Source organism: Bos mutus, chromosome 19, assembly GCF_027580195.1.
Source record: "Bos mutus isolate GX-2022 chromosome 19, NWIPB_WYAK_1.1, whole genome shotgun sequence".
In the NCBI taxonomy this organism is placed as follows: domain Eukaryota; kingdom Metazoa; phylum Chordata; class Mammalia; order Artiodactyla; family Bovidae; genus Bos; species Bos mutus.
Window position 1 is genome coordinate 36631709 of NC_091635.1, and position 248828 is coordinate 36880536.

Consider the following 248828-nt stretch of genomic DNA (forward strand, 5'->3'; position numbering starts at 1 on the left):
CTTTTTGGCTGGGGCAGGAGATAGGCCAAGAGAAGAATCCAGGTGAAACTCATTTCCTTTTGGTTCAGGGGCCTCTCTGAAGAGCCAAGGCAGACTAAATGAAAACGGAGATCCAGTTTCCAGGAGACAGAACTGGAGAGGCAGGCGATGCAGGTCTCATCCTCTGAACCACGGTAGCGTCAGCCTCACCTTTCAGTCTGACACCAGAGGTCCTCGAACTGCTCCTCCTTCCGACAGAGGCTTGAGCTTGCTGTAGGCCCTTGAGCCTGCTGTAGGCCCAGGGCTTGGCTCAGAGGGTGGGAGGGGAACTGCACAGTGCACGCCCTGGCCAGCCCAAGAAACCTGTGCACACTTGTGTCCCGGCCTGTGTCACTTCCTACAGACACCTGTGCAGGGAAGGGCGTCCCCACTCCCACCACCCCAGCCGCCGAGAGTCCCGAATGCGTGGGTCTGGGGCCTGCAGAGACAGGCTGTCCCCTCTCTCCCTTCGGCAAAGGGCACTGCCTGGAAGCCTGTCCCATGCCTGTCGCGAGGAGAAGCTGGCTTCCCAGACACCTGCGGGGACAAACGAAGTCCCTGCGAGAGCACGTGGATCCTGTATGCGGAAAGGGACCAGGCAGGGGGCTCTCGGCCAGGGACTGCTGGGCGGGGGTGGGCAGGGGGCAAGGAAAGAGGAGGACTGGCCGGGACACCCGTGGATCGCGACTACGCCACACAGCACTGGCCCCAGGCCCAGCCCTCACCCAGGCTCTCTCCAGAGGCCCCGGCCGCGCCCCTAACCCCGCCCCTAGCCCTGCCCCTAGGCTGCGCGGCCCCGCCGCCTGCCCTCCGCCCGAAGCCGCGGCCCCGCCCCTCGGCCAGCGCAGCCCCGCCCCACCGGGTTGCTAGGGGAAGTGACGTCACAGCGCGATGGCGGCGGCTCCTTCAGGCAGCTGAAGGGAGGTTTAGGCCCGGGAGATCCGAGTCCATCCGCGGCGGGGAGAGGGCGAGCGGGGCCGGCGGGGGCCGGGACAGGGGCGGCGGCGCTCGAACTGTCCCATCCGCCCCGTATTGAGGCGCTGGGAGCGGCGGGGCGACCGGAAAGCGATGGTGAAAGCGGGGCCGTGAGGGGGGCGGAGCCGGCAGCCGGACCCGCAGTAGCGGCAGCAGCGGCGCCGCCTCCCCGAGCTCAGACCCAGGAAGCGGCCGGGAGGGCAGGAGTAAACCGGTCCCGCCGCCGCCGCCATGGAGCTTAGAGTGGGGAACAGGTACCGGCTGGGCCGGAAGATCGGCAGCGGCTCCTTCGGAGACATCTATCTCGGTGAGGCGCCCCTCCCCCCGGCGCGGGCCACCCCAAACCGGCGTCCGCCGGCCCCGGTTCCGTTCCGGCCTCCGCCCCGGCGACCCCGCCCCCGGCGACTCGAACCCCAGGCCCGACCCTCTTCGCCGCTGGCGGTGAGCCGGGTCCCCGCTGGTTCGGATCTCCCAACTCCCCAGGCAGGAACTTTAGGCCTTTTTGACCAGCGCCCCTCCACCCCACCACCCCACTCCGAGGGCACCTGCTTAACCTGAGCTCGCGGCCTCTGGGCAGCGGCCGGGAGCCTTGGTTAGGCCCTCGCTGCCCGCTCTGCCTGCCCCGCCTGGTGTCCGCTCCCAGTAGCCCCCCCAGGCAGACAAAGGCCGTCAGCGAGTGCGGCTCCCACGTCCTACGCCCGTGCGGCGGGCACGAGAAGAGTCCGGGGCTGGCCGAGGCTTCCTCGGCGCTCCTCGTGACGGTGCAGCCTCAGCTGACCAGCCCCTCTGGCTCGGAGCCTGGGTCGTGGACCGCAGGTGGCGCGCAGGGTCGCCTGGGGGCCAGTCGAGTGGTCGTTGAGAACATGTTGCGCATCCAAGTTCCGTACTAGGTACCTCGGCTTAAACGAGAATGACATTCAGGTGATTCTGGACAAAGTCAGCGCTAGGGTGTTGGCAGAGTTAGAGGCAAATAAAGTGGCAAAGCTCTACTCATTGGCTTGCCCTTTTGCTATGAAAATTCTTCCAGGTAGACGTGGGGGGGGGGGGGCGGGGCGAAGATTAGAACGTTCCGGATGGCTTCAGATTTCCAGTGAAAGAAAGCGCATATACACGTGTGTAATAAAAGGTTGCCTTGAGTCTTACAGTTGAAAGTTTAAAAATACCTTATTGGGTTTTCCCAGAGGAATAATTGTATATAAGTTACTCCTACCCCCACATTGGGGACGTCCAGCCTGGCACGCGGTGCGTGTGCAGAGGGACTGTCATTGCGCAAGTTTGGGGGTAAACATGCTCTGTGCTTGCGCAGCCCGCTCTGGTGTTTTTGTTTGGCTGGTGTCAGGGAGGGTCAGGAATAGCTTCGTTTGTCAGTAATGCTTCTGGTTATGCCTTTCAGATGGTCCCAAGTCCGTGTGCTCACTGCCGCATCCTTGGCTATAGTTCCCAAAAGGATGCACGACCTCCTGGGCTGACAGTGTAAGAGGAATCCACACTTAGGGTAGTTCCTAACTATTTTTGGTAGCCTTACCCTACGGGGAAACCTGTCACATCAGTGTGTGCTTTACTTCCCTGCTGAGTAGAATACACTTTAGAGACACTTGCATTTTGCTGTTTAAATATTTATGTCTGGTAGTCAGCAGTTGCCTTCTCAGCAGTGTTTTGGGAGGCAAAGTGCTGGGTAAATGCATGCTGTTTGCCGTATTTATAGAACAATAGATTTTGGCAGAAGTTTTAACCTAAGACCTAGGAGCCATACTGAAAAGCCAATCCATTAGCCACCTTTACACTGATAGGAAAAAGTCAAGTGTTTTGAAACTTTTTGTTCTCTGGTCTGAAACCTTGCCAGACAGCTCTCTGCTTTCCAAAACTTTGTTCAGTCAGAGTGTGGAACACTGTCACCAGGGCATTCACAAAGAAGTTGAGAGTTTTGTGGGAGACCCTGTAGGCTTATTCACAAGTGTGTCCTTTGGGCCTCACCTTGTTCTGGGCACACCAGTGGTGCTTGATACAGATCATCATGCTGACTGGTCCCAGAGGGATCTGTCTTCAGTTTTCTCCTTCACATTTGTCCTAAGATGGATACACTGTGGCTCTTGAGCACTCCTTATGAGTACCCACATGGCCCAGCCCTTGGAATACGCTTTGAGTTACTTGTGTGTGGTTGGATACAACCAGTTATTTTCATCAGCCATGGCTCTTGGCCCATGTAGTGGTGGCTTCAGGCTACATGCTACCTCACTGAGAAAATGTGACGTGGTCTTGTTAGATTGAGATGTGTGACTGGAAAAGTGGGTCAGAGGTGGTTCAGTCGCTAAGTTGTGTCTGACTCTTTGTGACCCTGTGGATTGCAGCACCAGGCTCTCTGTCCTCCACTATATCCCACAATTTGCTCAGAATCATGTCCATTGAATTGATGGTGCCATCCAACCATCTTATCCTCTGCTGCACCCCGTTCTTCTTTTGCCTTTAGTCTTTCCCAGCATCAGGGTGTTTTTCCAGTGAGTTGGGTCTTCACATTAGGTGGTCAAAGTATCGGAGCTTCAGCATCAGTCCTTCCAATGAATATTCAAGGTTGATTTCCTTTAGGATTGACTGGTTTAATCTCCTTGCAGTCCAAGGGACTCTGAAGAGTCTTCTCTAGCCACCACCATTTGAAACCATCAATTCTTCAGCTCTCAGTCTTTTTTATGGTCCAAGGACCATGGGATGTATTGAGTCATCTGTACCACTGTTGTTTCTGGGTTGGTTTTTTTTTTCCATTTTTTAGGCAATTAATTAGTCATTAGTTGAGGAATGATGAATTTGGTTCTCATCTTAAAATTATGTCCTACAAATTACAGTATGATGACGATTAAAGTTGTTCCAGTTGCTGTCACTTTGCTATAGGTCAGATCACTCTGGACTCCTCCTCCTCCACCTTGCTTTGAGCGTGGGGTTTGGGGTCTTCTTGGACTTTCTAGTGCTTTTAGGTGTTTGAAGCTGAGGGTTGAGAGCTATCCTTCAGCTTGCTAAATGCCTTATGACTTATGAACCAAGAAGGCCCAGAGCTGGCCTCCCTTTCCAGAAGCCTGCTGTGCTGACATGAGCACTCAGCACTGTGCCCTGCAGTTTATTCCAGTCTTTCCCAAACTGTGATCCCCCTGTTCTCATGGAGCTCTATTCTTGTCCATGTTTGTCTTGTAGAGGTGGTTACAGTACCTTGGACCCACCCCCTTTCATGATTGGTGGAATGAAGGAGGTTTTCTTCCTGCAAGCTGTTGGCATTTGTACTTGATCCTGACAATCGGTTTGTCAGAGGATGGCCTCATCTGTCCAGTCTTCACCCAGGTGGACTTTGCAGTTTGACTTTATCATATACACAAACACTTTGGGGGACCTAAAGCTTAGTAACCTCTTCATACTTGGTTTTCATGTTTTCCCTTCTCTGACTTTCACTTCTCTTCAGTGGGGTGTCTGGCACGCAGTAGAGGCTCCAGAATGGTGGCTGACAGGCCAGGAGAGGAAAGCAGTTGCAGTGTGAGCTCCTGCAGTCACACACCTGTGTCCTCTACAGTGGTGGCCTGAGTGTTTCTAGATACCAAGTCAGCTGCTTTGTCAGTGGCTGTCCTGCGAGAGTAACTTTTGACCTGCTGTTGAGAGGCCTCTCCCTATTTCTTAAGATAAGACAGCCATCGGTGGGAGTTAACCTTTCTCTTCCAGGAAAGGGCCAAGCTTAGGGTTAAGTTCACTTCATTTATCCTCTGCCTTTGCTCTCAACTTGAGGGGCATAATTTTGTTTTCCTAGGACCAGCATCAACCTGTGTCTAAACATAGACTAACATCTTTACCTGGTGAGAGGGAGCTCTTGTCTGACCAGCAGTGGAACTGCGCAAAAGAGCTGAGGTTGTTGGGGGATAAAACATCTCACTGTGAACAGACACTAAGAGTAATCATGATGTACCGCTTGGTTTTGACTTGCTCTGAATCTGGAACCCAGAGCTCAGTAATACCTTTCAGATTTTTTCGTTCCCCATCTAGAAGTGGAGAAGGCAATGGCACCCCACTCCAGTACTCTTGCTTGGAGAATCCCATGGATAGAGAAGCCTAGTGAGCTGCAGTCCATGGGGTCGCTAGGAGCCGGACACGACTGAGCGACTTCACTTTCACTTTTCACTTTCATGCATTGGAGAAGGAAATGGCAACCCACTCCAGTGTTCTTGCCTGGAGAATCCCAGGGATGGGGAGCCTGGTGGGCTGCCATCTATGGGGTCGCATGGAGTCGGACACGACTGACGCGGCTTAGCAGCAGCATCTAGAAATACTTCTAAAAGTTACCTGTTGTGAAGGCCCAAGCTTTGTAATTTCCAGTTGTGGCAGACCAGCACTTTTGTTAAATAAGATTAAAATGCAGCAATGTCATGTTGCCATCAGAGCTCTTGGGTGCTTCCTCGCTATACTGTGTTTTCCCTTTGTGGACTGGTGGCAGTCTGGGGACAAGACGTGGGCCAGCACTGGTGGTAGAGCACAGGGGCTGCTGTCAGCCAGGGGAGTTGGGATAGGACTGCAGGGCTACAGAGTGGTGCAAGGGGTCTAAACTAAACAAGGGGTCTCTCTTGTTTAGTTCCCATGGAACATACAGAACTTGAAGCTCTGCTCCTTCACCCAGTGGTGAAGACCTCTCAGAGGAGACAGCCTGGAGTGGGTGCTGCCCTCGAGTCTGTTTGGCACAGAACCCATGTCCAGCCTTTCCTCTTTCAGTCATCAGACTCAGGGCACCCTTTGCATCTGTGACGCTGTAGGGGGCTGACTCTGTTTTGATACGATCGTGGAGGAGGTGGACTCTGTCCTGGTGTAATCTTAGGGTAGGCTGACTCTGTCCTGGTGTAATCTTAGGGCAGGCTGACGCTGTTTGCTGGTGTAATCATGGAGGAGGTGAGCTGTTTCCTGGTGTAATCTTAGGTGAAGCTGACTTTTGCTCTGTGTGGTCTTGGGGGAGGCTGGCTTTGTTGCTGGTGTGATGTTAGGGGAGACTGGAATTCAACTGTGTTTCAGAGTTGCCTGTGGTCATTTGTCCCCAAGACTGTCAGTATTGCAGGGGTGACTCAGATGTTAGCTTTATCAACCATGATACAGTGGAGCTAGAAGTGTTCTCAGCCTTTTTGAAGGTGCAAGTTCAGTAGGTAGCCTGTGCAGGCTCAGGCTATGTTGTCATTGAGAACCTGCCTCTTGGCAAGGTTGACAGAACAGACATAGTTGAAAGAGCAAGAGTGCTATAATCACAGACTTTCTGATGCTCCTGCTTTGGGGTGGGGGAGTAGCTGAGGTAACTAGAAAGATGAGTCATCTGTTCCTCATGGGCTGGCAAGTTCAGTTCAGAGTTCCAGGTCCTCACAGGAACTCAGAGTTCATTTTCCATTTACACAGTACATTTTAAAATGAAGTCATTTCTCTTGTGATTAGGTAAATTATCCCAATCTGAGGCAGGAAGGACAAAATGTATTACCTATCTTTCTTCGGAGTACCCAGGAGTTTTTGTGGCATGGTAAAGGGAGCTCTTCAATTGAAGGTGGTCACTAACAGTGATCAAATGGTGGTTATTCCCGTGGAACCCCAGCACTGGTGACCAGCTTTGTACCTAGGGCCACTAGAAATGGATACATTTCAAGCAGCTGTCCCAGCAGACTAGAGGAGACAGTTTCTCTTTTTTGGGCATTTACTGGGTTCGTGAATGTCAAGCAGACAACTCTCCTGCAGGTCTTCATTGTTCTAATGCTTGCTGACCTTACTCTGCCTTTTGTCCGGGAGTCTCAGTGTGCTTTGTAACCAGCAACCCATTCATCCCCACAACTCCAAGAAACAGACTCCTGGTCTCCCCTCTGAACTCAGGTGGTGAAACTTGAGTTGCCAGGGACTGGCAACATTGCTTTGCCCAGCATGGGTCTCGGTTTCGTCTGGGCTGCTGGAGCCAGTGTTAATTTCTTCACAAACAACCGTACTTCTGGGAAGAATTAAAGTGCTTTAACTTAGAACTGGTGAGGAAAGCAAAGGGAGACCTAGGTATGTGCTTTCTAAGACTGCTTTTCCTGTTCTCTCTAGTGAATGTGCCTTGGGAGGGTGAGGGGGGTCTTGTAGCATAGCTTTGAGTCAGACTGGCACTCAGGAACATTTTTGTGATAAGCCTGCACGGGTAGTGGTTGTCACGTATGTAGGTCCACATTGTAGTAAAGAAGAGAGTGGCATCGTGAGGTTAAACCTCTGATCTTCAGTCATAGGCTGGTGATCAGGAGATGTGAGCAGATATGTTGCTAGTTTTAACACAAAATTGGCAAAAGATAAGTGACAAGTACGTGTTGCGTAGGTGTGATTAGGGCTTTGCGGACAGAACCCAGTCCTGATCCAGTGTCCCTAGGAGACACAGAGCAATGTCCTGGTCCCTGGGAGGGAAGGGACGTGCTGGGTCTCCCTGGGCCTGACCTGTGTCGGGCGAATGATGGCTCCTGCCGTGTCGTGGGAACCAAGCCCCCTTGAGAACCACCCTGCTGTTTGTGACTTGGTACTTGGGCCGCATGGACTGAGATGGGCTTAGGCCATGTGGTTGTTCAGTGGAAACCCAGCTTTCCCTCTGGAGAGAGGATTGTACACCCTTGAGGCCCATCAAGGAAGCATGGAGAAATGGGGTCGACATAGAATGTGTTGCCCTGGGACTCCCCATGGTCTAGCCTAGGGTGGGTGAATGCAGGGCTGACCAGCAGGCTGGATGAGAAGGTTCAGACCAAGTAGGGATCCTGTGGAGAGAACTGTACAGCCTGTCTCTGGGTCTCCTGGTGATCAGAGGAGGGCCATATGGAAGTGGGTGATACAACGCCATGTAAAATTTTCCTATACATATTACATACTCCTATTTTAAAAAGTGAAAATAAGGTTATTTTCCCACAAGGGTTTATCTACCACTGACACCATTTTGTAGTAGAAAGTGGAGTACATCCATCAGCTGGTTGTCCTCAGAAGATTCTGAGAGCACTCGTTGTCTCTCCAGTGTGTTGTAATGTCGGGTTAGGTGGGAGATACCAGATGATTAACATTTGTGGTTTTCTTTCTTTGCCAAGGTACGGACATTGCTGCAGGAGAAGAAGTTGCCATCAAGCTTGAATGTGTCAAAACCAAACACCCTCAGCTCCACATTGAGAGCAAAATCTACAAAATGATGCAGGGAGGAGGTATGATTTTTACCTATTAAGAAAACCAAGGTGGTGTTTGATAAGGGAGATGGCAGATGTCATGAATCACAGTCTGGTTGATTTGGAAAGGGGGCAGGAACGTTCATAGCCTTTACCCCATCCTGTGGCTTCCTTCAGATACTATCTGAGAAGCCTGCAAAGGACCTCACTCGACAAACATCATTTTATGCTCTTTGCATGAATATTCCCTTCTTAGGGAATGTTATGTACTGGTGTCTTTGAACACGAACTTATGTCAGCACTGACTTGAAGCTTCCTGCTGATCCTCCTGTGCTGTCTCAGTCATGCCTGTGGCTTTGGGACGGTCCGCGGACTCTTCCTCCTGAGTGAGATCCCTTTCAGCTCAGTTACTGTCCCGCTTCTGTGAAACCTCCCCTTGGGCCTGAGGGTACCGGATGTCAGAGAGCACCCATCCTGATTTCAGAATCTCCCTTTTAGAATTCTCTAGACTCTGAGATTGTTTGGCTAATAGAGCAGGAAGGGGTCTTATTCGTGGGGGGTCTCAGTCCTGAAGACACTGCAGCATTTTGAAGGATGTGCCTGTGCTGCTCCCCAAGGAGCTTGGAAAGCCTAGGCACAACCCTGAATGTCTTGAATTTCTCTGGGGACAGGGCTTTGTGTGTGAAGAATAGCTGTGTTATTCCCTCTTGGAAACCCTTCAAGGCAGAAGCCCCCATGATACTTTGAGAGTTGGGGATGGGGGGTGGGCTCCTGGCACTTTGCCAAAGGAAAGCTTGTCTTCAGAGTCTGTGTTGGCACCTTTGTCAGGTGGAAAGGGAGGACTGGTGAGGTGACTTCTTGGCATCTTTGCTTCACAAAGCAGCTTAATTTGTGCTGCTGCTACCAGAAACCAGATCTGTGCTGCTACTTCGAGAAACCACCATAGCTCTGTTGACGTAGCACAAGGTGTCTCTAGCAGCAGGTACATCTTAAAGCAACATTCAGAGTCCTGTGAGATGATTGCAGGTGGGGTGTCCGGTGCCTCTCATCCCTAGTATTATGAGACCAGAAAAAGCTGTAGGTTCTCGGATGGCACATAGAGAGGAGACTCCCTGGCCCCTCCAGTGCCCAGGAGAGGTTGACAGAGGACCCTGTCAGTGTGTCTGCCCTCTGGAGGCCCCTGGTGAGCTTCTCAGGCACCAGGTGCAGTCTCCACAGCTTTTAAGGTGGTGCTGAATAGGAACAGGTGACTTGGGATATGGCCTTCATGGTGGGAGGAGCTTGGTAATGGGGATTGGATGAAACCTTCTGACTGAAAAGCCTGTGCATTTGAGGAGCAGCATCTCTGGGAACTCAGCAGCTGGGCGCCCAGGGACAGAGGGAAGGAGAAGAACTGATGCCAGGGAGGAACTAATATGGAGTAGATTAAGACTCAACAAAGGGAATTCCCTGGCAGTCCAGTGATTAGGACTCTGCTTTCTCCACTAAGGGCACAGGTTCAGTCCCTGGTCAGAGAACTAAGATCCTGCCTCAACAGAAAAGAGTTTATTTGGGTTAGACAGGGTCTCTCCTCCAAAGCGTTACTGTTTATTGTGGAAGCTGTCTCCTGCATGGAGGACAGAGAGCAGCATCCTAGGTGCCAGTAGGCCCTCACCCCCTCCCCCAAGTTGGGATGATCAGAAATGTCTGCAGATGCTGCTAAATGCCCCTGCATGTACTTTCTGCTTAGACCCCCTATTTTAGAATGCAAAAGATCACTTACTTTAGTCTTCCCATGCCCTTCCCGTAGGATCATGGAAACCCACCAGAATTCTAGATAAGATATTCTCCTGTCTGACCCTACCCACACGTAGATTGGGTTTTACTCTTGCTTCAGATATACACTTGGTGAATTCTATCAAGATGTAAATGTTTGTTTTAGAAAACTGATTCTGTCCGGGAGCAGAGAGCTCCATGCTGGTACTATTTTGTGAGCTTGTCGAAGCTGGGATGGCAGAGGAAATACAGGCCTCCGCCTGGAAACCTCATAGCTCTGCTGTTGGCCACCCTGCTGTATCCATCTTAGGTGGTACATCTCTGATCATGGTTTTTTTTCTTTTTATACTGAGCTCTGGGCTTCTTTGCAGACAGTTGATAAATTGACATCATCATAGGAGAAAGCTTGTAGCCCAGGGCTTGCTTTGCCCTCTCTAGCTCGTAGTACAGTGTTGCCTGGGTTGCTGCCTGGTAATGGTGGCCTTACAGTACTCCACTAGAGAGAGCTGCTGTGCTGGCTCACTCAGGCCACCTAAGGGAGGGAGGGGTTGGCATTTAAAAAAAACAACAGCAACATGTTTTGGGGTGTGGATGAGATGGGTGAAAAGTTTCAGTTGTATGGTAGCATTTGGCAACCAGACTTACAGTGGTGATCACCTTTTATTGTATACAAAGATGAAATTGTACACATGAAACTAATATGTTTTATACCAATTTTACTTCAATAAAGGCAAAAGCAAAAAAAAAAGACACACCAGTGTCAGGTATTGTTCAAAGTGTTTTTACATGTGCCGGCATGTTCTCCACCACAGTCGTGTGCAGTAGGTGTCATCACCCTCATATAACGAATGAAGAAACTGAGGCTGTTTCTAAAGAACACAGGTTTGAACATGAGCACTGTAGCTCCCAGACCACTCCTGCAGAGCAGCCCTCTATGAGGGTCAGCAATCAGGAACGAGCCCCAGATCTAGTTGGTGCAATAGATTAAAAAACTTGAAATAGCAGAAATAATTTTAAGTTAATTATGTTGGTGAAGGACTTGGGTGGACACCCAGTTTTTATCAAAACAAAGTGGACTGCCAGGCAGAACCTAGAGGCTGACCTAATAATCCCACAAAGTATCTTTAGACCACATTCTCCTTGGGAAACCTTCGAGTGGAGATATTTTGTTTAGTTCACAGCTGCTTCTGGTCGAGGCTTGTGGCAGGTGTGGGAGGAGAGGGTGGGCCCTTTGTATGAGAATTCAGGCCAGGGGTGAAGGGTGGGAGCTCTGCGCTGATGGTGGGTGAATGCCACCAGTGACGTGGCAGTAGAAACAGGTGGCCTCTCACCCAAGTTCACTCTCATTTTACATGCCTGGTCAGTTCCCACAGTATATTTAAGACAGTTATGATCTTTTTTATTAGGAAAGCTTTCACAGTACCTAAGAACGTGTAGAGCTCGTGGCTGTTGGAATACTAAAATGAACCCCCAGAGCCATGTGCTTGAGAGAGCGAGCAGGAAGGCCTTCTGCACCCGTGTGCCCACCCAGGACTTCTCTGCAGCTGCCCAAAGCCTGGCTCCCCGTGCCCTTGCTTAGTTTGTTTCTAATTTTTTTTTTCTCCATTATCCTGCAAGAAGTTAGTTTTTTAAAATCTAATGACATCGCCCAGAAACATTTGGCCATGGTATTTACAGTTGTTTTAAGGTTGAATTGCCAAACACTTCATGAACTATTGTATTTGCATTAATACTGAGTTCCTATCTTTACATTGAAACTTTCCGCAAATCCAATGGAAAGCATTTACCTGGTGGTATCCCTCCTGTTTCACCCCCAGGCATATGCTTTGGTTATCTTTGGACTGAATGAGGGAAAAAGTATCAAGTGTCCAGAGCTGCACATAATAGTCCAAGTGACCCATTTCCCATGTTAAGGGCAAGTGGGCAGGGGCAGCTGAGTGTCCCTGGCATGGCTGGTCACCGGGTAGCACTCTGATGGCTGTGTGTCTCACCTGCGGCCTCACATGTCCTGCCCCAGCCCCAGGAGCGGCAGTCTGGCATCCCAGGTGCGTTTCAGCTTTCTGGTCTCGCTGCATCACACCTCTGAGGTCATGGGGCAGCTGTCTGTGCACAGGGAGCAGGGTTATTCTTGTGAGTGGCTTTAGAGTTGATTGCTGCCTGGACCTCAGCATTTAGTTTGCAAGACAGTCTGCCAAGGATGAAGCAGGCTACATAGCATCTTCCTCTTCTGGCCAGGGAACCGAGAAGAGGAGCGCCCTGCTTCTACTGCATCTTATCTTGAGGTGATAAGGTGTGTTGGGGTCACCAGTAAGAGACGGTGCTGCCAGTGAAGTGGACCGTCAGAGCAGACGAGTGGCAGGTCCATGCCCCACGTCTCCTAGTTCACACGCTTCTGGACATGAGTGATACAGTCACACTGTGTGTATTCTACAATTTTCCTCTTTGACCTGCTGTGTTCCTGAGGTTCTTCAATGTTGACACAGTTGTGGTTCGATGGATTTCATTGCAGTTTATAGGCTCTTGTGTCTCCATAAACAGACCTCCCTGTGTTGAGGAGGAGCCCTGGCTGGCTTTTAGGGTTTTGCTCTTAATCATGGTGCCACAGTGACTCCCTCGCCCATACCCGCTGGTGCAGAGCCTGTTGGTGGAAAGGCATTCTGTGAAGCAGGCAGGTGCTCGGCCTGTAGGGTGGCACCCCAGCCACAGGGATGTGTTCCCAGGTGTTTACCCACATTTGCCTTCACCTGGAAAGTCTTGGGGGCTCCTGTTACATCCACATCATCTTCAACCTTGCCATTAATCATTCTTCTCCAGTGTGACTTGGCATGTCTCAGCTACCAGAGAAGGGGGAAGTGTCAAAGAATAAGGATGGAGAAGAAAGAAAGAAAAAATTTACTTGTGCATGATCTGACTTCCTACATAGGAAACCGACAAGACAAGTTAGAGCGGTGAGCCAGATACTTCAGATCAAAGTATAAAATTAGTTCTCTTATTACACCACCAACAGTCAGTTAGGAAATAGAATTCTTTTTCTCCTCAGTGCAAGCTAGTCTTTATTCTTTACATTTGACAGGGAAAAGAGGAAAAGAGCCAGCCCATGTGACAGGACATGGCGAGTGAGAAAGGAAGTGGGGGCACAGCAGAGTCAGCCACTGAGTCTTTGCTTTCCGGGGGTGAAGTCCCTGCAGCCCCAGGGCTGAAGTCTCCTGTAGTTGGAGAGCAAGGGGAAGGGGAACCAGAAGAGGACAAACTACTCCTTCCTCATAAATTCAAGATTTCAAACAAAGCTTTGGTGTCTAACAGAGAACATGGAGTTATATTTGTTTCCTGTTAAACAGTCGTGTGGCCACTTGGATAGACGTTTCTTACACTTGCACAAAAGCTCTTGAGTGACCTGGAGATACATGTATCTTCCCCTGAGTGATCTCCCAACCTCACTTTCTACAAAGAAGCACCCCCACCGACCTTCTCTCTTCCCTAGGATTTGAGATTAAAGTAGTTTTGATCCATGCAAATGCAGCAGTGTGTTTGTCATGAATCATGTCAAGTAACAGCCTTGACCTGGAGTTGGGGACAAGGGATGGAATGTTTCTAGCTGCTTCAGTACTTCTGGACAAACGTTTTGAGTTGTGGAGATACCCGCACAGACTAAAGGTACAGGTGTGTTGGTGAGGATGGAGAAGGGAGTAGAATAGGAGTCAAGTTTTTAGTACAGAAGATTTGGTCTGAAATGGGGGAAGGGAACACGAAAGAAGGTCTTAAGACCCCTGTTTTGAGATGGGGGGTGGTGTACCCCCAAATTTGTGTCTCAGATCCTTTGCCTGGTGCACAACCTTTTATCCGTCTCTTCTTTGAATACAGTAGGAAGCTTGTAAACAACAAAACCCCAGAAGAACATGGGAAAAGGCCACTGCCTTATATTTACACCACCTAGGCTACCTCGTGTTATTTCCAGATCAGTGACTCATGAAGTCCTGTGAAGCCCCCACAAATAGTAAGTAGATGGGCAGACACTGGGGTGACAGAACCCAGCATCAGACATACGTCCCTCCATGTGCTCCAGTGTATCTACCCCATTCCAGCACTGAGTCCCAGCTTGTGAACTGAGCCCCTTGTCCTTCAGCTGCCACAACACTGACCACTGCTGCTGGGGGCAGGTTGCTGACGCCAGATACTAGGAAGAAGCCCTTGCCTGTGGTCGTGAGAAGCCAGGGCGAGAAAGCTCAGCGTTATTAAAGCGTAAGGATTTTGCTTCATCTTCACCTGGAGGCTCGAGCTGGTACCCTTTGAATCCACTTTTTACAGACACACAGGAACCCTGGTGAAGGCTCAGGGAGGTGAAGCAAGTCTGTGCCTGGGATCGCAGGTCCGAAACGGGAATCCCTCATCACACGTAGAGACAGCCCTTACCCAACCACGCTTCCTCTTGGTGCTGTCACCTGGTCCTGCCTCTCCTGACCTGTCTACACCACATTTCCTGCTCAAACTGATTTCCATCCTTCCAGTAGGAGATCAAGTCATGGGGCAAGAGTTAAAACCTTGTCTCCTGTGGAGCATTGATGGTAGAGAATGCACTGCTCTAGACTGAAATACACAGTGGAGCATTTCTATGAAGGAAAAAGTTAAAATACAGATGGTTCATTTGCACACAGCTAGTGCAGCTTGGCATCCTGAGAAAGTGGGCCCCCAGGGAGCAGTAAACAAGTGGTGCTGGCTTCGGTGGAGGGAGAGGGCTAGCAGGTCTGCAGCTGTTGCCAGCCGTCTCTCTGCCTGTCCTCAGTCCCGTGTCCTATCCCAAGAACAGGTCAGGAGGAGGCCAGCAGGGGAAGCCCTGTCTCAGCCCTGAGAGAGGGGGTCCCAGAGAGCAGTGGTGTGTCCTGTGGTCTTGTGCTCCGCCTTCTCCGACACAGGAAGTGTTATTACTACATAGCCTTCCACAGGAAAACACTTCCATGTCCTGGCCACTTGGAAAAGCTGGAAATTTGGGAGTAGAGACCAAGAGGTATGCAGGTTCCGGAGGTGTTTCCTCCTCGCCCGCAAGCACTTGCCCAGAGCTGCTGCCTTCTGTCTCACCCCTCCCCTTGCCAAGAAGGAAGTGGGGGGATGCCATGTACCCTGCCTGAGGTCCATGGCAGTGCCCCTACCCACCCTTTCCCTGCTTTTGCCTCTTTGCTCCTCAAACCTTGGATTGTGAAAAGATAGCCCCTCTCGTGGCTGCTTTCAGCCCCCTGGTGACTGGAGAGACTCCATGCCCTTGGGGGACTTCTCAAAGGTCAGCTCCACTGCTTTGCCCTCCTTTAAGTTCCGTAAGCCCTCTGTGTACAGCTCACTCTAGGGCTTAGAGACATCCACTTGGAGGTCAGGTATGACCCCAGGGGTCATGGATGGGAAGCTGAACCTGGAGCATAGCGACCCACTTTCAGTTGCCAGTACTGCACAGCAGCTCCACTGGCTCCTTGGCACAGCCACCTGCAAACATCTCGTCGGACAGAGAACCAAGATCCCTGGTCAGGTGGCTGTTGGCCCCAGAGAAGTCCAGAGGCCAAAGTGGTGTTCTTATAATACTGCTTACAGTAGTGAAAGACGAACCATAAGTACAGAGGAATAAACCCTAAGCCAGGTGTGACCCGTATGTGGGAAACGCATCGGAGGATGCTGATGAGGATTCAAGCAAGCGAAGACATTCTGTTCATGGAGAGAACGACTTGGCAAGATGTTGTGTCCCAGAGCTGCTCAGAGAGAGGGCTCAGGGGATTCTGCTCACAGTCCAGCAGGGCCCTCCTCCCACAGGACAGGCTGACAGATTTGAAGAACGGTGAAGGGCCAGGTTGACCAAGACGTAAATGCCACACACTCAAGCCGGCACCCAGGTGGCAGCTTCTAGTATCACTCCACACCAAGAGGAGCCCAGATTCCAGGGTGAGCCGGGAAGAGGGAAGGTGAGTCTGAAGCATGTGGCTGAAAGGAAACAGGTACTCTGGCAGGAGTCCCGAGGACACAGGAACGAGCTTGAAGTGGCTTCAATTAAAGCCTCATCATGAATAACGGATTATAATATGTGAAAGAGATTCTCAACACTTCTATTCAACATAGTTCTTTTGGACAAAAAAAAACAAAAGGTATCCAAATTGGTAAGGAAGAGGTAAAATTGTCTTTATGTGCACATAGGTGTACAGAAAACCCTGTGTACCGACTTCACACACAAACTACCAGAACTGATAATGAATTCATCAAGGTAGCAGGATACAAGTGTAACATACAGGAATCTATGTCATTTCTTTACACTAACAATGAAATAACACAAAGGGAAGGTAAAAAGACAGTCTTTTTAAAAATTCTGTCAAGTAGTATAAAATACTTAGGAAAAACCTAAGCGAGGAGGGTGAAAGACATATGCTGAGAACGATTGAACGCTGATAAAGGAAATTGAAGATGAGTTAAAGAAATGGAAAGATATACCGTGCTTTTGGATTGGAAGAATGAATAGTGTTTAAATGGCCATACTACTTAAAGCAATCTACAGAGTGGATGTGACCCCTATCAAATTACCCATGACATGCTTCACAGAACCAGAACAAATAGTGCTGAAATTTATGTGACACATGGAAGAGGAGAGAATTCATGCATCCACAATGTTCTGCATACCCACACACACAATCCTAAGATTTATATGACACATGGAAGGGGGAGAATTCATGAGTCCAGAATTCTCTACACATACACACACACACAGTCCTAAAATTTATATGACGCATGGAAGAGGGGCAAGTTCATGAGTCCACAATGCTCTACACACAGAATTCATGAGTCTACAGTGCTCTATACACAGGCGCAGGTGTGAAGTTAAGCTCTACAGAGGGGCAGAAGGAACAATCAAATGGAAACTCGCCACTTTGTGGACACTGTTTTGTTACTTGATTGGTTTAAAGGGTAACTGGATGGATACAAACATATCAGGTTGGTACAAAAGTAAATTACTGCTATCTGAATTTTAAAACATTTTAACTAGGCTCAAAGACATCTTTATTGATCAAAACAGGAACCATTACAATGAACACATTGTTGCAAACAAGAAATAAGTTTGTTTATTCAAATCTGTAGCATAAAAATCTGTGCTTCAGGATTGGACCAACTTTTAGAAAGCATTTTCTGCCTCTTGCTGGTTGTGGAAGCATTTTGCTTGCAAAAGAATGTTGTTGAGATGCTTGAAGAAGTGGTAGTTGGTTGACCAGAGATCAGGTGAATATGGTGGGTGAGGCAAAACTTTGCAGCCCAATTTGTTCAACTTTTGGAGAATTGGACCCATTCTGTTGACCAACACAGCCACTGCAATTTTCAGTGCATCTCATCGATTTGCTGAGCATACTTCTCAGATGTAATGGTTTCACTGGGATTCAGAAAGTTGTAGTGGATTAGACGGGCAGCAGACCACCAAATAGTGACCATGACTTTTTTTTGGGGGGTGCAATTTTGGCTTTGGGAAGTGCTCTGGAACTTCCATTTCTTCTCAGTCCAACCACTGGGCTAGTTAGTTGTCGCTAGTTGTGGTATAAAATCCACTTTGCATTGCATGTCATAATCTGATTGAGAATGGTTCATTGTTATGTAGAGTAAGAGAAGGTGACACTTCAGAGCGACAATTTTTTTTAATTTTCTGTCAGCTCTTGAGGCACCTACTTGGCAAGCCTTTTCACCTTTCCTATTTGCTTCAAATGCCAAACAACCATAGAATGGTTGACATTGAGTTCTTTGGCAGTTTCTCGTGTACTTTTAAGAGGATCAGCTTCGATGATGATCTGAGTTTGTTGTCAACTTCTGATGGCCAACCACTACGCTTATCTTGAAGGCTCTCATCTCCTTTGCAAAACTTCGCATACATTCATTAGCAGTTCCTGGGTCAAATGTGATGATGTTGCAAGTTGTCTCTGCTGCTTTCCGACCTATTTTGAACTCAAATAAGATTGCTTGAATTTGTTTTTTGTCTAGCATCATTTCCATGGTCTAAAACAAATGTAAAATAAACAGCAAGTAATACATTAGCAAAAAACATAAAGTGAGAAATGCACATTAAAATGATGTGTAGTATAACCACATTGAAGAATGTATTCCAATATTAAACAGCAAAGTTCAACAATGCAAAACCACAGTTACTTTTACACCAACCTGATACAAGTTCAAGTATTGACACTGCCCTCAAAGCTTCATCCACAGATTACTTTTTTTTCCCTCACAGATTCAGTTCAGTTCAGTCACTCAGTTGTGTCCAACTCTTTACGACACCATGAATCACAGCACGCCAGGCCTCACTGTCCATCACCAACTCCCGGAGTTCACTCAAACTCACGTCCATTGAGTTGGTGATGCCATCCAGCCATCTCATCCTCTGTTGTCCCTTTCTCCTCCTGCCCCCAAGTCCCTCCCAGCATCAGGGTCTTTTCCAATGAGTCAACTCTTCGCATGAGGTGGCCGAAGTATTGGAGTTTCAGCTTCAGCATCAGTTGCAGATTATGTATTAATAATAAAAAGGAGAATTCCCTGGTGGTCCCCTGGTTAAGACTCTGCGCTTTCACTGCCTAGGACCCAGGTCCAGAACCTGGTGAGGGAACTAAGATCCCACATGCCCTGAAGCACAGCCAAAATAACTTACAAAGAAAAAGTAATTTTTGTTGGAGAAATCTGGCAGATTTCCATCTGTCAGGTGATGAGAACCAGCAATCAGGCAAATCCAAAATTGAGGACCATTCAATATTGACCTGAACTCTTCAAAAATTTCTCTTTGATGGAAGGTTAAAAAACTGTTCTAGACTTAACCATGGTGACTACATGGCAGTGCATGGTCCTAGGTTGTACCCTAGGCGGGGGACTTCTGTGAAGGAGATTACTGGGGCAGGCGGTTGGGCCAGTGTGAATGTGGACTGTGTCTGCGCTGCGTCACATGTGCCACCTGCAGTGCTGTGCCACCCACACTCCAGCTGCAGAAAGACCCTCGGGCACCGGATTCTGACGTCAGTGGAGGAGGTGTAATGGTCAGTGAGCGAGGCCTTGTGAACACACGTGGCCAAGGTTGCTGAAAGTCCTGCCTCCCCTCACCCCAAAATCCACTTCAGATGGCTCAGGTGACTTTAGTGTGAAAAGAAAACTAAAACATTCTGGTTTATTTTTTTTTTAATCAGCATTATTGAGAGGAATCAAACTGCATGTGTTTTGAGTGTGGTGATTTGAGAATTTTACCACGCGTGTCCTCTCAAGAAACCATTGCCATAATCAAGGTGACAAACATATCCGTTGCTCTTCAAAGTTTGTTGGGTCCCTTTGTGCTTCCTCTACCCCCGCCTTTTGTCATCTGCTTTTGTCGCTATGGGCTGGTTTGCATTTTCTAGAGCTTCCTGTGCAAGGAGTAGTACTGTGTGTCCTTTCTTTTGAGAATGTGTGTGTGTGTCATGGTTACTCCTTTTTATTGCTGAGAATTATTCCCTTGGATGCCTACTTTCTTTATCCCTGCACCTGTTCACGGGCACTTGGATTTGTTCCAGGTGTCAGGCACTCCAAACAAAGCTGCTGTGAACTTTCGTGTAGATATGGACATTCTTATCCTTTTACTTCTGGGTAAGTGACTAGGAATGAAATGGCTGAACCAAAAGTAGTGAATGTTTTTTCTCTTTGAAGAAACTGCCAGACCGCTTGTACTTATGTTCCCACCAGCAGCATACAAGGGCTTTGTTGGTTCGTATCTTTCAAATAACTTGTTTGTTTCACCTAAATTACTGAATGTATTGGCATAAAGCTATTTATATTGCCCCATGTTTGTGCGTGCTCAATTGCTCAGTCATTTCTGACTCTTTGTGACCCCACGGACTGTAGCTCCCCAGGCTCCTCTGTCCGTGGGGTTTTCAAAACCCTGGCAAGAATACTAGAGTGGGTTGTCATCTCCTCTTCCAGGAGATCTTCCCAACCCAAGGATTGAACCCACGTCTCCTGTGTCTCCTGCATTGCAGGTGGAATCTTTACCATTGAGCCGCCTGGGAAGCCTGAATCTAGTGATGTTGTCTCTCATTCCTGCGTGTTTTGTTGTGTTTTTCATTTTGTTTTGTTTTTGGTTGTACCATGCAGCTTGTGAGATCTTAGGTCCCGGACCGGGGATAGAACCTGGCCCCTCAACAGTGAAAGCACAGAGTGCTAACCAGTGAGCCTCCAGGGACGTCCCTCGTTGTTGCTGTTGGTAATTTGTGTCTTCTCTGGTTTTTCCCGGATCAGTCTCATTAGAGATTTATCAACAGTCTGCTCAAAGGGCCAGCTTTGGTCTCAGTCATTTTCTCTTGTTTCTCAGTTTTCTGTTTCATTAGTTTCTGCTGTGATCTTTTATTTCACTTCTGACTGCTTAGGGTTTAACTGTTTTCTTAAGGTGGAAGCTGAGATCATTGATGTGTTTTCTATAGTATAGGCATTTAGTGGCTATAAAGTTTTCGCCTACCATAGCAACATTTCAAATCCTGATGAGTTTTCTTTTTCCTGTAGTTCAAAATGCTAATTCCCCTTTTGATTTCTTTCTTGATCCATAAATTATTTTGAACTGTATTATTTAGCTTCCAGATATTTGAGGATTTTTTTCCATAGAACTGTTATTTCTTTTTTTTTTTTTTTTTGGCATCAACTATTTATTAGTAGTTACAAACCAAATTTATTCCTTACCAATATCTCTACATGAAAAACCTTCATGTAATAAATTTTTAGTGCCCAGAAGATAGAAATAAATGGAACCATAACAGTATAGCACAAGGAAAAAAAGATATGCATACTCTGGTTCATTAAATGAGACTTGTCCTGTTAACAGCATACTTTTAACATCGGAATAATCTTTTATATTCAAATATTATAGGGTTTCATACAATCTAACAGTGTTATGCACACTAAGTTGTAATTTCAATACACTTTCTCTTTTAATAAATGTGCAGAGAACTGGATCGATTTTCCACTCAATGAATTTTTCTTATATAGATGAGGAGAGAGAGATAAGTATGGATTAAACAACAACAAGGGCTATTTGTCTTTTGAATTACATTGATATGTTGTAAGAGTTTATTTGGCAATGATTTTCCTAATGCACATTCATGAAGTAATAATGTGAATTATTGGGATATATAGACAATTTTCACTCTACCTGCTGCTGCTGCTGCTAAGTTGCTTCAGTCGTGTCCGACTTGTGTGACCCCATAGACAGCAGCCCACCAGGCTCCCCCGTCCCTGGGATTCTCCAGGCAAGAACACTGGAGTGGGTTGCCATTTCCTTCTCCAGTGCGTGAAAGTGAAAAGTGAAAGTGAAGTCACTCATTTGTGTCCGACAGTTAGTGACCCCACGGACTGCAGCCTACCAGGCTCCTCCATCCATGGGCTGTTCCAGGCAAGAGTGCCGGAGTGGGGTGCCATTGCCTTCTCCATGTTATTTATTTCTAAATGAATTCCACTGTTTTCTGAGAAAATATGTTGTATAACTTGAATCCTTGTAACTTTATTGAAGCTTGTTTTCTGACAAGAATGTGATGTATCTTGATAAATGCCCTATGATACCTGGGGGAAAAAAAGCTTGTTCTGCTGCTGTGAGGGGTGATTGACATCTCTAGTCAGGTTGTGGATTTGTCTCTCTCCTTGTATTGCTTCATGTATTTTGAAGCTCTGTTGTTAGCTGTGTGAACACTTAGAATATGTGTTTTCTTGATCAGTTGATGCCTTTATCACTGTGAGATGACTGATAATATCCCTGGAAACACTCTTCTGCACAAGTCTACCATGTCTGATGCTGACACAGCCCTTCTCGTCTGATGTTGGTGTGGTGCACAGTCCTCCTTGTGACCTAGTTAGACCTGAGGAGTGTTTGGTGTGGATCCTTTCTTTTCCATCTAATCTGAGAAAGTGTGCCTTCCCTGTGGTGTTTACATTCAGTGTGATTAATGACAGGATTGGCTTTGCTGTTATTTTTGTGCCATCTGGTCTTTGCTTCAGTTTCCTTCCTTTTTAACCTTATTTTGAATTAAATTTTTTGTGGGTTTTTTTTTTTTTAACATTTCTAAATGATTTTTTTTGTGATGGCCTCCTCTGTTGAATTTTTTCACTGTCTTTGTGGTGTCACAATGGTGGTTCAGTTAGGGTCTGTCATCGCCAACAGGATGCAGAGAAACCTGACCTCGTGGACTGCTGCTTGCTTGCCTGTGTGATAGTGTCGTGTGTTTTATTTGCATGTTGTAAACGCTGCAGTGCGTTGTTATTTTTGTTTAAGCAGTCATGTCTTAATTTTTTATTTTTTGCTGCTCTGGGTCTGTGTTGCTTTGCGTGGGCTTTCTCTAGTCGAGGTGAGCAGGAGCTACTCTTCATTGCCTTGCGTGGGCTTCTCATTGTGGTGCTTCTCTTGTCGTGGAGCACAGGCTCTAAGCATACGGGCATCAGTAGCGGTTACAGAATTCTGGGCTCAGTAGTTACGGCGCAGGGTTCCAGGGCACTTGAGCTTCAGGAGTTGTGGCGTATATGCTCAGGAGTTGCGACTCCGGGCCCTGGAGCATGGGCTCAGTGGTTGTGGCACGCGGGCTTAGTTGCTTCATGGCAGGTGGAACCTTCCTGGAGCAGGGATAGAACCTGTGTCCCCTGCATTGGCAGGCAGATTCTTAACCACTGTGCTACCAAGGAAGTCCCATAAACAGTCATACTTTTTAAATTTAAATAATTTTTATGTACTCATGTTGTTTCCAGTGCTTTTCATTCCTTCTGTAGCCCCACACTTCCATGTGGCATCGCTTGCTTCCTGCCTGAAGGACATCCTGTAACGTGTCACAGTGCTGGTGATTGATTCATCACCCTTTTATATCTGAAAATATCTTCATTTTGTCTCTGCTGAGGTTTTTTCGGCAGATTGTCAGTTCTTTTCTCAGTTCTTGGAAGATGTTCCTCCACTCTGCTTTTTCCTCTGGCTGCTTTCAAGGTGTTCTGTTTATCACTAGTGAGCATTTGGACTGTCGCGTATGTCAGTGTTGCGTTCTTTATGGTTCTTGTGCTTGGAGCCTATTGAGCTTCTGTGTTCATGGTAGGCCACAAGCTTTTGTCACATTATGCCTTATAACCTATGGACTTTGTTAAGTTTGTTCTCATGTCACGTGTAAAATGTATTTTTTAAATATTTAATTGCAAAAATGAAAAGTTGCCCTGTTGATATCAAAATCAAAAGTATTTAGCATCTTATAGTGCCAGAAAGGAATGCAGTACTCAAACAGCCTGCAGGGATGGGGTGTTAGAGGGCCCCAGGAGCTGCTCGCTGAGAAGCATGCAAGGCCAGGATGCTTGGAGCAACAGAATAAGTGATACAGTGCTGGAGTACAGACCAAAATGTGACACAGACACTCGTGGGCTCATACTGATGGGAAAAATAGTGAAAAAGTGAGAAGACACACATCTGTGTGGAAGCATTCCAAGTCGTATATATATGAATGCTCTGCCCTCTGGGAAGGGGGCCCAAAACCCCTCTTAAGTGTGGGCCACGTGTGGTGACATCTCCACAGGGAGAACGGCATGGGTAGGGGAAGAAAGAGAAACTCCCCAGTGGAGACACATGACAGATACACCTCAGCCAGGTGACCAAGGGTACAGCCATGGTGAGGAGTCATACTGCAGCACAGCCCTGGCGGGACATGATGAGAAGGGCACTTCCCCCCTGTGGTCTTCCTCTCCAAACCCACAAGCCCAGACTAATAACGAGAAAAACATCAGAGAGGCCAGCAGAGGGGACAGTCTGTGCATCACTGTCCAGCCCTCCTCCAAACTGTCAGGGTCATTCAGACCACGAAAGTCTGAGAGACCCTCCTGGCCAAGAGCAGCTGAAGGAGACATGACGACTACTCGTCATGTGATCTTGGGACACGTCCTGGAGCAGCCAGAGGGCATGAGGTTAAACCTGAGGAAGCCTGAGTAGTATACACTTCAGTTAATGACAGTGTATCAGCATTGGGTCATTAGCTGTGACACCTTTCCCACACTGGTGCAGGATGTCAGTCGTAGGGAGACTGGGACCTGGTTGTGGGAGCCAGCAGGGCTCTTCCGCCTGAGCCCCTCACCCCACCCCCACTGTGAAATTGGCCTTCCAGCCTCTCCGCATGTCACTTCTCACTGCTCCTGCCCAGCCGCCCCCCATCAGCATCACAGGCACTGGCATCCTCAGTGCAGATGCACGGGAGGGGGACTGACGCACTCTCTCTTGCAGTGGGCATCCCCACCATCCGGTGGTGCGGGGCTGAGGGGGACTACAACGTCATGGTGATGGAACTGTTGGGACCCAGCCTGGAAGACCTCTTCAACTTTTGCTCTAGGAAGTTCAGTCTCAAAACCGTCCTACTCCTTGCTGACCAAATGGTAAGACTTCATTTTTCTCCACTGAAGGGCAGCCCGCATGCTAAGCACAGGCTTGGTTTGATTCATCAATCTGATGAGGCCTTCAGGGTTGTTTGCTTCCTTTTTGTGCTATGCGTGCATACGGAGAAAACAGAAGCTTGTTAACTGTGCAAGAGATAGTGACCTGTGGAGGGAAGTGGGTGTTTGCAAGTGGGCCAGGGTTCCCTTGGTTCCTTCTGCCAGGCTGCAGCCTTGGGTTCAACCTGTCACCCCTGCTTCTCCACCTGCAGATTAGTCGTATTGAATACATACACTCGAAGAACTTCATCCACCGAGATGTGAAGCCGGACAACTTCCTCATGGGGCTGGGTAAGAAGGGCAACCTGGTCTACATCATTGACTTCGGGCTGGCTAAGAAGTACCGGGACGCCCGCACCCACCAGCACATCCCCTACCGCGAGAACAAGAACCTCACTGGGACGGCGCGGTATGCCTCCATCAACACACACCTTGGCATCGGTGAGCCCTCCCGCCCTGGCTGTCCTGCAGCCTCTTGGGGGCCCTGAGGGTTGGTTGTGGCACATTGGGTATGGAGGCTGGCATCAAACCTTCATAGCAAAGGCTGGCATCTGGGCCTGCAGACCTTGTGAGGCATGGGGGACAGCATGTGCTGGGGCTTCCTAATGGGTGGCAGTGCATCTCCTAACAGCACAGCAGCGTTGCTTCTGCAGAAGCAAAGACTCCAAGTGTCCTTCTCTGAGGCTCTGAGTTTATCCCCAGGCAGCATCTCTGGGGTGTTGCTGTGCATGCTCAGGCATGCTGCCCTGACCTGCTCTCCTCTCTATCCAGAACAATCTCGAAGGGATGACCTGGAGTCTCTGGGCTATGTGCTCATGTACTTCAACCTGGGCTCACTGCCCTGGCAGGGCCTGAAGGCTGCTACCAAGAGACAGAAGTATGAGAGGATCAGTGAGAAGAAGATGTCCACTCCCATCGAGGTGTTGTGCAAAGGCTACCCTTGTGAGTGTCCGGCGGACAGTGGGCCAGCTGTAGTTCTGTGGGAGGGCAGGGGCCTGTGAGGTCTGGAAGGACCACGGAAGTCCCCCAGAGGCTGGCTGTCCAAAGCCCCCTCAGTGTCCTGCGGAGTTAGGGAGCTGAACTAACTCAGGTGACCTGCCCTTCGAGTGGCCACAGCCTCTGTCCCTAGTGCTTCTCTGCCTTCCTGAGCCATAACTCAGGGAGTTTTCCTTTTGTTTTTGTGAGACTTTTCCTGGGATAAATGTCTCAGGTAAAACTGTTATGCTCTGTGGTGCTCAGTCTTATCCTCTTTCCTCAAAGCATGCCTGATGTATCAGGCTCCAGCTTTCACAGCCTCTCTCTGTGGCTGTGGGTGGTCAAGGGTTCTGTGGACAGACACCATTCTGGCTCTCAGTCAGGAATACTGCTGGTTACCTCTGAGTCTTCTGGTGTTTACAGCTGAATTCGCCACGTACCTAAATTTCTGCCGTTCCTTGCGTTTTGACGATAAGCCTGACTACTCATACCTGAGACAGCTCTTCAGGAACTTGTTCCATCGCCAGGGTTTCTCCTATGACTACGTGTTCGACTGGAACATGCTCAAATTTGTAAGTGTGCCCCCAGCTCACTGACCACTCAGCGTGGAAGGGGCTTGCCTGTCATCAGAAGGCTGCCAGCTGCTGCCATCCCTTTCTGGGAGCTGTACGGGGTTGGGGCTTCAGGAGGCATGGCTGCCACATGGGGAGCACAAGGGGTTCTGAGAAGCAAAATGCCAGAGGGCAAGCCAAGGAGGCGCCTCAGTGCCATGACGGAGTCCCCAGTGCAGGTCTGCCCAGACCAGGGCTCTCATTTGAACTCTGCAGTCCTCGGGATGTTGTGACTGCACTGGTCTGTGAATTCCTTGTCAAGGGGATGTGACTCCCACCGGGTGGGGTGAAGACTTTCCCCTCCTCCCCTCACCTGGCTGTGCCGAGGCCCAGCCTCCCAGGGGTTGAATGGCCTGGGAGGTGCTGTGTGTTAGGTCTCCGTTTGGCCTTGTGAGGAGCTAGACTTAACATTTGATTTCCTTTGTCACCCAGTTTGTTCATTAAGTATGAGCCTGTGTTTGTGTGCATGCGCATTGTCAGGACTCGGGGTGGGATAGGATGGGAGCTTGGACTTCAATTTGTTTCCTCTAAAACAGGCCACCTGTCTCTGAGTTTGTTGTAGAAGTTTGTTTAATCTTTGACACTACAGCCAGAATCCCCGTTTTTTGTTTTAATTTGCACTTCCTCTTTCATTAAAAGTGTGTTCTATGAGCGTAAAACAAAAATTGGCATGTTTCTAAGGTAACAAAATCTGATGGAGGAACAGAACCTCCTCCTCAGAGTGCAAAACAGGAACCCTTATCCCGTGGCCTCACGGGTGCATGGGTGCTCACACAGACCAGGTTGGGGCAGATAACTGCAGCCTCCACAAGCTGGGGCCAGCCCACAGAGCCGGCCTGCCCTGGACCTGGCCCGTGCCATCCTGCCAGACCTCTTTATTAGGATGGCCTTCGAAGGACAACCTTTGGGGGTGGTGTTGCAGGTTCCTTGGAGTCTGCACATCAAGGTGCACTTCCTGTCAGAGTTACTGTAACAAATTTTTTGTTTTTACATCGTCACCCCTCACAGGGATTCGGCAAACCTCTTGTATAAAAGGCCAGACAATAAATGGTTTTCTCTCTGCCATCTGTATGGCATTGTGACCGCTCAACTCTGTGTTGTGTGTAACTGGAGAGCCGCCAAAGCAGTGCGTCAGTGAGCAGGCATGACTGTGCCAAGAAAACTATTTGCACGAATGAGTGTGGCTGCATTTGGCCCATGGGCTGCAGTTTGCAGACTCTTGACTTACGGCGCTGGTGATTAGGACATAAGCTCTCCTAGGACAGGTACCCTGGTGTCACCACTTAAAATCCAGTGTCCCTGTGCTTCTGGTTTGATACTCACTGAAAGTGTCGACTAACTGTTCTGGGAGCAGCTAGTTTAGCTGAGGTGGTGCCCACTGCCTCGCCACCCGGGACGAGCCTGGCTGCCAGCCTCGTCTCATGCGCACCAGCAGGACATGGGCCCGAGCCAGGTGTCTGGGCTCTGGTTGGACCCTTCAGCTGATCTGCCTGTCACATGGGCGCCTTCCCCCGGCTGTCGCCACGTTGGGCCGCCTCTGACCTAGGCTGGTTCCTGTCCCCTCGTGAATAATCGCAGAGAAGAAGGCCGCCAGGTGCTGTTGATGGTTGGGTTCTGAGGAGTGAGAATGCGACTGGGTGGAGATTTCCTCTGCTGGGAAAGGAGACAAGCCCGGTTCCGCTCCCCCTCGGTCGTGGGACGGGTCAAGTGTGCCCCTGGAGGGAGGAACGCCTGACTTGTCAGAGGCTGCAGACTTCAGGGGGACTGTTCCACACGCCCCCGTGTTTTTTCGAGTGGTGGCCAAGGGCCTCAGGTAGTTTTTTACCAAACCAGTTCAGTTCTGGTGTCGCCCTCTTTCCTCCATAGGGAGCCAGCCGGGCAGCTGACGATGCTGAGCGGGAACGCCGGGACCGAGAGGAGCGGTTGAGACACTCCCGAAATCCAGCCACCCGCGGCCTCCCTTCCACGGCCTCGGGCCGGCTGAGGGGGACACAGGAGGTGGCTCCTCCCACCCCCCTCACCCCTACCTCACACACTGGTGAGTGGTCCCCGAGCTGTAGGCAGCAGGGTTCTATTTTGTGTGTCGCTTGCTCTGGACACTCCAGTGTGTGACCTCATGGGGTCTGGGCGGTGTGCCTCGTGGGTGAAGCGTGCGCGTCCTCGTTCTGTTCGTTTCTTACTCCGAAATTAGACACGCCGGGGAACCACCTGGGATAGTGCCTTCCAGAATATCTATTTCTCAGAAGTGGGCCTGTTGAAGGATTGTGTTCCCTGTGAGCTCTGTTGCGTTGCCTCTTGGTCTCATGACACAACATTTAGCCTCTTCCTTGCCTGTTGAGACAGGCATTGTAGGCAGAGGCCCCAGCCAGCCTCCACTAGACTCCTTGTGCTTTACTCCCGGGGATCAGCCCGTGGTGCCGGCCTACCCTTAGGGTGCGGTAAGCTGTCCTGTGCCTGAAACTGAGGCAGCTGAGGGTGCTTGGTAGACATGGTTTTCAGGGAGAGACCCTGTGCTGGAGTGTGGGGTTGCATTCCGAGGCCTCACGCTTGCCCTGTCTCCCTCTCCTCCAGCGAACACCTCTCCTAGGCCCGTGTCCGGCATGGAAAGAGAGCGGAAAGTGAGTATGCGGCTGCACCGCGGTGCCCCGGTCAACATCTCCTCATCCGACCTCACGGGCCGGCAAGATACCTCCCGCATGTCCACCTCACAGGTACGCGCCCCGTGGGCCAGCACCTGAGCTTGCCCAGGCCGGGTGCTGCGGGCCTCTGACTTCATGTTTGGTCTGGTCTTAATGGGCTCCAAACAAAGTGAGGTCATAGTTTCATAGTCATTCCTTCTTTCCTTCCTTCCCTTTCTTCCCATATTGGGGTGTTTTAACTGATGGGGTAACGTTGTACCCCTTGATGCAGCTTGGCCCCTTGGTTGAGAGCCTCCTTGATGAGCTGTGTGGGGTGAGGGCTCTACACCCCTCCCCTCAGGCTGTGCTAGGCTGGGACGTGCCACGGGGCCTTCTCTCTCCTGCTGCCCTCCACGTGGCTCCCAGCCCCCGGGCAGCCTTGGAGCCTTGGCCATCTTCCCTGTGCAGGCTGGTGCTTCTAGCCTGCTCACACCATTTGTTGTGGGCACATCCAGCCTTGGAGACTCTGTCCTCGATCTTGTTGACCAGGTGTTCCCCCAGAAGAGTGCCGGGGGCGCGGTGGGTGGCAGGGGTGGCATATTGCCGGCCATCACTGTTTAGTTTATGGGCAGAGGCCTTCTAGAGCCCAGCGCTTGGCAGTGTGCTTTGGGGCGAGGGTTCCTGTCTTCTGGTGCCCCTTCTGATGTTTGTCTTCTGTCTGGCAAGGCAAGTGTGCTCAGAGGTGCAGGGCCTGATCCCAGGCCCCTTTCCCCCCATGTCCTCTTCCCACTGTGGCTTTCCTTGCTGTCCTTCTGTGCTTGCTACCGTGCCTCCCTCAGCAGAGCAGCTCTTTGCCCACATGCGGACGTTTTTCCTCAAGTCGCTTCAGGGTCTCCTCCTGAAGTCAGGGCACTAGGGGTGTACGGGTCAGGAACAACTGAAGTGGACCATTTCTCCTGCTTCAGCCAGTGTCCTGTGGGGACTGGGACTACCCCCTGGTGTCTACTCAGTGGGTAGGTGGTGGGTTGAGGAATGTCCAAAGCCCAGGTCCCGGCCACGTGCTGGGGCAGCGGCCCTGTGCTTCACCACTATGCCTCACGTTTACACTTTGCGTCCTGCCGTCCTCGGTGCTTTCTGGGCTGTGGGCGTACAATGTTGGTGAATTTGGTGGGTCGAGCATTTTGTGAGAACTCCCAGAACCTCAGTCCTGTGGCATCCAGCCGGTCTTGTGGCAAAGGAACAAGGTGTGCCCAGGCACACTTTAATCAAGTGAAATAATGTTTCTGCCAAATTTACTAGTAATTTACTAGCAAGTCTACTAGAAATGGGTTTTTCTTATATGGTAACTTTCTCTAAGAGACTGAAGATGCAGGTAGTTCAAATTGTGTGGCTCAGTGGGTCAGTAATGAGATTGGGCCTCTTAGGGCTCCCAGCCCCACAATCGTCCTCTGTCACCACAGGGCACAGAAGGGGCTTAACAGGTTTCTTCCCACAACCCCTGGAATGCATGAGCTAGCAGTTGGGAGCAGGTCCCTGGAGGTGTTCACCATGCCTGGCCAGGAGGGCCTGGTAGAGGGCTCCAGAACACCTCAGCCAGCAAGGACTGAGGAAGGGGCAGGCTAACTTCTTTTTTAACACAAGAAAATGTGTTTTGCTTTGAGGATCACTGAGGAAAGTGGAAGAGGCTGAGAGTCCTGAGAGTGCCAGGCAGTTATGGGTTTTAATCCAGCCTCTTCACCACCTTGTGTCCATCTTCATTCAGCCCATGACCCCTGAACGTGGACAACACACAGCTTCAGGACCTTTCCTGTAAAGTCTTTCCATCACAATTGCATGTCTTCGCCCTCTGGTTCTCTCTGCTTTCCCTTCAAAGAAATGGGCCTGAACACTGGGGTGGGGGGGCCGGTCTCTGAAGAGATTCAATTTGTGTGTGTCCCTTCCAAAAGAAGCACTCTAGTTACCCTGGGAGTTTCCTTATGATCTTCATGTTGAGGGCAGCTGGACAGCTCTCTCCTTCAGGTTTTCCTGATCATCCCCCAGGTGCTCTTCCTTAAGAGACCCTGAAAGACTGCTGTCCACCAAGGGTGTGATCAGAGTTGCTCCAGCTTTTATGACTGGCCTCCATTCACACCCCCCACCCCCCCAACCCCCGCCAAAAGATGCAATCAGGAATAGGGCCAGTGACACAGTGATCCAGGGGGCAGCGCCACATGTGCACAGACCGCGGCCTCTTCTTACCAGCTTCCTCTTCCACAAGGGGAGGTTGCATCCTGCATCCGTGTACCCAGGCCAAGGAGGTAGCTCATCGTCAGCATACAAGTGCCTGGAGCCCCCTGCCTGCTTGGGGGACGGCCCTGCCGACCCTCTCCAGCTGGGGGTGGGAGGACGTGACATACAGGTCCCTTGCCCTAGCCACCACTCCTCACCCCCTTGTCCTTCTCCAGGGACTGCAGTCCCCATATCCCCCGACCCCAGCCTGCGAATCTGGCCTCTGTTGCTGGAGTGTCATGGAGACTGAAAGGCTTCTGGTGGCTGAACCTGTGTGTGATGTTTCTCTTTGTGAGAAGTGTCTTCTTCATCCAGTGCTGTTAATAGAACATAATACTGACCCGTGGTGCCAGTTTTTCCTTCAGGTGGGCTAGCTGGTTTTAATTCTGGCTCCAAGTGAGGTCCGCAGCCCTGTCCTTCTCCGTATGTCAGTCCTTGTGTCACGGGGAGGTGGTGTCCTCTCCACCTCCCGAGCACAAGCCTCAGGAGCCCCTGATGCCAAGACCCTGTGGAGGGGCTGCTGTCTGGGCATCCAGTTCTCTTACTGCTTGAGGAGTTGGGAAGGATCTCCCTCATTGGCCTCCCTGATGGATCCATCCTCGAGGAGCAGCGGCCACGTGTCCAGGGGCCACTCTGGAAAGGTGGGACCCAGTTCCTTGTGTGGTCCCGGGATCCCCTCGAGCAGTCCCAGCCAGGGGTCCTGGACCTGGTTGAGGCAAGGCAGCACTTGTGGAAACAGGAGGGCCTTACGTGCTGGTCCAGCCAGTGGAACCCTTACCAACAGCTGTCTTTTCCCCCCACCTCAGAATAGCATTCCTTTCGAACATCACGGCAAGTAGCTGCACGTCTCCCCGTCGGAAGGCAGCACTGGGTGAGTGTGCTCACGGCGGGGCTCCTCGGCAGGCGCCGGGCCGGGTGGGAGCTGCCGCCCACTCGCCGGCCTGAGGGAGCACGCAGGGGGTCGGGCTTGCATGCCAGGTGCCCCAGGTAGAGCCAGGGCCCGGCCCAGGTCGTCTCCTTACATGGATTCCAGAGCAGCTACAGTGGGCTGTGCAGTCTGGGGTGACCCCAGAATCCTTTCTGTTGGCCTTTGGCCCTCGCCGTGGTCTCTAGTCAGGAGCTGGCATGGGGAGCAGGAGCCCGGTCTCGGCTCCAGTGGCCCCAGAAGGCTCGGGGCCTTGTGGCCCCAGGTTGGTCGCCGGACGTGTATTGTATTTTGCTGGCTGTGGGGGCCGCGCTTGGTGGGGGCTCTTGCGCTCTCGCTGCGTGAGACACTCCTGATGGTCTCTGCTGTCCTGGCTTTGTCGTCTCTCTTCCTTTAGCATTGATTTCTGTCCTCGTTTGCTTTTCTTTTTGAACTTGGTCTCTGCCCAGCATCTTGTCCACGCTCTCGTCTGTATTAACCCATCAGCCACAGCCGCCTGCTCCCTGCCATTGGTGCATGGCTGGGCCTCCCAAGCCCAGCTCCCCTCTCGGTGGCAACTCTTGTGGCTCCTCCCAGCTGAGGGCTTGCAGCTTCTGTCCACTCGGCACCGCAGGGCAGACCGGCTGTAGTTGTAACGTGACTGCACTCTTTGGGGACATCTTGATGGGAAGTGCTTTTCACGTCTTCCCCCAAGTGGAGTCCCGGTGCCCACTCGGGGCCTGGTCCTTTATTTCGGAACACCAGGCTACTCTCTAGGAAGGGGGCGCTGGGCATCTCTTGCCCGCTTGGACTCCGTCCGGTCTGACTGATCATGAGCTCACGGCTCCGCGGCCTCCTTGCCTGCATGGCTCTTCTTCCTTCCCCGTCTTCCTGTCACTCTTTCTGCTGCACGTGTCCTGGCCTCAAGGGACCTTCCAGAGCGGCTGGGGGCACATGTCCAAAGGGCTAGGCGGCATCTGTCCTTCCTCCTCCCCGGGCGCTGTCACTGGTGTTTTGTGCTCAAGCCTGACCGGCTCCACTCCTCTGGCCTCACGCTGACCTTCTCCTGTGCTTTGGCTCCGACAGATTCCCGGTCGGGTGGCGTCCAGTGGTCTGCAGTCTGTCGTGCACCGATGAGAACTCTCCTTTTTGCTGAGGGCAGACAATGCATGGCTGATCTACTCTGTTACTAGTGACACGCCCCCGGTCTAGAACCGAAATGTTAACACCGGGAGCTCTCCAGGCCACCCACCCAGCGACGCCCATGGGGGAAACAAAACACAAACCCAACCGGACAGACTCCAAGCGCTGCCATCGCCGGGGCTGCACTGAGCCCCCATGAACTCGGTTCTAGCGGGGCTGGGAAGAAAGCAGTGAGACGGTTGCAGAGAGAATCAAACTCCCATCCAAGAGCCTTTCAGTCCCCTCCGTGGTGGCGCACCCGTGTCCCTGCCGAGTCTACTGTAACTACCGATCTTCTACTTGGTTAAGACAGTTTTGTATCATTTTGCTAAAAATTATTGGCTTAAATCTGTGTAAAGAAATCTGTCTTTTTATTGTTTCTTTCATGTCTGTTTTTGCGGTCTTAAAGATGCTGACTTAAAGAATTCTGAAGCAGGTGCTGGTGTGGAGTTTGTGTAGGAGCGAGGCAGGGAGCAGAGCACACGTGGGTTTCTGTGGTCTGCGTCTCGTGGTTTGTTATGTGGTCCACTGTGGAGAAGGGATTTTCTCATCAGAAATTCTATCACGTATATACGCGTGTGTAAGTAACGTGTGTGTCCGTGTGCCGTGTGTCTCGTGACTTCATTAATCTAGTTTTGGCTGTCACGCTCCCTTCCCCACTGTAAACTGAAATGCCTGCTCACTGCAGACCCGCTGGGATTCTTGAATCATCAGGGCAGTTAGAAAGTGCTGGCCACACGCACAGGCGCAGCGGGTGCTTCCCGACAGAGCAGCCCATGGATCTGACCTTCCCAGACACAACGAGAAGGAAGCCGAGCCTGAAGACTGCAGAAGCCACGGCTTCGCGTCATGTTGCTGATCCCTCGGGAGAGGATTTCAAGCAGAGACTTGGGCTCCTCCGTGGAGTCATGTTTGGTTATGTTGGTGGTGGTTGCCCCAGTGCTTTCGAACTTGGGAGATTTTCTAAATAGGCTGTTGATACTACCAGTGCAGGTTGGCCCCCAGTCTGGGTTAACATCTCTGCTCAAAACCAAGGGCTGTGGTGTCCACCCTGTGTGCCAGCATTGCCCAGAAAGGCCAGCGGGCCCAAGGGAATCCACTCTGAAGTGCCAAGAAACAGGTGACTCTGACGACCTGATGTCCAGGAGAGTGAAAGATAACACGCTTTTGTGACCTTCCCTGAGACATAGTGACCCCACAGAGGCCAAGAGGCAGAGCAGGGCCGAGTCTCCCCAGAAAGACCCTCCGGGGCAACCAGGCTCCAGGTGGGTTCCTGAGACACCCTCCCTCGCTTTGCAGCAGCAGCAACAGAAGCACCAGCTGGTAGTGGCGGCCGGTAGACAGGAGCCTCCATCTCTGGAAGTGAGGTGCAATATATATGTTCATAGGTACTTCCACATTTCTCCCCGTCATTGCCCTGCAGTGCGTTCTGTTTAGAAACAGGCACTGGTAGGAAGCTAGGGACCTGAAAGGTGTCCATGTCTGTGTTTTCCCTTCCTGCCCCCAAAGTCCCAGCACAGGGACACTGGTCCTAGGATGCCCCAACTGCTGTGTTGATGGCGCAGAATGCAGCTGGTTGCTTCTTTCTGAATCCTGAGCTGGCTACTCTGTAAGTGTTTCAGGGTATGGACACTTGGCCAGGTGGGGCTGTGTTTCTGGGAGTGTAAAGGGAGCTCGGGTTGGTTGGAGTGAGTTGGGGGCTTTCATCGTGGCCCAGTGCCTTCCTCAGAGGTGGGCGTCCCCCTCCTGGAGAGCTGTTAGCAGCTGCGGCCCCGATGTTCTGCATCCAGGTTTTCACCTGAAATTGCCAGATGGCATTTTAGAAGTGGACTCCAACCCCGAGTCCTCAGCAGTGTGGTTGTGGACAGTTGTGTCCCCCCCGCCCCCCCGTATTTAACTCCCCATCCTGACTTGCAGGAAACATAGTTGGAATGTCTGTATCAACCTGTGTATCAGCGGCCAGTCTCTGAACTGCGCTTTTGTATGACCACTGTATTTGTGTCCTTAACCACCATGTAAATAATAAATTCATGACGACTTCTGCCTTTCTTCCCTGCCCCTGCCATGTGGTCTTTATTTCATCAGTTTTGAGTTTTGATTTGTGTAGATTAACTTTGTGAAACTAATTTTTCTGAGACTGGGCATTCGTGTCTGTCCTTTGGAAGCCTGTTGATGTACTTTTGTAAGCTGATCAGGAGCAGGTGGGATGAGCCTCTGGGCTGTGGCGGGGATGTGGCTGAGCTGCTGCCGGTGTGGGCCGTGCGCACACGCCAGTCTCCTGCTTTAACCACCTCTGTGGGAAGGGCGTGCTGCCACTCACCTTGTGTTCTCTGGGGAGTGAAGAGCGTGGTGTTTGGCCCGTAGCCTTGTTCCTACTGCCCATGGGGGGTGCTCATGGTACCCATGAAAGGGCTCCCAGGGGGGCCCCTGCTGGGACCCAGGGGCTTGGGCCCAGCAGTCACCATCCCAGTGTGAGCACCAGTCTGCATCCCTCACGCCCCAGGGGCTGTCCCTTCTAGGCAGGCAGTGTTGGAAGAGGGCATCGTCTCTCCAGCTGTTGGGCTCATGGCCTCCGCTTCCCTCTGCCCCTGGAGTTGTTGGAGACCAGGACACCCCTACCCCTGGGAGCTCCAGGCAGAGCCGAGTGAGAAGGTGTGGCCCCGCAGGAAAGTCCCTCCCTGTTGAACTGGGACCACAGATGTGTTCCCATAGATGTGTGGTAACTAAGCACCTTCTGGTCCACACCCACTTGTCCTGAGCGGAGTATGCCAGCTTTGCGTGTACTCCAGGGAAATTAGTGACGCCACCCGCATGCATGGTAAACGGGTGGGGCAGGTGGATCTCCCAGCTGCCACTGGTTTGTGTTTACTGCTCACAAGCCAGGTGTGCCAGGCTTGTGCCAGGTGGTCCCTGAGGATGTGAAAGAGCCTGAGCTCTTCTTTATGGGTTCCCCCTCCTCCCCTAAGCCTGCTGACACTTGGACTCAGCTGAAATGGTGATGAGGTGAACCCTGAACCACCTCTTGTTCTCCTGCCAGGAGGGAGGTCACAGGCAGAACAGGGACCCTGGCCCCTTTCACTCAGAGTCTGCCTGCCCTGTTCTCCAGCCCCCTCACCACCTCTGTCTTCCCAACATGGAGAACTCTACCCCCTGACCTGCCTGACAGGCTCCATGCTCGGGAGAGCAAGCTCTGGGTCCAAGCCGCCACCTGCCACCTGCCCCCAGGCCCTGTCGCCTCTGAATGGGGTGCTTGGAGCTCCTCCTAGGGACCATGCCCACCCCCACTGGCTGGGAGCTATGAAAGCAGCACACCCCTTGGCACCGCTGTTTGCAAGAGTGTTTAGGGTTACAGGGGAGTGTCCTTTGGGGGGAACCTTGAGGGGGCCCTGCAGGTCTAGGGAGCCGCCTCCCAGACTGCCATTGGCAGAACCCTTGGGCAGTCACTGGCAGCAGGGGCTGCCTTCCTGCCAGGCTTTCCCAGTGGGGGCCTGCACGTGTGTGCCAGGGTGTTCTCCACACAGGATGGCAGGTGCCCCAAGTTCTGGCAGGGCTGGGTAGTGCCCCAGGGCGCCTGGCTCATGTACCCCCCACTTCTGATTTAGGCTGATGTGTATGTGTCCTCCAAGGAGGTGCTAACGGCTTGTGAGAGTGGGCTTAGCACAGGCATCTGTGTCTTCATGGGAAGCTGGGTGTGAGCCTCCTCCGGTGGGACGTCTGGAGGACTAGGGAGAGCCCTGTTCATTCCAGAGCGCTGACCACTCTCCTAACTGCTTTTAGGGCCATTGGCCCTTGGCAGCCACAGCTTCCTGAGGACAGGAAGTTTTCTTTCACTGTGTCTTGGGCACAGCTGGAAACATCTGGAACCAGAAAACCAGGCAGACCAAACTATCTGATCACCTTCTCCCCAGGGTTAGGGTTAGACTGCAGGTCAGTCTCCAATCTGGGCAGAGCCCCTGCATGCTTTAACCAGCTGATGTAGGGGCAGGGGGCCTCAGGTGCACCCTGGGTTGCATGGATCCAGCACCAGACCAGCCATGGGTCCCACCCCCAGGGGAGGGACTCCCACACCATCTCAGTCACTGAACGGTATACCCAGTGTGGCTGTAGAGAGTCCCAGTAGGGAGTGGGGACGAGTGAGGCAGCTTCAGGTGAGAGTGAAGGGGTGGTGGTGTGGAATACAGGGGCCCTGGTCATCCCCACAGCTGGTTCCAAGAGACCCAAGAAAACTGAATGACTGGCGACAGCCAGGCCGAGCTCTTGCCAGGAGAGAAGGGGGTGTCGTGATGAGGGCTTGGGAGGGGGTTGGGGGAAGGGCACAAGCAGGGCACCCACTTGTGGCCTTTTCCTGTTCCCCTCCAGTTCAGAGACCACAGGTGGGGCTGACAAGTTGGGTGCTCGTGGCTCAGCTCTCCCAGGGGCTGGCCCCTGCCTGGCCCACCTTGCACAGGGTGAGGTCCGTGGATGCAGGGCTACCACCTGACTTTTGCAGCTGCTAGCACTGCCCACAGCTCAGGCCCCTGGCAGAGGAGAAGGACAGAAAGGATGAGATGGGGCAGGGTGCTGCAGGCAGGCGCCCAGCCCCCTCATAGAGCTCAAGGGGCAGATGGAGGAGGGAGCCAGCAGCCCCCTTAGGGCAACACCTCTTGGGGAGGGGGGCCCAGGATGTGAGCTCTTCCTTGCTTTTCGTTTCAGAGGAGCAGGGATGTGGCATCTCTCCGGCTGCACGCGGCCCGCCAGGGTGCCCGCTGCCGTCCCCAGCGCCCTCGACGCACCACCTACTGAGGCGGCCCCAGCGGCCTCTGACCGGGCTCCCAGCCACACAGGCCACCGCTGGCCACAAGGGCAGGTGGGTGTGAGGTACCCAGGGCAAGGCTGAGCAGGGCTGTTCCAAAAGGACAGGGACCAGATACCAGCCCTGGGCGCTGACCACGTGGGATGACTGTCAGCTAACCAAGGGGTGAATAAACAAAAGCAGGCAGATCATTTTCTTCAAACACACACCAGTGAACAGAAACCACATGTACATCCCAGCCTAGGTGTCCACATCCCCGCAGTGTGGCCCCTTCCCTGCCGACCACCAGGGTGCTGTGTGAACACGCTGAGCCGTTTGAGGTCCAGCAGGACAGGGTCCGGAACGAGCAGTACTTAGAAGGCTGACGTGGCTGATGAGGACTGAAACCAATTTGTAAAAATAAGCAGGCTGTCTTTTGAGAAAGAGATTTGGGGTCAACGGTTAGACCGCTGTCCCTAAGAGCGAGCAGGTTTATCTCAAACCTTTCAGAGGCGAAGGAGGGAGCTTTGTCCACTAAGACACTCAAAAGGGGTGGGCTGGGGCACACAGGAGACCCGGTAGGACAGGGCACTCATGGGCACATGGGGAGGCCTGTTGTGGCAGTGCCCGCTCCGTAGCTGTCCCCGGCCCCACCCCCTGATTAAAGTCGTGTTGTCTCCAAAGCGTCGGGTCTCTGGGTCCTTGAGCCCAGCGGTGGGCACTGGGCTCCCTGGGGTCAGCAGGTGGGTTCCCTGGTGCAGACGGCTCATAACCTCGCGGCTTGGCTTCACCACAGATCCGCCTCGGAATGACACGTTCCCACCCCGCCACCTTCCCCTGAAAAACACTGATCGGGTGATGATCCACTGCCCGGGCAGCCGGCGCAGAGCCGAAGGCCCCGCCCAAGCTGGTCCTGTTTGTGAAATAAATACGAGCGTTGACGGTCTCTGTCCGGTTCCCTGCACCCCTGCCGTCCTCCCTGGGCTCAGACGCTCGTTTCCGGGGTGTGAACCACCTCCCCGTTCTTCTCAGGCTCTGTCTTCAGGAACTGCTCCACCTCCCGGGAGTCCACCCTGACATCCTCCGGGGGCTTGTGGCGCTCCTCCTCCGTGGCCGTCTCGGGCCTCTTCCTAATGCAGAAGAAGTTACCCAGCACCAGCACAAGGGAGGAGGCCAGCACCTCGGCCCCCGCCAGGATAAACACGTACTGGTAGACGTGCGTCGCATCCAGGAGCTTGCCTGCAGTGCAGGGAGACAGGGTCAGCCCAGGGCTGCAGCTTCCACCAAAACCCCACCCCCAGTCACCAGGATAGCCTGGGACCCTTGAGGCAGCCACCCTCACCACCCACCACCCCCCAACCCCACCCCAGGCAGCAGAGACCCAGAGGCTAAAGCAGAGTGGATCTGACAAGGGTTTAGAGCAGAGCCTTGAATGGGGGCCTCATCCAAGGCCTCCTGAGGGGTCTGACCCTGCTGCCTGTTGCCACAGTGGCCCTCACAGGAACCACCTGGACTCCAGAAGGACCCTGGGACCCCAGTTCAGGCACCTCTTCACACCAGAACCCTGCCTCCCCACCCCAGGCAAGAAGAGCAAAAGGCCCAAGGTCAAGTGGGAGGTAGAGGGCCTACAGGGTTGGCTGGAGAGACCCAAACCCAGGTGCAGAGACTTGGCAGGGCCTTGGCCACACTAGTCTCACGTCCCCAACCCCTATCTTCTCAGCTATCAAAAAATAAAAGTCCAGTGTAACAAAAGCCAACCCTGGCCTCAGCTCTGAGTGTCCCCGGGGTGTGGGGACAGCCAGAAAGAAGGACCAGGACTCCACCCTAGAGCCATCACCACAGCTCAGGCCCATGGGCTTCCTCCCACAATGAAACCAAGTGGGTCCTGGGATGTATAAGAGGCTGTGTTCCCCCACTGAGGTCAGCTGCCCATGTGCAGAGGTACATGGTGACCTGGCTACACAGGGCTGGGAGAGGTGGTGGAGGCCTTTCCAGCTAAGAGCTCCCCATGGTGAGTCCCCTTCCCAGGAAGAGCAGCTGTGAAAACTGCCCAAGGGCCTAGCCAGGCCCAGGGAGGTGAGGCCGCTCACGCCCCTGCTGCCAACCCCCAGCACTCACCTCCGGACGGCGGCCCAATGAGCACAGCTATGGCCTCCAGCAGCAGCACGAGGCCAATGGCGCTGGAGAACTTTTGGGTGCCCACGATGGCCATGAGCACCTCGAACTGCAGGGCCCCCACCATGCCATAGGAGATGCCGAAGAAGATGCAGAAGACCACCAGCCCACCGTAGTTGCTGGCAGTGGACCCCGTGAGGTCGGCGAAGCCGTTGAAGAACATGGCGAAGCTGAAGAGGTAGACAGAGTAGGGCCGCACCTTCTTGAGCCCCGTGATGAAGCCAGCGGTGGGCCTAGCAAAGATGTCGACGAAGCCCAGGATGGTGAGCAGGAAGGCCGCCTGAGTGTCGGGCACCCCCAGGTCCTTGGCATAGCTCACCACAAACACAGGTGGTACAAAGAGCCCCAGCACCATGATGGAGGCGGCCAGGGCATAGATGACGAAGCCACGGTCCCTGAAGACGCTCAGGTCCAACAGCCGCCGGGGCGGCCGCTGGGGTGCAGGCCCCGAACCTGAACTCTGCCGGGGCGCCTCCAGGGGCCGCATGAGCGCGGCACACACGCAGCAATTGAGCAGCAGGCCACCCAGGATGAGGAAGCCGCCCCGCCAGCCATAGTGGTCCTGCAGCACCTGCCCCAGCGGGGACAGGGCGCACAGGAACACCGGGCTGCCTGCTGCCGCCAGCCCGTTGGCCATGGGGCGCCGCTTGTTGAAGTAGCGGTTGAGCATGATGAGTGAGGGCTGGAAGTTGAGCGCCAAACCCAAGCCTGGAGAGGAGCAGGCAGGTGAGTGCAGGTGTCCCGGCCCAGGTTCTCCCAGGCACGGGCACCCGCCTGAACGATTCTTGTGTGGACCTGAGGCATCCAAGTGAGGGGACTCAGCGTGTCCCCGACACCAGCCCACGTGTCCGGGAGAGACGGGGAGCAAGGGACAGATGGGAGCCTGGCAGGGCCACCCCACAGCTGGCCTCCCCCGGGAGGCCCTATCTCTTCAACAGGAACCACTGCCACCCGGCCACTCCACTCCTGGCGGGGCCTCACTCACCAGTAAGGACCCCTGTGGTGAGGTAGAGCTGGATGATGCTTCCACAGAAGGACGCAGACACCATGCCCAGGGACGCCAAGAGGCCGCCTGCAAGCATGACTGGCCGGCAGCCAAAGCGATTCACACACACGCTGCAGAGTGGGCCTGGCAGGTGAGGGACAGCAGCTAAGGCACGGGACCAAGGCTGTCCAGGTCCAGGGAGACCTGCCCCTCCCCGATGCCCCTTCATCCCGGCGCAGGAGACACAGGGGACCACATTCGCGTGTCTTCCTAAGTAAAGCAACGGTCCCCAGGCATCTCTCCTGACTGGTCTGTGCAGGCAGCGAGGACGGCTCTGGGATCCAGCACAGCTGTGCGGATACGGCCCTCTGGACAGGGTCTCAGACAGCTTTGGCCGTGCCAACCTGCCCTCTGGAGACCATGGCACCCTCGAGGGCTTCCCACCAGCTGTCTCTGGGGAACCAGGGCTGCGGACACTTGGATGCACCACCCAGCCCCCAGCCCCCAGGGCTTTTTGCCCAGAAATGAACTTGGTGAACTTGCAGAGGTGGTCACCTGGCACGACAGCCCCTGCTCACCTGTCCCATACAGCATGGCCAGCAGGATGGAGGAGATCCAGGCCGTGTCACTGTAGCCTATCCCAAACTCTCGCATGAGTTCCTTGAAGAAGACGCTGACCGCCTTGGGGAAGGCGTAGGAGAAGCCCGTGATGACAAAACAGCCCCAAAGGATGGCCCAGCCCCAGCCCCCATCCGGGGCCTTGATGCCGGTCGGGCCCTCGTCGATCACTGCCCCTCCCATGGCCAGGAGGGCTGATTCTGCGTCCTGAGAAAGAGGAAGCCAGGCTGACTCAGTTGTCAGTCACCCAGCTGCAGCCCAGCAGCATGGGGACACAGATGTAGCTGAGAGCAGGCACCCGGAAGGGCTGCCCCTTCCTTCAGGCCCTAGTCCCCAGTAGGAGCTCAGCTCTGGGCCGGGCCGCCACCTGATGATACCTGAGAGCCCTGCCTCTGCCCCTCACCTGCGCTGGGTGCAGGGCAGCAGGGTGTGGGGTGACCAGAGCTGCAGCTCCTCCTCCCTCCCCTGCGCAGGCCTGGCCTGCTCCCACACAACTAGCTCTAAAGGGCAGTGGCTTTTTTGGGCTCAGCCAGGTCTCAGGTTACCTCTTGAGGAGGGCAGACCCCAGTGGGGAAATCAGCTGTGCTCTGGCCTCCCGCCTGACCTTGTGTCAGGAAGCTGCGTGGTTCTAGCCGCCAGCACCTCGGGCAGTGAAGCCAGGCCTGGTGGGGGCCTGGGGCTCGGTCTGCGGTGCTGTCCCTCGAGACCTCAGTCTAGATGTGGCCAGCCTTGCTCTCCCACTCCCAGGAGGACAGGGCTTCCTCGTCCTTCCCACTCTGATTGCACTGCACCAGAAGTGAGAGTCTGAGGAGGCACACACAAGGCTGTGCTGTGCAGGGACTGAGTGGGGGAGCAGACGGTGCAGCTGAGGGTCACTGTGCTGGCCCTGACTTGTCCCATCCTGTTATCACCCACCTACCTCTGTCCGGCTGCTGGAGTTTAACTCTTCTGGTGAGGGAACGGCAGGAAGAACACGCTTCCATCCAACCCACCAGAGCAAACCATTGCAGCCCCCAGGCTCCCCAGTGGAAGCTGGCCACACCCACTGTCAGCCCCAAACCCGCGGAAGCCTGGGGTCAACTTCCCTCTTTTAAACCCCAGGAACTTAGCTCATTTGAGGCCCAGGAACTTGATTTCCACCTGAAGATCCTCCCCTCCCCGCCCATTTTCATCCCCAACCCGTCCCTGATCCTCGCTCCAGAAATCCCCAAATCCCAGAAATCAGCCTCACCTGACAGAGGCTGTTCCAAGGACAGAGTAGGCCTCTTTGCTGCAGGCGTGGGGAAGTGAGGGCTTGCTGGATCCAGCCACTCGCTGCCCACTGAAGCTCCTTGTCTCCCCACCCGTGGTGAGCTATAAGCCAGCTCCCTGGTGGAGGAAGCCCTGATATGTAGTATCTGCCGATTCCGTGGTGTAAACACTCCACCTGCGTGACGCCCAAGGACCTCCTGACCAGGGGAGCTGCACAGGCAGCACCGCCGCCCTCCTAGCCGCCCTCCTATCAGCCCGCCCGCCTGGGTTTCGTAATCTGTCGTGGCTCCACCCCTTTCCCCTTTTCCTCGGATCCTTGTTGACCTGGCATAGCCCTCCAGGTGGCCAGTCCTGCATCGGAGGCTCCACAGAACCTGGGATAGGACTCTGGAGTGAGGACAAGGGCCTCTGTGCCCGGCCTGTCAGAGCACAGCTTCAATGTGCAGAGCAAAAGAATGTGGGGAATAAGACCCACCCACCCCCACCTCCAGCCTGCCCCCCAGCACCCTGGCCACAGGGGCTGTGCCCTCCAGGGACCCTGATTCAGTAGTCTGGAGGGATCTGGACTCTGATTCAGTATGGGGAAGGGGTATCCAGGTTGTGATCCAGCAGTGGAGGAGGGGGGGATCCTGGGCTTTGATTCAGAGGGTGTCTGGGCGGGGGCAGGGTTAGGGGCTTTGTAGATGATTACAAGCAGGAGCTGCTGTCTGAGCACCACCCTTTGATGGTTGGACCCCAGGAGCCAGCTGGCTATCAGGGTGATGACAAGGCAGATACAGCCCACTGGAGCAGAACAGCAGCCCTGCCGTCACCCACAGACTGGGCCAGAGGTCCACTTTCAGAGCCTGCGCTGGTTCTCAGCTGGGCCAGGGCCACAGGCGCCACTGGGAAACCCAAGAGAAGCCCTCACCTCTCCCTGCACTCAGACCCCAGTGCTCAGAAGACACCTGGACTTCAGTGAACAGGATGGAGGGTATGTCTGAGGGCAAGAGCCATGCAGCCATCTGGGGACACAGCCAAAAGGTGCACGGGGGCACCCTTGTCAAGGGAGCCCTCATCCTCCTGCAAATGCAGGCACAGCCCCATGACCCGGCGCAGCCCCCTGGGTGGCCACCTCTGCATCTGAGGCCACACAGAACCTGGGACAGGACTGGAGGAAAGACAAGGGCCCCTGCGCCCCGACAGTCTGAGCACAGCTTCAGAGTGGACCACCCCAGGTTCTCCAGAGCCCTGCCGTGGGTCACATGGCCACATGCCTGAGCCTGGTAGGGGACAGGTGGACAAATGCCATCCCAAACTCACTGGAGGCCGTGGAGGCTGAGCCTCTGCCCTTCCCCTTGTGAGCATTAAGTTTAAAGGGTCTCTAAGGTACATGCAGCTGACTGATACTAAACAAAAAACAACTAAGTATATTCGTAGGAATGTGAATGCTCCGCGATGCGATGACACTAAGGCAGAAAACACACGACTCCCTGACCCAGGACCCCGGACAGTGGTCGTGATTGTGGTCACGGGGACACTGCGGGATTGGTTGTCCTCAGTATCCTGGCTTGTTTGGGGTTATGAGCTTTGTAAAGTAAATCAAACGGATCATGTGGAGGCCAAAGAGGAGAGTGTGTGGGGGGTGAGCAATTAGGAATAGCTGGACACTTATAAACCCACAGGTATAAGACAGGGCCTCCGTCTAAGATCTCCCTGGTTCCACCAGCCAGACCTGGGGCACCAGGGGAATCATGGGCACCACAACCTTTGAAGCCCTATTTTCTGCCCACCAGGGCTGGGTCCTCCCTGGAGGCCTCCAGGATCTTGAGGAGAAAGAGCATGGGGGAGGGTGAGGAGACAGAGGGACAGGTGCCAAGGCCCAGAGGCAGGAGGGTACAGTGTGTTCCAGGACCTGTAGGGGTCAAGGCTCACACAAGGAGGGGGCCATCTCACATCACACAGGTCAAGGTCCTGTGTGGTCATCTCTCCCACCATCCCCTGAACACCCCAGAGACACTGCTTTCTCCCGGCTAACCCCCCAGCCCAGGTTGCAGCCACACTGAGATGACCCCCACCCTGTTCCCCACACCAGATGGTTCTCAAAGGGAGATTTCTAGTGAACTTCAATTTGCAATGGGGAAGGGTGTGCAAGCAGGGGAAGATGGAGAGCAGGGGTCTCTAGGTTGGGGGCAAAGGGATTTCACCCAGAAGTGCTCTGTGTATTTATGGCGGGGGGTGGGGGCAGCTAAAATTTCCAAGAGCAAAATGGCCTCATCAGCCCAGCCTGTCCTGTGGAGGAGGCAGGCTGGGGCACAGGCTGTCTGATACGCCAAGGGAAACCTAGAGTGGGAGGAGCGGCCCCCTCAGGGACTGGTCGGGGACCCTCAGCACAATGCAGAGGGAGGTGGCACCAGCACATCTGTTAGCACATGCCGGCCGGCTGTCCTTTCAGTGACATTTACTCTCACAGGGAAGCACGTAAACCACGTTCCCAGCCCAGAAATAACCCGCCCTCCAGGCCTCGGAAAGCTGATCTCCCAGGTGGGTATGTGTGCCCACTTCTGGGTCAGGTGAGGCTCCAGGGGGTGCCCCCAGGTCCTGGCCCAAAGAGGCACGTGTACAGAGATCCCTCTGAATGACCCACCCCTCATGCCCTCCTACATCAGGGGCCCCTGCCAGCTGCTGCCTCAGGGGCCAACTGGCTATCTGGGTGAGGGTCCTAGCTGGGGTGAGGCTCCAAACTTCTGCATCACCCCTCTTTCCGTGGCCCCCTTCTCTGCCTACATTCACCGGCTTTGAGTGTCCTTGGTGGCGAGAGTGCCCAGCCTCACCCCCAACCCTACATCTGCACCCAAAGAGCTAGTGCAAACCTCATACCAGCGTGTTCCCAACCTGACCCCACGCCCCCACCTCAGAGCCAGCCCTGACCATGTCCTGGTGGCCTCACCACCTCCTGGGCCCCTTCTGCCACTCCATTCCAGCCACAGGCTTGCTGCCCCTTAGGCCTCTGTACTGGCAATTCCCTCACCCACCTCAGTCCAGGCCATGAACCAGGAAAGGGGCATTCAGTGTAGGGGGCCTCCAGCCCCAGAGCCTGTGGCCTGTCCCACGTGCTTAGTCGGTGCACTTTCCAGCCTGGCCAGTTACCTAACTGGACCTCTAGTCCTTGGAGACCAGCTCCAGGTGGGCGGGGCAAGAAAGGGGCAATTACATTCCTTCCTGACTCTTCCCGCACCAGAAGGCTTGGAAGACATGCCTGAGTAACAGGGAAACAGCCCAGTGAGGCTATCTCCTGACTCCTCAGGCCTCAAGGCCCCTGAAACCCATAGGGGTGGCTGTACCCTCTGGAGGAGGGAGGGGCTCCCCTTCTTCTTTTGCCTGCAGTTCCTGTTGTGCACAGGTAACCAGAGGATTCAGGACACTCTGATCAGAGTGCCTGTCTCCTTTCCAAGAGGCGGGACAGGACACATCTCAGCCCTGCCCTCATCGGTGTTTGGAGCTGTGACTGGAGGGAGGTGCCTGGGGCTTTTTCTGGGGAGGTGGGAGCTGGGCAGTGGGTGAAAGTCTAATCCAGGCCTTCTGAGCCTGCTGGGCCCTCCACCCCACTTTCTCTGACCACGCACATGCCCAGTGCTCCCACAAGCTCTCCTATAGGCTCATGTCTTGTAGGGGCCAGTGGGGTGGAAACAATGGTCTCATTCACCAGACTGGACACTGCCGCCCAGGCCAGCCCCTAGCTCTGAGTCATTCTCCACCTCCATCACCCAGTTATGACAAGAAGGCCATTCGAGAGTTGCCCCGGGGATGTTTTTTTATTTACCTTGTTGGGGGGCCCCCTCCTCTAGGAAGCTCAGAGGGCAATGAGGAGGGGCCTGAAGGTAGCTGAGCAGGCCCAAGCTAACCCCCCTCAGGTCTGGACCCAACCCTGTCCAGCCTGGCCCTGCCTGGGCTGCCCATCCACGTGGCCACCTTGTCCCACTCAACTCCCTGCAGCGCCGCCGCTCCCCGCCCCCCCCCCCCCCCGCCCCCGACCTAAACTGTACCTAAGACCAAGGCCCAGAAGGTGATCTCTGTGTCAGCAAGCCCCACCAGCAAGGAAGGGACCCTTCCACCAAAACTGGGTTCCTAGCTCCCACCACCACCACCTGGGGGCTTTGGAGCAAGTAGAAGGTGGGGGAGTTGGCTGAGGAGATCAGAACGGTTGGGGAGGGGGAAGTGGAACCCCGGCCATCCCCCACCCCCACCCCAATCTCCACCCCAGGGAGCAGGATGGATGATCCTTCCTATTTCAGCTTCCGGCTGGGCAGGTGGGAATCCGGCCGACCCTGGGGGGCGCCGGGGGCGGGTGGGGGTGGGAAGAGAGGATGCTCAGGGCGGCCCCGCCCCAGCCCCGCTGCCAGGCAGCGCGCGGGACGTGGGGGACGTGACCGCGCCAAGGGAGGAGCCGCTGCCGTATTGCCTGGAGTAGAAGCCCTCCCTGTCCGCTACCGTATTGGCCAGAGCGCAAGACCAACACGTAAGGCCACCAGGGTCAACGAACCCCTAAGCCGCACTGGACATCCCAGAGCGCCAAAGGGGACCCCGTGGTTCCCCCCGGGCGAGGCACTCTTCACTGTCCGCGCGTTGGAGCTGGGCCAAGTGGGCGCGGCCCGGCGCTCGAAACATTGACTGAGAACGCTGGGTCTCCGTGACCGGCTTCCTCGCACGGCCCATCGCACAGATGGAGACTGAAGCCGGGAGGTCTGCGCTAGCCGAGACGATGCCGGCAGGAGCCCCAGGCCTTGTCCGCTCCCGCCCCGCCCCGCCCGTGCGTCCGGGCCCAGTGCCCGACTCGCCGGAGGCCTGATCCCGCCTGATCCGGAGGCGCGTCCAATGGACTGATGGCTCTGCGTGGCTGTCTTCTCCACTGGCTTCCTCCCAGAAGGGCCGCGGGAGGCCCTGGGGTCGCTCTACTGGGCTCCTCACCTCGAAGGGGCGGCACTGGCCCCCTGCACACCTGCTAGGTCCCTGCGAGTCCTGCCCTGGAGCAAGCCAGCCTTGTCCTGCAGACACCACCAGCCAGTGAGTGGGACCCCACAGACCCTGTTCCACACGGTCTCCCTGGTCAGTTTCCTGAGGAGCATGAACGCCTGCTCCTCCTTGCTGCCCTTCAAGCAGAGGTGTCCAGCTGTAGTGAGTGAGAGCTGAGTTGCCTTCTGGGTATCAGGTCCTGCCCAAGGTCACATGGGGTCATTACAGAGCCTGCCTTGGGATAGGGCCTCTCAATATCCAACCTAGGCACTGACTATACCACAGACTGGGCAGGAAGGTGCCACACCTGTCTGGGCACTGCCACCGCCATCCTCAGAGCCCCTTGGGGGCAGACCTCCCACCATGGGAGCAACTCCTTAAGCTGAGCCCAAGCCTCTGTCCATCAGTCAAGGGGCTGAGTCCATCCTCCAGGACACATTCCTCCATCTGCCCGTCCCTCCCAGCACCCATCTGACAGCCGAACACTTCCTGGGCCTTCAGAATGAAGTGCTGGACCCCAGAACCCTCCAACCCTCACCACACCCACTCCTCCTCTTGACTTTGGACAAACCTCTCTGACCTGGGTTGCATAAAGGCCATGGGTCCGGCTGCCATCAGCTGTCCTGCGGACCACTCAGCCTGGCCGTGTTCATCACACAGAGTGATCCTGTCGTCCCAAGCACCTCTGGATGTATAGCCTAGTGCCTCTGGGACAGAGAAGCACTTTGACCCCAGGGGCTGTGCCTGCCCCTCACCCAGAATCCAGGCAGCACTCCCTGCCCCTGCCTGGCGGCCATGACCCCCACTGCTTCCCTCCCATTCACAGGCCTGCTGGCCACTGGCCTGGGCCAGCATCCAGGTGGGTGAGTTGTCAACCCACTTTTCAGATAAATAAACCAAGGCCCCGAGGCCCCACCTGGTTTTCCCAGAGCCCAGGACCTGGGAGGGGGGTGAAGTGAGCTTGGGGAGTCCAGTCTGATCCTGGAGCGGGTTCCCCATTTCTCTACCCATCAGAACCCATTGCCTGAGGGCAGGTGTGGGTTGGTGAGTGTTTAGGGCGGCGTGAGAAGAGGAAGGAGGTGAGCCCTCGGGCACCACCACCCCACCCCACCCCACCCCCCCGGCCGGGAGAATACGTGCTCCCCGTTTCCCCCCCGGGAAGGGGCCCGGGCCAGGCGTTAGCTCCACCAAATATAGCCGGCGCGCCCAGGCCGTACGCAGCGAACTGAGCTATTTATACCCGGAACCCGCTCCTCCACCCCACAGAGCCGCCTCCTGGCGGTGCCCAGCCCCCGAGGGTCGCTCGACGGAGGGGCGCCCGGAGGAACCGGGGAAGTCGAGGTCGCACAACCCAGGTCCGAGGGCTCAAAGGGGGTGCGGCTGGCTCCCTGGGCTCCTCAGTGAGGGCCGCCGGAGGTGGGGGGCTCGTGTGTGCCCGGCGTGCCCCCGAACCAGAAGGGTGAAAGGCAAAAAGCGCGGACCCCCAGGTCGCCCCCAGGCCGGACGCAGACTCAGCACCGGGGCGGCTGGGAGACTCCCGGTCCCGGAGCCGCGGAGCATCGGGCCATGCCTACCTGCTGCCGCTCGGTCGCCGCGCGCCTCTGCCCGCCTCGCTGCCAGGCGCCGCGCCGGGGGCGACTCAGTGCTCCGGCCGCTCGCGCGGCACTTCCCCAGTGCACGTCACCGCTGCCTGGCGCCGCCCCGCCGGGACCCCGCGGGAGGGGCGACCCAGTGCTCCCCGACGGCGCAGACAGCGGCGCGGGCTGAGCCTTCTCGCCGGATCAGTCCCGCTGCCCCGCGCCCTCAGACCGGCCCCCCAACCTCGCCAACCCCTGGCGCTGAGTTGGGAGCCCTGGCCCGCAGCCCCCTCCCGCCCCTTCGTCTCCCACTCTGTACGCTCTCGCCTCTCTCTGCCGGGGCTGGTACCCAGCGCGACTGGGTCCCGCGTTCTCCGAGGCACCGACCCCTGTCGCCCCCCGCGCCCGGGGGCCGCTCGCTCTGACAAGTGAGCGCGCGCACCCAGCCACACCCCACGCCACCAAGGGCACGCGGAACCCGTGGGACTCTCACCTCTCAACTCAGCTCTGGGACTTTGCAGGTCACCCTAGCCAAGCGCCCTGGAATCTGCGCCCCCACCCAAACCTCTGCTCTCTCCGGGGCGGCCGGCGCCCCTTTTCCTGGGCTGGGGAGGAGGGAGAAGGCGAACATCGCCCGTCCCCCGACCCCGCCTGAGTGATCTTGGTCAAAGATGTCATCCTCTCTGACTTCCGTTTCCCCTGTGGAGCCAAATACAACCGCTGCTCCTCCTCTCGAGCTCCCAGAACCTGGCTGTGCTGGGGGATGGTGGGGCCCCAAGGCGTGTTCCCCATCCCCATACTCCGCAGACCCTCACCTAAGGGGAGATTTAATCGCAGCTGGTCCTAGGCAAGGTGCTTCAAACCTGGGTTTTCTCATCTGCAACATGGAAAGAACTAAGGTTTAAAGAGAAACCACAGAGTGGCCTGGGCCCAGGACACCTCTTGGTGACTGGTCTCAAGTCACAGGACACTTTCCACCGAGACACCCAAGTGTTCAGGGACTTCAGGAGGCCAAGCAATGGTGTCTCTGGGTTTATCTCAAAGATTCCTGTTCATCCCAGACAGGGTGACAGGGTGAGCATCCCTGGGTGCATCCTCTGGAGGATTACCCTCTCCAGAGGCCAGTGGGGTGGCTCACCTGCCTTGGCACAGTAAAGAGGGGTGGGCAGAGGGTGGTGTGGGCCTTCTAGCCCAGAGTTCACCATCCAACCACTCCTTTGGAGACACCAAGTCCACTGAGGACTTCTGATCTTTTTTTTTTTCTGAATGCTGGGAGACCACCCACCACCATCCCCTGTCCAAAGAGCCCTGGCAATCACAGAGGCTGGGCCAGGTGTTGCTGCCACCCTGGCCTGGGGCCCAACCACCCTCACCCCCACATGCTAGAGAGGTTGCCACATAGGCATGCATATACAAGACAGCAGGCAGCCCAGCCCAAGCCCTCCCACAGCAGCTCTGCCTAGCCCTTCCAGGCGAAGACCCACTGAGTTGGCCTGGACCCTGGGTGTCTGTAGGGGCCCTTGGGAAGGAAGAGGGTCCCCATAGGGTCTCAGGTGATACCCCCACTTGCCTGCACCAACCAACAACGATTACTGGCTTCCTCACAGCTGGAGGTAGAAGGTACACCAACCTGGGAGGGCATCTGTGGGGGTGCAGGGCAGAGCTACAGAAGAGAATCCCACCCCTGTACTGAGACTTCCAACCTCTGGGGTGGGGCATCTCCCTGCTCTGCCTCAGATCATTTAGACCCACACCCTGCCCTGCGTGGGCCCCTCCTGCCATCACCTGGATGCCCTACCCCATCTTCATAAGACTTGGGAGCTGGTGCCCCACCACCACAGGAACCAGAGCCCCAGGCCTACAGCCTCCAACCCCGACTCCTGCCCCCAAATGAAAGAGCTCAGAGTGGCCAACGAGGAAGACAGATGTGGGGTGGCTGGGGTCTTCCTGACTTCTCCCAGCTCCCCTTAGACTAGGGCTGGGTCTTCTCTGAACTATGAGACCGGGGAGTTCTCAGAGAACTCAGAGAAGACTGGGTCTTCTCTGGACTCTGAGTCCCCTACCCAGTGCTCTGAGAGAGTTCCTGGGGTCCACCCTTGCTCCTGCAGAAGGAGAGAGACCCCAAGGGTCCATCTGGGAGGGCTGGGGATGGTTATCCAGGGACGCTGTGGTCCTGCAGGAGCCCCAAGGAGGGAGAGAACAGTTTCCCAGACCCAGGGCCCCTCAGACATGGTCTCCCATGGAAGACCAGAGGGGAGAGAGGGGGCAGGCTGATCAGGCACCTGCTTACCAGCCCCTGCCCCCTACCCTCTAGCAGTAGAGGGACTGTCTCACCCAGAGGTTGGAAGCCCCCCTGGCTTTGACTGGGGATGCGAAGGAAGACCAAAGTGGGGTGGCAGAGTGATGGCTGCTGTGTGTGGCTCTGCATGGGAAACCAACCTGCTGCCAGTCAGTGGAAGGGCAGAGCAGACTCCTCCCCGGCCCTCCCCTGGAACGGAGGGCCAGGAACCTCCGCCACCTGAGACCCTCGGCCTTCCAAGCCCCAACCTCCCCCATGGTGCTTCAGTCTTCTTTCCAGGACCGGGAGCCCTGAGCACAGGAGGGAAGGAATGGGTGCCATTCTGCAGTGCAGTGGAGGAGCAGAAAAGGCCAGTGGCAACCCACCCTAGGCCTGGCTCCAGTGCCTGGTCCCCCACAGTCACCCTGGGCTAGCCCCCGACCCCAGGCTGCCCCTTTCTGAAAAAGGAGTGGGTGGAAAGGGAAGTGAGTAGGTGACCCGAGGAGGTGCAGCCACTCCTGGCGAGGTGGGGGGACGCTCTCCCTCATGACCCAACCTGTGCCCTCCCCAGCGGCCCACCACGCCCCTGCCAGTGCCCCCACCTGCTCCATCTCCTGGATTCTAATTCTTCCAGTTGTTCCAAATCACAGCTGCAGGTCCCATCAGGCCCTGGAACATGTACCGAGGAGCATCCAAGGCTGCCTGCACCCCCTCCCCAGCTGCTGCAGCTCCTTGGGGGTGGGCTGTGCTCCACCGTCCCCAAGGGGAGAAGAAGTCTACCAGGCCCATCCTCATCCCGGTGTCTGAGCTCCAGTTCCCACCCACTATGTGGGTGGGAACCAGGCTCCACTGTGCCACTATCTCCGAAAATGATCTTTGAAACCTGGAGAGACTTCTGAGGGTCCTAGCAGCAGCACCCCCAGGGAGAGTGTGGGACAGGCCTGCTGCTCCTACACAGAGCCTGATTGTAGGTGAGGGGAAGCCTTCCTGAGCCTGATGGGGCCATGCAGATGGCCCATTCTTGAGCCCTGGGTGCACCCCACCCGACTCCAGGCCCCACCCAGTCCATTCGTCCTGCCCCAGGCCTGCCTGTGCCACCCAGCACTGGCTGCCACCACCCTGTGGTCAGGATCGGGGCCAGCACAGGCTGGGTCAGTTGAAGAAAGCCAAGTCACGGGACAGGCTTGATGGCTGAGCCGGGGCCCCCTGCTGTGGGGTCTAGCTCCTGTACCCCACCGTCCTTAGCGACCTGGAGACAGGACTGTCACAGCCGGTCCTCACTCAGAGCGCCCCTGGGCCACACCTTCCACGATGCAGGGTGGGGAGCCCACCTTTCCAGAAGACTCGAGGCCAGCGGTGCACGGGCCCCTCCTTGAGGCAGGCCATTCCCCTTCCTCCTTGCTTGCCCCTCAGCTTTATCTCAGAACAAGAGCCCTGAAAAATTAACCTGTTGACCACTTGGCTGGCCCAGGCTGTGGGCAGAGATAGAAACAGGCTACAGAGGCCAGACCCCTGCCCAGTCCAGCCAGATTCACCTGCCCTCCCCACCCAGTGTTGGGAATGAGGGGTGAGGGTATGGGTAGGGTTTGGAGGTGTCTGTGGGGGTGGGAACAGCCAACTTACTGGAAAAGACCCTGATGCCGGAAAAGACAGAAGGCAAAAGGAAAAGAGGGCAACAGAGGATGAGATGGTTGGATAGTGTCACCAACTCAATGGACATGAACTCGGGCAAACTCTGGGAAATAGTGAAGGACAGGGCAGCCTGGCATGCTGCAGTCCATGTGTCGCAAACAGTCAGACATGACTTAGCGACTGAACCACAACAAACAGGGTGGGGATGTCTGAAGTGGGGTTCTATAGGAAAATTGGGGTGTCCGTAGCAAGAATTTGAGGTCGGGATGTGACTGGGGGTCAGGTGGGCTCTGCCTTGGGTCCTGGTGGGTGATCCCCCTGACAGCCATTGACTTTCTCCTGCAGACCTGGCTGGTTGCTGTTCCTTGGGCCAAGCTCAGTCCCAAGAGGGGCTGCCCAGTTGCCTACTCCTCCTGACCCTTCAACGGCCTGGAAGGGAGGGTATCACCTGAGAGGTGAGGAACAGCAGCACATCATGGGGGGCTGGGTCCAGGCAGGGGTAGCAGGCTCAGGCGGACCAATGGCCCCTCTCTTCGGTGGCCACAGTGCCCATGCCATTAAGAGACAGGACTGAGATGGGGTAGATGCTGCTCCCAGAGCATTCAGAACCCAAGGTCAGTGGGGCCACTGGGTGGGTGGTGCCCAAGACTCTTCTCGTGGGGTGAAGGGGCCCAGCAGAGAGGGAGCCGTGCAGGTGGCCCAGGTCAACCCTGACACACTCTGGCCTCAGTGTCCTGCCTGTAGAGTGACCACTCTTAGGAGGCTTGAAAGCTCACCCAGTTCACCTGTCGGGGACATCACCCTCCTGCCTTGTCGTCCAGCGGGATTGGTTGGCTCCAGGCTGGGGCTCCCATGGGGACAAGCCTTCCCCACCCCCTCCCGCACCAACATCTATCTGCTGGCTTTCAGATCGAGCCCTGTCCCAGCCTGGCATCTCCCTCCATTCTTCCCAAAGCCGCCCATCACCCTGCATCCCTGATACCCACCCCCATCTCAACTGAGCTCTGCCTTGGGTGGCCAGTGAGGGCATCGAGGTTGGGGCATCCGCAGCAGACAAACAGGGGAATTCTTAAGGCCATGGGCTCTGAGGACAGTAGCCTCAGCCTTGAGGCCACTGCCACACCCTGTGGTACCCTGTGATGCTCTCAGGAGCTCTCCTCTGCCCTTCCCCCATCATAGATGAGGAAACGGGCTTGGCCCTGGGGGAGGAAGGACTCAAGTGCAGACCTGAGCCCGGATGTAGAAGAGAGGAAGCAGCGCAGGCAGAGGCAGGGCATGGGGAGTGGGCACAAGGCCACTGGCCTGGCCAGGTATGGATGGCATGTCTGTGACAGGTAGAGACCAGGGATGTGGCAGAGCAGCGCCCGCCCTGACCCTGCCAGACTGAGAGGCTCCCGGGACTCTTCTGTCCAGGCCTCTGTACCTTTGCGTGTGTTGTTTGTGCCCTCTTCCCAGGGGAGATCAGTGAGCCTGCTGTGGATCTGTTACCTGGAATGTGGCTCCTCCCCAGGTGGGACTGGGGCCAGAGCTCAGGGGCCAGGTGAGTTCGGGAGGATCCTGGCCAGGGGGAGGCAGGTCTGAGCTGTCCCAAAGTGCCCGGTACTTAGCCATGCCTTCCCTTCTGCAGGACTCTGTCAAAACACTGGTGTCAAAATGCCCTGCCTCCCTCTTCCCACATCTGTATCTATATCTATCTATCTATATATATATGTGGAGACTCAGCTCCGGGGTAGATCTCAACAAGAGAAGACAAGGAGCCTGGTGTTGAGGTCCCCTCTGTACCCATAGGTGAGAGATGTTGTTATTGTCATTGTTGCATTGCTAAGTTGCATCTGACTCCTTGTGACCCCATGGTCTGCAGCATGCCAGGCATCCCTGTCCTTCACTATCTCCCAGAGTTTGCTCAAACTCATGTCCACTGAGTCGAGGATGCCATCCAACCATCTCATCCTCTGTCACCCTCTTCTACCCTCAATCTTTCCCAGCATCAGGGTCTTTTCCAATGAGTTGGCTCTTCAAATCAGGGGGCCAAAGTATTTGGACATTCAGTTTTAACATCAGTCCTTCCAATGAATATTCAGGGTTGATTTCCTTTAGGATCAACTAGTTTGATCTCCTTGCCATCCAAGGACACTCTTAAGAGTCTTCTCCAGCCCCACAGTTCGAAGACATCAATTCTTTGGCACTCAGCCTTCTTTATAGTCCCAACTCTCACATCCGTACATGACTACTGGAAAAACCATAACTTTGACTATACAGATCTTTGTTGGCAAAATAATGTTTCTACTTGTTAGTACACTGTCTAGGTTGGTCATGGACGGAGGAGCCTGGTAGGCTGCAGTCCATGGGGTCTCGAAGAGTCGGATACAACTGAGCGACTTCACTTTCACTTTTCCCTTTCATGCATTGGAGAAGGAAGTGGCAACCCACTCCAGTGTTGTTGCCTGGAGAATCCCAGGGACGGAGGAGCCTGGTGGGCTGCCGTCTCTGGGGTCTCACAGAGTCAGACACGACTGAAGCGGCTTAGCAGCAGCAGGTTGGTCATAGCTTTTCTTCCAAGCAGCAGGTGTCTTTTAATTCTGTGGCTCATCTGTCTGTTAGTCACTCAGTCGTGTCCAACTCTTTGCAACCCCATGGACTGTAGCCTGCCAGGCTCCTCTGCCCATGGAATTTTCCAGACAAGAATACTGGAGTGGGGTGCCATTGCCTACTCTAGGGGTCATCAACCCATAAAACCCCATAAAAAGCCTATCCAGTACTCATTAAGTCATCATTTCCTATTTTCTTCCTCCTCCATCTCCTGGGAACTGCTAACCTGCATTGTGTCTCTGTGAATTTGCCTGTCTCACATCTATCACATAAAAAGCATCACACAGTATGTGGCCTTTGTGTCTGGTTTCTTTCATTCGGCACAGTGTTTTCAAGGTCCATCCACATTGTTGTCTTTACACCTTCATTCCCGTTTATGAGTGAATAATAACCTGCATTTGGTTGCTCATTCATCTGTCAATGGACATTTGAGTCACTTCCAGCTTTTGGAGGTTGTGAGTCATGCCACTATGAACTTTCCTATAAAGTTCTGTGTGGACCTATGTTTTCGTTTCTCCTGGGCATATACCTAGGAGTGGAGTTGCTGGATCATATGATAATTCTGTGTTTAACTATTTAAGGAGCTGCCAAATTGTTTTCTGACCCTACCATTCTACATTCCCACCAGCAATGTATAAGAGTTCTTATGTTTCTACATCCTTGACAACTCTTATTAGTTTTCATTTTTAAAAAATCAAAGTCATCTTAGTAAGTGTGAAGTGGTGTCTTATGGAAGTGGTGTCATATTGTTTTGATTTGCATTTCCCTATGACTAATGACATCATGCGAAATGCTGGGCTGGATGAAACACAAGCTGGAATCAAGATTTCCAGGAGAAATATCAATAACCTCAGATATGTAGATGACACCATTCTAATGGCAGAAAACCAAGAGGAACTAAAGAGCCTCTTGATGAAAGTGAAAGAGGAGGGTGAAAAAGCTGGCTTCAAACTCAACATTAAAAAACTAAGATCATGACATCAGGTCCCATAACTTCACAGGAGATAGATGGGAGGGAAAATGGAAACAGTGAGAGATTTTATTTTGGGGGGCTCCAAAATCACTATGGATTGTGACTGCAGCCATGAAATTAAAAGATGCTTGCTCCTTGGAAGAAAAGCTATGACAAACCTAGACAGCATATTACAAAGCAGAGACATCACTTTGCGGACAAAGGTTCGTAGAGTCAAAGCTATGGTTTTTCCAGTAGTCATGTACAGATGGGACAGCTGGACCATAAAGAAGGTTGAGGGCCAAAGAATTGATGCTTTTGAACTGTGGGGGTGGAGAAGACTCTTAAGAGTCCTTTAGACAGCAAGGTGATCAAACCAGTCAGTCCTAAAGGAAATCAACCCTGAATATTCATTGGAAGGACTGATGCTGAAACTGAATGTCCAGTACTTTGGCCCTCTGATTTGAAGAGCCAACTCATTGGAAAAGACCCTGATGCTGGGAAAGATTGAGGGCAGGATGAGAAGGGGGTGACAGAGGATGAGATGGTTGGATGGCATCATTGACTCAATGGACATGAGTTTGAGCAAACTCCGGGAGATGGTGAAGGACAGGGAAGCCTGGCGGGCTGCAGTCCATGGAGTTGCAGAGTCAGACCCAACTGAGCCACCTAACAACAATGACTAATGGCAGTGAACATCTTCTCATGAGTTTATTGCCATTTGTATATCTTCTTTGGAGAAATATCTATTCAAGTCTTGTACCATTTTTTAAAGTGATTGTCTCTTTTGGTTGAGTCGTAAGAATTCTTTATATGTTCTAGAGCCTTATCATATATATGCTTCTCCTATTTCCTGGTTTGACTCTTCACTCTCTTATATAGTCTTTTGATATAGAGAAGTCTTATATTTGTTTCTTGGGTTGTTGTGTTTTTGGTGTCATAGCTAATAATAACAGCTAATAATAAGCAGCTAATAACATCTGCTATGAAGATGTACCCCTATGTTTTCTTCCAAGAATTTTATGGTTTTAGCTCTTAGGTGTTGGCTATTGAGTGCTGAGTGGATTTTTGTGTATGATGTGAGATGGGGATTAGACTTTATTATTTTGTACACGAAGATCCAGTTGTCCCAGCACCACTTGTTGATCTATTACTTTCATAACTACAAAAATAGATTTAAAAAAATAAGCCTGCTCTTGGGTTTAAACTGGAGTAGATATTGCTGAACAAGGACATCCCTTTGGGTCTAGAGGCTGTCCTGGTCTCCCCTTCCTACTCCTGGGGCAGTAGAGCCCTGCCCCAGTCCTTTGTCCCTTCCAGCACTTGCACCTCAGTGGGCAGATCATCAGCCTCAAGCCGGAGGCCTTAGTGATGGGCATGGAGCAGGAGGCAGGCTCGCCTGGGTGCTGCGGGAGGAGCAGCCCACCCTGGCATAAAGGGCATGGATTGTCTGCAGGCTTGGCCACAGCAAAGGCCACTGGCTCTGCAGGGCTGATCCAGCCTGGGGAAGCTAGACCAGGTCAGGCAAGGCCATCAGAGAGACCCATCTCTCCCTGGGATCAGGGAACCAGTGGATGGGGGTACAACCTTCCCCTCTTAGTTCAGCCTTTTGGTCTGGAGGCTGGGTAGGGCATGGCTCCTAGGGTTTGGGCTGTCCCTGCCCCCACCTGCTGCCCCAAGCCCTTTGGATCCAGTCACCACCGCCCCCACTTTTCCTCCCACTTGCTTCATTCCACCTGTCCCACAGGTAGCCACTGGGGCTCTGCCATCTCTGCCCCATCCTGGGCTGTGGGCTGGGAGCAGGAAGGGGGTCAGGGCTCCCTGTGGCCCTTCTTGGAGCCAATCTAGGTCCTAGGGGTCAGAACTGTCACTTTGTGCTTCCTTCTGGCTGGAGCCCCCCCATCTCCCTATTTGCTCCTTGTATCCACACACCGCCCTCTCCCTGGGTCCTCCCAGACCTGTGCCCTCCAGGCCCCACAGGCAGCCCTTCCAACCTCAGTCCCTGCTACCCATTCCTTCCTCCTTTCCTCCTGGAGGCCACCCAGTCCAGGGGCCCGATGGACAGCTCCTCTATCTGCTGCTCGAAGACTCCCTCCGGGTCCTGCAGGCTCAGAGGTTGCTGCTATGGGACATCGCCTCCCTGTGCCCCCGCCCCCTCCCCCCAACCTGTTGCTATTTGCCCCAACCCGGGGCCTGAGTGAGGCGTGGCTAAGAGCAGTGCAGTGGCCAGCCAGGGAAGGACTGGGGGCTGGAAGACCACTGGGGGCTGGCAGAGGGCATCCCTCTGCTGGTGGGTCTGGCACGGCCATCTCAGCCAGGGGCTTGGAACAGAGCTGGCAACCACACAACCTGCGCTGGCAGCGGCTGCTCACATGGCCAGGCTAGACCTGCAGCTGCACCTGCTCTCCAGGTGAGGCACGATGCCCCTTCCCAGGTTGGGGCAGCCGAGGAGGCTGGCTGAGCCCAACACAGCACACACTCCCAGTCACTTGGGTACCTTGCCTAGGGGGCACCTTGGCTAGGGGGCACCTTGCAAATGCTTATACTCCAAACTCTTTGTCCAGGTCCCTGACCCCCAAGCGCAGTGGTGCTTTCTTAGACCCCATCTTCTTTCTCTGGCCATCTTGGGGTAGCTCTGTCCCCGCTCAGGGCCCCCGAGACAATCCTCCTGTTCGTGACCCCAAGGCACCCCTGCATCCCAGGCTCCCTGAGGACCCTCAATGCCCTGGGCCCCTTGCACAGTGGGCCTCCCCGTGGAGTCCCGCTTTCCCCCACTCCCATACCTGGGCCCGGATAAGTCCTGCAGTGCCTCAGGCCCGGGCCATGGAGAGCTTTGCCTGCTCTGGGGTCTGGAACGGTGCCCGGAACAGAGCAGGCACTTCATGAATGCAGGTGAGTGAGGACATTTGAGGAAGGGCACCTTCACACACCGTCCAGCCTCCTCTCCACCCCCGTAGCCCATTTCCCATGCAGCGGCCAGAGGGAGCCTCCCAACCGCCCCCCGCCTCTGCCCCCCACCCACCCCCGGGGCCCAGGCCTCTTATCTCTCTTCATCGGCCACCATTCAGGTCTCACTTACTCAGATGGGCTGCCTGGTGGCCCAGACAACTTAGTCCTGGCCATGCACTCAGCCCCTGACCTTGCTTTGGCCAACTCTCTCAATCTTACCCTCGACGGGGATCTGCCTACTTGATTAGGGGTGAGCTGGGTGTGGGTTTTTTGATAATTGGTTTTGCTGTCTAGGGCTCCAACTTGGCTCACCTGGGCTGCCTTCTCTGAGGTGGTATCCAGATTTATAGCTCCCCACTCACCCCCTAATCTCAACTTGGAGCATCTCAGCCCCAGGGGACAGAGGTCATGCCTCAGCCCCTGCCTGGCCCCTGGAGGCCTGGGAAAGTCCTCCTGAGGTGGGGGATGGATGTCTCAGCCCACCCTGTGCTTGGCTTTCACCAGGCTGGCATGGACAGCTAGAGGACACGGCCAGGTGTTGGTAAGGAGCCAGGCCAGGAGCCACTGAGGGGCCGAGAGGGTGGACTGGGCTTCGTGCCAGGCTGAGCGTCGGTACAGCCACGGAGAGGAAAGGCCTTGCTCAACCTTCCTGCACTGACCGCAGCCCTCCTCCTCCCGGTGACTCAGCACAGCTTGGCGGAATGCCTTGGGGCGCTCAGGGGTGGGCAGGACACAGCCAGTCCCTTGCCCCTTGAGCGCCAGCTCGCGGGTGGTTTCCAGGAAGGCATGCAAGTGGGTCCTGTCCCTGCTCTGCTTGGCCAGTCCAGCCCCTGGCCTCCCTCTCCTTTGGACTCCTCACTTTCACCCCAGAGTGTGGACCTTATCGTCTCTGGTGACTGGAATTCCTCAGCCCAGAACCCCACCAGCCCAGAACCGCCCCACGGGCTGGAATGGACAGCAAAGTGAGGTGGACACCAGCCCCCTGGGCAAGGAAGCTGTGGGGGTCAGTTGACCTGGTGAGGCACACCCCCTCTTGGTTCCCACTCATTGGGCAGCTCGTCCCTTTGACATCGGTCTCACAAGGAATACCCTCCTCTGTCCTGCCCACGTCCAGAGCCCGGCTTCTGCCTCCAGGCCTTGACCTCTAGGAAATGGCTATCTTGGGCCCCCTCTCCACTCATCTCTTCCAGGAGCACTGTGCTTGCCACCAGAGGCCCTTCCTGGTTGTGGGCCATGAAGATGCCCTCCCCTGCCCCAGTTTGCTGCCCAGTTCACAGGGCATTGCTTGTTTAGGGACACGTGCAGGGACCATCCAGCTGGCTGACCATGGCCTGGCACATACTTGGGGGAGGGGTGAAGGACATCTCCCACAAAGCCCCCACTGGTCCCTATTTCCTTGGGACCCCAAGGATTGGCCCAGCCCCTTCTGGAAGTCCACTGGGGCACTCAGAGGCCCAGGCAGCAGGTAGCAGCCTGGCGTTTCCTGCCCTGGGGCCTGTGAGCAAGTGGGTAGGTCATTGCAGCCCAGCACAGCACCTTCCTAATCCTAGGGGAAAGTGACTTGCTCAAGGCATGTGCCCAAGCTGGCCCCATCCAGATCCCTGTGATTTTGGGGACTCCATAAGAGGCCTGCAATAGGGCTCCCACTGTGAGGTCAGCTCCCAGCACCATGAGTGCCGTGGCCAAAAATTGGAGGAAGGACCTGGAGTCATGGAGCAGTCAGGACGGGGGCCTCGACAGGCAGCTCTTTGTTCTCTCTGCCACCACTAGGGGGCACTGTCCTGGGAGGACATCCAGCTGCCAGGCCAGTCTGCCCACACAGATCAGATCAGATCAGATCGGTCTCTCAGTCGTGTCCGACTCTTTGCGACCCCATGAATCACAGCACGCCAGGCCTCCCTGTCCATCACCAACTCCCGGAGTTCACTCAGACTCACGTCCATCGAGTCAGTGATGCCATCCAGCCATCTCATCCTCTGTCGTCCCCTTCTCCCCTTGCCCCCAATCCCTCCCAGCATCAGAGTCTTTTCCAAGGAGTCAACTCTTCGCATGAGGTGGCCAAAGTACTGGAGTTTCACCCACACAGGGGTCACTCAATGATTACCCAGGACAGACAACATTCCAGGATCTGGGGGCCAGAGCCCAAGTCCAGCCCTTTGATGGGTGGCCATCCTGGTTGACCACCCCCCCCCCCACAATGAGCTAGCCTGCCACCCAGTGTTGACATCTGCTCTGAGCTTAGGTGTGTGTGTTGGCGGGGGAGGGGGGGGGAGGGGAGCGCCAATGGGAGCAGGATGGCTGACCACCCCCCCTAGGCTGGCAGCCTTGGCCCACTCCTGAGGCCCCCTGGCCTCAGTTTCCTCATCTGTAAAGTGTGGAGAGTTCTAGAATCACTCGAGTGTGGCTATGAGGGCTCCATGCGATATGGGCGCCATCCCAGATGACATACTGGGAAGCAGAGCCCCTCAGAGCCCACTGGCTTCTCAGGAAGGTCCAGCACTAGCTCTTTGCCAGCCCTTCCATGGCCCTGCAGTGTTCTTATTATCCCACAGGCATTGTACCCTCATAGGCTCCCACTGTATGCTTGGGGTGCAGGGGGAGTTTGATCCTGGCTATGCTAGTCACGGAGGTGCTGGGCAGGGAGTTAACCTAAACTCCCACTGTTCTGTTACCACATCTGTGAGTATAGGGTGGCCTGTGGGGAACTGGCCCTGGATAGCTATCATCCCAGGGGAAGCAGTCTGTAGCGGGTTGAATGGTGGCCCGGAAAAGATGTGTTCTGGTCCCAGAACTTCAGCATGTGACCTTCCTTGGAAATAGGGACTTTTAAAAATGTATTTATACATTTGGCTGTTCCAACTTTTAGTTGTTGCACACAGGATCTTCAGTCTTTATTGTGGCATGAGAGATCTTTAGTTGCAGCACGTGGGATCTAGTTCCCTGATTGGGTATCAAACCTGTGCTCCCTGCATCAGGAGTTGTGGAGTCTTAGCCACTGGACAATCAGGAAGTCACTGGAAATAGGATCTTTATAGATGTAATTAGTTAAGATGAGGTCACATGGGAGCGGGGTGGGTCTAGCCCAATAGGGCTGGTGTCTTTGGAAAAGAACCTGTGAAGACAGACCTGGGAGAAGGCCACGTGATGAAGGCGGAAGAGAGTGGAGTGATGTACCAATGGGCTGAGGGGCACCAAGGAGATCGCCACTAGATACCTGAAGCTGGAAAGGGTGGGTCAGGATTCTATCCAGGGCCTTTGGAGGGAGAAAAGCCCTGCGGACACCTTGATTTGGGCTTGTGGCCTCCAGAACTGTTGTCTCACGCCCCCAGTTTGTGGTCACTATGCGGCCCCAGGACAGACACATGGTCCGTCACACTGGCTACAGTGTGGACGCAGCAGGCTGGCTGAAGAGTCACCTGCCTTACAGGGTGGGCAGAGGGCATTCTGGGTGGAAGAGGGGGTCTGGTCTGACCGGCAGGATGGTGAGCAGGTCGGGGGAGACAGACTTGGAGGATGTTGGGTCTGGCCTGACCTGTGGGAAGATTGGGCAGGGAGCTGGGTAGAGAGTGACCAGTATGTCCCTTCTCCCCTTCCATGAGTGTCTACTGAGCTCCTGGACACGGGGCACAGTTAAGGGGCTGAGCTCCAGAGCCCAAGTGGACAAAGTTGCAGACCCTAGTGGGGCTGTGGGCCCACCAGGAGTGACAAGGCCCTTTCCAGGGTGGTGAGGGCCCACCGCCGGCCTCCATCATTCTTGGGGTGGCGTGATGTGCAGGAGCAGGGGAGTACCATCCCTCTCTGGGCCCAGCACCCCAGAAGCCTTATCTGGGGCTCAAGTGAGGGAATCAGAGGTTCTGGGATATTGGGCGATTGAAGTGGTAGGAGCTGGCCCCACCATAGGAATCGAGGGCTACCCTTAGGGTTAGTGCCCAGGGTCAGGGTCAGGGTGGGGTTTATTGCAGGGACAGGGTTATGGTTGGGTGGGTCAGGGTTAGGGGGTAGAATTCGTGTTGGTGAAGTCACAGAGTTAAGGTCAAGGTCAGGGCTCAGGTTAGGGTTAGTGTCGGGGTAATTGGAGGGAGAGGGTCATGGTGGGGTTGGTCAAGTTTCAGAACGTGGATGGTGAGGTGCAGAGCTCCTATTTGTTGTTAGGATTTATTTTTATTCAGAGTGTGTATCCTCTTGGCCTTTTTGGTTTACACATACACACACACCCCAGGGGCCCTTCACTGGGGCTGACCCAGCACCCATGTAGTTCATATGTTGTTTCTGATCCTCAAATCCACGGGGAATGGAAGGCATTATTTCTACGTTATGGAGAAGAGCAAACAGAGTCCCAGAAAACTGTAACAAGAGGAGTGGGCCTGGGGTTTAAAGCCAGACTGCCCTTTGAAGCTGGGCTGGGGGCAGTGATGCTGCCCAGGGCCTATGGGATATAGGTTGAAAGTCATGCGGATCCTCTATGGCTTCCCCAGGCAGGAAGGCAGGGCTATTTTCACATGGTTTCTGTGCACTGATAGGATCACATCTTCCATTTTCCAGGAGGCTTGAATTATTGATCTGCCTGATGTTTAATAACCCCAGACCTCCCTCTAAGAGCTGCCTCTTAAAGCAGAGCCTTTCTTACTATTAACTGTGTTGAGATGTCTGGCAGGAACAGCTTGAGGACTGGCCCTGTGCAGCTAGAATGCCATCAAGGTGGAGAAAACACAGATGGAGAGGAGAGGCTGGACCAAAGACTATGTCCCCCTCTCTGCTGCCACCACTGCCTCTGCGCCCATTACTTCCTGGAGCTCCACAGTGCGATTGGCCAGGCAGGCTGAACATGGGTGTCTCCATTTGTTCGGACAGCTGGTCCTCTTCAGCTCCAGTAGACCTTCAGATACTGGGGAAGAGGGTCTCTAAGGATGGGGGCTTTGACATAATGGTTTGCTCGTTGCCTCTGTGAGGTGGTATTTTTTTTTTTAACTCGTAACTGGACACACAAGCACCAAAGCACACAAGTTATGAGTGCACACAAACACGAATTTTCATAAGCCAAGCACACGGTGCAACAGCGCCCAGAACAAGGGCGCTGGCCAGAAAGGCCATCCTGCCATGCTGAGCCCCACTCTTCCCGGACACGCAGAGCTCACTGCTTGCCCGCCTCTCCCGGGGCCCCCTCGCAGTGTCTGCCTGTTTCACTGCCGGAGGATCCACGAGTGAAGACGCAGTTCTCGTGGTCTCGGACTTTCACTCCGCTCCACGCCCACGTGCAGCCTGGGCTCCTCCCCTCCCAGGTACAGCTCCCTGTAGGCCCCACCCCGACCCGTCAGAGCCGCCAACAGCCTCGGGGCTACGAGACCGGCGGGATCTCGAAACCCGGCCACCTGCCATCCAATGGTCGAGTCTTCCTCGCTCTGGTGTACCTACCTGCGCGCCGGCGGGGCGCGAAGAATCCGGAACCAGATGTCAGGGTTCCCGTTTCCGACCGGCGGAACCCGAGCGCTGGACCGAGAGCGCCCGGACGGCGGCTGACAGACTCAGGTTACCATGGCATCGCGGAGGGACAAAAGGCTGCTCGGGGCCAGCGTTCCAGGTGAGGCGCGGGCGCGGGGGCGACGCGGCGGGGCGCCGAGGGGCCCCAGGGGCCCGCGACGCCAGAAGGTGTGGCCCTTTGGGTCGCTTTTCACGGGCGTCGACTCTTTTCTTGGAAAAACCCGAGACGTCCAAGTCCTGCCAGACGCCGCGCACTCCCTTGGGGCCACCCTGCAGGGCTGTGGGCACGAGAGCGGTGCCGGGCCCGCGGAGCCCGGTACACAGAGCCCGCCCGGGCTCTTCTCTGCAGCGCCCGTGTCGCAGGCGGGGTGGGAAGGCTGGGCGTTCGCTGGCGCCACACTTTGAGTGCTCTGCGTTGTTACTCGACCCCTTCAGGAATCTGAAGTGGTGGGCGCTGCAGAGATGGGAGAGTTTACCGGTTCCACAGCCAGTGAGGACAGGTTCAGACCCAGGCAGCCTGGTCCAGAAAAACTAAAGAAAAAAAATTGAGATTTACAAAAGAGTTGCAGAAGAAGGATAAAGATTGCCTCGGTACTTTTACCGAGGTGTCCCCAAATGTTAATCTCGTATGTTCAGTTCAGTTCAGTTCAGTCGCTCAGTCATGTCCGACGCTTTGCAACCCCATGAATCGCAGCACGCATCACGAACTCCCGGAGTTCACTCAGACTCATGGCCATCCAGCCATCTCATCCTCTGTCGTCTCCTTCTCCTCCTGCCCCCAATCCGTCCCAGCATCAGAGTCTTTTCCAGTGAGTCGACTCTTAGCAGTAGGTGGCCAAAGTACTGGAGTTTCAGCTTTAGTATCATTCCTTCCAAAGAAATCCCAGGGCTGATCTCCTTCAGAATGGACTGGTTGGATCTCCTTGCAGTCCAAGGGACTCTCAAGAGTCTTCTCCAACACCACAGTTCAAAAGCATCAATCTTCGGCGCCCAGCCTTCTTCGCAGTCCAACTCTCACATCCATACATGACCACAGGAAAAACCATAGCCTTGACTAAACGGACCTTTGTTGGCAAAGTAATGTCTCTGCTTTTGAATATGCTATCTAGGTTGGTCATAACTTTCCTTCCAAGGAGTAAGCGTCTTTTAATTTCATGGCTGCAGTCACTATCTGCAGTGATTTTGGAGCCCCCAAAAATAAAAGTCTGACACTGTTTCCACTGTTTCCCCATCTATTTCCCATGAAGTGGTGGGACCGGATGCCATGATCTTCGTTTTCTGAATGTTGAGCTTTAAGCCAACTTTTTCACTCTCCACTTTCACTTTCATCAAGAGGCTTTTGAGTTCCTCTTCACTTTCTGCCATAAGGGTGGTGTCATCTGCATATCTGAGGTTATTGATGTTTCTCCCGGCAATCTTGATTCCAGCTTGTGTTTCTTCCAGTCCAGTGTTTCTCATGATGTACTCTGCATGTAAGTTAAATAAACAGGGTAATAATATACAGCCTTGACGTGCTCCTTTTCCTATTTGGAACCAGTCTTTTGTTCCATGTCCAGTTCTAACTGTTGCTTCCTGACCTGCATACAGATTTCTCAAGAGGCAGATCAAGTGGTCTGGTATTCCCATCTCTTTCAGAATTTTCCACAGTTTATTGTGATCCACACAGTCAAAGAGGCTTTGGTATAGTCAATAAAGCAGAAATAGTTCTTTTTATCAAACTGAGGAAACTTAACTCATACAAAACCATGATCTAATGTACAGGATTTATTCAGACTCAGCAATTATCCCACGGATGACTTTTCTCTTTTACAAGATCCAATCCAGGACCGTCTGTGTTTTCTTTCTTATTCTTTAATCTGGAGCACTTCCTCAGTCATTCCTTGACTTTTATGAGTCAATTATTTTGTAGAATGCCCCTCAGTTTGGGTTTATCTGATGTTCCCTTATGATTACTTTTAAGTTGTGCATTTTTGGTAAGAAGAACCTTACCTGTGAAATTGTGTTTTTCTCTGCATCAGGAGTGGTATAGTGTCGATTTGTCCCATTACTGCTGATACTAACTTCGGTCATTTGTGTTAGGAGATATCTACAAGGTGTTTCCATCATTGAATTACCATTTTTCCCGTGGGGAGTTAGTTACTTTGAAAGTGTGTAAATATATTGTTTAAAATCACTAATTTTAGCATACAGAAGTGAGCATTTTCTGAAACAATTGTAAGTGTTGCTTTTGCCACAGAGTGATTTTTTCATTTCCATTATTTTTACTTTTAAGTTGGAATTCTACTGTAAGGAAGAACCTTCCATATTTTAATTTATTCAGTTATTTATCTTGGCGTGGACATTTTAATTTTATTTCATAGGTTGTAGACCATTACTAAGGGCTTCCAAGGTGACTCTGGTAAAGAATCTGCCTGCCAATGCATGAGACTCGAGAGATGGGGGTTCAATCCCTGGGTCAGGAAGATCGCCTGGAGCAGGAAATGGCAACCCACTCCAGTATTCTTGCCCGGAAAATTCCATGGACAGAGGACCCTGGCCAGCTACAGTCGATGGGGTTGCAAAGAATCACACAAGACTGAGCGTGCACACACAGAAATCCATTACTGTCATTTATTCTGTTGCTCTGTTGTGCAGATTGGGCCCATTCAGGTTGGCTTCCGTGTCCTTTTTAGCCTATCCCCAACATTTTGAGCACTTCCTTATTTTCTGGTACCATAGGATATTCTGGACTCAATCTTGTGCTTTCCTTGACCTAACCTGGAATCAGAAATTTCTCTAAGGAGTGTTGGTTCCTTTTAATTTAGAAGATTTTTTTAGAAACCAAGATCTTTGGAGGTATGCTCATTGCTACTGGAGGATTATTACTTCTTGGCTTTCTCAATGGGTAGTACTAGGAAACATAAATTTGTGTATACCCTATACATCTGTATCTATTTCTATATCTGTATATATATTAAAAACTGAGGTTATACCTCCAATTTCAATCAGTCACCACAGGGTTCTTTCTATTAATACATTCCTTTTTGCTCTCTAACTCTGGCTCCCGTTGTCTCAGTCTGGTCTGGTCTTTGTCCCCCAATCATGTCTGACTCTTTGCAACCCCAGAGACTATAGCCCACCAGGCTGCTCTGTCCATGGAGTTCTCCAGGCAAGAATACTAGAGTGAGTTGCCATTTCCTTCTCCAGGGGATCTTCTCGACCCAGGGATCGAACCTACATCTCCTGCACTGGCAGGTGGATTCTTTACTGCTGAGCCACAGGGAAGCCCTATTGTCCTCAGCGTGTTTGCCTTTTTGCTCAGTCCTAGACTAGTTTCAGTATTGCCAAGCCATATTTCTGTGAAAAACAAACCTACTTAAGTAGAGTATGATATTTGCATGTGATTGTTTTTTATTTTTTCTTTAAATATATAGTCAAAATCTATTTTACAAAGTTGCCTTAGTGTATTTATGTTATTAATTTGTAATAAAGTTAGGTTCATTTGTTTCTGGTTATATTTCACTTTGAGTCCTTATTGATTCCACCCCCCACCCCCACCCCCCGTGCTGTGCAGTTTGTGGGATCTTAGTTCCCCAACCAGGGATTGAACCTGGGCCCTCGGTGAAAGCACGGAGTCCTGACTACTGGACTGCCAGGGAATTCCCAAGTCCTTATTGATTTTAAGTCTTGGTATATGAAACATTTATGTGGTTCTAAAAGTATGAGCAGATTATCAGCTCTTAACTACAAGACTGTTCCGCTTATCTCCTATCATTTATTTGCTTTTTTGGGTGGGGTGGGGGAGGCATAGGAATTTGGCAGCTGTAAATTTGGATAAAAAAAAGCGCTATATTCGCCTCACTTGAACAGTATCCCTCATCCCCAGCAAGTTCCAGTGATGGAATTAAGATCCATCTGCTGCTCTTCTCTCACCTCAGGTTTTACAAATGGTTGTGGGTACTATTTGGCAGTCCGTGAAGGACAGGAGTCACAGGCCCATAATTTTCACCCTCTGGATCCCCTTAATGATCACCTGTACTGAGCTTCGTTCACTCAGGGGTTCCAGAGGGTGCCAGCCTTGAGTTCGTTGTCCCGAATACAGAGATGAGCCGTCTCTGGACTTTCTTTCAAGTCCCACAAACATGTTTCATAGATTGAGCTTATTAAATATATTTACAGAGCACCAGTAAGACAACATTCTGTATCTGACTTTGAGCCTTTACAAACGGCGTTTTGGGTAACTGCTTAGGTTTTATTGAGGTCATGCAATGTATTTTCAGTTAAGTACTTGTCAGTGTTTATTCTAAAACAGTTGCTCTGAGTTTTTGGTCAGGTGAATAAAAGTATGATCAGTTCCATTGTCATATCTGCAATCAGGTAGCCTGTGAGTTCCTCTCTGACTTGGACATGCGTTGCTCTAATGATTTGGTCATCTTGGCAAGGGCTGAGATTGGCAAGGACAGAATCATTTTCCCAGGCTCCTGCCCTATATATCTGGCTTGCAGTCCCAACAGACAGCATGCCAGAGAGGTGGGGCCCTGCCAGGGCAGAGCAGGGCAGGGCAGGCCCCTCTGCAGAGCCCACTTGGTTTGGAAAGCCTTTTCTCTTCCATGGAGCTCCTTTTCATAATTCCTTAGGACTCATCCTTTGCCCCAAACTCTTTTTAAGTATGATACTGGCTGTCAGGAGATGCTTGGCCTTTCCTCCTCGCAGCCCTTTCCCTGTTGTTATCCGTGAAGAGACACCTCGGAGTCTCTCACTGCCTGGGCAGGCCGACTTCTGAGCCTTTTTCTTCCTGGTCCCTTTGATCTGACAAGGATGGTCCTGCACGGTCAGGGTCAACCGCTGCAGACCACTGCTGGGTTTGGGGTAAGAGAGTGAGTGAGTGCCCAAGCTCTTCCACATTGTCCACTATCTACTGTGTAGTCTGGCGGTGTCAGTGCACCAGGGGTGCCTTCCAGCTCACTCAGGACTGAGGTGTTCTTCCAGATGGGGCTTCTGCTGCTTGTGTCTGTTTGCAGCCTGCAAATTTTCCATGTTTGGGAAACCAAGGCTTTCGTGAGGAGTAATTTCCCTCTTCCTAAAACCCAGGGGTTTCCAAGGGCCTTTTAGAACTGACAGATTACTCTTCTTTAGATTTAAAAAAACAAAAACGAAGTTTAGAAAGCTCAGCATTTTACAGATGAGAACATCAGAGTGATGAGACGACCTAGCATAGTCCCGCTGAGCCCACTGGTTCTCTTTGAAGACCGTGAGTGCTATGGGCCAAGCTGAGTTGACAGCGGGCTCCCCACCTACCACCTACCAGTTTCCCCAGTTTTGTTTGGTCCCTCCCGGAAACTGGATGCTTGCTGGGGATGCCTGCTGGCTGACAGACAGATTGGGTCCAGATTTTGAATCTGGTGTTTAATAAAAGCTGTTAATCTCAGCCTCGGCGCTTTTAGGATTTATAACGGAAGCAGGGCAGGCTGTCTGTGTTGGAGTGGGAAGGAAAGGAGCGCGAGCGCCGGGCATGTCAGGGTGCAGTGGAGCGCGCACAGTAGAAGCTGGTTTCTTTCTGGGGATTTTATTTATTTTTTGGCAGTGCTGGGTTTTCACTGCTGTGCGGGCTTTTCTCTGGTTGCAGAGAGCCAGGGCAACTCTCTAGTTGCAGTGTGCGAGCTGCTCATTTCGGTGGCTTCTCTTGTTGTGGAGGATGGGCTCTAGGACATGCTGGCTTCATCAGTTGCGGCATGTGGGCTCAGCCGTTGTGACTCGCTGGCTCTAGAGCACAGACTCGATAGTTGTGGCACACGGGCTTAGTTGCTCAGAGGCATGTGGGATCTTCCCAGATCAGGGATCGTACCCGTGTCTCTTGCACTGGCAGGCGGATTCTTTACCACTCAGCCACCAGAGACGCCCCCTAGATGTCTTCATATACTGTGCCAAACAGGTTGAACTCTTTTTTCAACAAGGCCATGTGCCGTGGGCACAGTATCACATGATCAGATTTTTATACTGGAAGCATAATTCCCATGGGTGGCTGTGCGATCTGTGCATTTAAGAGGCAAGCCTACAGGCGTCCTTAGAAGAGGGAGCCCTTTTGACCTCACAGACCTTGGCCTGCTGTCTCCATAAAGAACCATAGTGATGACTCACGGGCACTTCATCAATGATCACAGTAGCATCAGTATCATTTAAAGTTGTATATTTGCTTAAAGACTGATTCTTTGCCTGTGATTGTGCATAGGTATGTGGGTGGCCTGTGAATGCATGATTTCTGTTGACAAGTGAGTCCTGTGCCAGACCCCAGAACTTGCTAGGCCACCCACCAGCTCGCACTCACACAGCCCCACCATAGGCAGTCAGGTTTGTGCATATGTTGGGGTTTGTGGGGGCCCAGCCATTAGATGTCCAATTAGTGTGGGTGAACCTGAAATTTTAGAGGTCACCGAGTCACCTTGTTATCTCACTGAACTTTGCCTGAGCTTGGTGGCCAGCCTGACCTGCCGGAACCCTGGTTTCCCAGTGGTCCTGGGCACCCTGCACCAGGGCAGGGGCCACAGCTGAGCAGGATGTGAACCTCCTGAAGGCTAAGCAGAGCCACTTCTGCCATTTCCTGCTGCAGGCTGGGGCCTCCAACCACTCCCAGAAGTTACCTCCTCCTCCCTTTGTTTCTGTGCATCTCTGTCTTGTCCCAGCAAGGATGACAACTCTTTGGGGTGGGGACCTGGCCCCTATTTCTCCAGCAGGTGAAACAGCTCCTGACATGTAGTGAGTGCTGAATAAATACTTGTTAAATGAATAAATGAATGGATTTAAGAAAGTTTGCTATGTCTGTGCGAATTTTACAGTACTTAATATCATGTTTCTCTGGCTACAGCGATACACATCCTGCATGGAATAGAAGCAAGCATTTGTTCTCTGCTTCAGTGTGCCAGGAACAGAACAGTGTACCCAGGACACACGGCAGGACATACTCGGGGAATCCCCTCAGCTGTCTGCGTGGGAGAAATACTTGGCACCTGACTGAATTTGAAGCCAGTAACTCCAGTTTTTTACTGAATTCAAAACTTGTTAAAGTGAATGTCGGTTTTCCTGTAGTTCATTGATACCTCCAGTAACACCTGTAAAGCTAAAGTTATTGTCGATCTAGAGTGACCGGAGCTGAAGGGCTGGCAATCAGAGTGTGGGGGGCTAGGGTATGTTGGAGTGGGGGAAGCCGCGGACGGGGTGGCAGAGGTGGGCCAGGCGAACTCAGTGGGTGCAGGGCTGTCCTCTGTGGCGGAGCACACAGGGCTGTGGGCACTTTAAGGAAGCCAAGCCTTTGGAGGAGGAGGAAGAAGGGTCTGGAAGGGCCCCAGGGAGCAGAGATATCTGCCTTCCCCCAGTTCCTCTGCTCTAGCCCCAGAGCCCCACGTTTATGATTGTCCTGGGATAGTTTTTTTTCTATTTAGTTATTTAGTACATACTTTTGAGCGCCTCCTGTGTGCTGGAGTTCCAAGTATGGAATACCAGGTGGAACGTGTAGGAAAGAATGACACATAAGCAGTAAACCGCCGGCTCCTGACAAGCGCCAAGCGGAGAATTTGAATGTGAATGGGGCTCCGTCCTTGCACCAGTTTTGGAGGACTTCCTGGAGCGACACTTGAGTTGGTCTCAGTGACAGGAAGGAGCCGACATGTTGGTTTCCAGGCAGAGGGGCAGCTGACTGACAAGAAAGATTAGGCACCTCCCAGCCCCAAGGGTGGTGATCCAGGGACTGAGGAACAGGAAGCCCTTGTGGGTGTGGTGGCGAGGGAAGGCTTTTTTTTTTAACCCATCCCTTTGGTGGCCGTAAAAGGGCAGGTGTGTAGCAGAGGCGCCAGTTCAGGGTCTGGAGTCAGCGAGGCTCCAGGTGAGAGACGAGGGCGGCTGAAGGGCGGCCTGGGTGAGAGAGCAGGAATACAGGCTAGTTCCAGGCGTTTGGCTTGGGCAGCTGGATGGGGGCGTGCCATTGACAAGCTGAGGGCCATGGGGGCAGGGGCACACAGAATCAAGGGTGGCAGGCCCCGGGGTCTCCGTCAGGTGCCTGTGGGCAGGCTGAGACTGCCTAGCAGGAGCGGGCGTGGAGGCCGGAGCTCTGCCCAAGGTCGGCCCAGCGGAGCTCCCCTCTGCTCCAGAGCCCTGGGGGGAGGCCGCCACCCGTCCCTGGTTAGGATAGCGCTATCAGGACACTTGCTTCCTCCTCCCTCCCTGCTCTCAGAGGCCTGCTTCCTCCCTGATGCCCCTCGTCAGGGGTGCTTCCTCCGCCACGCAGTTATCAGCACACGCCTAGTGGACTTCTTATTCAGTTTCCACACAGACTGCCAGGGATTAGTGCCGGCCCCACAGGATGCCCCTGGCAAGTCCAGGGTGTCGTCTGTGCTTCTCCCGGCTGCTCTGAATCAGGGCAGGACCCCTCTCCTCAGGTTCAGTAATGTCCCAGAGCAGCTCACAGAACTCTGGGAAGTGTTCACTTACTAGATCACCAGTTTATTGTAAGTGGACACAATTCTGAGCGGCCAGATGGAAGAGCCGTACAGGACAAGGTAGGCGGGAGGGGCTGGGAGCTCGCACCCCCTCTCCCCCAGCACACTGTCCTCCGTGTTTCCACACCTTCACCAGCCTAGAGACTCTCCGAATCTGGTAGTTCAGGGATTTTTATGGGTGCTTTTGAACACATGCGTAATAATTAGTCAAGCCCGTTCACCTGCCTTCACTGATCAAGGTGGTTTTAAGACTTGGATATCCTGCCAGCAACATGTAACCTAAACAATGTTTGCCTGAGTTGTTTTCCAGGACTTGGAGCCAGCTGCATCTAGTTTGAGCTGAGCCAGTTAAGACTGGATAAGATCGCTGACCCTCCAAAAGGACAAGTAAGAATGTCCGTTTGGTGACTTTTTGACATCGTAGAGTCAAAAACCCCACCCTCAACACGTGCAGAGGGGGACTTCCCTGAGGGTCTGGGCCCTGGTCCCTGGAACTGCTGAGCCCACATGCTCTGGAGCCCGCGCACCACAACGCAAGAGATGCCCATACCCCTCAGTAAAGTACCCTGCGTGTCGCAACTAAGCCTGATGCGGCCACGTGAGTTAATGAATTTAAAATAAACTTATGAGAACATCCTAGTGTGTAACTAGGATACTGTGGATAATAATAACTAGGATAACTGTGAAGATTGATTACCGGTCTTTTTAATATTGACTTACTTGACTGCACTGAGTCTTAGTCATTGATTGCAGAATCTAGTTCCCTGACCAAGGATTGAACCCAGGCGCCCTACATTGGGAGTGCAGAGTCTTAGCCACTGGGCCACCAGGGAAGTCCCATTTCCCCTTTCCTCATGCTCCCCACACCTCTGACTCCCCTGCTTCTTTATTCCTGATCTCATAAATACCCCAAGCTGCTTGCCTCTGGGGGGGTGGATTTGAAATCCATCGGTCACTTGACTGTCTTACAAATAAAGACTGCAAACCTTTTTGTCTAAGGGAGTTTTGTTGTATGGGGGCAAAATGAATATAGTTGCCAGCCAGGAGGTTAAGTCCAGAGGGACTTTTTACCTGTGGCTAGTCGGCATCCCCCCTTCGGAGAAGGCAGTGGCACCCCACTCCAGTACTCTTGCCTGGAAAATCCCATGGACGGAGGACCCTGGTAGGCTCCATGGGGTCGCTGAGAGTCGGACGCAACTGAGCGACTTCACTTTCACTTTTCACTTTCATGCATTGGAGAAGGAAATGGCAACCCACTCCAGTGTTCTTGCCTGGAGAATCCCAGGGATGGTGGAGCCTGGTGGGCTGCCATCTCTGGGGTCACACAGAGTCGGACACGACTGAAGTGACTTAGTGGCAGCAGCAGCAGTCGGCCCCTTGCCGGTCCTGAAAGACTGTGGACAAGTCTGAGCAGCTGCCTGGTCTGTTTTTTTCCAGGGACTGGCCCCTGAATCTCCCCAGGAAGGTGCTGCTGAGATTTGGTGCTTAGTTTTGTTTTGCAGCAAAGAGACAGGTTTTGGGTTTTGAGTATTTGGGTTTGGAAAATGTCTTTTGGTTGAGTAACCTCCTTTAAGGAAACGCACTTGTGCCTAGGTTGTTTGGCTGCTGCTGCTGCTAAGTCGCTTCAGTCGTGTCCGCGTCTATGTGACCCCATAGACGGCAGCCCATCAGGCTCCCCCGTCCCTGGGATTCTCCAGGCAAGAACACTGGAGTGGGTTGCCATTTCCTTCTCCAGTGCATGAAAATGAAAAGTGAAAGTGAAGTCGCTCAGTCATGTCTGACTCCTAGCGACCGCATGGACTGCAGCCTACCAGGCTCCTCCGTCCATGTGATTTTCCAGGCAAGAGTACTGGAGTGGGGTGCCATCACCTTCTCCGGATTGTTTGGCAGTCTTGTGCAAATCATGGGTTGGAGGCCCACCTGGCAGGATTTTGACAATCCTGACTAGATTATACAGGCTGATTAAACCATTAGCCATTGGTAATTGATTTCAGCCTCCAGCTCCTCTCAGCTCCCTGAAGGTTGGGAGGTGGAACTGCAAGTTTCAACCCTCTAATCCTGTGGTTAGTTCCGCTGGCAACCAGCCCTCATTCATTGGTTATCCAAGGGCTTTCCAAACTCACATCATTAACTGACTCAGGTGTGGTTGAAAGAGGTTTGTTATAAATAATGGGAGACATCGTTTCACCCAGAGTTTTTTTTAGAAACTAGGAACAAAAACTCAGTATAACTAAAGACACCTGTTTAGCTCCTGTCATTTAGGAAATAAGGGTTTTAGGAGCCTGATGCCAGGAACCGTGGATGAAGACCAGTGTTTGCATCTGTTACTCTTGTGCCTGTGCCCTCTCCCTGTGGGGTGGGGCGGGGACTCCCCTCTGTGCCTCCTCTCTGGTGGAGTAACCCTGAGACTGGCTGGGCTGGAAGTGCGTGCATCTCTTCCCCTCCGTGAGCCTGGCCCACACCCCCAGTGGACACCAGGCAAGAGTTGTGGATGGATATTTGTGTCCGAATTGAGCTCATCTCGGACCCCTGAGGATTTAGGGGTGCAATGACCAGTCTTAAGAAATGATGGTATTTGTCACACAGTTGCTGATGAGAGCATCTCCTGTGTAAGGTTCAGGGGGTCAGCACAGCAGGCCTGTGGGCCAAACTCAGCCTACCATTTTCTATCTTCTTTGGCTGCTTTCATGCAGAGTTAAGGCATTTCCATAGAGACCCTGTGCCCCACAAAGACCCAAATATTTACTTACCGGCCCGAAAAGGAACAAAGCTTGCCAGGCCCTGCCCTGCACAGTTCGTTGCCCTTACAGGAAGAACTACATAAGGAATTTGCCTAGATCTGTAAATGCCAGTGGCTTCGCCCAGGAGATCGCCGTACTTTTTCCACATGGAAGATGCAAATCCCATGATGGGTCCTGTCTTCCTTTGTGCTTTGCCTTCTAACAAGCCGCCCTTAGTACTTAGTAATTACCCGGCTGTTATTGCCCAATCCAATGTGCTTCATGTTGTGTTTTCTTATTTTATTTTTCTGTGTTCTGACCACTACTGTGCTCAGCTCAGAGAAACAAATGTCTAGAAAGCTTGTTTCATTTTCCCACTGTCCGCTGGGGTAGCCCAGCACACAGCACACATCTTCCAGAAAACACACCCTTACAGTTTGTTTAGTCCTGACGGAATATTTTGGGAGTCTGCAAATAGAAACCCAGACCATTCTGACAATTTCTCCTCTACTTTGTTTTTTCATATTGCTACCAGGATGTTATAGTAATAATTTTGATTACAATAGATAATTTTTTGGTGGGGTATGTATGGACTTGTTTTTTGTTTTTTTGTTGTCTTCCTCTAGAGTTTTATGTGTTGTACCATTAGTGATCACCTTTCACAGGGCAAAGAGTTCCCAACTCATCAACTAGGCAAGGCTTGGGCTGTCTGAGGACACAGGGCTGTCTGAGGATACAGGACTGTCTGCTTCTGCGGTGCTGGGGGCAGCAGCTCTGCAGGGGTCTGAGTTGAGGCCCCTCAAAGCACTCCATCACAAGAAACCCGATGCCATCAAAGCCTTGAACAACATGAAAAGTTTGTCCATTTCTTACCTCCACTGAGTTTTGGAAAGTAAGGGTTCATGGTAGAACTGTTGTTGGTTTTTGTTAGTAATTTCAGGAGTGAAATGAACTTCATGTCTCTGAAAAAAGTAGTGTTCTTTCTGGTTCAGGGAGTGTTTACTGTCAATGTAATGCTTAAAAAAAACAAACAAAAAAAGACCCTCAGGTTCTCTTGTTCTTGTTTCTGAGTTTGCCCGTGGATATTTACTTTACTTTGACCAAGGGAGACCAATATTGATGCTGCTGGTACCCCTCAGGGGAGGGGCTACATGGAACCTTCACAACCCACAGGGTGTCTTCACAGGCCCCTGAAATCCTGTTCCTGTTAGAAATTTCCCTCTGTCAGGAGGAGTTCTGTGAATGTGTATTGACCCTGTGGGTTGAGATGGCCTGGGACCGTATGTCTTTTCATCTTAAAAAAAGACCCTCTCAAAGTGAATCAGACATTTCAGATGCTTTGAGGACAGTGATACACAGAAGTTACGGCCAGATGCCTGTCTCAGACCCCACCTGGCCTTCCTGGAAAAGCCCTCACAGAGCCAGGCATCACTCACATTCCACCCTCTGTCCCAGAAGATGCTCATGGCACCTGGGCCAGCCTGCATCCCTCTGGGCCTGCTGTGTAGCTGGTGGAGCGTGACCCATGGCCTCAGACTCGCTGCATAAATCAACCAGGGAGATATCACTCCCACTCCATCCCCACTCCACGCCCCCACAAGCGGTTTTGCACGTGACAATCCACCCCATCTCCGCCGGTGCTGGGACCAGGACAGTCATGGAGGTGCCCGGGTGGGGAGCAACTCTCGGCAGCCCTGCCCCACGTGTGGGCATCCTCAGTGGACATGGGAAGCAACAGATCTCCAGACACTTGTTGGAAATTTGACAGAGTGGTTTTATGCTGTTGAATCTATTAAAAAATTGGAGTGGTGTATTATGTATTTTTTTCCCTTTTTTTCCTAGCACTTCATTGTGTTTTTAAAAACGTGTCTGTGCACGATAGATTGGACCCAAGAGCAGAAGAGTATGCTCCTGGATGGTGGATCTCCAGAGCTTCATTCCAGCTCCAGGAGTAGAGCATGGGGGTGGGAATGGGGCACTGGCTTTCCGGAGCCACATGGGACTGGCTGGAGCAGCCTTGGGTTTTCATTTGCAAAACAGAGCACTTCATGAAACTGGAAATGGCAACCCACTCCAGTGTTCTTGCCTGGAGAATCCCAGGGACGGCAGAGTCTATGGGGTCGCACAGAGTTGGACACGACTGAAGTGACTTAGCAGTAGCAGCAGCAGCAGTAGCACCTCTAAGTGAGCAAACAACATTCCCCGTCTTTCCTTCTCTTCCCTCTGTGATCCTGCACTTCCTGTGTGTTCCCTCTGCTGCAGGGTGAGGAGAGGGTAGAAAGGGCCTTTGGAGTCTGGGTCTGTGTGCCCTTGCCCTGCTGGACCCTAAGGGAGCTGCCTTTGGCTCTCCAGAATTCAGGGTGTGACCAGACGGCTGGTAGCTAGTCAGAGCATCCTCCTGCCTTAGTGGCAGCAGGCACTAAGGTGGGGATCTGAGGTGGGCGTTGTGGAGCACAGGTTTCCTAGCAGTGAACCCAGTGCCCGCCTTCTCTTTGCTGCAGTTGCTGACATGATGCCCCCACCCTCAGAGCAGGACCTGAACGCCCTGCTGGCTCGCAAGGAGGAGGAGTGGCGAGCGCTGCAGGCCCAGCGCACCCAAATGCAGGAGGTGGCCCTGCAGGACACACAGCGCCGACTGGAGGAGGCTCAGGGGAAGCTGCGGCACCTGCGGGAGGACTTCATCTACAACCTGCAGGTGCTGGAGGAGCGGGACCGGGAGCTGGAGCGTTACGATGCCGCGTTCGCCCAGGCCCGAGGGCTGGAGGAGGCCAGGCAGGCCGAGGTGAGCGAGCTCAAGATCGAGGTGGCCAAGCTGAAGCAGGCGCTGGCCAGTGAGGCCCAGCGGCTGGAGGACCTGCAGCAGCAGTACCAGCAGAGGCTGCAGGAACACCGCCTGGAGCTGGAGCGGGTCCACAGGTGAGGGCCAGCGGACCCCACGCCCCTGCCCTCCATGGGCCTCCTTCCCCACAGGGCTGCCCGGCTCCCACCTGCTCAGTGTTTGTCACAGGAAGGCAGGCAAGGCCATACCTGGATGTTTTTTTCTGGGTCCCAGTGCAGCTGAAATTAGTGGAGATTGGTTTAACTATTTGAAATTTTTTCCATGAGTTACAAATCTGAATTATTGTAATAAAACATATTTGAGCTTATAATTACAGTAAGTCCCCTACATATGAATGATACTCTGTTCTGAGGGCCTGTTTGTAAGTCCGACAAAGTTAGTCCAGGTACAGCTGGTAACTCGTCAGAGCATCCTCCTGCCTTGGTGGCAGCAGGCACTTAGGTGGGGATCTGAGGTGGGCTCTGAGTACTGTAATTGGTTTATAGTACTTTCCACACAAATAATACATAAAAAACAAAAATAAAACATTAAAAAAATTTTATTGTAGTATAGTTGTTTTACAGTGTTAGTTTCTACTGTACAGCAAAGTGAATACGTGTGTGTGTGTATATACATATAATTTTTTAAATTTCCTTCCCGTTTAGGGTACCACAGAGCTCTGAGTAGGGTTCCCTGTGTTATACAGTAGGCTCTCACTAGATATCTTATACATAGTATCAGTAGTGTATATACAGCAATCCCAGTCTCCCAATTCACCCTGCTCCCTCAGCTTTCCTCCTTGGCATTCATATGTTTGTTCTCTACGTCTGTGTCTCTATTTCAGCTTTGCAAATAAAATCATTTTTACCATTTTTCTAGATTCCACATATAATGTTAATATATGTTACTTGCCTTCCCGTTTCTGACTTATTTCACTCTGTGTTACAGTCCCTAGGTCCATCCACGTCTCTACAAATGACCCAATGTCATTCATTTTTATGGCTGAGTAATATTACACTGTATATACGTACCACTTCTTTATCTGTTTCTCTGGAGTTTTTTTGCTTGGTTGGTTTTTTGTCGTTTTAAAACTTTTTTACTTTTTAGCTGCACCATGCAGCATTGTGGAACTTTAGTTCCCCAATCAGGGATTGAACCCGCACCCCCTGCATTGGAAGCGTGGAGTCTTCATCACTGGACCACCAGCAAAGTCTCTGCCCCTTCCTCTGTTGAAGGACATTTAGGTTGCTTCTGTGTCCTGACTATTGTAAATAGTATTGCAATGAACATTGGGGTGCATGTGTCTTTTTTGAATTATGTTTTTCTCTGGGTATATGCCCAGTAGTGAGATTGCTGGGCCATATGGTAGTTCTATTTTTAGTTTCTTAAGGAATCTCCATATTGTTCTCCGTAGTGGCTATATTAATTTACATTTCCCCCAACAGTTCAGGAAGGTTCCCTTTTCTTCATACCCTCTCCAGCATTTATTGTCATGGATTTTTGATGATGGTCTTCTGACCAGTGTGAAGTGATACCTCATCGTAGTTTTGATTTGCATTTTTCTAATAATTAGAGATTTTTTAACATCTTTTCTTCATGTGTTTGTTGGTCACTTGTGTGTCTTCTTTGGGGAAATGTCTATTTAAGTCTTCTGCCATTTATTTTTGATTTCTGAGCTGCATGAACTATTTGTGTATTTTGGAGACTAATATTTTGTCAGTTGCTTTGTTTGTAAATACTGGCTCCCATTCTGAGGGTAGTCTTTTCACCTTGTTTATGGTTTCTCTTGCCACTATTATTCAAAATAGTTTTGAAAGTCCTGGCCATGGTAATCAGAGAAGAAAAAGAAATAAAAGGAATCCAAATTGGAAAAGAAGAAATTAAACTGTCACTGTCTGCAGATGACATGATACTCTACATAGTAGTAGCAGCAGTTTAGTCGCTAAGTCGTGTCCGACTCTTGCGACCCCATGGACTGTAGCCCGCCAGGCTTTTCTGTCCATGGGATTCTCCAGGCAAGAATACTGGAGTGGATTGCCATTTCCTTCTCCAGGGGATCTTCCCGACCCAGGAATTGAACCGGGGTCTCCTGCACTGCAAGCAGATTCTTTACCAACTGAGCTACGAGTGAAACCCAATACTCTACATAGAAAATCCTAAAGATGCCACCAGGAAACTACTAATAGCTAATCAATGAATTTAATAAAGTTGCAGAATACAAAATTAATACTCTATAACCTTTTGCATTCTTATACACTAACAACAAAAGATCAGAAAGAAAAATCAAGGAAATAATCCCATTTACTGTTGCAACAAAAAGAAGAAAATATCTCAGAATCAACCTACCTAAGGAGGCAAAAGACCCATATGTACTAAACTACAAGATAGTGATTAAAGAATTCAAAGATGACACAAACAGATGGAGAGATATACCATGTTCTTGGATTGGAAGAGTCAATATTATGAAAATGACTATACCACTCAAAGCTATCTACAGATTCAATGCAATCCCTGTAAAATTACCAATGGCATTTTTCACAGAACTAGAATAGCAACAGCAACAACAAAAAAAAATGACAATTTGTATAGAAGCATAAAAGGCCCTGGATAGTCAAAGCAGTCTTGAGAAAGAGAAATAAAGCTGAATCAAGCTGTCTGACTTCAGACTGTACTGCAAAGCTACAATAATGAAGAATCTATAGTGCTAGCACAAAAACAGAAATATAGATCTGTGGAGTAGGATCAAAAGGCCAGAGATAAACCCATGCACCTATGGTCACCTAACCTATGACAAAGGAGTCAAGATTTTTGATGGTAGCCATTCTGACCAGTGTGAGATGATACCTCATTATAGTTTTCATATGCGTTTTTCTGATAATTAGTGATTTTGAGCATCTTGAGAGTCCCTTGGACTGCAAGGAGATCCAACCAGTCCATTCTGAAGGAGATCAGCCCTGGGATTTCTTTGGAAGGAATGATGCTAAAGCTGAAACTCCAGTACTTGGCCACCTTATGTGAAGAGTTGACTCATTGGAAAAGACTCTGATGCTGGGAGGGATTGGGGGCAGGAGAAGGGGACGACAGAGGATGAGATGGCTGGATGGTATCACTGACTCGATGGACGTGAGTCTGAGTGAACTCCGGGAGTTGGTGATGGACAGGGAGGCCTGGCGTGCTGCGATTCATGGGGTCGCAAAGAGTTGGACACGACTGAGCGACTGATCTGATCTGATACAATGGAGAAAAGATAACCTCTTCAATAAGTGGTGCTGGGAAAACTGGACAGCTACATGTAAAAGAATGAAATTAAAACACTCCGTAATACCATACACAAAAATAAACTGAAAATGGATTAAAGACCTAAATGTAAGGCCAGACACTATAAAACTCTTACAGGAAACATAGGCAGAACACTCTGACATAAATTGCCACGATCTCTTTTTTAAAAATATTTATTTATTTAATTTTGTCTGAGCTAGGTCTTCTTTTCTGGGAGGGCTTTTCTCTAGTTGTGAGCGGGGGCTATTCTCTAGTTGCGGTGCTCAGGCTTCTCATTCTGGTAGCTTCTCTTGTTGAAGAGCATGAGATCTTAGACCCGAGGGCTTCAATATAGTTGCAGCTCTCAGGCCTAGAGCACAGGCTCAATAGTTGTGACACCTGGGCACACATGCTTCAAGGCATGTGGGATCGTAGTTCCCTTACCAGGGATTGAACCCACATCTCCTGCATTGCAAGACAGATTCTTAACCACTGGATCATCAGGGAAGTCCCAGAACACATTTTTAATCTTACAGTACAGTACCAGCCACATCATCACTACTGCTTTTACGTTCGATTCTGGACATCCTGGGCTTGAAATAAAGATACTGTACTGCTGTGCTCTATACAGTACCGTAAAGTACCCGAAAGCGCAGCCACATGTAGAGGACGCACACACGTGACAGAGTATGCCAGGCACATGGACCAGCTTCTGTGGTTGGACTTGCTACCTGTCTCATCTTGGAAAGTGCACCTCCAGAAGGTTTGTATGTAGGGGACTTACTGTTTTAATGATGTGAAATATATATTAAATCTGAAACTAAGAGCTGACTTGAGGCGGGTCGACTGAGACCCTGAAGCTGTTGTCAGGCCCATGGGCTCCGCTCACGATGAGAAAGGACAGGCCTCAGCTGCATGCTCTGCTGCAGCCTTGACGAGCTTTATATTGTTTTGTGAAGTGTCTCCCCAGAACTTCTGCTCATTCTTTTTTTACCAAATTTGGGACATTTTCAACCATTATTTCTTCAAGTACATTGTTGGCTCCACCCTCTTTTTCCTCCATCCTGGGACTGCAGAAGAACAGTGTGAACGCTGCATCTTCTGTTACCATCCCACAGGGCTCTGAGGCTCCGCTCATTTTTTTCAGCATATTTCTTTCTGTTATCAGGTCAGGTAACTTTCGTCATTCTCTGGTTCTTTTCTGTAACATGTTCATTCTGCCTTTTTTTGTTGTTGTTGTTCATTCTGCCTTTGAGCCCAACTAGAATGTCCTTTGTTTCAGTTATTGTACTTCTTAGTTCTCAAGTTTCCATTTGCTTCTTTGTTATGTTTTCTTTTTCTTTTCTGAGAGTTTCTGTTTTCCGTTTGTCCCAAGGCTGTGTGAAATTGCTTGTCAGAGCGTTTTTATGATGGCTGCTTTAAAATCCTTGTTAGATCATATCAGCATCTGTGTCATCTTGGCGTTAGCATCTATGGATTGTGTGTTCTCATTCAAGTGGAGAGTTCCTGTTTGTTGGTATGATCAGTGACTTTTGTGCTCCTTTTTTCCTTTTTGGCCACACTGCTCGGCATGTGGGATCTTCATTCCTCAAACAAAGAATAAAAACCTGTGCCCCCTACAGTGGAAGCAGAGAGTCCTAGTGGCTGGACTTCCAGGGAGTCCTGGTATGACTGTTGACTTTTGACTGTATCCTGAACACTTGTGGATTGTCCTGAGAGCCTGGATCACACGTTATGTTCTCCTCTGCAGATCCTGTCTGGATCCTGCCAAAGCCACTCTTGCAAAGAAGCAGCATTACCTGTCACCTCACGTTTGCAAAGGAAGCCCTGCAAATGTGTAGTTTGGAGACTGTTCAGTGTGACTTTTCTTAACGCTGAGCTTTTTTTTGTTTTTTTTACATAGTGACAGGAACAATGAGCTGGATCAGCAGCGGGAGCAGTATGGGACCCTGAAGTGGAAGCTGGAGAGGAGGCTCAAGGAGCTGGACGGCGAACTTGGCCTGCAGCGGCAGGTAGGGTGGGGGATCCGCTTCTTCCTCAGGACCGTTGTTTTCTTGGTTCTATAGTATCAGCCTGGGGTCACAAGTTTCCACTTTGTGGTGATCTGTGGCGAAATGTGTCAGGGTATCTAAATCTTCCTCTGTGGTAACTCCCCCAGAATTCTCTTTCCTTGGGAATGAATAAACATTTCATCCTTTATTTGTTTGAGAAAGAAGTATTATGAAGTCAGAGTTATTTACTGTGGAAGAGAGCTGGGAACTCAAATTGTGATAATTGTATTTCTTTCAACAAGCAATAAATGACCCTAAGTTTAAATATAGCTGTGTCAACTGACAGGAGACACTTAAACCTGTCTCCGAAATTTCTCCTCGTTGTCCCTGAAGCTCAGCCTCCACATCCGAGAGACTTCGCTATGCTGGAGTTTGGGTGAAGGACATCCTTCACACTTGGGGCTGAGTCCGGCAGGGCTGCGTGTGTGCAGCGACATGGGTCCCCTTGTTCGCCTTCCAGGATGTACCGAGCTTGTGTTGTCGCAGCGGTGGCAGGTGTTTATGGAAACTGCCACATGTAGCTCCTCGTGCACGCGTGTGAATTTATCTGCTCAATACAACAGAGACACCATTTTGTTCTGCATTTTGCAAATAGGGAACCAAGGTCGAGACATTAAGTAACCTGCCCAAGATCCCCCTCAGTAAATCGAGGAGCCGTAATTTGAGTCGAAGACACTTCCAGCGTGTGAAGTCTTAGGCACTGTCCTCCTACCCTGGGTTAGCGACTCACGACTTATTTTTAGACTTGTGTCTGCGATTTTGGAGAGGAGCTGGAGCTGGAAGCCAGCCTGGCTGTGTCCCCACCTCTGCCCTCCTTGGAGTGATAGTGACTGAGTGATCTGGGGTGATCCGACCTTGGACCCTGGTCTCCCGGTGGATGTGCCACGGGGCAGATATGAACTTTGTGCCTGCCTGTGCTGGCCTATCCTTTCTTGGCACTGGGGTCAGCAGTTCTCAAGGAGGGCAGACCGATCAGCTGGTCGACTGAGGCCTGAGTGTCGGGCCCTCCATCCCATAGCATGGCGTCAGTACCCTGAGATAGGACAGCATCCTGATGAGCTGTGCCCATCGGAATGGAAGATACCTGTGGACGCAAATGTCCTTATGACCGAGCTTTCGGGCCTGGCCGCATCTATTAACCACCGCTGGCGCAGGAGGAGCCCCTGTCCTTTCCTTCCCCTCTGGAAGCTTGAATTTCATTGTCCACAATGATGCCATCACTCAAAACATTCTGTAGAGCTTTTGACATTTCCTGCAGAGGACTTTCCTTTGGAGTCCTTGAGGACCTAAGAACTTTGTCTCTTATGGGTGGGTTTGACTTTGGGAAACATCCGAGGTCACTGGGGGCTGAGCTGGGCGATCAAGAGACCAGCTGTGACTCATCTAGGTCATGAGGTTTCCTCAGGTGGTGTCAGAGTCTCCTCCAGAGAGGAGTTTCAGAAGGGCTCCAGGTGGCGGTGGAATCATCCCTATTAGCAGGGCAGTCAGTGGCACATGGAGGCGGCGGTGGCCCTGGTGGGTGTTGTGGTCACTGGGCTGGGTCTCTGGATGACTTTCCAGCTTGTCCACACTCAAAGAAGTCCTTACTGTGAGTCAGGCTTGTTCAGGCTTTGAAACCCCTTGTCCACAAGGAAAGCCCCTTCAGATGTGCGTTTTCATACCAGCCCTGTCTCTTGCAGGAAGGAAACTTGACGTCTGGACTCTCCAGCTGTAGGCTTTGTCCAGGGCTGCTGCTGGGAACCTGGGCAGCCTTTGCTGTCTAGTGTAGTTCAGGGCCAGCTGGGGCCCATGCCAGCCTTGGGGCTCTATTGCCCGTGCCCGACCCTGTGACTGAAGGAAGGGTATTATGTGCTTATCGGCTTTGTGGCTTCCTTTGGACTGGTTTTTGTCTCCTTTTTCTGAAGATCTTTGTGCTCTTTACTGACTTGTCAAAGATAGAATTGATTCAATGGTAAAAAAAAAAAAAGAATTGATTCAATGGTAATGTTGATTATTACCTTGAGGAAAGAAATGTAAGACGACGGGAGCTGAGTTAGTCTGTTTAATGTTTATTATGTCTGCAAGTTGTAGACTGTGGACTTGTTTTTTCATTATTGGTTAGCAGTCCCAGGATTAGAAGCCTCTAGAGGAGAAACAATGACTTATTGATGTATTCATTCATTTAACAAAGAGATTTCACCAGGCACGTTCCTGGGCTCTGGGGTTAGGGCTGAGCACTAGCCCCACCTGCCCTGGGAGTGAGCTGGCCCTCGTCGGGGATGCAGTGAGCACCTGAACAGTATAGTCTCTGGCTTTAGCATCCTGGGGTCATCACCTGTGTGACACGGGCAGGGTGGGGTGGAACTGTCTTTTAATAGGCAAGTCAGGGCACCCTGAGAAGAGGACTTGTGAGCCCAAGTCTGCAGGTAGCAACAGAATTCAGGTTCAAGGAGACTGAGGTGAGGGCTATGATGGCCTCCCAGGCCTTCATGAGAATGACCTTTGCTCCAGGTGAGGTGAGAAACTCTTGGGGGCTTGTGAGCCAAGTCAAGTCTTTAAAAGAGCCTCTTCTGTGGGGTTGAGGACAGACTGTGGAGCTGGGGAGGCAGGGAGACACAAGAGGGCTGCTGCAGCCCTAGGTGAGAGGTGGGGGACTCGAGCCACTGACAGGTTCTGGATACACCTAGACAGCAGAGCCAGTGGACACGCTGATAGATCAGATGGGGTGAGAGGCGGGCACCAAGGACATGCCTGCTTTGGGGATGAGTGCCTGGCGGGACGACTTGCCATGTATTGAGATGGGGGAACTGCACAGGAAGGATGGGGAGGGCGCTTGGTTGGGCTGTGTACAAGGAGGTGGCTCCTGGGCTCCCAGGAAGACACACTGGGAGGTCAGGGCGGAGGGGGGTGGTCACAAGGTACAGAGCTGGAAGCTTGGGGCTTCCCCAGAGGGTGGCTGTAGACAGAGGAGCCAGCTGTCCAGGCTGAACCTTGAATTCAAGAACAGAGAAGTTTAGGGGACATCGTCACAGGGCAGGGGTATGGCTTGGGGACTAGCAGGAGAGGGGCCCCCAGGAACAAGAGAGGAAGGTGGTCAGAAGGCAGGCCTGAGCCCCTTACCTCTGGGTTGAAGTGGGGATGGGGAGTGCAATGGGTTTCTTGTTTCCTCACCAAGGACCCTAAGTGCTTACCTACTGGTCTGGGCCAGGTTCTGCCTGTGTGTGGGCTTCCTGCCCCCTGGTGGCCATAGCCTGCACAACTTTGAGCTGAAACCAAAGGCTTCAGTATTTTGTAGTGTTAGCAGTCAAAGTAATGCTCAAACTTCTCCAAGCCAGGCTTCAACAGAACGTGAACCGTGAACTTCCAGATGTTCAAGCTGAATTTAGAAAAGGCAGACGAACCAGAGATCAAATTGCCAACATCCTTTGGATCATTGAAAAAGCAAGAGAGTTCCAGAAAAACATTTACTTCTGCTTTATTGACTACGCCAAAGCCTTTGACTTTGTGGATCACAACAAATTGTGAAAATTCTTAAAGAGATGGGAATACCAGATCACCTTACCTGCCTCCTGAGAAATCTGTATGCAGGTCAAGAAGCAACAGTTAGAACTGGACATGGAACAAGAGACTGGTTCCAAATTGGGAAAGGGGTATGTCAGGCTGTATATTGTTACCCTGCTTATTTAACTTATATGCAGAGTACATCATGCGAAATGCTGGGCTGGATGAAGCACAAGCTGGAATCAAGACTGCCGGGAGAAATATCAATAACCTCAGATATGCAGATGACACCACCCTTATGGCAGAAAGCTAAAAGGAACTCAAAAGCCTCTTGATGAAAGTGAAAGAGGAGAGTGAAAAAGTTGGCTTAAAACTCAACATTCAGAAAACTAAGATCATGGCATCTGGTCCCATCACTTCATGGCAAATAGATGGGGAAACAATGGAAATAGTGACTTCATTTTTGGGGGCTCCAAAATCACTGCAGATGGTGACTGCAGCCATGAAATTAAAAGACATTTGCTCCTTGGAAGAAAAGTTATGATCAACCTAGACAGCTTATTAAAAAGCAGAGACATTACTTTGGCGAACAAGGTCCATTTAGTCAAAGCTATGGTTTTTCCAGTAGTCATGTATGGATGTGAGAGTTGGACTATAAAGAAGGCTGACCGCCAAAGAATTGGTGTTTTCGAACTGTGGTGTTGGAGAAGACTCTTGAGAGTCCCTTGGACTTCAAGGAGATTGAGCCAGTCGATCCTAAAGGAAATCAGTCCTAAATATTCATTGAAAGGACTGATGCTGAAGCTCATACTCCAATACTGTGGCCACCTGAGGTGAAGAACTGACTCATTTGAAAAGACACTGATGCTGGGAAAGATTGAAGGCAGGAGGAGATGGGGACAACAGAGGATGAAATGGTTCGATGGCATCACTGACTTGATGGACATGAATTTGAGCAAGTTCTGGGAGTAGGTAATGGATAGGGAGGCCTGGTGTGCTGCAGCCCATATGGTCACAAAAAGTTGGACGTGACTGAGCTACTGAACTGAACTGAGCATTCAGTCTCAATGATTTTCATATTCTGATCCAAACAAGGGTTACTTGTGTGACCCCCTTAAACTTCATCTGGCTTCTCAAGGGATTAAAAAAATGTATATTTTCAATTGTACCACGCAGTGTCTCTGAGGCCCCCAGCCTCGACTTTCAGAGGAGGGGAGGGAGTCTGCCACGCATTTATCTCAGGAAGAGGCAGAGACACACCCGTTCTTGCCTGCACGCTCTGGCTGGGCTCAGCCTCCCTTGACCCTTTCCTTTGGGTAACTGAGTCTGTCCAGCTCTCTTCAAAAGCAGAGCCCTTGTTACTCGGTCAGAAACCTGGAATCCTGCTAGTGTGCTGCGCTTTTCACGCACTGTGCTTTGCACGTGCTGTGCTGGCCGGGCTCAGCCTGTCCTCACAGCTCCTCCATGGGCTGGGCCTCCTGTCTTCCCGCTCCGTGTTAACCTGTGCTCACCCTAACGACGGGTGTCAGGTAAAGTCACTGTGAGGTTTTAGGCCAGGAGAGGTGGTTAGATTCAGACTAACTCCAGGACATGCATTTCAGTTTGACTCTGTCCCTCACTGTGATTTGTGCGTCTATATCCAGACCTCCTATTCAAAGGCCACATCAGCCATGCATGTCTGCTCTCCTGACACTGCTGGAGACAGGACTGTAAAGGATTAAGGACAGTGAGAACCCATAGCAGTGGCAGGAGCAGGAGAAGGGCCTCAGCACCCAGATGGGCCTGCGCCTTCCCCGGGGCGGCATAGCAGGGGGAGGGGACCTGTGGGAGACACACCCCGTGGACCTACAGACTCAGATCTTAGGCCCCAGGATGTTGAGGGCCATGCATGTGCAGGTGGAAGTCTATCTGGGGCCACGAACCCCCGCTCACATGCAGATGGACGGCCCAGCAGCCGGGGAAGTGCCCTTCCCCAGGCAGAAGCTCAGCACAAATTTCCTGAAATAAATCGAATCACTCATGGGGAGAAGGAAGGCAGCTGTGTGGGCCCAAGTGCCTGCTGCGTAGGTCTAAGCTGAGGGAGACAGCACCCTCAGTCAGCTCTGCCAAGATTGGCTTCATTAAGCAGTCATTTCCTACAGTCCACACAACCATATTGTGTGCAGTTCGACAGGTTTAACACAGCCAAGGTAACAGGGTAACAGCCAAGACAGAACTTTACTGCCACCCAAAGTTCTGTGTGCCTCTCTGTGATCAGGGAGCAGCGCCCCCGGCCCTGGTCCCACCAGCCTGCTGCCTTCCACTTGCAGTGAGAACTGGCTTTTCAGAGTCCTGTGAGAACAGAGCCTCGAGCTGTTTCCCCTTTTTGTCTGGCTTCCCTCTCGCCGTGCCGTGTCTGAGGCGCACGGACGTTGTGTGGTTGGCGGCTGTTCCTTCTCGGTGCCTGCTGGTGCTGTGTGTTGCGTGGAGGTGCCAGTATGTTTCCATTCTCTGTCAGCTCATTCTTTGGACGCTTGGGTCTTTTCAGTTTGGAGCCAGTTTGAATAAGGCTGCTGTGAGCATTCTTGGCTGTCTTTGAATGGACACAGGCTCCACGACCAGGAGTGCAACTTCTGGGACGCGTACTATGTAACTTTTGAGAAACTGCTGAGCTGTCCTTTAGGATGGTTATAGGGTCACATCCCACCAGCTGCAGACTAGAGTTCTGGTCACTTCCCGTCCTTGCTCGCACTTAGTGTTGTTAGTCTTTCCCTTTTTAGTAGTCTAGTGGGTGTGTACCTGGGGATTGAATGCGATTATCCTTGATGATCAGAGTTTAAGCATCTATTAACGTGCTTATTGGCCATTCATATATCCTTATGAAGTGTCTGTTCAGCTTTTTTGTACTTAAAAAAAAAATTGGGTTGTCTTCCTAGTATTGATTTGTGAGTTCTTCATGTGTACTCCAGAAATAAGTCCTTAAGTATATATTTTTTTGAATATTTTCTCCCGTTCTGTGCCTTACCTTTTCCTTTTTGTAAGTCTTAATTTCAACATCCTAGTGAACTATTTCGGAGAAGGCGATGGCACCCCAGTACTCTTGCCTGGAAAATCCCATGGATGGAGGAGCCTGGTAGGCTGCATGCAGTCCATGGGGTCGCTGAGAGTCAGACACGACTGAGCGACTTCACTTTCACTTTTCACTTTCATGCATTGGAGAAGGAAATGGCAACCCACTCCAGTGTTCTTGCCTGGAGAATCCCAGGGACGGGGGAGCCTGGTGGATGCCGCCTATGGGGTTGCACAGAGTCGGACACGACTGAAGTGACTTAGCAGCAGCAGTGAACTATTTATTGCCTCATTCCTGGCAATAAATAAAGGAGTGTGTAACTGAGGCAGGATTACAAGACAGAGAAATGCCAGCAACCCAAGAAGAGGCCCAGAGGAACAGGGAAGGTGATTCCTGAAGCCCACCATTGTGTGATCAGCGGGGCAGCAGGGTGGGCCCCGTGGGCCACCCGTGCTAGGCTTGCCCGTGCGTGGCATCTGGTTGTCCGAGTTGGGCTAGTTTTCTGCACGGGTGGCTCTGGTGCTGAAGCCTCCCAGGCCCCACAGGCGGTGCCAGTGATACTGCAACTCTCATCAGCCTGGTCCCGGAGGATGGGTCCGGAGAATAGCTGCCTTCCTGCTTCTGGGGCAGAGGCTGGCTATTTCCCTCCTCCCCACAGGGCTCTTCCTTTGTCCCTCCCCTGAGGTGAGAGTTCGAGCCTGCAGGGGGTGGTGGGGTGGGGAGGTCAGTACCCCCAGGAATGTATTTTTCATCCATAACTCAGATGCTAGGAGGAAGGGCCAATCAGAACAAGAAAGAATTTTGACAATTACAAGTACATATAAAGGAATAAATTCAGAAGATAGAAAAAAGACACATAAAGTCCAACAGAAGATAAGAGACATGGAAGATAAGTCCAGAATTCATCTAACAATATAAATTCCAGAAACATACAGCAAAGAACGGGAAGGGATCAGATTGTCAAGTGAACGGTGCAGTTGCTTCTTGGGGTGGGGACTTCAGACTGAAACCCCTGCCCCACCAGAGCCATGAACGAAAGTGTGTCAGAGAAACAAAGAGGAGATGCTACAAACATCCACAAAACCTATAAGGCAAAGCCTGGCCCCAGCTCCTCTGCCGCAGCTTGGGATAGGCTTGAAAAGGCCTTCAGCGCTGTGGGGCCAGATGTCAGGCCAGAGCCCTGGAGTGTGAGGGTGTGGATGCCTCAGACTAGGCGGCTGCCTCTCAGGAGGTTACTGGAGTGTAACTGAGCGAGCTCTGAGCAGCACCTGTGGATCAGGGCTGAGGGGTCAACCTGTAGCTGCCTCTGTTTCCTTTCTGAGTTTAGAACTTTGAGAACCAAGAGGTGGAGGGAGTGGAGAAGGCTGCCGGGAGGAGGGACTGAGCTGGGCGGGCTCCCTGGATCCCCAGGACAGGGTGGCTCCAGTCACAGGGCCCAGCTGGCAGCCTCACATGGAACCCATGAGCCTGAGTGAGGTGGAGCAGGGGGTGGCTCCTGCTCCCATAACTGGGAGAAGGCCTACTGGGGCCGGGGATCCTGGGACTCTCACCCTGATGCGAGCTCTTGAGGCAGGGAGGAGGCTCCTTTCCTGCAAGAGTACACGGAGAGAGGGGAAGAGGGCATCAAGGGATCCTGGGGATCGCCTGGGGAGCTGTGAAGGGCAGGCCTGGATACCGGCTGTGGGGCAGCCCAGGGAGAGGAATGCCAGGAGGGGAAAGAATCATACCGTGGGGTGTGTCCTGGGAAGCAGACACCACTCGGGAAACAGGAGAGCACCAGAGGAGTGGCGGGAGAAGGGGAGGAGGGGAAATGAAAACTCAGAAAAACAATGATGTGGGAACCATCATAATTGTTCACTGTTGGGTGTGCAGTGAATCACTAGTATAATAATTTAGGGACTTTTGGATTCAGCCCGTGAGTGAGGCATTCACAGAGCCAGGGGGTGGAGCCATGACCCTGGGTTGGGGAGTGGGGTGGGACTGCTCAGGAACCCGACAGGCAGCATGGAGGACTGATGGGGAAGAATGGCATTTTTTTAGAGACATAGACGGAACCAACAGCTTAACTGCTCGGAGGGGTGGTTCTGGGTTCACCGGCCTCTGCTAACCTTTCCTTGTGGGTTTGCTAGCTGCTCTGTCTGGGCAGAGCAAAACCCCACAGGATCACGGAGAAAACAGACAAACCCACGCCTGGGGTGAAAACACAGGCTCTCTGATGCCCTTCAGCCTCGGTCCCACCGTTGACCGCATCCTCCATGAGGCCCTCTGTATCCCTCCCACCCTCAGCGAGCCTGTGGACCTCTGCCAGCCCCACTGTGCTCCTTTCGCCAGCAGCCCTTTTCTGTTCCAGGAGCTGCTCCAGGAGTTTGAGTCTGAAATGCAGAAGCGGGAGCACGAGTTCCGCCTGCGGGCCGATAGCATGAGCAGTGTTGTCCTGGCGCACGAACTCAAGGTAGCGGGCCCCTCGGACTGTGACTGTGTCCTCGGCATAAGTGGGAAGGCCCTGGCCAGTTAGGGTTCACACCAAGGCCTCCCTCTCTCTTTGTACGTGGGCTGGGGTCTTTACCATGCAGGTGACATGCTTGCCACCATGCCCGCTAGGGCTCTAGCCCAGAGTGATGGCCACTCTGCCCACCAGGAGGAGCACCGGTGCCACTAGTCTGGGTCTGGTTACTCTGACTTTGAGGAAGGGCCTCCCCCAGGAGAAACCGCCATCCCGCAAACTCTGTCCTTGGCCTGTGAAATCCCGTGACAGCTCAGGAGGGGCCTGTGAGGAGGTGTCACTCGCCCCCTATTTTCAGAAGGAGGCCTGTCTGCTGTTGGTGCTCCCAGCTGTGGTGCTGGCTGCCATCCACGAGGCATGGCTTCTCTAAAGCACTGACCTGGCCAGGGGACACGTGAGGAGCACACACACCTGGCCTTTAGCACCAAGACAGGGACCAGCTGGGAGAGGAGGGGGAGGTGTGTGTGGGACAAAGAAGCAGGGCTGACGTCTGGCCCAGTCCTGCCACCCTAGCTGGTCACACCTGGGCAGCATCCAGCCAGGTGGATGGATGCTTGCCCTAGTGATACCAAGTTGCCTCCTCCAGGCTGTCAGCCTCCCACAGGGCCACAGTCCAAGGGGCAGCACTGGGCCCTGCCTGACCCTTGAACAAGAGTCTCTCTGACCTCCCCCTGGAAGAATGCTGTCCCTGTCACCCAGGGCCAGCAGGACTTTGAGGCTGGGGCTGCCACAAGGTGATCCCCATGAGGCCTCTTTGGGGACTTCTGAGCACCAGGGAACAGAAGACAAGTGGGACATGTGAAGCTAACCTATGCCTCACAGTGGAGTGGGCACTCCTGTGGAAAAGAGCGGGGAAAGGTGGGCCAGGGCATGCCCCACTCCCACCTCTGCCATGAGATGGTTCTGGTCCCCTGAACACCTATCCCTGGAGGGCATCACAGCTTGTACACAGGTTATACACAAATTTGGGAGCAGCAGTACCATCACCCCTATGTTATAGTCAAGGAAGCCAAGGCCCCAGAGAAGCTATTTAAAAATTGAGCATGTGGCTGGGATTTGAGTGGGGTCACTCAGCAGGGACCCAGATTCTTACAACCTCCACCTCCTCTGTGATTCCAGGATCCAGATCATGGCCTGGTTGGGGTGCTGGAGTACGACTTGGATTCACCCGGGGGTCTGCTCTCGATGCTGTGAGAGCATGTGAGGAGATTCTCACTGTTTTGTTGCTTCTCAAATTCCAGTCTTTCTTCTCTCCCTGTTCTGATACGATGGTAACACTTAACTCTTAACACCTCTGTCTGTTCCACTTACATCCTCATTTTGAATTCTCTTTTCGAAGATTAAACTGCTGAACAAAGAGCTTGCGGCCCTGAGAGAGGCTGGGGCGAAGGCTGCGGAGTCCCTGCAGGGTGCCGAGGTGGCGAACGCGGAGCTGGAAGACAGGCTGCAGCGAAGAGACTGGGAGCTCCGAGACCTGGTGGCTGTGAAGGACGCCCGGTGCGGAGCCTCCCCACCTCCCCGTGGGTGGGCATGGCCAACGAGCTGTCTGGGCTCTAGCCCCGAGGCGTCTGCCTGTCCCGGGTTATTCCAGGTTGGCTTTGCAGTAGCCTCTTATGTGCTTTTTCCACTAACATTTGCTTCTTTTCAGGATAAAAGATTTAGAGGGTAAACTTCACTCTGTGCAGCTCACCAGGAAAAGAGAAGAGGAGACATTTCGGAGGAAGTGAGTGTTTTCTGGCTCCAGTGTCAGTGTGGGGTAATGTCCCCCGACCACCTTGGAAGCAAAGCCCCCTTCTGTGGGACGTCAGGAGGGTCAGGCCTGCTCTTCCAGGATCGCCCCTCACTTCTCAGTTCTAATGAGCGTATTTGTGTGTGTTTGGAGGAATATCAAAACCCTGAGAATTACAGGACACGTGTGGTGAAACGACTTGCTGAAAGCCATCCAGGTTGACACCTTAGTGCTAATATACTTGACCCGTTGACACAGTCACAGGAGCAGGGTGCACGCACATGTTCTGTGTCATCACACTGCATGGCCCTGCAGAGTCACGTGCAGCCCAGGTGGCATTATTTATTTGGCCAAGGTGACAAGGAACCTGTGTTCCCTGGCGTAGGCAGTGGTGTCTGTGCCCTGGAGTCTTGGTGTTTGCCTCTCAAAAATAACTAACCAATGATCACAGGATGATGCGTTCAGAGATAACTCCTTCCCTTCACTAGTTGTCATGATCAAACACTTTTTGTGATTTGGTGAAAAAGAAAGGTATATCTTACAAGAAACTTAACAAGTACAGCAGCTGTTATGTGTATATTTTTTTGCTATTAGAAGGTGGAAAATACTGAACAGTTTGCAAGATGAGTAAGATGAGAACTGATCATAATTGGAATGAAAAGTACATCACATGACTTGATTAAATAAGGCTTAACCATCTCATCAAACAACGCTGATGAAATCTGAAGAGAATGCTGTAGAATTATGTTTTTTAGGGCTTTTTACTTTTCACTGAAGCCAAATAGAATAAAAGCATAAAAAGTCATGTCAGCATGGTGTTGCCTGTTAGCAACACCTGTATTTTCGAGACAAATATCTGTTCCATTGACAGAGTTTCGATAGGTTTGACATCTCTCACCGAGACGGACGTGCAGCCTGCCTCCCAAGGCCCCCAGTTCTTGGAAGTCTCCAGTCCTGGGTTGAAAGCAGCTCAGCAGTTGGGGTAGCTGTGAAGGGAGGGCAGTTTGCACCTGCACTCTTCTTCCCTAGTCTGTGAGGGTTCTGCTGGTGATGCTTTGCTGAAGCACCTGTTCTGGGTTCTTTTTCCTAAAGCACAAATATCTGCTCAAGTCTCTTTTTCCCAAGGACTGTGAGCTTGGAAGGGAGGGGGGCCAGTCTGAAAATCTCTCAGTCAGTGGTTCCTCGTGAGGAATGAGGAGCAGAGGAAGTGGGCAGAAATGCCCTCTAAAAGGACACGTATGTAGCCCTAGCAGGACGAGGGAGGTTCTGGGCTAGGGGGTCCAGAACGGGGCTGTTGGGGACCTCCCTGTGTTTCAGGCATGAGGAGCTGGACCATCTGGCCAGGGAAAGGGACGCTGTGCTGATGGCAGCAAAGAGCGCCCACGTGGAGCAGCTGCAGGCAGCGGAGGCCAGGGCCCTGGAGCTGCAGGCGCGTTGTGAGAACCTCGAAGTACAGCTCCGCAGGGCCGAGTGGAAGCAGGTGGATGCCGCCAAGGAGAAGGATGCTGCCATTGACAAGTGAGCCCGGGCCAAGGGCCTGGCTGCCTAGTTACCTGTTTCAGATGAAGGGAAGTGGGCACCGGGTGTTGGGAGTCACCCCTGCAGCTCTCCCGTCACTTTCTTAACCATTCTCTTTCCTTTTGTTTCATTTGAAAGTGTGTGTGGACGTATGTATGAATGTGTGCATTTATTTATTTATGGTAAAATACACATAGCAGGAAATTTACCATCTTGGCCACTTTTAAATTCAGTGGCATTAAGCACATTCACGCTGTTGAGCAACCGTCACTCCGTTCGTCTTCAGAACCCTTTTCTTTGTGAAACTATAACTGTGCCTCTTCAGTAATGATTCCCCATCCCCCTCTCCCAGCCCCTGGCACCCACCACCCCACCTCCAGTCTCTGTGAATCTGAGTGCCCTAAGGGCCTCACACAAGTGGAATCCCTCTGTCTGCCCTTCTCTGACTGACTGATTCCACTCAGCGTGATGGCTTCAAGGTTCATCCACATTGCTGCAGCAGGCATCAGAAATGCTCTTCCTCTTTAAGGCTGAGTAACATCACATTGCTTGCATACAGCTACCTTTTGTTTATCATTTCATCCGTTGATGGCAATCTTGGGTGTTTCCGCCTTTTAGCAGCTGTGACTGTGGGTGAGCAGATTTCTGCTCAGGTCTCTTTTCAGTTCTTTTGGATGTGTACCCGGAAGTGGAGGTGCTAGGTGTGACTTTTTGAGGAACTGTGTTCCACAGTAATTGCACATTCTCCACAAGGGTTCCAGTTTCTCCATAAACTAGCTGCTTTTTATTGTTTTTTTTAATTAAAAATTCTTTTTGGACTTCCCTGGTGGTACAGTGGATAAGAATCCGCCTGCCAATACAGGGGACTCGGGTCTGATATCTGGTCCAGGGAGATTTCACGTGCCGAGGAGCAACTAAGCCCCCACGCCACAACCGCTGAGCCCTTGCTCTAGAACCCTCGAGCCACAATTACTGAGCCTGCCTGCTGCAACTGCTGAAGCCCGTGCACCTCGAGACCTCGCTCACAACAAGAGAAGCCACTGCAGCAAGAGGCCTGTGCACCGCAACTGGAGAGCGGCCCCACCCTCCACAGCTGGGGGAAACCCAAGCACAGCGATGAAGACCCAGCACAACCAAAAACAGAATCAAAAAAAATTTTTTTTAACTATTTATTTTTTTGGCCATGCCATATGGCTTGCAGGATCTTAGTTCCCCAACCAGAGATTGAATCCAGGCCCTTGGCAGTGAAAACACAGAGTCCTAACCACCAGACTGCCGGGGAATTCCAAACTAACTTCTTTTCAAACCCAGTTTTCTTTTTGACATCTAAGCCAGGCCATACACAACCACTCTATCCCACTGTGCTCGGTGTCTCTGAAGGATCATTGTAACTGAAGCAGTAACTGAACTCAGCCTCTTGGCAGCCAGTAAGGAAGTGATCTTCAGAGAAGCTGTGTTTACGGAAGATGATTAAGACAAATAAGTCATTTGCAAATCCTGCTGTTTAGCAATTGGCTTTTCCCCTTTGTTTGGGAAATATTTCTGTCTCTCTTTCTTACAGAGAATTCTCTGCCAAGTTATATTTCTACTGAAGGGGAAAATAGCTCTTAAACTATAAAATACCAGGAAGTCAAAGCTTATTCAGGATAGCTTCTTTAGAGTCATGCGTTTTATTGTTTGATCTGTTAAACCTAAGAGGCAATAGCTGGAGGGGTGAGGTGGCTCAATCTCAAGGGTGTGTGTCTCCCAGCCACTCCTTGTTTGGTTCAGACAGATTCTCCCAGGGTCCTTCTCACAGACAGTAACTCAGAGCCCAGGGTCCGGGTGCACAGGCCTTCCTGAGGGGAGGCCTCCTGCCTCTGCTCTCTCGGCGGGTCCACCGTCATGTTCCTTCCCGCTTCCCCACTGGACAGTCGAGAGGCCATGACGAGCAGCATCAGTGGGTTCCCAGGAGAAGCCTTAGTGTCTGTATCAGCGTCTTTTCCTACCGAGACGTACTCTTTACAAGTCAGCGACAAAATGGCCCATATTATGATTTTGTGGTCTCTTTGGGCCTATTTGTGCTGGTTTTCTTGTGACCATTAGTTTGTGGATAGCAGGGTAGAGAAATGATGAGCTGAGACCGCATTGTGAGAACCTTGTGTGCATGTAACCATGCAGACATATAACCTATCAAAAGGAATATGATGGGGCCAGAGGGCACTTTAACCTCCTAATATTCACAGCCCAGACGCAAAAAAGAAGTAGATGAAATTAACTTCAATAACATGTTTTAACCCAGTATGTCCAAAATACCATCTCATTGTGTGCTTGTGTGCTCAAGTCACTTTAGTCGCATCCAACTCTTTGTGACACTATGGACTGTAGCCTGCCAGCTCCTGTTCATGGGATTCTCCAGTCAAGAATACTGGACTGGGTTGCCGTGCTCTGCACCAGGGAATCTTCCAGACCCAGGGACTGAACCCGCATCTCCTGCATTGGTAGGCCAGTTCTTTACCACTGCTGCCACATGGGAAAGTAATTGGTTAATCAGCTATACCACAATACAAAATAAAAAGTTTAAGTTTGAGAAAAAAATAAGTAATCAATTAAAAAATATTAATGAAGATGGATGCCTAAACTTACCTGAGCAAATTGTTATTGAGGTATTTTGCATTTTTTGATGCTAAATTTTAAAGTCAGATCTCAATTCAGACTGGCCGCATGCCTGGGAGCCCTGAATGGCCCTTGGCTCAGTGCTGGGCAGCGCTGGTCCAAATGCTGGGCAGAGGCCAGGACTCAATGAGGGCAAGTTCTCTGCTCTCCAGAACACAGGCCTGCTTGTGCTGTCTTGGTCTTGGCAAAGTGGAGCGGGAACCAGGATCCCATTCATGGCCACATACAAAGCCCCTGCTGTGTACAAATCATCTCGTGAGAATTAGAAATTAAGAAGAAATAAAAATATGGCTCTCAAGCTCCAGCAACTTCTCTTATAGTTGTGGAAGCCCAACACATATGGAATCATGAAGGATCAGGTCAGGGACTATAATGGGAAGCTCAGAACAGACATCCTGCTTGATGCGTGGGGCCCGGGCAGTCGACTTCCCAGGGCTGTCAGCTGCTTCCCTTTCCTTGGTCCTTGGAGAGAGTTGCCAGTGAGTAGGTAGAGGGGAAGGAGTGCTTTGGAATTCCAGGGCAGGCTAGGCATCTCATATCCTTTTGTCTTTTAGTGACACACAGAACAAAGAAGAACCTCTCATTTCCCTCTGTCTTGTCACTCGAGGCTCCGGGGCTAAGTGCCTGCTGGGACACAGCCAGGGTGAAGCCCGGATCCCATGAGCACCCTGCCTGCCTATACATACTGCCCCATGTGGTCTTGGCTCTAGGTTGGCTCATGGGGTGGGGGGCAGCTTTGTTACAGGCTCTTGGGCCCCCTGATAGCTCAGTTGGTAAAGAATCCACCTGCAATGCTGGAGACTCCAGTTCGATTCCTGGGTTGGGAAGATCCCGTGGAAAAGGGATGGGCTACCCACTCCAGTTTTCTGGGCTGGAGAATTCCATGGACTGAATAGCACATGGGGTTGCAAAGAGTTGGACACGGCTGAGTGACTTTCACTTCACCTGGGCCCCCACATGCTACTTTTATCACCCCAACAACTACATGGGACCAGAGCGAAGTACCCCAGCGAAGGGGTACTGGGTGGACCTGGAGAGGAACAGCTGCAGCCCCTGTTCTGACACCAGCACTGTGTCTGAGCTGGACGTGTTCTCAAGTTTCCAATGTTTTGCAGCCCCCTGTATTACTAGGATGAGCTGGTTTATTTTAGGTAAGAGGTCAGTATGAATCTGGACGTACTAGAAGTAATTTGTTTAAATCATACTAAGAAAAATGACTTTTTCCAATAGCTAAGAATAACACTGGAAATCTCACACTTGAAAGGTCTTAATCCTTTGAGAATGTGACACTTTTATTACATACTGTATCTAGGCAGTTTCAAAGAGGGTGCCTTTTCCTAAGTTAGTAATAGAGCTGAAGAATCCTAATGCTTTACCAAGCAGCATGGCTTTCCTCTGGGCTGTGGGGTTTTGTACATTTCCCCATACTCATTCCCCTTCTTCATTCCCACCTTGGTCTTTAAAGGGTTTTCCTAAATGAGCTTCACTGCAGTCCTTTATGAACAGAGAACTCTGCTACTCAGAGTGTTGATAATCCTGGCTTGACCAGGACTGAGGTTGTGGAACCCCCCCACACCAGCCTCTGCCCACTGCAGTGGGCTTTGCCTGTGAGCAGAAAGCCCTACCCAGCCACCACATGTCTGTGCCAGGCGTGCGAGGGCACTGGGATGCCCAAGAGAGTGGAGAGCACAGGGCTCCTCAGGCAGGGACTCATAGGCCTGGGGGTCACAGGGCCAGGGTAGGAAGAGCAGAGCAGAGCCATCTCGTTCCTGTGAGGTTGGCTGACCCTTTGCCAAGGGCATTTTAACCAGCACACCAGCCTCAATGTTGAGGCCTGTTTAAGCTGAAATGTTGAAAGAAGTTTCCCATTAGGGCAGCTGCTCCTTTCTCCTTTCTGTCTCTGCCACTGTTTGGATGGAGCTTTTCTAAGTCTCAAGGCAACTGCAGTCAGGACTTTGCTCTAAGACCTTGTAGACTGATGGCCATTTGCCTTCCCGTGGCTTGTCTACCTCTGTGCCGCAGTCCATGGCCCACCCTTGGGCCTGTGGCTCTGGGCAGTGGCCAGTGCGTGACCATAGTATTTACCCCACAGCATGCTGAATGCAGCTTAGGAGGGAAACAGGCCAGAGCTGCAAATAGGGTGACTACCCTGCAAGCTTTGCGTGGTTAATACCATAGCTACTCTAGTCAATATCTCTAGATGTTTTTCTCAAGTTTTGCTTCTTGGGAGATTTATCAGATTTGTCGAGATTCTACCAATGAATGTAGAACCTTATCTTACTATTCAGTTTGGAGATACGTGTTGAAAGTCTCTATGTGGAGGGACTGTGCTAGGCATGGCAAGGGGTGCCCAGGTGTGTCAGATGGTGCTGTCTCAGGATCTCTGGCTCCAAGAGACATGTCCTGGCCCCTACTTCCTCACACACTTGGTGTTGGCTTGGCGTGCTACAGGTGTTGTACCTGGGCTGGTGGGAGGGATGGGTAGATATTTCTTCTTGGGTAGGACTAGTTCTTAATCTAGGCAGGGAAGTCTGTGCCCTGATGTGTGTAGAAGAGACCTTGATCTGCAGCATTTCCTCTGAGGACTGTGTGTGTGTGTGTGTGTGTGTGTGTGTGTGTTGTAAAGAGAGCTTGGGTGAGAACCACACCCACATTCACGTCGCTTCCCTTCTTGGTTTAGACTTCGGGAAGATGCATCAGCTCTCAAGTCTAGCTGGGATGCCCAGATTGCTCAGCTATCTAAGGAGATGATCTCCAAAGACCTTCAGGTTCAGTCACTGCAGGAAGAGGAGATGAAGCTGAAGGCACAGCTGACCAGATGCCAGCAGGATATTGGAAGGTGTGTGTGATGGAGGAAGGGGGTGAAGATGGGGGCGGCAGGGCGGGTGGTCAGAGGCGGTCTTTCCCACAGAGCACAGTTCCCAGTCTGCACCAGGGCTGTAAAAGGGTGTGTGCTATTTCGTCCCGTGTCAGGAATCATCTCTGAGTTCTGATTTGTTCTAATGTCTTGGTGTCTTTTCCTATCAGCCAGAATAAAGACTTGAGTAAAGGTAGTATTCTCTCTCCTAAGGAATCATTGAACTATAATAAATGTACCCATTTTAACTGTACAGTTGATGAATCTTGACAAATATACACTTAAGTATGTGGTACAACCACCAGTGCCATCATCATGTAAAACCCTTCCATCGCCCAAAGTCCCCTCCCTCCCTGGCACCCTGTGGACTGCTCTCTGCCACTGTGGGCTTCTCCTGTTCTGGAATTTCATCTGCGTAGAATCCTACAGTTTATACTCTTTTGTGTCTGGTTTCTTTGGATATTTATTTGAATTTTCAGATTTTCTATTTTGTACACGTGTCACTTGGTAATTTGTGTCTTTCAGTGAGTTTGTTCATTTCATCTAATTGTTGACTTTACTGACATGAAATTGTTTATAGTATTTCTTTACTGTCTCTCTAATATGTGTAAAGTCTGTAACAAGGTCCTCTCCCCTTCTTGATACTTATGATACGTATTTTCTCTTTTCTTCTCATCAGTCTAGCTAGAGATTTATCCATTTTACAGATCTTTCCAAACAGCCAGCATTTGGTTTCTTTGACTTTTTTCAATGGTTTTTCTGTTTTCAATTTCAATATCTATTCTTATCCTTATTATTGTCTGTCTTCTGTTTTCTTTGCTTTAATCTAATGTTCTTTTGCTAGCTTCTGAGACTTTCCCCACAAGGCCTCATCTGCTGGAAAGACTGGTGAGGGTTTTTTTGCAGGGGGTTGGTATTTTTATTTATTTATTTGGCTACACCGGTTCCTAGATGCAGCGTGCAGGATCTTCAGTTGCGGCATGTGGGATCTAGTTCCCTGAGCAGGGATCAAACCCAGGCACCCTGCCTTGGGAGCACGGAGTCTTAGCCACATGAACCATTAAGGAAGTCCCAAGGCTGGTGAAGTTTTTATTTCACACATTTTACTTTTCATTAATCTCCTCACTGTGTGTGTGGTTGCTTTTAATCTCTGAACATATTTACAGGAGCTGCTTTACGTATTTTCCTGCCACCTCTGTTGAGAGTCTGTTTCTGTGGCACAGAGGCCAGTATCCTGCTTCCTTGTACATGTCACAGCTGTCCATGGCTGTCAGATATGTGGCCACTGTGTCAGCAGGCCTCTAGGTTGGTCATCTTCCTTTCACAGGCCCCTGCTGCTCAGCTGTAGGTAGTTGGTTAATTATAGTCCCGCTGAGCAGCTCAGAGAAGGCAATGGCACCCCACTCCAGTACTCTTGCCTGGAAAACCCCATGGATGGAGGAGCCTGGTAGGCTGCAGTCCATGGGTTCACTAAGAGTTGGACACGACTGAAGTGACTTAGCAGCAGCAGCAGCAGCAGCGGCAGAGCAGCTTGATTGTTTAAGGGTTGCTTTAAATCTTTGTTATAGTGGCTCTAGGGTCTCTTTGTGACTCATTGGTAGAGAATCCACCTGCCAATGCAGGAGACATGGAGATCTGGTCCCTCCAGTCAGATCCTTGGACGAGGAAATGGCAGCCCACTCCAGGATTCTTGCCTGGAGAATACCATAATCCCATGGACAGAGGAGCCTGGCAGGCTGCTGTCCACGGGGCCACAACGAGTCAGGCATGACTGAGCACCACATGCACATAAGATCTCTCCACGAGGGCCAGTCTAGCCCTGTTGCCACATGCACCCCAGGGTCTCCACTGGGCGCCCTGGACATCCTCTGATGATTCCTAAGGACACTGTGCTGACTGGCAGAGCCTACCAGTTCCTCCTACTTGCGTGGTTCTTTCCTTCTTCCATTCTGATCTCTCCCAACCCCCAGTAGATGGACACTGAGTTATGTTTGACCTTTCAGCTTATTGTTGACCCTCCAGCTCTGTGTGCTCTGCTAGGAACCCTCCTGCACTTCTCTAGTGCGGCTGTTTTCTTGTTTGTCTGAGTTTGCTGGCTTTCTTCCTGTCTCTTACTGAGTTTGACCTCATCTCCTATGGTGCTGAGTTTCTCAGGACTGGGGGGCCTGGCCGCCTGCTCCCCTCTGAACCTGGGCCTGTGTGAAGGTGTCGGCTGAGCCCGTGACCATGGCTGGCCAGGGGGCCCAGGAGGGACGCCTCCCATCTCAGCTACATCACAGCCTGAAGGAACCTCAGGACAATGTTAGTGTTGGCACTTTTTACCCCCACAGGTACAAACAGCAGCTGTCTCTAGCGGTAGAGAGGGAGCGGAGCCTGGAGCGTGACAAGGTGCAGCTAGAGCTGGACTGGCAGCGCCGCTGCGAAGGCGTCGAGCGGGAGCAGTACCAGCAGGCCGAGGACTTGATTCAGGGCCTGACCACGGCCAGAGACCAGGTCTGCACTCCCCTGGGCTGTCTGACTTCTTTCTGCAGAAGGAAGGGCTGGGAGTGTCCGCTGCAGCATGGAGCCGGCTTGGGCCCTCACCAAGTTATCCTTTGCACTTGAAAGCACTTGGCCTCACTGAGCAGTTTTGGTTTATAACAGCAGGACTCGCAGTGATGAGTCCCTGCCCGCAGCCTTTCTCTAATGGCCAGGCAGCTGCCTGTGGGGCTGGATGCATAGGTGGCCCCAGCATTTGCTGTGCTCCTCTGGCTCCGATGGCCACATATTTCCTGGGGTTCCTCACCCTCGTGTCTGCTCTCTGCTTCCCAGCAGGGTAGGGAGCTGGTCTGGACCTTGAAAGTGGCACTGCTCCCTTCTGATCCTCCCAAGATGAACTGAGCCTGTGTTTTCCCCAGGTTGTTGCCAAGCTCCAGGAGACGGAGCGGCGACTGTGTGACCGAGAGGTGGTGCTGAAGGCTGTGACCCGAGAGAGAGACCAGGCCCTGCAGGCTCTGCGGACACGTGGGCTGCTCCCTGAGGAGGAGGCTCAGGTGAGGGGCCGCCCTCCTCCTGAGTCTCCCTTGCAGCTCTTCCTCCCTGGCCCCTTGGAGATATCTGTTCCCCCGGCCAGAGGGAAAACACGTCAAATAGAATCAGCACTGTTGAGGTAGATGTTTTCAGCCATGTTTCTTTTAAGATGACTGTTCACACAAGGTGAGACCAAGGCTCAACCAGCTAATGGGAATCTGCACTCAGTCTTCTTTGTGTCTTTAGTATCTGAAATATCACAAAACCTCAAATTCAGATATTGTACCATGGCAGACGGTAACACAGAGAACCAAAAGGTTAGGGCTTTATCCCAAAACACACTTCTTCACATGTGGTGACTGAGCCATTCGATATGTGACGATGGCCGTTCCTCTCAAAAGGCACAGACTCCTGTGCTGCTGTGTGCCAGCCAGAGCCTGATACTGACTACGGGACGACCCCAGGTTGAATGGTGGCCCCGAAAGACGTATTCTTGTCCCGGTGCCTCAGGATGCAACCTTCCTTGGAAATAGGGTCTTTATGGATGTGATTAGTTAAGATGGATGATTAATTAAGGTCACATGAGCACATCCCAGCAGGACATACTAGGCCTGATGCCCTAGGGGTCAAGCTCCAGAAGGTGTGTCTGTTAACAGACCTCTGGGAAGATTCACATTCAGCCAGTGGTCAGGCTTGGGAGCACTGGTGTTCCCAGGAGGAAAGGAGGGGCCAACCCAGTCTCCAGGGTCACCTATGGTCCTGGGGACTCATCGCTGGTGGTTTTTGCATGGGTGCCTTCTCTAGGGCATAGAGAGAAAACAAATGCCTCTTTTTTGTTGTGTTTTTATTAATGAGCCTCCCTACGCAAATTTTTCTTTTTGTATTTTACTGCCAGGCTGGCAATTACAAGAAGACATTTGTCTCCAAGCACCAGCTCAGCTGGTCAGGGAGGCCTGTCAGTGGCTTGTTGCCTTGTTAAGTGAACAGGAACCTTAGAAGTGGCCTGGGGGTCAGAAACAAGTGCTGCGTGCAGAGTGGGGGGGTGTGCACCTCTGTTCTGTACAGGGGGCCCTGGAGGCAAGATGAGGGGGCGTGGCAGAGCAGCACCTCAGACACCAGTGAAGGTGAGCTGGCCTGGTGGTCTTAACACAGAGATGTGGCTTCCTTACCAAGCAGGGACCCAGGGTGGTGGAGGATGCTGTGCAAGTTTCGGTTGACCCAGAGGAATGAAGTCTTGAATCCTCCAGATAATAGCAAAACACCTGTGTTCCCCCTTCAGGGCCTTGATACTGTGACCAGGTTAAAGATGTGACCACCTGGTAAAGCAGCAGATGTCGGCTGGCAGGCGGCAGTTGGTGCTGAGTTCTATAGAGGTGGGCCCTTGGCAAACTAAGTAGGGGCAGCAGGGGATCTGTCACGCTCTGAAGCCGAGACAGAGGCTGCTCAGGGAGGAAGACGTGGTACTTCCTGGGATGTGCTGAGCCCACCACAGATTGCACTGCACAGACAGGCAGCCTCTTGGCTGTGGCCACAGCTTCCTCTTTGCTCGGCACTAGTTTCGATGATGGCGCCTCGGCAGGGCCTGAGTGATCACCCCACGGAGACCAAGGCAGCACCGCCAGGCAGGCTGCTAGGGCAAATGCAGCCACAGCCACAGGGACAGAAGATTCACCTTGGGAGTGGGCTACACTGCAACTTTGAGGTGTATCCTGTTGTTCAGGACAAGGAAGCTAAGGCCCTAAGAGGGGTGGTCCCTTCCCCACAGGTGGCAGAGGGAGAATGTAAGCAGTGCTGGCCAGGTGCACAGCCCTGACCACTCTGCTGTCTGCCTGAGTGGGAGCAGCCTAAGGCTCTGCTGCAGAGAAGGTGGCAAATGGCCCAGTGGGCAGAGAGGGAGGTTGGATGTTTGCAGGAGGAGCAGTGGGGCCAGAGCGGTGGCTGGAAGGAGGCAGGCAGGTGCATAGCGGAGCCAGAGGTGGCTTGAAAAGCTGGGTACTAGCGGTAACAGAAGAAATAGTTTCACTTTGGAAACAAAAGTAATATATACCACTGCAGAAATTTTACAGTTTTAGTTCACTGTAGTGCTCTCTGGAATAAAGCTGGCCCAACGTTCACCCCAGCTCAACTCCATGGCCGGACCTCTCTGCATGGTATCCTAGTGGGAAGTCTTCTAGGTTTCACTGGTTCTTTTGAGAAGTTGGTAGTTTCTTTTATTTGTCCTTCTGCAGGAAGGTAATGTGCCTTTTTTCCTCTGGTGGTTTTTAAGAGATTTCCTTCATCACTGTTTTTAAGTAGTTTGACCATGATGTGCTCTTTGGTGTGACTTTCTTTGTGTTTATCTTGCTTTGGGTTTGTTGAGCTTCTTGGATCTGTGGACTTAGGTTTTCATCAAATTTGAAATTTTTTTGCCAACACGTTCTGAATCCTTTTCCATCCCCTCATTGATTGGGTTAGTGTATGTCTGCTTCACAGTGTTCTGTAGTCACTAGGGCTCTGCTGTTACTTGTTCTTTTGCCTTTCACCCTGTTCTTGAGTTTGGATACTTTCTGCTGCTCTGTGTTTGTGTTGACTTAACCTTTCCTCCTGTAGTATCTTATCTGCTCTTAATCCCATCCTATCCAGTGAACTTTTCCTTCAGACAATGTATTTTTCATCTCTGTAGATGCTATTTTGTTCTTTTTGATATCTTCTATTTGTTTTTTCATATTTTTCTTTAAATCCTGGAGTATATTTATGCGAACTGCTTTAAAGTCCTTGACTGTCACTCAGCATGATGTTTTCATGTTCCATCCATGTGGTAGTGTGTATCAGAACGGCATTCCTTTTATGGCTATGTAGTATTTCATGGTGTTAACTTTTGTTTATCCATCATCTGTTGGTGGACATTTCCATTTTGGCTACTATGATTAATGCTCCAAACATGTCTGCAGGTTTCTGTGTGGATCTGTGTTTGCACTTCTCTCAGGTCTGTACCCAAGAGTGGACTTGCTGGGTCACGTAATAGCTCTGTGTTTACTTTGTTGAGGAACACAGATTGTTTTCCACAGCAGCTGCACTATGTTATACTTACATTACAAACCACCGAGTACTTTTACCTTTTTCAGTGTACAAGGGCTCCATTTTCTCCACATCCTCACCAACACTTGTTATTGTCCATCTCTTTTGATATTTATTTATTTTATGTGGCTGCACTTGGTCTTAGTTGCACCATGTGGGATCTAGTTCCCTGACCAGGGATCGCACCCAGGCCCACTCCATCAGGAGCACAGTCTTAGCCACCAGACCCCCAGGGAAGTCTCTCTCTCTCTTTTTTTTTTTTTTTAAATAACTGCCCCTCTAACGGGTGAATGATGGGTGTTTGACTAAAAAGGAAGAGTCCCCAAATCTCTCAATAAAAATTATCTTTGAAAAACAGTGGTCTTGTCTTTATGAAACATAAAAGAAAAAGCATTTTCATAGTTCTGTCAACATTACCCACTTCCAGGACAGATGAGGAGCCGCAGGGACAGGGGGCCTGGAGGGTGCTGACAGACACCGACACAGCCGGCCTCAGATGCACAAGGGAATCGCTGGTTCTTGGCTCTAACCATTTTCTTTTCCTTTTATTTTTCTGTATTTTACAGAGGCCTCTAAGCTATCAAGGAGAAGAAATCAATAAAAGTTTTCCATCTAGTGAGATCCAGCAGCTAAAAGAGCAGAACACAAGTTTGCGAAATGTTATTGCACAAATGAGGAAAGAAATGGAAGCTCTAAGTGACCAAATTCTTCCTTCTGCCCGGTTAGGAGGGGAGACCTCACAAACAAACCAGCCTGACCCAAAGGCAGCAGCAGATTCTGCGGTTCCTGGTGAGCAAGGGAAAGAGGGAAGATGAGGAGTCTTCTCTACTGGGTCTGTAAATAGGCTTCACTTGGAGTCTTAAAAATGAGCATCCCCATTATAGATTATGTCAAAGTATGACAGCTGCTTTCCCTCCAAGAGAAAGGATCTTAAGTCATATTTTTTATGTACAATAAAAACTTTGTATTGGTTCGTGGAGGGAAAAAGGGAAGGATACACATGTGGCACATCTAAAAACCAGAGACAGACTTGGACCAAGGGCTAGTTGGCACTGCACTCTCCTGGAGTAGGCAGTGGGCCTGGGGGACCAGGCCTTTCCTCCGGGGAGCGTCCCGAGCCACAAAGGTGGCCCCGCCTCCTACTGTTCAGGGCAGGGACTCAGGATGGTGAGTGGAGGGGCAGCACCTTTGACAGCTGCGCTCAAGATGGGATTGTCAAGTCTGCATCAAGGATCACAAGACTGAGGGCTCCTGATCGTGGGGCCCACTTGGAGAGCATGGCAAGCTGGTCTCTGGAGGGGAGACACACAGACAGTGTGGGACAGTCTTGAGGGTTGGACAGGGGAGGGCGTGGGCGGTAGATAAAGGGTGAGTGTAAACGCCTCTGCCTGTGTGTTTACTGTGTTTTTTGGAAGGTTACGTTCTGGCCCTTGAAGCAGAAATGCAAAATCTAAAGCATAAATTTAAAACACTGGAGGAACAGCTAGATGTGTTAGATCCTTCGAAGACATCCTTGTCCTGTGCTTGCGCTCAACCCAGTGTCCTGGCCTCCACAGATACCACCGGTGAGAGTCCTTGTCTCGTGTGGTGTGCTCTGTCTAATGACTTCCCAGTAACGCAGCCCAAGGAGATGTTACAAAGGTGCCACCCCAGGAGCCCCACCTCCTCCTGCCGAGCCAGCCACTTTCCTGACTCCTCACCCTATGGCTGAATTTTCATATAAGTGGAATTACAAGTGTGTATTCTTGTCTGACTTCTTTTGAGCAGCAGTATGTTTTGGTTGATGGTCAGACTAGACTGTTCACATCATTTCCTCCCCCATTAGCAGCTTTTGAACTGCGGTGTTGGAGAAGACTCTTGAGAGTCCCTTGGACTGCAAGGAGATCCAACCAGTCCATCCTAAAGGAGATCAGTCCTGGGTGTTCATTGGAAGGACTGATGCTGAAGCTGAAACTCCAGTACTTCAGCCACCTCATGCGAAGAGTTGACTCCTTGGAAAAGACCCTGATGCTGGGAGGGATTGGGGGCAGGAAGAGAAGGGGACAACAGAGGATGAGACGGCTGGATGGCATCACTGACTCGATGGACGTGAGTTTGAGTGAACTTGGGAGTTGGTGATGGACAGGGAGGCCTGGCGTGCTGAGGTTCATGGGGTCGCAAAGAGTCAGACACGACTGAGCGACTGAAAACTGAACTAGCGGCTGAGAGAGCCATTGCTCTGGTTACTGCCAACACTGCACAGTGAGCCATCTCCTGTGCAGTACGTCCTTGTATCTTACTTACTTTATACATAATGGTTTGTACTTCTAAATTCTCTACCATTATGTCACCCCTCCCCGCTTCCCTTTCCCCACATTAAGCGTTAGTTTATTCTCTGTGTCTGTGAGTCTATTTCTTTTTTGTTATATTCACTACTTGTATTTTTTAGATTTCACACATAGACATTATACTGTGTTTATCTTTCTCTGACTTATTTCACTTAGCATAATGCCCTTCTGGTTCATCCATGTTGTTGCAAATGGCCACATTTCATTCTGTGATCAAGGAGTCAAGAATATGCAATGGGGAAAAGAAAGTCTCTTCAATAAGTGGTGCTGGGAAGACTGGACAGCTAGCTTCATGTAAAATAGCAAAATTAGAACATTCTCTAACACCACATATAAAAATAAACTCAAAATGGATTAAAGACCAGAAATGTGAGGCCACAAATCATAAAACTCCTAGAAGAAAACTTATAGGCAGAACCCTCTGCATAAACCTTAGCAGTATTTTTTTGGATCCATTTCCTAAGGCAACAGAAATTCATAGTGTTTAAGACAAACTTATTCATCAGTCTGTTCCTCTATGGTTGATCCAGCTTTACAGGCTTGTTCTGGTCTCCACTTCCATTTCTCTTAACTTCCTTTTCCAACGAGAAGCCTGACTCCTTGTCCTCCGTACGTTACTTCTTCCATCCAGTTCTTGGGTGTGAGCACCCTCCCTTGCACGGACAGAGGCCTTTTCCCACATAGAGGTCCCACTCTTTGACCCAGGCCCACCCTGGCTCTGACAGCCGAGCCAGGCTGCCCTCCATCCTGATTCCCTCTCCAGCTGGGTTGCAGCTCTCAGGCAGATCAGCCCCCTCTGGGTAACTTCCAGCTGCCCATCTGATGATTTATGGGCTCGATTGTTCAGGAAGGAGAGGAAAAGGCAGGCAGGACACTCTGCCTACACAGCTGGTCATCTTGTCCCAGGTAGTGGAAGTCTTACTTTTGGCTTTTCCAGTGCTGATATCTTTTACTTTTTTTTCCTTGTATTATTTCCCCTGACTGAACTCTTTATTATGATGTTGATCATAGCTGACTTTCTTCCCAATCCCGGAGAAGAATTTTCAACACTTTACTTTTAAGTTTAATCGTTACTTTTTTGTATCAGATTAAGGAAATTTCTTCCTATTCCTATTGTAATACAAATCTGTGTTTTTTGTCATGATTCTGCCTCCACTGGGTCACTTGAACATTTTTTAGTGTTCTATTTTAATCTGGTTTTTCAGTCGGTCTCTTTAGGTACTTTTTCTAGTGTTTTCCCCAAGAATTACAGTATACTTACTTATCACGGTCAACTAATGTCAGCACTTTGCAATTTCAAGTGGAATGTGGGGATCTTAGCACCAGTCAGGCCTCAACACCCCATTTCTTTTTGCAATACCACCCCTCTGTACATCAAGAACCACATCAGACAGGATTCTCATTTTTGCTTTCAACTGCCAAACATAATTTTAAAAACTCAGGAGTAGAGGAATGGTCCATTCTTTCCTTGAATCCTTATCCTTTCTGTGACTCTTTCTTGATTCTAGGTTCCTTCTGTCTGAAGCACTTGTTTCAGCAGATCCTTTTCAGCAAGGCTGCTGGTGACAGACTCACAAGGTTTTCCTACATCCGAGACGTCTTTGTTTCACCTTCATCCCTGAAGAGTATACTCACTGGTATAAAATTATGAGTTTAAAGTTCTTTGCTTTCAGCATTAAACCATTTTCTTCTGGGGAGAAATCACATGATTGTTTCTGATGAGAAGTCTATTGCCTTTCAGTCATTTCTCTCTGCCTGCTTTCAAAGTTTGTCTTTAGTTTCAGAAATCTGATTATGATGGTCTGGGCATAGATTTCTTTGGCTTATCCTTTTGGCATTGAAACTGAACCAAATTTGAGAAGTTTCCAACCATTACTTCTTCAAGTATTTTTTTAGCTCCACACTGTCCTTCCTTTTTGGACTCCAATGCAAGAGTATTAGAACTTTTGTTTTTCTCCCCTGGGTCACTGAGGCTCTGTCTGTCTGTTTCCAATCTGTTTTCTCTATTGTTCAGATTGGAAATTTTCTGTTTTTTTCTTCAAGTTCACCAATTCGTTCTTCTGTTGAGCCCATCCAGTGAGATTTTTATTATGGTTTCGGTTCTAAAATTTATATTAAAAAAAAATTTTTTTTCATACCTTTGCTGAAACTTCCAGTATTCCATTTGTTTTGAGACTGTATTATATTGCCTGTTGGAATTGCTTTAATCTGTCTTCTTGATAGGTCTTTTATCATCCAAGGTACAATTTTCCTTGTTGTTGGTATAACGAGTGATTTTGGATTCTGTCATGGATGTTTTGAGTATTGTGTCATCCTCTATTACACACTGTTTTGTGTTTGCTCAGCATCTGCTGCTGCTACTGCTGCTAAGTTGCTTCAGTCGTGTCCGACTCTGTGCGACCCCGTAGACGGCAGCCCACAAGGCTCCCCCGTCCCTGGGATTCTCCAGGCAAGAACACTGGAGTGGGTTGCCATTGCCTTCTCCAGTGCATCTAATACTGGCTTATTCTGTCCTTTCTTCTACCTTGTTTGCTTTTTTCCTCATTTTTGAAATGGACATTCAGCCCATTTATCTTTCATCCTTCTTTTCTAAAAAAAATCTTCTGTGGCTATAAATACTTTTGAAAGGACAGCTTTAGATGCACTCCTTACGTTCTGATAAGCCATGCTTTTATGGTAATTCGGCTCAAAGTAATTTCTAATAGCCACTGTGGTTTCTTCTTTGACCTGTGGATTGTGTGGACATTCTCGTTATTCCTGGCCAAATGACTAGGAGTCAACACAGGCCAGCCTCTAACAGACACTAGCTGGTAAAGCTGGATTTTTCTTCTGCAAAGACTCCTCCTTTCTTGGCATAAAGGTTGTTCTTCACGTGCATCTCGTCTCAGTCCTTGTGGGCACCCAGCTGCACCCACTTAGCCTTAGACTGTCTTCAGCGTCCCAGTGGACCAGCAGTGACAAGTAGCCATCCTCGGAGGAGGGCAGAGAACACACCCACGCACCTCTGCCCTGGACGCCACAGATGTCCTTCTCCCCAAGGGAACAGCGGGCAATTGGAAGCGCCCCCAGGACGGTAGGAATGTTATTCTGACAAAATCGCTCTTTCTGCAGGAGGAGCTGTGCCAGTCGATAGAGCGTCCATGGGACTGGCACTCAGAAGGCTTGGAGACAGAGCGCATCTCCTGAGCTTCCTGGTGGCACGACTGAGACAGAAGGTATGGCCACCCTCTGATGCTCGACTGCGTAGGTCTCCCAACTGAAGGCACTGCTGGGGTGGCAGTGAACTCCAGGAATCTGCTGTGGCCTCTTTGTGCCTCCCGTGCCCTGTGAGGACGGGGTTATTACTGGGAACAGCTGGCTCACCTGTCATGTGTCCCTGGGAGGCACACAGTGAGGACGGGGTAGACGACAGAGGGGAGTCCAGGGTGGGGGGACAGTGCTGGCCGTTGACACCCACCCAGGGTGTGCTGGGCGAGTCCAGGGACCCACGTCAAGCCCAGGCACCGAGCTGCGGCAAGAGCGTGTGCTCGTCACCACTGTCTGTGACTCCAGATGCTTCACCCGGTGCCGGCCCTTGCAGTCCCCTCGGCCCGGCCTTCTGGGGGACAGGTTGTAACCAGGCGCTGGGCTGACCCACTCGTCCCTGTGGAGGTGGGACAACTGGACACCTCCAGCGCGGCGCCACCCTGGCACCTGGGGCTGGTGACCCAGCCTGTGCTTTATTGCTGTCATCTCGTGATAACTCTTTTGATACCTCTTTTATTTAGTGTTTTTTTAAATTCTGGTAAAATATACATAACAAAATTTGGCATTTTTGTGTGTACAATTCAGTAACGTTAAGTATATTCACAGTATTGTGTACCCATCACCAGGGTCTATTCCGAATAGGACATTTTTATCATTTGAACAGAAACTCTGTCCCCATTGAACACTAACTCCCTGTTTCCTGCCCCCAGCCCCTGGTAAACTCTACTCTTCTGGTCTCTGTGAAGCCGGCTCCTCTGGGAGCCTCCTATGAGTGACATCATTCAGTATTTGTTCTTCTGTGACTGGCTGCTTTCACTCAGCATAACGTCCTCAGGGTTCATCCGTATTGTAGCAGGGGTCGGAACTTCCTCTTAAGAACCCCACATTCAGTGTACCCGCTCATCTGCCGGACACTTGGGTCGCTTCTGCCATTTGGCTGCTGTCAGTGTGGTGGACTCCTGTCTGTCCAAGCGCGTGGTTCAGTTCTTCCAGGTAGACGTAAAGGAGTGGAATCCCTGGTCTCAGGGTAATTCTACATTTAACTTTTGGAGAACCACTAAACATTTCCACAGTGGCTGAGCACTTTCCACTCCCAGAAGGTGCACGAGGGCCCCCGTGTCTCACGTCCTCACCAGCAGCAACTGCTTTCTGTCTTTTTGACTCTAGCCGTCCTAGCAGGTTTGAGGTGGATCTCACTGTGGCCCATTTGCATTTTCTTGATAAAAGAAATGGGGTGGCAAAGAGTCGGACATGACCGAACAACTGAACTGAACTGATAAAAAATGACGTTGAGTATGTTTTCGTGTGCTTATCAGCCATTTGTATGTCTTTTTTGAAGACATGTCCATGAGTATCCTCTGCCCATTTTTAATTGGGCTGTCTGTCGTCTCATTGTTGAATTATCAGAGTTCTTTGTATTTTCTGGGTTCAAGTCTCTGGTCAGATACGTGATTTGCAGACTTTTCCTGCCATTCCCTGCCTTATCTTTCCGTGGTCTTGATGATGTCCCTGGGAGCACAGCTCTTACTGCTGGTGTTGGCAGTGTCACACCTCCGTGTTGCCTTGTGGTATTTCTTTCCCATGGGGCCATTTTCCCCTGTCCTTTCAAGTCCATAAGTATGTAGGTTACACCATCCTACAGACTCTGCATCTTCTGTGGAACAGAACTCCTAGCTAGTGACAGACATTGCTCAGAGTTTTCTGTCTTCTGTGGGGAGCAGGCAGTGCCTGGAAATCAGATGCCTTATCTTGACTGAAGAGCAGTTGTGCTGTTGCAGTGGGGATGAACTTGACTGCTTTTCTCTTTCTGGGGTTGCAGACCTGTGTCACATATGAGGGCAGGGGTCCTTCAGATCTGTGCCCTTTCCCAGTTCTGCCCCACCATGAGGATTTCACACACCCCACAAGCTACAAACAGGAAATAAATATGTAAATAAGAACTTTTAATTTTGTCTTGGTAATCACAGATTATTTGATTATCCTAAGGGAAAAAGTCTACCCTAAAAGGTGTTTTCTATTTGTTTTTACTTAACAATGTTTGTTTATCAGATGATCACCTTTTTTGGTGTATGTGACAAAGAATAAAATATTCATTACAAACTCGTTATAGAAATCCCTGGAACAGGAAAGTGTTAGTCACTCAGTCACGTCCGACTCTTTGTGATCCCATGAACTGTGACCTGCCAGGCTCCTCTTTCCATGGAATTCTCCAGACAAAAATACTGGAGTGGGTTACTGTTCCCTTTTCCAGGGGATCTTCCTGACTCAGGGATTAAACCCAGGTCTCCTGCATTAAGGCAGACTCTTTACCAGCTGAGCCACCAGGTGGAAGCCTGGTGGAAGCCTCCGGAATAGGAAGATGGTATCTTATCTTCCTGAGAGTAAAATGGGAAAGTTGAGGGTGTAGAGAAGTGTGTCTTTCTTTTTGCCTGTCTTTCCCTCTTTATGCCGGGAGAGCAGACATCCAGAGAGGCAGCTGAAGGACAGGGTGGCCCCAGAGCTCTGGCCTGGACTCCGCTCACGTACCTCCCAGCCACCCCGCAGCTAACCCAGGCTGCTCATGCAGAAGTGCAGTGGCTTGGTTGTGGGGGTGCTGTCTTATGGAGGTTGGAATTAAGCCAGAGAGGGGAGGCTGACTGGCATGTGTCCTTCTGATCTTTCTGGACTTTCTGCCACCTAGTACCTCCCTTCTCTTGCTTCCCAGTCCTCCCTGCTGATCTGTTCCAGACCCCCTCCCAGAGCCTGCCTCCTTCCTAACATTGCCTCTAAAATGGCCTCCCAGGTGCTGCAGGAAGCCCTGGACGTGGACACCATCCAGCGAGAGCTTCCCCACGAGCTGGACCAGGTGCACCTGGAGGCTCTGCAGCTGCAGAAGCAGGTGGCCGAGCTGGAGAAGCATCTCGGGTCAGCTCGGAAGGAAAGTGGGGGCACTGCCAGCAGGCAGCAACCAAAGGCCTCAGATACTGCAGCTGTTGGAGGAGAGGTGGGTGCCCTCTGGTGCTCTGCATCCTGTGCCGGGACTTGTCTGGGGTGCAGTCTTGGCCAGTGGGGAGCCTCCCCTCCCTCCCTCTTCTTCCCTGGCTGGGCTGGCTTTGTCTGGGCTGTTCTCTGCAGACGCCGTAAAGGGCTGCCACCCCACCCTTGTCGTGCAGGTCGCTGAGATCCCTCATTTAAAACTATAGGGAGCCTGCACACATGAAGGGGGCCATTCCGTGTCCTCTAGAACAGGAGGCCTTGACCATGTGCTTCAAGGGCCTGGGAAGCCCTGAAATGGATGTAACAAGGTGACTTTTCCTTCCAGAGGACCCCCAGGGGTGGACCCTGTGGGTCTCATGAGCTTCTCAGTGTGTGAGATCCTGCCTGGAGCACTGGCCACCAGGCCACCTAGTGTCCTGGTCCTGGTCAGGCCCTTGGCACCCAGTCCCCTCAAGTTCCATGGTTGGGTTTAGGCCAAGGTCCCAGGCCAGGGCATGAGTGCTACCGCAGCACGTTTTCCCTACGTACGTACCAGACAGGCTACTTTCCCGCTTCCTGAATGCCGTTATAGAAATGCTGCAAAGAATGGCTTTTGTCACAGGACATCATGTGACACACCTCCTGAGACCTGTCAGTTACCTGCAACCACAGATGGTGACCTGCAGTTACCTGTAATTATGTGTAATTACCTGTAATTGCTGCGGTGACCTGCAGTTACCTGTGTTACCTACGTTTGCAGATGGTGATAGTGATAAGCTGAAGGTTTTAGGGACAATAAGATGACGTCTGGAAGGTGCTGAGAGTCCTTGGGCAGAAACAGCATTGACTGTATTCCCTACCGACCTCACTCCCTGCTGAGTGGCTCTCATCCCACAGACCAAGCTATGAGAGTGACTTAGGGACACAGGAGGGACCCGACTCCAGGACCCACTATCGGGGGCTGTGAAGGGCCTCGAAGGGAGAATACGCAGCCCAGGACGCTGTCTGGCCCAGTGAACACGAGGGGGGCCACTGTGCCTTGGCGGAGGCAAACATGTGAGGAGTGTCTTTAGGGGCTGGTGAGGGGGAGGCTGAGGGAGTCTGAGCTGTGGGGACACTGGAAGTGTAAAGTGAACCCTCTGTGCCATCGGTAGGTGGATGCTGTCCCCAGGAGCCTCAGACATCTCCACAGTCCTGTATCTCAGGAGTCAAGTCCAGAAGCTCCAGGCCCGGCTGGGCAGCAGTTGCCAGCGGTGATGTGTCTGCTCTCCTGCCATGGCCACAGCTGCTCCGGGTGCTGCCAGGGGCTTGCTGCAGCCCCAGTGGCCCTCATAGCTCCCTTGTTAGCAGCCCTCACATAACTCACTAACCCCACCTGTTTTGAGTGAAAGAGGAAGGAACTCTGCAAATGAGTGGAAATTAAAGTTGAGGTACTTATCCCTTGGCAGACAGCCTGGGATCTGAAGCAACTTGAGGCCCACGGCTGTTCTCCCAGGGTGGGTGTTGAGTGAGCTCTCTGGGTCTTGTAGTTTCTGCACAGCTATCAGGGTCCCACCTCCTTCCAGGTCTAGGTGTCCCATGACCTTGGTGAGGTCACTCCTAGGGTGAAAAATTGGAGGCATAGGAAACCCTTGGCCCAGACCAGGCCCACCCAATCCAGGCTCCACTTGTAATTGCCCAGCTGTGTGTTGGGTGCCCAGAGAAGAGGTTGTGGGCATCAGGCTTCCCAGACGGGGGGAAACGGTGGTGGAGAGGGCTGAGGTACCTCTGGGGCACAAATTGGGGTTGGAGTCACCAGGTTAAACTCGTGAGTTACTTTGAAGAGAGGGGTGTTCACACATCCTGGCTCCATCCACTGGGAGCCAAGGAACAGTGGCTCCCCAGGGTGGGTGAGCACATAGCCAGTACCTAGATCGCATTCCTGAACTTGATGCTCTGCAGAGAAGAACCAGGGTAAGAGGCCGATTCCACCGCCACAGAGACATGACAAGGAGGCAGGAGCCAGCATAAAGGGCTCCCACTGACCAGATCCAGACTAGTCACTCATGAAGTCACTGTTATAATTTGTCTACCAAAATTTGCATTCATGCTGATGCACATAAGCTGACAAGGAAAGGAAGGAGAGAGGGAAACTCTTTCTTACTTAGAACATCAGCCAAGGATGTGAAAGGAATGATACCATGGGAATGTCGTCAATGGATGCTGAAATTCTGGACAAGCTGTTTATAAGGAATCTCCCTACAAGTTCTTCAGTAACTTTCCAGTGCAGCAGGATCACTGCTTCCAAGGGATCAGCTAGCTTCCTTTGCCAACATTGGGACAGAGGGACATCGTGAGCCAATGGACAGGAGAGGGATAGCCTCACTCCTGATTCCCAAGTATGAGATTTTGGACAGATCCTGAGCGAGGGACACTAAACATGCAGCCTGTCCTGTTGAGAGCATTCTGAGGACTGAGGCGCCTGGGACATGGAAGACGTGTGAGATCGTGGACCCCAGGCAGGAGAAATAGGCCATAAAGGATGTCCTCTGGGCAGCTGATGGAGGTGCCTGTGGACTGTGCGTTAGGTCATAATGCCATGGCCCTGTGAAACTTCTGCCGTGTTCCTGTAGAGGAGGACCAAGCCTAGAGAAAGGATGGCCTAGCCGCTCCCCTACCCCCTCAACCTTTGCACCCCTAGAGGCTGTGCAGCTTTCAAGATGGGTTGGGTCAGCCATCTGGGCAGCTTTCTTAACTGATTACTAAGAGAATGTCCCTATTTTTAGAAAGTACAAACTGAAGTATCGGGGCAGAAAGGGGTGCAATGTCTCCAACTCACCCTCAAGTGGTTCAGAGAGAGATGTATGTGGAGAGGGGAGGAAGCACCAGCAGTGAGAGGGGCGTGGGGCCTCAGGCCACCCCTGCAGCTTCTCCCTGGGGATGAGATTCTGCCACATCAAGTCCAGACCCCCAACCCGGAAGGGACCTGCAGACCGCGGAGCACCCCTCAGGCTGCATGGTCACACTTGGGAACACTGGGTGTTTCTCTGCTCACCCAGGCCCCTCCCTCCCGCGGGCCCCTCTGCAAAGAGCCCAAGACGCCTACTGTACTTCTCCCGGCTTCGACCGCCAGGGGACAGTGCTGGCTGCCGGCGCTGCTCTCCCTCCCACTGGAGCCTGCACTGCTTCTCCCTGGTCCTCAGCCTCCCCACAGGGCTTCTCACGGGGTGGGGGCGGGGGGTGGGGGGAGCCCAGGCACTCCCTTCCCTGGGGAACAGAGTCATTAGGACGCCTCAAGCTTCCCCTCTGCTGCGTGGATTCTGGCCAAGATGCTGGGACTGGCACCCGAGCAAGGTGGGGGCAGGGGGATGTGGCCGTCACAGGGTGGGACCTTGGCCCCTGAATGTAGCAGTGCAGAAGCTCCTAGGTGTTTCAGGTCATTATTAGCATTGTGTCACTGTGGGCTGAGGCTGTAGAGTCATCAAAATAAGCTTCATCTTACCAGGAACTGAGCTTAAGAGCGGGGGGCCCAGCTGCAGTCCCCCACTCATCGCGTGCGATCATGGTATGAAAGAACACGGACCGTTTAAGATCAGGACTCCCCAGCCCTGAGAGCTGCCACTTCCTGGGCAGCGTTGGTTCCTCGGCCCAGGCCAGGGGCCATCTGCTGGGCGGGGGATGGGGGGTGGGGTGGAGTGGTGGTGCAGGGGTGCTGCTTTTGAAGAGATTTTTAGATTTCTAAGTGTCCTGAGGTTTGGAAAGTCTCTGTTTTCAGGATTTTACTTCAGATAACACAAGATAATCCTACAGCATATCCCTGTAGAGAGGGACCAAGCCTGGAGAATTGACTGGGCTGGTCCCCCAACCCCAGGGCTGCACCCCTGGAGGCTGTGCGACTTTCCAAAGGGGTCGTCATGTCAGCCGCCTGGGGCCTGTGCAGCCCCATGTGCGAATTCCCACTCCAGGTCTCCCACCAGTCCTGGTCCTGTGCCCTTGAGAGACCCTGAGCCAAGGCCTTTCTCTGATGTTCCCTTTGCCATCTCACCTCCATATGCCCCCTTCACGCCACATGCCAGGCATGTGCTGGAGGCACTGCTGTGCGGTCAGCGTGGCTCCAAGGCCATAGGAGGGCACAGGTGTATGCCAGCCCTGAAAAGACACACCAGGAAACTGGGCCAGGACAGGGTGTGCTCCTGTTCCAGGGACACAGAGCAGGTTCCTCGTTCTGGCGCCAGTTTGCTTGGCTGGGTCAGCAGCGCGCTTTTCATAGGTGTCAGCCATAGCCATGCCTAAGTAGGCCACCTGCTTCCCTCGGGGCCTTGGACACCACTGGCTCTTCCTGGGCCCCTGCCCGGCACAAAGGCAGCCACACACATTCTCCTTTTTCCCTTTCTCTTTTCCCCACACCCCACCCCATTCCAAAAACCCCTCTAGGTAGGACAGCATGTGTGTGTAAGAGCCACACGGTTGGACCATGGGATAGCGGGAAATGGGACAGCTGGGTCAGTGGTAGAGTGAAGGGCCGCATGGTACCGCCCGGGCAAGGGGGCTCAGAGCCTGGGTGTTTTTCCCGGGACTACCTCCTGGCCCACAAGCTGAGACCCCAAGCAGCCACTGCTCCTGCCTTGGGCCTCCTTTGATTTCTGCACTCTCGTCAGGGTCAGGATGGTGGGAAACCTGGGCCAGCCTGTGATGGTTGAGGGAAGTCTGAAGGACAGGTGGAGTAAGTGTCTGAGTTAGGAGTCTGGACAGATGAAGTCAGAGAGGAGGCAGGGGAAGCAACGTGCTGAGCGAGTGAGGGCAGAGGGGGCACTGGAGAGGGGCCCAGCCGCGCAAATGTCCAGGGCTGGAGAAAGAGTAACCGAGGCTGGGTTCCCATCAGGGCCTCACTTCGGGTCTCCGCCGGCCCCCTTCCATACCAGACAGACAGCAGGCACCCAGCCTATGACAGAGGGGCCAGCAGAGGAGGTGGTGATCACACGTGTAGCCCTCATGGGTCCCGGGCCTGGGCTGCTTCCTCATTGTCTTCACTGGAAAGACACAAAAGCGTTGGTGGTGAGGGGGTGGGGGAGCCACAGAGTAAGCAAGGGCAGGCAAGCCTTGGCCTAGGAGCTTTGACGACCTTCATCACATACTTCTCTCCCCCCGCCCCCCCACAATGAGAGCGAAGGCTGCTGTGGATGAGTCATATTGCAGGGACGCCCGTTTGTCTGTTAGGCTGGAGGGACGTCACCCAGTGGTGTGGCTTCTGGGACAGTTGGTCAGGCAGTGTCCCGCCGTCCGCACCCCAACTCCCACTTCCTCCTCCCCGCCCCACAACCCCAGGCTCATCTGATGGTCTCTGCCATGTGGGTTTGTTCACAGGTTCCTGCAGACGGGGGACCCGCGGGGACAGAGGACCATGGGACGCAGCCCCTGCAGGTCCTGTCTGTGCCCCGACTCCAGAGGAAGCTCAAGGAGGCTGCCAGGAAGATCCTGCGGCTGCGCCTGGAGAAGGAGCAGCTCCTGGAGCTGGGAAACCGGCTGCGAGCGGAGCTGGGGCACCTTACCGGTGGGTCATTCCCCCCCACTCCGCCCCTGCTCTGGGGATGGAGGTGCAGGGTGCAGGGCAGGGCTGGCCCGAGGAGGGCTGGGCGGAGTGGGGAGGCCCAGCCCAGGCTGGGGGTGGGGACAGAAGGAAGGACAGACAGGACTCTGCTTGATCTCTGCCGTGGGAGTCCTGTGAACCCACCCTTCTGGCAGCATTTTGTGAGAAAAATGCCACAGGTTAGCGAAGCAGCTGGCATTTCTATGCGGCTTTGTGGTGGCAGCAAAGGCTGCCGTGTTCCCAGGCCAGCCACAGCCTTAGCCTCCTCAGGATAAAGGCGGCAGTGTGTGCGGTGTGGCCAAAGCCTGGACCGTGGGCTGCAGATGCCCAGGCTGCCCGTCGTGGTGCTGGTTCCTAAGAAAGGGACCCATGGACTGGGCCTGAGGTCCCACGATTAACCCACTAGAGCTACTAGACATTGAGCCTCTCCCAGTGTCTCAGCGCACCAGCCTCCCTGCTTTTAAACCCCTTGGTTTTCCTGCAGCCAAGGCGCCGGCCCCTTTCTCGCAGCCTCCCCCTCACCTTCTGTGGCTCCTGCCTCTGTCCTTTTCCAGCTACAGCTTTGAGTAACTGTGATGATCTCCAAATCTCCGGTCTTTGGGATTTCACCTTGTGGATATGAAACTAAGCCACCCCTCTCTCCATGACAGCTCACCTACTTTAGGAGCAAGGTCTCTGACTTGCATTTCCTGTTGGAGGCAGAGTGCTCCAGTGTGGCTGTAAAGAGCTCAGAGCAACAGGGTATCCACAAAATGCTTCTCTCGGCTAACGAGAGCCCCGGCTTCCCTCCCAGGTCCTTCTCACCCCCAACCACTGCAGTGTCCAGAAAGCATTTCCCACTGAAGGGGAGGAGATGGGACAGAACATCCACCCTGGTCTCTCCCCAGCACATACCTGCATGAACGAGAATAGTTGTTTTGAATACATTAATATTTAGCCTTAATATGTTGACTCCTGAAATTACCAAGCGATTGAAAGTGGGACTCGAGAGCACAAAGGGGACTGCGGAACTGAGGGGAGAGGGTGTGGAAGACCCTGGAAAATCTAAGGAGGAACAGACAAGTCACTTGTGTTTTCAGCAGACATCTTTTTGTGTGGCTGCTATGTGCCAGGCGCCCGAGACACAGAGGTCAACCAAACCATCCGTGTAAAATGATCCCCAGTTGTACTTGGAGACCGCTGTACACATCCACCTTTTGTGTGCATGGGACCTGGGCGAGACTTTGCTCAGAGGCTTTGTCCTTCTAAGAACCCACCCCTGAAAGAAGAAGGGTGAGCAGCGCTCAGTGTATTTCTAGATGTCATCAGTGTGCGAGCAGCAACCGAGGGCGTCTTTCACGGGAGCTGGCTCCCTCCCTTGGGACCCGTTTGACAAAGCCCTCCTTTCGTTCAGTCCTCCTTCTGTTCCACAAGTTGAAGGGGAAGGTTTGGCTTTGCTTGTTCCTTAGGGGCACTTCTGGGCCATCTTCTGCCAAGTTCACTAAAAACCCTGTTTTTACTTTGAAGGGTCATGTCGTGTATGTGCTTCTCGCCCCACATTCCTGTCATTTCATGGCCTTCATTCACTTACGGCTCCATTTCTTAATTCCACTGCATTCCCTCCCACATCTGAACCTTGCTTCTCCTTCACCTTGGCCTCTGTGCCAAGCCCTGCCACTGCTCAGTTGCCCTCTCAGCCCCCGAGGCTTCCAGAGGGAGGCACAGCCATGCCTCCCTCCCCCTCCGACCTAACCTGTCTTTCTCCTCATGGTGAATTCCTAGCCTAATCAGCTGGCCTCACAGCCATCAAGTATGTGAGTGAATCATCCACCTACCTCTCTATCCAGCATCCACTCACTGACACACTCACACATCTCTCAACCCATCTACCCCGCATCCATCCATCTGGCCATCCATCCAACAAAGGAGCAGATCCTCCATTGCCGGGCCTGCCTTCCTGTGCCTCCCAGTGTCAGAGAAAGCTACACGTTCCTCGTGGCCAAGTTTGCAGCCTTCTGTGAAAGTTAGAGAGACCTCAGCAGTAGAGCCTTCCATGCCTGGTGTTTTCATTAGTGGTAGACTTTTCGTAATATCTTCTGTTTTTCTTCTCTGGTGATCTGTCTGTATGGATTTTCTGCCTCTTCTTGGATCAATTCTGGACATGTGCATTTTGCTGGAAATCTCTCCAAAGTCCCTAGTCTTCCAAGTACTACCATAGAGCAGTACATAGTGGCCTGTAACTGTTTTTGTCTGCATCTCTGGTTATCGCTCTTTCATTTCCTAAGACTTCAGTATGTGCAGGGATGTGGGATTCTGCTCCACCTGCCCTTTCCCCCATTGGCCATGCACACACTGGCTCAGTTCACCTTTGTATGAGGAAGTCTTCCCTAAATAATGGTTAAAAAAAAAAAGTCTAAAACCACCTAGAGGTGGGAAAGGCAAAAATCAACAGAGTTGATGTCGTCACATCCTAAAACATCTGTAAGGAAAAGACATCGTACACAAAGATAAAAGACAAATAACAGATGGGAGAAATATTTGCAGCATACCTGACAGATGAAAAAGAACCAGTACCCAACATGGGCATTCACTGATGACAGGCGAAGTGCCGGACGGAGCGTCCAGGAGAAATCCCCAGATGTGACAAGGGTATGGATGCCACTTGCCTCTGCAGGAGTCTGAAGAGGGCAAGTAAGTCAGCGTTGAGTTCACGCCCAGACTAAAAAGTCCCATCTCAGGAGCTGTCGTTGGTGAAGCCTCTCTAAGGGCAGTTTGCCTGCATCTCACAACTTTTTAAATTAGCATACCCTTTGAATACGCAAATCTTCCCCTAGAGATCTTTTAAAAACATTTTCTCACAAATCTGAAAAAGATGCGAATGCAAGGATGTTTGGCAGTGTTTTTTGTTACAGTAAGAAAGCAATTAGGAAGGTCTAGGGGTCCATCTTTGGGACATTGAAATCGGACCGTGGATGCTACTTTAACCCTCAAGGGCATGTGGGGTGGACTTCCCTGCTGGTCCCATCCCCCTGCCGATATGGGGGGCATGGATTCAATCCCTGGTCCGGGAAGACTTCACATGCCACGAGGCATCTAAGCCCCTGCCACACAACTCTTGAACCCACACTCTGGAGCCCATGAACTGCAACTTCTGAGCCCATACACCGTAACTGCTGAAGCCCGTGCATCCTAGAGCCTGTGTGCGCAGCAAGAGAACCACTGCAGTAAGCCTGCACCTTGCAAAAAGAGAAAGTCCACTCACAGCTACAAAGACCCAGCACAGCCAAAAATAAGTAAGCAAATTTTTAAAAAGAGAGCGTGTGGGCCGCTTGCATGCCCACGGGTCTCCTGCATCCCCATCGGGCACCATCTCTGCACGGCACTTCTCAAACGAGAGAGACAGCCCGTTTTCCCCCTTCAGCTCCAGTCCACTGTGGATAATTATTTTGTCAAGTACAATAAAATGTGGCCTTTCCAAACGACTTCAAAACTCCTCACTTTGTGTTGTTTCCTCGTGGGCTTGGACACTCTTTGGACCAGGCTCAGCATGCTGACTACATGATGTGTGTGCCAGCCCAGACACGTCAGCCTATGAGAAGAGCAGCCCGCAGAACAGTGTGCTCTGAGGCCCAGGTGAACATACACAGAGCGTGTGCACCCATGCACACAGAGGGCAGGCTGGCAGGAAGCACCTCCATCCTAACACTTTGAGGAGGACAGTAGATGAGAGGAGAGGGGTGAGCGGTTTGCTCTGTGAACTTGTGCATCATGGTGGTTTGTAAAGAATGCCCAGCACAGGGCTTCCCTGGTGGTCCAGTGGTTAAGAATCCGCCTTGCGAGGTTTGATCCCAGTCTGGGAGGATCCCACATGCCCCGGGGCAACTAAGCCCCTGTGCTGCAACTTCTGAGCCTGTGCTCTGGAGCCACAGCTACTGAGCCCACATGCTCTGGAGCCCATGTTCCACAACGGGAGAAGCCACCGCAGTGAGAAGACCGAGCGTGGCAACTAGAGAGTAGCCCCAAACTCTCTGCAACTAGAAAAAGCCCGCATGAAGCCAGGAAGACCCGGAGCAGCCAAATCAATTAATTTAAAAGAGAAAAAACTATTTTAAGAATGCCCAGCACACTCCATTAGTTCCCTTTTGGGAAGGCTACCCTCCCTCAATACTGTGTGGCGGTAGGTTTCTGCTCTCCCACATAGGGAGACAGCAAAGGTTGTGACCAAGCCTGGTCTGTCTGCATGTTTTTTAACAAAGCTGATTTATCCAGGTCATCAATCATGTGACTGTGGTCATTAAGTGGTACAGAGTGACCAACCATGACAGGAGTATGTTTTCATCGCTTGACAATATTGAAAATGTGAGACCATCCAGCCAAGGCAGAGCCACGCCCACTTGGGCTCCCTCTGGTTCCAGCACCACCAGGCAGGGTCAACCCCAGGGCTTGTCCTCACGTGTCCACCTCTGGGAAGGGACTTCATCTCCCAGGGAGCTAGCAGAGCCGCACCTTCACTGGCCCTGGTTTCGTCCTGCATCCCCCACGGCCTGGGATCAGGCTCCTGTCCCAGCCACATGCCCCCTTCTCCAGTTCCAGGCTTTCAGATCTGCATTTATGGACAGGCAGGCTTATGTGGTTCAGATCTGCACTTTCAGACAGGCAGACTCATGTGATTGGGCATGTGGCCCTGACTCAGAATTTCACTCTCCTACCTCGTCTCTTGAGTGGGTAGGTGGCAATGCTGGAGCGTCACCTGTCCTCAGGTGTCCCAGCCCCATTTGCTCTCCCATCAGCCCAGCTGCAAGTGCTCACCCCTCACCTCTGAGACAGTGGCCATCAGACCATCTGCTGGGGCTAAGGCCAAGACCACGGCAGATGCCAGTGCAGCTGAGCCGGCCTGCACAATGAAGGACCAGAAAAGGACAGGCCATGAGGCCAGACCAAGCGGACTTCAACTCAACCTACCTCTCCCCTACTTTGTTCTTCCTCCTGCTGCCAGTTCTCCTTTTCCCCAAAATTGGAGCCTGTGATGTTTTCTTAATCCAGTACACAGCTGGGATTCTTTAGAGTGTCGGTTATCAGGATCTTAACATCTGACCATTTTGGAAGACTTTATTTTGGAGGGCAAGTAATTTTAGATTCACAGCAAAACTGAGCAGAAGACAACAGACTTCCCATACACTCCCTGCCTGCACATGCACAGCTCCTGTCACCCACATTTACTTGGTGCGGTTTAGTTTCTGAGTCATGTCCGACTCTTTGCAACCCCAGACTGTAGCCCGCCAGACTCCTCTCTCCTTGGGATTTCCCAGGCAAGACTACTGCAGTAGATTGCCATTTCCTCCTCCAGGGGATCTTCCCGACCCACAGATGGAACCCAAGTCTGCTGCATTGCAGGCGGTCTCCTGCACTGCAAACATATTCTTTCCTTTTGAGCCCACATCCACTCTAGATGGTAGATTCATTGCAATCAGTGAAACTGCTTTGACACAGCATCACCCAGACTCCTGCAGTTTTACATCAGGGCTCACTTTCATGGTGTATGTTCTGTGGATTTAAACCTTGTGCGCTCCACCTGGTCACCTTCCCTCCCTCCTGACCTCTGACAACCACTCATCTTTTCCCTGTCTCTGTAGTTTAGCCTTTTCCAGCATGTCATAGTTGCCTGGAAAATCCCATGGGCGGAGGAGCCTGGTGGGCTGCAGTCCTTGGGGTCGAGAAGAGTCAGACACGACTGAGCGACTTGACTTTCACTTTTCACTTTCATGCATTGGAGAAGGAAATGGCAACCCACTCCAGTGTTCCTGCCTGGAGAATCCCAGGGACGGGGGAACCTGGTGGGCTGCCGTCTATGGGGTCGCACAGAGTCGGACACGACTGACTCGACTTAGCAGCAGCAGCAGCAGCATGTCATAGAGTGGGGATCACACAATATGTATTCTCTGATACCTAACATTTCTTAAAGGCTCTTTTTTTTTTTTCCCCTGATGTTGAAAAGGCTATTTGCTCACTATAAAAATTTCAATGAATGCTGAGAGATAGTTAATTTATACTGTAAAGCACAAACTGCCAACTAGGTCTCATCTGCACTTTGCTGCCTGTCTGTTGGATTGTCTGTTCATGGTGTCACATGCACCCGAATGTTGAAACAGTGACTCCTGCCTAGCTCTGCACACCCTCCCTCGGGGCCGTCACCGAGCTGGCCCCAAGGGAGACTCCATGCACTGGGCTGCTTCTATCACATGTCTGTTCACTGGGCTCCAGCAGACATGCTCCAACCAGCCTCTCAGGGGAGTGTGAACCGTTCCTCACCTCCCCCTACCCCCACTCCGCCCCCAGGGAAAGTGCATTTGGGTGTTTTTTTATGACAGTGAAGCGCCTATTTGACCACAGCTTCACAGAAGCTAAAAATTCATTAGGAATTGGTTTTTGCCAGTTTAGTTAGGTAAAATTAGTTCATTGTTTTAATTTGTATTTCTTTACATTTCTGTGTGTGGATGTGGGTGTGTGTGTGTTGGCCATTTGTATATCATTATGTAATTTTTCTGCTGAATTTCTTTTGTGCTCTCCCCCAGCTTTCTTCTTGCTGAATCTTTGATTCATCTAGAAATGATTTGGTAAAATAGAAACAGGTTAGGGATCTAGCTTTATTTTATTTTTCCCTAGGTGGTTAGCTGGTTGACCCAGTACTGTTTATTGGGCATAAATAGGAAAATACTGCTTTAGTTTATTAATTATGATTCCACATGTGCATCTCCAGTCCTATAAACAATATTAATTGAGAAGCAGTGATTTTTGGTCACATTTCATGAATTCTTGGTGTGTTTGCCCCTCGCTATCAGCGCCCTGCCACACTCTGCGCCTCCAAACCCCTGGAAGCCCTGGGTCATGCACAGCTTCGCTCGTGTGTTCTGAGGGCCTTGGAGGGAAAGGATCTGACATTCAGGGATCTGTTCTTTCCTTCAAGAAGGGCCTGTGGGCAGTAAACTTTGTCTTCATAAAATGATTTCATTTTGACCACTTCCTGGAACGATGGCATGGCTGGAAGGAGACTTCTGATTGGCATTTTCTTACAGCTTTTTTGTCAGGCAGGGCCCCGCTGTCCTGTGAGAAGCCAGCGTCAGTGTGAGCCTCTTCCTCGCCAGTGGCCTGCCTTTCCTCTATGGCTGCTCCCAACCCATTTGTGCTCCTGGTCTATCATCCTGTGTCTACATGAGGGTTGTTCTGCTTTAATTTAACCTGCTCTGGAATCAGTATTTTTTTATTTTTAATATCTTAAGACTTATGGTTGGTTGGGTTTTCTGGGTTTTTCCGTTCTTTAAATTTCTCAACTATTTGTCTTTTTTTTTTTAAAAATTCTGTTTATTTATGGCTGTGCTGGGTCTTCGTTGTTGTGCAGGCTTTTCTCTAATTAAAGTAGACGGGCTTCTCATTGCGGCGGCTCCTCGAGTTGCGCCGCACGGGCTCTCGGGCTTCATTCAGTAGTTGCAGCAGGCGGGCTCAGTAGTTGCGACTCCCAGGCTCTGGAGCACAGGCTCAGTAGTTGTGGCACTTAGCTTAGTTGGGCTTCCCAAGTGACGCAGTGGTATAGAATCTGTCTGCCAGTGCAGATGCAGAAGACACGAGAGACACGGGTTCAATCCCTGGGTTGGGAAGCTCCCCTGGAGTAGGAAATGGCAACCCACTCCAGTATTCTTGCCATGGAAAATCCCATGGACAGAGGAGCCTGGCGGTCTACAGTTCATGGGGTCACAGAGAGTCAGACACGACTGAGCAACTAAGGGCACACACACACGGACTTAGTTGTTCGCAGCATGTGGGTTCTTCCCAAATCAGGAAAGGACACGTGTCTCCTGCATTGGCAAGCAGATTCTTTATCACTGAGCCACCGGGGAAGCTCAGTCATTGCTTTTTTAAATACCACGTCTTCCCGTTTCTTGGTAATCTCTCCTAGAGCACGTTAAATGTGTTTATTAACCTGTGTGTTTTAGGATTTCTTTGCTACCTTCCATGGGGTTTCCTCAAAGATGACTGCTTGGGGTCAATGGGTGGTTTTCTATGTCTTTATCACAAGTTTCCATTTTATTTTTATTCGTTCCTTTCCTTGGGTTTATTTTATTGTTCTTTCCCTGATTTCTTAAGCATTTATTTTATCCTTTCTTGTTTAGTAATTGCATAGTTTTAAGATGTGAATATCCTTTCTGAGTATCAATTTTGCCATGTCCCAGGGTTTTGCCTTTTTTTTTCTTTTAAACTTGGCTGCACTGGGGCTTAGTTGTGGCACAAGGGATAGTTGCTGCGTGAGGGATCTAATCTGGGCCCCTGCATTGGGAACACAGAGTCTTAACCACTGAATGACCAGGGAAGTCCCACCCCAGAGGTTTTGAGGGATAATATTATCAGGATGATTAGTTGCTAGATTTTCTACCACTATAGACTCAGGTTTTCTATATCACTCAAGTTGATTAAGAGTATTCACCTAAAAACAAAAGGCTATTTTCCCAGAAGAATGAGTTTATTTGGAAATAACAAAGAACTGCAGTTTGGGACATGCAATTATGGTGAACCATATGCAAATCCAGTAAAAAAACCAGACAGAACTTAAGTTTTCTCTCAAGTGAAATAGAAGTAATACAAGAACTACTGTAGGGGATAATGAGGCCCTGAGCCCCAGTAGCCTCTTCTGTTACAGACTTTATACGTTGAAGTGCTTATTTACCTGGGGAGGGCATTTGAGGGAATCTATTTGAATCTTGATGGGAAGATTTTGCCAATATCAATTGGACAGTTTGCCCATAAGGAGGGTGGTACCTGATTCAATAGAGACAAATGATCAGTGTTTCCAGAAGCAGTACTATCAGAGACAGAGCAAATAAAAGAAGTCAAAGGGTGGTTTAATTCACCTGATTGGTTATTTTGATGGCAACTGTCAAATTTTAGAACTGTTTCTCCCTTTTTGGGAGAAAGAAATTCCAGCATGATACTTTTCCAAGAAGCCCTGGCCTTATAAATTAATAGGGGTGGAGGAGCTAAGGAAAAAAGGGTGTGTACCTCTTAAATGGTCTAAGCAAAAAGGAAGAGGTTCAGAAACCGGACCCTGTTGAGGTTCATTAGAGACCCTCACTATTTGGACCATCTTAGTATTTTTCTTTAGTGATGGGGCTGAGCACTGAGAGTGTGATCTGGGGTCTGTAAAGACAGAGATTCGTTCGCAATCTGGAGAATGGTTTCTCCAAGCTGATTCAAGGAGAGGATTGAGAGAGCCCCAGTCATTCCTCAGAGCCCCTCACAGGGAGGGGCTTAAGAGGATGTTTGAGAGGCTGGTTAGAGGGCTAAAGATGCCCAAAACACTTACACTTTTAGCAATCTTTTTCCCATGTCCTGGCTCTTTACAGTAATAGCAGAGACTAGAAGGGTTTTGTTAAGGTGCCTTCATTTTCAGAAATTAAAAATTAAGAATTTAGTGGTCTTGACTCACCTAGGATTCGAGTCAGCTGATTTGCCAAGTTAACTAAATCTAAAGTGAACATAATCTCCCATTCCACCCTTGTCCTTCTAACTAAAAGAGAATGATCCTGGTTCAGCCCATTAGTAAGTGAGGCGATAAGGGCTATCCCAGTGACTTCAACATCTGAAGGAAGACCAGTATTTTCTTTAAAGACAATTTGGAGTCAATTAAATAGTCACGAACGGGTTCATCAGATTTTTGTGTGCAAACCTGAATTTAGTTCCCATCAACAGGCTTGGGAAAGGCAGTTGTAACTGCTGGTGGGGGTTTTCAGCAAACGTTCTGACCTCTTAACGGAAGCTGTGGTGGTTTAGTCATTAAGTCATGTCTGATTTGTGTGACCCCATGGACTGTAGCCCTCCAGGTTCCTTTGTCCATGGGGTTTCCCAGGCAAGAATATTGGAGAGGGTTGCCATCTCCTTCTTCAGGGATCTTCCTGAACCAGGGATGGAACCTGTGTCTCCTGCACTGCAGGCAGATTCTTTTACTAGAAGCTAGGCGTTTGTTTTTCTAAAGCCACCCCCCCACCCCCCCCACCCCCCGCCCAGGGTGATTCCTTCAGCCTAATTTCATTCAGTGTTTGGCTTGCCTGTCAAAAACCTTGTGAACTAACTGATATAAATCTGAGAAACCAGACTGGTAGGTTTGAATAACTATGCTAAATTCTTCAGCAAATCTACCAAGGTCCTCAGTTACTTTTGGAAACTTTTAACTGTGTGTGGCAATTCAGCCTTTGTCAAGGGAACATAACTAATGGGTCTTACTTACTTACATAAGTAATGGGTCTATTTGGACCCTCAGAAGATTTCTCTATTTTTTTGTTGTTGATTATTTTATTTATTTATTTGTGCCAGATCTCAGTTGCAGCACTCAAAGGTCTTTGATTTTCATTGTAGTATGTGAGAGTTTAGTTGCGTTATTCAGACTCTTAGTTGCTGCATGCAAATTCTTAGTTGCAGAGTGTGGAATCTAGTTCCCTGACCAGGCATTGTGCCTGGGACCCCTGCATTGGGAGTGTGGGGTCTTACCACTGGACCACCTGGGAAGTCCCAGAAGTTTTCCCTTTAAAGGCCAGTTTCTGATAGAGCGTGGCAGACTGAGACAAAGAAGCAAGGGGAGGGAGAGTGGGGGGATAAATGAGCTGATACCAGGGACAAAGAAGTGGGGGGGATGAGCATGAGGCTTCAGAGCCATTTTGTCTTTGTTTGCCTTGGACGGTATAATTATTGTATTTGCGGAGAGACAATTTTAAATTCCTGATAATATTTGGAAGCCTCAAAATAGCAATCAACAGCAATCAAAATAGCAATCAATTTTAATTTTGATAATTTCAGAGTCATGGCTGTCTAATAGTTTTAAGAAAGGTAAGCTTGGTGAGTCTGAAAGTTCTCCATAATGGCCAGTGATATTCCAAATTACTTTGGGTTAAAATTTGTCCATTTCTTTAGAAACATGCGTGAGAAGGGACTGTGGTTTTTAAACATAAAATCAGACAGGGTCTTTAAATGTGGGGCACCCTCAAGACATTTTAGATAACTGGGATCCCATTTTCTGGAGGTTTCTTTCTTTCTTTTTTCTCTAAAGCAAAGGGGGCAATTCTTAAACAGCCTGCAGGCCAAATAGCAGCACAGTTCCACTTGGGACAGCCTGATCCCAAAAGAATCAGGTTAAAGGCTGAATGGCACAGTTCGAAATAGGAACAGCCCAATTCCAAAAGGAATTGGACCGAAGGCCAGCACAGTTCCAGTTGGGACAGCCTGATTTCAAGTAAGGCTGAAGTCCCAAATGAGTGCTCACAGACAAAGCAAAGCCTTAACAAAAAGGGTAAAGCCTTTAAACATATCCCAGATAAAGCCTTTGAGAGTTCTAAATGCACTAAGAGCGGAGCTCCAATCCAGGAGAAAACCTTCCCCTTAAACTCCAGGGGTGACTAGGAAAATGGTGAGCCCTGTAGACTTAGTGAGTACCCCACCCTTTTGCTCACCAGTCCCAGGGTTGTCAGGAGTCTGCTCTGGATCTTGGTGGGACCTCCAGTGTTAACCTAAAATTTATTTTTTGTCAGCAAAATGAGTTTATTCAGGAGCAACAAAGAATTCCAATTTGGGACATACAACTGTGGTGAACCACATGCAAGTCAGTGAGTTCAGTCTCAGTCGTGTCCAACTCTTTGTGACCCCATGGACTGCAGCACGCCAGGCTTCCCTGTCCATCACCAACTCCCAGAGCTTCCTCAAACTTTTGTCCATCGAGTCGGTGATGCCATCCAACCATCTCATCCTCTGTTGTCCCCTTCTCCTCCAGCCTCCAATCTTTCCCAGCATCAGGGTCTTTTCCAGTGAGTCAGTTCTTTGCATCAGGTGGCCAAAGTACTGGAGCTTCAGCTATGGCATCAGTCCTTCCAATGAATATTCCGGACTGATTTCCTTTAGGATGGATTGGTTGGATCTCCTTGCAGTCCAAGGGACTCTCAAGGGTCTTCTCCAACACCACAGTTCAAAAGCATCAATTCTTTGGCAGTCAACTTTCTTTATAGTCCAACTCTCACATCCATACATGACCACTGGAAAAGCCCTAGCTTTGACTAAACGGACCTATGTTGGCAAAGTAATGTCTGTGCTTTTTAATGTGCCATCTAGGTTGGTCATAGCTTTTCTTCCAAGGAGTAAGTGTCTTTTAATTTCATGGCTGCAGTCACCATCTGCAGTGATTCTGGGGCCCAAGAAAATAATGTCTGTCACTGTTCTCATTGTTTCCCTGTCTATTTGCCATGAAGTGATGTGACTGAATGCCATGATCTTTGTTTTTTGAATGTTGAGTTTTAAGCCAGCTTTTTCACTCTTCTTTCACTTTCATCAAGAGGTTCTTTAGTTTCTCTTCACTTTCTGCCATAAGGATGGTGTCATCTGCATATCTGAGGTTATTGATATTTCTCCCTGCAATCATGATTCCAGTTTGTGCTTCATATAGTCCAGCATTTCACGTGATGTACTCTGCATATAGGTTAAATAAGCAAGGTGAAAATATACAGCTTTGACGTACTCCTTTCCCGGCTGGAACCTTTCCCAATTTGGAACCAGTCAGTTGTTCCATGTCCAGTTCTAACTGTTGCTTCTTGACCTGCATAGTCCTGTAAAGCAAATAGTCCAAGTCCGCTCCTGTTGCCTCTTGACATGCAAGTCAGATAAAGCAGAAGAGAGGAAACCTTTTTATAGACGAGTAGGGGACATTGTGGGGAGCTGTTACAGACAGAGTCCTTTGGAGGAAACTGGGAGTTCAAAGTGTAGTGATTTTTCATTGGCTGAACTGTAATGATCTCTCATTGTCTGGGCTGCTGCCAGGCAAAGAGAGTATCTTCCTCCTCCTTGTGGCAGTAAGGCAATGTCACTTGTGTCTGGAGATCCAAAGTAGTCTCTTCTGTTAGGATCTGTATTTACATGAGTAAGGTATGCATAAGGGCTCCGCTTCTGGCCTCCTGACTCCTGTCTTGGTGAGTTCAGTTCAGTTTAGTCACTCAGTCATGTCCGAGTCTTTGCGACACCATGAATCGCAGTACGCCAGGCCTCCCTGTCCATCACAAACTCCCGGAGTTCACTCAGACTCAACGTCTATTGAGTCAGTGATGCCATTCAGCCATCTCATCCTCTGTCGTCCCCTTCTCCTCCTGCCCCCAATCCCTCCCAGCATGAGTCTTTTCCAACGAGTCAACTCTTGGCATGAGGTGGCCAAAGTACTGGAGTTTCAGCTTTAGCATCATTCCTTCCAAAGAACACCCAGGACTGATCTCCTTTAGAATGGACTGGTTGAATTCACAAGAGAGAGTTTCAAAATTGAAGAGAGAATTGAAGTCTACTTTTGATTGTGTTCTATTAAGCAGCCTTTTGGAAAAAAAAATACAGTTTTATTAAAGATGCTGAAGAAGACCTAGATAAACAGAGGTATAGTAGTTCCACTGATAATGATATCCGTACTCTAGTGTGTCTACTAGAGTTCACTTTTTTGAGGACATCCAGTTCTCAAATAGATGAAAATTCTAACACATTTTTTTGTGGAGCTAGACAAACTGGATTTTAGGTTCATGTGGATGAACAAACGAGCAGAACACCAAAGGTGACCCTGCTGGTCTTGGAGGGTCTCTGGGGAGGTGGGAGGCTGCCGTGGCTCTGTGGGGACAAGGACACTGGTGGCAGAGGTACTCACCAGGGTGAGCTCTCCTGGAGGCCAGCCACCACCCCAGCACCAAGACCCAGCCCCACCCAACAGCAGGTAGGCTCCAGTGCTGGGACGCCTCAGCCTAAATACAATGATTAACACTCTTTCTAAACTTCTGTATACTCGTCAACTTGAAATGCCAAGAACTATGATTTTTGCATTAAAATCTTGCACTGTTCTTTTATTTCTGTCCATTTCTCCTTCTGTTCCTTACCACTGTGTTGTGTCAGTTTTCATGCCATGTTACTTAGAGCAGAAGTGCTCATGCCAGTTATAGCTCATCAAGGTTCATATTATTCAGTGTCCTTTCTGATATCTGATAACATTTTAATAATATTTCTTTAATAAGTGTTAAAAGATAATTTTCAGGGAGAAGATATGATTCTCAAACAGATATGAAAGCCAGCACATGTTTAGAATTTTCCAGTCAAATGTTATAACCAATTCAAGGAAAAATCAAAAGAGCAAATGTATATGGAGTAAAGGAATTGAATTGCAAATAGAGGCAGAACCAGTTTCTCTAAAGGGAGGAGCGGGAGCCCATGAAAAAGCCAAGGGACAAGGCATAGTCTGCATGTCCAGCAGCTTCCAGAGTTGTAACTCAGGCACTGTGAGAGGCAATACCCTGACAGCTCCTCAGGATGTGCGGTAGGCAATGCAGTTTCCATAGTTGTTTTTTTTTTCCCTTTAGTTTCTCAGCTTTTGATACAATTCATGTGAAAGATTATTCTTGATCATGAAACAAGGCTGGTCCCATTTGGCCTGATTGTTTCCGTATGTGCAATCAGAGTGTTAATCCATCATGTTGGCCCTTTTGAGTTTGCTTTGCTGGAAGTTCCCGTCAGGATTTCAGGTTGGACTTTTGAAAGCGTCTTATTTGTTGTCCTGAGTCCAGGAAGCCGAGAACCTACCATGTTTCACCTGATGGATTATTTCAAGCAAATTCCTTTTTTCTTGAGGTTTCCAGAATATCCTGAGGCTCTTGGACCTGCCAGGAGATGAACTTCCTTATCCCCTCATGAGGCTGGCACCTGGCAGTTTTCCTGGGAGGGCCTTATGAGCCTTGATCCCTGAACTGCAGATCCTTACACATGCTGGGTCCTGGTGATTGAGTATCATTCTCCCCTGTGGCCACCCAGGCAAGGCCTTGGCTGTGCAATCCATGTTGCCAGTCAAATCTAAGTAGAAACAAGAAGATACCCTTTGAACCTACGCAAATTATTATATTGCCAGGAAAGGAAGAATACTCAACAAGAGTTAACAAGTTCTGGAGGACTCAGACTTAAGAGACCAAGATACCACTTAGAAATGTTTCATTTCAGTTTACAAAACCAGAGGCCACTAAATTTGTATGGACTACAGACTGCTTAAGGGTTTCCCAGGTGGCTCAGTGGTAAAGAATCCACCTGCCAGTTCAGGAGATACAGGATACGTGAGTTCAATCCCTGGGTCAGGAAGATCCCCTGGAAAGGGAAATGGCAACCCACTCCAGTATTCTTGCCTGGGAAATTCCGTGGACAGAGGAGCCTGGCGAGCTACAGTCCATGGGGTTACAAAGAGTCAGACACGACTTAGCGACTAAAACCACCACCACAGACAGCTTAAGGGGAAAGAGAAAGGGTTCCTTGTGTATCTAGAAGGAGCATTAAAGTCACATGTACAGTATTCCCATCAGCAGCTGCATTGTCCCTCGTGGGTCCCTTCAGTCCTAGGTGATTAATCCTTATTCCACTCCATCTTGGTTCTGAAATCTCAACAATCCATCTGCTTCTTTACTAGTGTTCTGGACATCCTGAGTCAGGCCACTGGATGGCCTCACGGTGGTCTAAGCAATGCCCATGACACAGTGTTTTCCCACTGTGCTGGCCTGACTCTTTTTTTTCTTCTTTTTTTCCTTTTCATTAAAGTAAAACAAACTCTTTGTAGCTGTTCACTGAAGAGAAAATGCACAATCTAAAAGTGGAGAATTCGGTTTTATTCGAGAATATTCCTGAGGACTACAGTCCACTGTTGCTGAAGCTGAAGCTTCAGTACTTTGGGCACCTGATGCAAACAGCCAGCTCATTGGAAAAGACCCTGATGCTGGGAAAGATTGAAAGCAGGAAGAGAGAAGGATGACAGAGGATAAGATGGTTGAACAGCATCACTGATGCAATGGACATGAACTTGAGCAAACTCCAGGAGATGGTGAGGGATAGGGAAGCCTGATGTGCTACAGTCCATTGGATTGCAGAGTCGGACACGACTTGGCAGCTGAACCACAACAACAGTCCAGGAAGGCAGCCTATCTGACGGCTCTGAGAGACTGTTCCAGAGAGGTCAAAGAGAACAGGATATGAAGGAGTTTTTGTTAAAACAATATATATGTAGCCAAACATCAAAAGATTACTATTAATCACCAAAAAAACAGACATCTCGAGGATTTTAGTGCCTTTTTATATATGGGAAGATGCAAGAGTCTGGGCCCGTTGAAACCGTTCTTCTGATATGCATCTGAACTATCTAGGGCCAATATCCTGTTTTTGTCCATTCTGAATCCCATTAGGGTGCACAGTTGGGACAGCTGCAGCGGCTGATTGCTTGGTGGCAGGCAATATTCTCTGTTTATTGAAATGGTAGACCACATTTTTTTTTGTCCACATGGATGATGAAGATGTAATATGGCCATGGTTAACTTATACTACTGATAATTTTCAAAAGTGAAAGATCTGAAGGGAGTGCGTAACAATAAAAGTGCCACTGAGAAGTTATATTTGGTTGTTTCTGTGCCGTGCAGAACAAAAAAGCTGCTCCCTGAAAAAAGTTTTAGATAAAGTTAGTCTAAGAAGTTATGCCTGTTTTTAAAGAAGACTGTGAACACTGTATCTGATTTCTAAAAATCAGTGAACATAATTTTTATAGAGGGAAAATTCCTGCGATATAACACAAAATAATCCTGAAACATAATGTACCATGAATATACCAAGAATATCAAGCAGAGAGTGAGGAGTTGTGGGGCAGGTCCTGACCATCTGCATATTAACTATGAGATGTGAAGGCACAGCTGCAAACTCCTGGCCTCCCAAACGCTGGATTCAAGTTAAAGAAGTAAGGTTGTGACCAAGTAAATATTTAAAACAGTGACTGAGTCCACCAACTTTTAAGCTCTATACCCCTGTTCCCTCATGGCACTGGACAGACACTTTAGGACTCTGATGAAGAAAAACCTGACAGGCACCCAGGACCCTAACAGATCTCTAGAAAGTTCCTCAAACACATGATGTGAACAATATTTTACCAACAAATATATAAAATGGGATTGGCTGAACATTTCTTCGGACTCAGCAACTCTTCTCATGAAACTCATGGATAATAATACCTCAAATAAACCTAATTATTTCTAACACTTCTATTATAAGAACAAATCTGTGATTTTCCCAAGGCATAAAGATAATTTTAGGTGAAAAGAGTACCCTGGAAGTTTTATCTCCTTTTTACCCCTAGGATTCAGTTTGAAAAGGAAAATTACCAAAGGCTGTCAGGAGATTTGAACACTAAAATAGGATCATGGACGCCCGGGAAACAACAGTATTTGTCTCCTCAGGTGAAAGTGACAATAAACATTTAAAAATAAACACAGAAGTCAACGTCATTGTAAAGAACGTTAGCTCTCCCATAGGGAGGTAGCTTTGTTTATTTGTTTTTAATCATGAAGCGTAATAAAGTCAACATAAAGCAAAGAAAACTGTTCTGGTCGTCTGGACATTTTATGTAAATGGAAGCATGCATCCTGTGGCCTTTTGCGTCTGGCTTTTTTCACCAAACATAATGTTTTTGAGGTTTGATTACATTGTAGTGTGTGTTGGTGCTTCATTCCTTTTTATGGCTGAATAATATTCCCTTGTGTAGACAGGCTACACTGTTTATCCACTCATTAGTAATAGACATTTGGGGTGGTTTTTTTTTTCTGTCTTTTGGTTATTGTGAATAATACTGCTATGAAAATTCTTGTACAAGTTTTTGTTTAAACTTGTTCTCAGTTCTTTAGATATATACCCAGAAATGGAATTGCTGCAGTGACATGGTAATTCAATGTTTAATTCATTGAGAAGCCACCAAACTGTTTTTGACTATAGCTGCATTTTGCTTTCCCACCAGTAATCTCTGAGGTTCTGATTTTCCACATCCTCAACAACACTTACTTCCTATCTTTTTGTTTTTGTGGGTTTTTTGGCTGTACCTGTAGCATATGGAACTTCCCTGACCAGGGATTGATCCCGTGCCCTCTACAGTGGAAGCCCAGATTCTTAACCACTGGACCACCAGAGAAGGTCCCCTGTCTTTTTTATTTTAGCCATCCTAGTAAGTGCAAAGTAGTATCTCATTGTGATTTTGATTTTGCATGTCCTAATGACTAATGATGTTGAGCATCTTTTCATTGGCTTGTTGCCCATTTCTGTAACTTCAGAATTGATAGCCTTTAAACTTTAAGGTATTATAAACTAAGGAAAGTATATTCATTTCCAAATATTGTTCTTCATACGTCTTTTTATCACCTGGAAAAAACATACATTACTTTAGGCCTCATCTCAGAAGGACCATGGTGGCAAAACTACTGTCATAACTACTCAGATGTTAATAACACGCAACATGTCCATCATCATTATCTTTAAATGAATGGAGAAATAAGCTTTTGAAAAATTTATCTGCTTCAGTTTCCAACATTGTAAATAGCAATAGTTATTAACCAAAAACAGTAAAACAACCAGTAATTTTACCCGCCAAATGAATTTATTCAGGAGCAACAAAGAATTGCAGTTTGGGACCTGCGACTACAATGAACCACATGCAAGTATGTTGAGGCAAAGGAGGGGAACCTCTTTTATAGAGAAGGGGAAGTTGGGAGGAGCTGTTAAAAACAGAGTCCATTGGAACAAATTGGAACTTCAAAGCACAGTGGCTTTTATTGGCTGGGCCATTGCCAGGCAGAGATAAAATCCTTCTCCAGCTGCCAGCAGTGTTACTTCCTTCCAGAGATGCAAGGTGGTCTCTTCTGTGAGAGCTCCCCTTCTGGCCTCCCAACTCTATTTTAGTGAGGATCCCATGATTAATTTTCACATAAATCACACACACACACACACCGAAAAAAAAAAAAAAAAAAACTCGGGGTCCTCAATAACCTTGTATTTAACCAAATTAATTTGTTATTCTGAAAAACTTACCTCAATGGTAATTTCTCTCTTGTAGTATGTCATCTTAAAGGTAAATTTCTAAGGTTTTCAGGTAACATAACCCAAACTGAGTTAACAAATGAATGTTCATTTGATGCCTAGATCATACCTGATTAAGGCAGACTGCTGAAGCATTGATTACAAGAATAATCCTCAAGCATACATACGTAAACTTTTGCTTCTTATTTTTCTATGCTGCAGAGAGGGTATGTCTTTGGGTCTGTTAATGGATGTGCTCATGTCTGCCACTCTGAGAAGCTGTGTCAAGGGTATGTGACTTTGTGGAATGTTTCTGTGTGTTCTGAAGTCTGCTGAAATGCTGGCGTGTGTTGCACAGTTCACACGTGTCCATGCACCACCCCCACCCAAATTCTCTTAAAAGAGAAGTGACTTTGGTTTTAAAGATGCACATGCTGTTCTTCTTGAGTATTTGTTTTCAGCATGGGAGGAACCCAAGTGATATGCACACAAGGAATAAACTCCCTTTCCCTCATTTCGTTTACAGGGAAGCCGCCTCATCACCCCTTCCACACCCCTGAGGCGCAGGGCTCAGGTGAGGCTCCTGACGTATGCTTGGGACAGTGGCAACCCTGCCTCACAACTCAGGTAACAGTCCTTTATCTAAGAAACTTTTTTTTAATAAACTTTTTACTGATTGCTCAAATACTACATTTTCATAACAGAAACTTTAGAATACGGTGAACACAATTTTAAAAGCTTCCAGTTTTCAGCACTTTAGCATAGTTAGCAGTAACTTATCAGTGTATTCAGTTCAGTTCAGTTCAGTCACTCAGTCGTGTCCAACTCTTTGCGACCCCATGGACTGTAACATGCCAGGCCTCCCTGTCCATCACCAACTCCCAGAGTTTACTCAAACTCATGTCCAGCAAGTTGGTGGTGCCATCCAACCATCTTATCCTCTGTCCCCTTCTCCTCCCGCCTTCAATCTTTCCCAGCATCAGGGTCTTATCAAATGAGTCAGTTCTTCGAATCAGGTGGCCAAAGTATTGGAGTTTCAGCTTCAGCATCAGTCCTTCCAATGAATATTCAGGGCTGATTTCCTTTAGGATGGACTGATTGGATCTCCTTGCAGTCCAAGGGACTCTCAAGAGTCTTCTCCAACACCACAGTTCAAAAGCATCCATTCTTTGGCTCTCAGCTTTCTTTATAGTCCAGTTCTCACATCCATACATGACCTAGGAAAAGCCCTAGCTTTGACTAGACCTTTGTTGGCAAAGTAATGTCTCTGCTTTTTAATATGCTGTCTAGGTTGTTCATAACTTTTCTTCCAAGGAGCAAACATCTTTTAATTTCATGGCTGCAGTCACCATCTGCAGTGATTTGGAGCCCCCCAAAATGAAGTCTGTCACTGTTTCCACTGTTTCCCCATCTATTTGCCATGAAGTGATGGGACCAGATGCCATGATCTTAGTTTTTCAAAGTTATAAAGTATATCGTATATGTATTTTATTATATAGCTTTACCTACCTAGGTATTGTTTTCTAAATCTTTACCAATATAACAGGTTTAAAATGCATCTTCTAAACATTTCTTATATCCTGAGAGTGTTCAAATTTTAAATCTGTTCATCAGCCATATGTATTTCTTCTTTTGTGGGTTATTTATGCATGTTTTATGCTGATTTTCTACTTGAGTGTTTGTACTTTTCTTTATATATACTAATCCTTATCTGTTGGATGACTTGTACACTGTGTAGTTTGTCTTTTCAGTTTATTTAAAATAAATAGCAAGTCAAGTAACAGATAGCTGGCCTGTTACACCATGAGATGACATGTGGCTTAGTGACAAGCTCCATCCTGGGTAAGAGGCGCAGGTGGGTGAGGGTGGGAGGAGGGGCTGGTAAGGAGGAGTAAGGCTGGGATGGTGGCTGGATCATAATGGGTGGGAGTTGGGAGGGCGCAGTGTGAGTCAGGATTCTCTAAAGAGTTTGAGGCCTGGGGAGCAGCTGGGGGTGGAGATTTGATGGATGGGCTTAGATCCGAGATGATCCTTTACCATTCCCACACCTACATTCAGTCTGAGCTTGCACATCTAGATGTGGAGTTTGAGGAAGAAGTCTTCAGCAAAGGGAAGTCTTCAGCAAAGTGCAGGGGTTCTGAGTCACCAGCACAAGGTCAGCCAGGAATGGGTCAGGGGGACAGAGAAGCCTAGGGAGGCAGTGTGCCAGACCAGGAGACACTGGCCTGAGAAACAGAAAGGCTGGCTCTGAGAGGGGCCCAGGAGGCACAGTGTTTTCCACCAACAGACTCTTCCACTGACAAAAAGCCTGTGGAGGATGTATTTGGGAAGAAGGAAAGAGCATAGAAAGAAGAAATGCAGGATCACTGAGGCCTAGGCACCCTGGGCTGGGCCTCACCTGGGCGGGTCTGCTGGAACCCGATAGGCTTTGTTCCAGACTCCTCTCATGTGTGTGCGTGTGCACACAGACACTCAGAGTCCTTCCCTCTTCGCGTTCGTGGAAAGTGGTATTAAAGCATCGAAGTGGCTGCCTGTCTGAGCTGCTTGTACCTTTCAAGTCATCTGCATTAATCATTTAAGTCTCTAAATGTGTGTTATTAGAAAAAATCTCTCCCAGATCATCAAATAAATGTGCCTGCTAACTTCTGTGGTGAAACACATATACTCTTATCTAGACCTCCATTTCTTTCTAGTAAATTAAGTAGTTTATTAAACTTTATCAATCTCTCTCAAACTACAAAGCTATCCATTACATCCAGTGAAATAACTCATCTTAAAATTCGAGAAAGGAAGACTCTTTGAGGTCCTCTTTTTTTGGTTCCTCTTTACTTCCACTAGTAAATGGTGCTGTGTAGGAAGAAACAAGAAGAACATACAGAAAAGAATGCCTATAGTTCAAGAAGAAAAAGACAGATAACCAGTAGAAAAATAAGCAAAGGATAACAATCAGAAGGGGCTTCCCAGGCAGCTCAGTGGTAAAGAATCCACCTGCAAATGCAGGAGACACAGGAGACGCTGGTTCGATCCCTGGGTCGGGAAGATCCCCTGAAGGAGGAAATGGCAACCCACTCCAGTATTCTTGCCTGGAGAATCCCATGGACAGAGGAGCCTGGCGGGCTGCAGTCCATAGGGTCAGGTCACAAAGAGTCGGACATGACTAAGCAACTGAGCACGCACACATGCAACATTCAGAAGCCATTGAAGAAGAAACTCATTGCGTCAGTCAACAAACATGAGAAGTTGCTCATTATCACTGCCACCTGGACACTGAAAGTTAAAATCGAAAGATACGCGTGCATTACTCTGCTCACAATCCAAACGTAAGCTTGAGCAGGAGAAGCAGCAGCCGTAGGTGGCCCTCTGCACCAGGCCCTCTGCACAGTCCGGGGCTTCGGTTCTCCTCGGCTCCCCCTCCCAAGTGCTTTTCCACAGGCCTCCCCTCAGAGGGCAGATGTGAGTGTTCAGGCCGCAGGGGGCCAGAGTGGCCTCAGCTGTGCATTGAAGATGTGCCACAAAGGAGAGCTGCAGGCCCCTCACCCTGTGCCTGGCGAGGTGCAGGGTGCCCTTGTTGGGCACCGCAGGAAGGTTATGTGACTGTCAGGTACTTGGAAAGGTACTTGGATCACTGTCTCGAGGCCTGTTAAGTTTGTACTGGCTGGTGGAAGCACAAACACGTTCTCTACTTTTGGCTCATCACAGAGCTGACTCCCTAATATCAGAAATGTGGGGAAGGTGTTTCTTCCTAATCCTGAGGGAGAACCCAGTAACACACCGTATCAAAGCCCCACAAACACTGAGAACCCAGTAACACACCCTGTCAAAGCCCTACAAACACTGAGAACATGCCCCATCAAAGCCACACAAACACTGAAAACTCAGTAACACAGCCCATCAAAGACCCACAAACACTGAGTTTCTTGTACTAAAATCTCCACAACAGGACCCTAGGAAAGCCAAGAAAGAATGTTTCTCTGAATGCTCAGGAAAGAGCCAAGCCCGCCTGGCACAGACAGTCTGCAGAAAGGATGCTCGGCCAGGCTGCACAGCGGGACCAGGACTGGTACACAGGACCCACCAGGGCCAGCTCTTCATGCGGCCCACATCCTAGCTCGGGAAGCACCCAGTACTGGAGCACTTAGTGTCGCGGAGAGTGACCACCGCCTGAGTGTCTTCACCTCAGGGCCTTGGCCCTGATTTCCAGGCTCACCTCCCTCACAATCCTGTTTCTTTGGCGGGGAGGTTGGCCGCACTACATGGCTCGTGGGGTCTTAGTTCCCTGACCAGAGATTGAACCCAGGCTCTTGGCAGTGAACGTAAGGAATCCTAACCACTGGACCACTAGGGAATTCCCCATGTTCCATGTTTGAATGTCCAGAGCTCCTCAGGCCAGGTTGACTGTCTTATCACCCCGGGAGGGCAGGGAGAGAGGGTGGCTTTCAAGGATAATTCTCTTTACTCTCTTTCACAGAGACAGCACAGGAGCTCCACAGTGACTTGCAGATCAGCTCCTCAGAAAGAAAATCGGTCCCCAAAGCCACGCCTGGCTCAAGAATTCCAGGAGGAAACTGGCCACCACACCCGAAGGTCCTCGTCACTTGCCAGCAGTTCCCTCCAGGACACGTGGAAGTTGTTGGACCTGGGATCCAGCCCTTCTGGCCTCACTTCCCAGGATGACTCACCTCCAGGTAGGCCGCTACTCTGTCAGTCAGGATACTGGCCATGAGAACAGCAGTCCTGTCCTCTTTTACCTGGTGCCTGAGCGTCCCCCAGGGAAGGAGTGTGTCTCCCAGGCCCACGTCCAGCTGACCACATTACCACATTTACTGATAGTGGAGACCACAGGTCACAAGGACCCTCAGCCCACAAGGGGTGAATGCAGCGTGGTCAGTCTGTAACTCTAGGGGTGGCAAGCATTCTGTGTTCTGCTCAGCCACGGGAGGCCAGGACAGCCCATGAAGAGTGTGTCTTCAGCCCCCTGGAAAACTTGCTCCCGATAATGTCACTGTGAGGTAATCAGGAAAATTCATTTGAGGGGCCACAACCTTTGGGGGAACTGCATGAGACCGAGGTGTAGCAAGCATGGTGGGTGAAAGGGAGGCTGTGTGAAGACCAGGGTGGGGGGAGTGAGCTTAGAGCCCCTTGCAGATCAGTATGCAGCTAGCATCCTCATTCTCAGCCTTAATGCCTGACTGCCTCCCACTGTGCCCAGTGTGCCAATGGGCATTTTAGGTTATTCCCGATCTTTTGCCACTACAAATAATGTTACAGTGAATTAGCTTGTACATGCTATAGTGCATGAATTAAAGTATAAATGTAAATTCCCAGAGAGGGTTAGGGTTAGGGTTAGCTGCCGTCTATGGGGTCACACAGAGTCGGACACGACTGAAGTGACTTAGCAGCAGCAGAGAGGGGATTGTTCTGTCCAAAGGTATGTGCATTTCTGGCTTCCCTGGTGGCTCAGCAGTAAAGAATCCGCCTGCCAATGCGGGAGACACAGGTTCGATCCCTGGGTTGGGAAGATCCCCTGGAGAAGGGAATGACTACCCGCTCCAATATTCTTGCCTGGGAAATCCCATGGACAGAGGAGCCTGGCAGGCTGCAGCCCATGGGGTCACAAGAGTCAGACACAACTTAGCAACTAAACCACCACCACCACATGTGCCTGTCTAGTTCGGGAAGATATCGTTAGTTGGGCTCCATCAGACAGCAGCAGCTCCCAGCCACCCAGCAGAGGCTGAGACTCCTGTCCAGCAGTGCCGTCGAGCTGTCGTCTTCGCCAGTCTGATAGGTGTCGTTTTATTTCGCATTTTACCTGTTAGGAGGTTGTGCATCTTTTCACATGTTTGAATTATGTCTTTTCCTTTTCTTCAGCTCTCTGCTCATTGGTCTATTGGGTTTATAATCTTTTTCTTATTGATTTGTATGAGCTCATTATATATAATGGAAGTTAGACCTTTTCTGAGATATAAATTGCAAATATTTTCCTACAGTTTTTCATTTGTTCTTTTATTTTGCCTATGGTGGCTTTTTGTCATGCACATTTTTAAAAATGTAGTCTAACTTATGTTCTTGTTTTTAATCCTTTCTCGGATTTTTGCTATACCTAGGTCTTTTCCACTCCAAGATGAAAGATTATTCTGCCATGATTTCTTCTAACACAGTTATGGTTTCCTTTTTTCATATCTAAATCCATGATCCATTTGGAGTTTTATCACACTTGTAGGTTATGAAATAGGAACCAAACTTTATTTTTTAACCCCAGGTGGCAATTCAGATATCCTCCCACCCCCACCAGTTACTGAGTAACTCACATTTCCCCACTTGTTGGAAATCCTACTTTCACTATAATATTAAATGTTTTGTGTGTACTTGAGTCACTGGGCTCTTGTTCTGTCCTGTGGTTCATTGGTCTCAGTCCATGCACATGCAGTGCTGTTTGAATTGTTACCACTTCCTGGTCCCTCATAATGTCTGCTGACTTTGACTCTCCAATTATGCTTCTTAGAGTTTTCCTGGTAATTCTCACTTATTTATTTTTTACTTTTCCTGTACAGACCTTAGTCCCAGCCCCAAAACTCTGTTGTGATTCTTCTCAGGATTTGTTAACCTTGGGTCCTGCGTCCGGAAGAAGCCAAGTCCTCCTATTAGTCTGAGTTCTGCTCCCTGGGGCAGCAGTCACCCCTGTGATGCCTTCAAGTAGTCTCCTCTGATGCAGACTGGTCTGTTCTCCTCACATCTTCTGCCCAAGCTCGTGTATCTGAGAAGCTGCTGCTTCAGTATATATATTTTTAAAGCCATACTGTCTTTTATACATACATACATATATATATATATATATGTATGTATGTATATATTATATATACACATACATATATGTATGTCTATATATAATATATACATATGTATGTATCTATATTATATATATAAATAATATATATAAATATATATATACATGTGTATGTATATATTATATATATATATAATTTTTTAATTTATTTATTTTGGCCATGCTGGGTCTTCGTTGCTGCATGGGCTTTTCTCTTAGTTGCAGCAAGCCAGGACTGTTCTCTAGTTGAGGAGCATGGACTTCTTTTTAGGGTTGCTCCTCATTGCACACACACTCTTATTGCAGAGCACAGGCTCCAGGGCTCACAGGCTTCAGTAGTTGAGCTCCTGGGTTCTAGAGCACAGGCTTGATAGAAGTGGCACATGGGCTTTGTTGCTCCAAGGCATGTGAGATCTTCCTGGATCAAGGTTGGAACCTGTGTCTCCTGCATTGGCAGGCAGATTCTTTACCACTGAGCTATCAGGGAAGCCATTCAGTACATTTTAAATTCAGGAAACTTTTTGCTGTACTTTTCATCGACTCTGTTGGAAGTTTTTGGTAAATGTTCATTGCCATTTTGCTGGTTTCCTTCCTCCTTTTTTCTCATAGCACTTTTGTACCTTATTCCCCCTCATCTTTAAAAGAGGTAATTTTTCCTCTACCAAGTATTTGTAGGAAATGTGTGCAGGAAAAGAGACCAGGAGCATTGTCCTGTCTAGCAGTTTTCTTGTTGGTGGTTTTTAAGTAAGTTTAGCCTTGACTTATCTTTGCCCATTTTCATGAAGCTCAGCTCCTTTCCCCTCCGCCCTGGACATGCTGACTCCAGTAGTCACACACGGGCTCAGTAGCGGCGGCACACAGGCTTAGTTGCCCTGAGGCATGTGAAATCTTCCCAGACCAGGTATTGAACCAGTGTCCCCTGCATTGGAGGCGGATTCTAAGCACTGGACCAACAGGGAAGTCCTAGTTAGTGATCCCTAACATATTTACATTTTGGTTAGAGAATAAGATCACCATGGTGTCAGCTCTTCTGAGAGTATAGTTTTGCTCTAGCTACAGTGACTGACGTGCCTGCTTCTGCCAGTGGCACCCGCTTGTAGAAAGCGCGGTGCCCTTTTGGTATTCCTTTCCCCGGGTCTGAAAGCCTGTTTCTGTTCAGTGTCTCCTACCCTTCCCTTACCATGCTCCTGTATCAGCGCTGTCCTCCAGCAGCTTAGTTTGTGTTTTGTCTTTAGCGTGCTTTTAAAAGTTTTTATTTCCTCCAGTCTCATCAGGGAGATCACATTTCCATTGCCTTCTGCCTGTTTTTAAGTTACATTCTCTATGCTTATTCTTCCTCAGTGACTAAGATTCCACTTATTTTCATTTTACCTGTCCATTTCTTAAATTTATCAACCTCTGTATTTTTCTAATTTTCTACTGATATCAATGAAAGCATTAGCTGTTGGGCAGGAGGTGATTGTCTTTTAAACAAAAGTGAATTTGACTAAGTCCTTTATAATTTATCCATATTTGCTTTCCAGCTCTCTCATAGTATCCTCTTAGATGTATTTTCTTCTTCCAAGGTAATTATAAAAGAGAATTTTTATATAGGAAACTTTGAGGCCTCTGTATGACAGAGTATTTTTATTTGTCTCATATTTACATATTTTAGTTGAGTATAAAACCCCAGACTTCCATTTCTCATAATGTAGCAGGCTGGGTAGCTGGATTAACACTGTCACTGAGAGCAGCTAAAACTGCTGAATAAAAAGTAAAGACACGCTTATGAGGCATCGGTAAATAGCAAGAAGGTAAAGAAGCCTCAAGCAAAGGCTAACAGGAGCAACCTGAGACTGCCTTTGACCAGGGACTTCGCCAGCCTGGGTGGGCTTGAAATCTGGTGTTGTCACCTCTCTGGCTTCAGAAAACAGGTGATGGTGATGAAAGCCAAGCCCACCCAGGGCAGGAATGTGATGGCGCAATCCCCCCCACCTCCCAAAGCTGAAACTCCAAGGACCATAGTCTCCGTGTGCAGGTGGACAGGTAGACCCCCACCGCCATCAGGGGCCAGGGACGTGAGGACTGAGGACGTGATCTGGCACTGAGTGACAAAGGGAAGATTGTTACATATGTTAATAATTTGCCACCAAGAGTCAGTCCTCATGGTTTTGTCCCACTTAACCCTTGGGTGCCTAGAACCTTCATTTCAAGTGATTGTGAGCTGGTGGCATCCCCAAGAACTAGCAACAGCAAGTGGCGGCTCACTTCAGGGGGAATCACCTTTATCCCAGGCTGTAGAAAATTTGCTCAGATCAGACTCCTGTGAAAAAAAAGATCCCAAACACAAGGTGCAAGGCATGGGAAATGAGGCCAGCAGAAGCAGACCTGGGATATCAGGGTATAAGTAACTGTGTTTCATAATGAAGTAAAATACCAGCAAGAAAATACATTCAAGAAGCAAGGAAATATAAAGAAGACCAAGCAGACTTAAAAAAAGAACCAAATAGAGGTCTAATAAATGAAAAATTGTAATTACTGAAATTAAAAACTCAGTGGATGAGCTTAACAGCAGGGTACATTACTTTGCCAACAAAGGTCCGTCTAGTCAAGGCTATGGTTTTTCCAGTGGTCATGTATGGATGTGAGAGTTGGACTGTGAAGAAAGCTGAACACCGAAGAATTGATGCTTCTGAACTGTGGTGTTGGAGAAGACTCTTGAGAGTCCCTTGGAGTGTAAGGAGATCCAACCAGTCCATTCTAAAGGAGATCAGTCCTGGGTGTTCTTTGGAAAGAATGATGCTAAAGCTGAAACTCCAGTACTTTGGCCACCTCATTCGAAGAGTTGACTCGTTGGAAAAGACTCTGATGCTGGGAGGGATTGGGGGCAGGAGGAGAAGGGGATGACAGAGGATGAGATGGCTGGATGGCATCACTGACTCGTTGGACGTGAGTCTGAGTGAACTCCAGGAGTTGGTGATGGACAGGGAGGCCTGGCGTGCTGCGATTCATGGGGTCACAAAGAGTGGGACACGACTGAGCGACTGAACTGAACTGATATACTACATAATTCATGAAATGATGTTATATATGAATAAATTACCCAGAGACACACAGATTAAAAAAAGAAAAAAAGAAATAGAAAAAAAAGAAAAACAGATCAGGAGCCTGGAGACTAGAGTAAGAAGGTCTGACCCATGTTGGTCAGAGCTTTAGCGGGAGAGAGAAGATGGGCAGGGGCCACATTTGAAGGGAGGGGGCTGAAGCAGTATGGCAAGATCCTAATTTCAACCCTAGGAAGTCTATCAAATCCTAATCCAAATAATTAAAGGAAATCCACACCTGGATCGGTCCTAACAAAGCACCAGAGGTGATGAGATTGTTTTGAAAACCGGCAGAGGAAGTAGACAAGTTACCCTCAAAGAGACGTGCCTGGGGAATACTGGACTTCTCACCAGCCACAGTGGGGAGCCTGAAACAGGGAGACAGTATCTGTCTGAGCTGAGGGAAGACAGCTGTCACCCTAGAATCCCACTAAGGAGGGCAAAACAAAGACTTTTCAGGCAGTAAAAACTGAGCAACTTTGCCCACACATCCCTCACTAAAAAAAAAATTCCAGAGTAGACATCAGGAAACTTTTTTGTGAAGGAGGGCCGAATGGTGAATATTTTTGGCTTTGTGACCCAGTGATCTCTCTTGCAGTCTCCACCCGCAGCTCAAAAGCAGTTGCAGACAATATGTACGGGATGGGCATGGCTGTGTACCAATAAAACTTCATTGACAAACACAAGTGATAGGAACGCTGTTTCTCAAGCTGAGTACACAGGTTTTTGTTTAGTTCTTTATTTTAAAAAAATTCTTTAAACAATACATGTATATTATATGTGCTTGATATAGTTTGGATATCTTTTATAAAGAAAAGTTTTAAGAGGGAGGGGGTGGTCAACTGGGCAGAGAGGTCAGGGAAGGTCAGGGCAGAAAAGTGTTCCATGTCACTGTGGCGGTCTTAGTGGAGTAGTGGAATGGTCATCCATCCTCTTCCCGGCTGAACAGGCTGGGGAAGAACAGGTGGAGTGCTTACTGAAGAGGTCTTGCTCTGAAAAGCAGCATTTAAAAAGCAACATTGGGGCTTCCCTGGTGGCTCAGTGGTAAAGAATCCTCCTGCCAATGCAGCAGACAAGGGTTCAATCCCTGATCTGGGAAGATCCCACATGCCACAAAGCAACTAAGCCCGTGCGCCACCACTATCAAGCCTGTGCAGCCAGGAGCTGCGACTGCTGAGCCCACGTGCCGCAACTGCTGAAGGCCTCTCAGCCTAGAGCCCCGCCTCCACGCTACAGCGAAGAGTAGCCCCCACTCGCTGCAACTGGAGAAAAGCCCCCGCAGCAATGAAAACCCAGCTCAGCTAAAAGTAAATGAACAAATATAGTTTTTAAAAAGCAACATTGGAGGAAACTGTGAAGACGCAGCCTGCCTATATGCAGGTGGGGAAGATGGGAGAGATATACCGATGCTTGTGGCTGGGGAGGTGGACGAACTCAGGAGAGAAGCGAGGTGTGCTGAGGGGCTTGGATTTAATAGGACAGGCCAGAGGAGGGAAGGCGATGGACACCCAGACTGGGAACTTTACTGACCACACCTGACAAGCAAGTCTCCACAGCTTCACAGACGCCTGCAGAAGGCAAGGAGGACTCGTCACTTGCAGCACAGCAGACAGCCAAAGGGTCTCCTCAACCCCTGTCCCACGGGCCAGGTCAGGAGTCTCAGCTGAGTGGCCCCAAATGGGCAGAACCCGAATCTTTCCTAGTGGGCTATAGGCACATCTGCCCTTTGCCCCCAAGGGAGTGGTATTCTCATCTTCTGAAGTTGTCAGCCATGCAGAGATACCCAGTGAGAGAGTCCAGAGCAGAAGCCTGCAGGGGCTGGAGGAGAACCATCCTGACAGCAGGTCCAGTGGTGGGAAAAACAGGTCCCCATGGGTTCCTTTTATTTCCTCCTTTCAGTTCAGTTCAGTTCAGTTCAGTCGCTCAGTCGTGTCCGACTCTTTGCGACCCCATGGACAGCATGCAGCACACCAGGCCTCCCTGTCCATCACCAACTCCCAGAGTCTACCCAAATTCATGTCCATTGAGTCGGTAATGCCATCCAACCATCTCATCCTCTGTCATCCCCTTCTCCTGCCTTCAATCTTTCCCAGCATCAGGGTCTTTTCAAATGAGTCAGCTCTTCGCATCAGGTGGCCAAAGTATTGGAGTTTCAGCTTCAACATCAGTCCTTGCAATGAACACCTAGGACTGATCTACTTTAGAATGGACTGGTTGGATCTCCTTGCAGTCCAAGGGACTCTCAAGAGTTTTCTCCAACACCACAGTTCAAAAGCATCAATTCATCAGTGCTCAGCTTTCTTTACAGTCCGACTCTCACATCCATACATGACCACTGGAAAAACCATAGCCTTGACTAGACGGACCTTTGTTGGCAAAGTAACGTCTCTGCTTTTTAATATGCTGTCTAGGTTGGTCATAACTTTCCTTCCAAGAAGTAAGCGTCTTTTAATTTCATGGCTGCAGTCACCATCTGCAGTGATTTTGGAGCCCAAAAAAATGAAGTCAGCCACTGTTTCCTCATCTATTTGCCATGAAGTGATGGGACCAGATGCCATGATCTTAGTTTTCTGAATGTTGAGCTTTAAGCCAACTTTTTCACTCTCCGCTTTTACTTTCATCCAGAGGCTTTTTAGTTCCTCTTCACTTTCTGCCATAAGGGTGGTATCATCTGCATATCTGAGGTTTTTGATATTTCTCCTGGCAATCTTGATTCCAGCTTGGGCTTCTTCCAGCCCAGTGATTCTCATGATGTACTCTGCATATAAGTTAAATAAGCAAGGAGATAATAAGTACAGCCTTTCCCAATATGGAACCAGTCTCTTGTTCCATGTCCAGTTCTAACTGTTGCTTCCTGACCTACATACAGATTTCTCAAGAGGCAGGTCTTCCTTTCAAGTACAGGGCAAAGCCACAGACTCTGAGTGGAGGAGGAGGTGGAGGAGGAGGTAGAAAGAGAAGTGCAAAACTATCATCTGACAGGGCCTTCCCTGGTGGCCCAGTGGCTAAGACTCCGAGCTCCCAATGCCAGGGGCCCAAGTTCCATCCCTGATCAGGGAGCTAGATCCCACGTGCTGCAACTGAGAGTTCGCATGCCACAACTGAAGATCCCGCATGCTGCAACTAAGACCCAGCACAGCCAAATCAATAAAATAATAAATATTAGCAAAAAAAAAAAAGAAGGGTCTCATGTGACAAGTGAAGCAGGGACAAGTAAGGGTGGCGCCATCAGCCTAGCAGGGCCTCATGGACAGCAGGGCCTGGATCAGGGCAAGAACAGCCCACTTGTGGCTGGAGGTGAAAGTGATGACCGTGATGGGATGAGAGGAGTATCCCCGCCAGCACCGCCCCGGAGCAGTGGGAAGGAGGCAGGGGTTGTGTGTATTAGTTTAAATGCTTTTGGCTACAAGTTACAGCACAACCTGATGAAAGTGGCATTAGGCATCTCCCCAACCGTTATCTGATCATGCACCCATTGATAAGCACACATGGTCACTGAATGAGGAGGAGGGAGCCAAAGCGGCCAGCATCTTCATAACCTTTCTGACACACAGTGTGCATGCACAGCAGCGGGATGTCAAGGCCAAAGTAAATGGCTCCTCTTTTTCAAAAGCTGACTTCTCTGAGGCTCTTTTCTCCTAATGGTTTCAAGATGGCTGCAGCAGCTCCAAGCATCACATCAGAAGACCTACTTCTGTCTTCCTGCTTTTCTTTCTTTTAGTTGGAAAGTTTCCCTAGAGCTCCTGGACTCGCTCTTCCATCTCACTGGCTGCCCGGGTCATGTGGCCTCTCTTGACCAGTCACGGGAGACTGTCTTAGACCCTGAGAACTTACTGCGTGAAACTAAACAGCATTGGGATTCCTTGGCAAGAAAGCTGAGAAAGGGCTATAAGTGCGCTGCAGCTGAGTCTGTGCAGGGGAAGGTGTTGACACCTGCCTATAGCGGTTGAAGCTGCTACTTCTTTTTCTTTGCAGTAAAAAAGTAAGAATGATTGCTGCCTAGGCTTTTGGTTCACCCTGTGAAAGGTTTGGTTTGGTTTGGAAGAAAGATTGAAATTAATGCAGTTTAGCTGTTTTAAGCTCCCACAAAGCTTCTTTATGCTCTCCTTGTAATCTTGAATGTTTGAGCATGCATAATTTAACTACCTGATATGTCTACTTTGTATAAGAGTACTTTTTAAAACCTTATTGGTGACTCAAATGATAACCACAACTTGGTTTAAGATGTAAGCATGTTAGCATTTATGATAAAGGATGGTGTGGGTATTGGTCCGCAGTCAAGCAGTCTGGAAGCTCCATTCTGGAAAGTGGAATGTCTTGCCCTCTGCTTTTTTTTTTTTTTTAACATTTTCAGCACATTGTAAATAGCAGACTGTGAGACCTAGCAGTCATGAACAGAGTTAAAAGTGATAATGAAATAGTTTGCCAAGTTGTGGCATCTGCATTAATAACATGAAGAACTATATGGTATTTCTCAGGACGGAGGGAGGTTTTTGTGCTGAAAAGCCACACTCCTCTTGGTTTTGAAGTGAGACCAGAGCTGACCCTCCCACCTCTGCCCTGCCCCTACCTGCCCCACCTGTCCCTGCCACCCACCCCCATCCCGCCGTCCCCCCCCTTTGCCCCGCCCCTGCCCCACTCCCTATCCGGCCACAAGCACACAGAACTGCCGCTTTGCAGGTCTGGCCTGGCCAAGTCCTGCTGCAGCCTGCTCTCAAGGCAAGGCTGCAGCCTGACACCCTGGGCCTTGCCACACCCCAGACCCCAGGGCCACTACAACCCCTCCTCCATCCTCCTGGATCTTTGATCTGATGGGTGTAGTCTCTCCATGCCTAGCCTCCTCTCACCTTCCCCACCCCTCTCCCCCCACTTCACTCCCTCCTCTCTCCCTCCTGCCCCCCACCATTTCCTGCCCACTGTGGCTCTGGGACTCTGATCCCATCACCCCTTGTCCCCAGACACAAGCAGCCCAGCTCCGTGCTGCACCCCCTCCCACCCCACCTTGTACAGGCATGCAGCCCCTTGTGCACGTGGGTGGGCATGCCCCACCTTCCTCTCCCTAGCAACCGCCTCTTCTCTAAAGCCCTCCCTCACCACCTCCTCCAAAATTCACCCCCTGCTTGTCTCCTGTCTTCTTCCCACTTAATGCTAGTCTCCAGATCACTTGCTGTTTTTCTCATTTAGCTTGACTCTGTCCTCCTCTCTGCTGGAAGAATGTGGAGGTGGGGCAGCTTCCTTGATCCTTGTCCCCTGGCCAGCACAGACAGGTAGGTACACAATAGGTGCTCAGTCAGGATGTGCAGAGAGATAACTGCAAAGAATGGGAGTCCAGCAAGGCCTCGTGTCCACAGCGCAAGGATCCAGAGGCTCAGGAAGTGTGTGTGATTAGAGAAACCACCATGCATTGTCTAAGAAGTATCAGATTTGAAAGACAGACTCTTCCTGGATGGAGTATTAAATATTATAAAGACAGCTGTTTTCTCCTAATTGAAGTAAACAGTTAGTGTAATTCAATGAAATAGGGACAGAATTTTGCTTGAAGCTAAAGAAGTGGGTTTTCAAGTTTGAGAGCAATAAAATGCATGGGGAAGAGGGAGTAGGGAGACCCAGCCTGATGATGGCTGGGGGGCAGGCACAGAGCAGAAGCCCTTCCTTCCAGAGTCTACAGATCAGAGCCCCAGACCCAGCAGGGTGGGGATGCAGCATGCTTCTGTCCTCACCGCCTGCCTCCAGACCACACACTAAAATGCAGCCCAGGCCCAGCTAAATGCCTTAAATCAAACCTAAAACTACACCGAATTAGAACTACTTACAAATGACTGTATCAGTTGTAAAGGTTATATCATCTTAGATGTAACTTAAAAATCACAGATTTCTAAGATGTTTCTTTTTTAACCTTTTCAAAAATAACCCAACTAGAAGGACATTTTTAAGCAACATGACAAGGGTCAGCCACATATAAATAACTCATCCAAGTTGACCAGATATACGCAAAGTGGCAAAAACACTCAGCCAAGGCAGCACCAGAAAGTACGGGCGTCTGACCTGCCAGCAGAGCAGGCCTGGGGGGAGGCCCCGCCGCCTGGCCTTCTTGGAGGGCGTTTGTTGGTGACTCTGTCCCAGGGGCTGTTGGAGTCAGTGGCCTCCCTCGTGTCCGTGCTGTGTGTGCAGGCAGCCGAGCTCAGCACGACGCCGTGGCGTGTCCGCTGAAGCAGAGGGGCTCCAGACCTCCTCCAGCATGAGTGACACTCCATTGGCTAAGAAATAAACCAAAATAGCGTAGAGGGTTTTCAGTGGACATCAGTCCTTTCCACCACTCCTCCCCTGCCCACCTGGCCTTCTGTCTGGTTCCCTTGCTCTTCTCCAGATGTGCTCTGTACTCTGTGGCTATGGAAGCTTATATTTAAATGTGTGTGTGTATATCCTCTTGCTGCTGTTTAAGTTTCTGTCTGTAGTGTTTCTCCATTTTGGTTGACACTGAGCTCACAGATCTTTACAGTAAGTAGTTCAGTGGTCCTGTGTGTGAGTACTTCCTTTTACCTGTCTGACATTCACGGACACTTGGGTTGCTTCTAGTTTTCAGTACTGCCATGAATCTGCTGGTGTGGGTGGTTGCTTATGGGAATGTGTAGACAGGTGAGTGTCTAGGAGTGAAATCTCTGGGTCAAAGATATGAGTGGTCTGAGCTCTGGGAGGTATTACCAAATCACCCTCAGAGAGTTGGTGCAATTCATGTTCGTGGCCACAGGGTGTAAATCCCGTCTCCTCACACCTGTACTGGTAGATTTTTCTCAAGCTTTTTTTTTTTTTGCCAGTTTCATAGGTTAAAAAAATAGTATTTCAGTATGGGTTTTTTCGATGGACATGAATCTGAGTGAACTCCGGGAGTTGGTGATGGACAGGGAGGCCTGGCGTGCTGCAATTCATGGGGTCACAAAGAGTCGGACACGACTGAGCGACTGATCTGGTCTGATCTGATCTGATGGGTTTTAGTTGCAGTTTTTAAATTATGGGTAAGATTGGGCATTTTATGTGTGGTTTGTGTGTTGTTCAGTTTTGTACCCTTTTTTACGGTGACCATGAAAGGTGGCAACAGAAGAAAATGCATATTCATTGTGGTCTTGAAGTCAGAACACCAAGGGTAGAAAAGTGCCTTAGAAGAGGCTGTGGCCCCTGCTCTGGGGAGGGCATTGGGTGCAGGATGCGGGGAGGAGCGGGACATGATTTTTACAAATAAATGCAGTCCGAATGTTTTTTTTTTTTAAAGAGTCCAGCTAGAAGCAAATGTTTGTTGAGTGCCTGCCAGGTGCCCACCTGTGCTAAGGCAGCCACTCCCACCATAAACCCATGCCATCTAGTCAGTGGGTCCCCTTTCCAAAGGAGGACTCCAAGACCTCTGGCAGTGAGTCACCGCCCAGGCCAGAGTTCTCACATCCAAACCCTCTCCCCACCCCCTGGAATTCCAGAGCAGAGACGCCTGACCTTATCCTCAGGCAGACGGTCCACAGGGGCCAAGGTTATCCCTGGGGTCACACAGATAATGGGCAGAAGCTCCTAAGGAATGCAAACATTCCTTCAGAAAGAGAGGAGCTGCCTTTCCCTGCCCTGGGGGCCGGACACACCTTCCCCCATTCCAGCATTCTGAGCACCAGCCCCCTGCGGCACTCCTCAAGTTTCTACCATGGGGTCTTAGATGGTCCTGAGCAGTCCGGCTGTGAGCCCTACATTCTCTTGGGTAGAGGCTCTTCCCCCTGGGTGCTCCCCACTCACTGAGGATGAACGAAAGGGGACAAAGCTTTTAAAGGGTTGGGGTTTTTTTTCTCTTTAAATGTTTGTTCTTTTGAAAATCATATTAGTTTCTCCTGAAATTAATTTTTTTTTCCTTTAACAAGGGTTGCACAAAATTTTAAGATGAAGCATGCATGAGCCTGTTAACTGCTGCTAATCCAAAGTTATTTTTAAACCCTGTGTAATAAGAACATTTCTGTGCAGATCTCACTGTAGAGATAGCACCTAAATCCTAGTTGCCCGGCTGTTCTGAGGATCCAGGAAGCAAGTAACCAACCACTTCCTGTTCTCAACTCAGTGTCTGCTCATATAGGGCCCAGTGCTGCCATCAGCCCAGACATCACTCTGCCCACCACTGCGGATCCTTTTCCAACAGCTCCTGGAGGCCAAGGCTTGACATTCAGATGACGAGACCCAGAGATGTTAACGCTGCTTGCTCAAGGTCACACAGCCCCCCGTTCATGAATCAGGATCAGAATCCAAACTGTCCAACTGCTGCCCGTGAGCCCACAGAACTGAAGAAGGTCCCAGATGATAGTGCCCTGGGTGCCAGGCAACAGGTGGCTGAGTGAAGGGAGGCAGGACCATGTTGACTGCTGGGCAGTACTTGGCCAGCAGGTCGGAGGGGCCTGACCAGCCGCTGGGCAGTACTTGGCCAGCGGGTGGTGGGGGCCTGACCAGCCAGCTTGTCCAGCAGAAGCAGTTGATGATGCTACTCCATGGCAGTCCCTGCACAGCAGTGCGGGTTCAATAAGCCAGATCTTCCCACTTTTTAAGAGGTGTTAGAAGTCTGGTTTTTTTATATGGTGCTCAGTCACTTAGTCGTATCTGACTCTTTTGTGACTCACTGAACTATGGCCCCCCAGGCTCCTCTGTCCATGGAATTTTCCAAGCAAGAATACTGGAGTGGGTTGCCATTTCCTCCTGCAGGGGATCTTCCCGACCCAGGGATCAAACCCATGTCTCCTGTATTGGCAGGCAGATTCTTTACCGCTGAGCCACCTGGGAAGCCCCATTTTTTTATATGGAATGTTTCAGTTTTTTAATATTGGCAACTAGTTAAAACATACAGGCCAAATTGCAGCTCAGTCTGTAAGCTACAGAAAACCCTGGGAGCCAGATCCAGCCATGCCCAGTGGTACATGGTCTGTGTGGCCGCCAGCTCCAGGGGACAGCCTCCAGCAAAGCGCCTTCCCAGACCCAGAATAAAGTGACTGCCAGGTAAACTGAGATTCTCCTGCTCTGAGAGTCGTGATTGACTGCAGAACCAACGTACGGGTTCCTTTGGTCTCATCTTTGTGGTTAGGAGCCGTTCTTCAGGGTGTCACCAGTCACTGAATAGGGCTGAGTGGGCCCTGAGGATACCAGCTTACTCTGGCATTGTGTATTTTTGAGTGGAGACTGTTCCAGGCCTCCCCTGAAGGATGCTTGGACTCAGAAGCAGCGTTTGGGGCCTTTCTCTGAAGGCAGACTGATTCAGCCATGGGTCTGCCAGCTCAGCCGTGCTCTGAGGACATACAAACACACTCTGAACACAGGACCTTTGAGTCGCCTTGCCTGCACACTCTCAAGACCAGGAGCATCACGATCTGGCCTCCCCACAGAAACTTTATGTTTCTCAGTAAACCCAGGGGCTGAGTGAGGAGAGCAGTTTCAGGCACCCCAGGCGCGCCCACTGAGCAGCGTGACCAGGACTCTTCCAGCATCCACCGGGGAGCGGGGGGATCACAAGGGCCCTGCCCTGTTTGCCAGCATCACATTTGTCCTTTTGGCTCTGCACATTACTACTCTTAGGATGGGACTGAATGAGAGAGCCAGGTCTACCAGTGTGCACCACCCTTTAGCATCTTCTGTAATTGCAGCCAGAGAAATCTAAGAACCAGGGTTCTGGTCCAAGAAGGGAGCCATGCAGTATCTTGAATTAGGTGAGCAACTCCAGCTTCCCGCCTTTACTGCTTATTATAACCTGAGACTTTTTAGGACGTAAAGTATCCTCTAAACTTTTTGAGAAATATAGGGTCAAATAGGAGCTTCCCAGGTGGCACCATGGTAAAGAATCCACCTGCCAAAGCAGGAGATGCAAGAGATGCAGGTTTTGACCTTGGTCTGGGAGGATCCCCTAGAGGAGAAAATGGCAACCCACTCCAGTATTCCTGCCTGGGAAATCCCATGGACAGAGGAGCCTGGCAAGGTACAGTCCAGTGGGTTGCAAAGAGTCAGAGACAATTGAGCATGTGCGCACTCGCTCACACACACACACACACACACACACACACACACACACACACACAGTCAAATAGATCTTTGTTAGCTCTTTTTTGAAGTTGTTATGATGAAACAGCTTTTCCTGCCACTTGGGAAAAAAACTTGTGTTGAAATAACTTTTAAAACAAAGTAAATACTTTGATGTAGCCAAGTTGGCGTCTACTTCAGTGCTGTTTTTTCTGGGGCCACAGCATGACTGGCATTCACTCCTACTCTTGGCCAGACTAAGGACTATACATTAACATCCACCTCTGCATAGACGAAATATGTGAAACAGCTGTTTTCAGACGTGGGAAAATAGGTAGCAGAGGACCGGGATCCTTGAACGAGGAAGACAAACGAGGCGCCTGTCGGGCCCCCTGGCTTTCTGCCCCGAGGCATCTTCTGGGCTCAGTCACAGGGAAGGGAGTTCCAAGCAAGGCGCAGTGCCTTCTCTGGTGGAGGAAGCGAGAATGGGTGTCTGGGAAGGCAGAGGGGCTGGAAGTTGCAGGAAAGATTCGTGGGGAGGGGGTGGGGATGGGGCGGGGTACACAGAAGAGAGCTCCAGAAATCCTTGTAGGAATTGTCTTGAGTCTTTACCTCTTTACCGTGTCCTGGTTCATTGATGTGCAGAATAAAACTCCACAAATTCAGGCAAAGGGAAGATAAGCAGCTTGTAAGGGTAACCATTTCCAGACCTCTAAGATGGTGGGGAGATAGTCAATCTCCAGCCTTCATTCGTTGGAGACCCAGAGAAGTCACACCTTGGTCATAGAGCTATGTGTCTCTGAAGTGCAGACTCATCTAGACTTACCCTAGAAAGGCTCAAAAACAGTCTTTGAAATGACGAAATGAGAACCTAACAGCCTGTAAAACAAAGCTCAACATTCTTAAAAAGACAAATTCCAACACAATACCTAAAATGTACAATAGCCAGTTAAAAATTTCAAGACTTGTGACGAAGCAGGAAAATGTGATCCAAAGCCAAAAGGAAAAGCATTCAATGAAAAGAGGTCCAGAAATGACAGAAATGAGGAAGCAAGCAAGCAAAGATGTTGAAATGACTGTTACGACTATATTCAGGTATTTAAAGGAAAACAATGATAAGAACTGAAACTATAAAAAAGAACCAAACAACACTTCCAGAGATTGAAGAATACAGTATTTGTAAGGAAAACACATCGGATGGGATTGACAGTAGAATAGAGACAGCAGAAGGAAAAACAAGGAACTTGAAGACATAGCAATAGAATCAACCCGAAGTGACACACAGAGAGAAAACAGAGGGCACAGAAACAGCTCTGGCAACCTGAAAGAGAGCATCCACCAGTCTAACAGGGAAGAAGGAGGGGCAGAAAGAATGTTTGAAGAAATGATGCCCTTTTTTTCCCCCTAAATTTGATGAAAACTCCTAATTCACTGATTCAAAAAATTTGTCAACCCCAAGCACCAGGATAAACACACAGGCACAAATTCAATCCAGGGAATATCATAACCAAGTTTCTGAAAATCAGCAATAAAGTAAAATCTTAAAAACAGTCAAAGAAAAGACACATTACTTAAAGATGAATGAAGATAAAAATTATGACAGACTTCTCTTCAGAAACTATAGCTACGAGACAACAAGGGATCATCAATTGTCTCCAAGCCGAAAGAAAAAGGAGCTCACAAAGTAGAATTCTGTATCTAGCAAAAAGATCCTTTAAAAATGGAGGCAAAATAAAGACGTTCACAGACAAACCAGATAGAATCCATCACCAGCAGACCTTCACTACAAGAAATAGTAAAGGACATCCTTCAGGCAAAGGAAATGATGGCAAATGAAAATTGGGGTCATCAGAGAGAAATACAGAGGCAGCAGGTGAGTTTGTGGATAAATAATGGAAATAGGCTTACGGTTTTCTTTGGAAGATCACTGGCTGTTTAAAGCACACGTGATGACAGTGTATGATGGGATTTGTGATACATATACAAGTGAAACATACGACAAGGTGGCATAAATGATGGGAAGGGGAAAAGAAAGTACACTCCTGTCGGGCTCTTATTCGTGAACTTGTATACTACTACTTCAGGGTAGAATGTGACAAACTAAAAATGTATATACCATAGAGCAACATTCAAAAACAACAAAACAAACAAAAAGCACAAAGATGTATAGCTAATAGGGTTGTAGTAGAGATAAAATGGGATTTAAAAACACAAATTCAAGAGTAGGCAGGAAGAGACTTCCCTGGTGGTCTAGTGGCTAAGACTCTGCACTCCCAATGCAGGGGGCCCAGATCTGATCCCTGATCGGGACGCTAGATCCCACACGCTGCAGTTAAAGATCCTACATGCTAAAACTAAAAAAAGATCCTGAACGCCACGGTAAATATCCAAAATCCTGGATGCCACAACTAAGACCCAGCATCACCAAATAAATAAATATTTAAAAAAGCTATAAAACGTCTAGAAGAAATCATAGGAGATCTTTGTGACTTTGGGATAGACAAAAATTTCTTAGGATAGAAAAAAGTCTCAACCTTAAAAGAAAAAAATTTGATGGATTGGGCTTCATCAAAATGTTAAAGTTCTGCTTCTGCAATGACACTCTCAAGAAGGTGAAAAGATAAGCTGGGAGAAAATATTTGAACACATATCAAGGACCTGATCCAGAATATACAAAGAACTTTACAACTTAGTGGTAAATAAATAAGCCCAATTTTTAAAACAGCCAAAATACTACAGAAGACACTTCAAAAAAGAAGAGATACAAATGACCAGCAAGCCCATGAAAGATACTCAGTCATCAGGGAAATGCAAATTTAAACCACAGTGAGGAGGCATGGCGTGCTGTGACTCATGGGGTCGCAAGGAGTCGGACACGACTGAGCAACTGAACTGAACTGAACTGAGGTGCCACTACAGTCACTCAGACAACCGAAACCTTACAATAATATGGTGATATCAGTACAATCGTTGTAGCAAACACAGGGAGCCGCTGGAACTCACACTGCTTGAGAGAACGCAGGGTGGTCAACTGCTTTGGAAAACAGTCTGGCAGTTTCTTAAAAAAAACAAACTTGCAGTTGCTCTCGCCTCCTCAGATGGTCCACACTGTGTCTGGAGAGTGTGTTTCTCTCTAAATAAATCCACTTCTTACCTATCAAAAAGCAAAAAACGTGCTACACGACTCAGCCATTCAGTTCCATGGTAACCATGTAAGAGAAACATTCACGCCCCAAAGGCCTTAACACGAATGTCCGATGGAAACAACTCAAGTGTGCATCGGCAGGTAAATGGAAAATCAGATTGCTGTGGAGCAGTGTGATGTGCTGCTTCTCCATTTATCTGCTGATGGTCAGTGGTAGAGAGTCCGCCTGCCAATGCAGGAGATGTGGGTTGGATCCCTGGGTCTGGAAAATCCCCTGGAGAAGGGAATGACAACCCACTCCAGTATTCTTGCCTGGAAAATCCCATGGACAAGAGGAACCTGGCAGGCTACTGTCCACGGGCTTGCAGGAGTCGGACACGATTGAGGGACAAAACAAGTATGCTGTACTCCTGCTCGACAAGCAAAAGAACTACCAGTACATAATGACAACAGGACTGAACCTCAGAAACATTGCTTTGATCTCTGGAAGAACCAGACATCAAGCAGTCCCTAGTGTACTTTTTTTTTTAATGTTTTTATTTTTGGCTGCGCTGGGTCTTTGTTGCTGCATGGGCTTTTGTCTAGGTGCAGTCAGTGGGGGCCACTCTCTAGCTGCAGTGCACGAACTTATTGCAGTGGCTTCTCTTGTGGAGCACAGGCTGCAGAGCGCAAAGGCTTCAGCAGCTGCAGCTCATGGGCTCAGTAGCTGCAGCTCTGAGGCTCTTGAACTCTGGCTCAATAGTTGTGGGGCACAAGCCTAGCTGATCCCAGATGAGGGATCAAACCTGTACTCCTACATTGGCAGGTGGATTCTTCATCTTCTGAGCCACCAGGGAATCCCCCTAGGGTACTCTTTTTTATGTGAACTTCTAGAAACGACCTACATAGTCAGTGATGACAAAAAGCAGATCGGTGGTTGCTTCAGGCTGGGAGTAGGGATGTTTGGGGTTGAAGGAAATGTTCCATAGACATAGATGTATAGATTTTATACAACCCATTGAAATGTACCCCTAAAATGGGTGCGTTTTATTGTATATAAATTATAGCTCAATGGAAGTTATTAAAAAAAAAAAAACGCAAAAGATCTCCTATGTTCGGCATCACCCAGACAGCAGCTGGGAGCAGCATATTCTGGAGAACTCTGGCCTTCTGCTCTCGATGTTCTGTCTCTCTCCCACTGCATGGCCCCTCCTGATCTTGGTTTCTACGCTGGGTTATCTACGTCTGTTCCAGGCAAAATCAAGAAGAGCCAAAGTAGGACAGACACCCAGTGTCAACTCTCCTCACACCACTGCAGATCCTTGCAGAATTCTTGTAATTCGTATCAATTTACTCAGGCCCTCTTAATTATCTTCCACTGGGCACTCAGGACTCCTCAGGGAGGTCATTACTGTCGACAGTGCCCTCCCAGCGGGGCCCCAGAGCCTCTTGGAAGGGCCTCAAGAGCCCTGAAGGTGGGAGGGGTGGAAGAGCCTTTGGCATCCTACGCTCATCCCAGCCAGGGCTGTCCTTTCCTGCAAGCCTGCACTCAAGACTTTGTTTCAAGAAATAGTAACTCAACTTAAAAAAAAAAAAAAAGTATAGAATCAGTGTGTAGAACAAACCCACCCACTTCTGTTTTTGTTTTGTTTTTATCCATAAGGGGTTATTTGCTCTCTGGAGAACACTGCACATTTCACACTTTGTCAAGAGAGGGAGGGCCCCGAGGCGCTGGTAGCAGAAGCAGCAGTGGGAAGAGCAGCCACCCTCTGGCCACAGACAGCCACGACGGGGCATATCAAGCTGTGTTCCAGCGAGACTTCATTTTCAAAATAGGGCAGGCTGACTTAGAGTTCTCTTACGGTTTCCAATACTTATTCTATTTGCTGGAAGGTCACAGTTCTCCAGAGAAGTGCTCTGTAGTACATAGCAGGCTCATCTGCCCGTCCTTCTTGCTGAACTTCCTTGGTGGTGGTGGTGTAGTCGCTAAGTCGTGTCCGACTCTTGCGACCCCATGGACTGCAGCCCGCCAGGCCCCTCTGTCCATGAGATTCTCCAGGCAAGAATACTGGAGTGGGTTGCCATTTCCTCCTCCACGGGATCTTTCTGACCGACCCAGGGATCAAACCGAGGTCTCCTGCGTTACAGGCAGATTCTTTACCAACTGAGCTATGAGGGAAGCACCAACACTTTGTCTTGCGGTGCTTTTTTCCCTAAGTGGATGATCCTGGTGTCTTCAGACAGTGACTGTTTCTTTCCTTCAGTGCTTGTAGTCCTGTTTCATTTAATTTCCTTACAGAGCTGGTTGGGGCCCTGAAACCGTGTTAACAGGAGTGTCATCAGGGGCATCTTGTCTCATTCTCTGACTTGAAGAGATTGAGGCTGATTTTACACTAAAGTGATTGCCGTGAATTTTTTTTTTTTTTTTTTGCCGTGAATTTTTAAATATAACCTCTGTCAAGTTAAAATTTTTCCCTTACGTTCTTGATTTACCAAGATTTTTCGTCATGAATAAGTGTTAAACCTCATCAGATGTTTTCCTGCATTGATTAAGATAATCATATATATATTTTTTTCTTATTGTGGTGAAATACGGTGGTAGATTTTCTGATATGGAACCCGCCTTGCATTATTGGGATAAACTATACTTGATATATTTTAATACTAATTTGGCTTGCTAATGTTGATATATATAGTTTTTATAGCTACATTTATAAGTTAAATATTCCTGTGATTTTTTTTTTCCTTTGGCTTGTATTTATCTGGTTTAGAAATGTAGTGAGCTCTTTTTCTACTTTTCTGAGTAGTTGGAATAAGACAGAAATTGACTATTCCTTGAAATTTGGATCTCTTCTTTTGAAAACTCAGTAGAACCTCCTGTAAAGCCATCTGAGCCAAAAGTCTTTGGGGAGGGAAGTTTTTGATCATCATTTCAATTTTCTTATTAATTATTGGATATTTAAATGCTTTTTTTTTTTTTTTTTACTGGTTTTGGAACTTTCCATTTCATCTAGATTTTATTAACTTACTAGTGAACAGGTGTTTATAACATTCATTTTTACCCAGTCTTCCCCTACCATGTTCATTTTCTCTCCCTTTTTTTTTTTTTGGATCCATCTTGGCAGAGGTTAATCTTATTCATCTCTGCAGACAACAGTTTGGGTTCTGTTGATGCTCTGTGCTGCTTGTTTTCTTGGAGTTTCCATTTCACTGAATCTTGCCTTTAATGCTACGACTTCCTTTTTCTTGTTCCCAAGTTCGTTCTGTTCCTTTCTCTCCAGTTTCTCCCCCTGAAGGCTAGTTCATCTCCTGGTAGATGAGATGTTAGTATTTCCAGATAAGTGTATTGGCAGCCGCTTGAGCTATGTCCTACAAATTGTGAGATTCAATTCTAAATATTTTTTGAATTCACCATATGGTTTCCTACATAACTCAAGGATTATTCAGTAATAAATTAGTGTGCAAGCAGAAGGGATTTGGGGAGATTTTGATGTTGGTTTCTAACTTTATTGTATTCATATTCTATTTGGAATGAATGGAGACTTGCCCTGTGGCCTGAGGGGCTTTCCAGGTGGCAGTAGAGATGAAGAACCTGCCTGCCAGTGCGGGAGACATAAGAGACGAGGTTCGATCCCCGGGTCAGGAAGATCCCCTGGAGAAGGAAATGGCAACCCACTCCAGTATTCTTGCCTGGAGAATCCCATGGACAGAAGAACCTGGTGGGCTACAGTCCATGGGGCTGCAAAGAGTATATGTGGTCTGATTCTGTGTATGGTCTGTGTTTGGCAAAAAAAAGAAAGTGTACTATCTGCCTACTAGTTTAGACATCTCTGTGTCTAATAACTCAAACTAATTAATTCCGTTGACTAAGTCTTTGCCGTCTCTGTATGGGTTTATGATCAATAGGGGTGATTAAAACCTCCACCTACCTGTTTTTGGATTATCTACTTTGCCTTGCAGCTCTCTTTCAGATGTTATTTGGTGTGTTTTGAAGTTGTCCCTTCACCAGGACTCAGAGTTCTTCTTTACACCTTATGACAGTTTGTGCCTAATTTTATTTTTTGTTTGCTTTCAATTTTTATGTATCTTTTTTGGTTTTGTTTTTGGCCACACCACCACAAGTCATGTGAGATCTTATTCCCTGACGAGGCCCCCTGCAGTGCAAACAGACTCCTAACCATTAGACCACCAGGGGACTCCTTGTCTTTTGTTTTAAATGGGTTTAAAACATCTGTACACATCTTGTTGAATCTTGTTTGTTTGTTTTGAATAAATCCAACTTGAGAATTTTTCTTCATTGATGAATTTAACTCATTTATCTATTGGGCTTAATTCTCCATGTTATTTATTTCTCATCTGTTTACTTTATTCCTGTTTATTTTTTCTACATTCCTACCTTTCATCGGAGAATTCAAGTTTCCTTCTGCTGCATTATAAGTTACACAGTCTACTTTTGCCCAAGGATAATCTCACTCACTCACACGTGTTTACACAGCCCTATTGATTTCTCACACTTGTTACCACTTCTGCGTTTCCCCTCCATAGGCATGTTCTTTACGCGCTCCCTTTCTCCCCACATCTGGCCATCCCACCCCCATCACAGCCACAATGTCTGGAATTCTCATTTTGGGTTGTTGTGGGTTTGTATAGGTTTGATTTCCCTATTTCTCAAGTGTCTGGCAGCTTCTTCTATATTTGTTTTTCTCCATATGTAAGCACTTCTCCCAAGAGTATTCTCAATGTGGCTCCTTAGACGGAACCAGAATTTTTATCCCACTTGTTTGAGAAACCCTCCTGCCTGCATCCCTGTAGGGATTTTAAACTTTGTGTTTAACAGAGTTCAGTACAAAGATGTAGAAGTTTATGTATAAGTTTAGCAGATCCAAATTATGTCCTCCATTAACATCCTATAAGAATACCATTCATTCTTCAAGTAAGCACAGTAACAGTGAAACATGCTGGGAAATGAGGGATTTGTTGTACTTATCTGTTCTTCTCTTTGGCTGCGCTGGGGCTTCTGGGTCTTTGTTGCTGCGCATGGGCGTTCTCCAGTTCGGTGACCGGGCGCTGCTCTCTCGTTGCGGAGTGTGGGCTTCTCTTTGCAGTGGCTTCTCTTGTTGTGGAGCACGGGCTCGAAGGTGCACAGGCCGCAGTTGTGGTGGTGTATCAGGTTAATTGCCCCGAGGTGTGTGGGATCTTCCCTGACCAGGGGTCGAACTGGTGTTCCTTTCATTACAAGGCAGGTTCTTAACCACTGGACCACCAGGGAAGCCCGGCATTTGCTTTTTAACTTGGGAAAGATGGTGAAAGATTGTCTGTGCTTTGCATATGTGGCTCTCATTGGCCTGGTTTCTTGTTTCAAAGGTTCGACCATGAGTGCTTTTGGTACCATCACACACACTACTCCGTTTATATCTGAGTTTAAAATAGAAACCCAGTTACAGTCCTGAACTACAAATGTCACAGACGAGTGAGCAAGAGATCTCGTAGCAGAAAATTCTGTTCAACTTTGCGCAGACCCTGCTACCAACACGCGGGTTTCAGGATTCACTCTGCGACCAGGGCTGAGCCTTCTCTGGTCCACGTGGGGACTGAGGGAACCCTGTAGGTGGGCAGAAAAGCCAGCCATCCACAGAAGGAGCACCCGATTCAGGGCTGGGGACGCAGGTCGGGCGTTCAGAGCTCCACGGGAGCCCTGCTCTTGGCAGTGCCTGAGCAAGGCCTGACAGAGGGGCAAGAGCTGCGTTCTCACCTCCAGCCCAGAGGCTGCAGGTTGACATCCTGGCCTTTTGCTCTCAGCCCAGCTGCACCACCTCTGTGTCAGGCCAGGGCCCCTTATGCAGGGCCCGGGCATGAGGTGGATGTGTGTCCAGGAAGCTTCGCTAAGAGCTGGGCCTGGCACCAGGGCAGCACTTGGCACATGCCATGCTTGTGTTCACGTGGTCAGTTGTTCTGGGGCCCAGGCCCCTGGAGAGGCTCCTGGCCTCCTCGCCAGCCTCAGGCCCCCGACTTGAGCTGAAATCAGACAGGGAGCAACAGAGAAGCTGTGGGCAACTACTGGGCACACAGTAGGTCTGTGCAAAGCTCACTCCCAGCCCTGAGTGCTGTGTGCCTGCCCTGCAGTGCATGTCTGTCCTGGACAAGGAGTGAGGAGATTGGGAGGGGGTTCCCAAAGTAGCCCACAGGGTCCTCAGGGTCATCTCCTGGGGCCTGGAATAAGACCTGCAGCTAGTGTGCTTGGGGCCAATTGGCAGCCCTCCCAAGGGGCACATTTCTATGGACAGGAAGAGCGTTGCTTCAGTCACAGCGTCCCCCCTGCCAAGAGGAGCAGAGGGCAGGCCCTCGAGGCATGTGTACTGCCAGTCTGCACCCTGGCTAGGTGCAGAGGTGGGCAGCCCCTCCATGGGAGGACCCTAGGATTCTTGGGTTCCTGGTCTGACCTACTGAGGGGCAGAGCCTCCACGAGCCCCTGTGAAAGTGTGCTTTTTAATGAATGTCACCTTGTTCATCTGTTTTCCATTGTTTGATCTCTATGCAAAGAAGTGTGTTAGTCGCTCAGTCACGTCCGACTCTTTGCGACCCTGCCAGGCTCCTCTGTCCGTGGGATTCTCCAGGCAAGAATGCTGGAGTGGGTTGCCGTTCCCTTCTCCACGGTATCTTCCTGACCCAGGAATCGAACCCAGGCCTGCATTGCGGGAGGATTCTTTCCCATCTGAGCCACCAGGAAAGCCCCTCTATGAAAAGAAGGCAGATCAACATCCGACCCCCCCGCCCCCGTGTGGCACCATGCCCTCCCTGCCGTCCCCACACTACCTTACAGAGGACACACATCGTCTGGGTGCAGCCTGGGTACTCAGCTGCCCTCTCCCGTCCCAGAGTGGGCACCAGCCAGGCTTGGAGGCCCAGCCGCTGCTTTCCGCCGCCTCCCCGCCCCCAGCCCCCTGCGTCCTGAACTCTGTCCTGGCGCTGTTTCCCCCTCCTCTGCTTCGCCCCTGCACTCAAGCCTACCCCCTCTGCCCACCCACCCGACGCGGCCTTTCCCAGCCCCTCTCCTCTGAGGAGCTGGGCCTCAGACAGGGCCCGAGAAGGGGTAGGGTCACGACGGAGGCAGTGCTGGCTCTCCTCTGCCACAGAACCTTTCCTCTCTAAGTCCCCTGCCTGAGGCACTTCCTGAAGCCCAGGGTGGGAGCCCCGTGGGGCTGCACTGAGGGGCACTAGCAGGCAGTCCTGGGTGAGCCCAGAACCAGGGAGGAGACACCCCCGAAGATGATGGTGAGAAGGGGCAGCCAGGGGTTGGCGGCAGGCGTTAACTTCAGGAAGTGCGGGGTGGGGGGGGCAGGGGTGGTGATGCTGGTCTGTTAACCAGGGCTGTCTGGTCAGCGCCCCCAGCCCACGGCTGGGAGTGGCTGCAGGGCCCTGAGGATCTGGCATTTCCTGCCTGCCCCTCCTCCACGCTGCTGAAGGGAGTCAAGTCTGGAAGTATCAGCCCAGAGCCTCTGCACCAGGGGCCTGCAGCAGTTCCCAGGCAGGCAGGGCTGCTCAGGACAGGCTCGGGGTCCATGTCACCCACCATCGACGCGCCTCGTACACTGAAGGCTTGGGGCTCTATCCCACAGGATTTGGGGCGGGGAGTGTAACAGAATCTAACTTTTAACCACTGATTCACAAGGATGCCCAGGGTGAGGGTGAGGAGCCCTAGGGGGTATAATTCCCCCAACTTGAGAAATGTAGAACTTGGGGACTCAAGGTGCTCCCAGGGAAGCAGGAGAGAAGTCTCAGCAGAAGCGCGGGGCCATCAGCACCCAGAGGGAATCACCCCAGAGAGGAGAGGGAAGGCCCAGCAAGACCAGCAGAGGCTGAAGTGAGCCTGAGGAGGTCCTGCCCCTTGTGGCCAAGGCTACAACTGGGACCTGAGTCTTGAGTAGTGCCCCAGCTCCACAGAAAGTTCTGGAGAACCAGGGCACACATGGCTCCATATCCCCTTTCTCAGGAGCTCAGGGAGTGCTTTTCCAACTGCCTTTAGAGGCCTAACGTGCCTGTGCTCAGAGCCACCCTGATGCACAGACAGATGGGAAGACAACTGAGAAGGGAGCTGGGCAGGAGCTCCGAGCATCCAGAGAGCTGGGACCCTTACAGGCCCCTGTGCGCAGAGAGCCCCAGGAGGCCCCGAGACAGGAGACTAACCCTCCTCCCCCCGGGGCTCTGGTCCATGAGACATGCCAGGCTCTAGGTCAGTAAGGGAAGGTCATGGGGAAGACCACCCACCAAAAGGGCAGGCCCACAAACCCCTCGACTCAGTCAGCCCCTGCCCAGCCCCCATCCTGCCCCCAGGTTCATACTGGGAGGTCTTGGGCATTTCACTGAACCTTCCCAAAGGCTGGGCGAGTGCTATGCCCTTAAATGTCCCTGAAGCCTCATCAAAGTCCAGAGCAGAAAGAGAGCAGAACAGGTCAGGCAAGGAGGAGACGGCAGAGAGCACCATGGGGGCCTTGCTTCCACACCCCACCCCCTGAGTGAAGTCTGAATGAGGGCACAGATCACTCAAGCAGAGACCACGGCTCGGGCACAGGAAGTGTCCTAAGTCGAGCAGGCCTGACTTGTTCAGCTTCATGCCTGAGCCAGGACTGCCATGCTCTGGACACCTGACCTGGAGGAGCCAGTCACCCCCTCAGGGTGACTTTGCAGGGAGAGGGGCAGAAACCAGTGCCCTGCAAGGCTGGCTGTGCCGTCCTTTCAGCTTAGAGGCCCTGCTCCTAGGCAGACAAGTTGGTCAGCCCAGCCTGTGCTTCCAGCAGAAACATTGGAACCGCCTGCTTGGCATCCGGCTGAACTAGCAATCAGCTCCTAACCACTGGCCACAGGAAGCACGGCCTCCCAAGCAAAGGTCTTGGGCCCTAGGCTGGCCCTTCTCCCTACGCCTCGTCCCCCAGGCAGACAATGGGATGGACTCAGGTCATGCCCACGAACCCTTGAAGGGGCTGGTCCCTCAAGTTGTAGGGAGGGACCCCCACATCGCAGTGGTCAGACTCCTGACCCTGACCCTCCCCAATGGCAATGGCCTTCCAGAAGGAAACCGAGTTAGCAGGACAGGGCTGACCAGAGATCCCTTTACAAGCAGTTGTAAAGACGTCTAGGGTGAGAAGGTCTCTGTGTAGAGAGGAAGAATTCACCCAGGGTTGAAGAACCAAAGACATGGGCGCTTTCTCAATGAGGGAGGAGCAGCCATGGCCACAGGAAGTAAAGGGAAACCTGGGGATATCCAGGGACCCACATCCTCACCCTACTCCAGGACCTGGCGCTGGCAGGCAGGGGGCAGGGGGAGAGCAGGACCTGGCTCAGCTTTGGGTCTGAGGGCACAAGGAGAGGCCACTGGGTGTGACCCCCGAAGCCCCCAGGAAAGGAGAAGCAGCTCCAGACATCTCCAGAGGCCAGAGGAGTAGAAAGGGCACAAAACGAGAGAGGGGACCAGGGCCTGGGTACGCCTGGCCAGTGCCCAGCTTATGGTGCTGGAGTCACTGCAAGAAGCCTGGCTCACAGCCCTGTGTGTGCTTTCCAAGTCCCGGCCTTTCCTGTCACCCAGCTCCATGCCAACCCTGTTCTTTCCCTCCAGAGGCTGTGCGGCTGCTCTGCTGGCCTTTCCCCAGATTGGAGTCTGAGCCAGTTTGGTCCCTGTCGTCCACCTGTGCAGCACGTGGCCATGTGCTGGGCGGACCCCTCCAGACTGCTCCGTGTCACACCACCAGGCCCACAGTGGTGGGCTCGGTGACACTGGGCAGACGGTGTGCATCCCTGAAGTGTGTCTCACATGTGTGAGACGCCAGCACCAGGCAGCCAGGCCCCACCTATCCTGACTTGACGCCCTGTGTCAGCGTTCTTTTATTTTTTATATTTTATTTTTTTGGCTGAGCCACATGGCATGCAGGATCGCAACCCCGACCAGGGATCGAACTCATGCCCCTTGCATTGGAAGCACAGCGTCTTAACCCTGCATGCTGGGCCAGCCCAGGAAGGAGAGCAGCCGCTGAGCTTGCATCATCTCACCACTGCTTTTTATTTTTTTCATTTTTTATTTATTTGTATACAGTTTTTAAAGGTTATGCTCCATTTACAGTTATTACAAAATACCGTCCACATTCCACATGTTGTACAATACAGTCTTGTAGCCTCACAGTTGCTTTTTAATAACATCTTCCTGGTACATTTTTTTTTTTTTAAGAAATACATTTTTAGTTTTAAAAGCTAGGAAAACAGTGAAAAGCTCAAGGGACTTTTCAAACATCACCTAGAGTGCCCTCGTGCAAAGACAGTTGTTGCCAGTATTTAGGGAGGGCTGCCCATACTTAGAGCATGTGCTATAGCTCCAGGGTCCTTGGCCTGGGCCTGGCCACGCGCATCAGGGCTGCTGTGCCGCTGGAGATGCTCGCAAGCATGGCCAGAGGGCACAGGGTAGATGACAGCCTGGGAAGTGCCGTGAGTCAACCATTAACCTCGGAACCTCCGAGGGACCCATTATGAAATGATCAGGACAGGAGATGTTTTCACAGCCAAGTATCCTGTGTGCCCAGTGGAGGGGCAGGTCCAGGCCCCCAGAACACCTGGAGAGCACATGTCCACACAGACCCGCTGTGCGGGACACCAGGGCCAGGACCTCCAGATACAGCCATTGCCCTGGAGGACACTGGCCTTCGTGGGCTCCCACAAGGAAGCTGACGTGGGATCTCTGGTTCCTGCTGGAGAGAAGCTCGGCCAGCACTCACTGAACCCAGCTCTCCATGTGCACCGCATCCTCCTGCCCCGTGATGACTCACCCTCCTTTCTCTTTTCTCTTCACCTGCTAGAGCACCCAGCACCGACAGCCTGTAGCCTCCAGCACCCTGAGGGGAGCCCCACTGTGACGTGGGCAGCCTTTGGCGTTGAAGGGATGAAGATGGAAGCCCAGACAAGGGGCAAGCCTACTAGACACCCCAGGGCTCATCCTCCAAAACATAAAGGCTGCCAGCGGCCCCCCAAGATTCGGAACTACAACTCCAAGGACTGACCCACCCCACTCCTCCCCGTCCCCGTTCTGATCCCTTCCTTTCTCCTCCCCCACCCTCCCGCCTTCCCCTTTCCCCTCCTGCTCCCTTCCATCCAATGTGTCAGTCCTTCTTCCTATCCTCCTCCTCGGTGCTTTTGTCTCCATGTCAGGGCTGTGCACGCGCGCGCGTGTGTGTGTGTGTGTGTACAGTGGGGGTGGTGAACTACTAAGGCACCTCACAGACTGACCACCGAATCCCAAATTCTTCTTTGAACTTGGGAAGGACAGTAAAAGATTTCCAGGGCTTTGCATATGTGGCTCTCATGGCCTGGTTTCTTGTGTTTCAAAGGTTCGACCGTGAGTGCTTTTGGTACCATCACACACACTACTCCGTTTATATCTGAGTTTAAAATAGAAACCCAGTTACAGTCCTGAACTACAGATGTCACAGACGAGTGAGCAAGAGATCTCGTAGCAGAAAATTCTGTTCAACTTTGTGCAGACCCTGCTACCAACACGCGGGTTTCAGGATTCACTCTGCGACCAGGGCTGAGCCTTCTCTGGTCCACGTGGGGACTGAGGGAACCCTGTAGGTGGGCAGAAAAGCCAGCCATCCACAGAAGGAGCACCCGATTCAGGGCTGGGGACGCAGGTCGGGCGTTCAGAGCTCCACGGGAGCCCTGCTCTTGGCAGTGCCTGAGCAAGGCCTGACAGAGGGGCAAGAGCTGCGTTCTCACCTCCAGCCCAGAGGCTGCAGGTTGACATCCTGGCCTTTTGCTCTCAGCCCAGCTGCACCACCTCTGTGTCAGGCCAGGGCCCCTTATGCAGGGCCCGGGCATGAGGTGGATGTGTGTCCAGGAAGCTTCGCTAAGAGCTGGGCCTGGCACCAGGGCAGCACTTGGCACATGCCATGCTTGTGTTCACATGGTCAGTTGTTCTGGGGCCCAGGCCCCTGGAGAGGCTTCCTGGCCTCCTCGCCAGCCTCAAGCCCCCCACTTGAGCTGAAATCAGACAGGGAGCAACAGAGAAGCTGTGGGCAACTACTGGGCACACAGTAGGTCTGTGCAAAGCTCACTCCCAGCCCTGAGTGCTGTGTGCCTGCCCTGCAGTGCATGTCTGTCCTGGACAAGGAGTGAGGAGATTGGGAGGGGGTTCCCAAAGTAGCCCACAGGGTCCTCAGGGTCATCTCCTGGGGCCTGGAATAAGACCTGCAGCTACTGTGCTTGGGGCCAATTGGCAGCCCTCCCAAGGGGCACATTTCGGTGGAAAAGAAGAGCGTTGCCTCACTCACAGTGTCCCCCCTGCCAAGAGGAGCAGAGGGCAGGCCCTTGAGGCATGTGTACTGCCAGTCTGCACCCTGGCTAGGTGCAGAGGTGGGCAGCCCCTCCACAGGACGGTGGGGTGCTCAGCCTGGCCTACAGAGGTGCAGAGCCCCCCACAAGCCCCTTTGAAAGCATACATTTCATTAATGTCATCTTGTTTATCTAGGTTTCAGTCTTTGATTTCTGTGAAAAGAGGGAAGATAAAAATCTACACAAGCACATTGACGTCCTAACCACTGATGCACTGCTTATCCTGGGCACACAGTGTTTGGGGAGCTGCGGAGAAAATGGCAGGTCTCTTCCAATGTGCCAGAAAGGAACATGCCAGGAGCAGCTTTGCTGCCGGGTGGCAGGGTCTCCATACTCTGTTTTGTCTGGCACATTGCCATGTAAGTGAGACGTGGCCATGTGACTTCCTTTAGCTGAAAAAGTGAGCCCCTTTGCTAGAAACAGATCCCATAAGTCCTCATCCCTCTGTGGTGCAAACAAGGGTCTCGAACTCAGCCACGCAGCCTGCGATCGTCGTGTCACCTGGGCCCCTGGTAGTCTGCAGTGAGCAGAGCCCCACTGACCAGCAGGAAGTGAGCCTGCTCAACACCGAGAGTTGAGCGTGTTTGTGCAGCACGGCCTACCCACTTCTGATCCAGGATACCAAGGGTCTGAAAAGCTCTTAAGTAGGAAGGAAAACAAAATCCCACAAAGTTATTTGGGACAGCAGTTGAGCTGCGGGATCTCCCTCCCCTCTCTCCTTTTTTCCTGTCTTGCCCTTTGTTTCACAGTGTGCAAACCAGAAGTCCCCAGTGATGATGCCAAGAGGAAGACTAGAGCAAGAGAGATGAGCTGCCACTGGGACTACCTGGGGGTGTAGGGAGCACTGTAGGGTTTGAGGGAGGGGCACCTGAAGTCAAGTTATCTGGTTTGACGTAGCAGTCCCGTTCTGTCCTGCCCAGAACATCTGTGGCCAGTGCCATGCTCCACAGTCTTCAGTTGCTGAGAGCAAGACAAGAGCGGTTGCACGGAGGCAGGGGAGGAGAGCAGCAGCGTTTGATTACAAGAGGAATCGGCCAGGCACCTCTGCCAGGGCTTTTCTGACCTCCCAAGGGTCTATCAGTGGTCCCAGGAGATAGTAAGGGCCGTGCAGGGCGTGGCCACCAGTCAGTCCTTCCTGGGCTCACGTGATTCCCGATCCGTGTTGTTTTCAGTCTGGAAAGTCAAGGATTTGTGTGTGTGTGTATAAAATGGATAAACATTTGAGCACGGGAATTACAGAAGGAGGGTGTGCGGGCGAGGAGAGACGCACTTCCATCGGTTCGTGTGCGTGCCGGTGGGTGAGAGTGGCCACGTGCGAGCGCGAGTGCCTCTGCCCAGGGAGACTCCTTTGTTCAAGCCACGCCAAGAGGTGTCCGTGCAGAACCCGCTCGCCAGATGGCCGCTCCCCGTCCCCGCGGCCGTCTGCGGAAGGCCCCTGCAGGCCTCGGAGCGTCCTCCGGGTTCCCGCACTCGCCCCGCGAATTTCGGCGGCGAGGCAGGAAGGACCGGGGGCGCTGCGCTGCGGTGACCGACAGTAACCCCGCACGGGGCACCCTCGGCCGGGTCAATGACCGCGCGCGGCCCGCGCAGAGCCCGGGGCCACCCGGCCCATCACCCTATCACCTAGCAACGCCCACTCGAGGGGCGCCATTGGGCCAGCGCGCACGCCTCGGGCCCCCGATTGGCTGCGGCTGCAGAGAGCCACGCCCCCGGCCCGGCTCCGCTCAGCCCGGACGCTGGCCGTCAATTCGAACGCCTGGGGGTCCGTCTAGCCCCCAGTGTGGCCCCAGTATGACCCCCAGAGTGACCCAAGTACGCCCCGTTCCGTTTCCACCGCGCGCCGTGCACACGTGGCCCCCGCGATCCCGGAGGTGGGGGCGGCCCCGGGAGGCGTGGAGCACGGAACGGAAGTTGGGGGGCGGGGGTGACACCGTGCCCCGCCCCGGAGCCCCCCGAGTCCGGGGCCCCCAACCCGGCGCCCCCTGGGCGCGCCCCCGCGCAGGGTCCCGGCTCCCGGCGGCGGCGCGCCGCATCACCCCACTGGCGGCGGCGCGCCTTGTCCCGGGGCGCAGCCCCGACGCTCATTGGCCTGGGCGGCGCAGCCAAGCTGTCAGCCCATGTGGCGTGTCCGCACGGGGACGGCCGCGGTTAAATAGCGCCGGCGCGGGCCTAGAGGGAGCCAGAGAGACAGTAGCGGCCTCCCCTCCACCGCACACTCCATCCTCGCTCTCCCTCAGCAGTTCGCACAGCCGCCCGCGCCCAGACCAGGTACAAGCGGCCAGGCCGGGCCGGGGTCGGAAGTTGCGAGTCGGGAACCCGGTCCTGGGGCCAGACTGGATCGGGGGCTGGGGCGGGAGCAAGGCGGCCGGGCTCGAGCGGGCGCCGCCGGCCCGCATCCTCTGGCCTTGGGTGCGCATGGTTCGGCGCGCTGATGGTGAGGGCTCATCTCACACAGCCTGCCCTGGTCTCGGCGTCCGAGCCTCCGGTCTGGATGTTCGAGCCCCACGAGACGCCCGAGGCTAGGCGGCAAAGGGCCCTCGCGCCATGCCTAAGCCCAGCGAGGCAGGTGGGCGGATGGCGAGGGGCGGACGCCCGGGAACGCCGCGAACAGCCATTTTGGTCTTGGACTGGGCCGGGCGGCTGCGGACCCTCGAGGGCCTGTTGGAGCCCCCAGCCGCCACACCCTCGAGGGCCTCCTTTTCCGGCTTGGCCGCCGAGCCCCTCCACCCACGGCATCCCCATGCCTCCGGGTGCAGGATAGCCGTCTCGGCCGACCGGAGGGCCTGAGAAGAGGGGAGGGAGGTGGATGGAGGAGGCGCAGGGCCGTATAAGGTCGGCTCCTCCACCACGTGGGCTCCATTTGGAGCCCCCAGAGTTCTGGGGGGAGAGCCACTCCTGCCGGGTGCAACCTCACGGCGGCGCGCGCAGTTTCGCCAGCGCCGCAGGGGTCTCCACCCTTTTGCCTCGTCCCGCCGGACTCCGCGTGAATAGCAAGTAGGGGGAGAACAGAGCGGGCGCTTTCTGGAGAAGCAGCCGCCCCGGGAGCTGGTGCTTCTGGGCCGGCAAAGGGCTCTTTATTCAGCGCTGGGGGAGGGGGCTCCCTCTGCCGGGACGCCGGGGCGATCAGGCCACCCAAGGAAGACGCTCTCTCCACTCCTACTTTCCCATGCTCAGAGAAACCCTAAAGGGCCAGTAGTTGGCGAGTTCACCAGTCATCGGCGCCATAAGGCCCTGGAGCCTTGGTGGAAGTTTGCAGGACCAACCTTGGCCTTGCCCCCTTCCTCAGACAGGAGCCCCATCCAGGGCCCACAGGCTCAGGGTAGACTAGGTTCCCCCGTTGGTGCTGGGAGACCTGGGTCTGGATGGACAGGCAGGCTGCACAGTAGGCAAGCGCAGTCCTGAGGCCTCGACCTGTGCAGATGTGTGGGTCTGGGTAGTGCTTGCCTGGCAGCTGAGAGAGTGGTTCTCCAGGTTGGAGCCTGCTGGAGGGGCCGTACAGGCTGGGGCTGCCCACTGTGGGACAGGGACCAATTTTTCCCCAGAGCCCCGCCAGGCCTTGGCACTGTTGAGGAGACCAAGCTGTGGTTCTGGCCTGGAGGGCAGCTCGAGATGCTGAGCGCAGAGCCAGCTAGTCAGTGTGGGCACTTCTTCCCACCCCCACATTTGCCCTTTCTCCTTAGCCTACTAAATTCCCTGGGCTACCTCTTAACAGGCTGACGGCCAGGCAGTCCCTTCCTCAGAAGGGTTTGGGCCCTGCCTCCCACCATGGGGCCCCCTCCTGAGTCTCCTGCAGCAGGGCTGTGGTGGGGTCACCCCAGGCCAAGGCCAATGCCCAGAGAGCCCAATGCGAGGTGTTGGCAGGCTGGACCAGAGTGGGGACTCCCCTTTCCCAACCACCATACATACCCTTCACAAAACGTTCCAGCGGGTGCACAGCCCCAGAGCTGGCCATGTGGATCTTTGTTGCAGGGCTTTCTGAGCTGCTGTTCTCAGACCCTTGAGTGGGCCAGATGGAGGAGGGGGTTCATGAAGCCAGGGTTGGGAAGCAGCTGGGTCTCCAGCGAGGCTGTGGACTGGCCGTGCTGGGGCCCAGGCTGACTGGTGTCCGGGCCCCCATGCCACCCTCCTTGCAGAGAGAGCAGCCATGGAGGAGGTGGTGATCACTGGCATGTCTGGGAAGCTGCCTGAGTCGGAGAACCTGGAGGAGTTCTGGGCCAATCTCATTGGCGGTGTGGACATGGTGACAGATGATGACAGGCGGTGGAAGGCCGGTAAGCGAGTCTGGGGCTCCCCGCCTACTTGAGAGGTTCTTTTCTCACCCCTTCTGTGGACACAATCTCCCGGGTTACCAGGGAGGGCCTGCACTCCGGTCCCACTGGCAGAGCCAACAGTCACCTAAGGTGAGGCCGTGTTATAGCTTCTTTCTGGAGACGGTACCAGAAGGCTCTGGGCTAGGGGAACGTGGGACCTCTGGCCAGTGGGCTAGGGACTGAACTCCAGCCTGTGGGAGTCTGGAGTTCTCTGGGCATAGCCTTTGCCCCTTTCACAGACCAGGGCCATTGCTTAGGGTGGAGCCAGGGCAAGACCAGGTGGGTGAACACCTCCAGCCAGCCACTGCCTGCCCACGTGCTGTCCCAGGCGGTCAGATAAGACATCAGGCTCCCCCGGGAAGCTGGTTTGACTCCCTCACGCCCAGTAGATTCTCCCGCAGAGCGGCTCCACCTGATCTACAGGATATGAGTCAGTGTGGCAGAGCCTGGCTGGCCTTAGCTGCCAGGCCGGGATGGGGCCAGGCAGAAGGTCTTCAGCCAGGTCAGGACAGTGGCAGGTGGGAGGAGGCAGCGCTGCCCGCTACAGTGCTCTGCTCTGCTCTGGGGCCATCACCCATGAGGTTCCCCCCGGCCCAAGGGTCCCCTTCAGAAGTGGGCCCACCCATCCCAGGGAGCTTCAGCTCCCTGTTGCAGCCGGGACTCCCCCCCAGTCAATCACTCAGGGCTATGATGTCCTATGACTGATTTCTCCACCTGTGTGTGTTCCCTAGGACTATATGGCCTGCCTCGGCGGTCAGGCAAGCTGAAGGACCTGTCCCGGTTTGACGCTTCCTTCTTCGGGGTCCACCCCAAGCAGGCACACAATATGGACCCCCAGCTCCGCTTGCTGCTGGAGGTCACCTACGAGGCCATTGTGGATGCAGGTGGGCCATCTGGGGGGCTGCAGAGGGCCCGTCCCCAAGTTTCCTGCTGCCCTTCTTGAAAACCTCCCTTTTTGCTTCTAAAAGCATCGTGTGTTCATAACAAAACATCCAGAACAGAAGGTGCTGAGGAGGGAGCGGAGCCCTGGGCTGGGGCCGACGAGGTGGGGAGGTGTGGGCCTCAGGCAGCTCAGGTTTCACAACTGCACACCAGAGGAATCCCAGACATGTCCTGTCACCCCAGTTTCCTCACTCCCCATTGCGTGGCTGATCTTGGAGGCGAGGGCAGGACACCAGGTGCCAGGCAGAGCAGGAGGCAGGATCTGGCCCCAGGACTCTCACCCTCCACTCCCCTCTGCTGGGTTGTGCCTAGCCTTGGAAAAGTGCTTCAAGGGCACAGACTTGTCCCAGGGACACTGGGGAACATGGAAATTGTGCTGAGTGGGAGAGGGAAGGCTGGCCATGGGGGTGAGGCCCCTCAGCAGGTGGGCCACAGGGGAACCCAGGACCTGCCTACTGCCACCTGTGGTTTGCAGGGCGGGTACCCTGGCCTTACAGGTCTCTTGTCCTGCAGCAGATGCTAAGTAGCCCCTGGGGTTGACCCTTGAGTGTGACAGGGTCCTGGACAGGCACTGCCTGCGGGGAGGGGCGGGGAGGCGGAGGCCTTCCCACTGCCCAGGCCCCACCCGGAGACCTTGGATGCTGCTCTCCAGGGGCTGGCCAGTGTCCCTCCCTCCTTCCCAAGCCTGGACACTCGGCTTTTGTCTCTCTCTGTCTTCTTATCTTGGCCCGCCCAAGGCAGGCTGCTCTCAGGGCTCATCAGACCCTGCCAGCAGTACCAGTGCCCAGGGGAGTAGCCTGGGGACAGTGCTGTCCTCTGTCCCCACCTCCAGCTGTCTCTGGCCTCTGCCTGACCCAGAGACTGGAGCCCCACCTGGCACCCCGCCTGTCCCCCGGGCCCCAGTTTCCTGTGACCTGGTTATCTGTTGTCAACCCTACCTGGGCCAGCCACCCCACTCTGGCTCCACTGTCTCTTCCCTGACTCCCCAGCCACTCTAGAGTCAGGCGAGGTGGAGCCTCCTCTCCCCTGCAACGTAGGATCGAACCCTGGGTTCGATCCCATGGAGATGGGAACGGCAACCCACTCCAGTATTCTTGTCTGGAGAATCCCATGGACAGAAGAGCCTGGGAGGCTACAGTCCATAGGGTTGCAGAGTTGGACATGACTGAAGCGACTTAGCATGCACCCAGTCACCCCAGCCAGAGAGGCCAAGGGGAGACGCCTCACCTCCCAGAGCTCAACAGCAGGCTGGGCACAGCACAGCTGCAGGTTTGACTTCTGCCTCCTACAGGCATCAACCCAGCTTCCATTCGGGGGACGAACACCGGTGTCTGGGTGGGTGTGAGTGGCTCTGAGGCTTCAGAGGCTCTGAGCCGAGACCCTGAGACCCTCGTGGGCTACAGCATGGTGGGCTGCCAGCGTGCCATGTTGGCCAACCGCCTCTCCTTCTTCTTTGACTTCAAAGGTGGGTGCCCACACAGCCCTTTTGTTTCTGACTCAGGCCTGGGGTGGGGGGAGGCGGGCAGGGGCCGGATGACAGCTGAGACCCTTCCAGACTCTGACCACACCTCCCCTAGGAAGGCCAGCAGGAACAAGGTCCTGGTGGTGTGGGTTCCACGTGGAGAGCACTCAGTAGAGCTGTCAGAGCCCCAAGGTGTAGGGTGGGGAGGCGGTCCCACGGCTGCATTGTGTCCTTGCCTGCAGGGCCCAGCATCGCCCTGGACACGGCATGCTCCTCCAGCCTGCTGGCCCTGCAGAGGGCCTACCAGGCCATCCAGAGAGGGGAGTGCGCCATGGCCATTGTGGGCGGCGTGAACATCCTGCTGAAGCCCAACACCTCGGTGCAGTTCATGAAGCTGGGCATGCTTAGCCCCGAGGGCACCTGCAAGTCCTTCGATGCATCAGGTGAGAGCAGTGGGCATGGGGCCCCGGGCAGTGCCTCCACCCTCGATTCTATCCAGCACCAGCCCCTGAGCCCTTCCCTGAGCTCATGAGCCTGAAGTGCCCTCCGCCCCCAGGGAATGGCTACTGCCGTGCAGAGGCTGTGATGGCCATCCTTCTGACCAAGAAGTCCCTGGCCCGACGGGTGTACGCCACCATCCTCAACGCTGGCACCAACACGGATGGCTGCAAAGAGCAAGGTGGGAGCTGGCCTGGGGCAGGCGAGGGTGGGGCTACGGGTAGTCGGGCGGGGCTGGGGGTGCTGAGGCCTGGACCCGCCCCCAGGCGTCACCTACCCCTCCGGAGAGGCACAGGAGCAGCTCATCAGCTCCCTGTATAAGCCGGCCGGGCTGGACCCGGAGACCCTGGAGTACGTTGAAGCCCATGGCACCGGTACCAAGGTGAGACCCCTGCCTGGCCCTGCTCATATCCCACGTCCCACGCCAGAGAAGCACCAGGGCGGGGTCCTGACCTCCCTGAGTTCCCCACAGGTGGGCGACCCCCAGGAGCTAAACGGCATCGTGCAAGCCCTGTGTGGCACCCGCCAGAGCCCCCTGCGGATTGGGTCCACCAAGTCGAACATGGGACATCCGGAGCCCGCCTCAGGGCTCGCGGCGCTGGCCAAGGTAGGCAGGCGAGTCTAGGGCCATCTTGTCCCTGCCCCGTCAGCGTCTTATAGCCTGCTGGGGGAGGGTCCCTCCCGGCTGTTCTGTGGGATATGGGTCAACTGAGGCCCGGAGAGCAGGCCGCCAGCATGTGGCCAGCCCCTGCCTGGCTTCACAGGGCCAGACATTTTACCCAGCACTTGCTCCCCAAGGGGCCAGCCAGAGGGAGCAGAAGCAACAGGGCAGCCCGTGTCTCCAGGCTCGCTCTCCCTGTGGCCTCCTGACCAGCTGGTAGCTTGGAGGACCCAGGTCACTACTGGTTGAGCTTCTGGGTATGATGGGAGCTTCCTGGTGGTCTCAGCTCCCTGGGCCACCATAGCCACCTGTCTGCAGCTCTTAGCTTGGGAGATGGGGTGGGGAATGGCTGAGGAGCCTTTGTCTAGATCCACAGCCAATGAGGCTGGGAGGTGGCAGGGCCCCAGGTGAGGCCTAGGGCTGAGAGGAGACAGAGCATGTGGCTTGGTCACCAGACCGCTGCACTGGGGCAGGGCGAGCTTTGGGGGAGAACGAAATTGCTTGCAGCGGGCAGGGCCTCTGGGGTGACACAGAGGGTCCTCAGGAGGGGATGTACCTGAAGCCCATCCCGACCAGCAGGGGCAGGGAGCCCAGGGCCGGCCGTCCTGCTGACCGCGAGGCACCCACAGGTGCTGCTGTCCCTGGAGCACGGGCTCTGGGCCCCCAACCTGCACTTCCACAACCCAAACCCCAAGATCCCAGCACTGCAGGATGGGCGGCTGCAGGTGGTGGACCGGCCCCTGCCCGTCCTCGGGGGCAACGTGGGCATCAACTCCTTTGGCTTCGGTGGCTCCAACGTGCACGTCATCCTCCAGCCCAACTCCCAGCCACTGCCACCGCCTGCCCCACATGCCGCCCTGCCCCGTCTGCTGCGGGCCAGTGGGCGCACCCTGGAGGGTGTGCAGGGTCTGCTGGAGCTAGGCCTCCAGCACAGCCAGAACCTGGCCTTCGTGAGCATGCTCAATGACATCGCGGCCCCCTCCCCAGCAGCCATGCCCTTCCGTGGCTACGCCGTGCTGGGCAGCCAGGGGGGCAGCCAGGAGGTGCAGCAGGTGCTGGCCGGCAAGCGCCCACTCTGGTTCATCTGCTCCGGTGAGCCCCGACCCCACCCCGCCCCACCTCAGGTCATCCCCGAGGGCCGCACGGGCTGGGACTGCACGGCGCTGCCCTGACATCTCCCTCCGGGACAGGTATGGGCACACAGTGGCGCGGGATGGGGCTGAGCCTGATGCGTCTGAGCCGCTTCCGCGACTCCATCCTGCGCTCGGATGAGGCCGTGAAGCCTCTGGGACTGCAGGTGTCACAGCTGTTGTTGAGCACAGACGAGGCCATCTTTGATGACATGGTCATCTCCTTCGTGAGCCTCACTGCCATCCAGGTGTGCCCCTGGGGTCTGGGGTGAGCCGGCTGGCAGGGTGGTGAGCCTGGGGTCCCCGAGACTGGCATGACCCATCCTGTTCCCACCCCACCCCCAGATCGCGCTCATAGACCTGCTGACCTCCATGGGCCTTCAGCCCGACGGCATCATCGGGCACTCCCTGGGTGAGGTGGCCTGTGGCTATGCCGACGGCTGCATCTCTCAGGAGGAGGCCATCCTCTCTGCCTACTGGAGAGGCCAGTGCATCAAGGAGGCCAACATCCCGCCCGGGGCCATGGCGGCTGTAGGTAGGCACTGCCCTCTGCTCCCCTGTCGCGCTCCACCCCTGGGCCTGAGGGTCTCCATAGGAGGTGGTCATCTGTACTGGCACCTTTCTGTGTTGGTGCTGGGCAGAGGCCAGGGCCTGGGGGCAGCTCACCAGCCACTGTCCTCAGCGCAGGGTGAGAACAACCCTGACAGCCTGCCCCGCTATGCCCCGGATGGCCTTGGAGCCCGGCATACTTGCCCATGGGTGTCAGTAGAGGCCAGCGTGATTTTCACATGAACCCCTGGGGGGGATGCTGCAGGCGGAGTGGGCCTGCTCACACTTGGGACAGGCAGGGGTGGGGACGGGAGGAGACCAGAGAGAGCCGGAGGGGCTGTTGGGAGAGTGAGGCCAAAGCCCTCTCTGGTAGGCCAGGCGTGGGACCCGAAACTGGCTCCCACCTGTAGGACGGTATTAATGACACCTCTGCCTGAGACCAGACAACGGCAAGGGTGAAACTGCCTCGTAAAGGTGCCGCTCGGCAGCTGTCATTAGGGCCACCCAGGCAGCATTCCCCTCCCTGGGGAGGGCTGTGTGGGGGTGCCTGCTCCCCATGCCACCCTTTGAGGCTCTCTTCTGCTCCCAGGCTTGACCTGGGAGGAGTGTAAGCAGCGCTGCCCCCCTGGCATCGTGCCTGCCTGCCACAACTGCATCGACACCGTGACCATCTCGGGACCTCAGGTGGGCCCTGGGAGGCAAGGCCTCGTCCCCAAGTCCCCTTTCACCCCCGCAGAGCGTGCTCTGCGCGGGGAGCCCGGCACCAGCCCAGACCCGGACTGCCGTCAGCGCCCCCGTCCCTCCCCGTCTGCGCTCCCCCCAGGCCTCCATGTTGGAGTTCGTGCAGCAGCTGAAGCAGGAGGGCGTGTTCGCCAAGGAGGTGCGGACGGGCGGCATGGCGTTCCACTCCTACTTCATGGACGCTATCGCCCCCATGCTGCTTCAGCAGCTCAAGAAGGTGGGTGGCTGTCCCCGCGCTGTGTGGCGGGGGCCCTCCCTGAGGACAGGCGGGGAAGGCAGGCCCCAGCTCCCTCAGGCTGACCCCGCCCGGCCCTCCGCCTAGGTGATCCGGGAGCCCCAGCCGCGTTCCCCACGCTGGCTCAGCACTTCCATCCCCGAGACCCAGTGGCAGGAGAGCCTGGCCCGCACCTTCTCGGCCGAGTACAACGTGAACAACCTGGTGAGCCCCGTGCTGTTCCAGGAGGCGCTGTGGCGCGTGCCCGAGGACGCCGTGGTGCTGGAGATCGCACCCCATGCCCTGCTGCAGGTACGCGTAGTCCTGCAGGGCCGGCGGGCTGGCCGGGCGCGGGGGGCTGAGCGGGGGGCCAGTGGGAACTGGCCAGGGGGAGGCCCAGCCCGCCTCTGCCTCTGCAGGCCGTCCTGAAGAGAGGCCTCAAGTCCAGCTGCACCATCATCCCCCTGATGAAGAAGGACCACAGGGACAACCTAGAGTTCTTCCTCAGCAACGTGGGCCAGCTCTACCTGACCGGGTGCGGCCGCTCTCCCTGCTCAACCCTGGGAGGCTCCTCCCCAGCCAGGCCACCGGGCGGCCTTAAGATGGTCCCCAGGAAGCAGACCTCTGGGTGCTGGGCCACTTCCACACCCTTGGCATGCCCCCCACCCCACCCTGTCTCAGGCGTCTCCGAGGTCTTAGGGGAGATGGGTTGACCGTGGGTCAGCAGTGGGTGTGACAGGGCAGTCACAGCTCCCCTTTTGCACCCTCCAGCATTGACGTCAACCCCAACGGGCTGTTCCCACCTGTGGAGTTCCCAGCTCCCCGGGGCACCCCCCTCATTTCCCCCCACATCAAGTGGGACCACAGCCAGACCTGGGATGTGCCCACTGCCGAGGACTTCCCCAGTGGCTCCAGTAGCTCCTCTGCCACCATCTATAAGATCGGTGAGTCCTTGCAATGCAGGCGGGCAGGGGGGCGGGGTGGCTTCCTCCGCAGCGGTGGCACTAAGGCCCAGGCCCCACAGACATCAACCCCGAGTCCCCTGACCACTATCTGGTGGATCACTGCATCGACGGTCGCATCATCTTCCCGGGCACTGGCTACCTGTGCCTGGTCTGGAAGACACTGGCCCGAGCCCTGGACCAGAACATGGAGCACACGCCTGTAGTATTCGAGGACGTGACGCTGCACCAGGCTGTCATCCTGCCGAAGACAGGTGAGGAAGGTGGCTCAAGCTATGGGGTGGGAGGGCCAGCTGCCGACCCCTGCAGCTGACCTCTGCCCCTGCTGCCCACAGGGATTGTGCTCCTGGAAGTGCGGCTTCTGGAAGCTTCCTGTACCTTTGAGGTGTCTGAGAATGGCAACCTGATCGCGAGCGGTGAGCAGGGGCCCTGGACCGGGCTGCAGGGTCCCTGCTGGGGGTCTCTGGGTAGACCTTAGCTACCGGCTCAGCCCTGCCCTCACTCAGGCCCTTCTGCCATCCCTGCCCACAGGGAAGGTATACCAGTGGGAAGATCCCAACCCCAAGCTCTTTGACAACCGGTATGGCCCGGACCCTGCGACCCCCGTGGACCCCACAACTGCCATCCACCTGTGCCGTGGTGATGTATACAAGGAGCTGCAGCTGCAGGGCTTCAACTACGGCCCCTACTTCCAAGGTATCCTTGAGGCCAGCTCCGAAGGTACGTACAAGGGAGGTCCCACTTTGTGTTTTGGGGCCAACCCCTGCTGCCTGGTGTGAGGGGGCCACGAGGGGTCCCCCCAGGTTGGGGCACACAGAGGAGAGGGCCCACGGCAGGAAGAGACCTAGCCTGGCCAAACCGACAGCCCCTTTCTCCCCAGGCAACACAGGCCAGCTGCTCTGGAAGGACAACTGGGTGACCTTCATGGACACCATGCTGCAGATGTCTATCCTGGCCCCGAGCAAGCGCAGCCTGCGCCTGCCCACACGCATCACCGCCATCTACATCCACCCGGCTACCCACCAGCAGAAGCTGTACACGCTGCAGGACGAGACACAAGGTCAGCCCTGCCCTGGCCCCACACACGTGCCTCCCCGTGCCAGGCCCTGCCCACCCTCACCCAGCGTGTCCCCACAGTGGCCGACGTGGTAATAAACAGGTGTCTGGACACCACGGTGGCTGGCGGCATCTACATCTCGAGGATCCACACCTCGGTGGCCCCCCGGCATCAGCAGGAGCAGCTGGTGCCCATCCTGGAGAAGTTCTGCTTCACACCGCACGTGGAGACTGGGTGCCTGGCTGGGAACCTGGCCCTGCAGGAGGAGCTGCAGCTGTGTGTGGGTGAGTCTTTTGCACCCACCACCCTCATCCCGGGGCCCAGCTCCCAGTTCCCGGGCCCCGTTATCCCATCACAGCCTCTCCTACGTGTGGGGTCTACCTCTGCCTTCCCCTGTGAGTGCCCCTGGCTTCCCCCTACCTGGAGCTGATGTCTTCAGAGGGGGCCTTGGCAGAGAGGTGACAGATTTCGCCCCTCTTGTCTGTACCACCAGCCAGCTGCACAGGCGTGAGACCACCCTCTACCCAGGGCTCATGCCCAAGCTGAGGGGTGCGGGATGGTGGGGGGAGCTGGGGAGGGGCAGCCAGGGCCGGCAAAGCATGGAACCCATCCTCTGGGGAACCCATACTCTGGGGCTCACACCTGCATGGGGGGCAGGGCTGCCCTTTGCCCACCTAGTGTACCAATGGTCAGTGCCAGTTTCCAGCCCTGGAGGACTGGACAGTCCACTCCATCCCTCTATCTTCCGTCAGTGGGCAGAACCAGGTAGTGGGTTCTGCTCCAAGCAGTCACTAGTTCCTGGTCGGGGGAGCTTCAGGAACCCCAGCCCAGCTGAGGCTCTTCCCTGACATGTGACTCTCCCCTCCCCAGGGCTGGCACAGGCACTGCAGACCAAGGTGGCCCAGCAGGGGATAAAGATGGTGGTTCCTGGGCTGGATGGTGCCCAGGCTCCCCAGGAGGCCCCACAGCAAGGCCTGCCTCGGCTGCTGGCCACCGCCTGCCAGCTGCAACTCAACGGGAACTTGCAGATGGAGATGGGCCAGATCCTAGCCCAGGAGAGAGCCCTGCTGTGTGATGACCCCCTGCTCAGTGGGCTCCTCAACTCCCCAGCACTCAAGGCGTGCGTGGACACTGCCCTGGAGAACATGACCAGCCTCAAGATGAAGGTGGTGGAGGTGGGTGTCCCACGCAGCCGCAGGCCCAGTGCTCAAGGACTCAGATATCGGCAGTCCCGAACCTAAGGGAGGGCTGGGGCCTCTCAGACGTGAGGTCGCCCAACTCAAGATGGAGCTGAGGCTGCCCAGACACCGAAGGGGAAGGGGGCACTGAAGGGACTGGTTCCAGGGGTGTGGTGGGCAGGGCAGCACTGGCCAATGACCTCTGCAGAATCGGTGGGTGGGCCTTTCTGGGAAACACCCAGCTGAGGTGGGGGGACGCCTGCCCAGGGGCAGCTGATCCAAGAAGCTATTCCATCCCAGGTGCTAGCTGGTGACGGCCAACTGTATTCCCGCATCCCCACACTGCTCAACACCCAGCCCCTGCTGGAGCTGGACTACACAGCCACTGACCGCCACCCCCAGGCCCTGGAGGCTGCCCAGGCCAAGTTGCAGCAGCTCGATATAACCCAGGGCCAGTGGGACCCCTCGGACCCGGCCCCCAGCAACCTGGGTGGGGCCAACCTCGTGGTGTGCAACTATGCCTTAGCCAGCCTCGGTGACCCGGCCACGGCTGTCAGCAATATGGTGGCTGCCCTCAAGGAGGGAGGCTTCCTGTTGCTGCACACGCTGCTCAGAGGACACCCCTTGGGAGAGACTGTCACCTTCCTCACTTGCCCTGAGCCACAACAAGGCCAACGGCACCTCCTGAGCCAGGTACAGGCGGAGCCAGGATTGGGTGGATGGGGCTGGGGGGGCGGGACCGGGAGGCTGCAGAGCCCTGACCCCCTCAACTCACAGGATGAGTGGGAGCGCCTGTTTGCTGGTGCGTCCCTGCACCTGGTGGCCCTGAAGAAGTCCTTCTACGGCTCGGTGCTCTTCCTGTGCCGCCGGCTGGCCCCGCTTGACAGCCCAATCTTCCTGCCCGTGGAGGACACCAGCTTCCAGTGGGTTGACTCCCTGAAGGTCAGTCCTTCCCAGCCCCTACCAGGCCAGGCTGACCCGGCTCCAGTGTCGGGACCTGGGGGAATCCCCCCCATCAGGCAACCCTTCCTCGTCAACCCTTCCTTCATCCTTCTACAGAACATCCTGGCCGATTCCTCCTCCCGGCCCGTATGGCTCATGGCTGTTGGCTGCACCACCTCAGGGGTCGTGGGCTTGGTGAACTGTCTCCGGAAAGAGCCTGACGGGCACCGGATTCGGTGAGATGCCCACTGCGCTACGTGCCCCTTGCCCCGGGACCCAACCACAGCCTCCCCTCACCTGTCTGGCTGCCCACAGGTGCGTCCTGGTGTCTAACCTCAACAGCACGTCCCCCATCCCTGAGACAGACCCGAAGTCCTTGGAGCTGCAGAAGGTGCTCCAGAGTGACCTGGTGATGAATGTCTACCGTGATGGGGCCTGGGGAGCGTTCCGCCACTTCCCACTGGAACAAGGTGAGCCCCCCGGGACTACCCTGCTCCTCCGGGTTCCTCGCCTCCCAGCTGGGTGGACTGAGGAGAGGGCAAGAGGACTCTGGCTGGAAGCCCTGCTCCAGGCCAGGGCCACATGCGATCCTAGGGGCTCCACTTTCTGTCACCCCCTAGACAAGCCCGAGGAGCAGACAGAGCATGCCTTCATAAATGTCCTCACCCGAGGGGACCTGTCTTCCATCCGCTGGGTCTGCTCCCCTCTGCGCCACAGCCAGCCCACGGCCCCTGGCTTCCAGCTCTGCACCATCTATTATGCCTCCCTCAACTTCCGCGACATCATGCTGGCCACGGGCAAGCTGTCCCCCGACGCCATCCCAGGTACAGGCAGCCCACGGTAGGGGGACCAGAACAAAGACCCCCCCCACCCTGGGGCCGGGGCCTGGGACGAGAAGGGTCCTCACCCAACAGTGCTCAGGAACCTGGGAGGCTCCTCCCAGTGAGGTCAGGGGCTCACTCACCCGCCATCTGCCCCCAGGAAATTGGGCCTCTCGGAACTGCCTGCTAGGCATGGAGTTCTCTGGCCGAGATGCCAGCGGGAAGCGTGTGATGGGGCTGGTACCCGCCGAAGGCCTGGCCACCTCCACTCTGGTGCCTCAGAGCTTCCTGTGGGACGTGCCTTCCAACTGGTGAGTCACCAGGGCTGGGACCTGGGGCCCGACATGGACGTGGCCGGGCATCAGGCCAGAGCTGACCCCTGCACTGTGCCCTTAGGACCCTGGAGGAGGCCGCCTCGGTGCCCGTTGTCTACAGCACAGCCTACTACGCGCTGATGGTCCGCGGGCGCATGCAGCCAGGCGAGACGGTACTCATTCACTCGGGCTCCGGCGGCGTAGGCCAGGCTGCCATCGCCATCGCCCTCAGCCTGGGCTGCCGTGTTTTCACCACTGTGGGTAAGCCTCCGACCCTTCCCAGAGCCCAGGATTGTCTGCCTGGCAGCGCTGCTAAAGCCCAGACTCACCAGGTGTGCCTCTCTCTGCCAGGGTCAGCCGAAAAGCGGGCATACCTCCAGTCCAGGTTCCCCCAGCTCAACGAAACCAGCTTTGCCAACTCCCGGGACACATCCTTTGAGCAGCATGTGCTGTGGCACACAGCCGGGAAGGGTGAGTGGTCCCCATCACTCACCACCCACCATCCGCCTGTATCCTCAGCCCCCTCCTCCTCCCATCCCCCACTCAGAAGGGTGAGTGGTCCCCATCACCACCACCCACCATCCGCCTGTATCCTCAGCCCCCTCCTCCTCCCATCCCCCACTCACCAGCCAAGCTGGAGGAGACGCTGGCCCATGCTGGGACAGGGTCTAGACCTTCAGACTCATGTCAGGTTGGCCGGGCTGTGACCTTCACTATGGGGACCCGGCTTGCCCCCCATCCCAAGGTGCTGACCTGGTCCTCAACTCCCTGGCGGAAGAGAAGCTTCAGGCCAGTGTGCGGTGCCTGGCCCAGCACGGTCGATTCCTGGAAATTGGCAAATTTGACCTTTCCAAAAACCACCCCCTGGGTGAGATGGGGCGGCAGGCCTGGTGGGTGGCTGGGTGGGCAGGGGGCTGTTGGGCAGAGTGGGGGTCTGCAGGGTGGTAGGCTGTGGGCTATGTGGTGAGGCCCCCCGCCTGCCCACCTGTCCAGGCATGGCCATCTTCCTGAAGAACGTGACTTTCCACGGGATCCTACTGGACTCTCTCTTTGAAGAAAACAACACCATGTGGCAGGAAGTGTCGACACTGCTGAAGGCGGGCATCCGGGAGGGTGTGGTGCAGCCCCTCAAGCGAACAGTGTTCCCCAGGACCCAGGCGGAGGACGCCTTCCGCTACATGGCCCAGGGCAAACACATCGGCAAAGTGGTCATTCAGGTGAGTGGGGGGCCCTGGGGGTCTCTGGCCCCAGCCCTGGCCCCTGCCAGCAGTGCGTGAACAGGGGCCCTGCTTGGGCTGCAGGTACGTGAGGAAGAGCAGGAGGCGGTGCTGCACGGGACCAAACCCACCCAGATGGTGGCCTTGTGCAAGACCTTCTGCCCAGCCCACAAGAGCTACATCATCACTGGGGGCCTGGGTGGCTTTGGCCTAGAGCTGGCCCACTGGCTCGTGGAGCGAGGGGCCCAGAAGCTGGTGCTGACCTCCCGCTCTGGGATCCGCACAGGTGAGTGGCCTGAGGGTGGGGCAGTGGGAAGAGCCTCCTTCAGACCCCTTTATGGTGCTCTCAGGGCACCTAGGCTTGGGACCAGACCTTCATTTGCCCATCCCCTCCCACTGTCTGTCCCATAGGCTACCAAGCCAGGCAGGTCCACGAGTGGAGACGCCAGGGTGTGCAGGTCCTGGTGTCCACCAGCGACGTCAGCTCACTGGATGGCACCCGGAGCCTTATCACTGAGGCCGCCCAGCTTGGGCCCGTGGGAGGCATCTTCAACCTGGCCGTGGTGAGGACGGCTTTAGAGGGGCTGGAGCCAGCTGCCCAGGGAAGGGCCCCTCCTAAGAAGCCCTCCAAAGGCCTGGGGCCGAGGCAGGTGCTAAGATCCCCTCACCCCAGGTCCTGAGAGATGCCATGCTGGATAACCAGACCCCTGAGTTCTTCCAGGACGTCAACAAGCCCAAGTACAATGGCACCCTGAACTTGGACAGGTGGGCTCCTCCCTTCTCCTCTCCCGCCTTCTCCCTGCACAGCCCTTGCACTGGTGTCCAGAGACCTGGCCATGGGCCTCTGCTGGGGTCTGACCACAGGTCCAGGGAAGGGGAGGCGGTTTGGCGGGTAAGCAGGAGTCCTGGGCATGACAGCCGGGGGGCTGGGGAATCCGGCTGGGGGTGACTTAAGAACCCACAGGGTGACCCGGGAGGCATGCCCAGAGCTGGACTACTTCGTGGTCTTCTCCTCCGTGAGCTGCGGGCGTGGCAATGCCGGCCAGACCAACTACGGGTTCGCCAACTCCACCATGGAGCGCATATGTGAGAAGCGTCGGCACGACGGCCTCCCAGGTGGGCCCACCTGCCACTCCCCGATTGGTGCGGTCCCACCCTCATAACTACCCCGACTCACCACAGCGCCACTGCCCACCCACAGGCCTCGCCGTGCAGTGGGGTGCGATTGCTGACGTGGGCCTCCTCATGGAGCTGAAGGGCACTAAAGACAAAGCCATCGGCGGGACGCTGCCCCAGCGCATCACCTCCTGCATGGAGGTTCTAGACCTCTTCCTGAACCAGCCCCACCCCGTCCTGAGCAGCTTTGTGTTGGCAGAGAAGGCTACATCCCGTGGCCCCAGCGGCAGCCACCAGGACCTCGTGAAGGCTGTGACTCACATCCTGGGTGAGGCAGCACCCTGCCCCCTCGCCACCGGTAGACACTCGTCTCCCGAGTCTGGTCTCCCAGGCTGCAAAGGGGGGCGTGCTGGGCTTGCTCATGGAGGGAGAGGCATAGGTGGTCTGTGCAGAGTTGGGTGGGGGCTGTGGGTCCCATGGTACCATCTGTTCAGTTCAGTCGCTCAGTCTTGTCCGACTCTTTGCGACCCCGTGAATCGCAGCATGCCAGGCCTCCCTGTCCGTCACCAACTCCTGGAGTTTACTCAAACTCATGTCCAGGGTACAATACCCACCCAGGGCCCCTCCCGCGTTGCCAACTGAGCTGCCTCCCCACCCCCCAGGCATCCGTGACTTGGCCACCGTCAACCTGGACAGCTCGCTTTCAGACCTTGGCCTCGACTCACTCATGGGCGTGGAGGTGCGCCAGATGCTAGAGCGTGAGCACAACCTGCTGCTGTCCATGCGGGAAATCCGGCAGCTCACAATCCACAAGCTGCAGGAGATTTCCGCGCAGGCTGGCACAGCTGATGGTAGGTATGGAGGGGGTGTCCCCAAAGCAGCACTGTCCCCTCAGGGCTCTTGGCCTCCGAGCAGGTCAGGGCTTGTCCATCTGGCCCCTTCCTGAGAGGCCTCCTTGGGCGCCCAGCGCCCCACCCATCTGCCCTGGCCACCCGTGGCCGACGGGTGTGCATGTCTGTGTGTTTGTGGCAGGGGACCCTATGGTATCATCCCTGGTATCTGCCCCTCTTCACAGAGCTGACGGACTCCACACCCAAATTCGGCAGCCCTGCCCAGTCGCAGACCCAGCTGAACCTGAGCACCCTGCTGGTGAACCCCGAGGGCCCGACCTTGACGCGGCTCAACTCGGTGCAGAGCTCCGAGCGGCCCCTGTTCCTGGTGCACCCCATCGAGGGCTCCACCACCGTGTTCCACAGCCTGGCCGCCAAGCTCAGCATCCCCACCTATGGCCTACAGTGTACAGGAGGTATGTCAGGGGCCTACGGGGCTGCCCCCCAGGGAGTTGGGGATGGCAAGGCACCTGCAGACGAGGGCTAAGCCTCATGCTGTGCCCGCAGCGGCACCTCTGGACAGCATCCAGAGCCTGGCCACCTACTACATCGAGTGCATCAGGCAAGTGCAGCCAGAGGGGCCCTACCGCATCGCTGGCTACTCCTACGGGGCCTGCGTGGCTTTCGAGATGTGCTCACAGCTGCAGGCCCAGCAGAACGCTGGCCCCACGAACAACAGCCTCTTCCTGTTTGACGGCTCGCACACCTTTGTGATGGCCTACACTCAGGTGAGTGCGGCAGCGGACGGGAGTCCGCAGGCCCAGCCCCTTGTACCTGCCACTGCAACAGCTCTTCCTCCCTTTGCAGAGCTACCGGGCCAAGATGAACCCCGGCTGCGAGGCAGAGGCCGAGGCCGAGGCCATGTGCTTCTTCATGCAGCAGTTCACGGAGGCGGAGCATAGTAGGGTGAGTCGACCCGGCGTGGGGCCCGGCCTCCCGATGCCCCCGCCCCCGCCCCCGGCGCTGCTCGCTCACTGTCCTGTCCTACAGGTGCTGGAGGCCCTCCTGCCCCTCGGGGATCTGGAGGCGCGTGTGGCAGCCACCGTCGAGCTGATCGTGCAGAGCCACGCGGGCCTGGACCGGCACGCGCTCAGCTTTGCTGCGCGTTCCTTCTACCACAAGCTGCGCGCCGCGGAGGAGTACACGCCGCGGGCTACCTACCACGGCAACGTGACGCTGCTGCGCGCCAAGATGGGCAGCGCCTACCAGGAGGGCCTGGGCGCCGACTACAATCTGTCCCAGGTGTGCGACGGCAAGGTGTCCGTACACATCATCGAGGGCGACCACCGCACGCTGCTGGAGGGCAGCGGCCTGGAGTCCATCCTTAGTATTATTCACAGCTCCCTGGCCGAGCCGCGCGTCAGCGTGCGGGAGGGCTAGGCCACCGGCCCGCCCCCCGCCTCCCACCTGCCGACCCTGGCACCGCACCCCGCGTGCAGGCGCCCATAGGACCAGCACCCCCACGCACACGCACACAGCCCACCCCGCGGCTTCCCTGGGCGCAGGGCCGAGACCCGCGCCGCCGACTCGGAGACCTGCCTGGTCTGTGAAGAGTCGGCTGAGCCACTAGCCGGGCCGAGCTTCCAGAACCTCACGGGCTCTGCTGCACTGGTGTGGTTGTCGTTTTTCTGTTTGGATTCTCCTATTTATTGCGTCGCCATGGGGGGCGGGGGGTGGGGAGGGGAGACGCTGGTCGGTCCACCTGGGAAGCTGGCGCACGCGGGAGCCGGGCCCAGGGCCCCATGATGCCGGAGGTCGCGCGGAGCAGCCCTGGGCGCTGGGCACCCACCCTATTTGTCTGTGTTCGTTTTTCAAGAAATAAGGTTCAAATTGCTGCGTGGGTTTTGAAATTTACTGTAATTGTCTGTGTAAAGAACCGTGTCTGTACTCTGTTTCATTTTTCACGAACCTGGTAAAGATGTTGTCTCCCATGATTAAATCTCTCCTTCGCTCTGGCGTCTGGTCATCCTTTCATCCTGCCTGCTGATCAGCTCTGTGAGCCTCCACTGTCCTGGCGCCCCAGGGAGTACCACCCTCTGCTTCCCGCAGGAGTGTGTGTGTGTGGAGCGGTGATACCTGGCTCCAGAAAACAGGCTGGACACCTCCAGGGAAGGGGCCCTCGATCAAGGAAACTTGACCAGGAGGGGACAGGTAGGCAGTCTGATAATGGGCTGGCATAATTGAGGACCCCCCCACCTAGGGTAGCCTTGCCAGAATTCCTTCTCCCTCAGGGAAACCTTGGGTTTTCTTTCCTTGGCCTCAACTGAGTGCAGGATGCCCACCCACATTATTGAGAGTAATTTTTACTTGAAGTCACCTGCTTGTAGACTTGCACCGCATGGACCGGATACCTTCACAGCAACACTTAGATGAGTGTTTGCTTAACTGGCCAAGTCCAGCAGAAGACTGACTGTCACTGACACACAGGTTTCAGTTCAGTCGCTCAGTTGTGTCTGACTCTGCAACCCCATGAACTGTAGCACGCCAGGCCTCCCTGTCCACACAGGTTTAGGAGGAATGACGTCTGGATGAGAGGGAGTAAGAGGGACAGGGAGGCCCTGGGGAATGCTGAGTCCCTCCAAGCCAAGGGAGGAGGTGGACCCGCTGGGCTGGAGGCTTCTGGGCCAACAGAGGTGAGCTGGAACAGGGAGAGAGATGGGCCCTGCAGTGAGCCAGGACTAAATTGGGCAGGGGGAGTAGGCCCCCTGCTAGACTTCTATCAGAAATGGCAGGTGACTCAACTAAGACTATACATATATTAAAAGGCTAAGGATTTTGCAGTGGTCCAGAGGTTAAGCATCTGTGCTACAGCAAGGCGTGTGGATTCAAACCGTGGTCTGGGAACTAAGAGCCTATGTGCTGCATAATATGGCCAAAAAAAAGGCTAATGGATATTACAAATGACTTTGTCAAATAACTGGACAACTTGAAAATGAACAAATTCCATGCAAAACAAAGTCAAGAAGAAATAGACAACCTGAAAAATCCTCCATCTATTGAAAATAAATTTGTTTTTAGAAATCTTTCCACAAAGAAAGTTCCAGGCCTGAATAACAAATTCTACCACCAGTTCTATTCAGACTTTCAGAATTTTGGAAAGGAAACCAGCCTCAATAATATCAAAAGAATTCAACTTATATAAAACACTTTGGGGTGTCCTAGCCTTTCAGGCGCCATAACAAAATACCGTAGGCTCACACAACGGGAATTTGTTTTCTCAGTTCTAGATACTGGAAAGTCCAAAATTAAGGTTCCTGCCAAGTTGGTTCCTGGTGAGCGCTGCCTTTTTGCCCTGCTATGTCCTTTGGCAGAGTAAGCACAAGCCCTAGTGTCATTCCCTCTTGTAAGGACATCCATCCTATCGTAGCAGGACCCCACTCTTATGACTTCATTTAACCTCTTCATTTCCTGCTAGGCCTCACCTCCAAAGACAGTCACATTAAACTTGAGTGGGGGAGCGGAGGACCCAATTCAGCCCACATCAAGGGGATAATTTACAACTCTTCTGTAAGGCCAACATTTACTTTTGATACCCAAACCTGACAAAATATAAGAAAATACCAATATCTATCATGAACATATATGCAAAAACTCTAAAAATAATTTTAGCAATTAGAATCATAGTATAATGTTAAGACAAAATGGGATTTTCCTAAGAATGCAAGGCTGGTTTAACATTCAAAATTCAATCAATATAACTCACCATATTAATTTAAAAAATTTTTTATCTCAGTGGGTGTAGAAAACATCTATTGAATGCAGATGTGCAGAATACAAAACCATTTATGAGAAAAACTCGCAGCCACCTAGGAATAGAAGGAAACTTCCTCAACCTGATAAAAGATTTCTATGAAAAGCATACATCTAATATCATACTTAATGGTGAAAGATGATATATTGTCCAAAATCAGGAACAAAACAGATTTCCCGTCTCACTGCTTCTACTCAACACTGTATTGGAAGTTCAGCCCAGTTCAGTAAACCCAAGAAAGGAAATCGAAGGCATATGGATTAGAAAGGAAGAAATGAAACTTCCCCTATTTGCAGATGACGTCATTGTTTTTGTAGAAAAGCTGATGACATCTACAAATCTGCTAGAACTCATGGGTGCATTTAGGAAGATTGCAGGAGAGAAGATCAATATTCAAAACCCAGTTGTAGAGCTTCCTTGATGGCTCAGTGGTAAAGAATCTGCCTGCCAGTGCAGGAGACAGTTTTGATTGCTGATCTGGGAGGATCTCTCATGCCATGGAGCAGCTAAGCCAATCCACCACATCTACTGAGCCTGTGCTCTGGAGCCCAGAAACCACAACTACTGAAGCCTGTGCACTCTAGCGCCCATGCTCTGCAACAAGAGGAGCCCCTGCAACTAGAGTAGCCCCCACACCCCACCACTAGAGAAAGCCCACGCTCATCAATGAAGACCCAGTGCAACCAAAAATAAAAATTTTAGAAAACTTATTTCATTGTCACCTTATATGCAGTTTTAAACTATTCTATCTCAATAAAGCTGTTAAAAAATTATATATATGTATGTATCAGAGTGCACATACTCATGTCCGACTCTTTGCAACGCTATGGACAGTAGCCCACTAGGCTCCTCTGTCCATGGGATTCTCCAAGCAAGAATACTGGGTTGCCATGGCCTCCATCAGGTCATCTTCCCAACCCAGGCATCGAACCCATGTCTCCTGCATCTTATGCATGGCAGGTGGATTCTTTACCCACTGAGCCACCTGAGAAGCCCATCTATATACATAGACACCAGATAAAAGTCTCTTAGAAGCCTAACATATAATAAGACACTTCACTTCTTTTATTCTAAGAAAAATCCAAAATATAACCACACTGAATTATTCCATTCCTTACCCATCAGACAGACAAAAATTCAGAGACCACCACCTACATTCTTGGCTGGTGAGGCCAAGAGGAGACAGGAACTCATGCACTCCTGGTGACAATGCACAACAGCACAAACCCTCTGGAAGGAATTTGGCGATCTATAGAAAGATTATCCATGCAATTCCATGACTTGTCTTTTATCCTAAATGTGCACCTACAGCAAAAGAGTCTGTAATGCAGTACTTGGATGCAATCTCAAAAACGACAGAATGATCTCTGTTCGTTTCCAAGGCAAACCATTCAGTATCATAGTAATCCAAGTCTATGCCCCAACCAGTAACGCTGAAGAAGCTGAAGTTGAACGGTTCTATGAAGACCTACAAGACCTTTTAGAACTAACACTCAAAAAAAAATATCCTTTCCATTATAGGGGACTGGAATGCAAAAGTAGGAAGTCAAGAAACACCTGGAGTAACAGGAAAATTTGGCCTTGGAATACGGAATGAAGCAGGGCAAAGACTAATAGAGTTTTGCCAAGAAAATGTACTGGTCATAGCAAACACCCTCTTCCAACAACACAAGAGAAGACTCTACACATGGACATCACCAGATGGTCAACACCGAAATCAGATTGATTATGTTCTTTGCAGCCAAAGACGGAGAAGCTCTATACAGTCAACAAAAACAAGACCAGGAGCTGACTGTGGCTCAGATCATGAACTCCTTATTGCCAAATTCAGACTTAAATTGAAGAAAGTAGGGAAAACCACTAGACCATTCAGGTATGACCTAAATCAAATCACTTATGATTATACAGTGGAAGTGAGAAATAGATTTAAGGGCCTAGACCTGATAGATAGAGTGCCTGATGAACTATGGAATGAGGTTCATGACATTGTGCAGGAGACAGGGATCAAGACCATCCCCATGGAAAAGAAATGCACAAAAGCAAGACGGCTGTCTGGGGAGGCCTTACAAATAGCTGTGAAAAGAAGAGAAGTGAAAAGCAAAGGAGAAAAGGAAAGATAGAAGCATCTGAATGCAGAGTTCCAAAGAATAGCAAGAAGAGATAAGAAAGCCTTCCTCAGCGATCAATGCAAAGAAATAGAGGAAAACAACAGAATGGGAAAGACTAGAGATCTCTTCAAGAAATTTAGAGATACCAAGGGAACATTTCATGCAAAGATGGGCTCGATAAAGGACAGAAATGGTATGGACCTAACAGAAGCAGAAGATATTAAGAAGAGGTGGCAAGAATACACAGAAGAACTGTACAAAAAAGATCTTCACGACCCAGATAATCATGATGATGTGATCACTGACCCAGAGCCAGACATCCTGGAATGTGAAGTCAAGTGGGCCTTAGAAAGCATCACTATGAACAAAGCTAGTGGAGGTGATGGAATTCCGGTTGAGCTATTCCAAATCCTGAAAGATGATGCTGTGAAAGTGCTGCACTCAATATGCCAGCAAATTTGGAAAACTCAGCGGTGGGCACAGGACTGGAAAATGTCAGTTTTCATTCCAATCCCAAAGAAAGGCAATGCCAAAGAATGCTCAAACTACCACACAATTGCACTCATCTCACACGCTAGTAAAGTAATGCTCAAAATTCTCCAAGCCAGGCTTCAGCAATACGTGAACCGTGAAATTCCAGGTGTTCATGATGGTTTTAGAAAAGGCAGAGGAACCACAAGTCAAATTGCCGACATTTGCTGGATCATCGAAAAAGCAGGAGAGTTCCAGAAAAACATCTATTTCTGCTTTATTGACTATGCCAAAGACTTTGACTGTGTGGATCACCACAAACTATGGCAAATTCTTCAAGAGATGGGAATACCAGACCACCTGACCTACCTCTTGAGAAACTTGTATGTAGGTCAGGAAGCAACAGTTAGAACTGGACATGGAACAACAGACTGGCTCCAAATCGGGAAAGGAGTACGTCAAGGCTGTATATTGTCACCCTGTTTATTTAACTTATATGCAGAGTACATCATGAGAAACGCTGGACTGGAAGAAGCACAAGCTGGAATCAAGACTGCTGGGAGAAATATCAATAACCTCAGATATGCAGATGACACCACCCTTATGAAAGTGAAGAGGAACTAAAAAGCCTCTTGATGAAAGTGAAAGAGGAGAGTGAAAAAGTTGGCTTAAAGCTCAACATTCAGAAAACTAAGATCATGATATCTGGTCCCATCACTTCATGGCAAATAGATGGGGAAACAGTGGCTGGTTTTATTTTGGGGGGCTCCAAAATCACTGCAGATGGTGATTGCAGCCATGAAATTAAAAGATGCTTACTCCTTGGAAGGAAAGTTATGACCAACGTAGACAGCATATTAAAAAGCAGAGACATTATTTTGTCAACAAGGTCTGTCTAGTCAAAGCTATGGTTTTTCCAGTGGTCATGTATGGATGTGAGAGTGGAACTATAAAGAAAGCTGAGCGCCAAAGCATTGATACTTTTGAACTGTGGTGTGAAGACTCTTGAGAGTCCCTTGGACTGCAAGGAGATCCAGCCAGTCCATCCTAAAGATCAGTCCTGACGTTCACTGGAAGGACTGATGTTGAAGCTGAAACTCCTACTTTGGCCACCTGGTGCGAAGAGCTGACTCATTTGAAAAGACCCTGATGCTGGGAAAGATTAAGGGCAAGAGAGAAGGGGACAGCAGAGGATGAGAGGGTGAGATGACAGAGGCATCACCGACTCAATGGACATGGGTTTGGATAAATTCCGGGAGTTGATGATGGACAGGGAGGCCTGGCGTGCTGTGGTTCATGGGGTCACAAAGAGTAGGACTCGACTGAGCGACTGAACCGAACTGAACTGAATGGCTGATTGACATACTAAGTGGCAGCCCCTTCCCACTAAGAATGAGGAAGACCATTATGATATTCTGGACACAGTATTATGTGAAAAAGTGTTAAAGAATGATATCTCTGTATATTTGAGAAGGAGAAATAGGAATGTGTATGTGCACCTATGCTTATTTTTTCAGAAAGGAGCAAGAAGGATGAAGGAAACCCAGGGGCAGTTGAGAAAGGGTTGGTAGGACATTTTTCTGAGCAAGTCTTTCCATATGGCTTTGATTTGGGGGATTACATTAATATTTTATATATTCAAGAGGAAAATTGAGGCTCCCCTGGTGGCTCAGTGGTAAAGAATCCACCTGCCAGTTCAGGAGACATGCGTTCGTTCGACCTCTGATCCAGGACAATGCCACATGCCACAGAGCAACCAAGCCCACGAGGCACAGCCACTGAGCCCATGTGCTGCAGCTGCTGAAGCGCATCCCTCTAGGGCCTGAGCTCTGCAACGCGAGAAGCCGTCCATTCACCACAACTGGAGAGGAACACTCACCCACCACAGTTAGAGAAAGCGCAGTGAAGCGATTAAGACCCAGCACAGTCATAAATAAGCAATTTTTTTAAGTCCCTGAGGGCACAAAGCACAAGGCAGAACAATTATTCAGGAAAATCTGCAATGACTTGAAAGAACGTTACAAAACCTTGCTGAGGGGAATTAAAGAAAATCTAAATAAAAGGGAGAAATGTGCCTAGTTCATGTATTCAAAGAGTCAGTATTGTTCCTATTTCTGCTCTCCCCAACTTGATCTATAAATCCAGTGTAATCCGAATAAAAGTCCCACAGGTGTTTTTTTGTTTGTTTGTTTGTTTTAATGTGAAAATTGAAAAACTGATGCTAAAATTTTTTTTTAATTTTTATTTTGTAATTTATTTTAATTGGAGGCTAATTACTTTACAATATTGTGGTGGTTTTTGCCATACATTCACATGAATCAGCCATGGGTGTACATGTGTTCCCCATCCTGACCCTCCCTCCCACCTCCCTCCCCATCCCATCCCTTGGGGTCATCCCAGTGCATCAGCCCTGAGCACCCTGTCTCATGCATCGAACCTGGACTGGCGATCTATTTCACATATGATTATGTACATGTTTCAAGGCTTTTCTCTCAAATCATCCCACCCTCGCCTTCTCCCACAGAGTCCAAAAGACTGTTTTTACATCTGTGTGTCTGTTGCTGTGTCACATATAGGGTCATCGTTGCCATCTTTCTAAATTCCATATATATGCGTTAATTTACTGGTGCTTTTCTTTCTGACTTCCTTCACTCTGTATAATAGACTCCAGTTTCATCCACCTCATTAGAACTGATTCAAATGTATTCTTTTCAATGGCTGAGTAATATTCCATTGTGTATATGTACCACAGCTTTCTTATCCATTCAAGTGGAAATGCAAAGAACCTAACATGGACGAAATAAATTTCAGAAAGTACAAAGCTGGAGGAATTACACCTTTGATTTTAAGACTTACGATAAAGTTATATTAACTAAAACAGTGTGCTATGGGTGTAAAGCTAGACATATGGATGAATGAAACAGGAGAGAGACTCCACAAAAACACACTCATATATACAGTTGCTTTTTAAAAAGGTACCCACCATACTGATGATTTATGGGGTAAAGAGTCCTTTAACCAGTGCTGGAACAACTAGGGTACATGTTGGGGAGGGGAGGAAACACAACCACAAGCACATCCTGTACAAAAACTAATTCAAAATGGATTAGATCCTGGAAATGAAATCTAAAACTATAAAATTTCTATAAGAAAATAGAATAGGAAATCTTCAAGATCTCTGCAGAGGCAAAGATCTTTTAGGCCATAAAAAGGCCTAAACATATGCTTAACTGGTTATCATCAAATTCATCTGCTCCTTAAAAGATCCTGTTTGGAAAACAAAACTAGAACCAACCATCACACTAGGAGGAACTATTTACCATTCAGTACTTTGGCCACCTCATGCGAAGAGTTGACTCATTGGAAAAGACTCTGATGCTGGGAGGGATTGGGGGCAGGAGGAGAAGGGGACAACAGAGGATAAGATGGCTGGATGGTATCGCTGACTCGATGGACATGAGTCTGAGTGAACTCCAGGAGTTGGTGATGGACAGGGAGGCCCGGTGTGCTGTGATTCATGGGGTCGCAAAGAGTCGACATGACTGAGTGACCTGATCTGATCTGATATCTTTGTTAGATTTATATCCAAAATTATATAAAGAACCATTCAGTTCAGTTCAGTCACTCAGTCATGTCCAGCTCTTTGCGACCCCATGAATCACAGCACGCCAGGCCTCCCTGTCCATCACCAACTCCCGGAGTTCACTCAGACTCACGTCCATCTAGTCGGTGATGCCATCCAGCCATCTCATCGTCTGTCGTCCCTTTTTCCTCCTGCCCCCAATCCCTCCCAGCATCAGAGTCTTTTCCAATGAGTCAACTCTTCGCATGAGGTGGCCAAAGTACTGGAGTTTCAGCTTTAGCATCATTCCTTCCAAAGAAATCCCAGGGCTGATCTCCTTCAGAATGGACTGGTTGGATCTCCTTGCAGTCCAAGGGACTTTCAAGAGTCTTCTCCAACACCACAGTTCAAAAGCATCAATTCTTCGGCGCTCAGCTTTCTTCACAGTCCAGCTCTCACATCCATACATGACCACTGGAAAAACCATAGCCTTGACTAGACGGACCTTTGTTGGCAAAGTAATGGCTCTGCTTTTGAATATGCTATCTAGGTTGGTCATAACTTTCCTTCCAAGGAGTAAGCGTCTTTTAATTTCATGGCTGCAGTCACCATCTGCAGTGATTTTGGAGCCCCAAAAAATAAAATCTGACACTGTTTCCACTGTTTCCCCATCTATTTCCCATGAAGTGATGGGACCAGATGCCATGATCTTCGTTTTCTGAATGTTGAGCTTTAAGCCAACTTTTTCACTCTCCTCTTTCACTTTCATCAAGAGGCTTTTTAGTTCCTCTTCACTTTCTGCCATGAGAGTGGTGTCATCTGCATATCTGAGGTTATTGATATTTCTCCTGGCAATTCCAGCTTGTGCTTCTTCCAGCCCAGCGTTTCTCATGATGTACTCTGCATATAAGTTAAATAAGCAGGGTGACAATATACAGCCTTGACGTACTCCTTTTCCTATTGGAAACCAGTCTGTTGTTCCATTTGTCTCATTACTGCATCCTAAAGGTTAAAGCAGAGATATTACTTTGCCAACAAAGGTCCGTCTAGTCAAGGCTATGGTTTTTCCAGTGGTCATGTATGGATGTGAGAGCTGGACTGTGAAGAAAGCTGAGTGCCGAAGAATTGATGCTTTTGAACTGTGGTGTTGGAGAAGACTCTTGAGAGTCCCTTGGACTGCAAGGAGATCCAACCAGTCCATTCTGAAGGAGATCAGCCCTGGGATTTCTTTGGAAGGAATGATGCTAAAGCTGAAACTCCAGTACTTTGGCCACCTCATGCGAAGAGTTGACTCATTGGAAAAGACTCTGATGCTGGGAGGGATTGGGGGCAGGAGGAAAAAGGGACGACAGACAAAGAGATGGCTGGATGGCATCACTGACTAGATGGATGTGAGTCTGAGTGAACTCTGGGAGTTGGTGATGGACAGGGAGGCCTGGCGTGCTGTGATTCATGGGGTCGCAAAGAGTCAGACACGACTGAGCGACTGAACTGAACTGAACTGAATGAGACAAATGAGGCTTCCCAAGTGGCACAGTGATGACGAATCCAGCTGCCAATGCAGGAGATGCAAGAGACACAGTTTCGATCCCTGGGTCAGAAAGATCTCCTGGAGAGTAGGAAATGGCCTCCCACTCCAGTATGCTTGCCTGGAAAATCCCATGGACAGAGGAGCCTGGTGGGCTACAGTCCATGGGGTGGCAAAGAGTCAGACATAACTGTGCAACTGAGCACAGTACATACACAGTGCAGCACAATGAGACAAATAGTCCAATGTTTTTAATGACAAAAGAATTGAACAATCACTTCACAAAATAAGATACACAAACATCCCAATAAACATATGAATATAGGCTCAATATCTTTAGTCATCAGGGAAATAAAAACTGAAACCACAATGCCTTTTTTAAATATTGATTTTATTTTTGGCTGTGATGGGCCTCGGTTACTGCACAGGCTTTTCTCCAGTTGAGGAGAGCTGGGGCTGCTCTCTAGTCGTCGTGCGAAGGCTCTCCTTATTGAGGTTCTGGGGCTCTAGAGCACAGGTTCAGTAGTTGTGGTACACAGGCTTAGCTTCACCGTGACATGTGGGGTCTTCCAGGATCAGGGATCAAACCTATGTCTCCTGCATTGGCAGGGGGATTCTTTACCCGTGAGCCACCAGGGAAGGCAGCACAAGGCCTTTTATTTCTTTTTCTTGTCTTATTGCACTGGTTAGAGCTCCTAATACTATTTTGGATAAGAGTGGTAAGTGTTGGCATGCTTCCCTTTTCCTGATCTTAAGGGAAAAGCTCAGTCTGTCACCACTGAACATGATGTTAGTTGTAAGTTTTTTGTAGATACTTGTTATCAAATTGAAATTTTCCTTCTATTCCTAGTTTATCAAGGTTTTTTTTTTTTTTTTTAATCACGACTAGCTCTTGGATTTTGTTCTCTGCATTTATTGAGACGACCATGTGATTTTTGCTTATTTAACTTATATGCAGAGTACATCATGCAAAATGCCAGGCTGGATGCATCAGAAGCTGACTACTGCTTCAAGATTTTGTGTTTGTCTTTTAGCTTTTCGACTGTCATGTGTCTAGGTGTGAATGTCTTTCTATATATCCTATTAAGATTCTTGGATTGGTAAATTAATGTTATTCTCATCAAATCTGGAAAGTTTGAGGCCATTACTTTTTCAAAAAACTTTTTCCTGTTCCTTTTCTTCTTTCCTTTCTCCTGGATGTGCATGTATTATATGTGTATTCTTGATGGTATCTCATGGGTCTCTGAGGTGCTGTTCATTTTTCTTTATGCTTTTTTTCTTTCTGTTCTTCAGATTGGATAATGTTTACTGACCTATCTTCAAATTCACTGATTCTTCCTTTTGCTAGTTCATATCTGCTGTTGAGGCCCTCTGATGAAATTTTCATTTTAGTTATTGTGTTTCCAACTCATAATTTCCATTGGCTTTTTAAGAATCATCTAAAGATACTGATAATCTTAACTTGTTGAATCATCATCACATTTGAAAAAAAAATCTTTAAACATGGTTTCTTTTGGTCCTTTGGACATATTTACAATAGCTGCTTTAGTTCTTTGCCTGCTAACTCCATCATCTGAGCCCCCTCAGGGACAGTTTCTAGGAACCTTTTTTTTTTCCCTGTGTATGTCCTAAATTTTTTATGTCTTTGACTGTCTTATAAAATTTTGTTAAATACTAGGCATTTATAATATGTTGTAGTAAGTCACTCTGGACTCTGACCGCCCCCCCACCCCACCCACCTTTACTGTATGTGTTTATTGATGCTGGTATTTGTTCGCTCAGTTCCCGACCTGGATGAAGTCTACACAGTCTGTTTCCCCTACAGTGTGTCGCCACTGGTATCTCTACTGGATTTTTTTTGGTTTATTGGCCACACTGAGGCATGTGGGATCTTAATTCCCTTACCAGGAATGGAACCTGTGCCCCTTGCATTGGAAGCACAGAGTCTCAACCACTGGACTGCCAGGTAAGTCCTCTACTAGATTTCTTAAAAATCTTTTTTTTTTAGGGAATTCCTTGGTGGTTCAGTATTAGGACTCTGCACTCTCATGGCAGAGGGCTGAGGTACAATCCCTGGTTGGGGAACTTAGCTCCCACAAGCCATGTGGCAAGGCCAAAAATAAAACCTTTTTTTATATGCAAGCCTGGTTTCCTAAGACTTATCCCTGGGCCGTTATAGTTTAACGGCCAGCCAGTTATTGGTTAGCCATTATGCTTAAGTCTACTGAACCGGTAAGGCCTCCACCCTTTGCAGCTAACAGTTTATGGTTTGGGTCGCCTGTTTCCTTGCACAAAGCCTCTTCTTCAGTCAGCCAGGAGTATTCAGCTGTGGCTGACTCGCGTCTTTCCTTGCTATATGCACAGCCTAGCAAATCACTATCTTATCAAGGCCCACCATGGCTAGCTCATCTACTGAATTTCTTTGTTGAATTTATGGCTGGACTATTGCTTTCTCCAACCAGTATCAGGCAGCCAAGATATAGGTTTCTACCCAGTTGTTTGGGGCTTCCCTGGTAGCTCAGACAGTAAAGAATCGGCCTGCAATGTGGGAGACCCAGGTTCAATCCAATCCTTGGGTCAGTAAAATCTCCTGGAGAAGAGAAAGATTGCCCACTCCAGTATTCTTGCTTGGAGAATCCCATGGACAGAGGAGCCTGGCAGGCTACAGTGCATGGGGTAGAAAAGAGTCAGACTTGGCTGAGCAGCTAACGCTTTCACCCTGTTGTCTGCTACTGGGATTACAGTTGTTCTCTGGGGCTTTCCCTATTTCCCAGTCAAGTCAGCTCTCTCCAGAGTCTGTAGGAACTAGAAGCCCTCAAGGCCTACCAGGCTCTGGTGGAATTACCCGTGGGAGGGAGGAAATAAAAGTTGTACAATACTGAAATCACAGACTCCCACTGGTCTTCTCCTAGATGTGCAGTTCTTTCTTTTAAATAAGTGCTTTTCAAATATGGTATGAAATTTGATCAACTTCCAGAGTCCTGAAATGGTTGCTTTTAACAATTCTGTCCAGTTTTATCTTTGCTTTTTTGGGAAGAAATTTGGTGAGCTACTCAATCTACTGTACCACAAATCCCACCCACATATGTAAGTTTAAAATTTCAAAAAAAAAAAAATTTTTTTTCCGGTAGCCACATTTCAAGAAAGTTAAAAAGATAAAATGAATTGCAATAATATATTTAACCTGAAAAAAGAAAAAAAGCAAAAGTCTTTCAGTCCTGTCTGACTTTTTACGACCCCATGGACTGTAGCCCACCAGGCTCCTCTGTCCATGGAATTCTCCAGGCGAGAATACTGGATTGGACAGCTTTCCCTTCTCCAGGGAATCCACCCAGGGATCAAACCGGTGTCTCCTGCATTGCAGACAGATTCTTTACCATCTGAGCCACTAGGGAATTTGCCATATTAGGCACTCATATGTAACCTAATGTAATATAAAAAATATAATTTCAACATATCATTAATATTTTTTAAATTATGAACTAACTTTTACTTTTTTCCCCCTAAGTCTTTGAAACCTGGTGTGTCTTTTTCCTGTTACAGCACGTCTTAATTCAGACCACATTCCAGCACTCAGGATGTGACAGCTGGCTGCCATACTGGACACACGAGGATGGATATTTGATCTTAGGACATAGAGATTTTTCAGGTGTGTTAATGATATTGCTCTAAAAATTCCTGTCTTTGGGGGATACTGAGGCAATGGTACCCCACTCCAGTACTCTTGCCTGGAAAATCCCATGGATGGAGGAGCCTGGTAGGCTGCAGTCCATGGGGTCGCTAAGAGTCGGACACGACTGAGCGACTTCACTTTCACTTTTCACTTTCATGCATTGGAGAAGGAAATGGCAACCCACTCCAGTGTTCTTGCCTGGAGAATCCCAGGGATGGTGGAGCCTGGTGGGCTGCTGTCTATGGGGTCGCACAGAGTCGGACACGACTGAAGCGACTTAGCAGCAGCAGCAGAGACACTTAAGGATGAAATGGTAAAATGAAACTTGGTTCTGCTAGAGGAAAAACTTTCCCTCTTCCCTTTTGGGACTGTGTTTAGGGGTCCTGCAAATTAAATTGACAAAAGACAGGTGAACAGGAAGAAAGTATATTCACACTCTCTGGCGGATACAGAGGACCGACACCAAGTAATCAGAGGTAGAGGTTTCAGTACCAAAGGTAATAGGAGAAAGGAAGAGAGAAGGGGAAAACGAGGACCAATCGGTTTCTTTTAGACAGGGAAGCGAGTATTCAGGAGAACGAGCAGGAGGTAAGGTTGTTATATTCGTTAAGACGGTGACTCTCGCAGGTCTCAAGTTTACAATGAAGAATCCTGTGGGTCTGGGGGGCCAAGCGCGGCGCTTTGGGGGCCGCGGGACAGGAATTTCACGCGGTGTTTGCTTTCCGAAATAAAAGAGAGATTTTTGGTCCTTCGAAGATTTTTATAAGATTCCGCGTGGGGGCCGAGGACTTTAGCCCCGAGCCTCTGCTGGGGAGGGCGGGAGCTCGGGTATGTTGGCACCCGGGCGATAACCAGCCCCCGCAAGCGAGGGGAGAGTCCCGGCGGCCCCTGTCCGGCCCTACCGCTGCGAAACTGCCCCGCCGCGCCGGGAGAAGTCGACTTCTAGCCTACGACCCCCACTCCGCACACCGCCCCTCCGCCGCGCGACGGGCCCTTCAGCAGCCGGGCGCGGTTTCCCGGGAATGCGTTTCTTGCAGCACCGCGGGCCGCCCGGAACGGCCTGGAGGAGCACCTCCCGGCGGCCCCAGCGCGGAGCCCTGGGCCCGGCGGCGGCCGGGTGGCGGCCCCAGCGTGGCGGTGTCAAGTCGCGGCGCGAGCCCAGGAGCCTCACTCCGCGGTACCCTAGCCGCATCCCCGGAGCTCCCGGTGGGGCCCCTGGCTCTCCCCCCCGGTTCCGAAGGGCCCAGCTGCGTAGAGAGGAGCCGCGAACCGACTCGGGCGCCCAGGTGTCTCGGCTCCGCCCAGGTAGGTAGATTCCCTTCAGGTTTGACCCACGGTTCTCTGGGGCCCCGGGGCTCTTCCTTCGGCTGGAGGTGGAGGACCCCGCGCTCGGCGCCTCGTGTCCAGGCCTCTGTGGGCATCATATTGATTTTTACCTGTGGCTTCACAGTTCCCGAAAATAAACCCACAGCTGGGCGCTTAGGCAATTGTTAAGCCGATGACCCTGCTTAATAATTCCCAAAGTAGTACAGGAGGTGGGTGTTCTCTGACGGTGAGCCCCTCGTCACGATCTGTTCCTTTGGGGTTTCAGTTGTAGTCCTCAGGCTACCTACCACCTGTTAAGTCACTGTAGGGAACGGTGGCTCTGATAAGGTTGGCCAGGCATGGGTAAGATAAGCCAGAGGGAACGTACTGGTAGTGCGTTTATACATCTGACACCCAGCGGAGGGCAGAGTGTCCAGGTGACTGCCCTGGGCCCCTTGGTGGGCCCGGAGGGCAGTGTCGCCACAGGGTGGTCCTGCCTTGGTGGGGTCTCCAGGTCTTGTGGGGTGTAGCTGCCTTTTGTGATGGCCTCCCCTGGGCAAAGCGCTGACAGGACCTCATTCACTGTTCCATTTACTCTTCATGCCAGTCTTGCCAGGCAGACATCCTATTCCCGCTAAGAAGTGAGAGGTTAAAGCTCAGAAAGTTTGAGTAACCTGTCCACAGTCTCCACTGGAAGGCGACGGCCATGAGGCGTCGGTTCCTGGCCTGCATCAGCCGACACCCTTAGCACCCGCGTTTGTGGCCGCCAGGCAGCGCTAGAGCAGCCCTGAGGGGGGTCACCTCCTGCACCTGTGCTCCACTGGCTGCGGCTGAGCCCGTGGTCTTGCCCTTCAGTGTGGAGGCAATGCCAAAGCTGGAAGGCTTCGAGTTCTGGAGCCGCACCCTGGGGGGGGCCCGCCACGTGGTGGCCCCCATGGTGGACCAAAGCGAGCTGGCCTGGAGGCTGCTGAGCCGCCGACACGGGGCCCATCTGTGCTACACACCCATGCTGCATGCCCAGGTTTTTGTCCGCGATGCCAACTACCGCAAGGAGAACCTGTACTGCGATGTGTGCCCCGAGGACCGGCCTCTCATTGTTCAGGTTAGCGGCCCAGCCTCCAACGCTGGCCGAGAACCTTTTCCTGGGCCTTTCCAGAAAAGGCTTCCCGGCTTTCCGAGATCAGAGGGGCAAGGGCAGGCTGGTTCTTGCAGAGGTTGACCTCTCCCCAGTAGCTGCCTCAGACTTGTGGCAAATGGATGGCTTGGGTGCCGTGGAAGATTTGCAGCCCCTCCCTCCCCCAACCTTGACATCACCCCAAGTGCCCCCTCTTTATCAGACAGACAGAACAGCTCTGCTCTTGGCAAAGTCAGTGATACCAGCTTTCTGCTACATCTGGGAGGACTGTGTGAATCTGTAGCTTGCCCTGCTGGTGGTATGGGGGTGCATCCTAGCTCGGTCATGTTGCTTTTTTTTTTGGCCACACTGTGTGGCATGTGGGGTCTTAGTTTCCCAACCAGAGATGTGAACTCATGTCCCATGCAGTGGAAGCATGGCGTCTTAACCACCGGACCACCAGGGAAGTCTCTAGCTTGGTCATATTGTAAACATCTAAGATAGGGTACCATCCTGCAGTCATCCGCTGGGGCCACACCCTCACTGGGTCACGTATGAAGCCCTGGGCAGCCTCGGTACCAGGGCCTGGCTGGGGCTTGTGGCAACTTTCATGTCTCTTCCAGTTCTGTGCCAATGACCCAGAGGTGTTTGTCCAGGCAGCTCTCTTGGCTCAGGACTACTGTGATGCCATTGACCTGAATTTGGGCTGCCCACAGATGATCGCCAAACGAGGTAAGAGTTCCTGTTCTGGGGTTCTGTGTTGAGTACTGGCTTTTGGCTAGGGCAAGGCTTGGAGTGCAGAGATGCCAGGTGTGTGGGTGAGCTGGCTGAGGGCCTGGCCCTTCCTCTGGCAGCTTTCTGATGTTGGGCCTTTCTTTGCTTCTCCCTCTGCAAGGCGGCCCTTGGTCACTGGGGGTAGGGGACGACATTCACCTGGCTGTCAGGGGCTTGTCACTTCCTCCATGCTCAGGAAGTTGTGGGGCTCCCTCTGGATAAACGTGTTTTGCTGAAGAGTTCCTCCTCCCTCGGGCATGCCTCGGGCACCAGTGGCCACTACCCTGGCACCTCAACCTTCCTCACTGGCCTGAGGAGTTCCTGGTTGCTTAGAGACCACGTGGGGTGGGCACTCAGCTCAGCACCCTTGAGCTCAGGCCGCCGAACTAAACGAACGTGGCCAGGCAGGTCGAGGCCAGCGTGGACGCAGTGGGAGGGTGCAGAGGCTGTGCCTGTTCTCTGCAGGTCACTATGGCGCCTTCCTGCAGGAGGAGTGGGACCTGCTCCAGAGAATGAGTGAGTTGGCCCTGTGCTGCCCTCAGGGACTTGGGGCCACATGGTGGTTGGGTGGCAAGCCCAAGACAGCCTAGCAGGGCTCAGGAGAGAACAGTAGCTGGCAGGGTCCTCCTGGCCTTGCTGTGCCCTCCCCCTTCCTGCTGTAGAGGGCGGCTGTGAAGTCGCCTGTCCCGTACCTGCTGCCCTCCTTCGAACCAAATAGACTGTACTGGAGGAAGGCATCCTTGCCTGGACCACCTCTTCCAGTGTGGTCCGAGGCACAACTCACAGCTCCCTGTTACCAGTACGGGACATCTGCGGAGCCTGTGTTCTTTTGGGGGCTTAGCCATGGGTCCCCACAGCCTGCTTGAAGGTGGCAGCACAGTTTTGTCAGGAGCCGACTCTGCCCTTCCCCAGTTCTGCTAGCCCACGAAAAGCTTTCTGTTCCTGTCACCTGCAAGATCCGCGTCTTCCCAGAGATTGACAAGACCGTGAGATATGCCCAGATGCTGGAAAAGGCTGGCTGCCAGGTGAGGACTGTGGGCTTCCAGGGCTCCATACTGCTTCCGAACCTCCAGAAACACCTCTTGAGGGCTTGCCCCTGGGATGGGCAGGAATCAGTGACCTTTAAGTGAGGCCTGATGCAGGCAGCGAAGTCCCATGCTTGCGTCCAAGAGGCCAGTATTGCCTAGGGGTAGTGCTGGGCCTAAATCACCTCCCCACCCACCCCCACCAGTCCTGGGGTCAGGCTGGTGCTTGCTCTTCCCTCACACCTTTAACCTTGGCAGCAGGAGTGTTGCCACTGCGGAGAAGACTGGCCCTTGAAAGGATAGAGGGACAGCTCTGACATGGGAGTCCTAGGCAGCACTCCCAGGGTGTCAACTGGCCCAAGTGTGGCCCAGAGGAGTGAGGGAAGCTGATGCCTGAAAAGCCAAAGGCAGAGGGTACCCTGGAGTGTTGGGGGCTGCAGCTGAAAGTGGAGCTGAACCAGGTGCTCCTGTGTGCTAGTTGCTGACTGTCCACGGGCGCACCAAGGAGCAGAAGGGGCCCCTGTCAGGCACCGCGTCCTGGGAGCACATCAAGGCTGTGCGGTGAGTGGACGCAGGGTGAGCCCAGGGCGGGGAGACGGCCCAGCCCCCAGGCCAGGCCCTCAGCCCTCGGCACGAGATGAGGGCGCAGGGCCTGAGGGTGAGCAGCACAGTGGGAGGATGGAGTTTGGGGCCTGGTACTGCCCCCCAGGGTTGGGGGAAGCAGCATCCTTCTGAGCATCTGCTCGTCCTGTTCCGACAGGAAGGCGGTGACTATACCTGTGTTCGCCAACGGGAACATCCAGTGCCTGCGGGACGTGGAACGCTGCATCCAGGACACGGGGGTGCAGGGGGTCATGAGTGCAGGTGAGGCTGTGCCCTCGCCTGCAGCTGGTCCACCGTCGGGTGCTGGAGGGGTCCATCCACACCGTGGCACCACTGGCCCAGCTGAAGAGCCTCAGGCTTCACGCGGTCACCACTGAAGGCCCCATCTGCCTGACTGGCCAGCACTCTCAGGCCAGTGGCCAGCCTTGCCTTGGGGATGGCCAGGCACAGGGCCCCTGAGCCTTGCGTCACCTTCCCCTGCAGAGGGAAACCTGCACAACCCTGCCCTGTTCGAGGGCCGCAGCCCTGCTGTGTGGGAGCTGGCCGAGGAGTACCTGGACATTGTGCGGCAGCACCCCTGCCCCCTCTCGTACGTCCGGGCCCATCTCTTTAAGCTGTGGCACCACACGTGAGTCAACCCCCATGGCAGATGCTGTCTGATCTGAGCCTTGTCTGGGGCCTTCGTCGTTTTTGAGATGAGCTCTCCACAGACATTCACAAAACCCCTACCTGCCACCAAGTCAGATCTGGGAGGACCACAGTGACGTGCTGAGGTTGTGTGGGAGGAGGGGTTGTGCCCTTCTATGCCCAAGGCTCAGGGTCAGCAGTTGGGAGGTGGGGGCTGAGCCAGCTCTCTGATGGGGCGTCTGTATCAGGCTGCAGGTGCATCAGCAGCTTCGAGAGGAGCTCGCCAAAGTGAAGACCCTGGAGGGCATTGCTGCAGTGAGCCAGGAGCTAAAACTGCGGTGTCAGGTAGGTGCTGGGCCACCGTGTGGTGGGAGAGACTTGGTCTCGGGCCTTTTACTGAGGGCCCTCTGGGCTTTTCCAGGAGGATATATCCAGGCAGAAGGAGGGAGAGAAGCCTTCAGGAGGCTTGCCTTTCTTTCACTGGATCTGCCAGCCCTACTTCCGGCCAGGGTGAGCCTCCTGCACATGGGCTGACCTGGGTGGGAGGTGTTACACGGAGGGGATTCTTATGCCTGCTGCCCAGCCTTGGCAGGTGTGCTGGAGGCTCAGCTCCGTCCCTTGGTGACTAGGGGCCTCCTTCCTTGTCAGCCTGTGCTGTTTTATTTAAATCACTTTTTCCATGTGATGCTTCTCTTAGGTCCTCTGACCCTGAGTGGATTTGTCCTGGGATCAGCTAGACCCTCTCTAGCTTCCTCTGGACTTTCTGAAGTGAGGCTGGGCTGTCATCTGTAGCCACAGCCCTACCCAGGGTTCAGACACTGGCGTCCCAGCCTCCGTGCCAGCTGCTGGGGCCTCAGCAGAGTTGCACATACGTCCTCATTTAGTGACTGTGGCCAGTGGGCTGCCTCTCATGGGTGTCCCTCAGCTCTGCCCATCATCCCCGCTTTCAGGCCCAAGGAGGGGAGCAAGGAGAATGGGGGTGCCCGCAGCAAGCGGGCCCTGGAGGAGGAGGAGGGCACCACGGATGTCTTATCCAAGAACAAGCAGAAGAAGAAGCTAAGGAACCCCCACAAGACCTTTGACCCCTTGCTGAAGCGTAAGTGGCTCCCACCACTGGAGTCTAGGGAAAAGGCCAGCCCCTAACGGGTTCCCCAGGGTCGGGTGGCTCTGCTGCTTCCTAAGCTGTGGGCAGTACAGCAGGAAGGGCCCTGCAGCCCCCAAGGAGACTGGCAGGTTCCCCGAGGCCACAGCCAGCCAGCCATCCTGCCTGCCAGTCCCTCAGCTGTTGCCCTAGGGCAGCTAGAGAGGCAGGAGTAGCACTAGGGGCTGCCGTGCCCAGGAAGGACCTGCAGGTGGGAGGCGCACAGCACAGGGCGTGGAACCGTGGGTCTTGGGCGGGTGGGATGAGGTTTCCCAGCAGGACCATGTATGCTGTGTCCTCTGCCCGCCCCAAGAGAGCAGAGAGGCCTACCCAGGGCTACATGTGAGAGATGGCAGTGGTGGGTGGCCTCACCTAGTTCAAACAGCGTGTCCTTTTGCTCTTTTCTCAGCAAAATACGCAAAGTGTGATCAGTGTGGAAACCCAAAGGTGAGTCCGTCCGTCTTGGCTGTTAACACCTAAGGCAGGGCTCAGCCCCAGGAGGGATGGGGACCTGAATGGGCAGTCCTTTTTCTATCTGCTCGTGGCAGTCGGGCCACAGCCCATGGTAGGGGGGCTTCTTTCCGGTAAAGTAGCTCTGCCTGGCCTCAGGACAGTTCTTCCATGTTCCTGGCTACTCACTCAGGCTACAGGGTGGCTAAGGAATGGGTATTAGCCCCTGGCTCACAAGCTTTTCTGTGTCCAGGGCAACAGGTGTGTGTTTAACCTGTGCCGGGGCTGCTGCAAGAAGCGAGCTTTCAAAGAGACCGCTGACTGCCCAGGTGAGGAGCGCCTGCCGCCATCAGCACCACCCCATTCCCCAGTAGGCAGTGGAGCCTCAGCCTCCTGAGCCCCATTTCCCTCCTCCTGCCCCTCTGCCAGGTCACGGACTGCTTTTTAAAACCAAATTGGAGAGGTCTCTGGCCTGGAAGGGTGCCCAGCCGCGGCTGCAGGAACCACAGCAGGCCGGGCCTGGAGAACCAGGTGGCTTCCCTGAGGTTGTGGGCAGTGCCCTGGCCTAAAGGGCAGCTACAGCCCCATGTGCCACCCCCCAGGCCTGCTGCTGAAGCCTCAACCCACGTCCCAGTTAAGGAAACGCCTTTACTCAGGGAACCTCCTGCTACTTCACACGGAAGGACAAGCTGGTCTTCCCTTCGGCCCATGCTGGGGGCCCGGAGATGCTGCACCGAGGAGCAGGCTCCCAGGCTGGACCTGCCCATCCTCACAGCCCGCGTGTGTTCGAGATGAACAATAAACCATTTCAAAGATGGGACGTTCCCAGGCCTTTTGATCCCTGAGTATTATTGGGGCCAACAGGGACCAACCTTAGAACAGGGGAAGCGGGCAAGGCAGCACCTGCCTTCATCTTCTCAGCCATGGAGACCTGCCTAACGGAGGGCCACGCGCTGGCCTCAGCCCTGCAAAGCCGAGTAGAGCATGAGGAAGGGGGCCCCACAGAGACAGGAAGGAGTGGTGCCAGGGGCTGTTCTCAGGCTGCCCTTTAATGGACTAAGATTCAATAACGCTGCAACCTCAAACGATGCGTCAACGTGGAGGCTGGGAGGCAGTGCTGCCAGGTGGGGGCCCCAGATGCCATGTTGGTGAGCCCTGTCGGCTTCTCCTTCAAGGAAGGCCCACCTCCCCAGGGCCCCGGCACAGGGTGCAGCGGGGGGGGCGGGGCACAAGAATCTGGGCACATGGAAGCCCAGGCGGGGGCGCCGAGGACTAGCGTCAGTCAGCAGCCAGACCCCTGCAAGTGGGCCACAGGCAACACCTCCGCAAGTGCCGCTGGAGCAGATGAGAGAGGCCCAGGAGTCCGAGGGTGGGGGGTGGGCAGGGTGGGGGTGCGCAGACCATCCTGGAGACGGAGGTTGCTCTTACATGTTGGTGCTCATCCGGGACTGGCTGTTGGCCGGTGTCAGCTCCCCTTGGCTCCCTTCCCTGGGAGGGGACTGCAGTGGAGACAAAGGCTCAGACCAGGAAGGTGTGTGCGCCCATCCCAACCCCCAGTCCCAGGGCTGTCCCCGCCCACACCTTGACGTGGATCTGGTTGCGCAGAACAGCTGCCCGTAGGATCATGGCTTTGGCACGGCGCTGGAACTCCTTGCCCATGAGCAGAGACTTCTCAAAGGTGGTGCTGCGTTGATCTACGTCCCGGGCATACAGGATCTGTGGAGGTGCAAGGTTCAGTGGGGCCCAAGGTCCCCCTCCTGCACCCCACGGCCCTGAATCCAGCCACCTTGCTGTGGGAGTCGATGCGGGCGTTGATGAGCCCCTCCAGGATGAGCTGCGTCAACTCATCCTCTAGCGCCGCCACTGTGGTATTGAAGGCTGTGGCCATCTTGCGCATGTCAGCTGACACGTAGGGGCTAAAATACTGCAGAGCAGAGGGACATGAGTTACCCAAAGGTGCCTTTGTAGTGCCCTGCCTTGGCCTCAGCCTCCACCAGAATGCTTACCTGAATGAGGGCCCGGTTGCGAATCTGCGTGTACAGGGTCCTGACGTGGGGAGCCAAATACATGTCTAGCAGCAGGTTGTCCTGGTGAGGATAGCCAATCAGGGACAGCTTGCCCCAGGCCTTCTGAACTTGCCCGCCCTCCCAGCCAGGCCAGGCCAGGCCAGGCCTCTCACCTTCATCTCATCCAGCATTTTCAGGCACGAGGCATACTTGGACTCGTAGAATTTGAAGATAATGTCCCGAACCTGTGGCTCCAGCTCCAAGAACAACTTGAAGGAGCTGCAGATGCCAGATTCCTCAGAGCTGGCCCTGCCGCCCACCCGCCCTGGAGGCAGCCAGGGGCACAGGAGCAGGGCTACAGGGCCCAGCACCCAGCCTCCACCCACCTGCTAGAGATGACGTTGCGCTGCAGCTCCTGCCGGTCAAAGGTGGCCAAAGCGCACAAGCCGCCGTACACGGCCACATTGCTGGGGGAGAGCAGCTGAGGGGCAAGGAGGTGATCAGAGTCCTGGGGTCAATGCCAGGCAGCACAGAAGTCTGGGCCAGGCCCACCCTATCTCACCCATCACCCCGTCAGAATGCCTAGGACCTCATGAGGATGAGCCCCCAACAGAAAGCCCACCTCTTGAGCCCTCAGCCTGCTTCCCAAGTTCCAGTGAGGTCTCCCCAGAGACCCTTATACCCCTCACCTCGGGGAAGTCACAGTGGTCGAAGGAAGCCAGCAGAAAGCACTTGGCAGCCTGCTTGTACTTGCGTGCTGCCAACTCAGCCAAGCCTGGGGGGCAGCAGGGGGAGGAAGGATGAAGCCCAGAGGAAGCTGCCCATCAACAGGCGCACCTGGGACAGAAATGCTGGCGAGGGAGAGGTGACCTCGTCGGCCAGCATCAGCAGCTTTCTGGGAGAGCAAGGCACCCAAGGAGGCCGAGCAGCTGCTGTTACTACTGCAAAGGGCACCCGAGCTGTTCAGCTGACGGGGTGGGAATAGCGGTGAAGGGGGGGACGGGGATGGAAGTGGGGGTAACCAGCCAGGATGGCAGCTATGAGAAGGCAATGCCTCTACCCCCAACCACGGGTTACTACCCCATGACCTCCCTGAGAGGGACGTGAGTCGGGCAAGTGTCAGGGGTGTGCAGCACAGGTTGGGGCTTGTGTGCTTCCTGGGCTGGGGTCATTTGGGGTGCCCTCCTGCCCCTATGCCCCAGGGTCCTTACCTGCCGCACACTTGAGCTTGGTGAGGATGGCCTGAGTCTGGGTGTCACGCTCCCCACGCTGCTGCAGGAGAAGGTGGCACAAGTGAGCGACCCATGCCCTCCATACCCGCATCAACTCCCAGGCATCCAGCTCCAGCCTAAAAGGAGCAGAGGCAGACTCCAGGAGGACGGGGCCCACCGGGGTCAGTAGTGGTCAGGGCTCCTGGATCAGGGTTTGAGGGGCGGAGAGCTATTGTTTTACCTCGGCGATTTCTGGGGTGGACTCTGCCTTGCTGACGTAGCTCAGCACGTGAGACCAGTTCTGCAAGTAGACGCTGACCTGGCAGGCAGATGGGATGCCCTCAGCCTGGGCGCCCCTCCCGGTCCACTGGCTGCCCTGTGGCCACCCACCCGGGCCCACCTTGATGACGTTGAGGCACATGTTAATGACGTGCTTGGCGCTGGTGCAGTAGTCCCGGGCCCGGGAGTAACACTTGAGGGCGTTGCTGAGATCCCCACAGTCCAGGTAGTGGTCACCCAGGTCATCGTGTCCACGCCTGTGGGTCCAGGCACAAGTGGTCATTGGCCAGCTGTCCAACCCCTGACTCCAAGGGGACACCTGAAGCTCTCTTGATGAAGCCCACCCCCCAGCCCCCTGGGCATACCTGATGCTCTCCTTGATAGAATTGCCCTTGTAGTTCTTCAGATCTGTGTCCAACTTCTCCAGCTTCAGCAAGGCCTTCTTTCTCGTGGCCTCCACCCAAGCTGTGTCCAAGGGTGGGGGCTCCACGCCACTCTCAGGGATGGCATCAGGTGCATTCTGCAGCTCCCTGAGGGAGGACCTGGCCATCAGGGGCCCACGTGCAGGGGGGGCGGGTGCCTCCCAGCGGCCCTCACCCCCATCGGGAGAGCGCCCAGTTGGCACAGGGGCAGCTGTGACAGCAGGAGCCCGCAGCCTGGCGGGAAAGCCCAGCAAGAAATAAGTCACACAGCTGTGCCGAGAAGCAAGAAGTTGCCGTCTCCACAGGCTCTGCCCGGTGTCAGAACTGCACACGCGCACACACGCGTGCAGATGTGGAGAGAGCCTGAACGCTCAGCAAGGAGAGTGAGAATCTCGCCCATTGAGCCGTTCCCCACCCCCTCCTGGCTTTTCAACAAGAAAGCCAGATCACTGTGTTCTGGAGCCAAATGCTGCAGGAGCACAAGAAAGACCCCTGCCTGGGCTGGCCACACACTACACCCTGTCCCTGCCCCACCTTGCTGAGCCCTGGCCTCACCTGGCAGCCTCCGAGAGCTTGCGGTGGATCTCCTCGTACATGTCCACATTGAAAGTCCTCTGCACAAAGGACAGGGCCATCTTCAGGGCCTCCACTCGCAGCGGCGGGCAGTGGTCAGCAATGAACTGCAGTCGCTCGATACGCATCAGGCCGCTATAGCTGGCCGCATATTGCTCCAGATCCTGGGGGCAGAGGTGGATTGTGCAAGCTGGAACCCTGGACCCCAAGCCCCCACCAGTGGATCAGGAGCCGGGACACGTGGGCACCAAATCAACCACTGTCTGGGGGCTGAGGAAAGACCACTCAGGATGGGCCAGTGCACGGGCCTGGAGTAAAGCTCTGCCCTGGGGATGAATGGTCACAGCCATGTAGGCAGCCAGTCACGAGGCTGAGCAATGAGGAGGCAGGGCTTCCCAAGGCGGGCCCCAAGGAAGACCTGTCCTCACAGTGAGACTTGACCTTCAGGGGGCCTGGCACAAGGTGCTTCTCCATGTGGGGGAGAAGAAGCTGCAGGGTCTGGAGGAGGCCAGCAACCCATTAAAAACGGGCAACTAGATATTTTAGTCCATTTGGTGGCAGAGTCAGACACGACTGAGCAACCCAACAACAACAAAGGAAGTCTAAAGGTTTCTGAGTTAGAAAAACACGTGGTCAGGGAGCCTAGCCTGGCCTTCCCGGCAGGACTGACACTCAACCAGCCCCTGACCCACCCCGAAGAGAGCCTGTCAGACTCCATACCAGGGTGGGGTTCTCCACCACGTAGTTGACATCGGGCGCATTCTGCGGGTCCTCCTGGGGGTCCACGTCAATCTGCATGGGCTCCACGGCCCCCTGCAACACGGGGGGTCACCTTGGCACCTTGAGAGGGAGAAGCCCAAGGAGGGCGAGAGGCCCTCACTGTGCCCAGCTCAGCTCTGCCCGCCATCTCCCAGGCGGGCGGGATTCTGTCCCAAGACCTTCCCCACTGCCCACCAAGTCCCGCGCCGCCACACCAGGGATGGGGCTCCTGGCCAGACTGTTGGCTCAAGAGCTGAACGCTCGGCCGGACCATGATGGCCCATCTCTGGGGCGGGAACCAGACGCCGGAGGACCACTGCCCAGGGACCCCCAAGGGTCGCTACGCGCTCCCAGCCGCCATCCTGACAGCAGCCTCCTCCAAGCCACGGGGAAGACACGGGCGGCCTCGACCCCGGTGCGGCCAAGCAGCCGGAGCCGCAGCGCCGGGCGAGTCCCGCGGCTGGACCGGGCCGCAGTCGCGGCCGGGAGGCGGGAGTGGGGCACCTGGGCGCCCTGCGAGGCCCGGCGGGCGGGCGGGCGGGCTGGTCCTGGCCCCTGTCCTGAAAGGTACCTCATAAAGCAGCGTACAGGCCGACAGGCTGGCGCTCAGGCTGAAGTCCCCGGCCGTGCCCGGCAGGAAGAGCTCTGACCTACCGCTGGGAGGGGTGCAGTGCACATCTGCCACTGACGACGCGGCCGCGTTGGGGGCCGGGCCACCCTGCATTCTGTCCTGACTCTCTGCACCCCCCGACCCTGACACAGAGCTGGCTGGCTGCTGAAGGAGAGAGAGCGTTAGCGCGCCGGGCCTGCCGGGGCCGACGGGCGGGACGCTGCGGCCGGAGCCCGGGCGCGAGAAGGACGCCGCGCGAGGGGCGCGCACGGCCGGCTCCGCTCCGGCCCGGCGGCGGGGACGCGGAGGGGCCGCCGGCCGCGGCTCGTTACCTGCAAGTTAAACACCTGAACCGGCAGCGGCATCTTCGCCCACCCCGCCGCGGCGCACCGTCCACTTCCGGGGCAGCGCGGCCGCGACTTCCGGGTCGCGGCGTGGGCGGGGCGGCTCTTAAAGGGGCCGCGGCGCGCCTGGCCGGGCGGTGGCCGCGGGTCCCGCGGCCGCATGAGCCGCGCGCGGGGGGCGCTTTGCCGGGCCTGCCTCGCGCTGGCCGCGGCCCTGGGTGCGCTGCTGCTTTTGCCGTTGCCCCGCGCGCCTGCGCCCGCGCCAGCCCCGAGCCGGGCCCTGGCCCCCGGCTCCGGCCCGCGCGCGCCCCCTGCCCGGCCCGCCACCGCCCCCCGCCTGCGGCCCGACGACGTCTTCATCGCGGTCAAGACCACCCGAAAAAACCACGGGCCGCGCCTGGGGCTACTGCTGCGCACTTGGATCTCCCGGGCCCGACGGCAGGTGGGTCCCGCCCGGGGACCCCGCCGACTCCGGAATCCCCGCTGACTCGGGACACCGCCACCACCACCCCAGCCCCCGCCTCTGGCAAACTCGCACGCCCTGAGATCCCCGCTCCTTCATCCTCAAACTTGCATCCTGCCCTGGACCCCACCCAGGATCCACCCGAAGACCCCCTACCCACAGATGTGTCCCCAGCATGGCTGTCAGGCCCAGGCCTGAGAATGCAGGGACCCAGGACCCCCAGTGCCCACCCGCTCCTGCCCCTTTTCGGGCTCTAGTCTTGAGTGGGTTCTCCCGGATGACACTGGGCTGAGACCCCAGAAACTCCTCCAGCAAGAGGAAGCCTGGTCCTAGCAGCACTGGGGATGCTGCGGGTAGAGCAGGCTGTCCCTGGCTCACCACCCTCCCTTCTCCTGGATCCCCAAACCCAGGCTCACCTGTCCAGCTTCATTCACCCTTGCTCACCAGGTCAAGGCCCTGCCAGGCCCAGAGTCCCTGGGGTGGAGGGCTGCCCCTTGAAACCTCACAGGTCATCTCTCTACAGACGTTTATCTTTACCGACGGGGATGACCCTGAACTACAGCTCCAGGGAGGTGAGTGCCCTCCCCAGCCCAGCCCGGCTGCCGTGTCTGAGGGGTCTCCTCAGCTATCTCTCGATCCAGTGCCACGCAGCCCCCTGCTGTGTACACAGGTCCAGAGAAGTTAAGGCACCTGCTTAGGGTCATACAGCTGGTAGAGAACAGAGCCTGGCATCCAGGGTCTACCCTTCCAGCCATGCTTTGGTCACTGGCTGAGTTCCCAGGGCCTCTGGCTGGAGCCACGTCCCCTGAAGAAGGGCCAGCAGGGAACCATGCTTTCCAGGCCTGCCCTGATGGGGATGGTCCAGCCTGTCAGTCCTGTTTCCTGGTGGGTTTGCTTTCATGGGATTCCAAATGTTGTCATCGGCCTGGACCTCGGATGGTGGCAACAGGGTCAAATGAGCAAGGCCAAGACAGGACTGTGATTGGGTCCGACTTCATGGTCTTGAACAGGACAGGCCTCGTGCTGGCCAGCCAGCAGCATTTAGCCCAACTTTAGTGGGGTGGGCTGGCAGCAGGTCTTACCCCGGCCCTCGTGCTTCCGTTTCTCCAATGGGCAGGTGGCCACGTCATCAACACCAATTGCTCTGCCGTGCACACCCGCCAGGCTCTGTGCTGCAAGATGTCAGTGGAATATGACAAGTTTATTGAGTCCGGACGCAAGTATGTGGTGGCCCAGGGCCAAGGGAGGCTGGGCCCCAACTTGGGTCAGGGGCTTCCCCACCCCCACCCTCTGGGCCCAGCCTGGCTCCAGACTTTTACACGTTCCCAGGTGGTTCTGCCACGTGGATGATGACAACTATGTGAACCCCAAAGGCCTGCTGCAGCTGCTGTCCACCTTCTCACCCAGCCAGGACATCTACCTGGGGCGGCCCAGCCTGGACCACCCCATCGAGGCTACCGAGAGGATCCAGGGAGGTGGAACCGTGCGTGCTGGGGCGAAGCGGGGAGGAGCAGCTGAGAGTATGGAGACCCCAGCAAGGAAGGGCTGGGGTTGATGCCCAGTCCACCCAGATGGGGTGTTTTGGGAACTGGGGCAAGACAGGAGGGGCTCGAGCCACAGGCAACTGAGTTGTGAAAGCCCCTGTCCTCTCATGCCTTGGGAAGCTTCTGCCCCTGGGCCTGGGAGCAGTTAAGGGGCAGCTTAAGGACAATTCTCAGGGTGTCCAGATGAAGAGTTAGGATGAGGGACCCTGACTAGTGGCTCCCTCCTTTTCAGGTGACCACGGTCAAGTTCTGGTTCGCTACCGGTGGGGCCGGGTTCTGCCTAAGTAGAGGCCTTGCTCTCAAGATGAGCCCATGGGCCAGGTGATGGAGGCATGGCGGGGGGGAAGCAGGTGCTGGCTGTTGGGGTTGGGGTTCCCCAAGGCTGGAGAGGCGCTGACCTGTCCCCACTCTGCTCCCCAGCCTGGGTGGCTTCATGAGCACAGCCGAGCGGGTACGGCTGCCAGACGACTGCACGGTGGGCTACATCGTGGAGGGGCTGCTGGGTGCTCGCCTGCTGCACAGCTCGCTGTTCCACTCCCACCTGGAGAACCTACAGAAGCTATCACCCGACACCCTGCTCCAGCAGGTAGGCCAGCTGGGCCCCTGCCGCTTCCATGGCCGTCCCTACATGGGGGCCGTGCCCCCGTGACCCCCCCCAACTGAGCAAGGGCTCAGGGAGGGATTCTGGTGAGACAACCATGGGTCCCAGCATGGCAGCAAAGTTTCGTGGACCCTGAATCCAGGCTACTGGGACCTGGAGTCCCAGCCATGGAGACCCCCAGGCTCACATGAGGGCCTGTTTGTAAAGAGCAGCTGCTGCAGCTTCCAGAAGGTGGCCCTGAGCAGCAGGGCTGGGGACAGTGGTCTGGGCATGACCAGTGTTACAGACCTGGCCCAGGCAGGGGGTTCAGGATCTCTCGCCCCTACACGTGTGCCAGCGGCCTCCCCCAGGTATCTGCTGTGCTGGCCACACCTCTCAGCCCCCATCAAGCCCCATCACCTTTCCGTGGTGTTCTGAGCTTGCCCTAAGAATGCTGACTTGGGGTGGGGCAGCGGGGGCCCTGGAATCCAGGAGGCCAAGCAGCGTCTCTGTTGGAGAGCAAGGTGGGAGGTGCCAGCCCTGAGTGACTCTGCCTCCTTTCCTCCCTCAGGTCACCCTGAGCTACGGGGGACCTGAGAACCCACAGAATGTGGTGAACGTGGCTGGGGGCTTCAGCCTGCAGCAGGATCCCACGCGGTGAGCCGGCCGTGGGGAGGAGTGCTAGGGCCAGCCCACCCCTCCCGCAGCCTGACCCCCACTTCCCTCCCAGGTTTAAGTCCATCCACTGCCTTCTCTACCCGGACACGGATTGGTGTCCTGTGCAGAAGCAGAGCGACCTTGCCCCTCGGTGATCCCCGACCCCAAAGTCTGGCTCTGCCCCAGATGCAAGTGGCCGAACAGTGCTGGAACAGTGCTGCCCCCTCCTGGGCTTAGTTGGCTACTCCAGGCGGCGACGGCCGGGCCCTCATCCAGGGAGATACGGGCGCCCAGCAGGCGCTCCAGCTGACCGGCAGGGCTTCCCACAGCCCCGGGCGGGCCCGGGTGACCCTGGCGCTGTGGGAGAGGAGGACAGTGCTGGGGGTCTGGGAGGGGGCTGGCATCCGCCTCCCAGGGCTCCATCCTGTTCCCCTCACCTGCAGGAGAGAGGATTCTAGGCCAGGGTGGTGTGTGAGATGCTGCCCCCTAGTGGTGACTTCCGGACGCTTTCCTTGCTGTTCTCTTGGGATGCCACCCTTCCCACGGGAGCCCAGCCAGGGCCTCTGCCTCCACGGGGAACTGCACGCAAGGCTGAAGACCCTCTGGACAGCTGTGCTCTTGGGTGCAGCTTACTCCTAGCCAGGTTGTCTCCATTCAGAGGCACCTTCTCGGGGTCTCTTGGCCGAGAGGTCCTTCCTGAGGGATCTCGAAGACACTTTTCCTCCACTCTGACTCATTGCTCAGTACTTTCCATCCTTCCCTGCTCCCGGGGGCTGCAAGTCCATGAATCAACAGGAGCCTTTTGTTTGGGGCCCCCTCTGCAGTGAGACGTCCCCATCCCCGCCAGCCGACCCACACTGACCTTGACAGTGCCTTTCCACAGGAGGAGGAAACAGAACAAGGGGAGCCAGCACCTGCCTTCTGGTCTCTCGCGCTGCTATTGCAACAAGTGAATAAAGGCTTGATTGTTACTCTCTGTTGCTCATTGTGTTAATTAACCAGTGACACCTGGCAGCTCAGCTCCAGGCAGGGCCACACAGCATCTAGCTCCTTCCCATGAAGGCACTGCCCGAGACCAGCTCCCTCCCAGGCAGATCTGTGTTCCTTACAGCCTTGCCGGCCCACCTGAGCCTAAAGCTGCCCACTGGGCTCTTCACTGTGAGCTGAAGAGTATATGGGGTGTGGAGGTGGGGTTCCTGCAGGGAATGATACAAGCAAGACAAACCTTGCTCCAGAAGGCAGACTGCCTGTTAAGACTTACCTTTTCAGCATACTGTGGAACTAGTGTGTGTGTGCCAGCATGCACAGAAGCATACATGAGTGCATGTGCCTGTGTGCATGGGTGTCCACACGTGTGCTTGCATATATCTGTGAATTGCCGTGTAAATGTGTGTATTGAGTGTGAATGCGCATTGCTGTGTACATGTAGGCAGGTGTATGTGTATGTGCATAGGGCAGGCCAGCAACACCTGGTAAGCAGGTTGGAGTCAGCATGCACTGGTGGTCAGGCCAAGCGAGGTTCCTTGAAGAGGGGTATACAGCAGGTCACCAGGAAGTGTCCATCTGCAGCAGCCACCCACCCCCCTCATTGTGTTCCTAGATGTGGACTATGTAACAGCTCTCAAGACCTAGATACGCACTGAGCCCCCCAGACCCCAGTCCACTGGGCATCCACAGCACAGAACCAGGACAGCATCAGTTGGACCAAAATGTCCCTCCCCTGGCTGGAGCCACCTCAGGCCTGGATCTCTGGGCCAGGGCCACCTCAGAGGTACAGACTCCTCTCTTACCGGGTCCAGAGGAACAGTCACTCCCAAGCCCCCAAACCACCTCCAAGGAGTGGTAGGACTGGCGGGCACCCCGAGGCTGCAGCATGGTCTGCCAGAATGGGTGGTCCATGTATTGTTCAGACGGAAAAAAGTCTTAAACACACAAAAATGTTTATATGTGATTGTTCCTGAAAAAAAAATGAAAAATTGGTAAAAATGTTTTTTCTTCTTCCTTCGTTGTTCAGTTGCTCAGTCATGTCCAACTCTGCAGTCCAGCATGCCAGGTTCCCCTGTCCTTCACTGTCTCCCAAAGTGTGCTCAGATTCACATCCATCAAGTTGGTGATGTATCTGTTTCATCCTCTGCCACCGGCTTCTCCTTTGCCTTCAATCTTTCCCAGCATCAGCATCTTTTCCAATGAGTCGGCTCTTCACATCAGGTGGCCAAAGTATTGGAACTTCAGCATCAGTCCTTCCAATGAATAGTGTTGATTTCCTTGAGGGTTGACTTGTTTTCTCTTCCTACTTTTTGATATTTTACAAATACCAAAATATGTTGTATGATAGACATATATACTATGTATAAGCAGAAAAAGTTAAAATTTTGGTAATTAGGGTTCAGAATTAAATTGTGTGTACTTGGCCCTCCATCTGACATTTTTTTGGACAACTGTTTACTAAGCATCAGTCCATCCCACATCACTGCATGCCAGAGGAATGATGATCTGCAAAATGAACCAGCTCTCGAGGCTGGAGAGAGCCAGGGCGTATTGGATGGAACCGCTGACACGTATGAGCTTTCTTTGAAGTGAAGTGAAGTGAAAGTCGCTCAGTCCTGTCCAACTCTTTGCGACCCCATGGACTATACAGTCCATGGAATTCTCCATGGCCACAGTATTGGAGTGGGTAGCTGTTCCCTTCTCCAGGGGATTTTCCCAACCCAGGGATCGAACCCAGGTCTACCTACGTTGCAGGCGGATTCTTTTTTGCAGGCGGATTCTTTGCCAGCTGAGCCACAAGGGAAGCCCTGAGCTTCCATTGAAAAGAGTCGATCCTCATTATACTCCGTGTTTCCAAATTCACTCACATAATAAAACTGATTTGGAACCCTCAAACCAATACTTAATTTCCTGGTCATTCTCAGACAAACCATGGTGAAAATTTTGAGTCATCCGATGCAACCATCCCCAACTGAGGTGGAACTAGGTGAGGCTCACCCCAGAGGATGAAGACAGCAGAGGGCAGTGCAGAGTAAAGCAAGAAACTCAATGGGAACTAACTTCATTCTAGAATTAGATTTTGGTGATAGTTACATAATTTTGTGAATGTAATAACAACAACAAAAAAACTCTAGTGAATTATACACTTCAAAACTGTACACTTTTTGATATGTGAGTGATGTCTCAATAAAGATGTTACTTAAAACGTAAGCCAAGATGAAATTAAAAATTGAAATAGTCCTATATTTATTCCATAATTTGAATTTGACAAAAATATTCCCATAAAAAATCTCTAGGATCAGATGGTTTCATTGGTGAATTATATCAAACATTTGGGGGAGGAATAACATTCCCAGATCATTTCATGAGGCCAGCATTACTCTGGTACCAAAATCAGACAAACACGTTACCAAAAAATTGACCAGTTGAATCTAAATTTTACACGAGAGACTTCCCCTAGTGGTCCAGTGGCTAAGACTCTGCACTCCCAAGGCAGGGAGTCTGGGGTTCCATCCCTGATCAGGGAAATAGATCCTGCATGCTGCAAAGAAGATCAAAGACCTTGCGAACCACAACTAAGACCAAGCTCAGCCAAATCAATAATTTTTTTTCAAAAGCAAACTTGAAAAAGAACAAAGTTGAAGGATTTACACAGCCTGACGTCAAGACCTACTATGAGATGTTGATGAAAAATTAATCTGTTGATCTAGGAAAGAAATGGAAATTTTTATTCGAGCCAAATTTGAGGATTATAACCCAGGAAGAGCATCTCAGAAAGCTCTGAGAACCATCTGTTAGATGTCAAGGCACAGTTATATAAGTTTTTGAGACAGAGGGCCATACATCAAATGACGTATTTTTTAAATACTTATTAACTAGCCGGTTTATTCGGCTGCATCAGGTCTCAGTTGTGGCATGAGGAATCTTAGTTCGGTCATGCGGGATCTTTTCCTTGTGGCACAGAGACTTTCTAGTCCTGGCTCTTGGGCTCAGCGGTTTCAATGGTCTGACTTAGTCGCTCCACTGCATGTGGGATCTTAGTTCCCTGATCAGGGACCACACCCGTGGTGCTTGCCTTGCAAGGTGGATTCTTAACCACTACACCAGTAGCTTAGTCACTAAGTCGTGTCCGACTCTTGCGACCCCATAGACTGTAGCCCACCAGACTCCTCTGTCCACGGCATTTTCTAGGCAAGAATACTGGAGTGGGTTGCCATTTCCTTCTCCAAAGGATCTTCCCAATCCAGGGATCAAACCCAGGTCTCCTGTGCTGCAGGCAGATTCTTTACTGACTGAACCGCACCACCAGGGAAGACCCCAGATAACGTATGACTGACAGTTTACATGATCCAGATCTAAGTGTCATGCTAGTAAGTCACGTGACCCCATACGAGATGAAGAAGGAATGCTGTCTCTTCAGGAGTTGTCTAGTTGATGCTGGGAGAATGTTGCTCTTTACAGTTGAGCCGGTATTCCTGCTGATGGGGAGGCTTGAGTGATGCATAATCCAGACACACAATGCACAGTGAGGGGAGAACGTAGATCAAAGGGCAGAGAAGATTTTTTGTTTAAATATCTCTTGTCTTGCCATAAAAATATGACTTTTATTTCACAAAGCTACAGTATGGAGACTGTGGTGCTGGCACTGGGACCAACAGATGGATCCATGGGACATGCAGCAGAACCTAGTCACAGATACACGCTTCTACCATCATAAGAGTTCCCAATAGAGTCATCAGAGCAATTTAAGGGGAAAAGTCTTTTCAGCAAATGGTGCCAGAATTAGTTTACTAATTAATTTTTTATAATTAAAAAAAAAAGATAACTTAGAGAAAGTATTAGTCAGGATGAGCTAAGCTGTGCTGCAGAAACCACTAAGCCCTGTAAGGAAATTTGTCTATATCACACTATGATATGCATGGGTGGCTCTCTTCTAACTGGTGAATCAGGAACTCAGGCTGCTTCTATCTTCAGGGCCCAGCATCTTGTAGTTTAAGCCCCCCTCAGATTGTCCAGGTGAAATAGAGGAGAAAGTGGAATGAAGGCACCAGATCCACACCACCTAAGCCCAGAAGTGACATTAATTTCCCACATTTCACTGGCTGAAAGAAATCACAGGGCCACCACAACAGCCAGGGAAGCTGGAACATGCAAAGAAACCCATGGGTTTGCTGAACTCTGTGGCATTGATGTTACAGAGATGTATGACCGACCTCAGTCAGTTCAGTTCAGTTCAGTCGCTCAGTAGTGTCCGACTCTTTGCAACCCCATGAATCACAGCACGCCGGGCCTCCCTGTCCATCACCAACTCCCAGAGTTCACCCAAACTCATGTCCATCGAGTCAGTGATGCCATCCAGCCATCTCATCCTCTGTTGTCCCCTTCTCCTCCTTCCCCCAATCCCTCCCAGCATCAGGGTCTTTTCCAATGAGTCAGCTCTTCGCATGAGGTGGCCAAAGGACTGGAGTTTCAGCTTTAGCATCAGTCCTTCCAATGAACACCCAGGACTGATCTCCTTTAGGATGGACTGGTTGGATCTCCTTGCAGTCCAAGGGACTCTCAAGAATCTTCTCCAACACCAGAGTTCAAAAGCATCAATTCTTTGGCGCTCAGCTTTCTTCACAGTCCAACTCTCACATCCATACATGACCACTGGAAAAACCATAGCCTTGACTAGACAGACTTTTGTTGCCAAAGTAATGTCTCTGCTTTTGAATATGCTATCTAGGTTGGTCATAACTTTCCTTCCAAGGAGTAAGCGTCTTTTAATTTTATGGCTGCAGTCACCATCTGCAGTGATTTTGGAGCCCAAAATAAATAAAGTCTGACACTGTTTCCACTGTTTCCCCATCTATTTCCCATGAAGTGATGGGACCAGATGCCATGATCTTCGTTTTCTGAATGTTGAGCTTTAAGCCAACTTTTTCACTCTCTTCTTTCACTTTCATCAAGAGGCTTTTTAGTTCCTCTTCACTTTCTGCCATGAGGGTGGTGTCATCTGCATATCTGAGGTTATTGATATTTCTCCTGGCAATCTTGATTCCAGCTTGTGCTTCTTCCAGCCCAGTGTTTCTCATGATGTACTCTGCATATAAGTTAAATAAGCAGGGTGACAATATACAGCCTTGACGTACTCCTTTCCCAATTTGGAACCAGTCTATTGTTCCATGTCCACTTCTAACTGTAGCTTCCTGACCTGCATATAGGTTTCTCAAGAGGCATATAGGTTTCTCAGGTGGTCTGGTATTCCCATCTCTTTCAGAATTTGCCACAGTTTGTGGTGATCCACACAGTCAAAGGTTTTGGCATCGTCAATAAAGCAGAAATAGATGTTTTTCTGGAACTCTCTTGCTTTTTCAATGATCCAGAGGATGTTGGCAATTTGATCTCTGATTCCTCTGCCTTTTCTAAAACCAGCTTGAACATCTGGAAGTTCACGGTTCATGTATTGCGGAAGCCTGGCTTGGAGAATTTTGAGCATTAATTTACTAGCATGTGAGATGAGTGCAATTCAAGAAAATTAGAGATACCAAGGGAACATTTCATGCAAAGATGGGCTCAATAAAGGACAGAAATGGTATGGACCTAACAGAAGCAGAAGATATTAAGAAGAGGTGGCAAGAATACACAGAAGAACTGTAAAAAAAAGATCTTCACGACCCAGATAATCACGATGGTGCGATCACTCACCTAGAGCCAGACACCCTGGAATGTGAAGTCAAGTGGGCCTTAGGAAGCATCACTACGAACAAAGCTAATGGAGGTGATGGAATTCCAGCTGAGCTATTTCAAAGCCTGAAAGATGATGCTGTGAAAGTGCTGCACTCAATATGCCAGCAAATTTGGAAAACTCAGCAGTGGCCACAGGACGGGAAAAGGTCAGTTTTCATTCCAATCCCAAAGAAAGGCAATGCCAAAGAATGCTCAAACTACCACACAATGACCAACCTAGACAGCATATTAAAAAGTGGAGACATTACTTTGCCGAAAAAGGTCCGTCTAGTCAAAGCTATCGTTTTTCTAGTAGTCGTATATGGATGTGATGGTTAGACTATAAAGAAAGCTGAGCGCTGAAGAATTGATGCTTTTGAACTGTGGTGTTGGAGAAGACTCTTGAGAGTCCCTTGGACTGCAAGGAGATCCAACCAGTCAATCCTAAAGGAAATCAGTCTTGAATATTCATTGGAAGGACAGATGCTGAAGCTGAAACTCCAATACTTTGACCACCTGATGTGAAAGACTGACTCCTTGGAAAAGACCCTGATGCTGGGAAAGATTGAAGCAGGCGGAAAAAGGGACGACAGAGGATGAGATGGTTGGATGGCATCATCAACTCGATGGGCATGAGTTTGAACAAGCTCCGTGAGTTGGTGATGGACATGGAAGCCTGCCATGCTTCAGTCCATGGGGTCTCAAAGAGTCGGACACAATTGAGTGATTGAACTGAATACAAGTTCATGTGTCTGATACACAGTGAAACCAAATATATTGAAATGTTGGAGTCTGGAGCAAAGAAAGATTGATGGCAGGTCCAAACAAGGAAAACTGGAGGCTCATGCTCAGAAAAACCCTGAACTCCCGGATGGTTTTCCAGGGGAAGTTTTTAATAGGTAAAATTTGGCGGGAAGACTGCAGGGTTGTGAGTTTCTTCTGATTGGTTGGTGGTGAGGTAGCAGGGCGGTGCTCCAGGAATCTCGGCTCAGCCTGAAGTTACCATCCTCTACCTGAGTGGGGGTCTTAGTCTCTGCAGAAGAGCCCAAAACTATTGTTATGTATATTCCTTGAGGAGAAACCAGGACCCTGCCCCACAACTGCACTATTGTGTCTTGACTGCTCCTCTTCAGGCATCCCCTCCCTGCCTTAACTACTGTTTGAATCAGTGTTTTGGGACTCAGGGATACCAGGCCAAGGAGGCTGAATGAAGTCTATTTCCTACAAACAAGAAACGCAGAATAGAGAAAGGATTTGTACCTGGGAAGGCCCCACAGGATCCTACTCTGTTTGACCAAGTGGACTGAGGGAAAGATACTGGGTCTCTGATGTTGCTGGTGCCACATTCTCATTGTGTACTTATTATGACAGAAATATTTCAGCCAGTTAATCACCTTGTTTGCAGCTAGAACCACTCATAACTCATATGGAATATGAAACAAGGTCCATAAGTGTAAATTGTTTTTGGAAGGAGTACTAAGCGGAGACACAGCTTTCCAGGTGGCCCTAGTGGTAAAGAACGCACCTGCCAATGCAGGACACATAAGAGACATGGGTTCGATCCCTGGGTGTGGATGATTCCCTGGAGGAGGGCCTGGCAACTCAATCCAGTATTCCTGCCTGGAGAGTCCCATGGGCAGAGGAGCCTAGTGAGCTACAGTCCATAGGGTCGCACAGAGTCGGATACAACTGAAGCAACTTAGCACACACACTAAGTGGAAGAAGAAAAATTAAATAAAAAAGGTGTTGGGTTGTATCCCAAAGGCCTAAGGGCTGTGCTTGGCCAGCTTCAAGACAGAAGAGCCCAGAGTCAGCAACAGAGCCATCAGTGGTTAAACGACTGGGGAGCTTCCGGGTCTGAAGTAACAGCCTACCATGTGCAGCTGACAGAGAGCAGGAAATGGTGGCAGTCTTCTTTCCTGGGAAATGGGGGGGTAACAGGGGAGATTGCCAATTATAGGGGAATTGACAACAGATGGGCTCATTAGTCACCAAGGAAACCAGTAAAGGGGCGTGCCCCTCACCAATCCTTTAGTAAGAACAATCAGTAGCTGAGGCCTGGGGCAAGTATGTAGGAAGGTCAGTCTTATGTTATACATGAAGCAGGCACTGGTTGGAAAGGGGATGTACAGAGAGCGAGAGAACAGTCATCTTGAGTGGCCTGACCATACAGGAGGAATATGAAAAATAGAGAAGATATGGAAGGTAAGCCCCTCAGCTTGAGAGGGTGGCTCTGAGTCCAAGCTTGAACTGCTTGCTGCACAACAGGCCTGTAAATTGAGAGTAAGGATTAGCAACTTTTTTAAGAAAGCCAACAGACTGAGAAGATAGTGGGCTACTGTCCCAAAGTATCATCTTTCCAGAGTTAGAATTCAAGCTTCTTAAACTAAAAGGGGAGGGGGAAAGTTCTGGTTCTGGCCAGACTCTGGAGGGGATGTGTTAATTTCTTCCTGCCTACAGCCATTCACAGATGGGCCTAGTTGGGATATTTTGCAAGAGTTACACAAAAGTATTTTACCTGGGAGGCAGGGTTCCCAGAGATGGGCCATTCTGTGTAATCTAGTTAATAGGCAATATCCCTTAGGTAATTAACTTGTCAAAGGATACAAGGGTCTTCCCTATTATGGCTCCTGGGTGCTGCACACAGTTATAGGGGAAAGTCATTATTTTAATGTCTTTTAAGAGAAGGAGGGAGAAGCATTTGCACTTTGAAAAATCAGCAAGGGCAGAAGATCCTTTGGAAGTGTTACCAAGTTCAAGCTCGCTCTGCTGACTGCACAACAGGTCAGTGAATCTGAAGATGAGGTGTTGAGACAAGGAATATGACTTTATTCAGAAAGCCAGCAGGCTGAGAAGAGGGCAGACTAATGTCTCAAAACAACCATCTTGTCGGGACCTGGATGCCAGGTTCTTTTACAGAATAGAGAGGAGGAGGAAGTGAGGAAGTAAAGTAAAAAGGCCAGTAATCTAGCAAATGTCTTCTGAAATGGCCAATCTTGGGGAGGGCATGTATTAATTTCTTCTCTCTGTAGCCATTCACAGATGGGCAGGGGCGGATTATCTCTCTGTGAGCTGAATAGAAGCACTGCCGTTTAAGAGGCAGAGTGGCAGGATCATGAGTCAGACCATTGTGTATGATTTTAACAAAAGCAATGGAAAGCAAAGGTTAAAGTCAAAGACACAGATCCAACATGGAGTCAAAATTGGCTCTTCCCTGTAACAATCCCCCACTGTCAATGTCCATTCCACATCTTGTGGAAAAAAGAGTGACAATCATTCTAACTGCTTCGTCAGATGGATCTTTCTGTTATCAGTGCCAGTGTTCCAAATGTTGAGATTTTTCTTCTTTTATTCCACTTTGGAAAGTGTCTACTTTATCATTGTAGACTTTGAAATATTGACAACCTAAAAGTTGAAATTTCTTGGACTTCAAACCCAGAAGGCAACATCTCAAGCTAAAGAATTTAGCATTTTTCTGTATATGGGGTCACACAGAGTCGGACATGACTGAAGCGACTTAGCAGTAGCAGCAGAGTACATCATGAGAAACACTAGGCTAGAGGAAGCACAAGATGGAATCAAGATTGCCGGGAGAAATATCAATAACCTCAGATATGCAGATGACACCACCCTCATGGCAGAAAGTGAAGAGGAACTAAAAACCTTTTTGATGAAAGTGAAAGAGGAGAGTGAAGAAGTTGGCTTATAGCTCAAAATTCAGAAAACTAAGATCATGGCATCCAGTCCCATCACTTCATGGAAAATAGATGGGGAAACAGTGGAAACAGTGTCAGACTTTATTTTGGGGGGCTCCAAAATCACTGCAGATGGTGATTGCAGCCATGAAATTAAAAGACACTTACTCCTTGGAAGGAAAGTTATGACCAACGTAGACAGCACATTAAAAAGTAGAGACATTACTTTGCCAACAAAGGTCCACCTGGTGCTGAAGAATTGATGCTTTTGACCTGTGGTATTGGAGAAGACTCTTGAGAGTCCCTTGGACTGCAAGGAGATCCAACCAGTCCATCCTAAAGGAGACCTGTCCTGGGTGTTCATTGGCAGGACTGACGTTGAAGCTGAAACTCCAATACTTTGGCCACCTGATACGAAGAGCTGACTCATTGGAAAAGACCCTGATGCTGGGAAAGATTGAGGGCAGGAAGAGAAGGGGTGACAAAGGATGAGATGGCTGGATGGCATCACCGACTCGATGGACATGGGTTTGGGTGAACTCTGGGAGTTGGTGATGGACAGGGAGGCCTGGTGTGCTGCCGTTCATGGGGTCGCAAAGAGTCGGACACGACTGAATGACTGAACTGAACTGATGTATGGTGTCAACTAAAAAGGTGTACAACATAAGAGTTGCGAGTTAAGTTTTATCTGGGGCAAAAAGGGGACTGTAGCCCGGGAGACAGCACCTCAGACAGCTCTGAGAGACTGCTCCAAAGAGGCAGTGGGGGGAAGGTCAATGTATAAGATTTTGATAAAGGGGGTATTCAATGCAATCAAGCGCTTGTTTTACAAAAGGTTTTCTGCTAATCACGAGGAGCTGATGTCACCCTGAAGGGATCTAGTGCTTGTCTAGATATGAAGAGATTCAAGGATTGGGTTCATGAAATCAGTTCCTGAAAATATCTAACTATCTAAAGACCTATTCCACCAATTTCCCTGGAGCACAGAGTACCTCTCTCTCCACCCTGAATTCCCCTCATAGGTATCGAAGTTCTGCAGCTGCAGCAGCACAGGGTTCAATCTCTGCAGAGGCAGATGGCAAATGCCCTTGTTGTTGTTGTCGTTCAGTCACTGGCAAATGCTCTTGGCAAGTGCTGATTTGTAGTTGACAATGGGAAGATTCAAGAGTCAGGGCTTACTGAAATCATTCCCTTGATATATACCCCTGGAGAGATTCCAATATATAATTATTTCTAAAAGCTCACCCAGAGCTCTTATCTCATGTGCATTTTCTTTCCTTAAAATTTCTTCACATCAAGTTACTTTCCTCACTGATAAATTTGCATCATCAAACATTAATACCAGGTATTAATTTAATATTGTTTCCCCAGTTCCCATGAACCTGAAACTCATTTTTGCTTAATTTCTCTTGTATTTAGGATTGTTTGATTTGTAAGCACTTAGTTTTCTTTAAACCAATTAAATAGAGCTCTTCTACACATTAACCGCAGCAATAATATCCAAGTATTAGGTAGGTAGAATAGGTAAAAGGAGTCCAAAATGGCGGTGGCTAAAAGACAAGGAAGGTCAAAGGAAGGTCCGAGGACCAGAGTGAAAACTTCAGGCAGAACAAACAGCACTCCTGGCTAAGTCCAATTTGCATAGGGCAGGCCCAGGTGGAGGAAAAAACATATAAAAGGAGGAGCCAAAGCGCTTTCTCTCGGACTCTCTCTCCCGCGTGCATGCACTCTATCTCTCTCTCTCTTTCTCTCTCTCACTCTCTCTCCCTCCCTCCCCACGCACTCCTCCACTCTCTTCTCTTCAAGTCTTGGATTCTCCTGCTATCTTCTAAATAAAATAGAGCTGTAACACTGATTTGCCTAAGAGCTGTAGCACTGTTTGTCCAAGACCCAAGAGCCGTGACGCGCTGAGGGCTTTAATGTCCGTTGCTCCAAATCTTTGTTGTGACGAGACAAAGAACCGAGGAACATACACTCGCGTGACACAAGGCATATCCTGAGACATACATACATCCAGACAGACACAATGAGAGATCTCATTGCTTCACTGTCAAAACTTAGTCATGAATCAAATATCACAATATAAAACTCACTAGTTTATAAATAACTATTTGAATTTTAAAAATTTAAGTTTCTTCCCTTTTCACTGATATTTATGGAAAACAACTCAAGTTCTAAATTACTTGACCCTCTTTTCAAAGTTTGCGTGTTAAAAAGATGGCAGAGGGCTTCCCTGGTGGCTTAGTAATTAAGAACCTGCCTGCCAATTCAGGAGACGTGGCTTCAATCCCTGGTGCAGGAGGATCACACATGCCTCGGAGCAACTAAGCCTGTGCTTCCCGACTGTTGAGCCTAAAAAACTATTGTGCTCTAAAGCCTGGGAATCGCAACTACTGAAGCCTGCCTACCTAGAACCTGTGCTCTGCAGCAAGAGATGCCACCACAGTGAGAAGTCTGCATTAACAGGGAAGGTTTGGGGAGTTGTAAAAGGATTGATGACCTTTGCATTATTCTCGGAGTCACACTCCTTGTCCTGTATAAAGACTATATTTGTCAAACAAGGGCAGTTTTGTTTTTTCTTCTTTCAAATAACTGAGTGGCTATCTCACTGATACTGAAGGACTGAAATACTCCTATGCCTATGTTGAAGAGTTTTACTTTTCCTCACTTAGCTCATTTTGGTAATCTACTTACAAACACTTTTGAGAATCTTCCCTAGGCTTCAACCAGTTATTTAAAATTTCCCAAGGAAGACAGTGGAGGACAGAGAAACCTGGCATGCTGCAGTCCATGGGGTCACAACGAGTCATGACTTAGCAACTGAACAACAAAAGGGCTCCCAGGTGGGAGGGGAGCCTTCGAGGAAGTGTTTCCCATTCCAGCTGAGCAGTTACTACCAGGTGTCTATATGTTACCAAACCAGAGCAAACCAAAAGCTTACCAGCAGGAAAGTCACATTCCAAGTTGAATGGCAAAATGCCCCAAGATGACTTCCCCGTCCCATTAGATCTGTCACCTGTGCCCAGAGTGCCTTATAAACAGAATTTCCCTTCATGGGGAGAACTCCCCAAATTAGAACCGAAGTTCTCCAAACAGGAGCCTGAGGTTCCCCAAATGGAACCCAGCTTCCGCAAATGGAAGCACAGTTCCCAAATCGACAAGGTCCAAATTCCACGGTTGAATCCTAATTTCCAGCTGTTCTGGTGGAAAAAGTTACTTGAGCATTTAGCTACAAAGAAGATCTTGTCCCCGAAAAGGGGATTGGACACTCTGACATATATAAGAAGCTATGTTGCAGGGTGAAATCCCCTAACTGGCATTCTAGATGTTATAAAAGCAAATGGTTTTGAATTTCCCCAGGGACTCCTGTGACTGGCACAGACTAAGATGTTTTCTGGTCCACCCTGCACTGATGTTTACCACAGAACATGTGGCACCTGTATCTATTAGAAAGTCAATCAATTTGTTTTGCACTGTCAAAGTTACCTGAGACTCCTCTGGAGAAATTAGAATCCAACACCACAAGTCCAAGGCTGTCACTAGGTCTCTTCATTTATTATCAGAGTGTTCCTCTCTTTTCCAAAATGCTTCTAACTGCAAGATCATATAATAATTGAATGAGCCATTCAGGGGCCATCACCGTTTGGACCTTCATATATCTAATATATGCCCCCAAAGGAATTTTTCTTCTGGATAAATGGGGTATTTCTCATTTTATAAGTTTGATAATACTAAAACACAAAAGACGTAGGCAAATTCCAACATAAACAAATTCCAGCATCAATGCACACAAAATCAAAGAACTGGTTCCCAAATGGAGTAGACTTACCCTACAAACCAAAGAACTGGTTCCCAAATCAGGAAGACTTACCCTACAAAGCCAATGAACTGGTTCCCAAATGGGGTAGACTTACCCAACAAAAACAGCAAACTAGTTCCCAATGAACCATTTCCAACTCAGGTACAGTCCAAATACAATTCTCCTCTCCAACAGGGTACCCCAACCAAATTGGCTCGTCCCATAAAGGAAAAGCCCAAACTGAGGGGCGAATATGTTCCTGGTGTGCACACTAGAGCAACTTAACCTACAAAATCAAGTCTGTCAACTCACAACACAAAAGGATACACAAAACCAAAACAAAACCAAGACAAACAAATGAGCTGGCTACTTAACTGGGAAGGCTTACCCTACAAAATTGAATCTGTCAGCTCGCAGAAATTTGTAGTTCCCTTGCTTCAACTGCCAAGCACTGAGGAAGTCAATGCCACTGCAGGGAATTTTGAAGGAAGATCCTCAAGACAAATGGTCCCAGAAGCTGCTAGGGCCTTGCCTCTGTATTCCTTGACCGGGACCAACTAGCTGTAAGCAGCAAGCCCCCTGACTGGCTAAGCCAAATTTGTTACTGAGTCCAGGCTCACTCTGCTCACCTCACAACAGGTCAGTGAATCTACAGATGAGGTGTTGAGGCAAGAAATACAACTTTATTTGGAAAGCCCACAGACTGAGAAGATGGCAGACTAATGTCTCAAAACAACCATCTTGTCGGGGCCTGGATGCCAGGTTCTTTTACAGAACAGAGAAGGGGAAGAAGTGAGAAAGTAAAGTAAAAAGGCCATTAATCTAGCAAATGTCTCCTGGAATGGCCAACTTCCGGGAGGGGATGTATTAATTTCTTCTTTCTGCAGCCATTCACAGATAGGCAAGGTTAGATTGTCTCTCTGTGAGCTGAACAAAGGCACTTTAGTTTAACAGTCAGGCAGAGGGGCAGGGTTCCCTGAGAAAGGCCCTTATGTATGATTATAATTAAAAAAGCAATGAAAAGCTAAGGTTAAAGTCTAAGTCAGCTACAAATAGCTAAGGAAAGAAGAGAAGAGAAAGGCAAAGCAGAAAGGGAAAGATAAGTCCAACAGAATGCAGAGTTCCAGAGAATAACAAGGAGAGATAAGAAAGCCTACTTAAATGAACAGTGCAAAGAAACAGAGGAAAACAATAAAATGGGAAAGACTAGAGACATCTTCAAGAAAATTGGAGATAACAAGGGAATATTTCATGCAACGATGGGCACAATAAGGGACAGAAATGATAAGGACCTAACAGAAGCAGAGGAGATTAAAAAGAGGCAGCAAGGATACACAGAAGAACTGTACAAAAAAAGGTATAACCATGGTGGTGTGGTCACTCCCCTGGAGCCGGACATCCTGGAGTGTGAGGTCAAATAGACCTTAGGAAGCACTACTAAGAACAAAGATAGTGGAGGTGATAATTCAGAATTAGCTCAGAATTCCAGCTGAGCTATTTAAAATCCTAAAAGATAATGCTGTTAAAGTGCTGCACTCAATATGTCAGCAAATTTGGAAAACTAAGCAGTGGCTACAGGGCTGGAAAAGGTCAGTTTTCATTCCAAGCCCCCAAAAAGGGCAATACCAAAGAATGTTCAAACTGTTAGGGGAAGCACACTGACTGAAACCGCCCACCCTGGCCAGGCACCATAGTAACCATTTGCATGAGTTGTTTTACGACAGGAGGTCCTGGTAAGAAACACAGAACTAATAAGCCACCACCAACCGGAAGAGTTCAGGAAAGGTCAAAAGGAGACACCACATGTCCGACCACCTCCCAGAATCCTCGCTGGCATCCATCTTGGCTGAACAAGGGACCACCAGGAAGGACCCTGAGTCAGAAAGATTGGCTAAAGACAACCCAGAAACTGATCCCATCACCATAAAACCCTAGACTGCAAGCCATGTGACAGAGCTGTTCTCCTGGGTTCCCTCACCCTACTGCTCTCCACCCGGGTGCCCTTTCCCAGTAAAATCTCTTGCTTTGTCAGCACATGTGTCTTCTCGGACAATTCATTTCTGAGTGTTAGACAAGAACCCAGTTTTGGGCCCTGGAAGGGATCCCCCTTCCTGCAACAAAACTACCGCACAAATGTGCTCATTTCACATACCAGCAAGGTTATGCTCAAAATCCTTCAAGCTAGGCTTTAGCAGTATGTGATCTGAGAACTTCCAGATATACAAGCTGGGTTTTAAAGAGGCAGAGGAACCAGAGATCTAACTGTCAATGTTTGTTGGATCATGGAGAAAACAAGGAAATTACAGAAAAACATCTACTTCTGTTTCATTGACTATACTAAAACCTTTGACTGCATGGATCACAACAAACTGTGGGAAATTCTTAAAGAGACGGAAATACCAGACCACCTTACCTGTCTCCTGAGAAACCTGTATGTGGGTCAAGAAGCAACAGTTAGAACCAGACATGAAACAATGCATTGGTTCAAAATTGGGAAGAGAATATGACAAGGCTATATATGGTCACCCAGCTTATTTAAACTCTATCCAGAGTACATCATATGAAATGCTGGGCTGGATGAATCATAAGCTGGAAACAAGACTGCTGGAAGAAATGTCAACAACTTCAGATAGGCAGATGATACCACTCTAATGGCAGAAAGTGATGAGGAACTAAAGAGCCTCTTGATGAAAGTGAAAGAGAACAGTGAAAAAGCTTGCTTGAAACTCAACATTCAAAAAACTAAGATTATGGCATCCAGTTCCATCACCTCATGGCAAATAGGAGGGGGAAAGTGGAAGCAGTGACAGATTTTCTTTTTCTGGGCTCCAAAATCACTGTGGAAGTTGACTGCAGCCGTGAAATTAAAAGATTGCTTGCTCCTTGGAAGGAAACCTATGATTAACCTAGACAGCATATTAAAAAGCAGAGACATCACTTTGCCCACCAACTTTCATCTAGCCAAAGCCATGGTTTTTCTAGTAGTCATATATGGATGTGAGAATTGGACCATAAAGAAGGCTGAGTGCCAAAGAATTGATGCTTTTGAATTGTGGTGCTGGAGAAGACTCTTAAGAGTTTCTTGGACTGCAAGGAGATCAAACCAGTCAATCCTAAAAGAAATCAACCCTGAATATTCATTGCAAGGACTGATGCTGAAGCTTTAATACTTTGACCACCTGGTGCAAAGAGCCGACTCATTGGAAAAGACCCTGATGCTGGGAAAGATTGAGGGCAAAAGGTGAAGGGGTGGCAGAGGATGAGAGAGTTAGACAGCCTCACTGACTCCATGGACAAGAATTTGAGCAAACTCTGGGCGATAGTGGAGGACAGAGGAACCTGGCATGCTGCCGTCCACTGGGTCACAAAGTGTTGGAGATGACTTAGTGTCTGAACAACCACAATAACAAAGTCAAAGAAACGGATTCAACACGGAGTCAAAATTGGCTCTAACAGAAGTTGGACAAACAGGAAAGTGTTGAGTCAGGGTGACTCTGTTCTATCTGAGGGCTGGGTTCCAAATCTCATCCCAAGCTGTCACTTCCATCTAATTTCACAGATCCATGCTGGGCACCAGGTTCGCCCCACTGCACACCCCATATCTAATCTCTGCGCCAAAGGCTGGCTGCCAAGCCTGCACCAGAGCCAAGCAGCAGACCTTCTTCCCTTGCACTTGAGTTAGCACTCTGGTTTCACCTATCCCTGAGGCCACTTTCCCTTTCATTCATTGAATATATTTATAATAGCTACTTTAAAGTCTTTCTTGGTAAAGCCAGATCCGTTTTTAATTGGTTGCTTCCCCCCACCCCAACTTTGAGTAACATTTTCCCATTTCTTTTCATGGCTAGACAATTTTCATTGTATATGGGATATTGTGGATGACATGCCAGAGAGAGTCTGGATTTTGTTATTTTCCACTGAAGTGTTCATGTTTGTTCTGGTAGATAGTTTAATTACTGAGCAGTCACTTTGTACTTCTCTGGGCTTGGTTATGTGCTTCATTGGGATAATCTGTAGAAATTCTATGGCGTTCCCAAGGGCCTCTAACTTAGTGGGATTCAGCCTCCAAATTCTTGTCTCCTCTGTGCATTTTATCAAGGTCTCAGGGATTGGGACTGGAGCAAGTTTACCTCAACTGGTCCTGAATCATAAGGATCCAGGACCTTATGGAGATATCACTTTGCCCACTAACTTTCATCTAGCCAAAGCCATGGTTTTTCTAGTAGTCAGCTGGATGTGTAGAGAGTGGACTAGTTGTTAATGAGCTGTGTTCACTCTGGTGGGGCCACAACTCCTGGGCCTCCGGCCCTGTGTCACCCCTAGTAACTCCATTCTGCCCTTAATCTCTCTTGGGTCATCTCTCCCTGCATACACAGCTCAGTCCTCAGCTATTGACTCAAGGAACTGGCACAGACCTTTGGGCATGGCCTCCTCTCTACTGCTGTGCCTTGAAGATTTCAGCCCCTCGAGCCCTGATCTGCTTCCTCTGTTCAGCAGGACCATGCATTCTGTTTGGACTCCAGTTCCCCATTCCTCAGGGCAAGCGTCATCTGAGCTACAGCATCTGAGGGTCTCATCTCAGGGGTTCCACCTTCCAGAGCTGGAAGTCTTGTGCTGCTTGTTATCTGTTCCCTGGGAATAACTACTGGGCCTCTGATGTCAAGATTCATGGTTATTTACAGCAGGAAGGCTAGTCTGGGTGCGAGTTACAATATCCCCGCTGGAAGCAGATGTCTGCACGTATTTTTAGTTTATAGTGAGGAGAGTGTGTTGTACACCTCAGTCTGTTTTTTGACTTGTTCCCCAGCTCCCAGGGAGCAAGTTATAGCAGTTCCTGGGGAGCCAATTCCACGAGGAGGCACTAGCTGGTGGGAGGGTCTGGTGGAACCTGGGGAGGCAGAAATGCAGCCAATCTGGGCCGCTCCCCAGGAACATCATCGCCCTGAAGAAAGGGTCACCCTTTCCCCGTGTCTGGGAGAGGCCAGGGTGTGGAGGGAGCAGACAGAACTGCTGAGGACCGAGTGATCTGAACTGCCATTGGAGAAAACCCTCCTCCCTGGACTGGAGAGCTGGGTCTTCAGCTCCAGGCTCACAGTACTTGGAACCCTGTGCCTCCAGGCTGGGGTCAACTCCCCGTGAGCCGCTGACTCCAGGAGAGTGTGGGGCCTCTGTTCCCCATGGTGGGAAAAGGGGCCACGGGAAAACTGCTTGCTCACAGGAAACTTGACAATCCCTCCCTAGCTCTGTGGCTCTAGCCACTCAGGCCTAATCACCCTGGGAACAGCCAGGGTGGCTTTTCCCAGAGGTATCACCTTACTTCTGAAACTCTCCTCTCCCAGGAGTATACCCTACCAGGAAGAGCTTAGGAGAGCTCTTAGCAAGGTGAAGAAGAGCAGGGCCTCTCCCAGTCACACCCAGGCTATAATGCCATGATGTTATGGGCAGAAACCTCAGGCCCTTTCCCATCAGAGAAGCTTCTGTGGGTCCTAGGAATCCAGGAGCCTTTGGGGACTGGAATTCCTGCACAATAACCCCAGCACCTAAGCCTCCCTCTCATTTCTTCAAAACCCTGGTACTGAGCTGGGAACAAGTCAGCTTCCTGGAGGGCAAAGCCCCCAGAGAAGGGTTGGAGCTTTCAGGAGATGGCTGATGTGGGGTAGAACAGGGGCACATACTGAGAAAGACTGAGGCTTAGCAACCGTGAGTCTCCCCCATCCCACCAGGGCTGGGCACGGCCCCTCCACCCCTCCCTGCACATTCCCGTACCCTCTGGCTGTCCCCTCTGCCCTAGCAACACAGGAAGGACTCATCCTTGGGCGTGAAGAAAAGAGTCACCAGCTGACATGGGAAGGACCAGAAAGACCACGGTCCAACAGTGACTTGATTGGAGGCGGCCACAAACACTGGCCTGAGGTCCACAAAGGAGGCCTTCAGGAAGCCCTTTCTGTGTGGTGTCTGTGGGCTTGAATGCCCCCCACCCCCAAGAGGGTGCTTGCAGTAGGAAAGGCTTGGCACTGAGCGCACAGACACTCCTAGAGGCAAGAGGCCCCTAGCTGGGCTCCTGGGGTGCCCTGAGCCCTGGATTCCACTCCTGGTGGTGAATAGCAGAGGCCTGCGCCCGGGATCTGACCTGGAGTGCTATGCCCCCTGCCTGATCAGCTTGGTACCTTGGCCCTTGCCAGCTGCTGGCCAGGCAAGGGCTGTCCGGAGAGCCAGAAGCACCAGTACAGTGTCCAGGAAAGTGGAGGGTCAGAAGGTCTTATTAGGTCCTTTCAATCCCCTCATAGTCCAGAAGAAAACAGAATATACCGATGAGATGCAATATTTTCCAGCCCCCATCTATGGTGACCGCAGGACCGGATCTCACTCTCAGAATCTGGTGTGAATCTGGCCCAGCAGGATCCCCAGGAGCCCTCGCCACAGCCAGTGTGCTATTAGTCATCCTTGCTCAAGACCCAGCCAGTGTGACGGGTTCCAGGGAGTGCCAAGATTCTGTCTCCTCCTTAGTATGGCTGCCCGGTAGGAGGACCCTAAACACAATGACAAAGACACAGCCCAGCCTGGCTATTGGCTCAGCCCAGCATCAAGAATGAACCTGCTGGGACTTCCCTGGTGGTCCGGTGGCTAAGACTCTGCCCTCCCAGTGCAGGGGGCCTAGGTTCGAACACTGGTCAGGGAACTAAATCCTACATGCCGCAAATAGAGATTCCGCAGGCCGCAAACCCCCCACCCAAAAAAAGTCCTGCGTGCCGAAATTAAGACCTGGCTCAAGCAAAATAAGTACTTTTTTTTTTCCTGAATGAAGAACGAACTTGCTGACACTCAGGTCCTCTTCATCACGCCAGTGGGACGAATGTGTGCTTGTGTGTGTGTTCACGTGTGCCTATGCCTATGTGTCCATGTGACTACACATGTGACTCCCTGCGTGTGTGCCCATGTGCTGCCTGAGTGCATGTGCTCACACTTGCATGTGCCATGGGTGCACACGGGAATCGTGAGAGGAACGATGGCCGTCAGCCAGTGACCCAAACAGGTTTCCTCTCCCTCCCTTATGGTCACACTCAGCTGCACCAGCTTCTTGCTTCACCCAAGAAGGTTCCCTGTACAGCCTCTTAACCTCCACTTAAAGGTCCATGCCCTGTGTCTCGGAGGCCACACTGTCAACAGTGCTCTCTTTAAAACAGTCCTATTGACAATAATAAAGCCACGTTCACCTGTCTTGGATGTGGGCCTAGCAGTGAAAGATTTCATCCCTATTATTGCCACTCATTTCCCTGTTCCTGCCTCTCCCCACCCACTCAACCGCGGGTTCCCTGTGCAGGCGGGAGT

General features: G+C 51.7%; 7 protein-coding genes across 27 annotated transcripts; 5 read left to right on the plus strand and 2 right to left on the minus strand.

The window, feature by feature from the left end:
* Positions 1–899: 899 nt before the first annotated feature.
* CSNK1D (casein kinase 1 delta) lies at positions 900–38608 on the plus strand. 4 transcript variants are annotated; one of them, XM_070390133.1, is made up of 10 exons: positions 900–1300; positions 8076–8186; positions 24142–24290; positions 24560–24788; positions 25119–25289; positions 25746–25894; positions 27800–27971; positions 28505–28644; positions 37598–37751; positions 38473–38608. In XM_070390133.1, the coding sequence occupies exons 1-9, from the start codon at positions 1225–1227 to the stop codon at positions 37685–37687; spliced, it is 1287 nt and encodes a 428-aa protein (XP_070246234.1). In that variant the 5' UTR covers positions 900–1224; the 3' UTR covers positions 37688–37751; positions 38473–38608. The 4 variants fall into 4 exon arrangements, with proteins under 4 accessions (XP_070246234.1, XP_070246235.1, XP_070246236.1 ...); XM_070390135.1 differs by lacking the exons at positions 37598–37751; positions 38473–38608 and adding exons at positions 31626–31690; positions 32810–34954 and having other exon boundaries at positions 903–1300; XM_070390134.1 differs by lacking the exons at positions 37598–37751; positions 38473–38608 and adding an exon at positions 32810–34954 and having other exon boundaries at positions 902–1300.
* On the minus strand, positions 37875–49382 carry SLC16A3 (solute carrier family 16 member 3). Of its 3 annotated transcripts, XM_070390132.1 has the most exons (6): positions 49272–49360; positions 42686–42822; positions 41415–41661; positions 40837–40980; positions 39795–40559; positions 37875–38915 (listed from the first exon to the last, which is right to left on the minus strand). In XM_070390132.1, the coding sequence occupies exons 3-6, from the start codon at positions 41635–41637 to the stop codon at positions 38662–38664; spliced, it is 1386 nt and encodes a 461-aa protein (XP_070246233.1). In that variant the 5' UTR covers positions 41638–41661; positions 42686–42822; positions 49272–49360; the 3' UTR covers positions 37875–38661. The 3 variants fall into 3 exon arrangements, with proteins under 3 accessions (XP_070246233.1, XP_070246232.1, XP_070246231.1); XM_070390131.1 differs by lacking the exon at positions 42686–42822 and having other exon boundaries at positions 49272–49382; XM_070390130.1 differs by lacking the exons at positions 42686–42822; positions 49272–49360 and adding an exon at positions 41858–41983.
* Positions 49383–65137: 15755 nt separating this feature from the next.
* On the plus strand, positions 65138–175696 carry CCDC57 (coiled-coil domain containing 57). 7 transcript variants are annotated; one of them, XM_070390139.1, is made up of 20 exons: positions 65138–65252; positions 71994–72154; positions 78842–79256; positions 84320–84428; positions 93347–93448; positions 94839–94996; positions 95148–95222; positions 96546–96746; positions 102082–102240; positions 104589–104751; positions 105156–105290; positions 108891–109113; positions 109740–109889; positions 113763–113866; positions 116680–116880; positions 122196–122382; positions 141827–141927; positions 145241–145360; positions 145769–145985; positions 175192–175696. In XM_070390139.1, exons 3-20 carry the CDS (start codon positions 78850–78852, stop codon positions 175389–175391), a joined length of 3012 nt encoding a protein of 1003 aa, XP_070246240.1. In that variant the 5' UTR covers positions 65138–65252; positions 71994–72154; positions 78842–78849; the 3' UTR covers positions 175392–175696. The 7 variants fall into 7 exon arrangements, 6 of the variants coding, with proteins under 6 accessions (XP_070246240.1, XP_070246238.1, XP_070246242.1 ...); XM_070390137.1 differs by lacking the exon at positions 71994–72154 and having other exon boundaries at positions 65148–65252; XM_070390140.1 differs by lacking the exons at positions 65138–65252; positions 71994–72154 and adding an exon at positions 78380–78524.
* A 3116-nt stretch (positions 175697–178812) lies between these two features.
* FASN (fatty acid synthase) lies at positions 178813–197682 on the plus strand. Of its 2 annotated transcripts, XM_070390144.1 has the most exons (42): positions 178813–178990; positions 180856–180993; positions 181764–181916; positions 183266–183439; positions 183679–183879; positions 183993–184115; positions 184201–184316; positions 184407–184541; positions 185225–185687; positions 185786–185973; positions 186071–186260; positions 186864–186958; positions 187098–187232; positions 187338–187541; positions 187649–187764; positions 188001–188173; positions 188254–188445; positions 188527–188607; positions 188723–188911; positions 189072–189251; positions 189329–189532; positions 190119–190423; positions 190727–191119; positions 191204–191368; positions 191486–191604; positions 191684–191838; positions 191989–192192; positions 192350–192500; positions 192586–192764; positions 192855–192974; positions 193249–193371; positions 193497–193720; positions 193805–194006; positions 194132–194283; positions 194394–194485; positions 194685–194836; positions 194922–195164; positions 195499–195687; positions 195912–196142; positions 196234–196454; positions 196534–196632; positions 196717–197682. In XM_070390144.1, exons 2-42 carry the CDS (start codon positions 180867–180869, stop codon positions 197104–197106), a joined length of 7548 nt encoding a protein of 2515 aa, XP_070246245.1. In that variant the 5' UTR covers positions 178813–178990; positions 180856–180866; the 3' UTR covers positions 197107–197682. The 2 variants fall into 2 exon arrangements, with proteins under 2 accessions (XP_070246245.1, XP_070246246.1); XM_070390145.1 differs by lacking the exon at positions 183266–183439.
* Positions 197683–210974: 13292 nt separating this feature from the next.
* DUS1L (dihydrouridine synthase 1 like) lies at positions 210975–218683 on the plus strand. Of its 3 annotated transcripts, none has more exons than XM_070390155.1 (14): positions 210975–212124; positions 212732–213226; positions 213895–213970; positions 214478–214528; positions 214925–215037; positions 215516–215598; positions 215798–215901; positions 216124–216268; positions 216516–216612; positions 216689–216777; positions 217218–217363; positions 217818–217855; positions 218112–218187; positions 218288–218683. In XM_070390155.1, exons 2-14 carry the CDS (start codon positions 212990–212992, stop codon positions 218425–218427), a joined length of 1395 nt encoding a protein of 464 aa, XP_070246256.1. In that variant the 5' UTR covers positions 210975–212124; positions 212732–212989; the 3' UTR covers positions 218428–218683. The 3 variants fall into 3 exon arrangements, with proteins under 3 accessions (XP_070246256.1, XP_070246255.1, XP_005905427.1); XM_070390154.1 differs by having other exon boundaries at positions 210978–212124; positions 212980–213226; positions 213862–213970; XM_005905365.3 differs by having other exon boundaries at positions 210979–212124; positions 213862–213970.
* A 206-nt stretch (positions 218684–218889) lies between these two features.
* On the minus strand, positions 218890–224504 carry GPS1 (G protein pathway suppressor 1). Of its 7 annotated transcripts, none has more exons than XM_070390150.1 (14): positions 224051–224504; positions 223070–223162; positions 222332–222513; positions 221720–221884; positions 221476–221611; positions 221317–221394; positions 221076–221133; positions 220554–220639; positions 220251–220345; positions 220038–220143; positions 219865–219945; positions 219645–219782; positions 219440–219574; positions 218890–219357 (listed from the first exon to the last, which is right to left on the minus strand). In XM_070390150.1, the coding sequence occupies exons 1-14, from the start codon at positions 224420–224422 to the stop codon at positions 219283–219285; spliced, it is 1800 nt and encodes a 599-aa protein (XP_070246251.1). In that variant the 5' UTR covers positions 224423–224504; the 3' UTR covers positions 218890–219282. The 7 variants fall into 7 exon arrangements, with proteins under 7 accessions (XP_070246251.1, XP_070246250.1, XP_070246249.1 ...); XM_070390149.1 differs by having other exon boundaries at positions 221076–221136; XM_070390148.1 differs by having other exon boundaries at positions 221720–222010.
* Positions 224505–224869: 365 nt separating this feature from the next.
* Positions 224870–228277, plus strand: RFNG (RFNG O-fucosylpeptide 3-beta-N-acetylglucosaminyltransferase). The gene is made up of 8 exons (XM_070357333.1): positions 224870–224878; positions 225049–225097; positions 225643–225745; positions 225910–226045; positions 226302–226390; positions 226490–226655; positions 227221–227306; positions 227750–228277. Exons 1-8 carry the CDS (start codon positions 224870–224872, stop codon positions 227943–227945), a joined length of 834 nt encoding a protein of 277 aa, XP_070213434.1. The 3' UTR covers positions 227946–228277.
* Positions 228278–248828: the final 20551 nt, after the last annotated feature.

What these genes read in the sequence shown, in the direction of transcription:
- CSNK1D (XM_070390133.1), top strand. Translation starts at nt 1,225, where the DNA reads ATGGAGCTTAGAGTGGGGAACAGGTACCGGCTGGGCCGGAAGATCGGC. An exon ending in CAACACACACCTTGGCATCG is followed by an intron (nt 24,789 to 25,118) that starts GTGAGCCCTCCC and finishes CTCTCTATCCAG; the next exon opens with AACAATCTCGAAGGGATGAC. An exon ending in CCCGCATGTCCACCTCACAG is followed by an intron (nt 28,645 to 37,597) that starts GTACGCGCCCCG and finishes TTTTCGTTTCAG; the next exon opens with AGGAGCAGGGATGTGGCATC.
- SLC16A3 (XM_070390131.1), bottom strand. Translation starts at nt 41,637, where the DNA reads ATGGGAGGGGCAGTGATCGACGAGGGCCCGACCGGCATCAAGGCCCCG. An exon ending in CACCACAGGGGTCCTTACTG is followed by an intron (nt 40,560 to 40,836) that starts GTGAGTGAGGCC and finishes GCTCCTCTCCAG; the next exon opens with GCTTGGGTTTGGCGCTCAAC. An exon ending in CATTGGGCCGCCGTCCGGAG is followed by an intron (nt 38,916 to 39,794) that starts GTGAGTGCTGGG and finishes CCTGCACTGCAG; the next exon opens with GCAAGCTCCTGGATGCGACG.
- CCDC57 (XM_070390137.1), top strand. Translation starts at nt 65,207, where the DNA reads ATGGCATCGCGGAGGGACAAAAGGCTGCTCGGGGCCAGCGTTCCAG. An exon ending in TGCCAGCAGGATATTGGAAG is followed by an intron (nt 102,241 to 104,588) that starts GTGTGTGTGATG and finishes TTACCCCCACAG; the next exon opens with GTACAAACAGCAGCTGTCTC. An exon ending in TCCCTGAGGAGGAGGCTCAG is followed by an intron (nt 105,291 to 108,890) that starts GTGAGGGGCCGC and finishes TGTATTTTACAG; the next exon opens with AGGCCTCTAAGCTATCAAGG.
- FASN (XM_070390144.1), top strand. Translation starts at nt 180,867, where the DNA reads ATGGAGGAGGTGGTGATCACTGGCATGTCTGGGAAGCTGCCTGAGTCG. An exon ending in TGACAGGCGGTGGAAGGCCG is followed by an intron (nt 180,994 to 181,763) that starts GTAAGCGAGTCT and finishes TGTGTTCCCTAG; the next exon opens with GACTATATGGCCTGCCTCGG. An exon ending in TGTCATCCTGCCGAAGACAG is followed by an intron (nt 188,446 to 188,526) that starts GTGAGGAAGGTG and finishes TGCTGCCCACAG; the next exon opens with GGATTGTGCTCCTGGAAGTG.
- DUS1L (XM_070390154.1), top strand. Translation starts at nt 212,990, where the DNA reads ATGCCAAAGCTGGAAGGCTTCGAGTTCTGGAGCCGCACCCTGGGGGGG. An exon ending in GCAGGGGGTCATGAGTGCAG is followed by an intron (nt 215,902 to 216,123) that starts GTGAGGCTGTGC and finishes CTTCCCCTGCAG; the next exon opens with AGGGAAACCTGCACAACCCT. An exon ending in CTTTGACCCCTTGCTGAAGC is followed by an intron (nt 217,364 to 217,817) that starts GTAAGTGGCTCC and finishes CTCTTTTCTCAG; the next exon opens with CAAAATACGCAAAGTGTGAT.
- GPS1 (XM_070390146.1), bottom strand. Translation starts at nt 224,422, where the DNA reads ATGAAGACGTCGTCGGGCCGCAGGCGGGGGGCGGTGGCGGGCCGGGCA. An exon ending in TGTGCCTCAACGTCATCAAG is followed by an intron (nt 221,395 to 221,475) that starts GTGGGCCCGGGT and finishes TCTGCCTGCCAG; the next exon opens with GTCAGCGTCTACTTGCAGAA. An exon ending in GCATCGACTCCCACAGCAAG is followed by an intron (nt 219,575 to 219,644) that starts GTGGCTGGATTC and finishes GCACCTCCACAG; the next exon opens with ATCCTGTATGCCCGGGACGT.
- RFNG (XM_070357333.1), top strand. An exon ending in TTTATTGAGTCCGGACGCAA is followed by an intron (nt 225,746 to 225,909) that starts GTATGTGGTGGC and finishes GGCCTGCTGCAG; the next exon opens with CTGCTGTCCACCTTCTCACC. An exon ending in CTGCAGCAGGATCCCACGCG is followed by an intron (nt 227,307 to 227,749) that starts GTGAGCCGGCCG and finishes CCTCACCTGCAG; the next exon opens with GAGAGAGGATTCTAGGCCAG.